Genomic DNA, 288,358 nt, shown 5'->3' on the forward strand with positions numbered 1-288,358 from the left:
AAACAACTTAAGCAACCCCAAAAGGATGGTTAAACAAAGAAATGTTTGCAAGTATAAAATACCATTTTCTTGAACTTTAGTCATATACTACGGAAATGATAACAAATTTCAAGTTTTTGTTGCTGTGATTATCCTTGCAAATGTTAAAATAAAGAAAAGTGAAAAAATGAATAGACTTTAAAAATAAAATAAACAGAAATAAATAATACAAAATTAATTATAGCGATTTATATTTGTTGGCTGTTTTAATAATGCCCCTGAATAAAACTTTTTTGCTATTGATTTATGCAGCACAAGCTATAACTATATGGGTTTTCCCTCAAATTCTTGGCCTTTTTAAAAATAGCTTATGCTAACCAGAGGAATAATTTTACTGTAATGTCTGAGAGATTAGCTTTTTCCCCCACAGTATTTTTATGCTACTGGTAAGCTGAATAGTAGCTCCAAAAACACCCAGATCCTAATGCCGGAGTCTGTGGTTCTTATAGCACAGAGAAAGAGAAAAAGAGTCTTTGCCACTGTGATTAAATTATGGATATTGAGAGAGAGAGATTATCCTCAGGTTGAACTTAAATATAATCACAGTATTTGTACAAAAGAAAGTCACAGGGCCAGTTGACTACAAATAGAAGAAAAGTCAGCCATGTAATAGGAACAAAGACTGGCAGAGTCAGAGAGAGAAGATGCTATACCTCTGACTTTGAAGACAGATGGGCACCACGAGCCAAGAAATGTAGCTCTGCATGCAGGAAAAGGCAAGACATAGATTCTGCCCCGGAGCCCCTGAAGGGAGCACAGCCTTGCCAACAGCTTGATTTTAGTCCCACAGCACTGATTTCTGGTCACCAGAACTGTAAGAAAATTAATTTCTGTTGTCTGAAGTTGGCAAATTTGTAGTAACTTGTTACAGTGGCCACAGGATAGTGACGCAGTATTGTGAATTTATTTTTTCCTCGTTAATATATATTGTTTTTAGTGCTACGCATTCTCCCCCACTCGCATAAACATCTGAAGGTACATGCAGCATGCTCTTTCTTTGTTTTCAAAATATCCTAATCAAAGTACAAAATTTTTCAATTGATAAATAAATTTGACTAATACTCTAAAATCCACTTCTATAAAGGTTAAATTAAATGTGTATACTTTTTGAAGCCTATTGATCAGAATCAAAGGTACTTAAATATGCATCTACTCTTCTGAATCCAATTTTGAAGGACATTTTGCATTGTAATGTTAGAAATACTTAGAACCTGAAACGGTGGTTATTTAGGTTAAAATAGCTATTTTTCCCAAGACAGAGGTTATTCTGACATGTGATAGGAAGAACCTAGGTGGTATTTAACAATCCATTTCTTTGAATTACTGCTTCACACCAAAACAGTAAATCTCTTTCCATTTAGCATGGAGTTTTAAGATACTGAAAAGTTACTATTGATTCAAGAAAGTAAATTCATTTATGACTGGAAAAGTGCCCACATTCTCATTTTAAAAACATTATCAGAGTACATATAAGACCGAAGTTCTTGTTCTGTGCTTCTCTAATCACAGTATTACATTCATTCCTAACATAATAACTAACTAACTGTATTGAGTGCTTACTATATGCCAGGCACTGGTTAAAAATTATTCCATGTAGATAGCAAGGTAAGTAATTTATTTTATCACATTAATCCTATAATATCAATAGCAGTTATGCTACAATTACAATTTTACTGGTGGAAAAACTGAGAAACAGAGAGGTTACAAAAACTTGCCCAAGAGTGCACACATAATAAATAGAAGAGAGGTTTATTTGCAAAGGCCGTATCCTTAACCATAATGCCTACTGAGTTTCTGTAAGCAGGGGTTGCACGAGCAACTGCTGGCAAGCCACCTAAAGCTCCTGAAGGTAGCAAGATGGTAAAACATTTCTTAGTCGATGCTAAATATACAATGTATTGTTTACACAAACACACAAATTTGCAGTGTGCAATATAATATTCACCCAGGATGGATTAGACTGGCCACACGTTAGCACCGTTCTCCCCAGAGCTGCATATGCTGTAACTATAAAACATTCAAAAGGTTGCTTTTATATGTAGGGTATATGAAATTTAGTAAGATACAATCTATAGATTCTACTTCTTAATAATTTTTAAACTTAATATGGAATCTAGATACATACATCTGTCTCTAGTACATGTATAAACAGTGTAATCTGACCCATAAGTTCAGCATGAAAATCATTTTAAAATATATACATAAACATTTTTAAAGTTTTAAATTAAACTTTTTACAACTTTAAAATTTAAATTTATTACTACAATAATGTTTTTACAGGCAGCAAATATTCCTCTCTTGGATTTTCTAAACACCTCTAGGTTTTCGTAGTTCATCTGCCCTGGAAACCAGTTACATCTCAAATGAAAGAGTTAAGCTAAGCTGGTTTAGACAATGAGTGGGGATGCATCTTGCTTTTAATTATCCTGCTGAAAACTGGTCTACACAGTCTGATATATGATACATATTTTGTATATTTCATGATCTCCTCTTAGACTTCCCATAGGCATTAAACAAGGTGATTTTCTCCTTTCAAGTTAAGCCTGCCTGAGAGTGCCTGTTCTGGCTTAGGGCAGGGGATGGAGGATTGGGAGGTGTCTACTTATTCACCAGCCCTAATGTTTTCTTCTAGGTGTAAGCATCTGTATTCACTTGGCACTCTTGTTCTTTTTTCACTCCCTTATTTACTCTCCCCATATCCATTTTTCTTCTCTTTTTCCTTTCTTATTTGTCTGCTCAAAAATGACATGTTTTCAATGGCTCTTGGATGTGCAGTACGCTGAATAGTAAAAGTTCCGTCCCTGTAGGGCATGGTTTTCCAAGATCCTGTGCCTACCAGGGGGTCACACTAATACTGACATGCTCTGTTATAAAGCGCATTTCGGACATACCAGATCAAGTCCTTTAGTTCAGCTTTTCATTTTAGATAAAAGTATTATTTGATTTTTATCTACCTTTCATTGAATATTTCTCATCCTGTTACTTGCTATAATTCTTACTTTTTAAAAATCCTTTAGGTGTTCTTTTTCATTTTAAATGTTCTTTTTCCATAATTGCCATCTTATGTTTTTTCATCCTATTCTTGTATTATTAGGTATCCATCTATCTTTTTAATTCTATTGCAGATGAATTATTTGAAACCCTTCCCACTTACTCTGTACTACAGTTAAAGAGTTGGGCACAGTCTATTCTGTATCTTGAGAGGAGGGTAAGTAAGGAAGAACCCAGAAAGTATTTAACAACTCATTTCCTTGAATTATTGTTTCGCCCCAAAACAGTAGATCTCTTTTTATTTAGAATGGAGTTTCCAGAGAGTAATTTCTTTCAGATGAGTAGTGTCTTACATGGAAGACTTGAGCTCAGCTCTCTGTTAAGAAATTTTGTGGCCTGACTGTTTTAGGGCTCAAATATCCTCTGTTTCAGCCCTTAGAAAAATGATTTAAAAGCATTGAGGTTTAAATTGGAATTAGATTTTACATTTCATAACATTTCCTTTATGTGGTTGCTGTTTGTCTGAATTTAACTATCCCTTTAATAGGCTATTGATGCTGGAATACTCTGGAATTTTGCTAGGTAGTCAATGGAATCTCTTCTGAATACCATCCCTCAAGGTTATAACCACAGGCTACATAACTTTCAGACAGTAGCTATAAAATTCACCATTATCCATTCCAAGATTGGAATATCAGAGTGTAACTGAAATAAATTATATCTAAAACCTCAAAATGTCAAATTATGCACTTAGTTTTTGTTGTTGTTTGCTTGTTTGTTTTTTTCTGGGAGACACCCCCTCCCCATCACAGCTCGTGATCTCTGAAAGGGATTCCCCAAAGGGAGAAGACTGGACTGACCTCCAGGCTCTAGTTGGGTAGATGCTGAAGTATGATCAGCCTGTGTTTACCATTGCTTCACTTTGCCACATAGCGTATATTCTGAAAACTGGTCTAGTGCTGGCCCGGATCCCTGTGCTGGTCACTATGAATATTTGAGGGATACTGCCATAGTTCCTTCACTGCTTACACTGTTAAACATGTTTCCTGGGACACAATTGACTCCTAGTGCCCTGAGTGTTCTGGGTCCTGTGTATTCATGAGCTAAATCATGAATCACTACAAAAAATCTTGTGCCAAAATTGGTTTAAACCAATGGTTCTCAACCATGAACAATTTAGCTCCCCCAGGAGACATTTGATTATGTTTGGAAACTTTTTGGTTGTCAAAGCAGGGACAGGAGGTTACAACTGGCGTCTAGTGTGTAGAGGCCAAGGATGCTGCTAAACATGTTACAATGCACGGTGCTGCACCTCAAAACAAAGAACTACATGGTCCCAAGTGTCAATAGGGCTGCGGTTGAGAAACCCCAATTTAAACCCTTAGAACCTTAAGCCAAACTTTCAGTATGTGGTATTTGGTTTTCTGTTCCTGAGTTAGTTTGCTAAGGATAATGGCCTTCGGCTCCATCCATGTCCCTGCAAAGTACGCAATCTCATTCTTCTTTATGGCTGCATCCTCCCACAGCCAGGGGCCATCTTAAGTGTAGGTCGTTATTCTGAGAGTATTGTAGTTGTGCCTACTGAGGATAAAGAAAATTGTGAAGAGCACCAGACAATGCAGATTAGGCCTTCACCTCAGAATTCTGTTTGCTTAGAATTGAAGTTTGGAGTCATGTTCTCATGTCTGATTAGTTTCTAAAGATTTAACATTCCTGTTGTCTTCTGTGTTCTAGAGTTGTCTGATGAAGAAGGTATAATTTGATGTTCCTCTCATAGATGCATTTTGGTTCATAGAAGATTTTGTTCTCTCAGGTGGGACAGTGCTAGGAAGGACAGTGCCACAGCTGTGCCCACCTCATTCCTTGCGTTTTCCCATGGGAAGAGGGAAGCTAATATGAACAGTTCGATATTGGAGTATCTATTGGGTGACTTTCAACACCTGGCAGCCTTAAAATGACCAAAACACAATCAAGTGCTAATCACTGATCCTCTTTCACTTTCTGTTTCAAAGAGCATTAAGGTCTCTTAAATTGATGCTTTCTATAGAATAAGTGACTATAAAGAGGCCTGCTCTGTTTCCCTTTGTCTTCTCCCAGCTCTCTCTGTACCTGCCAATCTCAGCACTTTCTCTATCCCTGCTTGTGACTGGGTGGAGTTATCCTACCTCAGGAGATAACTTCCATCATGTCACTGGTTGAATGGCCACAAAATTATGGCCAGCTTTGCAGTCTGCTTTGCTATATATACAAAGATTAAATTGAATTATAAAATAAATCTAATTACTAGTATTTCCTAAGGCTAAATATATTTGACTTGCTACTCTTATGTAGTCTACGCTTGCACCATTCATTGAATAATTAATAGCATTGATTTTATCACAAATTCCATATGCTGTATGTGAAAATTAATTACTTTTATGAGAAAGCTGTTATTGAACAGAAATGGTTCTTGGCTGTGGTGTCAGCCACCATGTGTCATTTAGGACCTCTGCAACTGAACCTAGGTCACTACTCCTGTGTACAGTTTTGCGATCTGATCAGCTACAGTGAGGTGGCTTCGTACTGGTAGGCTGGGCTCATTCCTGCTGATCAATGGAATAATTGCTCCTAGAACAGTTTAAATGAATTATGCAAAATGTTCATCTTAATTCTGTCTCAAGTAGCTCTATGATTTTGTCCATGCCTCTGATTTGCCATTTCTCCATGGTTCAAATGAGGGCATGGCAACAATAAGAGTTCGCCACCTAATCTGTCAGTTATCAAATTTCCAGTGAGGGTCGGAGTAGGGTTCCTGTCATTGTCTGACACTGCTCTTAGTTGAATTAGCAAGTAACCTAATACTTCAATTTCACAGTCAATGTAAGTACAAAGGACTACATTTAACTTTTTTTTCCTTTCAGAAGCTAGGCCTTCCAGCTTTCTGTTTTGCTCCTAGACATGAAAATAAGGCTGCAGGTGGTGACTCTCATTAGCCTAGGTAGTTCATTTTCTATCTGGCAGTGAATAATCATAGTTGTGATCTAGGTAGGCTCTGACAGGAGGTCAGTTTGGTAATCTTCTATGTTTTTCAGTTCTACTTTTCCACTAAAATTACAAATACATGACTTAATTTTGCATTCACAAATTAAGTGCCTCTCAGAGCACTTTTCTTGAAAGATGGTTGGTCAGAATCTCTGAACTCTTTGGGATGTCTACAGTGATCTTTATAAGAATTTTGCAGCCTATGATACCTTTCTCTATCCACTGCCTTCATGTCACCAAACACACGTAGGCAGATTAGGAGGGATTCTCCTATTGTGAGGTCAAATTTGCACCAATTTTATGGGGGTAGTCACACCCCATCAATATGACTAGATGAGTTATATTCTGTTAAAAATTTAGGTCTGGGAGGCTCTTTCCTCTAATGTAAATTTGGAAAATGTAAAATAGGAGACAGACTCCTAAAATCAGGTAATATAAGGAGATTAATATGTCATGTAACTACTGATCCCTCTGCAGTTTTGAATGGAGTATAGCAATTTATTACGTATAGAAAAACACCAAAATATTCCCACCTGACAGAATACAGCAGACCTAAGTTTGCATTAAATAGTTTTCTGAGAAGAAGGAAAAATGACTCAAATGACTCAATGTTCTCCTAATTCTGGAGGTCCCAAAGTCTATAAAGAAGCAATTTCCATGTCTCAGTCCCGGTGTCCTCTTATTGATGATGAACTTATTGTAGGAAATCTCTAGCAATATAATGATGCTCAAAATACTGAAACAATAATGAATTTCCTATTCATTGTATCTGGAACAAAGCCTTGTATCTTGCAGTTGGGAATATATTTGTGTACATGAGTGTGTGTGTATGAATGTATTTACACATATGTTTCGACCTTACTGTTAGAAACATGAATATATTTCTGTACGTAAATATATTTTCATACATATGTTTTGATCACACCATTATCTAACTCTGCATACATTTCGTAGATAAATGTTTTTCTAGTTATCTAAGGGATAGGCCATTGTCAGATGTAGTTAGAAGCTTCTTAACTACCCTTTCACGCATCTGAGATGATGTACAGTCATGTTCTGAGTGACATCATGCCAATGGCTTTTAGAAATGTCACTTAAACACCACTAAAGCCTTATAATCTCTGTTTAAACGTCTTCAAAATGTTTTTCTCAGGCAGAAAGTACATTTCTGTTCTTTTCCTTGAAAAGTTTATTGTTTTTGAATTTTTATTTTTTAAGAATAAAATCATTATATTTCTTGCAATAATTAAAAGCGATTTTCTTCTTCATAATTATAATCTCACTGAATTAAATGAATGCCTGGAAGACATGTGATTTTACATTTCTTCTTGACTGAACACTCAATTACAAGGATCCTCATGACAGAAGCACTCAGACTGAGGTAGAAGCACACAACCTGCCAGAAACCTGGTAATGGAGCAAGACACAGAGGGCTCCCTGCAAACACACATCTTCACAGTCACAGACCATTCAATATTTAGTGTGATTTGTTTTTAAATTTAAAAATGCATATTATATATTGTGTGTATGTGTGCATGTGTGTGTGTAAGCATGTGTGTGCATGTATGCCTAAATGCAAGCTGGAGATAAACTTATTCTGAGGCATAGGCATGCTATGTAAGTATTTCATATTTGTTCAGAAGGCCTATGCTTTCATACAGGTATAGATACGTACATATCTATCAGCCATCTATCTATCTTTCTCTATTCTGAGTGAGAAAGAGATCTACCCCCTATATTTAAGCATAGTCCTTATATATATATATATGTAGACATACACACACATATATGTAAAGAAACAGAGAGAGAAAGAGAAGTTCATTCCAGAAAATGGTTCATCTCAAGAAAAGTGACTGAGTACTAAAATAAAATATTCTTTGAGGATAAAGAAACAGCTGAGGGTTGGGGAGTAACACTGAATACAGTGCACTTTACTCAAATTTTACCTTATACCAAGTGTACTCCTCCTGGACCCTTAGAGTACTGAGTTTGCACTTAATGAACAAGAAAACTCATTAAAAATATATTAACATTATAGTGGGACTTTGAGGGTACATGGTGAAATGTACAAAGTCAGTCACTGACCCTGGCAGGATCCGGAAGTCACGCTAGTGCTTTAAGCACTTCCAGGAAGACAGTCCTTAGCAAAGACAGCAGTCTCAGGTTCAGGCATTACTGTCAGTGGCACAGATGGCAGCCCAGGCCCCATCACAGTGAGACCAATGCCTTTGCCAGGTATGAGTGCCTTAGTAGTTTCTCCAGGCACAAAAGCACAGGTGGAATAGAAGAGAAAACTGCCAGTTGCCAGGAAATGCCCAAGGAGACTAATTTATAGAGAAGATTCAAAACAATCCCTGAATTTCCCAGATTTTTTTGAGAAGTGTTTGGCTGGAATCCCAATACAGCGAGTGGAAGCAGAACTAGAGAAAATTATTTTCTTGTGTTTATAATTAGCTACATAGTTTTGTATAGAGTTTGATGGTTTGGTTTCCTAGTCATACATTGTTATTTTCTCCATAGTATAGGAACCTAAGAGACCACAGCAACTGGTATCAGTATCATTCTGTATGTGTGACTGTGTGTGGGTGTATGTGTATGCATGTATGTTTGTGACTACATAACATCAATGTCTTATCACAAAGTATCTCTGTAAAAATCTTATCACATTTTTGTGCATACATGCTGTCAATTTATTTTAAAAGGGACTTTCATTGGATTTAAACATAGAATACCAGCCACTACATTAACACTAAGGAAATGTTTTGTTTTCATTTTGGATAGATTAGAAAATAAGCATCTATTTTAAAATGCATTTGCATTACAAATGAAATACTACATATTTCAGAGGTTCCTACATTTTCTCTGTTCATGGAATCCTTTCATATTTTTATTTTTTACTTTTTTGTCAAAGGAACCCTAAACTAAAAGAAATATCTGATAGTTTCATGTATAGTAGTTAAGCCGAACAACTAAGTATTATTTATTAACAACTTAACACCTACGGCATAGAACAACGTCTCACACTTCCAAATTGGATTGGATTCTATCACCCTCATTTTCTGCTCTCCACTGTTTTTTCTCAAAGTACTTGCCTTTTATGTTAGCTGTCTCTGAAAACCCAGGTTCGCAATAATAGGACACCACTATAAGAAGAGTCAGTGATCTAATGCTTAACTACGAACTACTTCAAGCGAGTAGTTTTGGAGAAGCTGCTGTGTTCCCTTGAAAATTTAAAATGACTCCTAATCTCAGTATGAAAATTTTAAAATTTTCAAGGCAACACAGCAGCTTCTCAAAAACTACTAGCTTGAAATAGTTCATAGTTAAGCATTAGTTAATATGATGAGTTATATTCCAGGTTCTCTCAGTTAGGAATATTAACTTACTGACAGATAATAGTCCTTTTAGGCAGTTGATGAATTCAGAAAATTTACAGATGAAAAATCTGGGAGAGGTATCTGAAACTCATACATCATCAGTGAAAGTTACTAGTACTCCTTACCTATGTGTGCTTGCTAATACAGCATCCCACTGAAAAGAACCTTATATCATCAGGATTTTTTTGCTGTAGATATATTGAGTATGCCCACTTACAACTTTTCACGTGATTATTTAATGGCTCAGTGTTCTTAAGAAATGACTTTCTTCTTTTATTAAAAAATTGAGGCTGAGGCGGGCAGATCACGAGGTGAGGAGATCGAGACCATCCTGGCTAACATGGTGAAACGCCATCTCTACTAAAAATACAAAAACAAAATTAGCTGAGCATGGTGATGGACGCCTGTAGTCCCAGCTACTCAGTAGGCTGAAGCAGGAGAATGGCGTGAACCTGGGAGACGGAGGTTGCAGTGAGCCGAGATCTTGCCACTGCACTCCAGGCTGGGCGACAGAGCGAAACTCCATCTCAAAAAAAAAAAAAAAAATGTTTTCCTCTTCATTATCCTCAGAGAAAAGTAAATGACTTTATCTTATTCAAAAGATGAATGTGAGTTATGTCATGTGATAATATGTTTAAACTGGCTGATTAGAACCTAAAAAATAATATTTGAAAAATTTGTGACATATAAGATTCAAAAATTAATTTGCTTTGTTTTTATATTTTAAAAATGACTCATAATCTAATATGACCCTTTAAAAAGTTAAAACAACCCTGTGAATTCACTGTGCTATACTGGATGAGCCTTAATGCATAATGTAGGAAGAGCAGATGTACTCAAAAGTCAGTGGTAAATATCAGAGTAATAAGTACAGTAGTTCTAGACATACATGCTAAAATGTTTACCAAAAGGGAGCACTCAGCAATACTTGTCATTATAGACAAAGGCAAATAAAATTTGATCTTATCAAGGTAAATTAAATGTCTAGTGAATAGGGACCTTAGAATTGTATGTATGTTTCTAGGCTAATATTTGCAAGACATGTCTAAAGTTTAAAGTTTTTCCTATTCCCAGACAATAGTAATATATCATCTGTAACTCTTTATACAGTGAAAGTGAATAAAAACCAGATAAAGTCATTATTTCATTTTAGTATGAAGGAAATAGTTTGTCTAAGAATTACTTCTCCATAGACGATTGAGATTTTATTGGCATTAAACTAAGCCATATTAATAATTTGCTGTTTGTATGAAACAATAATAAAAAATTTAATTAAAAATTCTAGCACATGAAAGTTTAGTACAAGCAAGAAGCTGTTGCTTTGTTCACTTGTAAGCAGGTGAGATATCCAAAAACAAATAAAAAATAAGATTCGTTTTTGTCTGAATGAGAATTAATTCATATAAATGCATTATTTTATCTAACATCCCCTTATATGTTCCTAAGGTATTTCCAAATACCATTATGAAGTTCCACCTTTTTATAGGACTTCCTTTTAAATAATGTAAAGCTAAAATCAAATTTGAATAAAATCATAAATACATAGAATGCATTATTGCAGTGCTAAAAATGCATAGCAGTTTTGTGTATGTATGTGTGTGTGTGAGTATGTTTTCCTTCCTCGATAATTACCCCTGTCTGTCAGCTTAGTCTATCTGAACACACAAGCTCCCTGTTGCAGCTCGAAATCTTAATCTGGTGTCTTGGGGCTCTTATCACTGGCAATTCTGCAGATCATGTTCCCAGACCCAGCCTTGGGTCACTGTTCCCTCCAGTGTCTCCAGAAGCAGCTCAGTGGATGAAACAGCCTCTCAGTAGTCACAAGATTCTAGCTTAATTTTTTCAAGGTTTAGAATTTATACTATACTAGGTCCAGCAGAATGAACACCATGAAAGCTCTGAACAAAAAATTGGAAGCCTTGGTTATATTTCCTAGTTTCTGTCCTGGAACCCAACGGGCCTGCGGGCTCAGCCTCAAACATAACTAATTTTTTTACTCTGATTTGGATCCATGGTGATTCACAACTTGTTTTTAAACACAGTTCACTACTTTTTCCTATTTTATCAAAGTTTTCCATAATTTGGCAAGTGAAGGAATGAAAGATTGTCTAACACGTGAAATAACAGCACCAACTTGACAAGAGATTTTCAGGCCGGGAAAAAAAAAAAAGCATAAGCAGAGTATGAATCAAATGTGAAGAGGAAATGGAGAAAATAGAGGAAAGTGATTAACATTGCTTAAATATAAAGGTGTAAGAAAAGGGAATTTCATATTCAGAAATAACTCTCCCTTAGGGTAATGGATTTCAATAGAAAGCAAGTGCAGAGAAATTGAAAGCAGCTCCGTGAAAATTCAGGAAAATATCCTTAATTCAATTAGGAACTGCCTGTCATTACAGCTTTCTATCAGGTCCGGACAGAGCCTGATGGGCACATGCAGCAGCCTAATAGTTTAGTTCTTAGTTAAAACAAAGTTAAAAAAATAAACATTTAGTTGGAAAGGAAACCTTTTTCTATAAATTTGTTCTATAAACGTTCATATTCCTTTAAATTTGAAATAACTGAAATAAAAGGTGAATAGTCTACATAAAATGCAACATTATAATTTACCTTCACAGATACTGTTTTGTTTTGGATATTTTTGCAACAACACAACTAAGTTGAAAGGATAATTTCCGGCTTTATTGAGGTACAATTAACAAATAAAAATCATATATTTTAAGGAGTACTATGTGATAATTTGGTGTGCATATGCATTGTGTAAAGATTACAACAATTAAATTAACACGTTCATCACCACACATCGTTACTCTTGTGTGTGTGGAGGGTGAGGACACTTAAGATCTACTCTTTTTGCAGATTTCAAGTAAAGAGTACAGTATTGTTACCTATAAAAATTAGATCCCCAGAACTGATTCATCTTGTAACTGAAAGTTCCTACTTTTTGAGCAACATGTGAGATCATGTAGTATTTGTTTTTCTGCATCTGGCTTTTACATTTAACACAGTGTCCTCCAGGTTCATCCAAGTTGTCACAAATGGCAGGATTTCCTTCTTTTAAATGTCCGAATAATATTAAATTATATATGTATATCTATACAGTATATATTAGTTTGGCGCAAATGTAATTGCTGTTTTTGCCATCACTTTTAATATATGTGTATATGTATTGTATATATGTGTATATTTGTGCGTATATACATGTATATGTATACACACACCATATTTTCTTGATCCATCAATGAACACTTAGGTTGTTTCCATATCTTAGCTACTGTGAATAGATCATTCTTTTCTATTTAGATGGCACTTGTCCTTCTACTCACTAATTCAGTAACCTTTTTTGGGAGGTTACTTAACAATTTGCCCTGCTTGCATCATATGTAAAATAGGAGTGGTAAAAATAGTTCGCTTACAGCATTGTTGTAGTAATTAAGTAATTTACTATGTGGAAATGTTCAGAGCTACACATAATGATGAATAAGTATCTTCTTTTGTTAACCTTTGATTGCAAAGTTTGATCTAACATGTTTTGTTTGATGGTCAGGACCACAAAACCCCCTCACACCTTACACATATTTATTACAAAAGTACTCAGGAGAGATCAGTCAACTCAGACGACAAGTGATTTTTGTTTCTATTCTGAGGTTTTGTTGCCTGTTGAAAGAATGTGACCAGGTGTATTCATAAGATATATAAGGAGTCACATATAAAATTCTGAGATTCCAGGTACCATAATTCAAATTGAGACCAATGTTATAGCATTGCTTCTACTCTGGTGCCAAATAAGCTTCCCAGATGGCCCATCCATGAACCTGGCTCTGATTTTTAATAGGGTTAGTGTGATATTTTGGAAAGAAAATTTGATTTGGAGTTAAGCAACCAAGTTTGAACCCTAACTCAGAAATTACTTAGCTGTCTAAATTTGGGACAAGTTACTTAACTTGGCTGAGTTTCCATCAGGACAAAGGTGATAAAACAAGAATCTTGTAATGATTCTGAAACTTACAGGGGACATAAGTAGGGCAAATAACTCAGTGCTTGGTCTTTCTATTTACCATACTTATGTTTCTCTCTCTTCTTTTTGATATCAGTGCCTTGGTTTTCCTTGAAGAAGCCACATCTTCCTCACTCCCTGTTTAGGCAGTGCAAGTGATCTATAGCAATCTTGAGCAATGCCACATGCCTAGGCCACCAGCTTTATGAGCACTCTCCCTGTGACTTTTGCAAGAACTAGTGGAGGAGACATTCTGTATGCCATGGAGTGGCCCAGCTAGTGGGGAGGCCCTATTTTCCACCACTCTGAAAATTTGCCTGAAAATGAAATCAGTTCAAAGAATAAAACATATCTGAGCTGCAAGACCAAGAGTGATGCCAGTCATTCCAGAAGACAAGTTTACCACATGGTTGGAATTAGTCAATAAATTCTTTTTTGTTAGTTAAAAAAAAGTTTCTATATTTTGTAATCAGTTTTAGTTGCCTCTTACTTTTTGCAAACTGAAATATTCCTGGAAAATATAGTAGCTAATCAATAGAGGAGGGATATGTTTATTATTTGTCTATCTCTCAAATATTAGAGCCCCAAAAAGCAGAAGCCAATATCAATGACCTGGACCATCAGCTTTTTCAGGGTCTCAAGCCTGCTGCCTTTAGACTGGAACAGCACCATAAGCCCTCGTGGGTCTCCAGCCTGCTAGTTCACTCTGCAGCCTTATCAGGCTCCATAATCCAGTGAGCCAATTCCTTGCAATAAAAATTTGTGTGTGTACACATACACACACACACACACACACACACACACACACCCTATTAGCTCTGTTTGGTTCTATTTATCTGGAGAACATTGACTACACAAAGCCCTACTTCTCAAGGTACACGTTTCATTGCAACAGAATGAGTTTCCAAAAAATCAGGCTCTTCAATTTTGCATACCAATATAGGCCTCCTAAAAATGAATTTTTATTCCATTCGTTTCAACAATTATTAAAATCATTAATGGCTTTTTATTGTTAATGAAACTGCAGCATGGCTAATAAAAACTTAGTAGAAGAAATTTACAATCTCCAGAGAAAAGACATTTACTACTTATTATGGATATTATACTCCCCAAAGAAATAGGTTGAACCCCTAACTCCCAGCAGCTCGGAATGAGATGCTGTTTAGGAATACAGCCATTGCCGTTAAATTAATATGAGTTCATATTGGAGTAGGGTGATCTCTTGATCCAATATGACAAGTGTTTTTATAAGAAAAGTGAAAACAATGTAAAGACAAACACAGGAGGAGAGATCTCCATTGACAATGGAGGCAGAAAATGAGGTGTTAACAGCTGTAAGCCAAGGAACTACAAGGATTGCCAGCAAACCACCGCAATTTAGGAAACAGCAAGGAAGAATTCTCCCCTACAGATTTCAGAGGAAGAATGGCCCTGCAGACATCTTGATTTTGGACTCTGATGCTTCAGAACTATAAAAGAGTAATTTTCTGTTGTGTTAAGCCATGTAGTTTACTGTGCATTGTTATGGCAGCTCTGGGAAACTAAGCACTGCCCAAGTAACATTTGTTCATTTCATTTTTTTAGATTTTACATCTAAAGTTACTCTATTTATATGGAACAGGATTTGGACGAATTTCTATAAGTTTCGGTATATTTTTAAAATAAATCTTAATTTTTACTATGATGGGGCAAAGAATAATTTTATATGAAACCAAAGTGAAGGTAGCTGAAAGTAATAGTAGCAATCTAAATTATCATGTCATTTTGTATATTATCTCCCAAAGAAAAATACATGGATGCCATTTTAAGAGTATAGAAGTAGCCAATATAGTTACCTACTGACTGTCATTTCAGTCAGAAGTACCAAATACTAGGCTTATTACCTGAGTGACAAAATAATCTGCACACCAGACCTCCATGACACAAAATTTACCCATATGACAAACTTGCACGTGTGTTCCCAAATCTAAAATGAAAGTTTTAAAAAGTGTTCTTTGTGATAAAGACTATAACCAACTCAATTCAATTTATTTTGATATTGAGAGCTTTATACAAAGTATCAAAATATCTAACAGAGAAATAAAAGAATGAGAACTATGTTATTTTATTTTGAAGTACCTTACAAGGACCAAGAGAAGATCCTTGTAAGATAAGAAAGAAAATCAGTATCAAAAATTGCTTCTAAATTAAATAAATATCCTTAACATTCTTTCTTTGCAGAAGGGGCATTCGGGGGAAAGTGAACACATTTGTACCTGTAATTAATATATTTGAAAGGTATTAAAGAATAATTAAATTAAATGTTCTGCAAGAGAGAAATTCCATTTCAAAAATCTGACACATCTTTGTTTCCTCTTTTTATTTCAAGCCCCACTTTTAATTGAAGAGTATATACTATTGATTTCAAAATATATCAAAATTAAGCCACCTCTCTCTGCACTCCACTTCTGTGCCAAGCCACTATTGTCTCTTATATGAGACAACAACCTTCTGGTGTTTAAGCCATCCAGTTTGTAGTACTCGGTTACACCAGCTTCTTAATGAGTTTTAACCTGATCTTCCTATTTTAAAATTTCTACATCTAGTACCCCAACCCCACACTGACCCTGTTTACCCTGCTCTATTTTTCCACAGCATTCAATATAATTTGCTTTTTAAATGTTAATCGCTTAATGTCTTCTTTCTTCAACTAGAATACAAGTTCTACAAAGTCAGATGTTTTTGGTGCTTTCACAGTTGTACAGCAAGCGCTTTGCCTAAAGCTTTATATGAAGTAAGTGTTTTGCTTAAAGCTTGGTATGAAGTAACTAAGTACTCAATATACTTGCTAAATGAATGAATTAATTACTACAATGTAATATATTCTACATTTCAGTTTGAATAAAGAATACTGTGAGATATTTCAGTGTCACAGTATGGTATACTGGAGTGACTTGTGAATTTGTTATCATAACAGTTGGAAATGACCATGCGATGCCATTGTGCAGGCATATATAAAATTAAATAGATTAAGGAACAATTTGGTTACAATATTTTAGTAACAAACTATCATTTCTAGACAGTAAAAGAAGGTAGAATTTCTGACAGGTTATGAAGCGGCTCTATAGTGTTATCCATCAAGGACTAACAAGTAATAACTCCTCCTAGTGTTAGTCAATGCTGTTCTAGGATCTGAAGTGATAATTATAATATGAAATACTGGTCTCTGGGTCCACATGTCTCCTGATCTGTCTAAGTGAAAAACAATTAACAATAAAGCAAATTACAAAGCAAATAACTGTGTGATAAGAACCAAGAGAACTAAAACAAATACATTATTACAGTTCAAAAGCTGGAAAGGATGAAAAGAAGTTGATGGATGGGTACAAATATACACTTAGAAGAAATAAGACTTGATGTTTGATAGATCAGTAGGGTGACTATAGCTATCATTAATCAATTAACCATTACAAAATAGCAAGAAGAGAAAAATATAAATATTCCTGGCCTAAAGAAAAGATAAATTTTTAAGATGATGGATATATCAATTGTCCTGTTCTGGTAATATGCATGTATAAAGTCATCACATGTACACTGGAAATATGTCCCTGTAATATGTATTAATTTAAAAAATACAATTATAAAAGCTGTAAAAAGTCATTATTGAAGAAGTGAAATGAAATGGATCCTGAAAAAAATTCCTAAAAGCTATATTCAAGATACACCAGAAGGATTGGTTCATAATTCTGTTTCATCCATTGTATAGACTTAGAATCATTCACAGAAGCAAAGGTATACAAGTCAGAAATGGCACTATAAATTTTATATGTACAGAAAAAGATTAAAATTGGAGAAATGTAAATTTTTTTTTTTTTTTTTTGAGACAGAGTCTCACTGTCGCCCAGGTTGGAGTGCAGTGGCGCGATCTCGGCTCCCTGCAGGCTCCGCCCCCAGGGGTTCACGCCATTCTCCTGTCTCAGCCTCCAGAGTAGGTGGGACTGCAGGCGCCCGCCACCTCGCGCGGCTAATTTTTTGTATTTTTAGTAGAGACGGGGTTTCACCGTGTTAGCCAGGATGGTCTCGATCTCCTGACCTCGTGATCCGCCCGCCTCGGCCTCCCAAAGTGCTGGGATTACAGGCGTGAGCCACCGCGCCCGGCCGGAGAAATATAAATTTTGAAAGCATAATGTATAGCTGTAGCTTAACAAATAGTGGCACATTTATATTGACCAGATGAAATTGAGGTAATATAAAAATATACACATGAGATATTAGGTTGGTGCAAAAGTAATTGCAGCTTTTGCCATTGAAAGTAATGGCAAAAGGCCGGGCACCGTGGCTCACGCCTATAATCCCAGTACTTTGGGAGGTCGAGGAGGGCAGATCACGAGGTCAGGAGATCAAGACCATCCTGGCTAACACTGTGAAACCCTGTCTCTGCTAAAAATACAAAAAATTAGCCAGGTGTGATGGCGGGCACCTGTAGTGCCAGCTACTGCGGAGGCTGAGGAAGGAGAATGACGTGAACCCAGGAGGCGGAGCTTGTAGTGAGCTGTGATTGCACCACAGCACTCCAGCCTGGGCGACAGCGAGACTCCGTCTCAAAAAAAAAAAAAAAAAAAAAAAAAAAGAAAGAAAGTAATGGCAAAACACCCGATTACTTTTGCACCAACCTAATATATTATTATATAAAGATGTGCCTGTGTATTCTGATCCAAACTCCTCAACAGCAAAGAAAAAATTTGATATGTATTTTGATTCATCGAGCCCAGTAAGTGGTCAAAATTTACTTTGTGAGTGTGTATGATTTCATGAACATGAAATAGTATTTATTTATTTTAATTATATATTTTAAAAATTTTTGTATTTTTAGAGAAAGGATCTCACTCTGTTGCACAGGCCGGAGTGCAGTGGTGTGATCATAGCTCACTGCAGCCTCAAACTCCTGGGCTCAAAGGATCCTCCCGCCTCAGCTTCCCCATTATCTAGGACTTCAGGCACCTGCCACCATATCTAGCTACACTTTTTTGGCGGGGGAGGTGGGATCTCACTATGTTGCCTAAGCTGATCTTAAACTCTTAACTAACCTCAAGCAATCTTCCCATTTTGGCCTCCCAAAGTGCTGGTATCATTAAAGACATAAGCCACCATGCCTGACCTTTAGTATTGGTATTACTATTTTTTAAAATAATTTTAACTTTTATTTTAGATTCAGGGAACATATGTGCAGGTTTCTTACATGGGTATATTGCATGATGCTGAGATTTGGGATATGAGGGATCCTGGCACACAGGTAGTGAGCATAGGACCCAATAGTTAGTTTTTCAACTTTTTCACTGTCTCCCCCTCTCCCATGTAGTTGTCCCCAGTATCTATTGTTGCAATCTTTGTGTCCATGAGTACTTAATATTCAGCTCCCACTTATAAGCAAGAACACGTGGTATTTGGTTTTCTGATCTGTATTAAGCAATTTATGATAACGACCTCTAGCTGCATCCATGTTGCTGCAAAAGAAATAATTTCATTTTTAAGGCTGGGTGGTATTCAATGATGTATATGCACTACATTTTTATTATCTAATCTACTGCTGATGGGCACCTGGGTTGATTCCATGTTTTTGCAATTGTGAATAATGCTGCAATGAACATGTGAGTGCATGTGTATTTTTGGTAGAATGATTCATTTTATTTTTTTGATATATACCCAGTAATGGGGTTGCCGGGTTGAATGGTCATTCTAAATCCTTTGAGAAATCTCAAAACTGATTTCCACAGTGGCTGGACTAATTTACATTCCTACCAACAGTGTATAAGTCTTCTCTTTTCTCTGCAACCTCACAGGCATATGATATTTTTTGACTTTTTAATAATAGCCAATCTGATAGGTGTGAGATGGCATTCCATTGTGGTTTTGATTTGCATTTCTCTGATGATTACTGATATGGAGCATTTTTTCATATGTTTGCTCATCGCTTGTATGTCTTCTTGTGAGAACTGTCTGTTCTTCTCTTGAGTATATACCCAAAGAAAATAAAAATCACCATTTTGTAAAACATATCTGCCCTCCCATGTTTATTCAGCATTATTCACAATAACCAAAATACAGAAGCAACTTAGGCTGGGCGCAGTGGCTCATGCCTGTAATCCCAGCACTTCAGAAGGCTGAGGTGGGCACATCACCTGAGGTCAGGAGTTCGAGACCAGTTTTGCCAACATGGTGAAACCCCGTCTCTACTAAAAATACAAAAATTAGCCAGGAGTGTTGGTATGCGCCTGTAATCCCAGATACCCAAGGGGCTGAGGCAGGGAATCGCTTGAACCCGGGAGGCAGAGGTTGCAGTGAGCAGAGATCACACCATTGCACTCCAGCCTGGGGGACAAGAGTGAGACTTCTTCTCAAAAAAAAAAAAAAAAAAAAAAAGAAGCAACTTAAATGTCAATTGACAAAATATGCGTAAAGTAACTCTGGTATGTGTGTATCTGTGTGTGTGTGTGTGTGTGTATGCATATAATCATATATATAAAATGAATATTATTCAGCCTTTAAAAAGGAGATCCTGACATTGGCCACAAAATGGATAAACCTGGAGGACATTATGCTAAGGAAGCCAAACACAGAAAGAAAAATATTGCATTATCTCATATGTGGAATCTATTTCTTTTAAAAGGGCAAATACACAGACACAGAATAAAACAGTGGTAACCAGGGATTGAATGGAGAAGGAAAGTGGAGGATGTATGTCAAAGGATACAAAGTTGCAGATACATAGGATGAAGAAGGCTAGAGATCAACATGAAGATGTGAAAAAGACTATAGTTAATAACATTGTAGTTTTCGGGATCTTTGCTAAATGAATAGATTTTAGCTGTTCTTAGCACACACAAAAAAAATAGCTATGTGAGATGATAGATATTTTAATTTGCTTTATTATACTAACCATTTTACTATCTATGTGTATCTCACATCGTGTTGCATACACCTGAAATATACACAACACGATTTACTTAACAAATAAAATAAACCAATGTTTATTCAAAAACCAAAAAAGAAAATAGACATGAAAACTCCATTTTATGTATTTAACAGCAGATTACGCACAGGTGAAGAGAAAATTAATCAGTAGAAAGATAGGTCAAAAGTAAACATCCAGATAGAAGCACAAGCAATTAAAAGAAGGAAAATGGGCCAAGTGTGGTGACTTATGCTTGTAATTGCAATGCTTTGGGAAGGCTAAGACGGGCAGATTGCCTGAGGCCCAGAGTTTGAGACAAGCCTGGCCAACACTGTGAAACCCCTCCTCTACTAAAAACACACACAAAAATTTTGCTGAGCTTGAGTCCCAAGTAGCTGGGAGTACAGGCATGTGCCACCATGCCCAGCTATTTTTTCTTGTGAAGCACAAGAATTCCTTGATCCTGGGAGGTGGAAGTTGCACTGAGTCGAAATGGTGCCACTGCACTCCAGACTCGGGGACAGATGGAGACCATGTCTCAAAAATAGATAAATAAAGTAAATAACAAAAGAAGGAAAATGTTGACTAGAGGGTAAGAGCGCATGTAACATGGTGAAAGGTTCTAACATATTTAATTAGAGGAAAAGAGTTGAGAATTATTAGGAATCAATTATCAAACAGGTCATGTCTGAGAACTGGCAAAGCCTGGAAGTGACATAATGCCACAGACATAAAAATAATAAAATCTTAAGTGGGGGAAACTAAAAAATACCAGACCACAAAACATCAAAAAGTATAAAAGAATTGTTGAAAACCAAAGATGCAGAGAAAAACTTAAAAACAGTCAGAAGTCAAGATGAGAGTAGAGATAGTGTGTCCTGAATTGGTGGGTTCTTGGTCTCGGTGACTTCATGAATGAAGCCGCGGATCCTCGCAGTGTTAACAGTTCTTAAAGATGGTCTGGAGTTTGTTCCTTCAGATGTTCAGATGTGTCCGGAGTTTTTTCCTTCTGTAGGTTTGTGGTCTCGCTGACTTCAAGAGTGAAGCCGCAGACCTTTGCGGTGAGTGTTACAGCTCTTAAAGGTGGCGCATCTGGAGTTGTTCGTTCCTTCTGGTGGGTTCATGGTCTCCCGGGCCACAGGAGTGAAGCTGCAGACCTTCGGGGTGAGTGTTACAGCTCATAAAGGGGGCATGGACCCAAAAAGTCAGCAGCAGCAAGATTTATTGCAAACAGCAAAAGAAGAAAGCTACCACAGCATGGAACGTGACCCGAGGGGATTGTGCTGCTGCCTCGGTGGCCTGCTTTTATTCCCTTATATGGCCCCACCCACATCCTGCTGATTGGTCCATTTTACAGAGAGCTGATCGGTCCATTTTGACAGAGTGCTGATTAGTGCGTTTACAAACCTTTAGCTAGACACGGAGTGCCAATTGGTGCGTTTAGTAACCTTTAGCCAGACAGAAAAGTTCTCCAGGTTCCCACCCAACCCAGAAGCCCAGCCGGCTTCACCTCTCAATGGCGCTCGCCCGGGATTTTACTGCGGCACGTAGTACAGGCACTCCGGCAGCCCAGAGGGAGCTCGTCCCCCAATCAAGCCCAGCAGGCGCCGGCCTGCCGCGCCGAGTGTAGGGCCCGCTGAGCCTGGGCCCACCGGGAACCCGCGCCGGCCTGCAAGCGCCTCGCGCAGCCATGGATCCTGCCCGCGCCTCTCCCCACACACCTCCCCGCCAGCAGAGGGAGCCGGCTCAGGCCTCGGCCAGCCCCAGAGAGGGGCCCCCACAGCACAGCGACGGGTGGAAGGGCTCCTGGAACGCGGCCAGAGCGGACGCAGAGGCCAAGGAGGCGCCCAGAGCCCAGAGCGAGCAAGGGCTGCTAGCACGTTTTCACCTCTCAATAGGAGGAAGTAAAGGAAATTTTACCTACAAAATAGCAACACTAAGCTTTACAGCTGACATTACAACAGCAACAAGAAAAGGTAAATTATAACGGAAAGTATTTTCAAATAGTTAAAGGTAATTAACTGCAAATCACTTGGAATTCTCTACCCTCTAAAAAATAATGTCTTCATTACTAACTTCCACTGTCATTGGAGTTAGTTATTCATGTTCCCTCTATGTTTAATGTATACATATTTATTCAGCTAGTTTGTCTATACTTTCAGTTCACCATGACAAACAGGTTTTGTGTTTATATTTGGTTTGATCATCTATCACAAGGGCTACCTTATCATAGGCCTTAATAAATGTTGTTAATCCCATGTATAAGTGCCCAAGAATCTCTTGACAATAGTCCCTCCGAAAAGTTAATCTTAAAACTCTTCTTTAAATAGGACTAAAATGGAAATACTGATTACCTTTAAGGTGAATCTATTTTTTTCATATTAAAAAGATGTAAAGTAATTTAAATGAATGCCCATGTCAAAGGCATGTCTTTCAGTGACCCACATGATTATTGGTCCAATTGATATGGCTCCATTGTTTGGGGAAACACCCAGGGTTTTTGGTCTCGTGCTGAGAACATTAGTGACACGGACACACATGGAGCGGATTAAGGACTAGAAAGTTTAGTAAGCAAGACAAAGAAAAGAACAGTTCATCCTTACAAAGGGAGGAGGGCTCCAAACAGAATAACCCCGCTGGGGCGGAAGGCGGTAGGTTACACTGGGAGGCTTGAGGAGGCGGTGTCTGATTTGCATAGGGCCCAAGGGATTGACTTGACCAGTTGTGTCATTCAAATAGCCCCCCCAAAAAAGTCCCTCCCACCCTAACTTTGACTATGTAAATGTGACTACTTGGCTGGTCGCCATGATACCTGTACACATGGCCTCTACCTGGCTCACTGTCATGATGTCTGCACACGTGGCAACAAAAAAAAAGTAGCGGGAACCGCCATATTGGGTGTACTTGGCTCTGAGCCACCTGCGTTTACAAGTGCAAGCCTGTGGCTTGCATATCAATGCTTGCAGGTCTGGTTTTTCAGGCTGCTTTCTGTCAGAAAAGAAATGTTTTGGGGGCTGCTTTATTATTAAAAGAAAAGGGCTTACCGAGGACTCTTTTACCCTTTCTAGCTGCGTAAAATAATTTCTTTCTTTTTTTTTCTTTCTTTTTTTTTTTTCCCTAGATGGAGTCTTGCTCTGTGGCCCAGGCTGGAGTGCAGTTGCCCGATCTCGGCTCACTGCAAGCTCCACCCCCCAGGTTCACGCCATTCTCCTGCCTCAGCCTCCCGAGTAGCTGGGATTACAGGCGCCCGCCACCACGCCAGGCTAATTTTTTGTATTTTTAGTAGAGACGGGGTTTCACCGTGTTAGCCAGGATGGTCTCGATCTCCTGACCTCGTGATCTACCCGCCTCGGCCTCCCAAAGTGCTGGGGTTACAGGCGTGAGCCACCACGCCCGGCCAAAATAATTTCTTAATAACTCCTGTAATACAATCCCAGGAACATAAAAAGTACCTGAAGTTTAGTGGCGCCATTGAAAAATCTAATTTTCAGGAAGTAGCACTGTGTGCGTGGCCGTGTGTTATGCTTCTTCAATTAGTCCCTTTCTTTAAGTTCATCAGTTCACATCCTCTACTTTTCTAATATAATCCATAAAATCAAATTTTATCAGTTACCATAGATATCTTTCTAAAATATAACTTTGGTTTCTTTTCTTTCTTTTGAAATAAAATGCATTTTACTTTTTATATTTTTATTTTTTAACTTTTTATAATGATATAAATGTATACTTACGAGAGTTGCAGAAATAGCGCAGAACCCATTTACCTATCCAGCTTCCCAAGTGGTGTTTACTTATATAATCAAAAAGTGCAATTATAAAAAATAGCAAGTTGACATTAATGCAATACTATTAGCCAATCTAGGGATTTTATTCAACTTTTATTCTTTGTATCACTAATATTACTTTTCAATTCCAGAATCCAATTCAGTCTCACACATTGAATTTAGTTGGCATATTTCCATAGTTTCCTCTAATATGGAGTGTTTTCTCTGTCTGTCTTGACTTTGAAACTATTGAAGATTACTGGTCAATCATTTTGTAGAATACATATCAATTTGCATTGTCTAATATACACTACAGAAATTATGCTGTGTTATTATTGCATTAGGAGATATCTGATGTTGATAATATTACTGGGATATTTATAAGAGAGGACCATGTGTCCAAAATATGAGGTACATGAATAAAAGCATTTAGGAATAATCTCTGCAAGCTTCTGTACTCCATCAAATTTAAGATGTATTGATTATAAGATGCTTCATTGAATTTACCTGCAATATTTAGAAGAAAAAAATAATGCTTTCATGAAAAGTACAATGCAATAACTTTCTAACAACTAGAAATGTTACAAAAGTCGAAAATTTGATTTTGTTTTTATTTAAATAATAGAAGTGCTGATAACATAAACAGTTATTGACCAGGTTCATAAAGAGCAGTCTGACAGTAGTATATCACCACAACTGCCACCAGACCAGCTGTGATTGGTATTCCCTTCTTAGGTTCAGAGATGTTAAAACGGGCATGGGGGGAAGAGGAGAAATAAGTATTTTAGAACAAAAAAAAAAGTATATTAACACCCTTAATCAATGGTAAGAAGTCACACTTCAGATTGTATACAGTGAAAACTCCTTTTTTTTTGTTATGGTAGGGGAATAACATGATCATAACATGCTGTTGATATTATTACTGGGATGCTTATAAGAGAGGATAATATATGCAGAATATGAGGACGGTTTTATGCACTGGGATATATTACCTCCCCCCAACACCAGGAATGACAATAAGGGAAAAAGTTTCTGTTTCTTTGAGTTTGGAGATCATATTGCTAAGAAAAGAAAAGAAAAACAGGACATCTATTTATATGCTTATGCTTACATAGCACTATAACCATAGTGCTAAGTTAATAGTCTCCTGCTTTAATGTAAACATTGGGAAAAGCTTAAAACAATTTAGAAAACAAATATAAAGATCCTAAAGCCATGATTTTCCAAGCTGGAGGTCACTTTCCCATTTCACAGCCTGGTGTTTCATGGAAATGCTTTATATTCTCCACCCAATGATTAATGAATACAATTACAACAGTAGGAAATTTAACAAGACAATAGGAAACAAACTTACAATTATGAGTATTCATTTACCAGAGTGGCAGATTTTTACCTGTGTAAAGTAAAAAAGTGCATTTCCAAAAATGTGTAGTATGGCATAGAAAACCTGAATTAATTATTTTAATTAGAGAATCAATCTAGCAGCTTATGTTGAAGAAGCAAAGCCATTTCATTGTATCTGCATAGACCCACCTCTAAGGGAACTGCCTGGGACAATCCTTTATGCCTATTGTCCTGGCATAATTATTAATACCATTCTCTTTCACTGTCAACATTTTTCCAGTTTGACAATAAGTTATATGCCCATTGAACTGATAACTGAATTTAAGTTGTAAGTAATGTAGAATATACAATGTCAAAAATACATTTATTTTGACATTAATTTGCATAAGTGAAAAGCAAGAACCTAAAATTATAAATGTTATATAATAAACTCCCAAAACTTATTTTTAATTTCAAAAATGCATTTATACTCTTGAGTTTCTTACATTACTTTTATTTTCCATGCTTATTCGAGGTATATGGGATGCCCAGGAACTTTTCTAAATAAGTCAAATAGATATAAAAACATAGAGAATCTGGAGCAGTTAGGAGCATGGGATTTCCCATAGCATTTGAATCCTGGCTCCGTAGTTATCACTAAGTAACCTTGCAGACTCACTCTAAGCCTTCTGTGTCTCAGTTTTTAAATCTCTAAATCAGAGGTCATTGTAACATTTACCTTAAAGTATTGCTGTAAGAACTGAATGAGTGATAAAGCTCTATATAAATTAGAGAATGTGGCTGGCATTTTGTAAGCATTACATTACGTAAGTACAGATAGCCCCCAACTTAACTATAGTTCGATTTATGTTTAATTAAAGGATACTGTGAAAGCAATATGTATTTAGTAAAACTATACTTGAAATTTTATATTTTGATCTTTTCCCAGGCTAGTGATATGCAGTATGATGCTCTCTCCAGATGCTAGGCAGTCAGCCAGGAAATCAGTAGGATAAACAACCGACGTTCTTCAGCGTACCGTGTTGTCAGATGATTCTGCCCAGCTGCAGGCTAATGTAAGTGTCCTGAGGATGTTCAAGGTAGGCTAGTCTATGCTATGATTGATGTTCAGTAGTTTAGGTATAGTAAATGCATTTTCAACTTAGAATACTTTCAGTTTATCATGAATTTATAGGGACATAACTCTATCATGAGTTGAGGAGCGTCTATATTTAGATGAATAGATAGATAAAGAGGAATTGGGGGATTATTGCCTCTTATACAAGTTCAAATTCACTTGGGAAAATGGGGGAAGTTGATAGGTTTTTAAGTACAACACTCTGAGAGAACACAGAAAGAATAAGCAAGAAACTTGACCCAAAAAAAGAGATAGCTACTAAATAACTACTAAATAACTAAATAACTACACATAGATCTACCATTTAATCCAGCAATCCCACTACTGGGTATCTACCCAGAGAAAAAGAAGTCATCATATGAAAAAAGATACATGCACATGCATGTTTACAGCAACAAAATTTGCAATTGCAAAAATATGGAACCCGACTAAAAGCCCATAAATCAATGAGTGGATAAGAAAATGTGATATATGTATGTATCTTTAACACATTTCAGGACTCAGGGCACCACACAGGTCTAAGGTAACTTGCAGGAATATGACATGGGTACAACTTTCAAGAGCTTTGAATTTATTTCTTAAAAGAGCTCAACATAAAATCAAAGTGAGAGCAAGAATATTTTAGCTTCCTTCTCTGTTCTCTTTATCTTTTACTCCATGTTTCATATATTAACAAACCCTGTTGATACTACCTTTAAAATATTTTGAAAATGTGTCCATATATGATTACTTTCATTTATACTACATACTCCATGACATTATCACATTTATGTCAATTGTCTCCTAATTTGTCTCCCCGTTCTGCCCTTGCCCTCTATTCAGTATATTTTCTCCAAGTAACAAGAAATCTTCAGTTAAGGCAGAAGTCTTGTCTCTCAAAACCATCCATTGGTTTCCTGTTTCAGTCACCATAACAGTCAAAGTCCTTAGAATTGTATACGAAGCACTCTGTGCTTACCTCTTTATTAGACTTTTTTTGTTTCTTTAAAAAAATTTTTTTTTTACTTTTTTATTTCAATAGGTGATTGGGGAACAGGTGGTGTTTGGTTACATGAATAAGTTCTTTAGTGCTGATTTCTGAGATTTCAGTGCACCCATCACCCAAGCAGTGTACACTGTACTCAATGTGTGGTCTTTTATCCCTCACCCCCACTCCCACCCTTTCCCCCAAGTCCCCAACGTCCATGGTATCATTCTCATGCCTTTGCATCCTCATAGCTTAGCTCCCACTTGTAAGTGAGAACATACAAGGTTTGATTTTCCATTCCTTCACTTAGAACAAGTCTCCATTTCCATCCAGGATACTGTAAATGCCATTATTTCGTTCCTTTTTATGGCTAAGTAGTAGTCCATGGTGTGATATATATATATACATACATATATCACATTTTCTTATCCACTCATTGATTTATGGGCTTTTAGTCGGGTTCCATATTTTTGCAATTGCAAATTTTGTTGCTGTAAACATGCATGTGCATGTATCTTTTTTCATATGATGACTTCTTTTTCTCTGGGTAGATACCCAGTAGTGGGATTGCTGGATTAAATGGTAGATCTATGTGTAGTTATTTAGGGACTCCCCACACTGTTACTCATAGTAGTCGTGTTTTAGTTTCAGCAATGCACCAAGATGTAGCAGTCTCTTGTTGTCTGAGGTAATACCTGGAGTTCTTTGTCATACCTCCAAGAACATTAAGGAGAGCAGACACAAAAGTGAGGTTCGAGCAAAAGTTTTGATCAGCAAAAGAAGAAAGCTCTCTGCCAGCGGAGGGGGGAGCCCGAAGGGGGTGCCCCCTCTGAGGCTGGGGTCCAGGGTTTTTATGGACTGGGAAGGGGAATAAATGTGCTCAGTCCATAGACTGTCTTAGAGAATGCGTGATTCAGCTTGGCCCAGGACCTTGGTCTGGGACCAATTAGAAAGCTTGGCCCAGGACCAATCAGGGGCTGAAGCGATGATGTATGGAGGCTACTCAGCTTGCCTCAGGACCTGTCAGGAGCTGAAGTAAAAGCTTGGCCTGAGACCTTGGTCCAGGACCAATCAGGGGCTGAAGCGATGATTCATAGAGGCCGGGCTCACAATCAAAAAAAAGAAAGGAGAGTGCCCACCAGAACCCACTGGAGCCCACTGTGGCCATGCCCACAAAAAGAGAAGAAACTTTTTCCTGGGAGCCCACTGACTATAGAAGGGACAAAGGCATTTCTACGCTGGGCCTTGTTTTTTTTTTTTTTTTTAATCTGAGTGAGCCAGAGGTTTGTGCAAGCGTTTATCCAAATGGGCCGGAGGTTTTTCTATCTGTGCAGCCGTAGCCATGTCTCCAGGCATAGCACCATGTGCTAGTTCCCTTATGGTGTCTGCAGCTTGATTTTTTTCCCGGGCTGCTTTTTATGTTATGTGAGGATGAGGCACTGACCCATGGGCCAGGCGCTCTCTGGGGACCCTTCCTTTGCTATCTACCTAAGGCAAGCTAACTCCTTTCAGTTGTACTAGTTTACATTCCCAGCAACATTGTAAACGTCTTGCCTTTTGATCACATCTGTGCCAACATCGATTTTTTTTTAATTTTTTGATTATAGCCATTCGTACAGGAGTAAGGTGGTATCGCATTGTGGTTTTGATTTGAATTTCCCTGATAATTAGTGATACTGAACATTTTCCCATATGCTTGTTGGACATTTGTGTATCTTCTTTTGAAAAATGTCTATTCATGTCCTTGCCTACTTTTTGATGAGATTGTTTGTTTTGATGATTTGTTTGAGTTTTTTTAGTTTCTGGATATTAGTCCTTTGTCAGATGTATAGATTGTGAAGATTTTCTCCCACTCTGTAGGTTGTGTTAACTCTGCTGATTATTTCTGTTGTTCTGCAGAAGCTTTTTAGTTTAATCAAGTCCCATCTATTTATCTTTGTTTTTGTTGCATTTGCTTTTAGGTTCTGGGTCATAAAATCTTGGCCTAAGCCAAGGTCTAGAAGGGTTTTTCCGATGTTATCTTCTAGAATGTTTATGGTTTCAGGTCTTAGATTTAAGTCTTTGATCAATTTTGAGTTGAGAGATGAGGATCCAGTTGCATTCTACATGTAGCTTGCCAATTATCCCACCATAATTTGTTGAATAGAGTGTCCTTTCTCCACTTTATGTATTTGTTTTCTTTGTTGAAGATCTGTTGGCTGTATTTGGCTTTGTTTCTGGGTTCTTTATTCTGTTCCATTGGACTATGCGTCTATTTTTATACCAATACCATGATGTTTTGGTGACTATGGCCTTATAGTATAGTTTGAAGTTGGGTAAGGTGATGCCTCCAGATTTATTCTTTTTGGTTAGTCTTGCTTTGGCCATGTGGGCTATTTTTGCTTCCATATGAATTTTAGGATTGTTTTTTCTAGTTCTGCAAGAATAGTGGTGGCATTTTGATGAGATTTGCATTGTATTTATAGATTGCTTTTGACAATATGGCCATTTTCACAATATTGATTCTACCCATCCATGAACATAGGATGTGTTTCCATTTGTTTGTGTCATCTATAATTTCTTTCAGCAATGTTTTGTAGTTTTCCTTGTAGAGAGGTCTTTCGCCTCCTTTGTTGGGTATATTCCTAGGTATTTAATTTAATTTAATTTAATTTTTTGCAGCTATTGTAAAAGAGGTTGAGTTCTTCATTTGATTCTCAGCTTGCTCACTGTAGGCGTATAGCAGAACTACTGATTTGTGTACATTAATTTTGTATCCTGAAACTTTGCTGAGTTCATTTACCAGTTTTAGGAGCTTTTTGGATGAGTCTTTAGGGTTTTCTAGGTATATGATCATAACCATCAGCAAACAGCGACAGTTTAACTTCCTCTTTGTTATACTTTCTACTATTCTCTCCTTTCCTTATTTTCATAGAAGCTGCAATGGTTCCATGCTTGTACCCAACAGACACATGGGTGACTCATGGCTTTGCTCTTCTTCCTTATACATGAAAACTCTCCTCCCAGCATAGCCATGTGGCTCCAAGGTACACCTCCTCAGGATCTTTGCTAAACTTTCTTCTTTAGTAAACCCTTTTCTTGACTCTGGTAAGATAAGAAGTTCTCATCTGTTATGGTCTAGATTGACAACATATCAAGGCATGTATAATAGGTAAATGCTTCTCAAACAGCCTGAGGCTTGTTAAACTTGGGCCGTGGTTTTCCTGTGATTAATATGTATTTCATTCAACTATATATGAATATCTTATATAAAACAGTATAATGTATAACAATTCTGAGGAAAGTGCTTTTATGGAATAAAGCATTCAATTTTTTTAGCTTTCTGAGCCTAACTTGGTATTTGGAGTTAGAAAAGAAGTGGAGGTATTCCATCTTTTTTTTGTTTGTTTTGTTTTGTGAGACAGAGTTTCGCTCTTTCACCCAGGATAGAGTGCAGTGGCAAGATCTTGGCTCACTGCAATTTCCTCCTTCTGGTTCCAAGCGATTCTCCTGCCTCAGCCTCCCGGCTGGGATTACAGGAGCCCACCGCCACGCCTGGCCAATTTTTATATCTTTAGTAGAGACGCAGTTTCACCATGTTGGCCAGGCTGGTCTCGAACTCCTGACCGTGTGATCTGCCTGTCTCGGCCTCCCAAAATGCTGAGATTACAGGCATTAGCCACCACACTGGGCCAGAGGCATTCCATCATTTAGGGGTTTCTCTTCTTCAAGTATACTTCCCTTCCTGGTAGCCCTCTACAAAGAGTCAGACGTCCTAAAGAATCATTTTCTCCTTTCCAAAAACAACTCGTCTCTAGAACACTTGGTCAGTGCCTACTTAGTATACAGCATATTGTAAATTGAGTTCATAAACCTGCTTAGCCAGAATGTGCTGTCAGTATTCTTTGCATCAGAAGACCAAACTTAGATTTGTTATGTTCAGAAAGAGAAGAATATATCATAAATTTAAAATACTAATAATCCTCTACAGAACATCTTTATGTACAAAATATAGGCAAAATTGTTATTATCTGTTAAAAGGGTGATTACTATATGATCACAATATTCTTCAGTAATATGATCAGATGTGTCTTCTCAAAATGTCATAAAATAATATTTCAAAAAGCATTCTCAAAACAGGTAGGTCACAGTCTGCTAAATAAAAGGAAAAGAAACCAGTGTATATTCATTAACAAGTAGGTATTCCTTGAATGAATATATTTTTGGCTTTTTACTGTTTTTAGTGTTGCTTTTGCTTCTCTGGACAATTCCCCCTATAAAATGATTAGTTGCCATGCTCAGATGTCATGTGTTGAATCTGAGACAAGAGTTGCCAAAGTATATTGAAATAGAATCAGACATTCAAAAAGACCAGCCACCTCTTTAGTGATAGCTCCAAGACACTATTATTTTGATATTGAATTTTCTGCATCCACCCAAGATAAAAATGTTTAAACCTATGTTAATAATGTAACTTAAACATTAACAATTGTTTTGGAATGCCAATTCATCTCCTTTATGTGCATTGAAGAGATTAAGTTACCTAAGATGCTTTATTTTGGAGGATACAAATATGCTGATTGCAGCAGAATCTGCCCTGGAAAGAATGTAAATAACATAGTGAATGGTGAACTCAGTGCACTGCATTTATCTTCTAGATTCATTATCAAAGTGTCCTTTGAGTTTAACTTTTTTCATTTAAAAAATGAAGACCAATACACTAAGGAAGCATTTTGTTTTCAGAAGTGATACATTGGACAATTCTTATGTAGGAATTAATTAGGTAAAATGTCTTCAAGTGAACAATTGGTTCAATCACCAGATGAATTCAGAAATGTTTCTCTGAAGGCAGACCTATTATATTTTCACCTTCAGGCACCAGGGGGTAACATGTCTTATTAATGCCTATATTAAAATTGATCTGCTTCCATAGGTATAGTACCAAATAGACAGCTCATCAAATAAAATGAATGCTTTTAAAAGGATTTTATACATAGTTATGCATTTTCAAAAAACAAATTTCCATTTTGATGCAGGAAAATGAGGAAATTTAAATACACTGAATCATTTTGCTAGCTAGAAGATAGCAATTTAAATCATTATTATTGGGAAAATACCAGATATGATTATATTATAGAAAGCTACTTAGCAAATAGCATCAGTTATACATTATAAGGATGAATTTTACGTGATTTTCCTTATAGAGATCGTGCTTTTTTTCTATAGATAAATGCAATATTAAGGTTGGAAATTTGACTTACCCAGCATGTATTGTTTAAAGAGATAGATTCGTGCGTTCCAAATCCAATTTAAATAATGCATAAATTGTAACACTAACAGATAAGCTTGGTTTTCCTAAAATATCAGGATCAAGCAGACAAACCCTGTCTGGTTGTAACTTGATCAGTCATCTCTATGCTGTGGCTTGTATTCATCTGCTGGAGACATCTATGTGATATCCTCAAATAATTACAGACGTTTGTAGAAATTACATAGACTGTACACCAGAAAAAGGCAGTGTTCATAATTTGTTAACTGACGAATAAGATAAAATCTCAGACTCTTCATCGTTCTTGACAATTTTGGCAGTGGACATGTGATAGTGACAGATGTGTTCTGAAGAAGAGAACTAAGGTCCTTGAGGACGGATTGAGAGGATTTGAGGGAAGCCTGTGTAAGTTATGGTGAAAATGACAAATTGTATGGTCAACAGCTCTATAAGTGGTCCTCCATTTTATTGCCTATAATCAAGGATGAATTGGATGGGTGATTGCAGAATAAAATACTGAATAGCATCTGGTTATTACTAACTCCTCTGGAGAGGGAGAGTTACTCATTAACTGGCAGGCAGCCTCTGGTCCACCTCACTTTAACAACTAGTATTAAATCTGTGCAAGGTGGATAGAAAATCTAAATTCTTACAAGGTGGATAGAAAATCTAAATCCATTACTGGGTATATACCCAAAGGACTATAAATCGTGCTGCTATAAAGACACATGCACACGTATGTTTATTGCCGCACTATTCACAATAGCAAAGACTTGGAACCAACCCAAATGTCCAACAATGATAGACTGCATTAAGCAAATGTGGCACATATACACCATGGAATAATATGCAGTCATAAAAAATGATGAGTTCATGTCCTTTGTAGGGACATGGATGAAATTGGAAATCATCATTCTCAGTAAACTATCGCAAGGACAAAAAACCAAACACCACATGTTCTCACTCGTAGGTGGGAATTGAACAATGAGAACACATGGACACAGGAAGGGGAACATCACACTCTGGGGACTGTTGTGGGGTGAGGGGAGGGGGGAGGGATAGCATTAGGAGATATACCTAATGCTAAATGACGAGTTAATGGGTGCAGCACAGCAGCATGGCACATGTATACATATGTAACTAACCTGCACATTGTGCACATGTACCCTAAAACTTAAAGTATAATAATAATACAATAAAATAAAAAAAGAAAATCTAAATTCTTTTCAGATGCAGTTTACAGAGATGCACACCAACTCTGGACAGAAAAAGAAGCAATTTACAACTACTCTGTGCAGAAAACAGGCAAATTATTAAATTTCCACTGGTTCTCTTTGGAAAAGTAAAGGGTGTAATGCTTATAAAGGAAAAATGGCAATAGCTGGGACATCTTAGGGCTTAGACCTTCCTACACTTCTTAGAGTTGTTGGGATGAGACAGTAAAAGATCTCAGACTGCCTGTACAGTAGGTCTTGACTGTAACAATGGATCTTTGGCTCTCTAGGAGATAGTTCCTTCTAAGAGATGAATTCCCATGGGAAAAAAATATCAATGAAACGTTAACTAGTACCAAGGTTTTTATAGCCTTAGATTGGGTTTACATAGCTGTGACTTCATCCCGCTGCAGAATGTGAAACAAACAATCTAGGTATATTTTTTTGTGTTTATCCTTGTGTGCCATGGAAAACTTCACTAGATACTATGTAGAGAACTGGGAAGAATTATAGAGATGTTATCTTAGTAATGGTGCAGGAGATGCTGTGGATTTAGGTGTACTCCTTAAAGGAGTCATGGCTGTGTGAGTCAAACTTGAATCATTCAGAGGGAGCACATCCACTGGCCCCAACCCAGAAAGCAGTGTGACTGGCACTGTTGAGAGAAGGGATTCTCAAAACTGCTATAGATAGTGTCAGTCATGATATTCTCACAGCCTGATGGACCAGACACATTTAAAGTCTGTTTGATTGAGGCATTGGAAACTGAAAGTAAATGTACCTTGCCTGTTAGCTGCAAGCCACTCTCTACTGATGTGATCATCTTCTACCCTAGCCTCAGATGCTTTAAGAAAGATGAATAGAACTGGGACCAAGATGCCCCTGTCTCCAAAGAAAAATTAAAATGACATGCACACATTCAAGTTTGCAGGGAAACTTTGACCCTGGAATCTAGAACCCTGTAGGTAAGCTACAGCAGACCACTGAATGTGCTACACTGTGAAACATTTCAGTGAACTATGTATGAGTATTTATGCAAATGCATGTCTGGGGCAATATCTAATATAGCCCATTTTCCATGCTGGTTATGTGACGTGTTGAGTACAAGTTGTAGGAAGGACTTTTCAAAGCTTCTTTCTACCCTAATTATCTTATTAACTTTGCCTCAGTTCCCAATTCCTAAGCACCATGATACCTATCTTCCTTTATTCTTTCTTCTCACTATGTATTTTCCAGGATTGAGACTATGTTATAATTCTCTAGTTTCAACCCTTTCTTAAGTGATGTAGGTATTTTTCATGGCATTTTGCCTGTCCAAGTATTTAGCTGATGCTTAACCCATTGACTTGACATATCCTTGCTCACATAAAGATACAGAGAGAGTCCTCTACTACTACCCCTCTCTTTCCCCACGGAACAGTTCCTCTGTACATCCCCTTAGGTAAAATGATCAAAATATGAGAAGGAGAGACAAAGTGTGGTTAGCATGAGTAAACCACATTAATACAGAGAGAACATTTGACTGCGTCAATTTTGCTCTATATGCTTTTTGTAAGTATATTTACCAGCCTTGTTGAGACCAAAATTTGGGCCAAAAATATAAGTACCTGGCTGTTAAAGCTGAGAGGTAACTATGTAGCATAATTATAACACTCTGAAAAGAAAAAATTTGAAGATGCTCATTTTGATTATGTTTAAAAACTCCAATCATGGATATAAAATTCCTAATTTGCCTACCGGATGAACAAGTAGTACATCCTTGTATTTGTATAGCATCTGTTTCCATGGAATATAAGTAGTAAATGTTAGCTACAGAATATATATATGCAGATTTGAGTATAAAAAATATCTTTTACAAATAACATTTTATTTCCGTTTTAGTAATAGCCCCAAACTCAGTCAGAAATGCAACAGTATTTTGGCTGAGGGCCTGTTTGTTGTAGGAAAACAGGGCTATTTTCCTCCTATTCATAACATGCTTTTTCTTCTATTCAATTCACAGTGTTTCATTTTTAGGAAAATTCATTTTGGAGAATTTTCCTTATTCTCCATTGCTTCACTATATCAATCTATGTGAATGACATTGATTTCTTAGGGGGAAACACTTCCCATCAAGGTACATTTGGTTTACACATAACCAACAGAAGCAGAAAGGAAAAAAAAACAGTCTGATGATATTTAGAAGTAGACAAACTTTACTTAATTTACAGGAACCCCTACTTAGTTTAATGTGACAGACAATAATGAGGAAAAATATTCTTGTTCATTGTCAGCTCGTTTAGATGTATCTGCATTGAATTTCAGAAATGAACATACATTAGGCTCTAAGTGTAAAATATGTTGAATGTGTCGTTTGGGTGCAGTTTCTTCAGTAAATTCCCTAGAAACCAGAAGAGGCTCTTCTTCAGATTGGCTTCTAATAGTGAAGGATTTTTTTTTTAATGTACAGGCTTTCATTAAACTTCATTTTTAATGGCCCGCATAAGTGACTCTTTCTTCCCAGACCATTAAAAATAGTAATAATAGGGAAATAGAAGCAAGAAAGGAGGTCATTCATAACTTAAAAATTAAATAAAAATGAAATACATCCCTGAAAAAAAATGCTGCGAAACACAGAGACTTTGAAGACTAAAAAAAAATAGCTTCCTCTTTCTCTTGAAGTATTATCTCTTGAATTTGCCTACCATTCATCTGATAGCACCCAAGGATTTTTTTCTAAAATATGAAAGTTTTAGTAGTATTGAAGCACTACCCTAACTCTCAATGTTTTAGAAAATAAACGAGGATCGATTTCTTCTTCTAAGTTACCTTAAAAAAAAGAAAAATTGATAAACCAAGAGGATTGAGTTGAGGCATAAAGAGATTTCAAGAAACACTAACTCAGTCTTACCAGAGTCATTAGCAAATTTCTTCTTTTTTTTTTTTAATTTGGGTAACTGCTTGTCCCTGGTAGAGTTGGGTACAGCTACATTCTATTGCAACAACAAATGCAAGGACAAACATGGTGATTAAGGTAAAAACATAGAACTCAAGAGTTTGCTGGTGCATTGTCTTCACAGAGCAATAGTTACTACAAACCTATCACCATCGGTTATATCATCAAAAGATCACAAGTGATTACAGGTAAAGTTCTCATCGATAAAGGCAATTACATGAGTTCAAATATAGGTCAGATATCAGAGAGATTCCATATCAACAAAAAAAATAATATGTGGTGACTTTAGAATATGATTGCAAATTACTCGACAGTCTTCTCATTAAGACTGTCATCTCCTAAAATCTGGTGGGCTAATACTATTTCAACCATTTGAGTATAACTGAAGTTATGCCGGATGATTGTTTTAGATGACTATGGTATTGCCATAATATAATACCACAGAGTGGATGGCTTAAACAACAGAAATTTATTTTTTCTTTTAGTTCTGGAGGCTAGAACTCCAAAATAAGTTGCCAGCAGATTTGGCTTTTCCAGAGGTTTCTCTCCTTGGGTTGCAGACAGCTGCTTCTTTCTTTCTGTGTCTTTCTTTGGCCTTTCCTTGGTATTTGTCCTTCCCTAGTGTCTGTTCTTCCTATAAAGACATCACTCATAGTGGATTAGGACCCCACCATTAGGTTCTGGTTTAACCTTAATTACCTCTTTAAAGGTGCTATTTCCAAATGCAGTCATATTGAGTGTTAGGGCTTCAACATATAAATTGGTTGGGGGCAGAGAGGTGCACTTCAGCTCTTAACAATGACTTTTGAAGCTAGGTTATAACAGATTGCACGACCTCCAATTTTAATGCTGGAAAATTTAATTTCATAGCCTTGAGTTGTCATTTAAAATATTAAAGTACCTTGAGACTACATGCTGTGAAAAAACAAAAGTTGTCTGTGGGGGGCAATGCAGAGAGCAGCCATTCCATATTTTAAATGAGACTTGAAGTATACATACAGATATATAGATAGGTTCCATGGATGTGAATATATTGCAACATCAAGTTATTGACTTTTTACTTTCTACCCCTTGGGACTATAGTTGCAGTGTCTGGATCAGAGAATAATGTGATATTGAATTCGAAAGTGAATGTATGAAGAAATGAACATGTGAATGCTGGAATGTCCCAAGACTTGGTTCTCAGTCTCTTCTCAATGTACAAATGTATCTCATTATTATTCCCAGTTATGTAAGTTGTGGCAGATCACATAACTGGAGGCAATTGAGCCAAATTTGAACACATCTGTGGGATCTCAAAGCTCACTATCTAATGCATGTATTGATAATCTCTCATTTTCAAGTATATCTCCAAATGCACATATAAAAATAATATATTTATGTAGCTACTGTAAAATATATGTGACTTTTGGAAGCAATAAGGATGATCAGAAAACACAGCTTCAAGTAGCTCCAAGTGCAAGCTTTACCACATATGATCTATGTGGCTTTGAGCTTCTACAAACATCGCTTCTTTAATAGGCAAAATGAGACTATTAATACCTTCCTGGAAGATTGGTTAAAAAAGTTAAATGATAAATGGATTCAATATATGAGAAAACATCCTAGAGTGTGTTAAGTACCATGCACATACACTATATTTTTATTATTTTAAGAATATAAATGCAGGGCCAGGTGCCAGTGGCTCAAGCCTGTAATCCCAGCACTTTGGGAGGTTGAGAGAGGTGGATCACTTGAGGCCAGGAGTTTGAGACCAGCCTGGCCAACATAGTGAAACCCTGTCTCTTCTAAAAATACAAAAATTAGCTGGGCATGATCGCAGGGGCATGTAATCCCAGCTAGTTGGGAGGCTGAGGAGGGAGAATCGCTTGAACCCGGGATGGAGAGGTTGCAGGGAGCCAAGATCATACCACTGCACTCCAGCCTGTGTGACAGAGCAAGACTACATCTACAAAAAGAAAAAAAAAAAAGAAAAAAGAATATAAATGTAGTATAAATTTGTTGATTAGTTGTTGGAATGTGCAAGCAAATAAAATCGGTTCGTAAATGACTTTCAGTGACTCTCAACACACCTTGAAGGTATACATGATTTATGTAGCATGCTTCCTACTTGATTACATTTTAATTAATCAGAAATAATGAAAAACATTTCATATAATGTATATATGCTATATATAACATATAGCATTTTTGTTGTAACATTTATATTTATTGAAGAAATATAATTTGAACTAACTTCAAAAGTATTTTAAGTTGCTAAGGTATTTCTTCATTATTTAAATTTATAGGAACCACAGAAAAAATATTGGATAGTATGTTGTTTGGCTTGCTTTAATCTTTGTGAAAATTCCCAGGTATTCTTTTTTAATATGGCTAGGTTTGATTATTTTGCTTGCAAAATTTTTTCATTATAATCAGTTCCACCTTTTCTGTGTCCTGACATATGGTAAATAAAATATTGTTTTTACCAAAATAGGCATATAAAATAGATATAAAAGAGTAAAGACTAGTAACATAATTGTCTTTCTCTCCAATTAAAATTTGTAAAATTAAATCATCATAGAATTTCTAAGCACAAGCTCATATTTCATTTATTTTATGAATTACAATTTACGGAGTACTATGCATGTGCAACTTTGCCTATTTAAAAGCAGGTGATTTCTATGCGCTGTCATATTAAAATTAATATTTCTTAACCTCATTTAATAAAAAGCATTCTATGTGATGTAAGTGAATCTTTAAATAGCACAACATATTACAAGGTTACCAATGCCAAACATTTAGGGTCAGGAGTGCAACACAACATTTCCTGATGGGATAAAGTAAGAGAAAATTCTTCTTTTATTTTCTATCTCTGTATTTTTTTAAATCTAGAATAAGGATTTATTTTATTCCTTAACACTCATTAAGAATAATGGGCTTAGCCAAAATTGCAGGAACATAAAGGAGTCAAAATTAGTTACATGTAAAGCATTCATCTTCCTTAAAACACTTTCAGAAGGTCAATTTCAATCTATAAAAACCAGTTAAAAATTATTCAACTATGTATAACGACTTATCCTAGAGATCAATTCACTTAAAAAAAATTGTCTTTTGCCGGGAACAGTGGCAACACATGTAATCCTAGCACATTGGGAAGCCAAGGTAGGAGGATTACTTGAGGCCAGGAATTTGAAACCAGCCTAGGCAACAAAGCAAGACCCTGTCACTAAAAAAAAGAAAAGAAAAGAAGAAAAGAATGAAGAAGAAAGGTTTTTTGACCCATATGGGCATTTCAAAGTCTTAATACTTCCAAATCTGGCTCACAAATAATGATTTGTTTATATATATATGAAAAGTCAATATAATATGTAAATTTATATATAATATTAAAGGAAGTTGAAATGTACAATGTTTGCTGTAATTATATTTATGTTTTCTTAACAGTTCTTCTCTTGTACCTCAGTTATATCCAAATATTCAGCCTACACAGGACCTTTCTTAATTTTACCTTTCTTGAACACAACTACTCAACAGCAGCTTGTTTTAAATAAGCAGCCAAATGCACAATTTTTTTTCTTTTTTCTTTTTTTCAGACAGGGTGTCGTCTTTGTCACCCAGGCTGAAGTGCGTAGTGTGATCAGGGCTTACTGCAGCCTTGACTTCCTGGGCTCAGATCATCCTCCCACCTCAGCCTCCCAAGTAGCTGGGACTACAAGCATGTGCCACCACACCCAGCTAGTTTTTGTATTTTTAGTAGAGATGAGGTTTCACCATGTTGCCCAGGCTGGCTTTAAAGTCCTGAGCTCAAGCATTCTGTCTGCCTCAGCATCCCAAAGTGACGGGATTACAGGCATGAGCTACCATGGCCAGCCAAAATTTTTTTCTAAATGTTCATATATTATTGCCTAAGGCAATTAGCATACTTGCACGTGTGTGTGTAGATATATATGCATAAAATTATATTTCCGTGAATATTTATGGAGTGACAAGTTTCTGCTAAAATCTCAACTAGTTGTTGGGTATAAGTGATCACTATTCCCGTAGCCAGAAAACTAACAATGAGGAGGCTCTCATTGAAAATATAGTCTAATATAGATGTACATATGTGTGTGTGCATGTATATATTTTTTTCTGGGAGCTAGAAGTATTACAAATATATATATATATATATGATCACACACACATACATACATCTATATGTGCACACACACATACATACATCTATATTAGATGCATATATATATATATATACACTCACATAAATATACTAGTGTTCACCAGTCGTTGTCAAAATTATTTGCAATACTGTCTTCTTCCAGCCTCAGGGTCTCTGCATAGAAAGTTCCTGAGGGCTATTGTTATACCTTCTCCCTGCCCTTATCTCTTGCTTATCCTGACCCCTTCAAGTCATAGCTTGGCAACCACCTCCTTAAGACATCCTCCTATGACTCTACAGGGTATTGAAAACACTTAACTAAGTATTTCTTATCACATCTATAATTATATGCTTATTTGTCTGATGAATACATAAGGCATTAACTATTCAAGTATTATCAGATTTTTCAAGAACTATGACAATTAGCATTTAATGAATGATTACATGTATAATGGCTTAATGCATCATTTGCTTTAATCCTCACAATGACACACCTAGGATCTGCAGAGCTAGAACTGGAACTGAAACAGTGTCAGTCTGGAAATCACAATTCTGTATTTCTGAAAAACTTTCTTATCTTTTTTGTGAAGACATTTGTTTACATCACTGGGAAGCTATTAGTAGGGCATTAGAAGGAAACAGATTTTTTTTCAGTATAAAATATGTTTCGTGTCACTCATGTATAAAGTGACGGTAGCATCCTTAAATCCCCAGGTTCTGAGTACACAGTTCCTAAGCTGATAATTGTCTGCTTTAGTTGAATATTTCTCACGTTTTTAAAATCTCATACATAGAGAATAGATCTGTTCATTCTTCATGAGAGTAATAGCTTGTGTCTAGTTTGCTTTGTGTCACTATCTTTATCTTTTACTCTGTTTATGACACCTTCTTTGTGCCTTTTTGCCAGAGAAGCTTCTTGTTCTTCTGCTAATTCTGTCAGCTGGGCTGATCAAATGATAATATTTGGCTAGTTCATGGCTCATTTGAAGAAGTGTTTCCTTTTTTCCCACATAGCATTTTCTTAAAAAAGAACTTCTTGAGAATATTTTCACTGCTTGAACCTTGAAAGCCTGACTCACCACATGTGAGACAATTAAAAGTTATTATTAAGAAAATGTGGTACATACACACCATGGAATACTATGCAGCCATGGAAAAGAATGAGATCATGTCCTTTGCATGGGAGCTGGAGGCCATTGTCGTTGGCAAACTAACATAGAAACAGAAAACCAAATACCACATGTTATCACTTACAAGTGAGAGCTAAATGATGAAAACACATGAACACAGAGAGGGGAACAACACATACTGGGGCCTGTCAGAGGATGAGGGTAGGTGGAGGGAAAGGATCAGGAACTAATAAGTAATGGGTACTAGGCTTCATACCTCGGTGTTGAAATAATCTGTACAACAAACCCCAATGACAGAAGTTTACCTATGAAACAAACTTGCACATGTACCCCTGAACTTAAAATAAAAGTTAAAAAAGTTATATAAATTTACCATTCACAGCCATTTCATAGGTTTAAAAACATCACTCTTCAAACACAATTTTATTAAAAATTCTTGAATAACAATTTTTAGAAGTTCATGATTTATATCTCAGGTGCGAGAAACAAAACCCAAATAAAAGTGAACTAAAATTTAGGAAATATTCATTATGTCACTTAAGTTTTTAGATAGATAAATCACACAGCTGTTCAATTTATTGTCTTAGTGACATTTTTAAAATGTGGCTTTTCACCTTTCTGTCATCTTCAGTAAATTGGCTTAGTTCTCCTCATGAAGCTGGCCAGCATAATTCCACAATTTGCATTCATAACAGCCAACTTTGAGCCGTAAAATGTCACTGAGTCTTCCTATAAATATTCTTTGATTAGCCAGAAGACCATCTCAGAAGCATCCAGTGGACTTTCTCTCTTGCTCCACTAGCTGGAAACCAAAATCATTCTCACTCCTAACTAATAATAACAAAGGAAATTAGATCATTAGGATGACATGTTCAAGCCTTACTAAAGACAAGAGGGCTACATCCTCTTCTTTAAATAAACTAGGGATGAAGAGACAAAAAGGAATTTTGCCTCAAGGGATATAGGGCATAAATGGTTTTTTGGAAGGCAACCAAAAGTATACCCTAAGGTTTTTTTCAATATTTTACTGTTAAAATAATCTTCAAAAATATATGAAAATGGGTGACACATGGAGTTTTATTGTTTTGTCTTCAAATCAAAAATGATTATAAAGCAATTGATCATAGTAATATAGTTAAACTTTAGCTATCAACCATTTTAAAAGTAGTCAGATGAAAGTAAAACCTAACTCATTTATCATCAAACATTGAGCTGGTTGAATGTGCCAGATACTCTCAAAGTGTGAAATACTCTGACACAGAGGAATAAAACCCAGCCCCAGACCTCATGGTGGGAGCTGGCATCATATAATAAAAGCCTCTTCAGGCAAAAATTACGTGACAGAACCAAAGAATGCTTTTTGGAAGAGGTGATATTGTAAAAGCAATGAAAGCTAAGACTTTAATGTAAAAAAAAATGTATTCTGCCAACTAAGGAAAAAAAAAAGGTTCTCATTATCTAAACATTGAAGTGGAAAAAGTGTTTTGAGTCCCCAAAAGACTAAAGTTCTGATATTGTTATCACCAGATATTAAATTCATATTTATCATCCCATTCAGCAGATGAACTTAATTAGGCACTTAGAAGATGTATAGTAAAATGGGTATAATATAACAATCCAAATCAACATGGAACAAAATTAGAATTTGTGGGAAAAAGAGCTAGATAATCAGACTTAATTTAAATCTGACTTAATAAACAAAGCTCACAAACATCCCTTATATCTACATTTTAGTTCTAGAATCTATTAGGTTTGTCATGAGCACAGAGGAATATTTTGTTTGAGCACCTGAAAGCTGAAATGTTTCATATGTGCCCTCTTTAAGTGATATCAGATTATGCATGAGACAAAATTAAATGGTGAAAAGATACAACAAACAAACCAAACATTTCCAAAACTGTCTCTTTCTTCAAAAGCTTGTGTACATCTTTGTGTCAGATAACCTGTCACTAAGACTGTATTAGGAATTTAAAATGCCTGTAACAAGGAGGAGTGCTGCAGACCTACATAAAAAATTCAAAGTTGATGTAAATATTTTCCTGGGAGCTAGAAGCATTACAAATATAAATAAAAAATATTTTAATTCCAAAGTTTAGAGTATTTGTTCTGTTAAAATACCATAAAATACACATTGTTATGTATTCTTAGTTTAGTATGTGCTGTGGACTGAATATATGCATCTCCCTCAAATTGATACATTGAAATCTTAACTTTCGATATGATGGTATAGAAGTGAGGTCTTTAGGAGGTCACAAGTTCATTAGGAAGGAATCCTCATGAATGAGATTAAAGTCCTCATAAAAGAAAACAGAGGGAGACCCCTCACCCCTTTCTCCAAGTGAGGTTACAGTGAGAACATAGCTGTCTATGAGGAAACAGGGCACCACCAGACACCGTATCTGCCATTGCTGTGATTGTGGACTTTCCAGGCTCCAGAATTGTGAGAAATAAATTTCTGTTGTATATAATCTATTCAGTTTATAGTATTTTATTATAATAGCCTAAGCAATCTAAGACAGTATGACTGTTGAAAAGTAGGAATGAGAAATGGGACTGTCAAAACAAGTTAGTTGTCCATTCTCAGACACACTGAGTTGACTTTCGATGTGTTGTAATGTAAACCGTCCAGAGCATATCCCTAAGCACTGGAATAATATCACAGATTTTATGTTCTACAATCCCTCACTGATGAAAAATCTACCTTTTTGTGTGAGTATGTTTGTTTGTTTGTTTATCTAAAGGCCAAATAAATAAGTCATAGTCCACCTATTTTTCTGCCCCCGTCCTACATGTGATCAGACTCAAACTTACGGAAAGAAACTCTAATGGTCTCATTTGTTTTTAGAGCTGGTACTGAGCTCATTTATTTTATTTATTTTACTTAAATAAATGGAAATACTGGTGTCTATTTAAAGCACAACTGGACAAACCTCTGGAAACATTTTCTTGTTACTCCAAAAATGTACGATAGAACACTATAATACAAAATGCATTATTAATAACACACAGATGTCCTGAATATTTCCTTTAGAGTTTCCAATTAATGTACTGTGGTTTCAAGTTGCAATTATTTTACAGTGCAGAGTGAAGGGAATGCTAATTGTGATCAGTTCTTTCTCTGTTCTTTAGTCAAAGGCAAAGCACTCTGTAATAAAAGCAACAATATTTCCTTAAATTTGATGTGAGTGTTGGATCTAGGGACAATTATAAATTCAATTTAAAAAGGCATATTCTTTAATATCTGGTATTTAATGACTGGAACTATTTCTGTCCAGTGTACAATAAATGACATTTCATGCTAACCAAATGTTTGAGTTTTCTTTTTGTTAACATTGGTCAATATAGAGCTGTTTTTAATAATAAATGTAGAGTTTATGACCCCTCATAGTTTTACCTATAACCCTTAAGTTTTAAAAAGGTAAGGTTAAATTCAGAATATTTTAATATTTTTATAATTATTCTGTTTTTTACTACATGTAAAATACATTGTATACAATTGTATAAAACATAATCTAAGAAACTGAACATCCAACAGATTTCCCTTCTTCTTATTTTACAGGTTTTGTTTTGTTAACGTTGGTTCCTGCAAAATCTATATTTTGAAATGCTTTATTTAATACTTTGGGTTCTTGGGCCAAACTAAAACTGAAATAGCTCCTTTTAAAATACATTTTATTGCAATATAATATTATATTGAAAATATGATCACATAGAAATATGGAGAGCTTCCCAATTTATTTAATGGGCTAGTATAACTCCAATATTAAAAAACAGCTGGCTCAAAAATGAAAAGTAAGAAGGATATAACTTTCTTATTGTATATTTGCAAATAGAATTTATCACTGTGTTAAAAAGATTACTGTGCCATTAGGGTTTCTAACGTAAAATGGTAATTTCACATTAGAAAACTTATTATCTAACTCAGTAGATTTTAAGGAAAAATCTATTAATCTTTCGGGATTACAAAAGCCAATAGAAGCAACAAAAAAATAAAGTTTGATGTGTCTTCACAATAAAATTACTTGTGGATTTGAAATAGAACAAAATTTCTTTATCTTTATATGTTTGAAAAGATATATTAATAAAAGCCCTAAATTAAACATGATCATTAATATTGAATATGCTAAATGTCCCCATTGAAAATAGAAAGAAGCATGAGGGCTCATTGTCACATAAACTATTTATCTTTTACTGAATCTTAATCAACACAATCCATAAAGGCAGTAAAATATAAACAACATATTACAAAAGAAAAACAAACCCTTATTATTTCCAAACTGTACTATTTCCAAGCAAGATAAAACCCAAATAGTAAAAAACAAAAAAACAGAATAGTTTAGCAAGACGACCAAGTAAAAAATCAATTTACAAGAAAACAATTGCCTTACCCTCTATGAGAAATGGCATTTAGAACAAAATAATTACAATGACTTAATTTGCAATGGCAGCATGATCAAAACATACCCAGGAATATGCTTGTCAAGATATGCGAATTTTTTAAAGGACATAATAACAGCCACCAATTATATTCTGTGAGGTGGAAGAGGTGTTATGCTATTCAGAAAAGGGCTTTAGTCCCAGTTGTTTGGAGAGCTCTAGGCAGCTTTCAGCTGTCAGGTGCCTCAGCTAGAGAGAAACAGCTTATTAAAAGTCCTGCCTTTTACAGAGTGGCCCATATCAAATTGCTGATTGATAGAGGCATTGGTAAAAACACTTAGCTATTTTAGACCACTATGGGACAATATGGTGGGTGGTTGGTTTTAACTCCAGAGTTCCCAGTGCACTTTGCCAAAGTTTTCATGGAGTCTATATGAGAGCTTGATTTCTCCTTCTGCCTAATCCTGATTTTTTATCCTCCCTTCCACATGTTCATATCCCAAAGGCGCTATCTAATAAAGTATCCTGCACACTACTTACCACCTTGGTTGGTGTCTTCTTCCTAGAGAATCCAACTTGCAATACTGGGTGCCAAGAGTGGTCCAAGATATCAGGCAGTAAGATAAAGTTTTAGACCTGAATTGTGATGACTGGTTGGTAAGAAGACTTCCATCAATGCTAGTAGGTTGAGCACAAATAGCCCTGGTAAAGGGTGAATTTCCAGTTGTTCAGGTGGTGATTTAAGTTGGCATGGGTCGAAAAAAATCTACTAGCCAGGAATTGGGTATGTTTGGCTAACCTCTGGTGAGTACTCTGGAACAATGGTTCTCAGAGTTTGAACCTGGAAATTTGTAAGAAATGCCAATAATCAAGTCTCACATTAAACACACTAACTTAACAGCTATGGAGGTGGGGCCCTGTGGTCCATGTTAGAGAAATGCCTAGCAGATTATTCTGATATACTGCTTTATATGGCAATTAACAGGCATTTGAATGTCAATTTTACAAACTAGAAGTAACCTAAAATGAATCTATTATCTCCTGGAGCAGAAGAGCAGAAAAAGTAGACGCCAAGGCCCATGATTTTTTTGTCAATACAGACAGGAGAGCTAAACTCTAAGTTTAAGTAGTCATGCGGCTACAATGTCTAAATCTAGTCTGGAATGGATACTTCTTGGCTGATGTTCCTGAAAACATTAAAACTTTATATTCCTGCCAACCTTCTGAGGCTGTAGAAGTGGCACATTTTTTTAAAACTTTTACTTTAAGTTCAGGTGTACATGTGCATGTTTGTTACAGAGGTAAACTTGGGTCATGGGGGTTTAGGTAGTAAACCCATGGGGGAATTAGGTAGTAAGGCTAATTCCCATTAGTTATTTTTCCTAATCCTCTCCCTCCTCACACCCTCCACCCTCCGATAGACCCCAGTGTATGTCATTCCCCTCCATGTGTCCATGTGTTCTTGTTTCTATTAAGGATTAGCATCTGCTTGTCAAGAACACAAGACAAGGAAGACAAAGTTCTGAAAAATACACCAATAAAGGAACAATGAGCCATTTTAAGATTCAGATAATTTATTATTTCCATAGACAGTGAAGGAAAGAGTGCCCAAAGGTGTTAGCTTCCCAGGGCGCTTGTATAAGACAACACTAAGGAAAAAGGGGAGAAAAATTCAACATGGGTGATAGAATGCCATTTGCTGAGGCCATTCTAGACTGCAACCAACTTGTTTCATGGCCTGCAAGCTGCATCTCAAGAGGGACAGTAGAAATCTTCATGCTTCATCAGAAAATGGGAGGCAATGAAAACATCTCTCATGATCATCTCTTTGGTAAATGGGGGAAGCAAGTGAGAAAATGGCCTTGTGGAAACTTCTTATAAGCCTCACGTGCTCTTATGTTCCAAGAGAATCACAAGGTGTCACACCAAAACTCAGATCAGTGGTGGCTCAAGCCTTTTCCATGTGGCCTATATGGATACACACAAGACCATTGAGTGCTGTCATGGAGTTCTCACCCCATCACTGCCACTCCTTTTTGAAGACAATGCGAAGGCTTCTGCCTAGCAAGCCAATATGTACCCCCACCCTGAATCAAGATCCCACCCTGAATCCTGCTATTAGCCCTATTCCTTGGGTTAAGTAACAGCAAGACCAAGTTAGGGACATGGTCTCCCTCACGCCCTCTCCATAGGTATTGATCCCCAAAGTACTCCAAATTCAGTATTCTGTATGTTGAACACTGTCTTAGGGTCTGCTTCATGGAGACTCAACTTTTGCCAGCAAGAGAACTATGAATCCAGTACATATTCTATTTATTCCCTGATACATCTTTTGTTCATAAACTCACGGAGATTTTAAGTAGTCACAGTTGTAAAACTAGTAAATGATAAAGAAGTACAGACATTATGGAGTGGCTGCTTTTAACCACAATGCTAAAATGCCTCACTCTCTGAAAGATCTGTACATCAAAAAGGGTGAATTTTACTCAATAAAAATTTTACCTTAAGAAACAAAGAATGATACTAAGTAAGTTAGTGAAGACATGAAACTAGTCTAACTGCTCTTCAATGGATGACTGAATAATGGAAATATGGTGCACATATACACAACAGAATATCATTCAGCCTTTAAAAAGAAGAAATTCTTACCATTTGCAGCAACATGGATGAACTTGGAGGACATGATGCTAAGTGTACTAAGCCAAGCATAGAAAAACAAATGCCACATGATCTAACTTATATGAAGAATCCGAAAGAGTTGAACTCACAGAAACAATGAGTAGAATGGTGGTTGCTGGGGCTGCTGGTTGGGGGAAATGGAAGATGTTGGCCAAAGGATACACAATTTCTGTTATAAAATTAATACATTCTGGCAATCTAATGTTCAGCATACTGTCTATAGCTAAAATAATGTATTGTACACTTGAAATTTGGTAAGAAAGTAGATCTTAAATGTTCTTACTACAAAAAATAGTAACTGTGAGGTGATTGGATATGTTAATTAGGTTGGTTGGGGTCACAATTTCACAATGTATACATATATTAAATTGTCATGCTGCATACCTTAAATATATATAACTTTTATTTGTCATTAATATCTCAGTAAAGCTGCAAAAATAAAATCTAAAAAGAAAAGCTACAGTCCATATTGACACTAGCATAGAACAAGTATGTTTTTCTGTTTAATAACAACTATGTCAGCATAAAATTTTCTCTGTGTAAATCCTGTCAATTTTTGTATGAGAGCAAGAACAGTAAATCAAGCATAAAATATCTCAGATTATTTATAGATTCTAAAATTCCCTTCCTGTTTTATATGCTCAATAAACTACATGTTTTTGTTGTCCATATGGGAGCCTTATGAAAACAAACTGAAGAACAGACTTAAGATGTTATCGACTGTAATGAATAACAATTACATATGGACTCATTTGTAGAGTACTCCAAAAAATAAAGGTTACCAAGAAATATACTAAGTATTTACATTTTTCTAAGAAATATACCAATAAGTAATTTTCTATGTTCTGTCAAATTTTTAAAGAGGTAAATGAAAAATAAAAAAGAATAAAAGTAAGTGAATAAAATGACAGAAAGGAAATATTTGGGGGAAAAGATGAAATAAGAAAAACAATGAGTTGATAACTATTGAAGCTGAATGATGGGCCCAGAGGATCATTGTACCATTTTGTCTGTTTTTGACTGGTTGAAACTTTCCACAATAAAAAATTTAAAATACAATAGTAAATTGCAAATTATTAAAGTCAAGATGTATGAGAGAGAGAAAATGACAATACCTTTAAAGAAAAAAATCTAGAAAAATAATCATCTCTTGGTATAGAAATATCTTAAAAATATGATTAAAAAGCCATATTGACAGGATGATACAATTTACTTATTTAAAATTTTAATCATCTCTGTCAAAAAAAGAATAGAAAAACAATTATGAAAATTGACAACTTGAGGAAAAACTTGGTTCAATTATAAGGGACTTTTACTATTCATAATAAAAGGTTTCTAAAAACTAATAGATATATGACATCCAGTTAGAAAACTGGCCAAAGAATATTGAACAGAAAATATCCAGAAGAACATATCCAAGTTTGCATGTATACACCACAATGATGACACTGGCTAATTCTGGGAAGGTAAATAAGATACATAAGGCGACTCAAGGGACATATTGGCATCTTCTGCAATTTTTACAAATGTTTTTTAAAAAATAATAAAATTAATTTTGTTATTTAAGCAGTGTAATAAATAAATATAATAAATATATTTATTTATTATAAAAATAATACTATAGGTATGCAATTTTTATAATAAATAGGTGATTTAAAATTATATATATTTTAAAAATTGTACTAGTCTATAAATATAATTTTGAAAAGTTCAATAACAAGAACCACAGATTTGATTTGTTTAAAAAACATAAATTATAAACATTGGCTGATAATGTAGAACACCTACATTGTACTGAAAAATAAAAATGTCAAAGAGAAACCTACCCATAAAAACAAAAGTCACAGAAACACCCTCACCTATATCCCCAAGATCTCAGGTCCAGAGGCTTTTATGTGAGTATTTAAAAGTTAATAAAGAAGGGAAAATATTCATGGTATTCAGTGATCCTAGGATTACACAATACAAATCTGCTCAATTACTCTTCTAAACTCAACTTAAAGACAAACATTTACAATAATAATATAATAAAATGTCTGGATTCATTTAATTTATTAAAGAGACATGCAAAAACCTGACATAATATACTATCAAATTTGGTTCAAATATATATTAAAAGGATAATCCATGGTGATGAGAAGGATTTGCTATAGGAATGTAAAAATGACTTAGTGTTAGAAAATCTGGAAATACCGTGATACATTAAGTGTGGCGGTTAGGAGTTAAAATGAAAGTGACAGCTCAATTCTGATGCTAGTGACTAGAAATCCAAATTGTCGGGCAATCAGCAGTAACTCCGGACTCTGCTTACCTATAGTGCTAGAGACCTAAATATTGTCAGGATTGCCTTCATATGTTTGAATTGTTGCAGGAATAAGTTTATAGATTTCAGTTATTTATGCCAGTAAAGAAAGCAGTTACTGACACTGAAACACAGATGCTCCTTGACTTATGATAGGGTCACATCCAGATAAACCCACTGTGAGCTGAAAATTTCCTAAGTCAAAAATACGCTTAATAACCCAATAAATTCAACGCAAAGTTGAAAAATCATTAACAAACCATTACAAGTTGGAGATTATCTGCTTACCTAAGGGTAAAAAATAGGATCGTGGAAATTATGCAGCATGTTAGTATGTAAATACTTTTTTCTTAATCACAATCTTATTGCATAACACTTGAAAATCCCTTGGGTCAAACTACACAGGTTCAGCTATGTAATCAACACTTTACTTGATGTCCTAAGCTACTTAGAGTAAAATCTTAGAACCACTTGAAAAAAAAAAAAAAGTCATAGGCAGTTCATTCTGGAAAAAAGCAAAACCAGCTATTGAAATAAAGACACCAAGAGAATTACTTAATACATTAATCATTCAACTTTCCCTTCTGTCTAGATCTGGTTTGTCAAGAATTGTGGAGGCTCTGAGATTTTAGCCTGTTTTCTATTGATAAAATAACCTACCGCAATTTTATAGACACTGGCAGAGCCCATTAGAGTTTTTATTCACAACAATAGCAGTAAACAGATTAACATCTTTGCTTGGGTTGACTCAACCCCAATTTTCACATGAATGAGGGTCAGACGTGCCAGCACACGCAGTGAGGTGCGTTACTGGGGAAGAATATTAGGAAGATGTGATCTTATTAAAAGGGCTGTTAGCAAACCTGCCCAATCTCTAGAAGAAGAGTTATTTAATATTTATGATCCTGGAAGGTAACCAAATCTTCTCCAAAAGGGCACATTATCTTTACCTTCAAACTCTTCCAATAATGCCAACGGCATTGGAAAGATACCCTGGAGAAAATTTGCCGATAAATCTTTTGTCAGCAAGATGGGGCAGAAATATTAGAGATCCATGAAGAATTGTCTTGGAATACAGACCCTTGCCTACCTTCATAAATAAATTTTTTGTTGCAACAGAATCACACTCATTCACTTATGCATAGTCTGTGGCTACTTTTACATATCAACAGCACCGTTGAGCAGCTGCAACAGAGACTGTGTGGCACACAAAGGATAAAATATTACTATCCGAATTTTTAAAAACATATTGATACATGTGTTAGAAAGCAGACTAAATATAAACAAGATCACAGCAATATAGAAAGGCTTCACATGTCTTACTGAAGTTTCCTTCTTTCCTGGTAGCATTAGCTAACTTAAAATATATAAGCCACTCTCACATAAATAAAGATCCAATATCAACTAAATCTTTGTGTTTTAGGAAGCCATAATCCTGGTTTGTATGAATATAAATCTGAAAATCACATACATTTTTTCTATACTTTTCATGGCAAAGAATGTGTTCAATTTGTATTTCTAAATTTAAAAATAATTTAATTATATCTATTGTTAACCTTTAAATTTTATAATTATATCAATTATTCTTTGATTTAATATCAATTATGATCTTTAAAATAAATAAAATGCAACATTAAATTTTTTAAATATAGAAATAAATATATAATTCATTGTTAGATCTGCTGTAGAAAAATTGCTCCCCATTGTGCCAAGCCAATGGTAGTGCTACAGTGTTCTATAATAGGCAATTAAAAGTTCTTGTTGAACAAATTGATGTGTGTACCAAAGGGTGACAAAGACTGTATTCATTGCAAAATGATGTTGCCCATACATCCATATCAATATGAAATTAAAATTAATTTAACAACTAAAATATGCATATTTTAATAAATTATATCAACTTTTATTTTAGATGCAGGGAGTACATTTGCAGGTTTGTTACATGAGCATATTGTGTGTGAGATTTGTGGTCTGGATGATCCTGTCACCCAGGTAGTGAACATAGCACCCATTAGGTAGTTTTTCAACCTTTACTCCCCTTTCTTCTTCTCCTTTCTAGTCGTCCCCAGTGTATGTTGTTGACATCTTTGCATCCATGAGTACCCAATGTTTAGCTCCTACTTCTAAGAGAACATTTGGTCGTCTGTTACTGCATTAATTTCTTTAGGATTATGGCCTCCAGCTACATTCATGTTGCTGCAAAAGACATAATTTCATTATTTTTTATGGCTGCCTAATATTCCATTATGTATATGTACCACATTTTCTTTATCCAATCCACTCAAGTTAATGAACACCTAGGCTGATTCCATGTCTTTGCCCTTGTGAATAGTGTTGCAATGAGCATAGAAGTCTGTGTCTTTTTGGTAGAACCATTCATTTTCCTGTGTGTATATCCCCACTAGTGGGATTGCTGGGTCAAGGGGTAGCTCTGTTTTAAGTTTCTTGAGAAAATTCCAAACTGCTTTTCACTGTGGCTGAACTAATTTCCATTCCTACCAACAGTATGTAGGTATCATCTTTTCTCTGCAGTCTCACAAGCCTCTGCATTTTTTGACATTTTAGTAACAGTCACTCTGACTGGTGGGAAATGGTATCTCCTTGCAATTTTGATTTGCATTTCACTGATGATTAATGATGTCGAACATTTTTTCATATGTTTACTGGCCATGTGTATGCCATCTTTTGAGAAGTGTCTGTTCATGGCCTTTGCCCACTTTTTAATGGGGTTATTTGTTTTTTGTGTGTTTAATTGTTTAAGTTCCTTATAGATTCTGGATGTTAGACTTTTGTTGGATGCATAGGTTGTGAATATTTTCTCCCATTCCATGGGTTGTTTACTCTGTTGATAATTTCTTTTGCTGTGCAGAAGCACTTAATTAGGTCCCACTTGTCAATATTTGGTTCTGTTGTCATTGCTCTTGAGGACAGTCATTATGACTTTTCCAAGGCCAATGTTCTCAATGATATTTCCTACACTTTCTTCTGGGATTTTTATAGTTTGAGATTTTTCATTTAAATCTTTGTATCTTTAATACATTTTGAGTTATTTATCTAATGTGCTGAAAGGTAAAGATCTAGTTTCACACTTCTGCTTGCTAGTTATTCCAGCACCATTTATTGAACTGGGGTTCTTTTCCTATTGCTTATTTTTGTCATCTTTTTCAAAAACCAGATGATTCTGGGTGTGTGGCTTTATTTCTGAATTCTCTATTCTATTTCATTGGTCTATGTGTCTGTTTCTGTAACAGTAGTATGCTGTTTTGATTACTGTAGCTTTATAGTATAGTTTGAAGTAGGCTAATGTGATGCCTCTGTGTTTGTTCTTTTTACTTAGGATTGCTTTGGCAATCTGGGCTCTTCTAATTCTGTGAAAAATTACGTTGGTAATTTGATAGAAACAACATTGGACCTGTAGAGTGCTTTGGTCAGTATGGTCACTAACAATATTGATTCTTTCAATCCATGAGCATGGGATATTTTTCCATTTGTTTGTGTCATCTATAATTTCTTTTAGCCATGTTTTGTAATTATCCTTGTAGAGATCTTTCACCTTCTTGGTTACATGTATTCCTAGGTATTTTGTGTGTGTAGCTGTTGTATACGTGATTGTGTTCTTGATTTCACTCTCAGCTTGAATGTTTCTGGTGTGTAGAAATGTTATGATTTTTGTACTCTGATTTTGTATCCTAAAACTTTACTCAAGTTGTTTATCAGTTCTAGGATTTTTTTTGGTAGAATCTATAGGATTTTCTAGGTATAGAATCATACTTTCAGTGAAGAAAGATAATTTGACTTTTCTTATTTGGATGCCTTTTATTTCTTTCTCTTGCCTGACTGCTCTGACTAGGACTTCCCATAGAATGTTGAATACCAGTGGTGAGAGTGGGCTTTCTTGTCTAATTTCTATTCTCAAAGGTAATGCTTCCAGCTTTTGCTTGTTGGCTATAGATTTATCTTATATGGCTCTTATTGTTTTAGGTAAATTCCTTCAATGCCTAGTTTGTTGAGGCTTTTATCATGAAGGGATGTTCAGTTGTATCAAAAGATTTTTTCTGCATCTATTGAGATGCTCACATGGTTTTTATTTTAAATTCTGTTTGCATGATGAATTACATTTATTGATTTTCACATGTTAAATCAATTTTTCATCTCAAGAATAAAGCCTACCTGATTACAGCAAATTAACTTTTTGATATGCTGCTGGAATAGGTTTGCCTGTACTTTGTTCAGGATTTTTGCATCTATATTCAACAGGGATTTTGTCCAGTAGTTTTTTTGTGTGTCTTTGCCAGATTTTGGTATAATATTGAAGCTGCCTTTGTAGAATGATTTAGGGAGAAGTGCTTTCTTCTCAATTGTCTGGAATAGTTTCTGCAGAATTGGTACTAGCTTTTCTTTGTATGCCTAGAATAATTCAGCTATGGATCCATCTGGTAAAGGGCTTTTTTTCATTGGTAGGTTTTTTTTTTACTGATACAATTTTGGAACTTAATAATAATCTATTTAGGGTTTAAATTTCTTTTTGATTCAATCTTGGAAGTTTGTGTTTCCAGGAATTTATCCATCTTCTCTAGATTTTCTAGTTTGTGTGCTTAGAGGTGTTCATAATAGTCTCTGAGGATCTTTTCTATTCCTGTGGGATTGGTTGTAATATCACTGTTGTCATTTTTGATTGCACAAATTTTTATATCTTATATATGCTATAATATATGCTTAAAAATCATATTTAAAGTAATGAGATAAAGACAATGATTTTAAATATTGTGTATAAGCATAAACACTTGATTTGAAATACTTCATTAATTTTTGAAATTCCTTTATAATCCAGTGATTTGAACTTTTTTAAAGCTGTAGGAACTGGGGAAAAACCAAGCAAACACAGAGATCCAAGTGGAAGAACTTCCTCCTTGTCCGTGCTTATGGAATCATACTAATTTATTTACCAATTTTACCTACTGGCTTTACAAATGATTTTGTTGAACTTATGCAATTAAATGTCAACATTCTCTAAATTCAACTGTATGTTGTTGGGGAAAAAGAAGAAAAAAACAAAAATTCTTTTTAAAGAATTTTTATTATACTAAAAATTTCAAACATTAAAATTTTAAGTTATAAGATTTTTATATTTAACTCACTGTAGTGTTTATGGCAACTAAACAGTACAACTAGAAAAATATTTTTAAACAGAAGTTTATATCTATAGCATGAGTTTCTTTCAAGAAGAAAGTTATGTTCTTAATTATTGTTAAGATGTTGGCTTTGCTTTGAGTGATGCCTCTGTATGTGTATTTGTGTGTGCCTGAAAGTTGAGTATGTGTATGTGTGATTTAATATATGCAGCATAGCAAAATACTGTTGACTCTTTTTTATAGAAGTGCCTACAAAATCAAAATAATTGGATTTTTCTTTTTATAATACATTTTAAAAATTGCCTACTTTCATTTGATATCTAAAAATTTCTTACCACAGAATAATTACTGTGTGATATAAAATAGCTTATACTCATCATTTATTCTTTATATTATCTTTTAAAGTGTCTCCTACATAAAACCTTAATTTTTAATTTTTAAAATTGTTTGTGGGTTCATAGTATTTATTTATGGGGTATACTGGATATTTTGATGCAGGCATACAATGTGTAATAATCACATCAGGGTAAATGGGTATTCATCACTTCAGGCATTTATTTTTTGTGTTATAAACAATCCAAATGTATAATTAAATTACTCTTAATATTAACCATATCATCCTGTTGTGCTATCAAATACTAGATCTTATTTATTCTTCTAACTATTTTTTGTATCTATTAACCACCCCACCTATCCCCTTCCACTATCTCACAGTCTGGAAAGGGTAAAAATTTTATATTTAAAAACATAAGAACACATATATTCCACAGTACAGAAATAAAAATGCATTGCAGTATGAAGGAAGCTCATTAACACGTGAAGGTGTCAATTATAACCCCTTGCGCTGTGATTTTCCCTGTGTTTCCTCCAGAAGCCTAAATCTAGGCCATGTGACCCTCTGGCATCTGTAATGAGTGAAAGTGGTAGTGTCAATCCTTATTCTGAACATTAGTAAATATTAATGCTTCAACTTTTCCTTTTAGGCAAAAAATACACATGAAAGTCTAAGTTTTTTCTCACACCATTGACTTCTCTGCATATAATTTCTCCTTTTGGGGATGACTACATGGATATAGTAAACTATTACCTATAGGACTGTTTTAAAAATCACATTGGGCTTTTAAAATATTTTCATAATTAAACATTTCATAAGTATATATTTTTTCATGAGTAGATATTTTCATAATCATATGGAAATATATACATCAATGCTGAGGATCAAAATTGTATCCTTTGGGCTATATAAATAGGACTTCTGGTTTGAGACTAATTATGTGACAGAGGTTTTGGCAGGATACTTTAATCTTTAAGTGACATATTGTTTCCAAGGTTCTATCTTTTGTAAGAAATATACATTTGTTACATCAGAAGCTATATTTCAGGAGCTGGGCGTTGTGTTGATTTGCTAAAGCAGATGACCAATATGAAATGGAATTGCTACAAATGATCCTGGTGAAAGGATAATCAAGTGTTATTCCCCAGTTCCCACTGTTTTCTGTCCAGATAAAACATATATGTCAAATGGAGATTTATAGATATTTTCACCTTTCTTACATTTTTGATAGTGGAATAATCGTTTATGTGGGACATAGGTTTATCTTCCCCAAAATACTATTGGACTTACTGAGTGTCTCTTTGGCAATCACGATGGCCCATACAGTGTTGCTTTATACCATGAAAATTGCCTTCTAGCAAAATTGATTCTCACAGAATTAATTGATATCATCATATCCTCTATCACTCTGGTATAGATGACCTTATAAAATAATACGTTTGAATACTGAAGACAATTCCAGCACCAGCTAGAAGACACCTTGTAAGTGTGGATGTGATATATGCACTGAACCATGAAGTACAATTGTAAGGAGAGTGTTAATACATCTTTCTGTATTGAAAAAAAATAACTGCAGACTTAGGCAGGATTTATATCTTATCATAAAATCTCTGGACATGGAAGAATTTCAGTTCCCTAAGTTAGCAGCTGTATCAGGTAATAAATTATTTACAAAATATTATCAACTAACTTTAGATAGCACAACTGTTCCATTGATAGGTACATGTATTTTTATTTTTAATAAGATAGAAGTTTACCTGTCTCACACAGAATATAAATCTATTAGTTTATGCATATCCACATATTCCATCTACTGTTATTTGATACTTAGTACTTCACAACATTGTCTTAGATGGCTCCAACCATCTCATTCACATTAGCAGCGGGAAAGGGGAAGAGGTGAATAAAGATGCGGCCTATCTTTTATTTTTATGTCAGCCTTTTTATAACAAAGATAAGTGATGTACAGAAAAGTGCACACATTTACGTGTACAACTTGATGATTTCTTACGAAAAATGCACGTAACTATTTCCCAGATTATTAAAATATTAATAGCAACTGTCTTTTTCCAGTGCTATAACAGAATATCACAGGTTGGGTAATTTATAAACAACAGAAGTGTGTTTCTCACCGTTCTGAAGACTGGGGAGTCCAAGATCAAGGCATCAGCTTTCCAGCTGGTGAAGGTCTTCTTGCTTCATTCTCACATGGCAGAAAGTAGAGAGGCAAGAAGGTCTAAACAGCTCCCGCACACTCATTTTATAAAGATATTAATTCCATTCAACAGGACAGCGCTCTCATGGTCTAATCTCTTCCCCAAATATCCCACCTCTTAAGACTACCATAATGAGGATTACATTCCGTTGTGAATTTTGAGAAGGACACAAACATCTAAACCATAGCAGCAACCAAGAAGCTTTGTTTATGCCTTCCCCATGTTAATCAAAAAAACCAAAAACAATAAAAAAACCAAACCCACAAACTTCTAAATTTCCAGGATCAAAAAAACAAATCCACAAACTTCTAAATTTATTCTAACAGTATAGATTAGTTAGTGTCTGGCTCATTTAAATCAAAGTTTTCAATGTTTACCAAAACCTTGCATGTAGAAGCAGTGTGTTCATTTATTTGTTGTTTAATGTACATTGCTTTAATATACTAGCTTATATAATTATTACAATTTTGATAAATTGGATATCTGAGACTTTTCAGATTTCAATTATTATAATTAATGGTGGTATAAATACTTTTGCTTATATCTTCTTTCAGAGATATTTATTTCTTTTCAGTGTACACTTAGAAGTCAAATAGCTGTGTCATGGAAGATGTGTATGCTTCATGGGAATAGATATTGCCAAAACCTGTTTTAAAGGAGTTGTACCAATTTACATTCCTACCAACAGTGCATGAGAGTTTCAGTTTCTCCAAGTCCTCAGAGATTAGCTGACAAGGATTTTATAGTATCTTATAAATATATTCATAAACATAGGGATAAATGTACTATCATGAGTGAACACATTCAGAGTAACAGCAGATAAATGAAAACTATATGAAACAGTAAATGTAAATTCTATAACAGAAGTACAATATCTTAAATTTAAAATGTACTAGACTGGCTTCTTTGTTTTGTTTGTGGTGTTTTTCTTTTGTTTCTTTTTTTTTTTTTTTTTTTTGACAGAGGCTTGCTCTGTTGCTCAGGCTAGAGTGCAGTGGCACGATCATGGTTCACTGCAACATCTGCCTCCCAGGTGCAAGTGACTCTCCTGCCTCAGCTTCCCGAGTAGCTGCAATTACAGGCATGCATCACAATGCTCAGATGGTTTTCGTATTTTTAGAAGAGACGGGGTTTCACCATGTTGGCCAGGTTGGTCTCAAATTCCTGATCTCAGGTGATCCACCTGCCTCGGTCTCCCAACGTGCTGGAATTATAGGTGTGAGCCACCGCGCCCGGACTTAGATTGGCTTCTTAACACCATATTGGAGATGCCAGGAAAAGGGTCTGGGAATTTGAAGGCAGATCAACAGAAATTATCTAACCGGAATCCTCTCACAATTCTTAAGATAGATCAGCAGATTCAATCTACCAGATTCTGTCTAATCTAAGACAGGAAAAAACAAAGTCGTGAATTCTGTAATCTCTGGGACATTAAGCAAGAGGTCTGACATATCCATAACTGAAATTCTATGAGGACAGGAGATAGAATAGAGAAGAAGAAAAACTGAAGAAAGAGGGGCTAAAAGTTTCCTAAATTTGAAAATGCAAACTTACAAATTGAAAACAAACAAAAAAACCCAGCGAACCTCACAAAAAAAAAAGCAAAACAAACAAACAAACAAAAAAACCACACACGCCTAGACCCATCATAGTTATACAGCTAAAAACCAAAGATGAACATGAAACCTGGAAACAGTCAGAATCAAACAGCCCATTACAGAAAGGGAAGGAAATAATCTCAGCTGACTTCTGCTGATATACAATAGATGCCAAAATACAGTGGAGCAGTATCTTTTAAAGTTTTGGTGTTGGGGTGGCTAGCTCCGGATTTCTATATACAGTGAAAATATCCTTTTAAAATAAAGGAAAATAGGCTGGGTGCTGTGTTTCATGTCTGTAATCCCAGCACTTTGGGAACCCGAGGAGGGCGGATCATTTGAGGTCAGGAGTTTGAGACTAGCCTGGCCAACATGGTGAAACCTCATATTTTTTTAATATATATTTATTTATATTTATTTTAAGTTTATATATATTTATATATGTTTATATATCTTTTATATATTTATATATATATACGTATATATATAAATGTGAACAGCCACTAGCTGTTCACATTTTCATCAGCTAAGCACCGGATAAGTGAAGAAGTCTTCGAAATGACTGTAACCACAGCTGCTTTCTGATTTTAGCCTCAAGAGGGACCTCATGAAACTCTCAGCCAGAAAATCCCACCTGAGTAACTCTGTCACCCAGGCTGGAGTGCAGTGGCGCAATCTCAGCTCACTGCAGCCTCCACCAGCCTGGTTTAAGCGATTCTCCTGCCTCAGCCTCCCAAGTAGGTAGGATTACAGATCCCTGCTACCAGGCCCAGCTAATTTTTGTATTTTTCGTAGAGACAAGGTTTCACCATGTTGGCCAGGCTGGTCTCAAACTCCTGACCTCAGGTGATCGGCTCGCCTCAGCCTCCCAAAATGCTGTGGATTACAGGCATGAGCCAACACACCCGGCCCGATTGAAGAGATATTATGATTGAGGTAGAAAATGTTTGTATCATCAAAAAAGACATGCACCATATACGTGTGCAGATGATTATGATGAGAAGAATGTGGGCTCTATTACCAGTTATATATGAATTCAAGGGTATCATAAGAACTCTGAACTACCAAGTGTGGTTAAAAAAAAAAAAAGAAACAATTGGTCTATTGCCTGCCCCTGATATAAGCAGAGTCTCTCCTGTAGTCTAGGAGAAATCATGATTGAGATTGGCAGCTCTATGGAATCAGAATCAAGGCAAGGGCAGCTTTTACACTCTGATGGAGTGTCTGAACTTTGTGGCATAGTTAATTTTTTACTGCTCTTGCTAGGGTGAATGATATGATACCGTAAGTCTTCTGCACATTTATCACATGGAATCTTTCCTTTAGAAGTGTAAAAAAATACAGAATTCAATACTTGAACATACATATTAAAATATATAAATACACATTAAAATATGTAAATACACATATTTTTTAATATTCATACTAAAAATTAGGCGACTAATAGTAACAATTTAAAACCCTACTATTTGAATGAAAAACTATCGTAGCAATATTTTAAGTTACAAGAGAAGTTATTCAAGGTGGTAAGAAGCTCCCTTCAATGGCTATTTGGATAACCTATCAGATTTGTTTTAAACAGCAACAGAAACCCAGTGGATGGAGTCACAGGGAGACTGATTTCAAAGATAAGTTTAAATATACATGAAAATGTGAATATGTGACTATGATGAGGACACGCACACATATACACATATGTAGACAAACCACACATAATATGTATTGTATATTTATCTGTGTACTTCAGAGATATTAAAGAAATAGAATGGGATTGTTTAAGAGAAAGCAAGATCTGGCTTAATGGAGAGTGTTAGATCTGCCTTTTCATCCAAAGATTTGGTTACTCAAGCTGGATCCAGTGAGTGAATCCGCAGTATCATTGTATTCCATTGATGAACTATGGGCTTAAGGAAATCCAAATGTGTAGTTACTCAGACACTTATAAAGGACAAATGTTTACAAGTGTATATTTATGGTCTAGAATCCTCTGCACAAAGCAATATTTTTATTTGTTCCTTCTGCACTGTTTTGTCTATCTACCCTCCTCATCTAGCACTTCAGTTAGTTGCCTTTTTCATCATCCTGGGGAATTCTCTTGTGTAAATACTCATAACCTGAAGGGAACTGACCCCAAAGAAGTGTCAAAATGCTTATGTGCACTGTGACTATCTTCACCTGCTTAGGGATTGGCTAAAGCTTGAGTTTGCTATGATGATCTGCTATAAAAATGCTCCCCATAGAGCAACCAACCTGTGAAAGATTACTCAGCCTGCAGATTGCACAAGCTCTCTCATACCAAACACAGTATCTCTACTGAGCTAAGCAGCAACAAATATAGCATCTGACATTTACTTACTTAAATCTTAAACATATGCCCACAGGGAGTTTCAAGTAGAAACTGAATGAATACCTCGTGGTGGAGGTAGAGAAATTTAAAATATCGGATAAATGATGCTTTCACATCTGGATTCTGTGAAGTTGTGATTTAATCCATTCTTTGACCTCAGCTTCAGCACAATGATTTCTGAATCCAATCCTCTTTCTGTTACACTTTAAACTCTAGGAGTCATTGTTCCCAATTTGTCCACCTATATTGGGAGAAACCAGTTTGGCTGGAGAAAATACGGCTATCATGATTCCACTTTTTAATTCAAACTGTTACAAATGTAAAACCTGTTAGGATTAAAAGAACACAATCAATCTGTAAGAAGTGGTGGGTGTTTCATCAAATATTAAAAGGTCAAATAGTACTAAGTAATATTCCTACACTAGGAAAATTACTTAAGAAAATTCAATCTACTGGGAACTCTTATCTTTGAAATGTTATAAAGGTCATAGAACGAATGATTTAAAAGTATGGCAAACAAATAGTTGTTTATAATTTACTTATCTTGCTGTCTTTTTTTTTTAGCGTATGTCACTCCTTTATAAACCACTCACTGCAATGAATCACATCTCAGAGATAATTAATAAACTTTTATTTACAAAATATAAAATTATCTTTAATTTTCATACAGTGTGGTCTCTGAAATATTTGAAACTATTCGTATCACTTTTTTGAAACCCTTATATATTTGCTTTCTATGACATATGCTCAGTGATTATCTTTTTGATCTCTGAAATGTACCTCAATCTATTTGCAGTTTGGAAATACAGCTCCAGAAACCGGGCGGCATGAGCTCTATAATTTATTCACACAGAACTTCTCACTATGTCCCCTTAAAAAATATGAACTTTTGGCCTGGTGCAGTGGCTCACGCCTGTAATCCCAACACTTTAGGAGGCCAAGGTGGGTGGATCACCTGAGGTTGGGAGTTCCAGACCAGCATGACCAACATGGAGAAACCCGTCTCTACTAAAAATACAAAATTAGCCAGGCGTAGCGGTGCATGCCTGTAATCCCAGCTACTTGGGAGGCTGAGGCAGGAGAATCACTTGAACCCAGGCCGCGGAGGTTGCAGTGAGCCAAAATCGCACCATTGCACTCCAGCCTGGGCAACAAGAACAAAACTCCATCTCAAAAAAATAAATAAATAAGTAAATGAACTTTTGTAAAGTTGCTGATTTCATGGAAATATATTCTTCTTCCTCCCCATCCCTTTACACCTTTGATTACTGTGTTTACCAAATTCGTAGTCATTTTTCAAGATTTAGTTGATAATTTTCTTTCTCTGTGAGGCCTTTTACTCAAAATGTAAGTCAAATTCTACCAGAGAGCCTTATTCCCATGGCATAGCAAAGTCCTGGGAAGATAAGAGACATTCAATTTATGTAATAGATCAAACAAGGGCTTTAGATTCAGAAGTCCTGGATTTAAATTTTGGCTCTCTCGTGGGTTTGAAATCCTTCTCTGGAAGACTTTGCTTCTTCATAGATAACAGAGCTAATAGCACTTTCCTGTAAGAATTGCATGAGAAAACAGAGGAACATCACCTAGGACAATATCTGGTACTTAGTAGAAGTTCCGTAACCAGTTGCTACTACTGACACTATTATTATTATTTCTCTGCTCTCCCACCTTTTTAAAAATAATGATAAATAATTAAATATATAGAAATCTTGAAATGTCCTTTCTTTGTGAAGTTGTGTTACCAATCAAGATAATCACATCTCTTTAGACACCTGATATGGTTTGGCTGTGTCCCCACCCAAAAATCTCATCTTGAATTGTAATCCCCATAATCCCCGCTTGTCAAGAGTGGGACCAGGTGGAGGTACTTGGATCATGGGGGTGGTATCCCCCATGCTGTTCTCATGATAGTGAGTAAGTCTCATGAGAACTGATTCTTTTAAAGCATCCGGCATTTACTCCGCTTGCACTCATTCTCTCTCCTGCCACCCTGTGGAGAAGGTGCCTGCTTCTCCTTTCCCTTCCTCCATGATTGTAAGTTTCCTGAGGACTCCCCAGCCATGTGAAACTGTGAGTCAATTAAACCTCTTTCCTTTATAAATCACCCAGTCTCATGTATTTCTTCATAGCAGTGTGAAAACAGACTAGTACAATACCCCTGAAATATACATGGCATTTGTTTTTCTCCTGCAATGTATTTAGTGGTTTATCTGTTTATTGAATTCTTCTCAAGTCAGAAACAATAAAAATATAGTAGCTTCTTCTTAAATCATATCAGTCCATCTTTCCAGTGTTATACTATTTTCTCTCATGGATTCAAAACTAAACCTAACTGTAGTAACATGATGATTTATATAATACAATAAACAAAATAATTATTGTGATAAGTAGTCATAGAATGTTGATGTTTGCTTATAAATGTATCATTCACATACAGAAGGTCCACATGATTTTTTGACTTCATGATGATGTGAAGTGATAGGCATTTGGTGGAAACCGTATTCTGAGTAGCCATACAAACATTCTGTTTTTCACTTTCAGTACAATATTAATTATATGAAACATTTAACAGTTTGTTATAAGATGGGCTTTGTGTTAGATGATTTTGTCCAACAGTGTGGGCAAAATATAGGTATTCTGAGCACATTTTAGGTAGCTTAGCCTCAGCTATGATGTTCAGCAGGTTAAATGTATTAAATGTATTTTGACTTATAATATTTTCAACTTATAATGTGTTTACTGGAACGTAACTCCATCATAAGTAGGAGAGCATCTGTACTTTTCTACTTTTATCCTTCTCCCTCTTTGGGAATTTGAAATATTTTTTAATTCACAAGAAAGCCAATTAATTATTAAAATCTAGTTGTTGAATTTCCACTAGTTCCTCCTCCAGGTATTTAGCAGGACACTTAAAATTAGTATGAGTTTTTCTTCCACAGTGGACACTAGTTATGCAAAAAAGAAATTGCATATTAGATAAATGTTGTTTAGCCTTGATGAGTGGATGGGTACATATATTTAGTCATATATGTTGGCTAACACTATTTAAGGGAAGAGATGTGATATTGGAGATTGTATATTTCTTCAAAGGCTGTAACTGGATAAACAAAGGGGTCAGAGGAAAACTGGTATAAGAAAAAAGCATTAAAAAGAATGACGATTAAGCAGGTTTAGGAGGAAAGCAGATCCCTGTCTATGACTAAAGGCGGAGAGAGAGCCAGCATATTGGCAAGTCTTCTGCCCTTCAGAACACCTACACCTCATTTGTTTGGAGTAGTAGTGTTCAGCAATATTTATTTTCAAGATTGTAGGTCTGTGTATTAATCTGTTTTTATGTTGCTAATAAAGACATACCTGAGACTGGATAATTTATAAAGGAAAGAGGTTTAAGGGACTCACAGTTCCACATGGCTGGTGAAGCCTCACAATCATAGCAGAAGGCAAAGGAGGAGCAAAGGCATGTTTTACATGGTGGCAGACAAGAGAGCGTGTGCAGGGGAACTGCCTTTTATAAAACCATCAGATCTCATGAGACTTATTCACTATCATGAGAACAGCACAGGAAAAACACACCCCCATGATTCAACTACCTCCCACCAGGTCCCTCCCATGAAACGTGGGGCTTATGGGAGCTACAATTCAACATGAGATTTGGGTGGGGACACAGCCAAACCATATCAGTCTTTAATGCTGCCTCTGCAGAAAAATCCCAATTTCTCTAATTCTTTATATATAAAATGTTTTGATCATGGACATCTCAGTGTGTTAAACACTCAGATGAAGACCATGAGGAAATCTGAGTTATCTTTGCAATTAGAATAACCTCCCAGATAATTAACATTAGTAAATACTAAATTTCAATGCTTTATTTACCCCTCAAAGATTTGCTAAAAATATTTTATTTATCAACATTCCGTACAGTAACTCTATATATGAGCACCACAATTTTATACAGAAATAAGTCTTTGTATCTTGATGAATATTTAAGGCTTAGTAGTTAACAACATTTTTATCTACTGATGTGATGATACTGAGTGCTTTTGCAAGGTTAATGAATTTTAATATGGAGGCCATTATGTTACTCTGTCTGCTTCTCACTGTCTGCTGCACTGAAAAAAAATCCGATCTATTAAAACTCAGTGTGGAGCAAAGCCATGGAGACCCACTAGTAATTGCTGGTTGATGACATTGCACAATAGTTGGTCCAAAAGAGATCTGGCCTTGCAGATCTGGCAGAGGAGTCTAGTAAAATGCCACAAAAGTTATTGCAGAATATAAATCAGAAATTGAATAACAGTAGTCACCCCACTGATAGAACATTGAGGTTATGTTTACTCCAGTGGTAGCAACATGGTTATAGACCCACTGGCAGCATTCGTCTCAGGCAAATTAATTAGCTTAGTCTACTCCAAAGCCACTTAGCAAAGATTGCAAATCATTGGAGAAACCAATTAAACCACAATAAGGAAGCCCATGCTGATCAGTTTGGCCATATATTATGGACTACAGAATCTCCCAAGCATTCTCCTTTTATGTGCATTCACATAATTATGATCCTGGTCAGAATGGAAAAAGAGAAATTATTGAAACAATTGATTAAAATTTAAGTTTATATATGGGATGTTTGGATGTAATAAAATGCTAACAATTAGTCATCTGAGTGAGAGAATGGTTTAAACTTTTCTTATAACTTTTGTATACATTTTAAATTATTTCAAAGTATGAATTATTTTAAAAAATTAAACTTCCAAAGAATAAAAACGCATTGTGAAATAAAAATAGTAACAATAAATAAATAACCTAACAGCCAAACCTACCATAGTAATTTTATTTTCAATCAAGTCAACCTTAAAATTAAAAAGTAAATAGGAAAATGATGGTATCTTTGTTTTTATTGTTGGTCAAATCACTCTCAGTGAATATAATACTTACTGAACAGAAACACAAAAGGTAATAATACATTATGGATTTTTAAAAAGCAGGTCTTGATATAACTGTATTTTTTAGAAAGAGTCTATGTTTCCTATTTTAAGGGCATATACAATCAAGGCAGTGCATGGCACAAAATATTTTTTCTGTTTTAATATTGTTTGCACAGCTGCCCAGTACTTTAGAAAAAAATCAGATCAGGCATATTTTGAAGTAATTCATGGTCTTTGGGAGTGAAGTAGAACGTAGAACAGCCACAGAGATGACATCTTCAGTGCTATTTGCAGCCTGGATATACCCTCACATGCTCTCTTGTCCCAAAAGACATCCAAAGCAGGCCTGGATGGCTTCTGAACATTTGGTGTTTTCTCATATCATCACCTTCTAAATTCAGGCTCCTTATTAGAGGAAGACAAGCCTATCAGAACAGATGCTCAGTTGAGTGGAAAGAACAGACTACAGACTGAATCAGTAAATCATTAAATGGATACTTTAAGAAAACAAATTCGTTATTTTTGTTTTTATATTACCCAGATTGTGACAAAATATATGCCTTTTTCATATCATGATCATTTTAATGAAGAGTTTTCTCTCACACAAACACTTACTAATGAATATAACAGGATCTTTGTTTCTGCTGAATTCAGACAAAAATTGTACATTTCAACCAAATTTCCTGAAAGAAATGTGAAAACATTTAGGCAACAGGAGTTGCCTGACATTGACGCCTCACTCATTTGTGAAATGTTTTATTATTTAGTCTATCAATCAAGGCCATAGATTTTATTGGATTTAGCTACCTAATGTCTGCACCTCATTTCATTTTGGTAATTTATTTATTTATTTTTAAATAGGTAAATAAAAATTGTATATATTTATCAGGTACAACATGTTTTGAAATATGCATACATTGTGGAATCCCTAAATCAAACTAATTGACATATATATTTTCTCACATACCATTGTGTGGGAACACTTAAAATCTATTCTTTTAGCAGTTTTCAAGAATATATTGTTATTAGCTATAATTCACTATATATTATCTCTGGAACTTGTTTCTCTTGCCTAACCCAAATTTTTTATTATTTGATTAACATCCTCCTAACACCATTCTCCTGCCCACCCCCAACGCTTGGTAACTACCATTCTACTCTCTGCTTCTATGAGTTCCACATTTTTAGATTCTTCATGTAAGGGAGTTTATGCGTAGTGCTTTTCTTTCTTTTAGGCAATATCCAGTTCAAATCCTTATTTGCCATAAAGCCTTGCAAGAGCACTCCTTCAAAAAGTGATCTCTCCTCTTCAGGTGGTATGGCATGATTTCCAAAAGTTTGCTCCATTGAACGTTCTGATCCTTGAAATGATGTGTTTTCTATAAATTATATTTTCAATTAAGTTTGGAAAGTACTATAGACTACAACTCCTCTTGTAGAGATTGAAAAGGCAGATTCACTATTAAGAGTTCTGAAATTGCCAGAATTAATAAATCAAATTAGCTTGGTTTAGTCTAGGTTTTTCTAACGTACTTGATGATGGAAGCTTTCCCCATCCGCTAAGATTTATTCACATCCTCCTGAATTATATTTCATATATCTCAATTTAAGAAATGCTATATTATGAAAAGTAGATAAAATATATAGTGATGAATTATTTTACTATTTTAGGGTGTGTTCATTTTTTGCAGTCAAATTGGTTGTTTTCTTATTTTCCTTTTTGCACATTCATGACTGCTTTGAGCACTGTGTTCTTTCTTGGTTCTCCCAAAATACCTAACAACATCATGGTAGGTTTTCAATCTTTTTGATTTAGCAAAATTATTTTTATAAAAATATGAATTAAACAAATATAAAAATAAAAAATATGTCTTGATGATGAAACACTAAGTAATACCATGTTTAATTAATTGTCTGAAAAGACATAAAAATGGCATAAACAATAGTGTAGGTATACACATACCACAGAGCTTAAAAAATAAAAGTTGAAAATAAAAGTTGAAGATCCTATATCCCTTCCTGGTGGCATTTCATGCTATTTAGAGGAACTCACCATCCTAAAGTTATTCTTCCTCATTTTTAAAGCTTTTCTAACAGTTTATTACAAGCCCTGTATCCTTAAGCAGTAGTGTCGACTTATTTTATAATTTATATAAATGGTTCTGCTGTGTTTTTATTAACTTTTTTCTTATAAATATATTTGTGATTTTTAGCCTTACTAAAAAATAGTCCCAAGAATTTATACATTTAATGCTGAATAGAACCATGTTATTTGAGCACAATTATCATTATTATTATATTATTGTATATGCATTACAATTTGCTAGTGCTTGAAACAATACTTCTGTGAATATTCTCAAATATAGCAGCATTAATGCTGTCGGATGTATTCCATTATACTTGGTCATAAAAGCAATTTCTGCACCATAATATATGCATATTTTTACCTTCATTGTGTCCCAGTTACCTATTACTGGGTAACAACTAACCTCCAAAACGTTGTAGTGAAAAAGAACCACGATTTGATTTCACTGACAGAACTATGGATGTCTGGGATAGTGGAGAAGGCTGAGGTGGCTTAAATACTGATATATCGGAATCCTTTAGCTTGTGGACTCACATCTGCTAGTCCAGGAATTAAAGAAAAAAAAAAATACACACTGTAAAATCAGCCTGTGACCTGATTGTATATGGCCCCTGAAATAGAAGTCATTTTTACATTTGTAAAGGGTAATTTTTAAAAAGAAAAAAAAAAAACTCAAGGAAGTAATAGAAGTCTTTATGTGGTCCTCAAAACCTATATTATTTATACTATGTGGCCTATTACAGAGAAACAAAATAAAAATAAAAGCTTTGCTAACGAATATCTTGGATATGGCATGTGACGAATTTTTAAAAAATATATTATTACAAACTCTGCCTTTACTGATAAATGTAGTACAGTTGTATTTATTATGTTTACTAGAAGGTTTACGGTGTTTTCCCTACCATCATGTGTACTACTTCTATTCATTATTTTTCCCTTTTACACATTTATATTTTTACAATTTATTTTTGAAATGTACGCAGTGAAAAAAATGTCTTCAATATCTTATTTTGTTTAAGGATCATAACAAAGCTCTTAGTGTAACTTTAAAATAATCTATAACTTAATCTACTATGTTGAGTGAGAACTGGTCTCAAAAATATATATATATGTGTGTGTGTATATATATATATATGATGTTCTAGTGCTATTTCAATATAAACTAACTTAACTCCTGCCATAAGTTCTGCCCCATTAGCCAAATGCATTTTTAATATTTTTTCTTTGGATATAATTCCTAGGTACTTGCTTAGTGATATGATTCCATAATGCTTTGACCTAAAGCATCACATACATTTCAAAATTACCTGAATTCTTAATCTCTTATCCCCCAACTAATAGTCTTGTGCAAAGATGCACAAGAATGTGCCTGAAGGCAATTTATATGCAGAATAAGTAATGCAGAGAGTGAGGCAATTATCACAGCTGGTTATCTATAGTGATTAAATTCACCTTCGAGTTGCTCTCTTCTCCAAATCATATGACAAACACACAGGTAAAGGATTCAGTTAAAATTATAATTCCTTCCATTCACCAGGTAATACATGTCTTCTTTCGTGGAAACAGAACTCATCTGAATGATTATGATTTGGCATTCACATAGAAAAGTGGTTCTCAAAGTTTAGTGCCTATCAAAATCACCTGAAGAGCCTCTTAAAAAATGGAGTGCCGAGTTCAAAAATAGAGTGCTGAGTCCTACTTCCAGAATTACTGATTCAATGGGTCTATAAGGGGCCAAGCAGTTGTGTTTCTAGCAAGTTTCCAGGTAATGGTAAAGACGCTATTCTCGGCATCACTTTAAGAATCATTCATCATCGCTACTATTAAAGAATCGATCATTTTGCAACACCCGGAATAATAAGGAATATTAAACATTCCCCCATTTTCAGAGCAAACCTAGCTTTATATAATCAATTAGGGCTTACCCATTCTTTTTGCCAACTTCTAGTAATTTACCAACTCTGTCTGTTAAGTATAAATTAAGCTGCTGACCGAAGTTCTTATTATATTTCCTCAATTGTGTATGAGAAATAAAATATTGAATGAAATCATCACTTGACCAGAGATAAATCCTTACAATATTTTTAGAATGCTAAATCGTATTAGTATCTCCATTAAAGAAATTAGTACAAATTAAAGGAGATCAGGAAACTCTGTGGGACAGGTTTTGTGAATCAATTAGGTAGGCTGATTATCAAATTAATATTTCCAATTATTCTTGAAAGAAATAATTAAGCACCATAGCCTGTCTGCTTAAGAAGAAGAAGTTGGAACATAAATAGGTAGAACCATGTTATATATGTAGGGTAAGGCTGAGAGAGAAGAGAAGTCCGGTAACAATGATGCATTTCATGAGGCATCAGAAAACATCCATGATTTCATTAATTCTAGAACTGCTTAGATTTCTTGCATTTCTGAGGTTGCTACATAAAATACAGAACACCCAGTTAAATTTGAATTTCAAATGAACAATGGATATCTTTTAGCACAAGGATGTCCTAAATATTGCATGGGAAATATATTACTATAAATTATTTATTATTTTTCTCAGCATTAAATTTAACTAAGGTTTTCATCTGCTAAATCTGTCAACCATATTCGAATTGGACCTGCTCATGTAAAACATTTGGCAGATGTATGGCTGTATATGACTAGGTAGGAATAAAGAGGTTTTTTTCTCTATTTTTCCCAATATATATCATTATTTGTATCATACAGTGTTTAGTTAGGGAAACATAACTCCTTTGAGAATTAACAGCTTACACATTTGTTGGAAAAGCTAGGGAACAGAGGGTCCAAAAGTGGAAAAGTTAACAACGAGCCTCCTGAAACATTTATGTGGGTGGAAAATTTCCAACTGTCAAGAAAATCTGGGAAGGCCAGATGCAGTGGCTCACACCTGTAATTCCAGCACTTTGGGAGGTCCAGGCAGGTGGATCACTTGAGGCCAGGAGTTCAAGACCAGCCTGGCCAACATGGCAAAACCCCATCTCTACTAAAAATACAAAAATTAGCCAGGTATGATGGCACATGCCTGTAATCCCAGCTACTCAGGAGGCTGAGGCACGATAATTGTCTGATCCAGGGAGGCGGAGGTTGCAGTGAGCCGAGATCGTACCACTGCACTGCAGCCTAGGTGACAGAGAGAGACTGTCTCAAAAAAAAGAAAAAGAAAAAGAGAAAATCTGGGAATCCAGGCATGTCCAACTTCCAGAGTAGGAATGTGAAGGAAAATTAATAAAAAAGATTATGAAGGGCTCTTCCCTCTCTGCCTTTGGAGGTTAGCCTATGGACAACAAAAATATAGCCAATGGGTGAATGATGTTCAGGATATAGATCAACAGGTCAAGAGTGAATTTGGAATTGCAGATAAAGATTTCAGTTGCTCCCACCAACATAGTAATTTAAGCTAATTGGCACCCTATACTTCTTGTCTTAGTTGAGGGTTCTGTTACAAAAATACCATAAACTGGATAGCTAAACAACAAGCATGTATTTCTCACAGTTGTAGAGGCTGAGAAGTCCAAGATCCAGGTGCCACCAGATCCAGTGTCTGGTGAGAGCCCTCCTTCTGGTTGCACATGGCTGTCTTCTTGCTGCATCCTTACATGGTAGAGAGGGGAGAGCAAGAGCAAACAATTGTGTCTCTTCTTATACGGGCACTAATGTTACTAATGAGGGTTCCACCCTCGTAGCCCAATTACGTCTCAAAGGCACCACCTCCCAAAATCATCACATTGGGGTTTATGATTTCAACATTTGATTTTTTGGGGGTGATGCAAACATTCAGCCCATAGGACTTTTCCTATTTCTATTCTTATCAGGCACTATGGCAAGTTGTAGATTTGTAAATCCCCTGTTAATAAAGAGATCTCTCTAACTGAATTCTCACACTTGTGCCTTGGTTCGTTATTTCAAAACACTAAAAATTTTTTGCATTACTTAGTAGCAGATATGTTTCAATCAAAAATACATAGGAAAAATAATAAGACAGTCAACTGTTTTATTTTTCAAAGGTAGGGGAGGCATTTTATTTCATTTTTTAAACTTTCCTAACCCTATTTATTACATAAATAGGAGAATTTATGAATTTCTTATGAGAACAAGACTAGAAGAGACTAAAGTGAAGACATCGAGCCTCCTCACTGGCTGACGTTTATTGTTGAGAAAAGTTTAAGCCCCTTCATATCTTCCACACCTCCCATAACTTCTATTTTGGCATAATGCTAAAAGAGTATTCTATATATTTAAATATAATGAAGGCTATAGTATATTCAAAAGTTGGATTACATTGACTAGTCAATTCAAACAACCATAAATGGTTGTCAGTCAATGTAATCCAACTTTTGAATATGCTATAGCCTTCATTATATTGCATTAAATGCAGCTTAAACTTCCTGAGCAGTTTAAGCACTTTAAGCTACACTGCTAATCTGTTATAATAGACTAATGCAATGTTCCATTGTTTGTGTTCATTCTGAGTCTGCAAATTTAGTCCTTTCAATTCACTCTTTTTTAAATTTAATTTTATTATATTTTTATTTATTTTTTATTATACTTTAAGCTCTGGGGTACAAGTGCAGAACATGCAGGTTTATTACATAGGTATACATGTGCCATGGTGGTTTGCGGCACCCATCATCCCATCATCTACATTAGGTATTTCTCCTAATGCTATCCCTCCCCAGCCCCCTACCCACTAACAAGCCCTGGTGTTGATGTTCCCCTCCCTGTGTCCATGTGTTCTAATTGTTTAACTCCCACTTTTGAATGAGAACACATGGTGTTTGGTTTTCTGTTCTTGTGTTAGTTCGCTGAGAATGATGGTTTCCAGCTTCATCCATGTCCCTGCAAAGGACATGAACTCATCCTTTTTTATGGCTGCATAGTATTCCATGCTGTATATGTGCCACATTTTCTTTATCCAGTCTATCACTGATGGGCATTTGGGTTGGTATCAAGTCTTTGATATTGTGAACAGTGCTGCAGTAAACATATGTGTGCATGTGTCTTTATAATAGAATTATTTATTTTAATTTGAGATGGAGTCTTGCTCTGCTGCCCAGGCTGGAGCACAGTGGCATGATCTCAGCTCACTGCAACTTTTGCTTCCCAGGTTCAAATAATTCTCCTGCCTCAGCCTTCCAAATAGCTAGGATTACAGGTGCCCACCACCAAAGCCAGCTAATTTTTTGTATTTTTAGTAGAGACAGAACTTCACCATGTTGGCCAGGCTGGTCTCGAACTTCCAGCCTCAGGTGATCCACCCACCTCGGCCTCCCAAAGTTATATGATTACAGGCATGAGCCACTGTGCCTGGCCTCAATTCACTCTCTTAACCAGAAAAATCAGTCAAATAGTAGATTATTCCAGAGTTAAATTATAATTAAAATAATCTAAGCAACTTAATCATCAACATTCTTTTATTTCTTAATATATATATTTCAAATTTCCTAACTAAAATGTATTGATTTAGTATTTTTTTAAAAAGTGTTTTTAGTATTCATATTTTGTACAAGTGCATGGCACATACATAAATTTAAGAAATATTAAACTTATTAAGATAACAAGAATTTCAAGTACTTATTTTTTATGTTTCCAACACCACTTCTTTTTTTATTTTTTATTTTAAGCTGTTTATCATGTTAGGGCTAATGAGCATGCAGTATAATATGCTTACATATTATTTATGTAATTCTAGAATTACCTATTTTGATGACAATGCTAAATTCTTATGCCTCTTTTTTTTTAATTACTACTGATAGCACAGTTAGATTTTCTACTCTCAATTTTATAAAAGTGGAAAAATATAATATTCATTTATATTTTAGGTAAAAATTTGAAAATCTATAATTTTAACAACTATTTTCCATAACCTAAATGTGACTGTATGTTTTGAATATGTATAAACAGTGAATATTTATTTTAATAAATACTGTTTTGCAGTCCATGTAAACCATGCAGAAGCAAATTTATTTGGGACTGATTACAGACTTTAATAGCTCATCTCATGAGGACATAAGCAGATCAAATTAAAGTATTAATAATACTCTGACACAATTGATTTGATACTCCAGGCGAAAAGATTATCATGGATCACAGTGCAGGAAAACATGGTATTGGTTATTCTAGGTAAATAAAGGGTAGGAAATTTATTATACTTTTTTTATTTTGACCCCATGAGGTAAGATTTGGTCTTAAATGCTAAATGATCATAGCATGAACCCAACAGCTTAGAATTTCTGAGCCATCCTAAAATTGCTTTAGTGACATTTAGTAAACAAATATTTTTGGATGTTTCTTTTTACCAGGCAATATGCTGGGCATGGGGAATATGAAGATGACAGAAGTACACATTATCCCAGTTTATTAGTTTATGTTTACTGTTTGTTTTATATGTTATGAAAGAAAACAAATGAATAGAAAATTCAAATAAACAGAGAAAACAAATAGTGGGTAATGTGCACATGTTTACTTTAGAAAGGTGACTGGAACTGGCTTTTCTGCGGAAGCAGTATTGAATGGGAGATTTAAAAATCAAGAAGAATGGCCAGGCGCAGTGGCTTACACCTATAATACCAGCACTTTGGGAGGCTGAGGCAGGTGGATCACATGAGATCAGGAGTTCGAGACCAGCCTAGCCAACAAAACGAAACCTCACCTCTACTAAAAATGCAAAAATTAGCTGGGCTTGGTGGTGAGCACCTGTAATCCCAGCTACTCAGGAGGCTGAGGCAGGAGAATTGCTTAAACCTAGGAAGCGGAAGTTTCAGTGAGCGGAGATGGCACCATTGCACTCCAGCCCTGGGGGCAAGAGCAAAACTCCATCTCAAAAAAAAAAAATCAAGAAAAAGATAGTCATAGGAACCACAGGGGGAAGAGCAGTCCAGAAAAGTGTGGTAGCCCTTGGTTAATGTGAAGAAATCAAGAGAAGTTCAGTTTAGCTTCAGAGTAGATCACATTGGATGATATCGAAGACAGACGTGAATTCATATTTTATTTCAAGTAATAAGCAAACGTTGGCCCTTCATAAACATAAAAGATAAATTGTGCAATTTATATTTTTGACAAGTCATTCAGTTTGCTGTGTTGATATTGCAGAGTTATATAAAAAGTGGGAAGACCCTTTCCGTGGCTGTCACAGTAAGCTGATGGTGGCTTTCACTAGGGGAGTGGAGATGAAATTTGTGAGGACTCAGGGAGAACAACTGTGATAGTAATAGGGATTGTAATATACAGTGGCCAAGGATATTTACAACAGGAATTATAATGTTGCATAATGGAATCTAGGTTAGACAAAAGAAAAAAGGAATGCCAGAAGATACTAAATCATCGTGAAAATAGCATGAGAATAATGGCCTAAAACTTACAATGAAATTAAATAATTGAGATATTGAGATTTTTAAGCAAGTATTATGGAAGATAAGAGGTTGTAGTTGGGAAACAAACTTCTAGAAATAAAATTCCAAAGGTAGCCCAAAATCTGAAGATGATACATCCAGCAGGGGGCTGTCTTAGTCCATTTGAGCTGCTGTAACAAACTGCCTTAGACTGGGTCATTTGTAAACAGCAGAAATGTATTGTTCACATTCTGGTGGCTGGAAAGTGTAAGATCAAGTTGCCAGCAGACACAGTGTCTGTTGAGGGCTTGCTCTCTCCTTCACAGTTGGCACCATCTTGCTGCATCCTCACACGGTGGAAGGAACAAACAGGGTTTCTCAAGCATCTTTTACAAGACCACTAATTCCAGTCATGCCCTCATCACCTCCTAAAGCCTCCACCTCTTAACACTATCACAATGGCTATTACATTTCAACAGAAGAATCTGTGGGGCACACCAACATTCAAACCTTAACAGTGTCCATGGCAGTGGATCGATAGGTAACTTGGAGGGAAAGGAAAGATAAATGATAACAAGACAGACTGAGGCCGTAGAGTGTTAGATAGTTAAGCTCTGCAGAGGTGGAATTCAAAGTGATTAATGACAGGCATTCAGGGAAAGGGGAACAAAGTCTTTAGTGAATTAGACGAAGTTAATAGAAGTTAAAAAATAGAGTCTGGACTTTTAAATATAATTGTTGAGCTTTAAAAGCAATCTAGAAGTTGAAGCTATAAACAAAGCTACAATTATTCATTAAAGTACTATAAAACAAAGCAATCTTCTCATCTCAAATGTAGAGATAATTATATTTGATTTGAAACTACATAAATTGAATTTCAACCTTAGCATGATAAAGCCCTTTGGGAGTCTTAGAAAGAAGCTGCTGCATATATACAACTTATTACCATTAGAAAAGCAACTTGACCCTGAAATCTGTGCTTGGAATGCATTTTATTTTTCTAATTTATTATTTTAAGAGCAGTTGTAATACAAAATACAATTCCGTTTAAATAGATATATAGTATAGTATTTAATATGACTTCAGATTTGTTTATTGTGCTTTATTATCTAAGTAAAAGAAAAAATAATGTTTTCCTTAACAAAGCAATAAATTTATTGTGCAAAGGCAAAGATTGCTTCAGTTTGAATTTCTTGCCAAACCAGATAATTAGAACATACAAACCAGGGCTGATTTTTTTTCATAGAATATAAATACTGATATAAGGAGACATGCATTATTGGAAAGGCAATTATACATCAAGAGTTTGTCCAAAAGAGAAGATGCATCTGGCGTTTCTAATTTGATATATGAGTAATCTGAGATTGAATTTATCACAGAAAAACCTGTAATCATAGGACCTTTAGAAAGATCAAATTATGGGTGATCAGAAAGCATTAGCATCACCTGTGAATCAGGAATGCTTCTGCTCTAAGGAAAAGCCTCTTGATTCAAAACTTTTTCAATTTTTTTACCCCAGTTTTTTCTTACCACAGTTTCCATCAGTCTGGCACAAGAAATCTTTGGCTTAAAAAACAAATAGCAGGATAAAAAAATCTTAAAGTACAAATTCTACACACAATGCATAAATAAAGTTCGATATATTTAAAATATTTTTTATTTTCTTTGAGTTCCCTCCTAAATACTGGCTATATTTCTTTGAGTTCCTTCTTAAATGTGAGTATCAGCTAACATTATAAAACAAAACATGTAATTAAAAATTTGGTTTCATTGCTAATTATCCATTCCTAGAATTCTAGGCTGAAAGACAGTGCTTAGTTTTAATATTCGAGTAAGGTATTTCTAAAAAACATTATGCATCTGGAACAGTGGTTTCTAAAGTCCAGGGTTATTTCCACAGACTTACATTCTTACCAGAGAAGTTTAGTTATTTATTGACATGGTAAATTATTTAGCTCTGAATTTTTGTTTCCTCTTCTCTGTGGAGGTAGATGAAGTTAGATGAAGCAAAAGATGATTTCTACCACTCTGTATTCTTTGGATTCCAGTGATGTAACTTAACTCAAAAACTTATAAAAGCAAATGAAGTCCATTGTACAAATGTGCAATGGAAATATGAAGACTTTGGTTGAAAGTTTGATTAAAATAAAACTGACATCATATAATTCTAACAGTGCTATCAAACCCATGCATCTGATAGCATTGGTGCTTTAATTCATAATTTATAAGAATGAGGAAGAGCTGGCTAATATGTCTGCATCTGTCCACCTTAATGTGTTATGATTACTAAAAATCTGTAATTAAGTGAAGAACTGCTAGTCTTCTTTTGTGTTTAGCGGACAGATCTTAAACAAATAAAATTCTGTGGAAGTGATTTGACAGAGCCTAGGAAAGAGGAGGAATGCTATAGCATTAAGAGCTCATCCTCTGAGTTAGATAAACTATGCATTCATTCTGTCTTTCCCACTTATAGGGGTGTAATTCAGCCGGTTCCCCTAAGCCTCATATTTGTTTGTAAAATATTATTATTAAATGAATAGAGTTTTGATAATTAAGTACATGCTATATATAAAACACTTAATGACCTTCATGTAGTTGACCTCAGTATATTACATGTACATATACATAATACATGTATGCATATGTGTATTTATATGTATACTTGTAAATGTTTTCTTATTATTAGATAGATACTCAAAATGGATTTTGCTCAGAGAATTTACATCACAAATATTATTGTACTCTATAGCTTCTTCCATTAAAAAGCCATGTGCAAAATTCAAGTTCATAAAACCATTTCTTAAGTAGCAGGAAAATCACCATCTCCACTATATTCTATTTTAAATTTTTCAGAAAAATCAGTTGACATTAAGATGGTGTATTAGTCTGTTTTTACACAGAGCTGCCTGAAACTGGGTAATTTATAAAGAAAAAAGGTTTAATTAACTCACAGTTTCACATGGCTTGGGAGGCCTCAGGAAACTTACAATCATGGCAGAAGGTGAAGCAGGCACATATTACAGGGTGGCAGGTGAGAGAGAGAGAGAGACGGAAAGAGAGAGAGAGAGACAGAGAGACAGACAGACAGAGAGACACATATTACACATATTACACGTATTACACACACATAATTAACACTTTATATGTATTGCAAAGAATCCAAAGCTCTTCTTTTTCTGCAGCTGCCATATTTTTAAGGGCCATAAGCAGAACATTTTGTAATGTAAACCTGGTTCAAATCATAGTACTTGAACATGTTATTTTGGAATTTCCGATTCAACATTTCAGGTGCTTTAGGAAACAATAGGGCTAATGAATTCAAGGTAAATGATAACTTTCTCCACCATAAGACTTGTAAAGTGTGTCCACACTTTACATTAAGAAGTATTTAAGTCATTAAGTCGTTAAGAAGTATTCATACCTCGGGCCAAAATATTTTAGAAGAATTCTGCTGATGATCGCTGTATCAGACTTGGCACATGGATCTGTTTTACCCATTGTCAATATCATAAGTGCTCTTAAATTTTTTCAGGTGAACAAATGGAACCTGAATACATTTACATGTGGGTTCCCAAGGGCAAAGTGGAAGAAAGCGAACCCTTTTTATTTGTCTTGAGTGTCTCTCCCCAATCCCCTACCCTGTTGTTGTGGCTGACAATAAAGCATCTCCAATATTACTAATGAGACACGCTGGAGAAATTTGGGGACATATTATTCATGTTTAAATCATCCTGGTATTACCCCTTTATAGTATATGCCAGGACAAGGGTTACACAATAGAAACAGAATGAATACTCTAGTATTTTGAGCTACTATTGGGGAGCAACAAACACAACCTGAGGAGGGAGAAGAAAGACATCATGACTGTCTTCAAAGCTGCTTTCTCTTTCCTTTTTCTTTCCTTTTATTTGCTTTTAATTTAATTAGTGAAGGCCAGTATCTGAAAGAGCTGCCAAGAGAGACTGCTCTGTTGATAAAGTAGAAAGAGAAAGCAATTTAAGAGTGAGAAATAACCACAGCCTTGGCTGTGTTATTGGACAGAAAACCATCTTTTTTTTAACAGCCTAAGTAGAAAGAAACGTAAGTACCATTAACAGTTTAGCTTCTCCAGGATTAAGAAACCCTCATTATTTTAATAATTTTTCTCAGCCAAGAAGCACCCAAAGGCGTTATGAAAGGGGTGATAACTGATGCTTTTTAATATGTAAGTGAACATTCTGTAGGAGAGCTGCCAGTTCTGGCACCTGGGCAGAACACAGAGGCAAGGAGGAAATTTCACCACCTCACAGAGCACAAAGTGCAGAATGGAAACCAATTTTATTTACTCTCTGACCTACTAGTCTGTTTCCTTTTTTATCTACCATGTATAGGTTTCACTTACTACCTTTTGAATACATTGACTTAGTTTATATCTATGTAGTCATACAGGTTATATTTAAATGACGTTATTCACAGATCTAAAACAGTTCCTGGTAACAGGCATATCAAAAGGCAAGCATATCACACAGCGTCATAACTAGACCTAATAATATGTTCATAATTGAAATTTTCTGGGAGAGATTTCAAGTGCTCTCACCACACAAACTGGTTACTAGGTAAAGTGATGGACATGTTAGCTTGTTTGTGGTACTCATTTCACAAGGTATATGTGTATCAAAACACCACATTATATACTTTAAATATATACAATTTTTATTTGTCAATCATACCTCAGTAAAGCTGCGGGCAGGGGGTGTGGGCAGGGGATCCAAGCATATCAAAAGTTTGTAACATGTTCATCTAGGCTACTGTTTTCAGTGTCATAAAAAATTGCAAAATAATACAGATACATAGATAAATTAGTAGGTATTGTAATTTTTTTCTTTTTTTTTCTTTGCAACTATTCTTTTCTCAGAAGGCTTTTTATACATAGCTATTATTAATACTTCAGATGTTAATAAATAACTTATTGTGTCTGCTCAGATTTCTTAAATGTATTATTACCTAATATTTAATAGTTATGTATCACTTAACATTTAATTATTGATAATATATTATTAAATATGAATGTTTAATATTTAATTTATTATTATTTAAAAGTTAATTTATTATATTATATATATCTCTCTCTCATTTAATGTTGGTAATACATTTCTAAAAACAGACATTCTGCTTGAGAATGTAAATAGGGAGGCTATTTTCCATTATTTTAAAAGGGAAATAATTACAATTTATTTACAACGCTTGTCAATTTCTCAAAATGTAACAAATATACAGAAAACATGTTTTAATATAAGTAACAAACAGTCTTGCCAGGTGTAAAATGCCTAAAGCACCACTTCTGCTTTCTGATCACCAAAAATTAACGTAGTTATTACCTACCAGATAAAGCAACACAGCAATATATGCTCAAAACCAGTAGCACTTTCAATGTACCACTTCTTTGCTGACTTTTAGGGAGCTTTTCAAACCATTTACACGTGATTCTGATATTCCTCCGATTGTATTGGAAGTAAAATCTATAGACTTTTCCCCTTGGGGACTTTTATGTTCTGAGATATTAATATCATTTTTCCTATATGGTCATTAACTGAAACTCTTATTAAGAGTTAGATGTATACCATTCAGTTTGTATCTTAAAAACTGAGGGGCATTCTGGCCGGGTGCAGTGGCTCACGCCTGTAATCCTAGCACTTTGGGAGGCCGAGGCTGGCGGATTGCCTGAGCTCAGGAGTTGGAGACCAGCCTGGGCAACCTGGTGAAACCCCGTCTCTACTAAAATACAAAAAAAAAAAAAAAAAAAAAAAAAATTAGCCAGGTGTAGCGGTGTGTGCTTGCAGTCCCAGCTACTCGGGAGGCTGAGACAGGAGAATTGCTTGAACCCAGGAGGCGGAGGTTGCAGTGAGGCAGGATGGTGCCACTGCACTCCAACCTGGCGGCAGACGGAAACTCCGTCTCAAAAACAAAAACAAACAAACAAAAATGTAAAACAAAACAAAACTGAGGGACATTCTTACAGATACATACTTCTCCATGAAAATATAACTATTTGAAACAACGTTATTTATTTTTCTATTTTATTGCCTCTATCTTTCTACTCCTAAAGTACACCCACAGATACAATTTTAGTCACTTACACATGTCCGCAATTGACTCTTTTCCTGTTATTCTCTGTAATTCTCAGGTAGGTTTTCTATACAAGGTATCAAAAATGGTCCATAGCTTTCTTAGGTTTGCATGATTTATGCCATTCACAAGATCATAAGAGCAGAGTGTTTCTCTCTTCCCGAATGCACATCCAATCCTGAAAAAGAACTCTGATTGACTCCACTTGAGCCATCCATGCATCTCTGGATGAATTAACATGGAAAGGTCACAGGGTACGCGAATTGGACAACTTGGACATGAGAATCTATTCCTGTACAGATGGGGAGTCAAGAGATGACAAGGAGGATTTCTAGAAAAGAAAAATTCTGGATAGACACAAATGAAAATAACAGATTTTCATCAAATTCCATGTTCAGGGCAGTTTATCCATGCCAATTACCCTGAAAGATATATTGGGAAGTCAGCACTGAATTCTCATCTTTCTTTCCTCCTTCCCAGATCAATACAAAAAAGAATTACATTCATCTAAATGTCTTTCTCAGATGGCTTGAATCATTGGAATGTTATATGTCATAGGAGATTACAGTTCCTACAATAAAGCAGGGCATTGGCAGGGAAAAATTAAATATATATGCATGCTTTCCCAAGATTCCTAGTTATATTCATGTAAATTTGGGTCATCTCAATTCAGGGTGGGTGATTTTGTCATGCTTTCACCACAGTAAGAAATTCAGTAGTAGATTTTCTTTCATACCTTTGCCATTATGTCTTCGAGCACGTGGGAAGAGGTTTTAAGACATGCATTAGAGAAAAAAGAAAGCTGTTTCTGTTGTCAAAAGTAAATCTCTTATTATTATAATTTGTTGGTACTGTTGAATTGTGGCAAGAAAACAAATAGCACAGAAAATAGTAATACCTTATAGCATAGAAAATATTTCCTTTTTAAAAATTAGTATACTTATACTGTGATGAAATTGTTTTCCATCTCTATATGGAACCACATATGTAAAGTTAGGCAATCAAATATTAAGTAAAACTTTTTCATTAATATTTTATTAGGAGGTGCATGAAGCAAGGTTAAGAAGATGGGGGATGAAGAATGATGAATGGTAACATGCTAAATTCTGTTAAAAATGAGAAATAAGGCCGGGTGTGGTGGCTCATGCCTGTAATGCCCGCACTTTGGGAGGCCAAGCCAGGGAGAGCACCTGAGGTCAGGAGATGGAGACCATCCTGGCCAACGTGATGAAACCTCATCTCTACTAAAAATACAAAAAAATTAGCTGGGCATGGTGGTGCATGCCTGTAATCCCAGCTACTCGGGAGGCTGAGGCAGGACAATCGCTTGAACCAGGGAGGTGGAGGTTGCAGTGAGCCACGATCATGCCATAGCACTCCAGCCTGGCGACAGAGTGAGACTCCATCTCAAAAAAAAAAAAAAAAAAAAAAAGAGAGAGAGAAATAAAATAACCTTTTAGGTCAGATATAATAGGTGGTCACATGAAAATTACCTTCATAAGAAAAAGGAAATTAAAGAGGAACTCAAATTTTTAGTGTCTGGGAAGTAACCTGAGGTGAAAAGAGGATAGTGAGAGGTCAAATATAGGTTATGGAACCATGAAATTTCAGAAGGGGCTTGATTCATAGTGTCTATGTCATAAGGATCTAATTATTCAATGTAGGGGACTAATCTACAAAACTTCACATAAAGCAATAATTCCCAATGCAGATTTAGTGGCTGTTTATTTATGTCTGAGTTGAGATTCTGAACTTCTATCACAGTTTGTCTTACTCTGCAGCTTTTTTGGTAACCAGGCTTCTTTGTCTTAACTCTGATTTTGTAATTTGACTTAATTTTCCTATAGGATCCCATCAGCATTTAACTTACCAGTTTTCCCTTGGTTTTCAACTTCAATAAGATTCATCTTTAAAAAAGTAATTTCTTTCAGTCTGGAACATTAGCATGGGATAAAGAAAAAAACTGAAAATGTCTTATGTCCTCAAAATCATAACGTGGTAATTTTAATGATGTTAAATATATATTATCATACGTTCGAAGGGCTTTAATTCATGAAAATTGGCAGGTTGACCACAATTATGTAGTTAAATTCTATTTAAAATAAAAGGGTCATATATGATACCTCAACCACTTTTATCAGTTCCCTACTCTGTTCTCCTTTCCCCACTCAGTTCACCAAGCAAAGGTAATCTGAAGCAATAAAGCAACACTACAGTCATCCTACATACTCCAATGTATGTTTGGGCAGCATGGGATTCAAAGGAAGAGGCCATCAGTCACTAAGCATGAACAATAGATATCAGGGCCATTGCCATAGCTTTATCAAAAATGCAGTCTACCCCAGGCCTTTTAAAATTTTTGTTACATTGCATTAATACACATTTATGGGGTACATGTGAAATTTTGTTACATGCAGAGAATGCGTAATGATCAGTTGAGGATATTTAGGGTACTCATTGATTTATCATTTCCATGTGTTGAGTACACTTCAGGTCCTATCTTCTGGCTAATTTTAAAGTACAATATGTTGTGGTTAACTATAGTCACCTGCCCTTCTATCAGATGAGAACTTATTCCTTCTATCTAACTATATGTTTGTACTTATTAATCCCCCCAATTTTTATGTCTGTGTTCTCACAAGGACTATTCCTAAAGGAGGGCCTAATTGCTAAGGTTTAGACAATGGGAGTTTCTTTTGGAAATCTGTCTTTAAAAGAGGAAATGCTTCTGGGAAGGAAAGGGTAGTTGGAGATTGGAGTGGTTACTTTTACATGTCCACTTGGCTTGGCTATAGCACCCTTTATTCAATCAAACGCTGATCTAGGTGTTGCTGTGAAGGTAGTTTGCAGATGTGTGTAACATCTACAATCAGTTGACTTTAAGTAAAGGAGATTATCCTCTGTACTGTGAGTGGGCCTTATCTAATCAATTGAAGCCCTCAAGAACAAATGGAATTTTCCATGAGGAAGAAGAAATTCCAGCCTTAAAGCCTGTCTGAGAGTTTCCAGCCTGCCAGCCTACCCTGCAGATTTCAGACATTCCTATCCAGATCCCATGATCATGTAAGCCAAGGTCAAGTCCTTGAAATATACCTTTTTACACACCTGCCCTCCCCACCACACAGACACATAGGATATACCTATATACCTTCTATTGGCTCAGTGTTGGTCTGGTGGATACAGAAATCCTATTAATTATTCATTTTATTCCTCTTATATCATACCGACCTCAGCCTGACAACATACCAGATTTCTCCCTTGTTCTAAGCTTTGGAGGGGTAGAGGAAGTTCCTGATACATCACGTATGTCCTGATATGCTTGATAGACCTTATGTATTTACATTTAACAAAATGAAACTATGATCATTTTGAAGCAAAAGATATCTAAAGCTGGAATGAGAAACTTAAGTGATTTCTTTATGAATATGAGATAATTTACTTGGATGTCATTCTTTGAGTAGCTTAATTTTAAGGATATTTTTTCTTCTCTAACTATACTAAATCAACAGTGGAAAAATCCCTAAACTCTGGAGGTGTTTTTATCTTACCAGTCTATCTAAGACACACTCAATCATAGTCGCTATTGAATTTGGCATTTCAATTCTTCACTGTCACTTCTCATTAATTATTGGTTCTAATACTGTCTTTGATGACTTCTTCCTTGTCATTTTACTTCATGAACTCATTATTTCTAATTGCTATTTTATGCCACTTTTTGGTTCATCAGTTTTTAATGTTCCACTTAATTGGCTCCGTTGTTTAAATGATGTGAGGAAAAATGGGGTTAAATTTATCATTTATCTGATACATTCTGGTATGAGAGAGCTTAATTTGGTTGTTCCATTTTCTAGATAGAAAAAGTAAGGAAATATTTTCTGCATTCTATTCAGATTGTTATTGCTGAAGTCATCTTATGCTATGACCTTTTAAAATATTTTCAAAGGCTTTAGAAAAAAATTATAGGTACACTGACATTTGCTTATTGTGAAATGTTATATCATGTTCCTTTTTATGTTGTAATTTGTAGTATTCCACACGAGAGATTTTTCTGTTAATTGTACATCAGGTCTCACACTCTTATAATTTAGACAAGAATTTAAAAAAGACAAGTCAAAGAATTGGTTTTAACATGCCAAAATATGTCAGGGATATATCTGTGGATTTAAAGTTAAAGAAAAATTACTAGAAAAAATGGAAAAATATTAAAGAAGTATTTAATGTTTATAATAGTGCAATTTTTTACATAAAAAACAAAGTTTGTAAAATGTAAGCAGGGATATTTTATTGTTAATGTTAACTTAATGAAAATAAAAGTATGCATTTTATAAGACAAAGAATCTAAATCATAGTAAATCTAAAAATTCATTGATTTAAATACCATAATATTCTTAATTTATGAAACCCTCCTTCTAACAGATGGAATTTAAATGTATGACTTGGCTATCTATCTTTGACTCTAAATGTATTTATATGAGTCCCACATGTTAAATTTATTCCTGGAGATTATCATGACCAATAGAAGACTTTTACATATGTGTCACAATAAGCATGAAATAATGTGATCTCTTTCTCCTTTATTATATACCTTTGCAGCCACCAGACTGCAGTATGTGACTTAATACCACAGAGATATTTTACACTGAAAGTTTGTCTTAAATTGTCTTGCAAATCTTTTTGAACTCTATGCAAAATGGTTATTCTAATTCTCAGAGTACAGCCACAAGCTAGGTAGGTGTAGATCGTGGCATATGGGCAAAAATATGGTGGGTGTAACTGGAACCACACTGGATAAAAGGAAATTTGTCATCGCAAGTATCTTAAGAATGAAAAATTTTGAGGCAGTATTTTATTATTTGCAGTGAATTTATATTAGTGAACTGACATATAAAATTTTATACAGCATATAATTGATTAAAATCACACATACTTGGAAATTAAGCTCATGGGAAAGTTTTTGCAAAAACAAATTTTATGAGAATTTTTGACGTTGGTAAAATATTTATAACAAAAGTTAATATTTATGGGGCTCTCTCAGAATTTTCAGTCTAAATGTAATGGGAAAACAAATTCCAATATATATCCAAGAATCGTAGAGAGCATGGCGACAATATCAGCATGGATTTCCGTTAAAAATAAAGAGAATAATGACTTCCAGCTCCATCCATGTCCCTGCAAAGGACATGATTTCGTTCCTTTTTATGTCTGTATAGTATTCCGTGATGTACATGTACCATATTTTCTTTATCCAGTCTATCACTGATGGCATTTGGGTTGATTCTATGCCTTTGCTATTGTGAATAGTGTGCAATGAACATATGCATGCATGGATGTTTATAATAGAATTAGCAAACTAACGCAGGAACAGAAAACCAAACACCACATGTTTGGTTTTATAAGTGGAAGCTAAACAATGGGAACACACGGACACATGGTGGGGTAAACAACACACACTGGGGCCTGTCAGTGGCAGTGGGAGGGAGAGCATCAGGAAGAATAGTTAATGCAGGCTGGGGTTAATACCTAGGTGATGGGTTGATCTGTGCAGCAAAGCACTATGGCACACATTTACCTATGTAACAAACCTGCACATCCTGCACATGGACCCCTGAACTTAAAATAAAAGTTGATGAAAAAAATGAAAGAAATAAAATACAAATGAAATGTGAAAGATGGGACTGTTGCTTTGCACATCCAGTTGGCTGAAAATAGCTAATACTAGTTGCTCTGATGCCCTTTTAATTCTGCATGTAGAGCTATAACTTCATTTCATGGTTAGAGATTAGTAAACATAAAACCTCACTTCCTAAATCTCTGATTTACATCTACTGATGTAATAGTTGATATTCTAAAGTCAGAAATCTTCTCATACTCTCTATCTCTACTATGTGTTTTGTGAGTCCCCTTTTTAAAGAATCTTGTTCCTCTTAATGAATTCAGAAAAGAAAGACCATTTAATACACATGGCAGCATTATTTGTCAACATTATGTTACAAAAATATGTTTTTATTTTACCAGCTTTATTATATGGAGTAATTGACCCACACTAAGCTGCACTTATTGACAGTGTACACCTTGAGAAAATTTGACATATGCTTATATCTGGTGAAAGCATTTACTAAAATCAAGATTTCAGACACGTCAATAATTCCACAAAGTTTCTTCATGCCTTTTTTAATCCCATCCTCCTACAATTCACCTCTATTCCAACCTCAGTCAATCACTGATCTACTTTCTGCTACTACAGATTAGTTCAAATTTCCTGGTATATATTTGAATTCATATACTATGTATTCTTTTTTTTCTTCTGGATTCCTCACTCAGCATATTTTCAGATTCATCCATATCGTAGTGTATAGTTGATTCATTTGACTATATGACTAGCATTCCATTGTATGTATGTACCATAATTTGTTCATCGGTACATATGGAAATGGACATTGGAATTGCTTCCAAATTTCATCTATTACAAATAAAGCTATTATGAACTTTTCTTATAAATCTTTGTATGGATATATGCTTTCATTTTTCATGGGTAAAGTCTACCTAGGAGTAGAATGGCTCGACTAAGTGGTAAATGTTTGCTTAGCCTTGTAAGAAACTGTCAAACTGTTTTCCAAAGTGGTTGTCCCATTTTACTTACCGACAGATGTATCTGAGAGTTCCAGTGCACACTAGCACTTGGTAGGGTCAGTTCTTTTTTAAACGTGGGCCAATCTAATTGATGTTTCTCATTGTGGTTTTAACTTTTATACCTGTAATAATGAATGAAGTTGAGCTTCTTTTTTTTTTTTAATTATACTTAAAGCTCTGAGATACGTGTGCAGAATGTGCAGGTCTGTTACATAGATATACACGTGCCATGATGGTTTGCTGCACCCATCAATCCATCATCGACATTAGGTATTTCTCCGAATGCTATCCCTCCCCCAGGTCCCCACACTCCAATAGGCCCCAGTGTGTGAGCCCCTCCACCACGTGTCCATGTGTTCTCATTGTTCAACTCCCACTTATGAGTGAGAACATGCAATGTTTGGTTTTCTGTTCTTGTGTTAGTTTGCTGAGAATGATGGTTTCCAGCTTCATTGTGTCCCTGCAAAGGACATGAACTCACCCTTTTTTATGGCTGCATAGCATTCCATGGTGTATATGTGCCACATTTTCTTTATCCAGTCTATCATTGATGGGCATTTGGGTTGGTTCCAAGTCTTTGCTACTGTGAACAGTGCCGCAATAAACATACGTGTGCATGTGTCTTTGTAGTAGAATGATTTATAATCCTTTGGGTATATACCCAGTAATGGGATTGCTGGGTCAAATGGTATTTTCTGGGTCTAGATCCTTGAGGGATCGCCACACTGTCTTCCACAATGGTTGAACTAATTTACACTCCCACCAACAGTGTAAAAGCGTCTCTATTTCTCCAAATCCTCTCTAGCATCTCTTTCCTTATTTTTTAATGATCGCCATTCCAACTGGTGTGAGATGGTGTCTCATTGTGGTTTTGATTTGCATTTCTCTTATGACCAGTAATGATGAGCTTTTTTTCATGTTTGTTAGCTGCATAAATGTCTTGTTTTGAGAAGTGTCTGTTCATATCCTTCACCCACTTTTTTGTGGGGTTGTTTGTTTTTTCTTGTAAATTTGTTTACATTCTTTGTAGATTCTAGATCTTAGCCATTCGTCAGATTGATAGATTGCAGAAATTTTCTCCCATTCTGTAGGTTGCCTGTTCACTCTGATGATAATTTCTTTTGCTGTGCAGAAGCTCTTTAATTTAATTAGATCCCATTTGTCAATTTTGGCTTTTGTTACCATTGCTTTTGGTATTTTAGTCATGAAGTCTTTGCCCATGCATATGTCCTGAATGGTATTACCTAGGTTTGGTTTTTTTCTAGGGTTTTTATGGTTTTAAGTCTTATGTTTAAGTCTTTAATCCATCTTGAGTTAATTTTTTATAACATATAAGGAAGAGATCCAGTTTCAGCTTTCTGCATATAGCTAGCCAGTTTTCCCAACACCATTTATTAAATAGGGAATTCTTTCCCTATTGCTTGTTTTTGTCAGGTTTGTCAAAGATCAGATGGTTGTAGATGTGTGGTGTTATTTCTGAGGCCTCTGTTCTGTTCCATTGGTCTATATCTCTGTTTTGGTACCAGTAGCATGCTGTTTTGCTTACTGTAGCCTTGTAGTTTGAAGTCAGGTAGCATGATGCCTCCAGCTTTGTTCTTTTTGCTTAGGATCGTCTTGGCTATGTGGGCTCTTTTTTGGTTTCATATGAAATTTAAAGTAGTTTTTTTACAGTTCTGTGAAGAAAGTCATTGGTAGCTTGATGGGGATAGCATTGAATCTATAAATTACTGTAGGCAATATATCCATTTTCATGATATTGATTCTTCCTATCCATGAGCATGGAATGTTTTTCCATTTGTTTGTGTCCTCTCTTATTTCCTTGAGAAGTAGTTTGTAGTTCTCCTTGAAGAGGTCTTTCACATCCCTTGTAAGTTGTATTCCTAGGTGTTTTATTCTCTTTGTAGCAATTGTGAATGGGAGCTCACTCATGATTTGGCTCTCTGTTTGTCTGTTACTGGTGTATATAAATGCTTGTGATTTTTGCACATTGATTTTTTATCCTGAGACTTTGCTGAAGTAGCTTATCAGCTTAAGGAGATTTTGGGCTGAGACGTTGGGGTTTTCTAAATATACAATCATGTCGTCTGCAAACAGAGACAATTTGACTTCCTCTTTTCCTAACTGAATACGTTTTATGTCTTTCTCTTGCCTGATTGTCCTGGCCAGAACTTCCAATACTATATTGAATAGGAGTGGTGAGAGAGAGCATCCTACTCTTGTGCCAGTTTTCAAAGGGAATGCTTCCAGTCTTTGCCCATTCAGTATGATATTGGCTGTGGGTTTGTCATAAATAGCTCTTATTGTTTTGACATACATTCCATCAATACCTAGTTTATTGAGTGCTTTTAGCATGAAGGGCTGTTGAATTTTGTCAAAGGCCTTTTCTGCATCTATCGAGATAATCATGTGGTTTTGCCATTGGTTCTGTTTATGTGATATATTACATTTATTGATTTGCATATGTCGAACCAGCCTTGCATCCCAGGAGTGGAGCTGACTCCATTTTGGTGGATAAGCTTTTTGATATGCTGCTGGATTTGGTTTGCCAGTATTTTACTGAGGATTTTCATATATATGTTCATCAGGGATATTGACCTGAAATTTTCTCTTTTTTTCTTGTATCTCTGCCAGGTTTTTGTGTCAGGATGATGCTGGCCTCGTAAAATGAGTTAGGGAGGAATCCCTCTTTTTCTATTGTTTGGAATAGTTTCAGAAGGAATGGTAGCAACTCCTCTTTGTACCTCTGGTAGAATTCGGCTGTGAATCCATCTGGTCCTGGACTTTTTTTGGTTGGTAGGCTGTTGATTACTGCCTCAATTTCCGAACTTGTTATTGGTCTTTTCAAGGATTCGACTTCTTCCTGGTTTAGCCTTGGGGGGGTGTATGTGTCCAGGAATTTATCCATTTCTTCTAGATTTTCTAGTTTATTTGCATAGAGGTGTTTATAGTATTCTCGGGTGGTAGTCTGTATTTCTGTGGGATAGGTGGTGATACCCCTTTTTCATTTTTTATTGTGTCTATTTGATTCTTCTCTCTTTTCTTCTTTAGTAGCCTGGCTAATGGTCTATCTATTTTATTGATCTTTTAAAAAAAACCCAGCTCCTGGGTTCATTGATTTTTTTTTTTTTGAAGGGTTTTCTTGTGTGTCTGTCTCCTTCAGTTCTGCTCTGATCTTGGTTATTTCTTGTCTTCTGCTAGCTTTTGAATTTATTTGTTCTTGCTCCTCCAGTCCTTTTAATTGTGCTGTTAGGATGTTGATTTTAGATCTTTCCTGCTTTCTCTTGTGGGCATTTAGTGCACACTACTTTAAATGTGTCCCAGAAATTCTGGGACGTTGTGTCTTTGTTCTCATTGGTTTCAAATAACATCTTTATTCCTGCCTTCATTTTGTTATTTACCCAGTAGTCATTCAGAAGCAGGTTGTTCAGTTTCCATGCAGTTGTGTGGTTTTGCATGAGTTTCTTAATCCTGACTGATTTGATTGCACTATGGTCTGAGAGACTGTTTGTTGTAATTTCCATTCTTTTGCATTTGCTGAGGAGTGTTTTACTTCCAGTTATGTGATCAGTTTTAGAATAAGTGAGATGTGTTGCTGAGAAGAATGTATATTCTGTTGATTTGGGGTGGAGAGTTCTGTAGATGTCTATTATGTCTGCTTGGTCCAGAGCTTAGTTCAAGTCCTGGATATCCTTGTTAATTTTCTGTCTCATTGATCTGCCTAATATTGACAGTAGGGTGTTAAAGTCTCCCACTATTATTGTTTGGGAGTCTAAGTCTCTTTGTAGGTCTCTGAGAACTTGCTTTATGAATGTTGATGCTCCTGTATTGGGTGCATATATATTTAGAATAGTTAGCTCTTCTTGTTGCATTGATCCCTTTATCATTATATAATGCCCTTCTTTGTCTCTTTTGATCTTTGTTGGTTTAAAGTCTGTTTTATCAGAGACTAGGATTGCAATCCCTGCTTTTTTGTTTCTTTCTTTCCATTTGCTTGGTAAATATTCCTCCACCCCTTTGTTTTGAGCCTTTGTGTCTTTGCACGTGAGATAGGTCTCCTGAATACAGCACACCCATGGTGCTTGATTCTTTATCCAGTTTGCCAGTCTGTGTCTTTTAATTGGGGCATTTAGCCCATTTACATTTAAGGTTAATATTGTCATGTGTGAATTTGATCCTGTCATTATGAGGCTAGCTGGTTATTTTGCCCATTAGTTGATGCAGTTTCTTCATAGCATTGATGGTCTTTACAATTTGGTATATTTTTGCAGTGGCTGGTACTGGTTGTTCCTTTCGATGTTTAGTGCTTCCTTCAGAAGCTCTTGTAAGGCAGGCCTGGTGGTGACAAAATCTCTCAGCATTTGCTTGTCTGTATAGGATTTTATTTCTCCTTCACTTATAAAGCTTAGTTTGGCTGGATATGAAATTCTGGGTTGAAAATTATTTTCTTGGTCAGGTGTGGTGGCTGGCACCTGTAATTCCAGCACTTTAGGAGGCCGAGGTGGGTGGATCACAAGGTAAGGAGATTGAGACCATCTTGGCCAACATGGTGAAACCCTGTCTCTACTAAAATACAACAAATTAGCCAGGTGTGGTGGTGCGTGGCTGTAATCCCAGCCATTTGGGAGGCTGAGGCAGAGGAATTGCTTGAACCCGGGAGGCAGAGGTTGTGGTGAGCTGAGATCATGCCACTGCACTCCAGCCTGGCAGCAGAGTGAAACTCTGTCTCTAAAAAAAAAATTCTTTGCTTTAAGAGTGTTAAATATTGGCCCCCACTCTCTTCTTGCTTGTAGGGCTTCTGCGGAGAGATCCGCTGCTAGTCCAATGGGCTTCTCTTTGTGGGTAACCTCACCTTTCTCTCTGGCTGCCCTTAACATTTTTTCCTTCATGTCAACCTTGGTGAATCTCACGATTACGTGTCTTGGGGTTGCTCTTCTCGGGGAATATCTTTGTGGTGTTCTCTGTATTTCCTGAATTTGAATGTTGGCCTGCCTTACTAGGTTGGGGAAGTTCTCCTGGATAATATTCTGAAGAGTGTTGTCCAACTTGGTTCCATTCTCCCTGTCACTTTCAGGCACACCAGTCAAATGTAGATTTGGTCTTTTCACATAGTCTCATATTTCTTGGAGGCTTTGTTTATTTCTTTTCACTCTTTTTTCTCTAATCTTGTCTTCTCACTTTATTTCATTCAGTTGATCTTCAATCTCTAATATCCTTTCTTCTGCTTGATTGATTCTTCTACTGATACTTGTGTATGATTCATGAAGTTCTCGTGCTGTGTTTTTCAGTTCCATCAGGTCATTTATGTTCTTCTCTAAACTGCTTATTCCAGTTAGCAATTTGTCTAACCTTTTTTCAAGGTTCTTAACTTCCTTGTAGGCTTAGAACATGCTCCTTTAGCTCAGAGGAGTTTGTACTACCCACCTTCTGAAGCCTACTTCTGTCAATTTGTCAAACTCATTCTCCATTCAGTTTTGTTCCCTTGCTGGTAAGGAATTGTGAGAAGAGGCACTCTGGTTTTTGGAATTTTTCAGCCTTTTTGCACTGCTTTCTCCCCGTCTTTGTGAATTTATCTACCTTTGGTCTTTGATGTTGGTGATCTTTCTGTGTCTGGATGTCCTTTTTGTTGATGTTGATGCGATTCCTGTTTGTTAGTTTTCGTTCTAACAGTCAGGCCCCTCTGCTGCAGGTCTGCTGGAGTTTGCTGGAGGTCCACTCCAGACCCTATTTGCCTGGGTATCACCAGCGGAGGATGAAGAACAGCAAAGATTGCTGCCTGCTCCTTCCTCTGCTGTATGTTTTGCAAGTCCCCTCTTTAAAGAATATTGCTCCTCTTAATGAATCCTGAAAAGAAAGACCATTTAATACACATGACACTACTATAAAATATCATATCACATCATCCGGTCAGGATGACTATTCTCTAAAAATAACCATACTAACAGAATCTCTTATACATAAATATAAGAGATAACAAGTGTTGGGGAGAGTTTGCAGAAAAGAGAACATATGTATGCTCTTGATAGGAATGTGGATTGATGCAGCTATTGTGGAAAACAGCATGAATGTTCCTAAAGAAATTAAAAATAGAACTACCATATGACCCAGCAATCCCTTTTTGGGTATATATCCAAATTAAATGATATCATTATGTAGAAAAGATATCTTCCTTCCAATGTTTATTGCATCATTATCCACAATTTTTAAGACATTGGAATCAATCTAAGTGTCCATGAATAGATGAATAGACAAATAAAACTGGTATATGTACAAAATGAGTACTATTCCGCTTTAAAGGAGGTGGAAATCCTCTTATTTGTGACATCATGGATGAACTTTGAGAACATTATGTCAAGTAAAATAAGCCAGGCACAGAAAGACAAATACTACATCGTAGATCCACTTATATGTAGAATCTAAATAAAATAAACTCTCAGAAAAAGAATATAATGCAGCATTTACCAGAGACCAACAGCATAGGTGAAGGGACTGGGGAGATATTGGTCAAAAGGCACCAAATTTGAGTTAGATGGCAGGAATAATTGCAAGAGATCTATTGTACACCACGCTGACTGTAGTTAATAACAATGCATTGTATACTTAAAAATCACTGAGAGAACCATGTTCTCACCACAAAAAATTTTGTAAGTATATGAGGTAATGCATATGTTAAATTGCTTGATTTAACCATTCTTCATTGTATCCATATATCAAAACACAATGCTGTACACCATAAATATATACAATTTTTACTAGGCATTTTAAAAATTAATTTTAAAAACTGAGAGCAGATTTGGAAAGTTAAAAACAGAAACATGTCTGCATTTATTCTGAAAGGAAAGAGAAGTAAATTGTTAAGTATCACTTAACTAAGAAAAATGAGAAAGCCTTTCAAAGAGCAAAAGTTTTAATTTTTTAATCTGCTCTTTTTCTGCTCTCTCTGGTTTTAATCAAATATTTTAAATGATTCCATTTTCTATCCTTTCAGCATTTAAAATTATGCTTTATTTTTTGAATATTTTAGTGTTTGTTCTAGAGTTTGCAATATACTCTAAATATACAGCTAATCTGTGTATACTTTCAAATAATACTATATTATTTTACAGTTAATGCACACAACTTATAGCAGAGTATTACCATTTCCTCTCCCTTATAACACTGATGTCATTCATTTTATGTATACATATTCTATAATCAATATATAATTGTGATTATGGCTTTGAATGCAAATTTATCTTTTGGATCAATTTAATTTTTTATTTATTTATTTTACCTTTCTTTATTCCTTCTGGGACACTATTCTTTTGTGTGTGTGTAGATCTGATTTTGTGTTCTAGATTATTTTTCTTCTCACTGAAGAATTTATTTTAACTTTTTTTTAATAGTATGGGTCTTCTGTTGGCAATAAATTTCCTTGGTTTTAGGTTGTCAGAGAAAAGATTTCTTCATTTTTGAATAGTAATTTTCCTAGATATAGTATTCTAGTTTGGTAAATTTTTTCCTTCATCGCTTTAAAAATGTTGCTCCAATTTTTCTTGCTGCCATGGTCTTTTAAGAGAAGGCTGATGTGTGTGTGTGTGTGTGCTTGTGTGTGTGTGTATATATATATTTATGGTGGTGAGTAAATTCTTTCAGAAGGTTTATTTGAAGGCTTCTATATATATATGATATATATATCACATATAGTATATAATATATATATCAGCCTTCAAAATACATATATATAAAGTATATATATAACTGTTCCTTATTTCTCTGATATATATGGTATATATCATATATATATCAGCCATTTATATATATAAATATATATTTTTATTAACTTTCCTTATTTCTCTATAGTAAGGTGTATTGTTTTCTACTTGCTGCTTTCAAGATTTTGTCTTTGTCCTTAGTTTTCAATAATCTGAATTTGCTATAACCAAGAACAGTTTTGGATTTTTTTTTTTTTTTGCTTTATTTTTGGTATTTATCCTGCTTAGTGTTCACTGAGATTCTTGCTCTATGGTTTGGTGTCTATCATTACTTTTAGAAGGTTCTCAGCCATTATTACTTCAAATATTCTTCCTCCCTTCTCTGTCTTCTCATTCTCATCTACTATTCCTATCACATATATGCTGAATATTTTGAGATAGTCTGCAGATCTTGAAATTTCTATTGTGTAGCTTTTTAAAATTAATTTTTCTTTTAATTTCTGTTCAAAAATTTATATTGATAGATCTTCATTCTTTCTTCAGCCATGTCCAGCTTGCTGATGAGCTCATCAAAGCATTTCTGCATTTCTGTTAGCATTTTTTATTCCTAGAATCTCTTTTTAATTCTTTCTTAAATTTTCTTTGTCTTTACATTATTTACCTGTTAGTACATGTTGTCTACTTTTCTCATTAGAGACTTTTACATATTAATCATAGTTATTTTAAATTCTGTCTGATAATTCCAAAATCTGTATCATATATGAGTCTTGTTCTGTTTGTTTTATATCTTCAGACATTTTTTCCTGTCTTTTGGCAAGACTTAAACTTTTTTGTTTAAAGCCAACATGATGTATTGGGCAAAAGGAACAGAGGTAAGCAGTCCTTTATTTTGAGGTGTGACATGACATCAATCTGACTAGGATTTGGGCTAATTTTAAAGTCTCTTGTAGCTGTACGTTTCAGTCTTTTATTTCCTCTAATATCCTTGTTCTTGTCATTTGTTTTATCTTTGAGTTTCCCTAAAAACTCCTTCTTAAGTAGAATGTGCACCTGACAGCTCTTTCAGCTGTAATCTACTTTTATTATACAGGAATCCTGTTGATATGATGGGAGGGTGGAAGAGAGGGGAAGCATTTTATAATCTTATTATCAAATCTTGGTAGTAATGTTATATTCCCATCCTGATATTGACAACATGTGTCTACTATCTTTTTGTTTTGGTCAGTCTAGCTAGACGTTTATCAATCTATATTTTTAAAAACCTAGCTTTTGGTTTCTTTTATTTTTCTATTGTTTTTCTGTTTTTTACTTCACTAATTTTCATGCTGATCTTTATAATTTCTTTTATCTTCCTACTTTATGTTTAATTTGCTCTTCTTTTTTAGTTCTTTAATAAGAAGATAAAGACCATGATTTATGAACTTTCTTCTTTCCTAGTATAGGTATACAGTGTTATAAATTTCCAATTAAACACAGTTTTTGTCACATCTCACAGATTTTTATATATCTGTATTATATTAATTATATTATATTATTTTTTCAACTTTTAAGTTCAATGGTACCTGTGCAGGATGTGCAGGTTTTTTACATAGGTAAACATGTGCCAGTATTGTTTGCTGCACAGATCAACCCATCACCTAGGTATTAAGCCCAGCATCAATTAGTTATTCTTCCTGTTGCTCTCCCTCCTCCCACACCTCCACCCCTGACAGGCCCTGGCGTGTACTGTTCCTGCTCATGTGTTCTCATCATGCAACCCCCAGTTGTAAGTGAGAATATGTGGTTTTTGGTCTTCTGTTACTGCATTTTCAGTTTACTGAGGATAATGGCTTCCAGCTCCGTCCATGTCCCTGCAAAGGACATGATCTCATTCTTTTTTATGGCTGCATAGTATTCCAGAGTGTACATGTACCACATTTTCTTTATCCAATCTATGATTGATGAGCATTTAGATAGGTTCCATGTCTTTGCTATTGTGAATAGTGCTACAGTGAATATACACGTGCATGAATCTTTATAATAGAATGATTTATATTCCTCTGGGTATGTATCCAGTAATGGGATAGCTGGGCCAAATGGTATTTCTGCTTCTAGATCTTTGAGGAATCACCACATTGTCTTCCACAATAGTTAGACTAATTTACACTCCCACCAACAGTGTAAAATGTTGCTTTCTCCACAACGTCACCAGAATCTGTTGTATTTTGTGTGCCTTTATTTTAATTGAATTTGAAATACTTTCTATTTTTTTGACACATGGATTATTGTGTTATTTATGTACAAATATGTGTATATCTCCTAGAGAATTTTTTATGAATTTCTAATTTAAATCTATTGTGGTTATATTGTAGGACATATATTGTATGATTTCAATGCATTTAGATACATTGAGAGTTATTTTATGGCCTGCTCACTTGATTTGATTCTGTTTTCTCTCTGAGTTTCATGTAAGACAGTTTTTTCTTGCTATAAACCTTTGAACCTCTCCTTTTAGGTCCACAAACCTTTCATTTTGCAGTGTATAATTTGCTCTAATACCACTGAGGATATATTTCACTTACCCAATTGCTTTTATCACTACAAGTTCTGAGTCTTTTTAATGGCATCTATGTGTCTTTGAACATATGAGATATAGTTGTATTTGTTTCCATATGCTTGTCCGTTAATTCTAAAGCCTCTGTCCATTCTGCCTTCATTTTGATTGATTGATTTGTCTCTATTAGTAGTCATATTTCCCTGCCTCTTTATATGTTTGATGATTTTTATTGGATTTCAGATACTGTGAATTTTATCTGGGTAATTGATATTTTTATATTTTATAAATATTTTCTTCTAGGAAGTGGTCAAGTATCAGGGGAGTCATTTGATCCTTTTTGTCTTTTTGGAAGAATTTTAGGCAGAATTGGCACAGTGCTCAGTGTAGGGCTAATTATTCTCCACCATTGAGGCAAGACCATTCTGTGACCAATACCCAATGCAACATGATTCATGAGGTTGTCTGGGATGCTTGGTGGAAACATCACTATTCCCAGCCCTCTTACCATTAATCCTTTAGGTGATTTTTTTCCCTAGCTTTGGATTGTTTTCTTACACTTGAGTGCTAATCAGTATTCTGCTGAGCACTTGAGGGGGAAACTCTACAGGTTCCCAAATTTCTCTTTAAACTTTGCAGTTCTATAATTACCAGTACTCAGCCCTACAAATGTTAGGTCCTCTGTTCCTCTCCGACTGTCAGTTCTGTTTTCTCAATTCAGGGAGAATTCTGGTCTCCAGCTGGGTTAACCTTTTCTTCACCATGGCCTCAGAACTGTCATAAAGCAGTAACCATGGACAACTATAAGGCTCCCCTCATTTGCTTCCCATTTCTGAAGAATCACTACTCTTTGTTGCTAAATTTTTAGTGCCTTAAAAATTATTGTTTTATATTATTTTAGTTTTTTGTTGTTGTTATTTTAGTCAGGAGGGTTAATCAAGTCCTCTTTTCTTCATCCTGACTGAAAGCAAAGTCTCTGATAGTAGTATTATCAAATACGTTAAATTTTGAAATAATTTTGTATACTTTATTAAAACTTTGAGATTTAATCACTTTGAGATTATTACAATGTAATATATATGCCCTAAGAACTGTGGGGAAACTTCAAGTAATTTAATATAGACAATTATGTTATCTGAAAATTCTGAAACCAAACATTTAAGTGAGAAGCAAGAAGAAAGCTCAATACAGCACAAAGTAGAGTATAATAAGTTTTGTTTTGTTCTTCACTTTAGCTTTTTGGATATATGTGCTCTAAAATAAAGTGTTTTGTTGTTCTATTCCAATTTTAGTATAATGCTTAATGCCTGAGAAAAAACTGGATAGATTACAAGCAAAATAGAACCTTAGCTTGGAGAAGGAAATCTTGATAAACACTTTTATTATTTTTATTTTTCTGAGACAAACATCTTAACTCTTCTTTAAAAATTGTTTAGTGGTACTTAACTGATGAAGAGGGCTCTCAAAATAGAGGAAAACAGTTATCCTACCACTGTGAACATTTTTCTTTCATACAGTGCAATGTAACTTTTTTCACTCCTTTTAAAAATTAAAATAAAATTCAAAGTCATTACCATTAGTTAGAACCACGGGAAATAGCCTCCCAGTCAGACAGATGGCTCAACAAGCTTCTTAATGATGGTATTTTCCATTCTGGATTTCTCTACATAGAGACCAAAAAGGAAAACAAAGCAAAAACCCCAGGATATCTGATTCAAAATTGGAATAGAAAATTTCAATAAAGAATAAGAAACATTGGCATGTATTTCAGAATGCACTTTAGAATCATTTCTTGCCTGCCTGTTTCCACCTTATTTCAGGTCTTCATTACTTTTCATATGAATTCTGTACTAGCCTTCTAGGTATTCCCAATTCCTGACATTCACAGCTCCAAATTGTTTTTCAAACTTCTGATAGCATAAGTTTCACATGGCCCAGTTTCCATAACTTTCAAGTCCCTGTGTACAAGCATTCAAGGTGGATTGATTTGTCACAGCTAATCAAAATTTAATGCCTGTTTTTAAGAAACTTGTCTTCAACTTTCATCTAAACTTGTTTGTTCTTTGTCTCCAAAATAAGCCACTAGTCTACTCATGTCGGACTTAATCTAACACCCCTATTAATTACCCCACTGATATGGCTTGGATCTGTGCCTGTACAAATTGCAATTCCAATTATAATACCCAGTGTTGGAGGAGGGACCTGTTGTTGGGAGGTGGTTGTATTGTAGGGGCAGATTTCCCACTTGGTGCTCTTCTCATGATCCAGTGAGTTATCATGAGATCTGGTTGTTTCAAAGTGTGTAGCACCTCCCCCACCCCTCTCTCTTGCTCCTACTCTGGCAAATAAAATGTCCCTGCTTCCCCTTCACCTTCTGCCGTGATTGTAAGTTTCCTGAGGCCTCCCCAGAAGTCAAGCAGATGCCAGCGTCATGCATCTTGTCCAGCCCGCCAAACTGTGAGCCAATTAAACCTCTTTTCTTTATAAATTACCTGGTCTCAGGTATTTCTTTATAGCAATGTGAGAACAATTCAATACAAAAAATTGGTATCAGGGGTGGAGTATTTCTATAAAGATACTGAAAACATGGAAGTATCTTTGGAACTGGATAACAGGTAGAGGTTGGAAGAGTATGGAGGGCTCAGAAGAAGACAGGAAGAAGAGGGAAAATTTGGAACTTCCTAGAGAGTTGTTAAATTTTTGTGGCCAAAATGCCGATAGTGATACCAACAATGAAGTCCAGGCTGAGGACGTCTCAAATGGAAATGAGGAACTTATTGGGAACTGGAGCAAAGGACACATTTGTTACACCTTGGCAAAGACCTTGGTTGGATTGTTCCCCTGCCCTAGGGATCTGTGGAACTTTGACCTTGAGAGTGATGATTTAGGGTAACTGGCAGAAGAAATTTCTAACCATCGAAGTGTTCAAGTTGTGACCTGGCTATGTCTAACAACTTAGGCTAACATGAGTGAGCAAAAAAATGACCTGAAACTGGAACTTATATTTAAAAAAGAAGCAAAGCATACAAATTTGGAAAATTTACAGCCCAATAGAAAAGAAAAGTCTGTTTTCAGGGGAAGAGTTCAAGCTTGCTTCAGAAATTTGGATAAGTAAAAAGGAGCCAAGTGCTAATATCCAGGACAAAGGGGAAAAGGCCTTGAAGACATTTTAGGGACCTTCATGGCAGCCCCTCCCATCACAGGCCTGAAGATTTAGAATGAAAGAATGGTTTGAGGTGCCAGGTCCAGTGCCCCACTGCCCTGAGCAGCATAAGGACATCACTCTCTGTGTGCCCACTGCTCTAGTCTCAGCTGTGGCTCAAAGGGACCCTGGCACAGCTTGGACCACAGCAAACCATAAATCTTGATGGCTTCCATGTGGTGTTAAGCCTGCAAGTGCACAAAATTTAAGAGTTGAGGCTTGGGAGCTTCTGCCTCAATTTCAGATGATGTATGGAAAAGCCTGGATGTCTAGATAGAAGCCTGCTGCATGGGCAGAGCCCTCATGGGGAACCTCTATGAGGGCACTGTGGAGGGGAAATGTGGGGTTGGATCCCCCACATAGAGTCCCCACTGGAGCACTGCCTGGTGGTGTAGTGAGAAGAGACCCATCATCCTCCAGACCCCAGAATTGTAGATCCACTGGCAGTTTGCACCCTGCACCTGGGAGAGCCACAGGCATTCAACACCAGCCCATGACAGAAACCATGAGGGCTGAACCCTGAAAAGCCACAAAGGTGGAGCTTCCCAAGGCCTTGGGAGCTCACCTCTGGCCCCTGTATGTCCTGGATGGAGACATGGAGTCAAAGGAGATTATTCTGAAGCTTTAAGGATTAATAGCTGCCCTGCTGGGTTTCAGACTTGCATGGGGCCTGTATCCCTTTTGATTTGGCCAATTTCTTCCTTTTGGAACAAGAGTATTTGCCTAATGCCTATAGCCCCATTATATCTTGGGAGTAACTAACTTTTTTTTTTTTTAATTTTACAGGCTCATAGGCAAACAGGGCTAGCCTTGTCTTAGATGAGACTTTGGACTTTGGTCTTTTGAGTTAGTGCTAGAATGAGTTAAGATTTTGGGGGACTGTTGGGAGGGTATGACTGCATATTGCAAAGTGAGAAAGACATGAGATTTGGGAGGGACCATGGATGGAATGATATGGTTTGGATCTGTGTCCCTGCTCAAATCTCAGTCAAATTATAATCACCAATGTCAGAGGTGGGGCCTGGTGGTAGGTGGTTTGATCATGGGGGCATACATCCCCCTTGGTGCTGTTCTCATGATAGTGGGTGAGTTGTGAGATCTGGTTGTTTAAAAGTGTATAGTACCTCCCCTGTCTCTCTGTTGCTCCTGCTCTGGTTATGTAAGATGTGCCTGCTTCCTCTTCACCTTCTGACATGATTGTAAGTTTCCTGAGGCCTCCCCAGAAGCCAAGCAGATGTCAGCACTATGCATCCTGTACAGCCTGTGAAGCCATGAGCCAATTAAAACTCTTTTCTTTATAAATTATCTAGTCTCAGGTGCTTATTTATAGCAATGCAAGAATGACCCAATACAGCCACTAACAGATTTGCTCATTCTGTATTCTAGCTGTGCATGCCCTGCTCCTTCTATAAAATCTGAGCCACCTCTCACATCCCACCTTCTGTGGTATTCACTTACCAAACACAAACCAGTGAATCTATCTCTCTTCCAAACAGGCATTCATTTTCTTCTGTTGTTATTTAATCATCATCCATAGTATTCCTTACAATAACTGTCCATCACATTTTTCAGCCTATAGGTATAGCACACATTTCCCAAACTCCCATCCTCCCATTCCCACTCCATTTCAGCAGTTAAGTAGGATTCAACTTCTCACATTCTACTTTAGGGAAAATAGAAGGCATACCCTTTATTTCCCTGTAATTAAACACATCCAGGATCCTTGGCTACCCTTCTCCCTTCCTATTACTATAGCAGAATTATTCTTCCTGTTACCTAAAGCCAATTACTCCACCTGTGATTGGTTCTCATCCACTCCTATCTTCTAAGCTATCAATGATCTCTTTTCCCTTTTGATATTTACCTTCTCCTCGAGTGAGTTCCTCTTACTGTCTTAAAATAAAATTTCTCCCATCGTGCTACATTTCTGCCTCTCACAGTCCCTTTCTCTATCTACCCTTCTGATCTTCAGACCAGCATATTCAATAAGCTTTTCCCACTCATGTATTTAGATAACTCCAAGTCATTTGAAGCTCAGTATGCCCAAAATAAAATTTACAATTTCATACATTCCATCCCACTAAAAAAAAAATAATAAAACCCCACAGCTTGTCTATTTCCAGGGTTTTCTGTCTCAGTGACTATCACTATCAGCAGGCCAGACACTTAGACGTCATAATTTATTTTATCTTCTCCCTTTCATTCCATGTAGAGTCCATCAAAAGATCTGGTCAATTGTGTATCCTAAATACCAATGACATTCACCCCCTTCTCTCCATCTCCACTTCTACCATTTCAGAAAAGCTGTCTTTATTCATGACTCTAAACATTTTAATCTGCATTTTCTGTCTACAGCATCCAGCCAAGATCCTGCTAAAGTGTCCAATGGCATCTCTATCGCTAAACTAAGGGAAATTTTTGTCTTTATCTTGCTTGACCTCTCAGCAAAATTCAGTACTGTTCATGATCCTGTCCTTCTAGAAACACTGTTGATCCTTGTCTTCCATGAAAACTTCTAAATTTTTGCCTATTTAAGCCTCTCTTTTTCAGTTCTCTTTTTTGACTTTTCAATTTTAACTGGACCATTAAAACTGAAGTTCCCTAAGAAGTCTCTCTCTCTCTTTCTCTCTCTCGATCTTCTCTATTTCTACCATTTCTCATTAGATGATCTTATTCATGACATGACTTCAAAGAATATTTACATACACTACTCCATTATCTTAGCTCATTAACGTCTCCCCTCCTGAAGAAAAGCCTTCTCAACCTCATAGTTAATGTTAATTCCCCTATTAATTACTTTCACACCTTGTATGTTCCTTTATAGTACTTACTGTTTTCAATTATAAACTTATTTACATGATTATTCTATTATTATTTTTTACACCATTACACTGTTTGTTACATGAGATATAGTTTCACATTTTTAACATTCATTTTACTTTTTATTTCTATGCAAAGGTCTTAGAACTATACCTTGAATATAACAAAATCAGAAACTGAAATATTTCCAAATTAGAAAACATTGAATGTTCAAATACATAATATTCAATGTACTATATTGGTTATGATTGATAGTCAAGAAACTCTTTACATTTATAATGTCTATAAAAATTAAGCAAATTTACTTCATAATACGTAGTGTGAAAATAAAATATCATCTTGGGTGTCCAAAATCACTAAGGAAAACTCAAGCTGGAAAGTGCTTAGGGCAAACCTGCCTCCCATTCTATTCAAAGTTATCCCTCTGCTCACTGCAATAGATGCCTATGTGATTGCCTCCTTTGGAAAGGCTAGTTAGAAAGTCAAAAGAATGGAACTCTTTGTGTCTCACCTATCTGTGACCTGGAAGCTCCCTCTCCATTTCAAGTCTTCCTGCCTTTGCTTCAAGTTGTCCCGCCTTTTCAGACCAAACCAATGTACTTCTTACATATACTGATGAATGTCTCATGTCTCCCTAAAATGTATAAAATTCATAACCTCGACGATCAGCAAGATATCCAAAAAATAGGAGGACTATTCCAGACTTTACCCCTCGCTTCCTCCTCCCTTATTATTGGCAGCCTAGCTGTGTTGCGGGCGCATTCTCAACCTTGGCAAAATAAACTTTCTGAATTAACTGAGACCTGTCTCAGATTTTCTGGGTTCCCAATAGTATTGCTTGCAAAGCAATTACAAAGATGACAGCCTTGATGTGATATATTATTTCCTGTTTTACAGTGTAAATGTTGTAAGCTGTGACATAGTAAATATGTTTCAGTTATAAGGATCAATACACATTCTCTCACAAGTTAATAAGTAGATGTAATCTGGTGAAAAATTAAGAAATAAATGTTTAATTGCATTAAAATGATGGTTTTCCCAAAAAATGATGAGCTAACCCACTTCTATACCAGCATAAATTAAATCATAATACTACATTCTTTTTCCTTTTTTTCTGCACAATACAATTATTGTGCTCATTGAGCTCTGAGAGCAATTATGGTCAATGAATTTATTTTCTCCATAATAAAGAACAAGATCATATTAGTACTTGAGAATTCAATTGGCATACTAGACCTTTCAGTCAATGTATTCCTTCTCAAGTTGCCTTCTGTATTAAGATCTCCTTTATCCTTATCATAATAGAAAAAAATATATATGGCTCTTCATTTTAAAGCAACTTTCATCTGCAAAGTCATCTGCTATGAAAATCCTATTGAAACAACACAGTAAATATCATGTATGTGTCCTTCTTATCAAAAGTATATGTAAATGTCTATTTGGAGAAAAAGGTTTGCTTTGAAAGATCGCTTTCCAAAGAGAGCATGTTTTGTCCTTAAAATACTGCACTTTTAACAAATTGGTAGAATCGGTCACATCCTATCACATCATAGTAGTATAATTTTCTCCCCTTTCCTTCCCTCATTTATGGATCATCTCAGAATTTTGCATTCTATTCCCCTCTTTCTATCTTTAGAAAAACAATAATACTTGCTTCATTATTAGAACAAAATTAATTTTAGTTGTCAATTTGTGAAAACTAAATGCTGTGGAAGAAAACCAAAAGAACTGAGAGTAGAATAGCAAGCAAGAGGCAGTTTGTTCTCAACCACCTATTAGCTAAAGTGTCTTTAATCCCTCAGAACTGTAGTTTGCCTGCATAGAAAGGAATGTTTTATATATGTTATATATGTATAACATGTCTAATTTCATTAGTAAAGATAGAGAAGTCGGTGAAGTAATTAGCTTTAAAGTTTTTGTTCATTTATTTGTTTTCCAAGACAGAATCTTGCTCTGTCGCCCAGGCTGGAGTGCAGTGGCACAATCTTGGCTCACTGCAACCTCCACCTCCCAGGTTCAAGCAGTTCTCCTGACTCAGCTTCCCGAGTAGCTGGGGTTACAGGCGCGCACCACCACGCCTGGCTAATTTTTGTATTTTAGTAGAGATGGGGTTTCACCATGTTGGCCAGGTTGGTCTAGAACTCCTGACCTCATGATCTGCCCAGCTTGACATCCCAAAGTGCTGGGATTACAGGCGTAAGCCACCGCACCCAGCCTAGATTTTTTTATTAACCTGCACCATAGATATGCTTTGAGCAAATCTATTCTTCTCTATTTACATTATACCAAAATGTTTTTATATGGCCTAATATGGTCTAATATTAATCTGTGTCTTCAAATTAAATACTATCATACATAATGCCTTTTTCTACCAAAAGATCTAAATCTTAAAAATATAATAAATATAAATTAAAAAAATAAATGGAGATGGTTTAGGACTTGTTTGGATTAGTTTAGTTCTACCACTTACTATCTATAACCATAAACATGTTTTATGATCTCTATTAATAACTTTACTGTTTATTGTGTTTTCTTCTATATAATAGAGCATTTGAAAATTTAAGAAATATTTAGAAATTTAACAAAAAATTTAACAAAATTTTAAGAAAATTTAACAAAAAAAATTTAACAAAAAACTATGGCCAATATGGTAGCTGCTGATCTGATAATTAAATTAATTCCTAAGATCAGTAATTTCTATACAGTCATGTGCCACATAGCCATGTTTCAGTCAACGTTGGACTGCATATGTGACGAGGGCCCCATAAGAGTATAATGAAGCTGAAAAATTCCTATCTCCTGGTGATATCAAAGTGCATTTTTTGTTTTCCTTATAAATTTAGTGTAGCCTGAGTGTACAGTGCTTAGAGAGTCTACAGCATGTACAGTAAAGTCCTAGGCTTTCAGGTTCACTCACTACCTATGGACTCACCCACAGCAATCTCCAGTCCTGCAGCCTCCACTTATGGGGCCTGCCTGTACAGGTGTACCAGTTTTTATCTTTTATACCATATTTTTACTGTCCCTTTTCCATGTTTAGGTATGTTTAGACACACAAATGCTTACCATTGTGTTATGATTGCCTATAGTTTTTATTCATAATTAGTTAATTATTAATTTTTTAATAGCATCGTAGCATGCTGTACGGGTTTGAAGACTAGAAGCAATAGGCTATTCCACATAGCCCAGGTGTGTAGTAGGTTATACCACCTAACTTTGTGTAAGTACGTCCTATGGTGTTTGCACAATGATCAAATGACCTAATGACACACTTCTCCTCATGTAGCCCTGTCATTGTGATGTATGAGTATTTTAATTGAATGATAAAACAAGAGGATACCTCCTTAACAACAAGAAATAAAACACATAAAGGTTATGTCAATAAATTATGCCAGACAAAAATGATAAAGTAACATCATTAGGTAAAAATGTTAAATAATCAAAAAGAAGTGTTTTAGTTTTTTGTTTAGTTTAACAAGTATTTATTAACAATGTAATATATAGCTAGCTTCATACTATGCTACCAGGAGTGTAGAATAAGAAGATGGTAAACTCTTACCTCTGTTAATTATTGAGTTAGAAATGCAATACCTGAGCATCAAATCCATAATCTTGCAGAAAAAATAAGATTTGCCTTTTGCAATCCCAGGACTTTGGGAGGCTGAGGCAGGATCACCAGGTCAGGAGTTTGAGACTAGCCTGACCAATATGATGACACCCTGTCTCTATTAAAAATACAAAAATTAGCCGGGTGTGGTGGCGCATGCCTGTAATCCCAGCTACTCAGGAGGCTGAGGCAGGAGAATCGCTTAAACCTGGGAGGTGGAGGTTGCAGTGAGCCAAGAGCGTGCCACTGCACTCCAGCCTGGGTGACAGAGCAAGACTCCATCTCAAAAAAAAAAAAAAATTGTGGTGAGAATGTAAGTTTGAAAGTAAACGCTAAGAGGCACATGGCATAATGCTTTGTTCAGTAAACATGTGCTCTGGATAGTCATTAGAATGAAAAATATTTGTTACAACCATCTGAGAAAGTCTCACAATAGAGTTGGGATTTATATAAACCTTAAGAAGTGATTGGCTTAGAAAAAGAAAAGAATACCCATCACCAGCAGAACATACAAACAGAAAACCACAAGAAAATATAGAGATGAGAAAATGCATACTCTTTATTGAGTGACAGACCAAAATACACTGTTGTCTAAAAGAAAACAGGCTTTCAAAAGTAGTGAAAAGAAGATTAGGTTGAACTACTGTGAAATGTCACATGTACTGTTAATATGTTTTTGAACTTTATCTGAAAGGTAATGTGAATATTTTTGATTTTTTGAGCAAAAGCATTTCTCTTTGTTTAGTTTGTTGCCCAGGCTGGAGTGTAGTGGCATGATCATAGCTCACCGCAGCCTCAAACTCCTAGGCTCAAGTGATTCTTTCACTTCAGCCTCCCAAGTAGCTGGGACCACAGACACCTGCCACCATGCCTAGCTAAGTTTTTATTTTTTGTAGGGGATAGGGTCTTACAATGTTGCCCAGGCTGGGCTCGAACTCCTGGATTCAAACAGTCATCCTGCCTCAGCCTCCCAAAATGCCTGGATTACAGGTGTGAGCCGCCACGGCTGGCCCAAAGGCATTTCTATTTTTGTGTTTCACAGTAAGTTTAAGTTAAAAATGTACTAAACACAATAAACTCTATTTTTAGATTGGATATTATGCTGAAACTTTGTTTTCCTTAGATTCATTGTATAATCAAAAGATAAGGAAAATGACAAAAAATCTTGGCATTCCCATGAGATTGCTTTTTATCAGCTGACCATCTGAAGACAGCTGGGACAATAGCTGGCAGTGGATCACCTCTACTTCTGCCTGGCTAAAAATAAATGGTCAGTGAAAATTGCCTAAAACTCTATCATAAAGATTTGCTCATTTTCCTAGGCATATTCCTATTACTCTACACTCAGTGCATACTGTTTACTTTTGTGAGTCTTGCTATATTATTATTAAAGTCTATGGTGATATATGTTGGCTCATTTAGTTTAGTATCTTAAAGATCAATGTATCTAACTCAGTAATTTCCCCAGTAGCACAGGTATTGACGAATGGCTTGCAATAACACAAGGAAATTTTCCTTGAACTCTCACATATTATCATCTCTAAAGGTATTACACACTAATTAGAACCAACCCTCCTTGTTATTTTGTTAACTGGAGATCAATTTGCTAATCACTAAATAACAGAAAAGCATGACAGGGATAATACATATTGCCTCTGCCTTATAATCTCCAGACTTGGCTGATGTCTTGGAGCCTGTCAGGACTTCTGGATTTAGAGCACAGGCTAATGCAGTAGCCTTCATCAACAGGCAGGAGACTTGCCTACTGGAGAAGCATAAAGATAAGCATCTCATACTACCACAGGCAGGACCTTCTTGAGAAGCAGCACCATGCTCTGGGCTTGCTTTGAATGTTTCTTTCCCATGAGATATGTGTGTACAGCTGGTGCTGGGACTCACGAGTCTCTCGCTTTTGGTTAAGTGTCATAAAAAAAGACATATTTTTTTTTTCTATGCAGATTTGAGAAAGGAAAAAAAACTATATTTATGTTTACTCTAGAAGATAATTTATCTTTTCCTGGAAAAATTGTAACAATACAAAATTCCCATAGCAGTTTCAAAATGCAGAAGTTACAAAAAAGTGAAATTCCTTATAAAATATCCATGTGAATGCCAGAGGCTAATTTTATTCTCTCTCATGAAAACAAAATCTCAAGTGAGCCTAATTTATTAGTTCATTGATGTTGTTACTATCTCAAACTAAAAGACAAGGGGCTTTGTCTTTGCAGTAAATTCACCAATATTTTTAAATCATTGGTCAAATGCATTATCTATTTATTTCCAATATACAAGAGAAAAATAAAAGATAAAAGTTCTGTGCATTACCAATGTACCCATATTCTATAAGTGAGAAATTGAAGCATAGAATTTATTCATTGTCTATTTAACATTAAGTAAATTTAATAAAAGCAATTTATTTCAAAAATAATTCTGACTTGGACCTATGTGGTCCATCAAATTTTTCTACTTGCTTTTCTTATGAAACATTCACAGTCTTTCTGTGTGCTGTTTGTTAAGTATATTTTAGTTTAAGTGTCCTAAAACTGATACTGTTATATTTTCAAATGTCATATTGTAGTATATCAGGAATTTTTTTTTAGAAATATATCATGGGACTAGAATTATGGAGGAAAAAAAATGGAGGTTTAAGAAAATGTCAATCCTTATAAGTTAGTATTATTAAATTAATATTAAGAATGTTAAGAAAACATGTGGTTTTGGCCAGGCGCAGTGGCTAACCCCAGTACTTTAGGAGGCCAAGGTCGATGGATCACCTGAGGTCAGGGGTTCAAGACCAGCCTGGCCAACATGGTGAAACCCCAACTCTACTAAAAATATAAAAATTAGCTGGGCGTGGTGATACATGCCTGTAATCCCAGCTACTCGGGAGGCTGAGGCAGGAGAATCACTTGAACCAAGGAGTTGGAGGTTGCAGTTAGCCGAGATTGCACCACTGCACTACAGCCTGGTGACAGAGCAAGACTCCATCTCAAAAAAAAAAAAAAAAAAAAAGAAAACATATGGTTTTAAAGGATTATGGTTGTCATAGGTGAGGAGTCTGAAAGATTGACTGCTTAGTACTTAATTGTGAGCACTAACACTGAAAGTTAAAGGAGAGAGACAACAAAATGGGCAAACATAAAAAAACCTCCCCTGCTGTCTCCTTTCTTAATGATTCTAGATCTTTGTTAGTAAGTGTGACTTTTTACGCAAGTGCATGGTTTATGGAGTACATTAGTCAGGGTTCTCCAGAGAAACAAAACCAATAGAATATATATATAAATACATATATGGAGAGAGAGAAAGATTTATCATAAGGTATAATAACAACAGTCTTGCATGATTACCAAAGCTGAGAAGTCCCATGCTCTGCCCTCTGAAAGCTGGAGATGGAGGAAAGCTGGTGTTGGTATAGTTAGAAGGCCTGAGGGACAGAGAGCTGATGGCGAACATTCCACTCAAAATTTGACTGTCTGAGAAGCAGGAATGAGTGCCAAGGGCATGAGAAGATTGCTATCCCAATTCAAGCAGTCAGGCAGAGAGTGAATTTAACCTTCTTTTGTCTTTTAGTCATTTTCAAGTCCTGAATGATTTGGATGATGTAAACATACATTTGGGCAAATGAAGGGCCATATGCTTTACTCATGCACCAATTCAAATAAATGCTCATCTCATGCTGAAATACCCTCATAGACATAGCCAGAAATGATATTTTACCAGCCATCTAGGCATCCATTAGCCTAGGCAAGTTAACATATAAAATTTACTATCACAGGAAAAGACTGGAAAAATAATATAATCATCAGGAAAGGCTTATCTATATAATTTGTCTGGAAATTTTCTTCTCCGGGCCAAGTTGTGCATTGCTTTTTGCATACTGTTACATTGTATCTTTCCATGCCACTCTATCCTCTTATTCTGCTTTAATTTCTATTAGTCCAATTCACCCCCTGATATAGTATGAAAGTATTTCCTTAGTTGTTTGGTTGTTTATACCTTCCTCTCATCCACATTAGAAAGTAAACTCTATATTTCTTTGTTCATAGAAGTATGTCAAGAACCAAGAATAGTGCATGGCACACAGTAGGAGCTCAGTAAATAAATAAATGAATATTCATTTATTGAATTAATAAATGTATCCAACATTAGCATTTGGTTTTAACCATATAACCATTCCTTCCATCATTGAAAATTTAGTTTCCCGAATTGTTGTAGTAAAGGAGTGTGTTTATTTTATATATTGGTCCAGTTGTGCTTTTTTGGTCCACATATTAACTGGAAAACCTAAAAAAAATAGAATTAAAGTGAGTCAGTACAAGTATGCAACAAATTATTAGTGAAGAGTGTAACAAAACTCAAGTCCGCAGCATCAGACTGAATGCAGATTAGGGAGGTGTTTGGCAAGCTTCCATGTTACCATTCACACATGGGGTGGAGTCTAGTGTAGCATGTAATGTGCTTGTGGAAGATAAAACCTGTACTTTCTCAAGGCGTACTCTCTTTGGACGTCCCTTCTGCATTTGTTCTTGCATGCAGAACACACAGGTGAGGAAAGACGTGTTGTTGCCTCACAACCTGGGGCATCAAAATGCAGTCTATGGGAATCCCGAAGTCAAGGAGGAACAGGAATATTCTACTTATTTCTGTCTTCATTGACTGTGCTGGAGAGTCATGATGAAAAAAAAGACACAGCCTAATGCAGAACAAAACAAAAATGGACACTGGGCTTTTGCAATGTAAACTGAGCAAATGCGGGCTATGTGAAATGGAAGAATTGAAAGCCCTGCAAAAGCAAACTAATTTTAGCTATTAGACTTAGTTTCTGCATGTACTACAGATCATCAATGTCTGAAACTGCTGAAAGTTCTCTCTATGAGTACCTTTTTACCCAGGGCAGAGCAAGACAAAGGATTGTATCCAACAGCACTTACAAGCTAGTTTTGAAAATCATGGATGTGAGATTTGGTGAATAAAGTGGGTGGGTAAAGACAACTTTCCTTCAATTAGGACTGAACAGAGAGTGATTTCCCTCCAAGCACTCTTTGTTTGGGAAAGATTGCAAAGCTGTACTCCTAAATCATTATTGTTGCAGCCTTTACCTCTGTTGCCAGACTTGGCATAGATTCTGCTGGCTTCCAGTGTGTTGCTGCCAAGGCTGTTTCTATTCCTTTTATTATATGTTGGCTCATTGGAAACTCTCCTGGAAATTGCCCAAATGCATATATACACCATGCCACAATGCTGCCAAGTTCTCTCCCTGGGTGTCTTTACCTCATTAAAGTATGTGCGACTGTGTTGCAAGGTGCAGTTCTAAAAACTCATTTTCAATCCACAGGGCTGATTTATTTAATTAAATGATCAATATCATCTCCTTAACTTTTTGGTTTCAGTAGTTCACTGGAGTTTTATTTCTACTGCTGTAGTCTCTCTACATAGATACACGCTTAGAATTTCCTTGATAATGGTCTCCCAAAAATGTTGCAATGGTAGACCACAAAATTAGATGACTTTGGCAAGCAAAGTCTAATTCTACTTACTAGAGTTTATGCATATCTCCACAAATATTTGTGTCTTATGTTTGACTTATTATAACACCTTGTTTTAAGGGAAGATGGTTTAATGTCTTTCTAATTTTCACAATACTTCCAAGGCCCCTGATTTTTGGAGACACCATAAAGGGACTTCTACTTCTCAGTGGCCTGATAATTACATTGAGTTTATATGTTCACTTTGTTGAAACCACTTATCCCACTGCAAGATTTCTGCAAGACCTCTTATTCTCTCTCTAAATGTGACCCACAACAATATCATCTAATCAGTTGGGAGGTGTATCCCAAAATCGTTGAACTATGAATAAGTTCCTTGTCTTTATGGTTGCCTTTACTTTAAAATATAAACTAAAACTGTTTAAAACTTATGTCTACAAAATCATTTCTCTCATAAAATTTTCCTGTGCTTTCTTCATTGTGATAAAAGGGATTTGAGTCGAAGTTGCAATGCAGGGAGAGCACTTAATTTTCTGTTTAGTTCCAAACTGACACACCTTACCCAAACTTTTTATAAACTCATGGCCTTGGTCCTTAAATTCAGATTGAAAACTCACTTCCAGTAAAGCATGTTCAAAATTAATCTCTCTATAACTTTTGATGAATATTCTTTCCATTTGTGTTTGCTTTTTTTTTTTTTGAGACGGAGTCTCGCTCTGTCCCCCAGGCTGGAATGCAGTGGCGCGATCTTGGCTCACTGCAAGCTCTGCCTCCGGGGTTCACGCCATTCTCCTGCCTCAGCCTCCCAAGTAGCTAGGACTACAGGCGCCTGCCACCACGTCCATCTAATTTTTTGTATTTTTAGTAGAGACGGGGTTTCACCGTGTTAGCCAGGATGGTCTCGATCTCCTGACCTTGTGATCCACCCCCCTCGGCCTCCCAAAGTGCTGGGATTACAGGCATGAGCCACCATGCCCAGCCTGTGTTTACTTCTTTACCATGGTCTGTTTTTATTATTAGGTTTTATAAGAATATTATATTTTTCTTGATCCAATTTTTGAATTATTTGGAATGTGTGTTTTAGAATGTTTATCACATATGTGAAAATAAACTTGTGGGTGTTATATATCCATGAAAAGTTAAAATGAAAACATTTTTAAAAATAAATAAAATTGTAGGTAAAAAGCAAAGTAAAAAAAACATGAAATCTGATTCAAGTCTTAAAATATATGTATTGAAAAAAACTCAAGTGATCTATAACTCCTTATTTCTGAGTTGAAACTAAGAAAATGTAAAAATAAAAAAATTAAATATTTGATTAATCTATTGACTTTGAGTGTCTTTCTACTCCTCCCTCTCTTTCTTGATTTATATACTTGATTTATATACTACAATTTCCAAAGTCTTGAAATACCTTGTAAATTTCAAGATGCTATGAGAGAGGGTACTCAGAGATAATGAAGGAAAAGTGTAATTTGAAGAACCTGAACTAATAGGTGGTTTTTAGTACCTAAGTTAAAGAAATAATAATATTTGCATTAGGACATACTAAGTACTTAACAGGTATCAACTGCATAATAAATTTATAAATTAATTATAATTAATTTAAAATTCAAAATAAACACATTAGTAAATTAATTTAATTAATTGATTACTTTGTAAATTAATTGGTTAATAAATTAGTAAATTAATTAATTGGTTAATTAATTTGATTTCCAAGGTATAAGTATACTAGATTGTATTTTAAAATGCACCCAAGATTTGTATTCATCAGGTCTAGTAAAACATGCAGACACAGAAATGACTGGCACGAAGGAAGAAGTTTATATGCACAGAACTCTAGAAGCAGGAGTCAGTGCACACATGCAGGGCCATAGGCAGAAACACCAGGTCAGCCAGGAGGCAGAGGGAGCAAGCAGAAAATGTGAGTCAGAGCTTTAATGAGCAAGGCAGGATAAACAACTTAGAACTGGCAAGTGTGAACAATTTCAGTGTACTCTAGATTGTAGGGGTTTCCTGAGTTGTCTAGTACCTGGCAATGGAGTGATTAGGGCAGGGAAATATTGGCCTGGAGCGTAAGAGCTTCATGGCAGTGAGTGAGCTCTGGATTGGTTAATTTGCCTAAGAAAGATTCACTCCTGGTGAGTTGTTTGCTATCTCTAGGATTTAGCTAACTCTGGGGGAACAGTCTCCTCCGGTGTCAGGAAGCCCACAAATTGTAAAGGTATCAAAATAAAAAGACATGCTCAACAGGTTAGATAATTTGTTGTCTATTATTTTTGTTTGCTCAATTTCTCTGTTTTGGGGTGAGAGGATCTCCAGTCCGTTTAGTGTGGTTCTGGGAAGGCTTTTCAACAAGCAGCCCTATCATGCCTGCCATTCATGGTTCCCCAACCAGACGATTCAAGTCTATTCATATCCAACTGCGTTGAACACTGTTCCCTTCATTTGGACTTAACAAGCATAAGGCAACAAAAAGCTTTTATTTTGTTTCTTCTTAAGAAATTTTAAGTTGGGTTTATCAACTTGCAACCCAAATAATTGTAATGAAATAGTTTAAATTTTCTATACTAGAGACTATAACCAATACCGAGGATAAACACTAACCACCAACCCTGACCTCAATTAATGTCAAGCGTTCATGAACGGCTTCTGCCAGTTCTACATAGGGTAGACAAATTTAATTCCTCCTTGTGGGATACAGAATGTAATCTGTAATATTACAATTGGGATTTAAAATAAAATAATTTTGATTTCCAAACTTGAACCTGTCGATTAACTTGTGTTCATCTATTTTCTTTTCAAATTTAAAAAAAGGCCTGTGTAAGTGTATGTAAATGAAGGGTGAAAAAAGTAAGTTAAGGTACTAACGAAAATAGTATAAACTAGTGAACAAAAAATAATACTAAGTAGATTCTGGCCTCTTCTAGTGCAATATTTAAAATAATCAATAACTGGAAAAACTAGTGCTGGCTTTGGAGATCAATACTGTAGGAAGGGGATAGACAGCAGTATAAGGGAAGCTTAGGAAATTCTTCATCATACTCTCTTTTGTACTTATTCATTCCTAGAATACCAAGAAATGTTATATTGTATGCCTCATTTTCCCAGCTTTCATTTAAGGACTTGTAACTCCCAGTAGTCTGAAGATAATAAAAGAGCCTTTAGCCTTTAACTAAAAATACTTTCCCTACATATTTCCCACCTCATCTACTTCACCCTTATAGACTTCTGTTCAAAAACATTTCCAGAGTTCTAAAAACGTTGTTCTTACATTCCATTTTAATTTCCCTAGATGTGACACGTTTTACGTTATTCATATTTAAATTAGGGGACAATTGCAGATAGTGCAAGTTTCTCACCCTTATTTAGGACTGCTGAAATGTTAAGGAGCCATGTTTTAATGTTGTAGCTTTTTACTGAAGTGCTCCATCCTACTCTCATCATGTAGCAGCGGGTCACCTTGTCAAGCAGGAGGGCTGTGTTGACACGGTGGTGCCTCTACATTACTCTCTACTTATAGTAGGTATCTAAGACTCCACAAAATAATATGTATAAACCCTGTTTCTTTTTGTTTTTTTTCTTTTCTTTTTTTTTGAGATAGAGTCTCGCTCTGTTGCCCAGGCTGGAGGGCAGTGGCCCAGTCTCGGTTCACTGCAACCTCTGCCTCCCAGGTTCAAGCGATTCTCCTGCCTTAGCCTCCCAAGTAGCTGGGACTACAGGTGTGCACCACTATGCCCAGCTAATTTTTGTATAAACCCTGTTTCTAAAAGCTACTCTGAATGAAATGATGAGATTCCTGAGCCTGTTCTAAACATGCAGTGCCCCTACTTCTCCATATATCTGTTCACAGTTATCTGTCATAGAGATCCTTTGATACTAGGGCAGGAGTCCCCAACGTTTTTGGTGCCAGGGACAGGTTTCGTGGAAGACAATTTTTTCACTGACTGGGAGCGGGGAGAGGGGGTGGTTTCAGGATGATTCCAGCACATTATATTTATTGTGCACTTTATTTCTATTATTATTACATTGTAATATATAATAAAATAATTGTACAACTCACCATAAGGTAGAGTCCGTGGGAGCCCTGAGGTGGTTTTCCTGCAACTAGGTGGTCCCATCTGGGGGTGATGGGAGACAGTGACAGATCATTAAGCATTAGATTCTCACAAGTAGCACACAACCTAGATCCCTCGCATGCACAGTTCACAGTAGATTTGTGCTCCTATGATAATCTAATGCTGCTGATGATCTGACAGGAGGTGGAGATCAGGCAGTAATGGGAGTGATGGGAGTGGCTCTAAATACAGATGAAGCTTCACTTGCTCACCTGCTGCTCACCTCCTGCTACGTGGCCCGGTTCCTAACAGACTGGTAGTGGTCCATGGCCCAGGGGTTGGGGACCCCTGTTCTAGGACATTAGTTTAGCCCTGCTCTTTCCAAAGATTTAATATATGAATACTTCTAGATCTTTTTGTTTTCTTCTAGAGACAGGGTCTCTATCATCCAGGCTTGAATGCAGTGGTGTGATCACAGCTCACTTCAGCCTCAACCTCCTAGTCTCAAGTGATCCTCCTGCCTCAGCCTCCCATGTTGCTGAGACTACAAGTAAACACCACCGTACATGGCTAATTTTTTAAATTTTTGTATAGACGGAGTCTTGCTCTCTTGCCCAGGCTGGTCTTGAACTAGTGATCTCAAGAGATCCTCCTGCCTTGGCCTCCCAAATTGCAGTATTACAGGCATGAGCCACAACACCCTGCCTCTTAAAATGTTTATGACATATTTTAGACAAAAGATAATAAAAAATATATTGCAAACATATAAAAAGATGCTCCACATCATATGTCATTTAGGAAATGCAAGCTAAAACAAGGTACCACTGCATACCTGTTCAAATGGGCAAAATCCAGAGCAACAGCAAATGCTGGTGAGGATGTGAAGCAACAAGAGCATTCATTGATGATGGGAATGCAAATGGCATAGTCACTTTGCAAGACAGTTTGGTAGTCTCTTACAAAACAAAACATACTTTAACCATATGATATAGCAATCACACTCATTTGTATTTACCCAAAGGAGCTGCATAAAATGTGCACAAAAACCTACATATGATTTTTCATATCTTTATTCATAATTGCCAAAACTTTGAAGCAACCAAGATGTCCTTCAGTAAATAAGTGGATGAATAAACTGGTAAATCCATGAAATGGAGCATTGTTCACCACTAAAATGAAATGAGCTATCAAGCCATAAAAAGACATGGAGGAAACTTAAACGTATATTACTAGGTGAAAGAAGTCAATTTGCAAAGGCTGTATACTGTATGATTCCAACTATGTGACACTGAAACAGGAAAAATTATGGAGATAGTAAAAAGATTAGCTATTTCTAGTCCAGGAATTAGGAAAGAAAGGGATACATGGATGAAGCACAGAGGATTTTTAGTGCAGTGAAACTACTCTATGATACTACAATGGTGGATAAATGTCATTTTATATTTGTCCAAATCCAGAAAATGTTCAGTATCAGGAGTGAGCCCTAATGTAAATTGTGGGCTTTGGGTGCTAATGAGGTGACATTGTAGGTTCAACAGTTATAACCAAGGTACCATTTTGATGGGAGATGTTAATAATGGAAGAGGTTGTGCATGTGTGAAGGGAGGGCATATATGAGACCTCTTTGTATCTTCTGCTCAATTTTGCTGTGAACCTAAAACTGCTCTAAGAAACAAAGTCTATTTTTGGTCGGGCAAAGTGACTCACGCCTGTAATCCCACCACTTTGGGAGGCCAAAGCAGGTGGACCACCTGAGGTCAGGAGTTCAAGACCAGCCTGGCTAACATGTTGAAACACTGTTTCTACTAAAAATACAAAAAATTAGCCCAGTGTGGTGGCACGTGCCTGTAATCTCAGCTACTCAGGAGGCTGAGGCAGGAGAATCGCTGGAACCTGGGAGGCGGAGGTTGCAGTGAGCCGAGATCATGCCATTGCACTCCAGCTTGGGCAACAAGAGCAAACTCCGTCTCCAAAAAAAAAAAAGAAAGAAAGAAAAAGAAAAATGTCTATTTTAAAAAATACTACAAAATTTAAACAATAATCTATTGAACACACACTCACCTTCAAGTTTAGTAAGTTAAAATTAAAATCACAATTATAGCTTTCTGTGTACTCCTCCTACTCTGCTCACTTTCCTTCACCACCAAGGGAAAACATTCTTTAACTTCTTAGTCATTATTCAGATGTGTATGTGCACTTTTACATGTGGCTATGCCCATATGCAACTTATAGTACTGTTTACCTATTTTGAAAATTCCCACACAGAGTATCACGATAATGATGAGGGTTGTTTATGATATGTAATGATGCTAATTTATGTAATAATATTGTATACATTTTCATTATTCTAAATATTCCGTTTAAATTGACCACTTTTTTTTTTTTTTTTTTTTTTTTTTTGAGATGGAGTTTTGCTTTGTCTCCCAGGCTGCAGTGCAGTAGTGCAACCTTGGCTCACTGCAACCTCCACTTCCCAGGTTCAAGCGATTCTCCTACCTCAGCCTCCTGAGTAGCTGGGATTACAGAAGTGTGCCACCACACCCCGTTAATTTTTGTATGTTTTTAGTAAAGATGGGGTTTCACCATGTTGGCCAGTCTGGTCTGGAACTCCTGACCTTAGTTGATCCACCCTCCTTCACCTCCCAAAGTGCTGGGAACACAGGCATGAGCCATTGTGCCTGGCAAATTGACCATTTTTAACCGCATATATTTTTTTCACAAATAGATATTGGTTTTGTCCTAACTTAAACTTTTACAATTACTAAAAATTACAATATAGCAATAAACCTGCTGTAGAACAATACGCATTCTTGAACATAAACCTAACGTAAAATAGCTTTTGCCATAAGAAATAAGCTATTTAGCTTTGTTACATAATGCTCAATTGCTCTCTAATGTTGATGTACAATTTTCAGTACTACTTATAGTATTAGGTTGGTGCAAAAGTAATGCAGTTTTGCCATTACTTTTAATGACAAAAACCGCAGTTACTTTTGCATCACCTAATAGTATATAAATGTCTCCACTGCTCCACATACTTACCAAGGTAGTCAAATCTGGTAAAGAATTTTATTTTTCCATTTTCCTCATTAACAGTAAAATGAGTCAGGCATAGTGGTGCATACCTGTGGTCCCAGCTACTCTGGAGACTGAGACTGGATGATCACTTGAGCCCCCAGGTTTGAGGCTGCAGTGAGCTATGATCACACCACTGTACTCCACCCTGGGCAACAGAGCAAGACCCTGTCTCAAATAATAATATTAATAATGATGAAATGAGTGTGAGTTGTTATGTTTATTGGTCATTTAGGCTTCTTTGCTTGTGAATGTTTAATTCATATACTTTGCTAATATTTCCATACTGTTTATCTTTTCCTTATTGCTTCATAGTGGTCTTACTATGGCCATTAATTATGGATATCTATATTTATTACATATATTCCCACCTAAACTTGTCTCTGCACTGATTTTATGGGGACTTTGCATTAGTAGGAGCATTTACACAATTCTTTATGAGTTGAAATTTTTAAAATATCATGTAAGAAATTATTCTCTATTCTAAGACCACAAGAATATTTTCCGCTAAAATTTCTCTAAAGGTTTTAAAGTTTTGTCTTTTGTATGCAAGGAAATTATTTTTATATATGGTCGGACTTCAGGGATCATTTTGTTTTGTTTTGTTTTAGTACGGGTAGCCTATTGTTCGTTATCATTGATTGAATGGTTCCTTTTTACCTCATTGTTTTCTAACATCACTTTTCTCATACATGCAATGATCTTTCCCAGACTGTCTATTCTTTGAGTCTATTTGTCTATTCTGGCAATAACATTACCGTTCTCTTTGTATATTCGCATAACTTCATGATAAGTTAAGCTACCTGGGTAGCCTCCACCTTTTTTAGCTTCTTAAACATTGACTTAATTATTCTGAGGCTTCTTCACTTTTGAATTACTCTCAGGCCTCCTTACTTCTACATACATTTTAGAATCGGCTTGCTAAGTGCCTTAAAAAATTCTGATGGAATTATAATTGAATGTATGAATATACATTAAATTAAATGTATGGATTAATTGAGGGAACATTGACATCATTATGACATTGATTCCTTCAAAAGTTTATGAACGTGGAATAACTTTTCCAGTAAATGTTTGATTTATGCTGTTACTTTGTATTTTGTTTCTATATTAAATAGTATATTTTTCTTAGAACAAATTTTCTTTTTTATTTAGTACTAGTTTATAGTGATCCTGTATTCAACAATTTTATTAATTCTCATTCTAATTGGCAAGTAGAAGAATCTCAGAATTTATTTTTGGTGGGGGATGAGGTAAACAAATCTATAAATTTTAAATACTAGTGTATTTACAAACCGTGTAGCAAAGATAGCTTTTGCTTCTTAACAAGCCAGCCATCTGGGTTGTGCAGTTCTGATTTTGGCTGGGCTCCTCATGTATACAAGTGCCTCCAGCAGCCAGCCAGCAAGCCAAGTCCTCTTCAGAGGGATCGGCTGGGAACATGGTCCACTGGTCTCTCATATCTTTCATTGTCCCCCATCTAGCTCAGGGTAGCTCTGCATGGTTTCCAGAGAAAAGAGGTGTGTGTTGTCTCTTAATGTCTAGGCTCAGAACTGGAAAAGCATCGTGTATGCCACATAATTCTGGCCAAATAAGGCAAAAGTTCAGTTCAAATTCAGGAAAGAAAAATTGGCTATACCTCCCCTTGGAAGTAGATACAAAATCACTTTGGCAAAGGAACAGGGATTACAGGTAAAGGGGCCTTTTTACAATCACATAATCACACCTTTGTTTCTTGGTCTCGCATATCATTTTTGTTGGCTTTCTGGTTAGTTTTTACAAAGTAAGATAATACTTTATTACTTATTCTTTTGGATCAAGATTTTTGTGATGCTTGTTAGAAATTATTTGTAGTAGAGGAGCTGATGGATTAATAGACAAGAGCTTTGACTGTGGTATAAATCATCACATGAATTGATGTTGGCAAAGAGTGTCAGCCTATCTATGCCAAAGCCTTTGTATTACTTCTTTCTTTTTTTTTTTTTTTTTTGAGACAGGGTCTCACTCTTTCACTCAGACTGGACCACAGTGGCACGATCTTGGCTCACTGCAACCTCCACCTCCTGGGTTCAAGTGATGCTTGCGCCTCAGCTTCCTAAGTAGCTGGGATTACAGGTGTGTGCCACCATGCCCTGCTCATTTTTTTGTATTTTTAGTAGACCCAGGGTTTCACCATGTTGGCCAGGCTGGTCTCGAACTTCTGACCTCAAATCACCCACCTTCCTCAGCCTCCCATGTGCTGGGATTACAGGCGTAAGCCACCGTGCCCAGCCTGCATTACTTAAATAGACTTTTATGCACATTTTGTGTGTATATTATAAATTTTCCATGCTCCTATACTTCCTGTTTTTATTCTTCACATATACTTCTCTAAAGCTACCTTAGTTCTGTGCCGTGTTGCACGTGACTGCTTCACCTTTCATTGATCGATTTTGTGTTGGCTGTTTACATTTTCTTTTTAGTACAGTAGCTTCATATTTTTTCTGTCTCCTTTTACCCCCAGCTCTTACTATCTCTTTGATAGAAAGAAGGAGTTAAATAATTTATTAAATCTCTTTTTTTTTAACTACTTTGGTCTACAGATCCTCCTATATGTCAGTCAATCAATCTGTCAACAGTATATTTTAGATTCCGCTGTCATAGAAGTTAAAAATATAGAATCAAACAAATGATATGATTTCTGCTCCCTTAAAGTTTACACTCCAATAAGTAAACATAATTGTACTATGTGGAAGAGAGTCACCCATCTTCCAAGCTTGAGAGTCTGTTTAGTATTTTCTATGCATATGCAATCTGAGAATGGCCATGAACAGGTTGCTTTATCATAGCACATGGATCTTTTAGGAGGTATTGGGGCTCCAGTTCTCAAATTTGCTATTCTTTTTTCCTCATACCATTAAACAAATCTGAGCTACATGAGAAAAAGTGATTTATCATTTTAAAAAGTCATCTGCATTACTTTTACTTTTAGATCAATTTTAATGCTTATATTGAATCCAAATTTGTCCACCACTTTTGTAAAGTTAGATTTCTTCGATGGCGATAGTTTATATAAGTGAGTAATCAGAGAGAGAAGAATGAAGAGTCTGAACTGAGAAGTTCATCCATATTCTTACCCTTCACTTTGGAAAGAATGAGTCTGCACAGCTCAGCAGGTAGTGACTCCTCTCATGGGTTGGCATCACATATAAGCATACATGGGAATAGACATATAAACTGTATGGCCCCCAGCAAGATGCACCACCACCAAGAGTTCAATTGTCTAAATTGTATTAGCTTAGCTTGGTGTGGTGGCATGTTCCTGTAATCCAAGCCACTCAGGAGGCTGAGGCAGGAGGATCACTTGAGCCAAGGAGTTTGAGGTCGCAATGAGCTGTGATCGCACCCTTGTACTCCAGCCTGGGCAACAGAGCAAGAGTTTGTCTCTAAAATAAATAAATCTGATTAGTCTGGGAGTTCCTTGAGAGCCAGAGTGCTTGATTCTCTTTCAGCTCCAATGTCCCATCCTAGTGCAGTTCCTGGAAGATATTCAGTAATAGCTGGCAAGAGAATATGAGAACAAATTATATGTGTATTGACATAATTTTAAAAAACTGCTTTCTCCTTCAAGCTTGTTTTGGTTCATAGATACTTTGAAAATGTTATTAATAGCATGATCCCTGGACATCACAGATATAAGGGCTTGCATTCACCAGCCTAATTCCAAATCTATTTTCTAAGTAACATTTTGAAATAGGGCGAAGCAGAACAACGCTTATTGCAAACCTCTCGGTCCCCTTCAAGGGGACTAACATTGAGGGAAAATGTTGTGGAAAAGTCAGCTGATTTTGAACAATGTATTAGTCAGGGTTCTCCAGAGACACAGAACCAATAGGATGTGTGTATATATAAAAGAGAGTTAATTAGGGAGAACTGGCTCACACAATTACAAGGTGAAGTCCCATGATAGGCCGTCTGCAAACTGGGGAAAGAGATAAGCTGGTAGTAGCACAGCCCAAAGCCTCAAAACCAGGGAGGATGACAGTGTAGCCTTTAGTCTGCGGCCAAAAGGCCCCAGAGCCCCCAGGAAGCTGCTGGTGCAAGTCTCAGAGTCCAAACGCTGTGGAACTTGGAGTGTGATGTCCAAGGGCAGGAGAAGTGGAAGCAAGTGTCCAGCAGGGGAAGAAGAAAGAGACTCAGAGCAGGAGCACGAGAGAGAGAGTGCGAGAGGAGGTGCCACACACTTTTAAATGACCAGATCTCTTGAGAACTCACTCACTCTCAGGTGAACAGCACCAATAGGATGATACTAAACCATTCATGCCCTCATAATCCAGACACCTCCCATCAGGCCCCATCTTTGACACTGGGGATTACAACTCAACACGAGATTTGGGCAGAGGCAAATATACAAACTAGATCAAACATTTTTAATGAGCCAGATGTTTGTCACTGACGTCTTCTCAACATCATCTCTGAGCACTAGATGATGGTTTCTTATACATCCTGGAGAATGAGTCTTCCCTCTCCCCTCAAAATGCAGAGATTGGTCAAATAACAATATTAGTATTGAATCTACTTAGTCAAAAGCCGGATGGGCCCTTCTGCAGCAAAGGGAAGGCACATCTGTTTAATATGTAGGATATGGTGAATGTCTGTTTAATATGTAGGGTATGGTGAATGTCTCATTCTTGAATCCTGAAGTAGGTTTGACTGCAGATGTCCAGAAGTTGATTGAAGCTCTGCTCCAAAGGGGGGAAAAAAGGTTTTGTATGATTGAGACAGTTTCTGTAATAAGACAACCTGCTACAAAATACTTTTAGCACTGATATTATTAAAATGAATTAAATGGGAAGTCTTATTAAATAGTTTGATGAGGGTTGAAGTTCCAAATTTCTGAAAATGATGCTTTTACTCATTCATTCTCACCTTCTTCAGAGACTTTGCTGCTGTTAGTGACCTAGTAGGATATGCTCTCACCTCTGGTAGGTGGATAATCGCCTGTGTAGGTGGCAGGATTAAAAGATTTATTATCACTTTTTCACCTTCTTCCTGTTAATCTAGTTCTTCTTAGGCCCTTCTCCTGATGGTCTCGCTTTTGGCTATGTTTCAACATCCAAGAACTGTTGATGTTTTATTGTCACTTTCTTTAGAAATGTGGAAATGTGTCCTGAAATGAGAACTTTATTACACTTGATATAGAAGTTACAATGTTGCTTACACCTTTAATGTGTAAAGCTCTGAATTCTTCTTGTTTTTGTTTTGTTTTTTGCTAGATTATCTTTCACAGACTGGATTATAATCTGTGGCTTTTCTAACACAAATAAGGCCTGCTCATATATCAAGATATTTCCTAATTGTTTCTGTAAATACATCAGCAATTATTTAATTGACACCTAGTAATGGTCATTTCAAATGAATGTTAATTTATTACATCATCTTTCTCAAAATGTTCAAATCAATACTATAATCAATATTTTATTGACCAAATGTGCCATATTAGTGAACAAATCCAGAAGTCTAGATCTGATTATTATAGTTACTTTCTTAGAATACAATTCAGACTTTGATACAAAAGCTATAGCCCTTGAACAAATCACATTTCTTAGTTTTGTTAAAGACACTGGTTGTTACCATCAATTAAAAATATTATTTTATTAAGATTTTCTCTGAAAGCAATGAATAAGATACACTAGCTATCATGAAGTTTACAATCTAGTGTGAAGTATTAGAAAAGGACTAGTGAGATCCAGGCAAGGACAGAGTAAGAGAGAAGATATAAACATCAGAAAAATAATAAACATGAAATTTTCAAAGCATGGTGAAATTGACATCAATGTCTTTGACGGAGAAAAGTAGACTTTTAAGTTTTTCTTCATTAGTTCTCTAATATTCCACTCATGTTTAGGGCACCAGTTATTGGATTCTTGCATCTTATGCAGTGAAACTGTCTTTTAAAATTAATACTTTAGCTCTATAGTTTACTAGCTATTCATTGTGTGTATAAGTAGTGCAGGAGAAATGAATGTAGAATGAACTAGGCTAGTGTTTCCTCTTACCCATTTAATAAACAAATGTTGGGGAAAATGTGGTCAAATATGAAAACTGTAGTGAATGAAAGATATTGAACCCATGAACATGATATGCAAAAAATATGTAAGAATAGGGTTTCATAGAAAATATTTTACCCATTTCCATTCTCCTATCTGAAACATAATAAGTATGTATTAGGAAATTTAGCCTTTCATTAAAAGCTTATGTTGGAATTTTGTTCAACTTAGCCAAGCATGTCTAATTAGCATTCCTGAAAGTTGATTGGTGCGGTGTAGTAGTTAGAGTTGCCTGTTGCAGAGTCTATCTCTAACTGTCTCAGACAGCTTCAATCCTGGCTATTCCATACATATGCTGAATAAGTGTTTGGGATTCAACTCTAGAAATTTATCAACTTTCTATTTTGTAGATTTCAGGTAGACATACAGGTCAATAGTTTAAGATGTTAGTTGGCACTTTTATATTTTAAGGCCAATGAATATATAGTTCTATTAATGTCCTCCAATTTACTTCCAATTTATTTTTACTTATACATTCCAGAGCCATATAAAAAATATCCTAACCTTTTACTCTTTTTTTTTAAAGTATTATTTGTTTGATATTGCCCAGATGGCAAAGAGTTTTAAGCAATTTTTCACATGTTTTTGCCTACATTTTCAAATGATGTGTCAAAATGACAGAAATTTTCATGGCACTTTATTGTACTGTGATGTATTACACTTAATGTTTCTATTTTCACTTAAAATTAATGATGCACATTGAAGCCCACACATTCTCTTTTAGCTAATTCATAATTTCATTCAATTTGGGGTTTTTAATTAATAAGTCTTTTTTACTTAAGCTTATTTCTTCACTTTTTAAATGATTTTATTTACGATTTGAGAAATGATGACTTCAGACCTGATATATTTATTTGGGTCAATGTCATTGGTATTTTCTATTAAAAAAGCATATTTTAATAGGCAATGTTTTCATATTTACTATTCGTGACTATAATTTAAATTTCAAATTCTTATCAAAATATTCTAGCTTGTGATAATCTCATCAAGTATGTAGCATGATTAATTTTATACATATATTCATTTCTGCATTTTATTATGGGTTTTTTGGTTAGGTATTTCTTTAGTCACCTCCAAATATTTAATATTATGCTTACCTAAATTTTTAAATCAGCTTTGTTCAGCCATAATTTTAGAATAAAATGTACCAATTTTTGGTATAAAATTCAACATATGTATGGTCAGTAATACTAGCAAAATATCTTCGTCACCCCCAAAATTGTACTACTTAGCTCTTTCCTGTCAATTAGCTTTCCCTACCTCCCTGAAACTGGCAAACTCTATTCTTTCTAAAATAATAGTTTTGCCTTGTAAAAAATATTTTTACATAAACAAAACCATATAGTTTGCAGCCATTTGTGTTTCACTTCTTTCACTTCCTATAATGCTTTTGAAATTTAACCGTGTTGATATTTATATTTGTTCATCTCTTTTTATCACTGGTAACATTCCATTGAATGGTAGCTTAGCCCGTTTGGGCTGCTATAAAAAAATACTCTAAACTGGCTTGCTTATAAACAAGAGAAGTTTATTTCTCACTGTTCTAGGGCTGGAAATCCAAGATCAAGGTGTCTGCAGATTGGTGTCTACTAAGGGCTCACTTCCTAAACAGCTGCCTTTTCACTATAACCTCACATGGTTGAAGAGGTAAGGATCTCCCTAGACCCTGTTTTACAAGGGCACTAATCCCATTCACAAGAGCTCTGCCTAAACACCTAGTAACCTCCCGATGGATCAGTTTCCTAATACCATCACCTTGGGAGTGAGGATTTCAACATATGAATCTTAGGGACACATGAACATTAAGATAATAGCAGGTTAGGGCCCGGCACAGTGGCTCACGCCTGTAATCCCAGCACTTTGGGAGGGTGGATCACGAGGCGGGTGCATCACGAGATCAGGAGATCAAGACCATCCTGGCCAACATAGTGAAACCCCGTCTCTACTAAAAATACAAAAAATTAGCTGGGCATTGTGCTGCGTGCCTGTAATCCCAGCTACTTGGGAGACTGAGGCAGGGGAATCGCTTGAACCTGGGAAGCAGAGATTACAGTGAGCCAAGATTGCGCCACTGCACTCCAGCCTGGGCGACAGAGCTAGACTCCGTCTCAAAAAAAAAAAAAAAAAAAAAAAAAAAAAAGATAATAGCAGGTTAGTTCACTACAATTTGTCTATCCATTCATCAGCTGAGGAACACTGTTTTCTTTCCTATTTGATCATGTTAAAATATACCCCAACAGACAGGCAAGATGAACTCTTCATGGCTAACATGAGGCACAACCAAACAGAATCAAAGGGTCATGGCAGGGTGAGGAACTGGTCACATATCCCTGTGTTACTCAGTACTGTCACGAAATTTTCTTTCCTGTAATTAAGCAGAAACCAGTTCCTAAAGAGCCTTGTCAAAACAACTACAGCTGGAGTGTCCCCTCTGACCCTCACAAGCTCAGCTGACACCTGGAACCTCCTAATTGAAAGACTTGCAGTTTCTATTGAAAGACTATCCAACCCAGGCTTTGCCCCTTATCCTACTGTTTCCCCTCCGGTTCTGCAGTCCCATCACAAATTCTGATTAGACAGGGTATTGGTCCTTCAAACATTCTTTCCTGATACACAACCACAAACCTCAAGCCAGTTTCGGCCGCCTTACACAGGATGTACACAAAATGCTTTGAACTCTGTAGTTCACCTTTTAATGTAGTCAGCTAAACTCCCCCTCATTTTAATACTAAAACTCAACCCCAAAGTGAACATAGAGTGTATGTTACATATCTGTTTACCCATTGTGCATGTGCCTGACTTCCCTCATAAATATGCATAGATTTTCCCCAAACCCACTGAAAACATATGACCCAATTATGCAAAACAGACCCTGTAAGGCATAAACATCAGCCTCACCCCACCCTCTTTAGAGAACACATTTCACTTACACTGAAGGCTTTGCTTCCCCAGTTTGCAGATTTTTTTTTAATATAGAAATTAAAGCTACTCCTTTTCCCTCTGCAAATCTCATGACTTTTGTTAACATTTCTTTGGGGACAATGATGGGATCAGAAGTGGCCCCCAAGCTCCTTCCCAGCCACATCTGGACCAACACCTGGTGCCTACAAGAGTCCCTTGAACTCAGTTATCTTCTGGCTGCTTTCTAGGATTTAAGATCTCCCATTTTTAGGTTGAAGTCTTGAAAACTTTTCTTCAGGAAGCCAGTTCATTAGGCTCTGTGAGCCCTGTGGGGTCCACTCACATTTTGTAGGGTACACTTGCAATTTGTGGGTACACTCGTGCTTCCTGGGGTGTGCTCACATTTCAGGTTTTGTTGTAATGCTCACACTAAGGGTATCAGAAGGGACACCTTTGTCAGGTCCCTGCAATGAGTAATCCATGTCCCGAGGGGATGGTCTCTGACCAGCTGCCTTCAGGTACCCAGGTAAGCTTTACATTTAAAAACTATAGGGAAAATTCCTGCACCTTAAGGCTTTCGGTAAACTCAACCTGAGAAAGTTTAAAGCCATGCCAAGACATTTTCTGGGACTCTGATTGGTAACATGTTTAAACATTATAGGGATCATTCAAACCACCTGTTGTTTTAAAACTAGAATAAAAGATTGCTGCTATAAAATTTTACAATTTAAACAAGATATGCTTATCGCATTGATATCTTGAGGCTAGAAAACAAAGAAGAACCATTCAGGACTCGAAGACTGCCTTGCTACAAAATACTGTCTCAAAGCTAACTACAACTTTTTTCCTTTCCGGAGCTCCCCTCCTCCTTTCGACAATTCTGTCTCTTTATCTTTCTGTGAGCTAAACTCTCTTTATCCAAAACTCCTCACTATTCTGACATACTATTTAGAAAAAACACTTAAAAACCCACAAAGATATAATTCCCATGTAAAGACCCCCTTCTTATGCTCAACAGAATGGCAACATTCTTACCTTAAGGGCAAACAATTGAGTCCAAAATCTGCTGCATAGACTTTGTTAAAATAAATTTTATTTATATATATATATTTGTTCTCTTTACATAATTCAGTTAGATTTTCACAGTTAACTATTATTTGTCCAATTCAGTATATTGATAACTGCCTCAAATTGTTTTACCCAAAAGTAACCTGTTAGTAGTAGCTCAGTAGTAGCCTATAAAAGCCCTGCTAATATTTGTTGGTTTTTCCTTTCTGTGTTTCATCTGAATAATTTACATTTCTATGTATTTATATTTATTGATATTTTATTCTACAGTTTCTAATCTTCTGTTAATATCTTCCAATGTATTTTTTATTTCAGATAGTGTATTTTATCTCTAAAAATTCAATTTAACTCTTTTCACATCTTACTACTCATTATTTTTATACCTTTTAAAAATATGAATTATACATCTAATAGATGTTTTAGTGTTCTCTTCTGCTAATTCTATAATACCTTACATTTGAAAGCCTATTTCTGTTTATTGATTTTTCTCTGTTATGGATTATATTTTTCTACTTCCTTTCATGCCTGTCAATTTTTGTTTGGGTGTTGGGCATGGTAGAATTTATGTTTTTGTTTTCTGAATGTTTTTTGTAGTCCTTTAAATATTGTCGGGCTTTGCATTAGATCACAGTTAAGATACCTGGGACCAGTTGGATCCTTTTCAACAACTGCTTCTAAGTTAGAATTGTTAATTTGTTAGGATGATCAAAAAATATCACTCAGTATAGAACTCTTCTGAGGAGTTGCAAGCATTATTTCTCTTCAATACTTTTTTTCTTCACCTAAGACAATGCTGTCTCGTGCAGGCAAATTTCAGTATTGGGATAAAAAGAAGAGGTTTTCCTCACTGCAAATATCCAGGGCTGTCAATCTCTCTACTGTCCAAATTTTTTCTTATAAATTTTAACTACCTTGGTCTTCTGAACTCCAAATGTCTCCTCAACTCAGCAGGACCACTAATCTCTGTTCAGTTCTCTGTGCTTTGCATTTAAGCCTGGGAACTCTATTAAAGCAGTAAGCTGAGGCAATGATGGGGCTTAACTCATTTGTTTTCTCTTATTCAGGAATCACTTTCCTGTACTGCATATTTCCGTTGTTCAATATAAAAACAAAAATGAAAGCATAACAACAAAAACCGTCGTTTCATATATTTTGTTTGGTTTTCTATTATTTTAAGATTGGAAAATAAATCTGGTTTTCTTCACTGTAAGCAGAAGTCAGAATTTTTTAAAACTGATTAAAAATATTTATTTCTCTAATTCCAAATTTGTTATAGAGTTGTTTCATTTCTATTCATACCGAGAGTCTGAATATCCTAAAGGTTAAGACACCAAATCGCCTGGGTGTAAAGAGTCTGAATATCCTAAAGGTTAAGACACCAAATCGCCTGGGTGTAAATCTCTGCTTTGACAATTACCTATTAGGTGACCTTGAAAAGCCTCCTTGGCCAGGCTCATGCCTGTAATCTCAGCACTTTGGCAGGCCAAGATGGGTGGATCAACTGAGGTCAGGAGTTCAAGACCAGCCTGGCCAACATGGTAAAACCCTGTCTTTACTAAAAAAATAACAGAAATTAGCTGGGTGTGGCAGTATGCACCTGTAGTCCCAGCTACTGGGGAGGCTGAGGCAGGAGAATCGCTTTTACCTGGGAGGTGGAGGTTGCAGTGAGCCGAGATCATGCCTCTGCACTCCAGCCTGGGCAATAGAGTGAGACCCTGTCTTAAAAAAGAAAAAAAAAAAAGAGAAAGAAAAGAAAAGAAAAGGCTTCTTAATACCTTTGTGTCTCAATTTCCCCACAAGAATAGCTCTTCATAGAGTTGTTGAAGGGATTAAGTTAGTTAATACAGAAAAAGCACTAAAAGCCATTTCTATCATATATTAAGATATTATTATCTCTAGTTCTGCTATCTAGTCATTTACTTATACATAAAGAAATTAGAAGGCTGGGCATGGTGGCTCAAGCCTGTAATCCCAGCACTTTGAGAGGCCCAGGCGGGCAGATCACCTGAGGTCAGGAGTTCCAGACCAGCCTGACCAACATGGACAAACCCTGTCTCTACTAAAAATACAGAATTAGCCAGGCATGGTGGCACATGCCTGTAATCCCAGTTACTTGGGAAGCTGAGGCAGGAGAATGGCTTGAACCTGGGAGGCGGAGGTTGCAGTGAGCCAAGATCGCGCCGTTGCACTCCAGCCTGGGCAACAAGAGCAAAACTCCGTCTCAAAAAAAAAAAAGAAAGAAATTAGAACCAATTTTTAGTACCATCATATTTGTGGACACATTTTATATTTTACTTTGTCATTTTTACATTCATTTTAATACATTCCTTTGTTATTTTAAATATGAAGAGGCTCACTAATCTTATGCCTCTATTTTCATAACATTTGAATTCATTACATACATAACATCTAAGGAAACCAACTTATACATTTGACCTCAATGAATCCTCATAATAGTTCTATGAGATTAAAACCAGTGGTAGCTACACTATGCTGATTTGGGGAATAAAGTTAGAGAAGTTCAGTGATGTCCCCAAGGTCAAACAGCTGTCTCCTGAACACTGGAATACAAACCCAGTTCCCTGTGATTCTAGAACCTTATCTGTTAGTGACTATATAACTACCTCTATTAAATATCATTATAAGTAGGATAAACACAATTTCAGTTTTCCTTCGCATAGTTCTGCTTCATGCGTGCCTTGCAGACTGATTTTTATTTAATAGTGCCCATGGTCACTCACAAAAAGCCAAATTTGAATGATAAATTATATATTCACTGTTATATACCTAACAGGTATTACTGACTGATGAGATTTATAATGAGCACCTAAAACCTAGAGAGTGATTTATACAGTTAAAAGAGGTGATGTCTCTAATGTCATTTTCCTATGCTTCAGTGATTTTATCACTTTGACTTTTAGAGAAAAATGACATGACACTTCACAGAGATTTGTTAAAATTTAGCAGTTAGTTATTCAGCCTTTCCCATTCTGCTGGTAGTTACAAAATAAGGTAGATATTGAAGGACAGAGGTTAAATGCAGGAAGTGTATCTTGTCAGATGCCCAACACTCCATTCTTGCCTCCTCAGCCCTACTCAGATAAAAATAGAATAATTAAACTTTTAGGAAGAATCTGTAATCTAGTGGCTCTTTAGGGGATGGAAAGGTGGGATAAGAAGGAGAATAAGAGAGATAAATGAATAAAACAGATATGAAAGCGAAATGAAGAGCCAATGATTTTTTTTTTTTTTTTGAGATGGAGTCTCGTTCTGTCACCCAGGCTGGAGTGCAGTGGCACGATCTCCGCTCACTGCAACCTCCATATCCCGGGTTCAAGCAATTCTCCTGCCTCAGCCTCTGGGGTAGCTGGGATTACAAGCGCACGCCACCATGCCTGGCTATTTTTTGTATTTTTAGTAGAGACAGGGTTTCTCCATGTTGGCCAGGATGGTTTTGAACTCCTGACCTCAAGTGATCGCCTGCCTCGGCCTCCCAAAATGCTGGGATTACAGGCGTGAGCCACCACACCCGGCCTCAGCAAAGTTTTTAATCATGTCAGAACTGTACTTATTTTTAAAGCTGCAAAAACATAAATAATCTATTCATTCCTTTTAGTCACTACTGAACAGGTAAAATAAAATATTTAGTATTATCCCCTGCAAGTGTGAAAAAGAGGGTGAACGCAAAGCATTGGCTGTTCCCAGGAGAGAGGCAACTATGTCATTAAAGTTTGCATAATTGTTTTATCCATGAAGCAAAGAAAGGCAGTTGGGCTCTTCAATAACAAAAAAGGAAATACTGGATGATATAATAGTGACTGTGAAATAGTTCGGGGACTATCATGCAGGAAATGAAATGAAATTGCCTACTTTGAAGTCTCTTGCCTTTGCTGTTCTTTCTGCTTGAAAATCTTTCTCCAAATACGCTTATGGCTTACCTTATCATAGCCACTGGTAGTCATTTTTTCACTGAGGGCTTCCAAAGTTGCCCTACATAACTTGCTAATTCTCTCTCACACACACGCACAGTCACACTTCCTAGCTCCCTCTCTGCTTGTATTGCGTCATTTAGCACTTACTTCTACCTAATAGAGTATATATATTTCTTTTTTATTACCTCAAACCTACCTAAATGTGGGGCTCATAAAAGCAGGAATTTATATCTAATTTGCTCACTGCTAATCACCAATGCTCAAACCAGTACCTGGTAATGGTTAACAAATACTTCTTACATTAATAAATAATGAACAAGATATTTGTTTGGTTTTAACCCAAAGGGTTGAACAAAAATCCAGAAATAAATTGGAGGGTGACAGATTAGGCTCATTGTAAAATATTAGGACTACATTCTGTCTCTTTATGAGTAAGCGGCTCCTCAGAACATGATTCTAACATTCTTGAAGTTACTATATGATCAACTGACAGAAGTAATTTCAAAAATTCTTGCAGATTGGATGAGAGGTTGATATTCTTTTCCTTAGTACAGAGAAACTTTGATTATTCAGCAAAGGGAGAAAAAGACATTCAAAGCACTACACACAAGCTACAATACTAAAATGAAGACTAGTTTTCCTGTTTAATCATAGTTCTCGTTAGTTTATTTCTATTACTCAATCTAACTTGAAAACTTGCTTCTGTGAAACCCAAAAAATAAAAATTGAACCAAGAGAGAAGGTGAAGGAGATATGCGTTCTGGGAGCAGTGGTGGAGAACAAGAAAAACGAAGGAGAAACAGCAACTCATAGAGCCTTTTTTGCACTACTTATTGAGACAGATACAGTTTACAATGCTGACATTTGTCTTGAGAAAGGGAAAGAGAAGAAAAAATTTACTTATAACATGTTTTATTTTTCTAAAACTTTGAAAGGTTCAAAATTATCTTTATGCAGGTTTTACACATTAATTTAAAATCTTACTGACTTTGTGAAACGGTACAAAAATCAACAACAGCAACAAAAATAACTTGAACTCAATAAATGCCACTTGAATCAGCAAAGACCCACATGTGTGGTTCTGTCAAATCCCCTTGCTGCAATAGCTCTGCCAATTTACTTGACAAATGTGTAGCCCTGGACTTTCACCCCTTGTTTAACAGAACAATTTGAAGATGATACTTTAGAAGTCTTTCAGATCATTAGATGGTTATTTTTGCAGAAGCAAAGGAGAGAGAAGGAGGTGCTACACACATTTCAAACACCAGGTCTTGTGATAACTCACTCACTCACTCATTATCATGAGAACAGCACCAAGGAGGAGGTGCTAAACCATTCATCACGGACCACCTGCATGATCCATTCACCTCCCACCAGGCCCCACCTCCAATATGGGGGATTACAATTCAACATGAGATTTGGGCTATCAGCTTGGAAAAAAATACTATCAGCTTGGAAAAAAAACTATGTTGTACTTTGCTTTTTTAAAGCACAAAAATAAATAGGAGTTATACGTTTAACATTTTCAACATTCAGGAAAATAAAATATTAATTTCTCTTTTTCATAAACCAAATGCATTTTAGGCTCAGTTCTTCTCTATCTCTTATTTCATGGCTGCTATTGTGTTTTTCCAACTAGGCCAAGAGTAAAACATTGCTGACTTTTTATTATAATACAAACCTCATTCCCTGTATATTTTCACAGAAAAAAAAAATCTTTTTGGCAATAAAACAATTTCATCATTACCCTGATGTCATGAGATTATATTCTGCTGAATTGACCAGAGAAAGACATTGTGCATAAGGCATGGTAGATCCATTAAAATTAAAATAAACACATTCAATTTTAAGGTGAAATTTGTTCATTTGCATTTTTTTTACAATTAATAGTCATGGAGGATAATACTTTGATGACATACTAATAAAAATACATCCACAATAATGTATTATTACTAGACTTCTCTTTATTTCCAACAACATAACAGACACTGTGATAATGACTGATATGGTTTGGATCTGTGTCCCTGCCCAAATCTCATGTTGAATTGTAATCCCCAATATTGGAGGTGGGGCCTGGTGGGAGGTGAATGGATCATGCGGGTGGTCCTTCATGAATGGTTTAGCACCTCCTCCTTGGTGCTGTTCTCATGATAGTGAGTGAGTGAGTTATCACAAGACCTGGTTTTCGAAATGTGTGTAGCACCTCCTTCTCTCTCCTTTGCTCCTGCTCTGGCAGTGTAAGATGTGCCTGCCTTCCTTTCTCCTAATCATGATTGTAAGTTTCCTGAGGCCCTCCTCAGAAGCAGAAGCTGCTATGCTTCCTGGACAGCCTGCAGAACCATGAGCCAATTAAACCTCTTTTCTTTATAAATTACCCAGTCTGAGGTAATTCTTTTTTTTTAATTTTATTTTATTTTAAGTTCTGGGGTGCACGTGCAGGATGTGCAGGTTTGTTACATAGGTAAACATGTGCACGTGGCTTGCTGCACCTATCTACCCATCACCTTGGTATTAAGCCAGGCATGCATTAGCTGTTTTTCCTGATGATCTCTCACTCCTCCCCCTCTCCCACTAGTCCCCAGTGTGTGTTGTTCTCCTTCCTGTGTTCATGTGTTCTCATTGTTCGACTCCCACTTATAAGTGAGAACATGCAGTGTTTGGTTTTCTGCATTGCTGTGCTGAGGATGATAGCATCCGGCTCCATCTATGTCCCTGCAAAGGACATGAGCTCATTCATTTTTATGGCTGCATAGTATTCCATGGTGTGTATGTACCACATTTTCTTTATCTAGTTTATCATTGATGGGCATTTGGATTGATTCCATGTCTTTGCTATTGTGAATAGTGCTGCAACCAACATATGTGTGCATGTATCTTTATAGTAGAATGATTTATATTCCTTTGGGTATACACCCAGTAATGGGATTGTCAAGTCAAATGGTATTTCATAGCACTGCAAGAACAGACTAACACAATGCCTTTTTGCACACATTATTTCTAATTATCAAAACAACTCAGACAGATCATAATCTTTGATTTACAAATGAGGAAACTTAAACGCTGAAGATTAATTGGAAGCTTATATAGCAAAAAGGGAGGTATGATCAGAATTTGAAACTAAGTCTTGTTGATTCAGTAGTTATAATATTTATTAGTAGTTATTTGGTAATATCAATGAAATGGATAAACTGGTTAGCTAGCCTAACCAAAAATTAAACAAACAAAGAAGACACAAATTACTAATACCAGGAATGAAAGAAGGGTCATCACTACTGTCTCATAGATGCAAAAAGAATAATAAAGGCATATTATGAACAATTCTATGACCACACATATAACTTTGATGATATGTACCAATTAACTGAAAAGCACAATTTGTCAAAACTGACACAAGAATATGTAATTAGAATAGCTCTATATCTATTTTTAAAATTGAATCAATAATTAATAACCTTCCAAAAAATAAAGCACTAAAACTGATGGTTTCAATGTTGGATCTTACCAAACATTTAAGAAAGAAGTGATAGTAAACCACAATCCCCAAAAAATAAAATTGGAAAGGACACTTCCTAATATATTCTATGAGGCAGCATTATCTTAATCTCAAAATCAGATAAAGACATTACAGGAAAGGAAAACAAGGGACCAATATCTCTGATGAACATAAATGAAAATTTTCTCAACAAAGTATGAGCAAAGAAAATCTAACGATATATAAAAATGTATACACCAGGGCCAAGTGGGATTTGTTGTAGATTTGCAGGGCTGGTTCAACATTCAGCAGTCAGTTAATATAATGCACCATATTAATAGATGAAAGAAGAAATATCACATAAGCATATCAATAGGTGCAGAAAATGCATTTGACAAAATGCAATAGCCACTTGTGATATCTCAGAAAACTAAGACTAGAACTCACTGAAGTTGGAAAAATAAAATCTATAAAAACCTATAGCTAACAGCATACTTAATGGTAGAAACTGGACAATTTCTTTCTGTGGTTGGGAATAAGGCAAGGATATTTTCTCTCATCACTCCTATTCAATTCTATGATGGAAGTCCTAGAAAATGCAATTAAAAGAGGAAGCGTAATACAACATATAGAGATTGGGAAAGAATAAATAAAACTGTGTTTGTTTGTAGATGACATGGGTTGTCTGTGTAAAAAATCCCAAAGAACTAACAAAATTACTCCTGGGACTAAAAAGCAATTACTGCAAGATTGTATAATACAACCTTATAAATACACAATAGTCAAATTATATTTATGTATAGCCTATAATAAACAAATATAATTTGAAATTAGAAGCATTTTGGTTCAAATATACAAATATATACAAGATCTGTATGTGTAAAACTACAAAGCTCAGATAAAACAACAAAGATATCTAAATAAAAAAAATAGATGTTCCATGTTTATGAATAGGAAGGCCTAATATAGTTAAGAAGCTAATTGTTTACAACTTGATCTAGATACAAACAATCGCAACCCAAAATTCTAGAAAGTCATTTTGTGGACATCAGCAAATGACTCTAAAGTTTATATGAAAAGACAAAAGATGCAGAACAGCCAACACAATACTGAAAAAAAGAAAAAAGTTATAATACTAAACTCCTGGAGTTTATAAATTACATAAAGGTACATTAGTCAAGACAGTGTGATACAGGCAAAAGGCTAGATGAATGGAAGAACAGGTCAATGGAAAACAATACAGAGCTCAGAAACAGACCCAAACAAATACCATTAACTAATCTTTGAGAAAGGAACAAAGGCAATTCCATTGAGAAAGGATAATCTTTTCAACAAATGGTGCTGCAACAACTGGACATGACCAGAGCAAAGAGATTATTACAGACCTAATTAAGGACTTTGGACCTCCAGACAAACGCAATCTTTGCTGAGAATGGAACTGCCTGTAAGTAAGTTCTAAAGATGTGTTCTGCAGCCTAGTGTCTACAGTTAACAATACAGTGCTGGGCACGTCAAAATTTGTTAAGAAGGCTCATCTCATGTTAAGTGTTCTCACCACAAAAACAAAAACATAGGGGCACAAGAAAGCTTTGGGAGGTGACGGTTACATCTGTAACCTCAAATGTACTGATGCTATCACAGGTGTTTGCATATACTGAAACTCACCAAATTGTCCAGATTAAATATGTATAGTTATTTGTATATCAATTACATCTCATTAAAGCTGTTAACAAACGAAATCAATGTGATGATTTGCATAGGAGAACATACATGATTCAGGTTATAAGGCAAGAAAGGCCAGTGGGAATGTGAATTCCTATGATCACCTCACACAAATTAAATATGGGGTTCTAGACTCTGAGATAAATTCCAGAGCGCTCTCACTAATGATAACTAATTGATCGCCTAATGATCTCTTCAGTGAAATGAGGATTTCTTGAAGAAATGCATGAGTTTGTAATGACTCCCTGCCTGCTGAAAGCCTTCCAATCCCCAAACTGAGTGGACCCAGTGAAGACAAAACAGTGATATATTTCTTTTTTTTTTTTAATTATTATTTTACTTTGAGTTTTAGGGTACATGTGCACAATGTGCAGGTTTGTTGCATATGTATACATGTGCCATGTTGGTGTGCTGCACCCATTAACTTTCTACCCCATCACAGCAAACAATGAACACAAATGGTTATCAAAAAAAAATCAAAATCTTTAGACATATTCCTGAAGAGACATAAAGAAATAGTTCCTTAGGGATAAGGGAAGCCCTAATGAGAAAATGTCACCTACATCTCAAGGTAGTTGTCAGAGCTAGATTAAAGAGCTTTTGATACTCTACAATTCCCAGACTTACTGCGGGCAAGGCTTATGAAAGGCAACAATTGGGGAAAAGTTCACTTCTTCCTACTCAGCCTGAGGCATATTTCCCACAGATCAGTTCATTCATTTGGCAAACTTTTATGGAGCACCAACTATATATTGTACTATACACTATACTAGAATCAGAAGATTAAAAAGTATGATTACAACACAGTCCATATCCTGAGAAATAGTCCCATCCTCTAGAATCTTAATATTTTTTCTAAAACGTGATTTGGTGGACAGTCTGTTTCTTTACTTACGTGACATATTTAATATAAACTATAGCAGAAAAAAAGATACTATTTAAGAACGAAGACTGCAGCCAGATTGCCTGGTTTCCAGTTTTTTTTCATCTCCTCACTATGTGACCTTTGCCAAGTTTCTTACCTCCTCAGTGCTTTATATTCCTCATCTGTACAGTGCAATGTATAATATACTGAGTACAGTGTCATAGTTATCTACCTTGTAAGGTTGCTGTGAGGATTTAAGTGAGTTAAAACCTGTAAAGTATCTAAACCATTCTAGGCGCATAGAAAGTTCTAAAGCCATGTTTGCTGCTGCTGCTACTATCACCCTTGTTATTACTGTTGTTGCCACCGTCGTTTTCATTCCAATGGGTTACAGGCTGACTTATGTTTATATAATCAATAGGAATGTTATCTCACCATCCCATGGCACATTAACCACAGCAACTGTTATTTAGTAGCTACGTCTGTACTGAGAGCCTTTCAAAGATTTATATCTATTACCAAATAATACCTTGCTGTGGGGACACAGATCCACAAATATTAGTGACTTTGTGACAATCACTAATATCTCATCAGGCACAGAGTTTTGAAGTTCTTTTTTTCAACTAGAGAGTTACGCAAATATTATGTATACTCACTGCACAATTAAACCTAATTATTTTAAAATGCAAAATGACTGACATTGCACATCATCTCACCATATTTTTCCAAATAGGATAGCATAGGTGTACTGTCAACTTTATGACAAGAATATGGCAGAGCTGTGCATCCTTTGGGAGAGATTTCCTACAATTACTTAAATTCCTTACACTTTAACTCCTCGGAATTTCTGTAGAGGAAGAAAAGTGAAATCTGTAACTATTATGCCTTCTACTCTGTTATATGCTCACATCTCTGTGAATCTTGATTTAAGCTGAGTGCATCACTAATCTTTAATATAACCCAAGAACAATAGTCAAATAGAATAATGAGTGGTATTGAAGAAATATATAGAACAGCATGCCCAGAAATGCATTCGACCACTCCATATCTTGCATTATTAGACACACCCACTGACTTGCACAGATCCAGAATTTTTAACTCTTTGTTGAAAGCAAGGGTAGGCAAAACTTATTCATAACAGACCAGATAATATAATATGTTCAGCTTTGTGAGCCATATGGTCTCTGTGACAACTACTCAACTCTGCTACTATGACATGAAAGTGATCATAGACAATATATAAATAAAACATTATGGCTGTATTTTAATAAAACTTCATTTATGAACAGTAAAATTCGAATTACATATAATTTTCATGTGTCACATGTATTATTTTCCTTGAAATTTTTTTCAAAAAATTAAAAATGCAACAAGTCTTTGCTCCCAGACCATACAAAAACATATGGCAGGCTTGATCTGGCTTACAGGCTACAGTTTCCTGAGCCATAATGCATAGGAATCAGAATATTTTGAATTTAACAATTTAAACATGGAACTGCAATCATTACCTAGAAGATTAGCTAGTAACATAAAATGTCTCAAGGCATGCATTAAAACTTCAGTCTTATTTTTATCATTTATTTATTTAGGATTCTAACTTTAAGAAAAAAATCATGGGTTATGATTTCACATCTAGCACTGTTAGTTTGCTAGGCTTCAGTGAAAATTTCCAACCTCTGGCAACCTCTTTTTCCCAAAGTCTGTTATTTGGGAGATGGATTATATCACTACTATCAACTCACACTATGTATCAGAATCACCTGTGGAGAAACCAAGGCCAAACACTCAGAGATATGGCCTCAACAGGTGACACCAACTTGCATCCAGGGTTGGAAACCACTGGGCTACTGAGCTCCAGACCTCTTTCTGTTTGATAAGTCTAAGAATTTCTATTCTGTACATACCATTGACACAAATATCAGTAATAATGTAGCATTACTTCAGAGAATATTAAATTTAAATAATTAGCAGAAACCCTTTGCAAAAAAATTCAGAACTATTGAACTTCTCCTCCTTCATGATGGCAAAATAAAAAAGAAAATATATATTTAACTCCTTTTAGCTCACTGTTGAGAGATGGACAGAATAGAAAGAAAATAAGTGAACAAATCATATGTATTTCTTTTCCCAATAGCTAGAGCATAGAAAATTACAGAGAAATAAAGCAGCAATAATCTGAAAGCTTCTATGTATTCTTATTCTCAAGCCCTATTTCCTTATTTAGGGGATTTTGTAGTTGAACAATTGCAGCATTATTTCTCTGCTTCCAGTTTCATTATTGAAAAGACAGTTCACACAAATATTCAAAAATAAGCAGTCTACATTTTCATAATATGGTTCATTTGTTCCTAATTTTTAGTACATTTCACAGTCAATATCTTGTGTATACTCATGTGAGTGACTCAGTTTTCAACTGTCAGCTTCACAAACCGTCATCAAAAAAATCAGATGATCAAGCAGAGCTTGGTTGTTCAGACTTCTTACAGTAAGGGACACACACGCAGACACACACACACACACACCTAAACACACACACAAACCTTCTTGATTAAAAAACAGTAATGTTCCAACCTTTGGGTAGGAAATGTTTAGGGTTTTATAACCTGAGCAGAATGATTTTAAGATGAGTGTTTCAAAGGAGGAAACTGGTTGAAATTAGGTATAGTTTTTGAATTACTAGATCTAGATTAGTGATCACAGTGAGGAATGGGTCTTAAAGGGGGATTTGATAAGCAGGCTGTCCTCACAGTGAGGAGTGAGTCTTAAAGGAGGATTTGACAAGAAGATATGTCAGCCTGCCATATGTTTTCGTATGGTCTGGGAGAAAAGGCTTGTGGCTGCACTTACAGTCTTGTCTTCAACAATTAAATATTTCTTGCAACAAGTAATTAAGACATTTTTGCTTGATTCCAATATTGTTTGACATAGGGACATGTAAATATGTTCATCATATATATTGCTTAACAGAAGGGCAGAAAAGTATGCCTGGACCTGGCATGACTTAACACAGAGAGAAAAAAAATGTTTGTATTAATGCTCACTGACACTTTTGGTCATGCCTAAGATATACCATTATCTTATTAACTACCTTAGTCTGTTTTGTATTGCTACACACAAATACCTGAGATGAGTAATTTATAGAGAAAAGTGGTTTATTTAGCTCATGGTTCTGCAGGCTGGACAGTTCAAGGACATGACTGTGATTTCTGGCAAGGTCTTCTGTGCTGCATCATAACATGGCAGAGAAGGTCAAAATGGAAGCAGTTATGTGTGAAGAGGAAAAACCTAAGAGGCATCCTGGCTTGATAGCAACTCATTCTCAAGGGAATTCATTAAGTTCCATGAGAACTGATTCAGTCTTGCCAGAGTGAGAACTCATTCACTACCATGAGAAGGGCACTAAGCCATCAGGAGAGATTTACTCCAATGATTCAGACAATTCTCACTGGGCTCCACTTCCCAAGACTGCCATTTCAGGGATCAAATTTCAACATGAGGTTTGGTGGGAACAAACTCAAACCAAATCACAGCATGAGGATATGATCAATGCAGATCAAAATTACTGTCTGATATATTGGGTTCACTGTGTTAAGCAGAATGGTGTTTCCCCATAGGAGCCCGTTTTGAAGCCTCCATAGCTTATGTATATATTAGATTAAATAGCAAAGGGGAATTCGAGGTGATAGATGGATATAAGGTTGCAATCAGCTGACTTTAAGACAGAAAACATTAGCTGACTTTAAGACAGAAAAAATTATCCAGATAAGCAAAATATAATTATAAGAGGACTTCCAGCATGACTGTTGGAAAAATTATTCCCCAGTGAAACTGGTAAAAATTATTTTTTTAAAAAAACAACTTTTTATAACCCCTGGAAATGATCCTAAAGGAATACAGCAAATGAAGAAACATCCATTCAATTAAATCTAGTAATATTCAGAATGAAAAGCAGGAGCGTGTAGTATTTAAGCAAAGTCCACTCTCCGTTGCCCTCCCAGTTCAGAGATATTGTCATGATATTAAAAACAATAAGATTTAATAGCTGACTTCTCCAATCTAGACTTCCTTAGCCAAGAACAAATGGCATCTTCTCCCACAGCTTCCAGTTGGAGAGCTTTCTTCTAGGGCAGAATGCAACATCCACGTTTCTTCTCCTACTGCCAGTTGTCTCCTGTTGCTGAGGTTGTTTCAGGTGAGAACAGTTGAGAGGCAAGACCCCCTTCTTCACCCCACCCTCCACTCATGGAACAGAGACTCCATTTCGGGCACAGTACCTTTAAAAATACTGGGGCCCCAGTTGCCTTACCCTGGATCATAAGTTTCCACACCAAGAAAACCAACTCATGAAGACCTCATGCTACAGTCTCCACTTCCATTGAGCACTCAGGTTCAAAAGTAGGAGCATCGCTCAGAGAAAGTATCCCATCATCTCAAACCTAACTACAGAGGCCTAACTCAATATTTTACTAGAGGGAAAAGCAGGCCATAAAACTAATAGCTCCTAGTCTCTTCCCAAAGAAATTGACTTCACTTGAAACAGAGCACAGGGAAATTCTAGCCTATAGACATGGAGGTCATGGTGAAAAGCAACTGGGAGAAAATAGATTCAAGACATAGGCTGAACGGTAAGCCAGTTCGTTTGTAGGAGAGAACCTGAGAAAGAGAAAACTTAGAGAAAAAAATATACAACACTGATCTAAGAACCTCCTTCAAAGAAGCCCAAATCTGATTGGATTAGCCTATAGAGCAATTTATAACCCAGGACATAGTTGAAAATAGTAGAGCAATCAGCCTCCAATTAATGGGGCATAACAGTTTGCTATTGTCAGGGAAAAAGATGAAGAGAGCCATACCAAACCCACTATTATCTCAAGGTGACTGTGGACATACCAAAAGCTGTGCCCCACTGAAGATTAACATCAGAGGTTTAACAGTGTGGGGTAGGAGAAAACAGACATCACTAAAATATTCCAGCCCTGAAAGGGAGGAGACTCGTATGCAAAGTTGCCGTAATATATTACCCAAGAGGTCTAGTTTCCAACAACAACAAAATAATTAGGAATGCGAAGAAACGGGAAAGTATGACATATAAAATGAAAAAGGAAAAAGCAGGCAAAAGGAACTGTGAGAGCAGCCAGATATCAAATTTAACAGGAAAGGCTTCATGGTAGCCATTTTAAGTATGTTCACAGATCGAAAGGGAACTTTGTTTAAAAAGTAAAGGAAGTCATGATGATGATGTCCAACACAAGACAAAGTATCAATAAAGAGATAAAAATTATTAAAAGAACAAAATGGAAATTATGGAGCTGATAAACACAAGAACTGAAATGAAAATTATACTAGATGGGCCCAACAGTAGATTTGAATTGGCAGAAGAAGGAATGAGCAAACTTGAAGATAGACTGATTCAGATTATGCAAGCTAAAAAACAGAAAAAATAAAAAAGAGAAATAAGGAGCCTCAGGGAAATCTGGGACACCATTAAGTGCATCAACATCCATGTCCATATCCACATCAGACACATCATAGTAAAAATGCTTAAACTCAACACAAGGAGAAAATCTTGAAAGCAGCAAGAGAAAATTACAACAAAACAAAACTCCTCACTTTCAAGGGAAACTCAATACAATTTAACAGCTGACTTCTCAGCAAAAACAATGTAGGCTGGAAGGCAATAGGATATCATATTTAAAGTGTTCAGTTAAAAAAAAAAAAGCAAAACCTGTCAGCCAAAAATCTTATATCAGGTAAATCTATCTTTCCAAAATTAAAGTAAAATAAGAACATTCCTAGATTAACAAAAACTGAGAGAATGTGTTGCTACCGGACCCACCTTACAATAAACTCTAAAGGAGTTTCTTCAGGCTGACGGGAAATAACCCTAGATAATAATTTCAATACACATAGAAAAATAGGAGCTTCAATAAAGTTAGTTATATAATTCCACAAGGCAGTATAAATCTATATTTTTCTTTTTCTCTTGATTTACAAAGCAGTTGTATAAAATAATATGTTACAATGTATTGTTGGGTCTGTAACACAGAAATGTAATAAATTGGTAATATGTTTGCTAATGACAGCACAAAGGAGGTGGGTGAGAACAAACCTACATTGGGCTAAGGAAATGACTGCAGATGAGTAAGTTAATAATTATAACAAAGTATCATGAGTTTGTAGGTTTGTAATATTAATACATAAATATGTATAATACTAGTACAACAAAAATAGGAGGAAAAGAATAGAGATAATGTCTTAGGCATCTCAGGCTGCAATAACAAAATGCCATGGACTAGGAAGCTTAAAAAGTAAACATCTGGGCCGGGTGCGGTGGCTCAGGCCTGTTATCCCAGCACTTTAGGAGGCCGAGGTGTGTGGATCATGAGGTCAGGAGATCGAGACCATCCTGGCTAACATGGTGAAACCCCGTCTCTACTAAAAATATAAAAAATTAGCCAGGTGTGGTGGCGGGCACCTGTAGTCCCAGCTACTCGGGAGGCTGAGGCAGGAGAATGGCGTGAACCCTGGAGGCGGAGCTTGCAGTGAGCTGAGATCGTGCCACTGCACTCCAGCCTGGGTGACAGAGCAAGACTCCATCTCAAAAAATAAAAAAGAGTAGACATCTATTTGCTCACAGTTTTTGAGAGTAGATGTCTGAGATCAGAGTGTCAGCGTGGTTGGGTGCTAGTAAGGGCCCTCACCCTGGCTTGCAAATAGCTGCCTTTTCATTGCGCTTCGCATGGCAGAAACAAAGTGGATTCTGGGCTCTTCGTCTTATAATGACACTAATACCATCACGGATGTCTCACCTTCAGAAACTCACTTAAACCTAATTACCTCTGAAAGGTCACACCTCCTAGTGCCACCACATTGAGGGACAGGGCTTTAACATAAGAATTTGGGCAAGACACAGGCATTCAGTTCATAAAGAGTTATATAGAAATAATATTCCTATATCTTACTAGAATTAAGTTAGCATAAATCTGAAAATTAATATGATAGTTAAAATGTATGTAGTATGCCCTAAAGAAACCACTTTTTTGAAAAACTCAAAAGATATAGTAAAAAAAAATAAATAAATTTAAATGCTTAATTAGAAAATATTATATAATGCAAAAGAAATCAGTAAAGGAACAAAAACAGACAGGAGAAACATAGAAAATAGACCTTTAATATACCTTTATACCTAAATTACCTTTAATATACATGCAGAAATCCTTAACAAAATACTAGCAAACTGAATCCAGCAACATATAAAAAGAATTATATACCATGACCAAGTAGGATTTATCCCAGGAATGCAAGGTTGATTAAACATACAACAAATAATTAATGTAATACATTATATCAATAGAATTTTAAAATTACATGATCAGGCCAGGTGCTATGGCTCAACCCTGTAATCCCAGCACTTTGAGAGATCAACGTGGGTGAATCATTTGAGGTCAAGGGTTTGAGACCAGCCTGGTCAACATGGTGAGACCCCGTCTCTACTAAAAATACAGAAATTAGCTGGGCATGATGGTGGGCGCCTGTAATCCCAGCTACTCGGGAGGCTGAGGGATGAGAATCGCTTGAGCCTGGGAGGCGGAGGTTGCAGTGAGCCGAGATCATGCCACTGTACTCCAGCCTGGGCAATAGAGGGAGACTCAGTCTCAAAAAAAAAAAAAAAAAATTACACGATCATATCCATAAACACAGAAAAAGCATTTAACAAAACCCTATATCATTTCTGATAAAAATACTCGATAAACTAGGAATAGAAGGAAACCTTCCTCCACTTGATAACGGGTATTTGTGAGAAACCCACATGTGACATTATCCTTGGTGGTAAAAATTAATGCTTTCCTCCTAAGATCAAGAACAAGAGGACACCTACTCTCACCACTTCTATTCAACACAGTATTTGAAGGTCTAGCCAGAGAAATTAGGGGAAAAAATAAAATGATCCAAATTAGAAAAAAATAAGAAAAGCTATCTTTATTCTCAGATAACATTGTCTTGCACATAGAAAATCCTAAGTATCCACTAAAATTATAAGAAATACCCAATGACTTCAACAAGGTGATAGGACACAATAGTAGTATCAACAAACATCATTTGTATCCCATATATTTGTAACAAACAATCCAAATATGAAAGTAAGAAAACAAACCCATTTACAATACAATTAAAAAAATGCTAAGAAATAAATTTAACAAAGTAGTACTAAAGTTATACTCTGGAAACTGCAACATATTTTTGAAAATTAAAGAATCTGTACTGAATGGAAAGGCAACTTATATACATGAATCAGGATACTAAATAATTGTTAAGATGGCAGTACTCCTCAAGAATCCCAGCTGACCTCTTGCAGAAATTGATGTATTTAAATTGTGCAACCTGGAACGTTTAGCCTCTCTTAACAGAGATTGATGTGTATAGAGCACATTACAAATCTTCCAGACCATTAACTGGTCTATTTCTACATAGCAGCTTTACCAGCTTGAAAAGATATTTTGCACAATGCTTTTTAAAAACATACAAAAACCAAATATGAGTCTTATTCTTAATACTTTTACTATTCAGGAAAATAAAAAATGAATTTGTGTTTCCATAAAATTATTTTATTTTAGGCTCACTTCTTCTTAATTATTTTATAGATACTACAGTAGTTTTCCACTTACAAAAGAAAAAATTTTCGATAAAGTGGAGGCAGGAGACCCACAATAGTCAAAATAACCTTGAAAATAAAGAACAAGGTAGGAGTACTTCACAATTTCAAAACTTCCTACAAAGCAATGACAATCAACACAGTGTGATGCCAGCACAAGAACAGATGTATATACCAATGGATAAGAATTGAGAGACCAAAAATAAAACTATACATCCATAACCAATTGATTTGAAATAATTCAATGAAAGACGGAATAGTCTTTTCAATACACGGTACTGAGATAATTGGATAGCCACATGCAAAAGAATGAAATAAGACCTCTATTTTACACCATATACAAAAATTAACTGGAAATGGATCAAAAAACTAAATGTAAAACTATAACACATTGGAGAAAATATTTACAAGCTTTTATGTGACAAATGATTGATAGATATGACTCCAAAGGCAGGAAGAACAAGAGAAACAACAGACCATTTGAACTTCATTAAAATAAAAAACTTTTAAGATTCAAAGAAAACCATCAAGAAAGTGAAAACACAGCTCATAAAATGGAAGAAAATATTTGAAAGTCATGTATCTGATATGGGTCATGTATCTAGAATATATAAAATCTCTTACAACTCAGCAATAAAAAGACAAACCCATTTTGAAAAGATAAAGAATCTGAATGAACATTTTTTTCACAGAAGATACAAAAAATGACTAAAAACACATGTGAAGAAGTTCAGTTTCATTAGTTATCTGGGAAATGCAAATGAAACCACAATTAAATACCACTTCACACCTGCTATGATGACTATAATAAAAAAGACAGATAATCAGAAAGGTTGACAAAAATTTGGAGAAAATAGAATCCCCATAGATTACTAGTGGAAATGTAAAATGGTGCAGTCACTTTGGAAAATGGTCTTACCGTTCCTCAAATGATTAATAGAGCATCCTATGTCACAGCAAGTCCATTCCTAGGCATATACACAAAAGAATTGAAGACAGATATTCAAAGAAATACTTGTATTTTAATATGTATTTTTAAGTGAATGTTATTATAGCAATATTTTATTGTTATTTATTGTTATAGCATCATACTATGATTTCCAATAGCCAAAAGGTAAAAATAATCCATAAACAAAATATGAGTATATCCATATAATAAAATTATATTTGACCATAAAAATGAAGTATTGATAGATACTGCAGCACAAATAAGCCTTGAAAACATTATGCTAAGTAAAAAAAATTCAGTCCCAAAAGACTATATAATGTATGATTCCATTCGTATGAATTGTGAAGAGTAGAGAAATTTATACAGACAGAAAGTATATCAGTGGTTGCTTAGGACTGAGGATAGTGGGAGGATGGGAGATAATAAAGAAAACTAGGAGTTTCTTCTTGAGGTGAGGAGAATGTTCTAAAATTGACTGTTGTGCTGGTTGAACAGATCTGTGCATCATTGAATTGTACACTGTAACTGAGTAAAATGTGTTATGTTAATTAGATCTTAACAAAACTTAAAGTAAGTAGAAGATGGAGGCAAAGGATGCACAGTTGAATAAAGAAAAGTGATGACAGAAGCAAGCCATAGTGATGCAGTGTGAGAAATGCTTAGCCTGCTCGTGGTGGCATTGAAGATGGAGGAAAAGGGTCATGAGACAAAAACCATGGAAAGCCTCCAGAAGCCAGAAGCCTCCAGAAGACTCCAGAAAAACAGAAGAAATGGGTCCTCCACTAGAGCCTCTAGAATGAAATACAGCCCTTTGTAGTTAGCCCAAGTGAAAACCATGTTGGACTTCTGACCTACAGAATTGTAAAATAAATCTGTGTTGTTTTAAGCCACTAAAAGTATGGTAATTTGTTACAGCAGCCATAGAAAACTAGCATGGATTAACTCTGATGGTCATTTTAATATGCCAGCTTGGATAAACTACAGTCCCCAGTTATTCAGGGAAACACTAATCTATCTGCTGTTGTGAAGATATTTCACAGAAGTGATTACAGTGAATAATCAGTTGACTTTAAATACTGGGGATCATCCTAGATAATTGGAGTTGACCTGATTCTATTAGTCAAAAGGCATTTAAAACAGAACTAGAAATTCCCTGAAGAAGAAATTCTGGATGTGGACAAAAAATTCACCCTGTGCTTGAGAGTATGACAAGCCCTTCATGCTGGCCTGTCTACAGATTTTGGATTTGCCTGGCTGGTCCTCACCATTGCATTATCTAATTGCTTATGACACATTTTTAAATACACTCCTGGTCCTTGTTCTGATTCTCTGCTTCAACCCTAACTGACAGAGTCACATTGGGAGTGTTTGGTGGTAACTGTTCAATAGCTCTTTGTGTCAATTTGTTGTATAATCATCTGTTAGAACTTTTCCTGGGAAGGCAGCTGCATAGCACTTATGACAATGATTGAGCAATAGGACATCAGTCTCCTGTGATCACACATTTGAGCACCATAACCATGGGGAACACTATGAGAAGGCTTACGATAAGAGTCCATAGTTAATTTTGAAGATGAGAGTAAAGAGAGTCATATTAAAGCAAGAGAATAAAACTCCTCATTTATTGCTCACAGAAAAAGATGTAACCAAATTAATTTAACTGGTTGTTGACAAAGATATGTAATTTTATGTCTTTGTTTTGTGAGCCTTTTTGTAGATTAAGGCAACCTGAGAGAGATGAAGCTATAAGCACAATAGTCCTATAAGACAACAAATACTTTACTCGCAAAGGTCGGTGATAAATCTAAGACACTTTTATTTTGAACCATTCCCTGCCTGATTTCATACCAGAGTGCTAAAGCCATAGTGACATGATCTAGTTGTTCTTCTATTCTATGAATTCTAGTCAGGATTTTTCTTACTTTTAGAGAATCATAAAATAAAGGAAAAAGCCAAAAACCCTTTTCAATTATTAAAATTTTCAAAGTCCAAGTTTCAAATTTTTTCCTTCTTGATTTACATTATCTAAAGATATCTTTTTAGTAGGGAGGAAAATAGAGGCTGAAAGAGATCCTGGGTGAAATCATGGATGCTGTGTGACAGTCTTCAGATCATGGATCTCGTGAGGATAACAGCCAATATGTTGCATGCCTCAAATCCAATACCAGCCATTAGTGACTAGTAATTTGTTTTCAGCTAAAACACCACATATTCTATTGTGAAATATTATTTTCATAATTTTCTGTCATTCATCAAGAGTCGTCAGCATCAGGCAGTGTTAATTGTAGTATAGAAAAGGTAGAGCCATTGTACAATATGGTGATTATAGTTTATAAAAATGTACAGTCATTCCTCTTTTATCCACAGGGGATAGGTTCCAAAATCCCCACTGGATGCCTGAAACCACAGATTATTCTAAACCCTATGTAAAATTTTTATTTTTATATACATACATATCTATGATAAAGTTGAATTTATAAAGTAGGCACAGGAAGAGACTAGTAATAACAATAATAAAATAGAACAATTATAACAACATTCTGTTCACAATTTAATGGGCAGAAAATTCATTTTTACCATAGATCTTAGAAAACTCAGCATGATTTCTTTTCTTTCCTTATTAAGTAGAGAACTTAAACCTTGTCACTTACAGGAAATACCTAACAGTTTCTCTTTGACATATCTGAATTGTGCTTTAGGGACATCATTAAGTAAAATAAGGATTACTTGAACACAAGCACTGTGATACTGCCACAGTTGATCTGACAAGCAAGATGGCTACCAAGGGCTTAACACACGAATACCACATACAGCATGGATACACTGGACAAGGGATAATCCCTGTCCCAGGAGGGACAGCACGAGATTTCATCACGCTACTCAGAAAACTTATTAATCATTTAGTTCTTGAGTTTTCTATTTAATTTTTTCGACTGCAGTTTACTGCAGGTAACCAAAATCATGGAAAGAGAAACTGCAGATAAGGAGCATTACTGTAGTATATACTTGAAAATTGGTAAGAGAGTAGATTTTAAATGTTCTCAGCACAAAAATAAGATAAGTATATGAGGTAATGGATATGTTAGTTTGATTTAGTCATTCCACAATGTGTGTGTGTGTGTGTATAAGTATCACAAAATTATGTTGTACACCATAACTATATATAATTTGTATTTGTCAATTAAAAAAATAAACATTTAAAGATAAATAAGGGAGACATTTGCTCACTATAAAAAAGAAAAAAAACTTTCGGTACATCTAAGTCAATAAATGAAGTTGAAAATGTAGTATAGCTCTCTTATAAGATATGTAAAAGTAATACAGCCTCCAAATATACATTATCTATTTCCTTTTATTTTTCCGGGTCTATTTTTCTGAAAGTTCTGTTACAAAGGCTGGTTGCTACAAAGTCCTCTTTCTAAATATGATGTATAGGTTTAATCCTGAATTTTAAGTGTAGAAAAAAGAAATACATATAAAGATAAAGAATAATAGCATGCAGAGTAAAGTATATGACAAGCTATGTTTAGATTATTTGAATATCGTTCTGTGTGCCTTGGATCAACAACTTCTTGCAGTTGCCAACTTGTTACAAAGATTGTGGGTTGAAGCTGTCTCCTAAAGATTGTCCACTTCTAGAAGATTCTTTAAAATCCTCATTTTGAGGTTTCTAGTTGGAACAGTTTTCTAATTATTTGAGGATGAATTCTCTTCTCCTAGTAAAGTATATCCAAGAAACAAGTGTACTTTTAGAGTTATGCTAACTAGTTACAGTACTTGATGAGATGTTTTTATTAGAGTTCAATAACCCTATCTGGTATCTCTTCCAGAAGACAAGATCTTAACATTTCAGACCATGTAAGCATTATTTAGGAGGATGTTGAAGAAATACTGTATGTATTGTTGATGATTAGGTGCATTTTATGAGTTCTTTGCAGTATCAGAGGATGTCTGCTTGAATTTGACCAGAATGTAGAATCAGAGTAAATTTCTAGGTGTAAGAGGCAGTCTGATTTCAATTCAGAATGGAAGAACAAATAAGATCCTAAAAATAGGCAATTTCTTTGTCATTAAAAACAATGCCAATACTCTTTGGATTCCTATAATGTCTGAAAGCTTTGTTGATGTTTTAGCTTAAGAATTAATTGTTCCTTCTATCATTTCTGAAGATTGGGATAATATGGGCAGTAAAGTTTCTGAATAAGCAGCAAAGTGTTGAAAATCTTGTTAGTGACAGTCCCAGTAAAATGGGTATCTCTGTTACTGCAGAGATAGGTTGGAATTCCCAGAATGGGATAACAAAATCAAGTGGTATTTTTGCTAGTATCAGATTCATAGCTCTTTCAAAGAAAAGCTTCAATCCATCACCAGAATTAGAAAACACTGACAAACATATTCAAAATCAGTTGTGGAGGATAGTAGGACAAAACTTACTTGGAGATGTCCCGAGACATTTTTCTATTTTTTAGCTATTTTTCATTTTTCTTCTTTATAATTTTACCAGGACTATGCTGCTGGCGATTGGTGAGATTTTCATCAGCGGCATCGTCAACAATTTGGGTCAAACGTTTCAGTAATGCTAGTTGACTACTGCAGCCAAATTGTTCTTGCTATAGTCAGTCAATGCTTTCATTAAAATTTTATGAAAGTTTCTATTCAAGATTCTCTGGTGCCAACAAACTCCTGAAAGTGCCAGAGATTATTCTCATGCAATTTGCAAGGATGTTTTTTTCTGGTATTTCTTTCTGACATTGGAATCAAAACTAGCTTTAAACCATTCAAAATATTTGGCCTCTTGGACTGTCATGAGAGCAAGGATTTTTCTCATGGTTTTCTACCTAAACAGCCATGAATTTTACTTTAACCTCTATGTTATTTACTTTTGTGTACATTGTTGACATTCCCAGTAAAATGCAAAAAAAAAAAAAATGAATGTTTATCTGAAGGACACTAAAGAAGGTAGAACACAGATTTACAACTATAATGTAATGCAGAAGATAAAATAGTACTTTTATTCAAAACCACAAGAGTGGAATAACTATTTTATTATGTCCTTGAGGTGCTTCATACATCAATATCCTCTCCAGGTGAATTTCTTCCGTAGGAAGACAAAATTGTTACACAGATAAGTGCAAGCTATGATGAGCTCCTACTTCTTTAGACTTTGAAATATTGGTTTCAGTGTTTCTTTAGTGTCTAGTTTTAGATGTGTTGTGCAAGCTTGTAGAAAGTTATGGTTGCAACAATCTGCACCATTATGGGTGCCTAATGGAGGAAGCATCTGATAGTTTTAATGTAAGGTCAGTAAAACGTATTCTAGATCCATTTATGCTTTTGTCCAATGGCTCTTTCAAAATATTCATGGAGGTGTGAGAGATCTGGTTCTCATTGAGGTGTTTGCTTGCATATCATATTCTCCATTTAAAGCTGAAGATAATTTCCCTCGTCAAAAAGACTGATCCTAACGCTAGTTTCACATGTGCTTTAGGATCGACTGCTTAATACTATCCAAAGATATTTAAATGCCTATGGCTGATATCTCCAATGGGCTCATTCTTCCTTTGCCTATAGGCCCAAATTTTATTTCAGACTATTTTCATAGAAGAGATTGGAGGTAGCCTTCAAAAAATCTTAGAGTTGTTAAAATGCATACTACTATCTCCAATGGGCTCATTCTTTCTTTACCTATAGGACAAAATTTGATTCAAGTCTATTTTCATAGAAAAGACATTGGAGGTATCCTTGAGAAGATCTTAACCAGTATGTATAGCTAATTCCAGTGGTTTTTGATGTAATACATAGACTAGGGTAGTCCTCTGAGGACATGCTCAGGAACTTCCCACTCTACCTTTTCCATCTCATAGCTTGTACTTCTTGTACTTAAGGTCTCTACTACATTAAGCAAAAATTGGTATAGAGTATAAAGCTCTTCTTAGAACTAAATTATTCTGTGAATTTGTGAATTTCTTTCTTTCATGTCTTGGCTTTGGAAAGTTCTTTACAAGAATGAGACTAGGGCTTAAAATCAGCCCTAAGAAGCTACTCTAATTTGAAAGAGGCAATTGAGTTGTGAGGGTTTCTTGCAGAGCAGAAGGGAAAGGAAGTAGGTCAGAAGTTGGGGGGTCAGAGTGTGATGTAGGATCATAATGGAAGGAAAAGAAATGTGGAAGAAATCTAGTAGATTTGAAATGTGATTTAGGAAGATAAAAGAGAAAGTTTCATGTTTTTTTCACATTTTTTCTTCTGACTTAGCTACACATTTTTTTACAGAAGTAATTTTGGAATCTGAATTTTTTTGGAAGCTTCCCCTAGTAATAAAAAATGATAAACATAAGAGATTTGGAATTTTGCCCCTGTTTTGTTCTAAGGCACTTCTCAAATGAATATTTTTTTCATAGCAGAAGCCCCTCCCCCCAAATATTCATTGTAATCCTTAATTATCTTTCAAGAAATTATGGTATTTAGAAAGACAAATACCTAATTAGTGTTATAGTATGGACACGTAAAAGAAGGTGAAGTCTGTCCCGGAGATGGCATAGACTGACAATCTGATAAATTCATAATTCTTCTGGTGTTCCGGAGTTTTCAAAAAGTTTCTTCCTGAACCAAACTGTCACAGAAGAATTTAGACAAGACTGTGGCAAGGTGTAAAAAGGCTTTGACAGATAGCCCAATGCAAACGTTTTCCATAACGCCTGTCTGACATGGCTTTCTGAATTTATCAGCCCTTAGAGTGAGCTTCAATGAATGGATTTATTAGGTCTATGTCCAATCTCTTCTCTAAGACCTTGGTCTTATAAGCTTATATCAGAGTATGACAAAGACCTTCCCACTCCATCCCCTAGAAAACTTAAAAACACAGCAGTGTATTACGAGTTAAAGACAGGACCCCTCCAAGGATGGGAATTTCAAACCTGGTTACAAAATCAACTAATTCCAATATGCATAGAATTGAAAGAAACTAAGCAGTTTGGAGCCTAGGAACCTGAAAAAAAAATCAGAGCTCAGACCCAGTGCAAAACTTAGCTCAGTACAGCAGCTGTAGAGGCTCCTGGGAGGATGTTCCAGGCACCTTCACAGAGAATGTTTTTTAGGGTTGAGGATCTTGACCTGTGGTAGTGAGGGGGTTTCAAATGGAGCTACAAAACCTCCAGAATTACCAACTGTTGAATCCTCCAAAGACCAGGAAAAAAACAAAACAAAACAGGAAAACATTGATCAAGCAAAACTAAACTTAAAAGACTTACTGCAGTCAGAATACCACCTAACAGAGTCTTAACAGTATTTCAGTAACTGAATATTAGAAAAAAGTAGGTATAGTCTCCTAGGGCCTGAGCTGGGCTTTTCTAAGGCAGAACTTTCAAATTTGAGAATTAATTGGCATTGACAGAATTTGTGACTTAATAACTTCAAATTGGTATATACAGCAAGATGAAATGAGTTTTGAGCAGCATACTACTAGCATTGATAAATAAACTATTTCAGTTGACTCACTCTTATCTTCCAGGAATGAATATTTTCTGGGGAAAGCAACTAAGTTATTTTTGCTTGGCCTCAGTATAACATAGAAACAGAAAAATTACCTGAACCCGATAGATGTATTTTTTAACACAAAGATAGGAATTCCTGTTGGTTTCAGTTCTTTGCATAAAGCATTGGTGTCCTCAACATATCAAATTTATTTCTCCCATTGTTTTTAATGTATTTTTCCCAGTTATCCATTAAAAATAGGTTATCTTTTCAGTGGTTACTAATATTGCCTTCCTTCCATCAATTACAGTCACCCCATGCCTCTGATTTTATGAAAAGTTTCTTAACAGTAGAATTTAGGATTTGAGAAACATTTATTATTTTGAATGTCACTGAAAGCTCTACAAAGTGAAACCAAAGTAAAAATTGAGGATCCGAATCATAATTAATGAAGATTTAGCTCAAGTGTTTACCCAGATCCTTCCCCTAATCTCTGGATTTCAAGTGAACACAATTGCATAAATCCCTTTAATGGTCCATTTTTATGCTAAATGCTCTGCTTTCCTGCTTCTTTCCTACACGCCTACACTACCACACCAAATTCATTCAAGACCAGGTTGCCCTATCTAAATCCCTCTTCCCCAACCATCAGGGCAGATTGGTTAAGAAGGTACAAAATATTAAAGAGATTGGGAACTTAGCTGATTTTATTTTCCTTCAGCTGGTGCCCAGAGTGATACATCATAAGATTCTTGGCTTTTCTGCCTTCTTCTCTGCTTCTGAAAAACCCCAACTAATCTTTTCTAGATCCTGACAATCCTCAGTATCTCTAAGCAGCTTCCTCTCCCAAAGTGCAAACACCATAAAGAGTAGTATCTCTTTATGCCTCAAGCAGAGGAATGCTTTCTGCCCGGATGACTTTTTTTTAGTTGACCGTGATCTTAAGGAGACCATAAAACTCTTGGTTCCCCAAGGGTAAACCTTTGCTTTGAGCCATATCCATGTATCTCTTATTCAAGATGTTATTTCAACTTCTTTACTGGCAAAGAAGACTATGGTGTGTCACCTCTCCAAGAGACAAGAGAAAAACTGTCTTGCATGCCTAAACACTATGGTCAGTAACCTCTATTGGCCATTTAAACTTCTGAATACCTCACAACACAAATATTATTATTCTTACTATTTGATACTTGAGAAAATAGCACATTAGAATGTTAAAAAGCTACTTTTGGCCACATTGCTAGTGAGTAATATGGACAGAATTGGATGGCTATGCTCTTTTTATTACACTGCTATGTCATCATTGGTAGAACTTTCATGAGTCCTTACCCTGCATAAGCATCATCATTATTATTTTTATTATTATCATCATCATCATCATTATCACTTATTCTTTCACTTCTCACAGTTATTCCCTAGGCTACTTTCTACTTAAGGAGGTAGGCGGACTTTCTCTCCATTTCCTTATTTGAGGATCACAATCTCTTTACTTCAAGATAATTTAATATTACTTTGAATCTTGGGGAAGTGGCATGTAAAGGACTAAGCTTTATTTCTGTTGAGGGTGAGAGAGAGGGAAAACTTACAAGCCTAGGATCAACAAGACAAAGTTGGCATCTTCCACAGAAGGAGCACCAACCTTTTTTGTTGTTTTTGTTAATTAGTAGACTTTTTTGAGCAATCGTATGTTTATTTTAAAAACTGAGAAGAAAATAGAAGTTTCTATATACACCTTCACCCTCCCCATTTCCTCTATTTTTTTTTTTTGTTTTGTTTTGTTTTTTTTTTTTTGGAGACGGAGTCTTGCTCTGTCACCCAGGCTGGAGAGCAGTGGCGCGATCTCGGCTCACTGCAAGCTTCACCTCCCGGGTTCACGCCATTCTCCTGCCTCAGCCTCCCAAGTAGCTGGGACTACAGGTGCCCGCCACCACGCCCAGCTAATTTTTTGTATTTTTAACACGGGGTTTCACCGTGTTAGCCAGGATGGTGTCGATCTCCTGACCTCATGATCTGCCCACCTTGGCCTCCCAAAGTGCTGGGATTACAGGCGTGAGCCACCGCACCCAGCCCCTTCCTCTATTATTGATATCTTGCATTACTGTGGTGCATTTGTTACGTTGCTAAATGAACCACTTGTTAATTGTGAAATGAGCCAATATCAATACGTTATTGTTAATCAAAGTTCAGAGTTTATATAAGAGTTCACTCTGTGTGTTGTATATTCTATGGATTTTGCAAACATACAATAACATGCGTCCACCATTATAGTATCACACAGAATAGTTGCATTGCCCTAAGAAAAAAAAATTCCTGTGTTCCACCAATTTATCCTTCCCTTCCTCCCCATAACGCTCTGGTGACCGTTGATCTATGTACTGTCTCCATAGTTTTACCTTTCCTAAAATGTCACATAATCAGAATCATACAGTACATTCATCTTTTATATTGGTTTCTTTCACTTAGCAATATACAGTGAAGGTTTCCTCACATTTTTTCATGGCTTGATAGCTCATTTCTTTTTAATACTGAATAATTTTCCATTGTATGAATGTACCACAGTTTATCTATTAATGATGAACCAGAGTTTATTTATTATTCTATTGAAGGATGTCTAGGTTGCTTCCAGGTTTTGACAATTTCTGTAGCCCTTTTTCTTCTCCTAACTCCATCAATTTCATGCTGCCCATCCTTCATTTACTGCCCCATCCAATATAGTTGCCTCATTTCTCTCACACTGTCCAAATATCCTTTTACTTCCCTTAATCTCTGCTTCAGGAGGAAGATTCACTGTGAGTGCCATCTTCAACCTGGGCTTTGTACCTTTACAGAGCTGTTTCCATCTGAAATGCCTTCCTCCTCTAAAATCACGAAATGTGTATTTGTGCGTGTGTTTGTGTGGGTGATACTCAATATATATTTATAAAGCTTACCTACAACTTACATATTGTTTCTGAAAGACCAAATTTTCAATGAATTTTCTTGACAAGTGTATCTTCTTTTTTGTCATAGTCAAAGTCAAGGGATGTAGCCCGTTTTCTGCTGTGAAGCATTCCGTGATGTTGCCGACTAGCCAGGCATCTGAACATCAAATTATTAGCACGTTTTCTAGTCTCCGTTGCTCTCAATAATAACACCAGCTCTTAACTTAATCTGCACTAGGACATAAATTTATTATGTTAGAATTTGCCCAACACTGTCCTAACTGCTATTTGTTTTAAACATGCCCAAAAGGTATGAGATTGGAAAGTTGATTATTATTACCTCATTTTTTTTTTTTTGGATGAGAAAACAAGAACTCAAGAGATTGTGACTTTCTTACAAGGGAGGGAAGATAAGTATTAAACTAGATCCTGTAAACTCATGCTTACAGTTTTGTTTTTTTCTTAAACAAACCTGACCTCTGCTGCTTCTTAAAGAACCAAACCTGTGTTTGTATGTATTTATCATACCTACATTTTGTTAACCTTTTTTGCATGGTTAAGTCAGAATCTTTGCTGAACTCCAAATTGGCCAAGAAATAGTTTTGTTTCATGCAACCTCTATGTCAAAGTATGAACTCAAATCTGAGCTACTACAATTATTACTTCATATACACCAACACACACACACAAGGAAATGATGAGCATACTAAATCAAATACAATTTTATTTCCTAATGAAATGAGCTAAGCATAAATATGACAAAGTGTGCAGTGGAGAATAATTATCAGCCTTCCTTTATAGACAACATCAGGCTCGGCAAAGTCAATTTGAATATAAATGCAAAATATGTTGAGAACACATTTAGAGAAAAGCAATAATAGTTACTAAAATAGACTATTAAATTATCTTTTAATAACTTTATAATAGCAAATGTAATAATGTGAAAAAGCCCAAGATCTCTAATAAAATCAGGCGAGTCTGATTTGCAAAAATAAATAAGATTTAAATCAGGTTAAATTTTATAAGCAGTGCTATAAAGTGAATTTGTTCTGCTATAGTATCTGCTAGACAGGAGGAATAGTTTGAACAACTAAGTTCTTTCAAATTATCAAGTGTAAGAAATATGATAAGCATGAAAATACACTTAAAGCATGTATGCATAGATGATACTGGCAGGATGTTCATGTGGTATAAATTTTAAAATATGGTTGATATTGAAAAAGGAGCATATTTGTATGAGTGTGTGTGGTTGTGTGTGTGTTTTACTATGTAGGATTTTAATATTTATAATATTTGGCATTGACTAGCAATATGCCTTTTTTTTTTTTTTTGAGATGGAGTATCACTCTGTCGCCCAGGTTGGAGTGCAGTGGTACGAACTCAGCTCACTGCAATCTCCGCCTCCCGGGTTCAAGCAATTCTCCTGTGTCAGCCTCCCCAGTATCTGGGACTACAGGCACCCGCCACCATGCCCGGCTAATTTTTGTATTTTTAGTGGAGACGGGATTTCACCATATTGGTTAGGCTGGTCTCAAACTCCTGACCTCAGGTGATCTGCCCGCCTTGGCCTCCCAAAGTGCTGGGATCACAGGCTGAGCCACCGCACCCTGCCGAGATATCCTTTATGTGCCAGCAGCTAATATTTGGAGCTGATACTCTAAATACAATGTTTGAAAAGAAAAAACAAGAAAAGAAAAACAAATGTGCTCATTTAAGATTAGATTTGTGCTAAGAACATATGGATATATTGTGAGTATGAGTGATTATGGGCATAGATACAATTGTCTCACTTTGGAATATACTGTTCTAGAAAGGTGACTGTAGCAGATTGCAAGAATGACTCCAATTTGTCACTCCCTCCTAGTTTCATCTTTTACCACATACTTTGCAGCATCCTCCATGCTGTAAAGTAGAGGATGCAAAGTGGTGAGGGTTGGAGTGGTGAGGGTTGGAGTGGTGAGGGATCGAGTGGCGAGGGTTGGAGTGGCGAGGGCTGGAGTGGCGAGGGATGGAGTGGCGTGGGTTGGAGTGGGGAGGGTTGGAGTGGGGAGGGCTGGAGTGGTGAGGGTTGGAGTGGTGAGAGTTGGAGTGGTGAGGGTTGGAGTATTGAGGCTTGGAGTGGTGAGAGTTGGAGTGGTGAGGGTTGGAGTATTGAGGCTTGGAGTGGTGAGAGTTGGAGTGGTGAGGGTTGTAATTTCTTGATTCCGGGCTTAGCCAACTGACTTCCTCTGGCCAGTGAAATATTGGCAAATATAACACAAGTAGAAGTTTTAAAAAGGCTTGTAAGCCCAGGCTTGCTTGCACTTGCCCTGTGCTCTTGCTATGATAATATATATGCTTCGCTTTGCTTCCTGGTCCCAGAAAAAGATGAAAGTCATACAGAACAGAGCCAAATGGTCCCAGTTACCCCAGATGAGGCCAGTCTACACTAGCCAACAGCCTCCAACACAAACATGTATGAGTGAACCCAGCTAAGATCAGCCAAACTTTGCCCTCATAACTAGAAAGCTATCATAATAAATGATTGTTGTTTCAAGCAGTGAGTTTTGGAGGTGGCTTACACAGCAATAGCCAACTCACACAGTGATGATATGATCTCCCAGATCAAAATGTTATTCTGTAGACATGAAGAGAAAATGAAGCAGCTGACTCTGGGAAATGAAAGGAAAAACAAAGCTGTTCTGAGAATGTTTTTTGGGGATTCTGTCCCTCATGGGTTTGCAGTAAAAATGATCATGCTACAAATACTGAGAGTAGTTTTGTCCCACAGTTTGTAAGTTACACTGCACACTCATATTAATTTTTTCATGTGAAGGTCAAAAAATACTTAGTAGATGGGGCACATATTTCCATGTACTTTTTCATAAGTAGATGCACTCCCATAGAGCTAAATGCAGGGCTTGTCAACTCTAGTGCATTTCCCCATTTCTGACTTGCCCTGCTACATTTTCATACAATAGAGTGTCACTAAGGAGAGCAGAGCAGATAACCCAAGTGACAATGACAAATCACACAGTGCTATCACACAATAGTAGGAAAAAAAATGTTGCATTTCTGAAGATTGGACAAAGTGAACTCATCCAAGTTCATAGCACAAGCAAAACTCACTTTTTAAGAGTCACTTGGAAATCATTTTCCAACATAAACACTGAGCATCATCCTGAATGCTATCCTAAACCAGGTTCCCCAGTCACCGTGTGCTTTATGCCCCTCTAAATGCAATTTATGGTTGCAAAAAAATCTGGAGTCAAGTAGTTAACAAGGTCTCTGAGTGTTAATATAATAGCCCTTGCTAGGCCAGGTGCGGTGGCTCACACCTGTAATCCCAAAACTTTGGGAGGCTGAGGCAGGCAGATCACCTGAGGTCAGGAGTTCCAGACCAGCCTGCCAACATGGAGAAACCCCATCTGTACTAAAACTGCAAAATAGCTGGTCTTGGTGGCAGGTGCCTGTAATCCCAGCTACTCAGGAGGCTGAGGCAGGAGAATCGCTTGAACCTGGGAGGCGGAGGTTGCAGTGAGCCAAGATTGTGCCAGCCTGGGCAACAAGAGCAAAACTCCATCAAAAAAAAAAAGCCCTTGCTATAGCTTTTCTGATGTTGTAGAAAGTCTCATCAATATTCTATCAGTAACTTACTGCCAAGTCATTTTTACCTACAGCAGCAAGTCAGTCCAAATGACTCCAGGAAGTTTCCCTTGTGTGAAAGTCAATGAATCTATCTCCACTTCTTGGAGACAGGAACCAGTCAGAATAATAAAAAATAAAAGCAAAAATAAAATCTTCCAAAAAAGTTGTAGGCAAAATAAAATAATAAGGATCCCAAAAACAAATGGAATCCCAAATAAATACATAAATATTTCTTAAGAAATAAACAATTAATTTTAAACATTAAAAAAGGAAATAAGGCCGGGTGTGGTGGCTCACTCCTGTAATCCCAGCACTTTGGGAGGCCGAGGTGGGCAGATCATGAGGTCAGGATTTCGAGACAAGCCTGACCAACATGGTGAAACCCTGTCTCTACCAAAAATACAAAAATTAGCCAGGCATGGTGGTAGGCACCTGTAATCCCAGCTACTCAGGAGGCTGAGGCAGGAGAATTGCTTGAACCTGGGAGGTGTGCACTCCAACCTAGGCAACAGAGTGAGACTCTGTCAAAAAAGAAAAAAAAAAAAAACGAAAAAAGAAAAGAGAAAGAAAAAAAAGAAAAACAACAAAACCTAAAAAAATTAAAAGGAGGGAATTAAATGTATGTGTCTCTTCTTTTGCCAGGTAATCCATTCATCAAATATGTATGAATTTTGAGGTAGATAATTCTGTGTAATTTTCTCAGTGTTTTCTTTTTTTGAAAACAGAATCAGCTGTGTGCTGAATATTTTTGTGTAATACATATTTTACCTTTGAGTGTGGGCTATTTGATTATTATTCAAGTATAATTGAAGGAACCTCATTGTCTGTGGTAAATACCAAGGTTCTTGGCCTCACAGCCAAGGAGATCGAGGTCATGGACACACACAGGCAGAGTGAGTTTTGGAGCAGGAGTTTAGTAAGCAAAAGGAAAGAACAGCTCTTCATTACAGAGAGGGATCTGGAGCGGGGTTGCTGGGTGGTAGAAAAAATATCAGGGGTTTCATAAATGGGCTAGGGAGAGGGGGCTGTTGAGAAGGGGATGTCTTAAGAATAATCCCCTCAATAAACGGCTTCTTCTCCCTCAAACCCAAAGAATAGGAAGCTATCCAGGAGAGAACTGGCAATTAGTCCACCCACATGCCGAAGACAAAGCGCATCCAATACTTCCTAGCGTGGGTAGATATTTTCACTAATTGGGTAGAAGCATTTCCATGCCATACAGAAAGCGCCTCTGAAGTAATAAAAGTGCTAGTTAATGAAATAACTCCCCGCTTTGGCCTACCTAAGTATCTCTGAAGCGACAACGGCCCCTCATTTAAAGCAGCTGTCATCCAGGAGGTCTCAAAGGCACTAGGCATACAGTACCATCTCCATTGTGCTTGGAGGCCCCGGTCCTCAGGAAAGGCAGAGAAAACAAACATTATCAAAAGACACCTCAGAAAACTGTCCCAGGACACTCAACTTCCTTGAGTCATTCTTCTTCCCTTAGCTTTACTACAAGTAAGAAATACCCCTTCAAAGTTAGGCCTGAGCCCTCTCGATATACTGTAGGGATGGCCTTTCCTTACAAATGACTTCCTACTAGATCAGGAAACCTCCGAATTAGTTAAGCATGTAACCTCCCTGGCTCATTTCCAACAGGAATTAACACAACTAGCAGAGGCCCAACACAAGGAAACAGGACCACCTCTGTTTAACCCAGGAGATTTGGTACTGGTGAAGTCTCTTCCTTCTCTCTCCTGTCTTTAAACCCGAGTTGGGAGGGGCCTTAAACCGTTCTTCTCTCCACCCTCTTGACAATAAAAGTTACCTGAATCTACCCCTGGATACATCACACTTGAGTTAAAGCTTGGAAAACTGAGGGAAAAGTCCCTGTGACAGCCCAGAAAAACGCCCTGAATATCACTGTGAACAAATAGAGGATCTCAAGCTGAGAACAACCAAAGATAAGTAAATGAATGAGGGCTACTCATTCCACATAGCCCCCTCTTTGCCTTACCAAATCCTCTCAGTTATTTCCACCTTTCCCCTTGAACTTCGCCGCCAGACATTACAACTCTTCTTTGATGCATACTTGCAGGGAGATTTTGACTATCCTTGGGAGTACGTTTGTAAGTTCATAGACCTACAAGGGGAAATTGTATATTCTGGCAAATGGTAAATAAATTTTGGATGGAAATAGCTTACTACATTATAATTGCAGGAATTGCTATACTTACTCTGCTGTTTGCAGTGGGACTATATACCATGATACACAGTGGAATTCTGGACAAAGAATTGTACTTGCTGTAATCTTCTGCCTAACTATCACCTTTATAACAGGTCTAATAATTACAGAAAAAAAGACAAATATGAAGTTCTTGCTACTGAAACTTTTCTTCCTCCTCCTGATAGAGCAGGTCAATCCCCTAAACCCTATAGCCCAACAAATCCAACACCTCGCCTTGGCGGTCAACCTAACTTCATGTTATATTTGTACTTCAGACTCGCTGTCAGCGGAAATATTACCACTATCATTGGAGGATTTAGCCAAAGTTAACACTCCAGTTATCCTCGCTGCTCAGTCCAATGCAACTTGTCCTGATAAGCAAGTCAAGAATATATTTCTCCCAATCATCTCACAAGTTATAAAGGATGGCCACCCAGACCTGAATTTTACAGAAACCCCACCTCCTATAAAAGTCTTTCGCAATGTAGATTCAAGGCTCACATTTCCTATTTATTTCATGTCCCAAAGGAAAAAAGGAACTTTCCTAAGAACCTTGTCCAACTGCTCATATGAAGTCTTTCTTAGCTGGACAGCTCAGGAAAGGCCATGTGACTCCTCAGAAAAGAGACTCAAACGGTACCTTAAAGTAAGAAAGCAGCACCAGTTCCTTCTCCTTAAATATCCAAATTCAAGGCAACCTCAATTTACTAGTAACACCAACACTTCCCACATTTCTACGGGTTGGTACTCAGTGTTGATAGATAACTCGCCTTTACCCCTAACCCAAACTTTAGCCTGGGGAGTGCAGAGAATGTTCTTAAATTTCCACCCCAATCATATATTCACCCCCAGCATTTGAGCAGAATTTGCCTCAATATGGGAGGACCTCAGTGGGAACTACTTAAGTACACAAGACCCCCCATGTAGAGCTGAACTTTTGGGGATATAAAGTGTCTCTAGATCTCAAACGAGAGCTATGCTTCATATGTGGAAATGTGGGGTATATGAGCCCACCAAGTCACTGGAGGAGAACCTGTGGTGTTGCAGCAATACTTTCAAAACTATCCTGTGCCAATACTTCCATACAATTCCCGTTCCTTATGAAACATCCATATTGTAGTAAAAAAGGCAGCTCACGTAATTCTACTCGGGCAGCTCATGTAATTCTACTCCCTTTAGCAGCTGTTGTAACTGGACTCCTAGGAACCACTGTTCAGTCCGTCTCCTGAAGGTAAATGGGATTACATTTATCCTTTCAGCAAACCCAAGCTCTAGCTGAAATTACGGCTGGCAATCAGGCATGGTGGCTCACGCCTGTAATCCCAGCACTTTGGGAGGCCGAGGCAGGCGGATAACGAGGTCAGAAGTTCGAGACCAGCCTGGCCAATATGGTGAAACCCCATTTCTACCAAAAAAAAAACAAAAATTGGCCAGGCATGGTGGCACACACCTGTAATCCCAGCTACTCGGAAGGCTGAGGCGGGAGAATCGCTTGAACCTGGGAGGCATTGGTTGCAGTGAGCTGAGATCACACCACTGCACTCCAGCCTGGGTGACACAGTAAGATTTCATCTTGAAAAAAAAAAAAAGGAAAAGAAATTACAGCTGCCATTCAAGAACAACAATGGCAAATAAACTCACTTGCAGGTATCATCCTGCAAAACCGTATGGGACAGAACCTCCTAATGGCAAGTCAGAGAGGAATATGTGTTTTCCTTAAGGAAGAGTGTTACTCCTATATTAATGCTTCTGGTAAAGTACAGCAACATCTAGTAGAGTCAACCAATATTATCACCCACGCGCCACAGCACAACCCATCTACATGGCTCACAGGCATCAAACAAACTCTGATGTCATGGTTGTGGTCTATAGTGCCCGCACTAATAATGGTAATCTTAATTAATACTCATATTTAGACCCTATATGCTGAACCTCCATATAAAGTTCATCTCTTCTTGCCTAGAAACCATCTAGTTTCAAATGGTGCTGCAAATGGAGCTGAAAATGAAACTGTCCTTCTAAAATGAAACCGCCCTTCTACCAGAGACCCTTAAATTGACCCCTGGAGGAGCCCTAATTGCTGGTCCCCACACAATACCCATCTCCAGCAGGAAGTGGCCAGAAGAAGTCGTCACCCAATTCCCCCTAACAGCAGTTAGGGATCCCATTGCAGAGGGGAGAAATATGTTATAGGAGGCAAAAAGAAATTATTTAGGTAGACAGTTAGGGTAAAGCGAGTCCCCGGCAGGAAACTTTCCTTTTAACAAAAAGCAGCTCAAACAGAGCTCCCTTTCTAACCTCATGCAGTTCAAGGATGCCATTTCTCTTCTAACAACAAGCAACCTGAAAGAGCAGACAACAAAACACAGATAAGACAGCTGGGGCACAGAAGGAGGGGGGAAGGTCTCCCGGATAATCACCAAACTTCACATTTATACCATGGGTCCCAGTAAAACAGTGGGCTGTAATAAGCACATTCCTTTCCCTTTAGGTGCACTAAGATAGGGAAGCTAAAAGCAGATTCTGGAGGTATGCCTGCAGCTGCAGGAAGACGTATGGGAACAGACAGAAACTCTCCCTCCCACATAAGCAAGACAAAGAGACACAGACTAAAAGTTGGCCTATGTGGTCCGGGAATGGAGTGGGAACTGATAAAACAAACAAACAAACAAACAAAAACTCTGCTCTATACAGATAGCATACCTGGCTCAACTGAAGCTTTGGGCACCCAGGAGGATAAGACACCCCCTTCTCAACAGCCCCCTCCTCACTAGACCATTTATAAAAACCCTGGCATTTTTACTGCCACCCAGCAACCCACTCAGGACCCCTCTCTGTAACGGAAAGCTGTTCTTTCTTTTTGCCTGTTAAACTCCTGCTCCGAACTCACTGTGTCTGTGTGTGTGTCCATGACCTCTGTCTCCTTCACTGTGAGACCAAAAGCCTTGGTAGTATTTACCCCAGACGACGAGGCTGCTTTATAATTATGTTCTTGCAAAGCATTTCTGAAAACGTTATTGCTCCAAATTGTAAAATTGCAAGTTTAATATTAAAAGAAAATAAAACAAAAATTACAGTTTTTTCTAATGCCTTCAACTCCTAAATAACCTGAATCGAAGTTACCAGGGAGGTTTTTAGTATTATTAAATACTAGATACTGCCAATTAAAATGAATCCTATATTGCTATATAAAATGAACTTCTGCTGTTTTTTAATATTCTTTGGACAATAATCCATCCATGGCACATTTCAAAAAGTAACTCTGACATAAAAATAGGAAAGTTCTCTACCAGAACATAAAGTTACATCTCTCTTTGATAACAGACTACTTGTAGATTTAGTTTTGTTTTGTTTTTTGTTTCTTTTATACTTCAAGTTCTGGAGTACATGTGCACAATGTGCAGGTTTGTTACATAGGTATACATGTGCCATGTTGGTTTGCTGCATCCATCAACTCGTCATTTACATTATGTATTTCTCCCAATGCTATCCCTCCCTCAGTCCCCCACCCCTGACAGGCCCCGGTGTGTGATGTTCCCCTCCCTGTGTCCATGCGTTCTCATTGTTAAAGTCCCACTTATGAGTGAGAACATGCTTGGTTTTCTGTCCTTGTGATAGTTTGTTGAGAATGATGGTTTCCAGCTTCATCCATGTCCCTGCAAAGGACATGAACTCATCCTTTTTTATGGCTGCATAGTATTCCATGGTGTGTGTGTGCCACATTTTCTTTATCCAGTCTATTATTGATGGATATTTGGGTTGGTTCCAAGTCTTTGCTATTGTGAATAGTGCCACAGTAAACATACGTGTGCATGTGTCTTTATAGTAGCATGATTTTTAAATCCTTTGGGTATATACCCAGTAATGGGATTGCTGGAAGAAAGAAGGGGGATCAATAGGGAAAAGTTCAATCCTAATACATGTAATCCTTTAGTCAATTACATGTATGTGGCTAAGGACAACTTGGTTCTTTTGAGTGGCAGAGCAATATTATATCACCTAACAATTGAATGACACACAATGGATAAAACATGTGTGATATATATACATACATCTAAAATCACTTTTCCTCCCAGAAAGGGAAAAAGTTACAAGTCACATAAATACAAAAATGCATTTATTTCAGAGACTTTTAAAACATTTATCCTAAAGACAAAAAAAAAAAAACCACACAAATACCTGAAACAATCATATAGATCTCAACCCCTCCCAGACAATGACAACACCTAAAATTGTTTCATGATTGAAGTTACCTGTCATCGGCGGGGCGCGGTGGCTCACGCCTGTAATCCCAACACTTTGGGAGGCCGAGGCAGGCGGATCACGAAGTCAGGAGATCAAGGCCATCCTGGCTAACACGGTGAAACCCCATCTCTACTAAAAAAATACAAAAAAATTAGCTGGGCGTGGTGGCGTGCACCTGTAGTCCCAACTACTCGGGAGGCTGAGGCAGGAGAATGGCGTGAACCCCGGAGGCGGAGCTTGCAGTGAGCCGAGATCGCGCCGCTGCACTCCAGCCTGGGCGACAGAGCGAGACTCTGTCTCAAATAAATAAATAAATAAATAAATAAATAAATAAAAATAAGTTACCTGTCATCTGAATGTTATATATCTATGTTATACATTTACTATATTTTGTATTTGTGTTTAATCATGAACATATTCTACTAAATATGAGAAAGATTCTGTATGATTCTGGATCCTGCCCTAAGAACAGTGTATCCTCAAATAACAGTCCTGCTTGTGCACTTATCTTCTCACTCTGTAGCCATTTCTAATAAAGCCACTAACTTTGCTCTTTACATTAGAATTTACCCACATGATTCTTGAGATCAGTGCTACCTATAGTTCACCTAGGAATGTTCCATCCTTAGTCATCCAGGAAAGTCCATAAAAACTGTCAATTAACAGTTTAGTCACAATGTGATACCAAAAAATCCCATCATTAGAAACCAATTTGCAAGGTGGGCTCTGATTTTCCTACTCAAAAATGACAGGCAAAAAAAAAAAAAATTTACTTTAATTATTTTCGGACTAGGTTCTGAGGTGAGAAATCACCTCTGTACTTTTGCCCAGGATCATCTGGAGATAGAAACCACAAGGAAAGCAGAAACTTCCCCCACCATCCCTCCACCACAAGTCCTATGGTCTGTTTTAACCAGACCAGCCAGCCCTGTTTTACTCTATCTGTGTAAAGTTGTGTTTAAAGAAAATAATTCATTAGTTAAAAAAATAAAGAAAATGACTAACTTAGTTCAAGTCTTAATATTAAATATTAAGCTTAGTTCAGTTCTGAACATTAAAATATTAGGCTTAGAATGGTTATAAATATATAAACCTTTTATCACTGGAGAATGAAAATTAAAGAAGTAACACAATTTTTCCAGATTAAATTTGTAAAAATTATCTTGTTTGAATGTCTAATCTTCTACTTCCGTTTCTAAGTATAAATTTTACATAGACACCTATAGAATTCAATCAATTAAAATTTAAATTAAAAAATATAGGCTACTTTATGGTTTTGTTTGGTGATTTAATTACTTCAGTCAGTATTTATTAACTTAGCTTTTATTTCACCATATCAATATTTACCAGCTGAGTTTTAACTTCGGTTATATAAGTATCTATAATATATTTAAAATATTCGCTAGAATAGAGTGGTATAGTGGACACTGAAGACTCAGAAGAGGACAAGGGTGATGAGTAAGGAATGAAAAAATACCTATTGGGTACAATGTGCACCATTTGGGTGTCAGATACGCTCAAAGCTCAGACTTTATCACTGTATAATTCTTTCAGGCCAAAAACCACTTGTACCCCTAAAACTATTAAAATGTGTTTCAAAGTATATGATAAATACAAAAAAATTAATCAAATAAAATATTCTCTAGGTATAAAATGTTCAATAAAGTGTTAGAATTAGGGTAAAACAGACAAAAATGGAAATGGGCAAATTGTAAAGATCAGACAGACTCATCAGAGAACAGTAGGTGGCTAGGACATACTGAAGAAAGAGGCGTAACAGTAAAATTTTGAAAGTCAAAATCCAACATAGATTGTCAAGTCAATTCTCACATTTTTGATGAAAAGAGAAATAATTACCGTGGCAGTACAATAGTATAACAATGTCGATGAGTGCTTAGTGGGATCTTGCCAAAGTTAAAGTGTAGCTCCGTATTTTTATTTTTCTGTTTTCAACTTTATAGTGGCTTTATATGAAACTTAAAATGCAGAGTCCTTGACCAATTTCTGCATGGCCCTACTTTTCTGACATCATTGCACTCTTTTTTTCTCTTTTTTTTTTTTTTTGGCACATATATAGTTTGCTTTCATACTAGAATGTAAGTTCCCTGAGGCAGGGACTCACGCACTCCTGGCTTATTCGCTCCCTCTATCCCCAGCCTGACACCTAAGTGTCTTTAAAAATGTTCGTTGACTATCAACATAATTGACTGGCTATTGGAATCATGCAGCACTGGAAAGCCAAGTTATAGGATGATTGATTTATCGAGCATTTACTCAGAGAACGGAGGCTGGACAGTCTGAGGTATATTTTTTTAGTTCACTCTTTTTAGCAAATAATTTTTGAACTTATGCTTTTTACTTACCCATTTATTTCTTCATTTACAAAACATAGGATGAGAACTTATCATGTGCTAGGAACTATTTTAGGTGCTGAGAGTAAATATTTTAATCACAACAGATAAGAACTCTCTTCTCATAGACTTGGTATTTATTTTTGTTTTCTGTCCTTTTCTTTTTCCTCTTTATTTTATTTTTTGGCATGTAGAGAAAGAATCTATCTTTGCAGAGTGGAAAGTGCCAGGAAGAAACTAAAACTAATTAATATTATAGAGACTGACTTACTCTTCTCACTCCAATGCTGAGTGGCATCTCAAGGAAGTAACATTTGAATCGAATTTCAAGACAAGAAGGAACCAGCTAAGAAATTATTTGTCAGGAAAATGTTCCAAGTGGTAACACAGCTGGTGACAAGGCCCTAAGGCAACAGCAAATGTGGAATAATCAAGGAAGAGAGGAATACTAGTTGAAATGTAGAATGGGCACTGGGGAGAAGGTTGTGAGATGAGCTGGGGAGGAAAGAGTGATTTATATGCCCTGGTCAGAGATTTCAAGTTCATTCTACATGAAATGAAACACCACTGGAGCATTTTAAGTGGAAGAATGATGTAATACAGACTGCATTTTAAAAGATAATTTTGTTGCTAGGTAAGGAGTTGATATGGTTTGGCTATGTCCCCAACCAAATCTCATCTTGAATTGTAGCTCCCATGATTCCCATATGTCATGGGAGGGACCTGGTGGGAGATCATTGAATTATGGGGGCAGTTCCTCCATACTGTCTCATGAATAAGACTCAGTGAGTAAGTCTCATGAGATCTGAAGGTTTTATAAGGGAAACCCCTTTCACTATGCTGTCATTCCCTCTTGCCCACCACCACGTCAGAAGTCCCATTGCTCTCCCTTCGTCTTCCGCCATGATTGTGAGGCCTCCCAAGCCATGTGGAGCTGTGAATCAATTAAAGCTGTTTCTTTTATAAATTACCCAGTCTCAGGTATGTCTGCAGCATGAGACCAGATTAATACAAGAGTAGACTGAGGGGAGGCAAGAGTAGAAGCAGGTAGAAAATACTAAGGCACCATGTTATTCGTTAGGACTAAGATGGAAAGATTAGTGACCTACCAGCACAAAACCTACAATCTCTATGAAAAACACAACACTCTGCTCATTCTAGAAGTCTGTCACTTTAAAAACTAAAAGTGGCCTCTAGATTTTGAGAAAATTCACCTGTGGCCATGCTTAAGGCCATAACATCTTCTCAAAATTTAGCTCTTATTTCAGGAAATAAAGTAATACATTCCTAGAATTTTCATGTAACAGGTAAAAAAAAATCCTGCTTTAAATTTCACTCCAATACTATAGTTGTTTTTTTCCCAAATTTCTCAATTCTTACATATATATTGGTAATATTTATTTCCTTTTCGCTAGTCTTTGCACTTAAACAAAATTTATTCTGAATTGTTATATTTAAAAATATTTACTGGGCTCACTTTTGCATTAAAAAACAATTGTTACTACACACAATAAATAATGCCTGTGGACTTTTATATACTATAAAAGACAGAACTAGTTAAAATTGCTACAAAACAAAGTCCTGAATACTTTTAATTATGTAAAACTCAGATTCTTACAATTAAGAACACTAGGTTCCCACAGAAAACGTAAGGCAATGGAATTTAAACACACGAAGAGAGAGCAAGAGAGGGATTAGCCCCATTGGACATTAAGAAAAGAAAAAAAAAAAAAAGCTCTATTGGACTTTAAGAAAAAATAAAAACAAAGGATCAACTAGGTCTTCCATGGTGGCTGGGGGAAAACCTATTTTTTTTAAGGAAATGTCTGAAAGCGTATGCCTAATGCCAACACTTTTCAGAGATATCAATGAAGAGAATAGAGAAGATTTTTAGTTTCATGATATCAATGTATGAGAAAATTACAAGAGTAAAAGGGAAAATCATCTTCTCTCTCTTAGAAGAGTTGCACAATGTATAAATGGCTAAAACGATGACCTAGGAAACAGTTTTCAAGAGAGGAACTATTGAACTTTTGAAGTTACTTTCTGATTATTATATCTTTATGACCAAAAATGTTGTGTTTAGAGAGCTATACTGTCAAATACATAATCCAGTACTAAAAGAATGGCTGTATTCCCAGAGTAGCAAAGAATCATAATATCAAAGGATAGTAAGTAAAGGTAATTCTCTTCAAGTAATAAAGTGAATTTAGATAAGCAACCGATTAGAAACTATTTTTTAAATTTATCTTTTTGACTTCAGGTTAACCTCCCTGTATATTTATTTTACCTGAGAAAAAAAATTAACATTCATTGCCACATAAAAGCACAACTAAAATACAGTTGGAAACAGTGTGCTTTTGACAAAAGAACTATATCACTGAGTTCTAAAGACAACATTTTTCTCACGTATGTCAAACACATGTAATTATATTTTCATGTTTTCACATTCATAGTCAAATTATTTAGATAACTTATTTCAATAAAATATCTTCTTTTGGTAATATTGTGCTCTGTAAATGGAGGGGAAAATAACCTATATCTACTCCAATTTTTTTCCCTTACAGAATTATTTTCCACATAATGCCACGTTCTACCTTCTAAGCACCAAATAAAGGAAAATTGATGTGTGGCTTTCAGCTGCCTGTATCAAATATAAATGTAGGCAAATGAAACAGATATGTTTAAGAAATGTGTAGATCATTTATATGTTATGAAACAACTTTGAAATATTTTTGATGTTTTATTTTGTGGCAATAATTGTCACAAAATAGGACCAAATGTGTCTGTTTAAGAAAAAAAAAAAAATCAAGGACCAATGTAGAAGGGAAACCGTGCTCAGGCATAGAACAACAATATCCAGGAGACTCAGGTTATTGAAGGAGAAAACTTTAAAGAGAAATTTGGGCTTCAGAGACTGTAAATGCCACATGCTATTAAACTATAAAGATTGCTTTCTGAAACTGTTTATTCCTGAAAGTGAGTGGGGAAATCTTATGGCTAAAAGGAAACAGAATAGAATGAGTTTCCAGTGTGTCTTGGGATTCAGTGTTTACTTTTCACCTTATTTGTTCAGAGTAGAAGATGAAAATAGGAAGAGAAAATACAAGTTTGGCTCAGAGATCCAAAACTGAAAAGAGGAGGTGGCAAGTTTAGCTAGAAAGGTCAAAGTCCTGCCGGAAGTTTGCTTTCATGTTCACTGGAGCCGAGTTGGTTCTTTTTACATGAGAAATCCCTTCAAGCCACAAAATTGTGAGATACTGGAAGGAAAGTGTATTTATTAGTCCATTCTCATGCTGCTATGAAGAAATACCCAAGACTGGGTAATTTTTAAAGGAAAGAGAAATCAAATTCATATGTTTCATGATCAAACTCATAATCACAGTGCACCATCAATCACTTAATAATAAAAATGTAGATTGTCTTTCCTTAATTGAGTAGAAGGCAATTAGAACTTAGCACAAACCACTATCCCTCCCACCCACTCCCCAAAACACAGAATGGTGAAAAAGCATCAAATTATTTCTCCCTGATGAAGACAACTGCCTTCTCCATTCTGAAAATAATTTCAAGTACCTCAACTGAGATACAATCTATTTCTAGTTCTCATGTATATTTGTGTGAGATGGTACAATCTCTTGAATGTCATGTATTTTGTTCTGCATGTGGTCATTCTTCAAGCTTGACTATTAGATATTTTGCTCTTTTATTTCTCTCCTGTCCTTGATGAGATCTTTTTTGCCCTAATGATTCTAAAATTCACATCTCTGCCCTACCTTTTTTTGTTGCTGTTCATTTAGATTTATTTTGATTCAAAGTTCTACTTTATATTGCTTCCCATTTTACAAAAACACTATACGTGAATAAAGAAAATCATTACTTCTGGCTCTAAACCATGACCTATCTCTGGCTTCTCCCATACTACAAATGGTAGCACAATTAACCCTTTAACCAATTTCCAAAGATGATGGTAGAAAAAGAAGCTAATTCTTCATTTCCAATTTTCAAGTTTGTAATGATATATCTCACAGCTTCAGTCTAGATCCTCAATCTTAGTGCATCACAAAAGCAGTAACACTTGCTTTCTTGTTTTAAAATGAAATCATCATACATTGACCACACTGATCACCATTTCCCCTTTAGGCCCTAGTTGTTATAACTTGAACTAAATGTTAACTGTAAGCTACAATACTCTCACCTACCAGCTTTGTCAGCTCTTTCCCAACTTTTCTAATTTGTGTTAATTTGGCAAGCTGTTTTCACAATTTGAATTTTACTATTATATAACCTGCCTATAATTTTGTCTTCATTCCTTGAAAATGCTATTTTAAGTCTCACATTCTTCACCATGTATTCTGTGCAAAAAATTCTACTTGATTCTAGGTCATTGTAGCACTCTGGCATCTCACATTTCTTTAAAGAGAGAAAGCTAGCTAAATATATGACTTTGGCTGGGTGTGGTGGCTCACACCTGTACTCCCAACCCTTTGGGAGGCCAAGGCAGGCGGATCACCTGAGGTCAGGAGTTCCAGACCAGCCTGGCCAACATGGTGAAACCCCGTCTCTACTAAAAATACAATATTAGCTGGGTGTGGTGGCATGTGCCTGTAGTCCCAGGTACTCGGGAGCTGAGGCAGGAGAAGTATTTGAACCCGGGGTGGGGGGTGGAGGTTGCACCTCCATGTTTTTTATGTAAGTTATTTAGCTATATTCTTAAAGAATATTCTTTGTTCTTTAAGAATATTCTTTGACTTTTCTAAATATTTCATACGATAGTTTTATGGGTGAGAGTTTTAAAATAAAATCTATCACAATAAAATAAATTTATTTTTATTTTAAACTCTGAACAATTTTCCAAATACTTGAGGCAGAAAGTTTTCTCTCTCTCCACATTGACTCTCCATACAATAAGTACATGTAATTTATTCTAGTGAAAAGATTCCTACTCAACATTGGAGATCAATATGCCTTTACTGAAACCATTCAAGCATTCAAAAAATATTCATTGTCCAACACCTGTACCCAACTATGATCATTAACTCATACTGGTTAAGGGGAGACCAATAAAACAAGTCATGTATTCCCCTGCCTTCATAGAGTTCATGTTATGAAGGGGCAGACAGAAAGCAGATAGTAAAAAAATAAATAACGTTTATAATTGGCTGAAATGCATAACACCCTGATTCATATGTTAAAGCCCTAATCCTCAGTACCTTAGTGTGTGCTGTATTTGGAGACAAGACCTTAACAGAGGGGATTAAGTTAAAATGAAGCCATTATGGTAGGTCCTAATCCCATCTGACTATTGCCCTTTCCAAGAAAAGGAAATTGGACATGTGAAGAGGCATTAAGGGTGCCCACGCCCAGAGGGCCAACCATGAGGAGAGACACAACATGGCGGCCATCCACAAGTCAAGGAGAGAAGCTTCAGGAGAAACCAAACCTGCTGGCACTTTGATCTTGGACTTCCAACCTGCAGAGCTGTAAGGAAGTAAATATCTGTTGTTTAAGCCATCCAATATGTGACATTTTGTTATAGTCGCCCTAGCAAATAAATATAGCACCAAACAGTGATACATCCTACAAAAAACAGAAAAGAAGGGATGGATGCGATCTGACTTTAGAGGTTGTAGAAGTCTCTTTGAGGAGCTGACATTTGAGTTGAGACATGAATTTTAAAAAGAATTTTTGAGGAAGCTGACATTTGAGCTGCTGAGTGAATTACGAGATCATTTGGGTGAAGATAAACTATAAAGTGCAAAGTCCCTACGGCGAGACAAGCTTGGCTTGCTCTGACAGCGAAAAGGCCAGGGTGAGTGGAGTTAGTGAGCATGGGGGAAATTGTGGTCTAAGATGAGGAAAAATCAAAAACAGTCCAGCTGTCACTGGGTCTTGTAGGCAGGGAGAGGAGTTTATGTTGTCACTCTGAGATGAGTCATTGAAAGATATTAAGCAATCCTTTTAAGTCTGGTTTAAATTTAAGTGAAAAAATTTAAAAAGCACGCAGAGACGGCTTCCTTTTCTAAATATCCCCCAGGTATGATTTTGCTCTCATCCTGCTCAAAACGGAGTAGCCATCTTTAAAAAAAAAAAAATTTTGAATTTCTAATATTGTGCACAAAACTTTCAAATAAAAACAGCTTTACTGTGCTTTACTATATTTTATAGAGAGGAAACTCATTTCTAAACCATCTTTTAAGAATGAGCAGTATGCCCAGAGATAGAGAAATACTACATCTTTTATTTTGTGCTCTATTTAAATCAAATTAATTTTGTATTCCCTAGTCATTATAAAGCCCATAATTATTTAGTTAATTGGACTATAGAACAAACATAATGGATACTTTTTTTTTCTTTTTTTTTTTTTTTACAGAGTCTTGCTCTTTCACCTAGGCTGGAGTACAATGGTGTGATCTTGGCTCACTGCAAGCTCCACCTCCTGGGTTCAAGGATTCTCCCACCTCAGCCTCCCGAGTAGCTGGGATTACAGACACCTGCCATCATGCCCAGCTAAATTTTGTAGTTTTGTAGAGACGGGGTTTCATCATGTTGGCCAGGCTGGTCTTGGCCAGACCTCAAGTGATCCATCTACCTCCCAAAGTGCTGGGATTACAGTTTTGAGCCACTGCACCTGGCCACCATGGATACTTTCAGTTGATAATTTGTGAGTTTTTGCTTACAGCATTTTGTTAAGACATTAGTCTTAAAATATCGTGTAGAAAGCATTGATACAAGAATCTATCACAGAGTGTTAGTAATTTAAAAAGTTATTGTTAGTAAAATATAACAAATGAAATATATTTAGAAGTAAAATACTACACTACTAATATAGAGAGTCCTCAGGATGAGAGTCGAGTGTCTGCAGATACTACATTTTAGATATCTGCAAGAAAGAGCTCAGGTTTTATGATTTTTTTTTTCTGTTACGAGTTGGGTGTATTACATAGAGATGCTCAATTTTAACCACAGAGGGCCTCTTTATTTACTTGGCGGATTATTAAATATTCTGCTTTTTTTCCACTCTACTCTGTAAGAGTAACATGATTTTTATCAAGCAGAAGGGGCTTGCTGCCCAATGTTCTAGAAGCCAATACTATGACACCAGGTTCTTAAAAAAAAAAAAAAGCTTTGTATTGAAAGTCAACTCCCAAAGTGAGAGAGTGTTAAGCTCAAATCTATCTCTCTGTCTTGGCTTCAAACAGTATTTGTATTAGAAAAGGTTCAGAGGCCAGGCACGGTGGCTCACTCTTGTAATCCCAGCACTTTGGGAGGCCAAGGTGGGCTGATCAGCTGAGGTCAGGAGTTCATGAACAGTCTGTCCAATATCGTGAAACCTCATCTCTACTAAAAATACAAAAATTAGCCGGGTGTTGTGGCACGCGCCTGTAGTCCCAGCTACTCAGGAGGCTGAGGCAGGAGAATTGCTTGAACTCGGGAGGCGGAGGTTGCAGTGAGCCAAGATCGTGCCACTGCACTCCAGCCTGGACAGCAGAACGAGACTCTGTCTGAAGAAAAAAAAAAGAAAAGGAAAGGAAAGGAAAGGAGAAAGTAAAGAAGAAGGGAAGGGAAGGGAGGGGAGGAGAAGGGGAAGGGAGGGGAAGGGGAAGGGAGGGGAAGGGAAGGGAAGGGAGGGGAAGGGAAGGGAAGGGAGGGGAAGGGAGGGGAAGGGAGGGGAAGGAAAGTTGAATCCACATGTTGAAAAAGGTGCCTGGTCCGGGCATGTGGCTCACACCTGTAATCCCAGCACTTTGGGAGGTTAAGGCGGGCAGATCACCTGAGGTCAGGAGCTGGAGACCAGCCCGACCAACATGGTGAAACCCTGTCTCCACTAAAAATACAAAAATTAACCAGGCATAATTGTGCATGCCTGTAATCTCAGCTACTCGGAAGGCTAAGGCAGGAGAATCGATTGAACCTGGGAGGCGGAAGTTGCAGTGAGCTGAGATTGTGCCATTGCACTCCAGCCTAGGGCGACAAGAGTGAAACTGTGTCTCAAAAAAAAAAAAAAAAGAAAAGAAAAGAAAAAGGGGTGTGGTGCGAGGTAATTGGATTATGGGGGTGGACTTCTCCTTTGCTGTTCTCATGATAGTGAGTGAGTTCTTACGAGATCTGGTTGTTTAAAAGTGTGTGGTACCTCCCCTTTCTCACTCTCTCTCTCTCTGTGGCCACGTAAGACGTGCCTGCTTCCCCTTCCCCTTCTGCCATGATTGTAAGTTTCCTGAGGCCTCTGCAGCCATGCTTTCTGTACAGCCTGCAGACCTGGGAGTCAATTAAACCTCTTTTATTTATAAATTACCCAGTCTCAGGTAGTTCTTTACAGCAATGGGAGAACAGACTAATATAGTTAATTATAAATATGATGTCACTAGTTTATGTATTTACTATACTACACTTTTTATCATTATTTTATAGTATACTTCACTTCTATTTATTACAAAAAGAAGTTACATGTAAAATAACATCAGACAGGTCCTTCAGAAGATATGCAAGAAACAGGTATTGTTATCTTGAGATGGCAGCTCGAGGTTTGTTACTGTCCTTGAACAGCTTCCAGTGGACAAGATGTGGAGGTGGCAGACAGTGACATTGATCATTCTGACCCTGTGTAGGCTAATGTATGTGTTTGTATCTTAATTTGTAACCAAAACGAGTGTAAACATTTTTTAAAAAATCAAAAAATAGACAAATGCTTGTAGAATAAGGACATAAAGAAGGAAAATCTCTTTGTACAGCTGTACAACATATTTGTGTTTTTAGCTAAATGTTAATGCAAAAGCATCAAAAAAGTTAAAAAATATAAAAGTTTATGAAGTAAAAAGCTTTCAGTGGGTAAAGTTAACATATTATTGTAGAAAAAAATCTGTATTTTATAAATTTGATGTGGCCTAAGTGTATAGTGTTTATAAGTCTACAGTCGTGTACAGTAATGTCCTACGACTTCATGTTCAATCACCCCTCACTCATTGACTCACCTAGAAAAACTTCTGGTCCTGCAAGCTCCATTCTTGGTAAATGCCCTATACAGGTGTACCATTTTTTATCTTCCATATCATTTTTACAGTAGCTTTTCTATGTTTAAGGATATTTTGATGCACAAATACTTATCATTGTATTACAATTGCCTTCAGTAGTTGGTACAGTAACATGCTGTACAGCTTTGTAGCCCAGGAGCAATAGGCTATGCCTTATAGCCTAGGTCTGCAGTAGGGTATACAATCTAAGTTTGTGTAAAAACACTCTAGGATATTCACATAGTGATGAGATTGCCTGAGGACACATTTCTCAAAACACTCTCATCATAAGGCAACACATGACTGTATGTAAATTCTACAAAAACTCATGTGTTACATTTCTATGCAAGTCTCGGCCAGGCGCGGTGGCTCACACCTGTAATCCCAGCACTTTGGGAAGCCGAGGCGGGCGGATCACGAGGTCAGGAGATGGAGACCATCCTGGCTAACACAGTGAAACCCTGTCTCTGCTAAAAATACAAAAAATTAGCCAGGCGTGGTGGCAGGCGCCTGTAGTCCCAGCTACTCGGGAGGCTGAGGCAGGAGAATGGCGTGAACCCAGGAAGTGGAGCTTGCAGTGAGCCGAGATGGAGCCACTGCACTCCAGCCTGGGCGACAGAGCAAGACTCCATCTCAAAAAAAAAAAAAAAGAAGGCAAGTCTCCAGATGTGAAGAGATGGCCTCCCCATGCAAAGTTAACTCACATTTGTAGCACCTTTATTTTGGCTCTGTTTACATCACACCTTCCCTAACAGGGTCAACTTGCTCAGATCTCTAAAACCAAGTACTTATCACCTGAAAACTCCTTTGAGATTCTTTTGTAATATGCATATTTCAAAGTCAATGCCAACATATTAAGATGTTACTTATTTTAATCTGTAAACAATCATTAACATATAGTATATTTGTAGACAAATATACTTTGATTTTCTAAGCATTTATCTCTCAAGCAACAAAACATCCCAAAAATGATTTGTAATTTTATGTTCAAATTTTTTTCATTGTCAAAGCATGCAGAAACACACATTTTCTGAATTAGTCCACATTTTTTATCTTCCAATTATTATCTAGAACTTTTTTCAGTATTGTTCTTATAAAATAGTAACATCTTCTTGCTACAGTCAGAAAATGTAAATGTTTAGGCCAAAATAATTGGAGAAAATATAATGACTCAAAACACTATTCAGAGAAAGGGCATGATATGGGAGGGTTTTTGTGGACAGAGAGTGCAAGAACTTTTCGATAGGGGAGATCTAAATTTACATTTTCAGAAAAGAAAAGGAAAACAGATAAATATCAAGAACATATTTTAATTAACTGCTGAAAATCCTAATTAAATAACTATGCACTTGTTAATTTCATAAGATGCATTATATAACCAAAAGATATTTTGCCAGTGATGATAAAATACCTTATAATCACCTGGGTAAGTCTTAGATTCCCCAGAGAAGATGCAGAATGTATATTTTAGTATCAGGTCAGAGAGTCAAATTTCTCTAGAGGTTAATATCATTAGAAATTTCAGTGCCTGAAACATGTCATATTTGTGTTTTATTCACAAAGATGACAGATTGCTCAGGTCTCTACCAAATCTAGTATTTTTCTGTCCTAGTTTCAATAATAGGTTGCTGCTTCAGATCAATATAGCAAGCAAATTAAATCATAAAGGTCAAAAAGAGAAAGGAATTCTGTTGCTATCCATTTCATCACAAAATATCCTCACCATTGCTTCAAAATTGAATTCATGGCTTCATGAAATATCACTTACATTCAATCATAAATTGAAATACTGGCATATATATATATACACACACACACATATACCCACATGCATATTTATTAGTTGCTTTTGTGTACATTTTCTCTTTAACTCTCACTTCATTCCCATAACATAGGCATGTAATAATAAATTATTAATTTTTAAAGTTTAGGTCTGTGTTACTGATTGTGTTCTATATGACAGCCATTATGTAGGTGTTGAAATGCAACAACAAGTTTAAAAAAAAAAAAACAGCAAATATCCTTACACTGAGAGAGACTAGAATGGAACAGGGACTGGATAGTAAGTGTTAAATGAAAAATCACACAAATAAATGTAAAATTGCAATTCTGATAAGTGTTAGAAGGCAAATACAAGATTCCTAAGAAGAGAATTTGAACTACTCACATATTTAAATGGAAAGTGTCCTGTGATTATTGAATTGAGATCTAAAAGATGAAGGAGTGAAAAGGAGTGTTCCTTTCTTAGGGCTGCTGTAACAAAGAACCACAAGCTGAGTGACTTAAACAAACATTTATTCTCTCACAGTTCTATAGGATAGAAGTCTTGTGATGGAGCAAGTAGGGGCATTTGATATGGAAAGGGTTGATTTAGGGAGACCAATTAGTGAACCAGAATTGTAAAGGATTGAGATGTAGTTAGACATAAAATGACAGGTTCTGGAAATGGGTTAGTAAAAGGTATGAGGAAAATAGAGTTATCAAGAATGATTCAGTGTTCCTTGGCTTGTGGCAGCATGTTCCAATCTTGGCCTTCGTCATGACATGGCATTCTCCCCTTGTATCTCCACATTATCTTTTATGCATGCATGCCTCTGTGTCCAAATTTTCCCTTATCCTAACAACAGTCATATTGAATTCAGGCCCATCCTAATGACCTCATTGCAACTTGATTACATCTGTGAAGAGCTTATTCTGAAATAAGCTCACATTCACAGACATGGGGGTTAGAATTAAACATATTTTTGAGGGACACAATTCAACCCATAACAGAGAGGGTAGTTAGCATTTCAGGTCAAGGGCCCATGGCTGGAGAGAACCTGATGCATTTGGGTAACTGATGTGGCCAGATCAAAGAGAAGAATGACATGAAATGGAATTGTACATGAAGGCAAGGAGTTGGAGGCCAAGAAAAAACCAACAGAAAGCATTTGAAAAGTTTGTAAGGGTAGATGGCAACTTTGGCTTCAGTGCTTAGAATGGATCATATGAATATGTGTTGGAGCAAGTAGGTGCATTTGATATGGAAAGGGTTGATTTGGGGAGGCCTGTTAGGAAACTATTAGAGTCATCCAGGTGAACCAGAAGTGGATATGATTGAGATGTAGTTAGACATAAAATGACAGGTTCTGGAGATGGATTAGCAAAAGGTATGAGGAAAACAGGATTATGAAGTATGATTCACTTGTTTCCAAGTTGCAAAATTAGGAAGAAGACAGTGTCATTTGGGGAGGTTAAAAATTACCATTTGATATATAAGATTAGGGAGATTGTGAATTCAAGTTTAGGTGTCAAGTGTGAGGTTGCATAGAGTAGACCAAGAGGAGATATTTTGTAGGGAGTTAACTAAATATGTGAAGCGTCCAAAGAAATCAAGGTTAATTTTCATTAATTTTAATTGTGGGGTCATCGGTGTCATTCAAGGTAGTTGAAATTCTGTCTCCTATAAGCTTATATTTGTAATATGTTATTTAAGATTTGTAAAAATATAAAAAGAACCAATATGAAGACTTTATTAATTAATTCATTTTCTAATTGAGGTAAAATTCACATAATATAAAATTAACCATTTAAAATTGTACAATGCAATGGCGTAAGTACATTTACAGTGTTGTGTAACCACCACCTCTCTAATTCCAAAATATTTTCATCTCCCCAAAAGAAATCTCTGTACACAATAAAGCAATTACTCTCCACCCTCCCTTCCCCCTATCCCCTGGAAATCACCAATTGGCTTTTTGTTTCTGTGGATTTACCTATTCTGGGTGTTTTATGAAAGGTCACATATTATATATGAATTCATTGTTTATGATCTTTATTATAAACACCAAGTAAAAGTATGACACCTTGGAAAATGAAATTAACTCACAGCTTTTGTAATCACCAGAGGCTTGTTTTCATGAGAATTTATTAAATCTGGTAAAACTGGTGTTCCTTTGCTTATTGCTAAATACCTACAGTTGACAAGCATTTCCTAGGGTGCAATCAGAAAGTGTAATTGAAATAAACTAGTATGATTAATTTTGCAGTATCCATGTAATGTATTTAACACTTAAACAGGACTTACCATAACCCAGTAATATTCTAAGTTCCTTACAAACATTAATTCTCTTGACTTTGATTTCTACCCTATGAGATAGGTCTAGTGTTTTCTATTTTACAGATAAGGAATTTAAGGCATAAAGATTTACACAGAGATTATGTGGAAAATCCGGTAAGTTTGGCTCCAAATCTATCTTCTTCAGATAATCTGCATTATTGCTCTCATTTATTGACTAACTACTGTGTAAAAGGACTATCTATCACCAACCATTGCCATGGGATTTATAGGGCCTCTTAGGGGAGCAGTATACGTCTTTGGCCCATTGACTTGGCTTAGCCTCATAACATACTTTGGTCAATTTAATGAAAAGATATGATGCATTCCAGTTCTGAGCAGAAGCTTTAAGAATCTTATGTGTTTCCACCAGTTGTCTATTTTTCTGGCACAAAATGACATGTCCTAGATGAGGAATGATCTTTCAGTCTAAGGCCCATAATGAAAGACACTTGGAGAAGAAAAACTCTACAGCCCCGAAAACACTATGTGAAAAATAAATAACCTGTTATTTTCATCCACTACCGTTTATGAACTTGTTGTTCTCACTTAGCTGAAGATGACCATTACTGTTCTTAACCACTGGGCTACATATTTTTTCAAATATCTTGTTCGTTTCTTAAAGATCAAAGTTATATCTAAGACACTGAATGTTTTAGTGCCACACCATCACGACACCATTTCTTCTTGAAAGCAGACATTGTTTTGTTAATTCCAACTTTCATTTTAAAATGTACACAGTTTTTCAGAGTCCATTGGACAACTGAGTATCTTCTAATTATTTTAATAAGAATCCCTCGTATAAAATTAAGTCTACTTTCAAAACTTCAGTGTGTTTAAAATTTAATGATTTTATATTTATTCTTAGATTGTACAAAGAACTTAAGGGGCTGACTCACTTAATTCTTATGAAATGATTTTAATAACAGAATTCAAATAATAAAGCAAAATTTTCCATTTTTTTCTTATTTATGGCATACATAAATATCTACATTTTCTATATAATTAATCCATATTATTTCTTTTTTCTGTTCTTCCTTATTCTTTTCATAAATTTTTCTTTAACATTTATTCAACAATGACAATCACGACAGAATACTTTTTAGGACTTAGGACAGGGCCTGTCACATTGTAAGAATGTAATAAAGGTATAAAGAATCAATTACTGAATGCTTCATTAAATAAATGAATACATGGTATGAAAGTTGTCAAAATCAAAAGTCATTTCTGTTTAAAAAAAAAAAAGAAACAAGCTAACAAAAAAGACAAATAGAGCCAGGGAAGGCCAAAAAGAGAAGAGTTCTTACGCATAAATGCCTGATAACAAAAACTACCACAAAAGACTCTGCAAAGACAAGCTTGCACAAAGGCCATCGCAAACTTACATCAAAAATATGTCTGCGAAAACACGTGCCCAGCCACTGCCTGTGCACCCTCAGACTGGCATCACCGTTGTTGTTAAGCCTTATAGCAAAGAATAATTATCTCAAAATGATGACATAATCATCCTCATTTTTAAAAAGTCTTTTTTACCTCCTTGAATATGCGTATCGTTTACTATGATACTCATATTCCCTTTACAATGCCTTAGTTTTGAATAAATATGATTTTGTTTTAGAGAGCCTCTCTCTGTTTGTTATTTAGGTTTACAACACATGTAACATTTATAAAACTGAGTAGGCATGAAGGATGATTTATAGTAAAATTAAAAACACGGTATGTGCTCCTATCTCCTTTTTTAAAACACAGAATACTTATTCTCTAGGCAGTTTCTCTCTGTTTTCTTCAGGATTTGTTTGCTTCAATCTCTTATAGTTTTGTTTTTTTCATTCTCTCATTCAAAAAAATGGGTCAAAATGGTTCACTTCACCCCTCTCCAATTTCTTCACACTTCTGTGTTCTAATCTGTTTCTACTCACAACACTTCCGACATCAAATGTGTAGGAGATTTTCCTATACCAACTAATTCTCCAACTCTCCACACATCAACTGGGCGCTCTGTTATTCCTTTCAATTCTGACACTAGCCACCTGAAGTGAGTGCAGACCCCACAGGTTAAAGACTCAGTCCCCCCACTTCAGATGCCAATCCAAAATCCTAAGCCTCTCACACTTCTGGCTGATTGGCTACAAATTGAAGCTTCCCATGTCGTCCTCTTCAGGTTTAATAATTTACAAAAACAGCCAACATGATAAGCAATAGCTATAAAACTTTACTTTCTATTACTAGTTTATAAAGGATAAAAATTATTACCAGTTTATTACAAATGATACAAATGAACAACCAGATGAGGAGGTACATAGAATGAGGTCTGAAAAGATCCCTAGCACAGAAGTTTCTGTCTCCATGGAATTGGAGTAGGCCACTCTTGTGGCACATGGATTTACTTGCCAACACAGAGGTCTTGTAAACCCCACTCTTTAGAAATGTATATCAAGGTTCCATTGTGTAGGCATGATTAATTATATTATTGACTGTTGGTGATTAAACTCAATCTTCAGCTCCCTCTTTCCTCCCTGGAGGTCCGGGGTGGAACTGAAAGTTCCATCCCTTACATTATAAGCCTCTCTCATGACTAGTCTCTATCCTGCAGGTATCCAGAAGCCCTGCCATCCAAGAGTCATTCATTAGGATACCAAAGCCAATCCTATGACTCAGAAAATTCCAAGTGTCTTAGAAGCCTTATATCAGAAGCCAAGGACAAAGAACAAATATTACAACAAAAGATGCTTCTCTCATTCCAATCACTCACGAAATTATATAGCTTCCCGGAGCTCTATGCTATGAACCTGGTAATGAAGACCAAATATATATTTCTTATCACAGTATCACAGATTTGCACAGGGACCCATTTTCATTGTCTCTTAATTAAATAATCAAGTACAACATTTCTTAACATTTTCATTTTCCTGAAAAAAATATAATCATTATTATTTAAAAATTTCCTCACTGATTATGTATGTTTATTAAATACCCACTACAGGCCAAGCAGGGTGCTTGGTTAGTCTCAAAAGTATGTTTCTAAAAAATTATCCAGATTGCTACATTGCCATTTTCTTGAAGGTTTCTAATTCCCATGATTTCTGTAAATTACACTTGATGATCCACTAATGTATGTTCATCAGGTTTTTATCAAGGTTTGAGCTCCCCATCCCCTCTAAAAACTCATCAGAAAGAACAGTTTTAAAAACGAAAATAAATTGCTTATTTCAAATTTAAGAAGTGAATAAGAATTCCAAAATCAGTGAACGCACAAGTCGCTAACCAGAAATATAATTACAATCATTTTTTAAATCAAGACCATATAAAATATTTGATTTGGGGAATTAGAAGGATAATGCCTTGAAGGAATACCTGAGTTGAAGAACAATGTTTTTTAACATTTTTTATACGTTGCACCTAGATCAATGCCAGGTACAATATTGTTGAAATGCCTGAGATGAATAATAACTACACCTGACATCTGCAATTGGTATGGGAACCTATTAAAATTCTTTCTTTCTTCCTGGCTAACATGGTGAAATCCCGTCTCTACTGAAAAATACAAAAAATTGCCGGGCGCAGTGGCGGGCGTCTGTAGTCCCAGCTACTCGGGAGGCTGAGGCCGGAGAATGGCTTGAACCCGGGAGGCGGAGCTTGCAGTGAGCCGAGATCGCACCACTGCACTCCAGCCTGGGCGCTCAAAAAAAGAAAAAAATTTAACTGTATATATTTGTATATTCAATGTCAACTGTAGTTTTCATTAAAAAGTGAAAATATATTACTTTATTAAATCTTTTCTACTCATTAATACATTTTCCTAACCATCCATTTTGTGAAAGAACAAAATACATTTCTATATTAGGTGACTTAAACATTATTTTATGCAGCTATTATAACTCTTTCTGAGTTGCTAACTTCTATTACCTTGGCAAATGCATTGTTCTTATAAAGTTTGAAAAATTAAAGAGCAAAAACTTAGAAGAGCTGTAATGGTGGCTTCTCTCTGAGAACTAAAAAAATGATTGCATGCTAGACATGGTCTCTCGATTTGGTATGTTTCCTGCATACCTTCTCATGTACTTTCTTGTTAGAAAAATCTATAGTAGAAGAGTTGATACCTGAGCTAGGGGAGGTGCCCAAACACTGATGGGACTTCCATCCCAGCCAGAGTGAAGGCTCTTGACAACTTGAAATAAGGAATTCAAGGAACCAGTCAGAAAACAGTGAGAGTATGACAATTTGTTGCAAAGCCAAAGTACGCACTCAAGAAAGGGGAGTGCAGGCATACTCAAGAAAGTGAGTAGAGCCCAGTGGGGTTTGGAGCTTCTATTTTTATGAGTTTCTTTCACCAAGGGGTGGAATATTCATGAAGATTTTCATACAGAGTTTTGGAAAAAGGAGAAAATTTCTGAGAACTGTGGTGCCAACCATTTTTAAAACAAATATGAATGTTCCTGGAACTGTCATGGCACTGGTGGGCGTATTATTTAGTATGTTAATGAGCACATGATGAGGTCCTAGGTGAAACTTAGGTCAAATCCAGCACCATATTGGGTCCAGTCAGTTAGCCAGCTTGGCCCACATACTGTTTTTTGCCATCTTACCGTCTTAGCAGCCCCTAGCTTATGCAACTGTTTCAACAGTTTTTATTTGCTAGTCATGCAAAACTGCTGCTTGGAATTTTCCATTATCCTGTGACCTCCCTGGATTATTCCTGTCTCAGAGTCATTCCTTTGATACTTTGCTGCAGCAGAATGGAAAAACACATTTCTGCTTCGTTAACCAACTAATACATACATATTAGTTGGTTATACAAAATCTAACTTCAAACTTCAAGAGAAATGGAGTAGAGAGAGTAGAAAAGGAAAAAAAGTCTGATTTACTCTCTTTCTTCTTTATTTACCATTATGTTTATTTTCTATAAGAAATACATCTATTTTTCTTATTAAGAACACCTGAATTTCCAGGCTTCCCTTTTTTAAATGATAAAATTTGTTGGGTTTCTCCTTGTTTCTACAATTATCAGCATCCTTTTTCTAAGTACAGGCAAGCAAGTCATTAATTATTATCAATAGTGCATTACATTGAGAATCAACTGGCTTCCGGTATGCAATCAATACCAGCTATTATACACAATAAAACCTATAATCAGCACACAGCCATTTTACAGAGTAGGTCAGAGATTAGTATAGCAGAAATGTGTCAGGCTACAATAATCTAAGATTGCGAAGCATAAACTATTTTTATAAAAACCAATTCAGTTACAGTAACAAAGACAAATTTACCTTATCATATTACTTAAGTGATGATTGGGATGTCTGGGAGGGTGTGTACAAACCTCTCCACCACCTCCAAATACATCGGTGAATCATTGAAAATGCCCCAGGTTATGTCATGGCAGCAAGAAAACTATTTGAGAAATGTTTCATCCTCTTGCTTTGTAGCTCTCACCATTATAAAGTACCACTTCAGACTCTAAGCTTCCTTTTTAAAGGTTATTGTCTGTCATATTTTCTTTCCTCAGTTTGATTTTACCTGCATGGTAGATTTGATTTATGTTGAAAAAGATACACAAAATTACAGAGAACCAGAAGTGTTTGGATCATGAACTGTCTTCCAGGAACTCCTTCTTGCTTCTTGTGAATAACAATGATAACAGAAGAATACTATAGTCCAGTTGTTTTTGTTTTGTTATATTTTATGTTATCTATACTATGCCACATAATGCTAGTAAATAATAACTCCCTAATTATTTACATTTATTGTACTTTTTCTAAAATAGAGCTAAACAGCTGTTTTCTTCATTTATATAACTATATTATTGTTTAACAATTTTAGTTATGGAAATCAGCAAAGTACTAACTCTTCATTTTGGCGGGGGGGAGGTCCATAATATGTAAATATTAAGATATTCTTAGAATACCTCTTTCATAAACTATAGGATGAAAAATCAAAGGGACAGATTCTCACAGTTAGAAAGAAATATAGTTATAATGTACGCAAAATTTGTTAAATGTACAAGCCTTCACTTCAAAAAAAAAAAACTCAGAATAAAATAAAATAAACTTGCAGTTTTCTTTACCTTCATTAAGTGTTGATGGTGCTTTGTCCTGTTGTTATTTCTGGTGCCATGATCATCAGCACCAACTTTGTGGTTGATGAATATTTTCTTCTGTTTATTCTAAAAGAATGTAACAGCATCCATCTCTCTTACATTTTGAGAAATCAGTTATGGTGATATGTAGTGAGAGTTTTAATAACTATAGTTACTTTCTCATCCCCATTCAAAACTATCAACCTGAAATAGGATGTTTGTGACACCTCCAAGACTATATTTTAAAGGTCACCAATCACTTCCTCATTACAAATCAAATAGCTTGATCACACATTGTTTATGGACATGGTCCAAAGAGTACCAGCATAGGCATCTTGCTGATCTGTGAAGACAGATAATGGAAATCTGGGGCTGCTGAGAAGACCTGACTTCTGAGACATGATATTAGAGAAGACATGCAGAAAAAGAGCTCCAGAAGTCTGTAGAGAAACTTATTCACACTTCTGGCTAGTCTTTGGCTGGTTTATAAGTGTAGATGCACAGGGTAAGACTCCATGAAACCAGGCAAAAAACAAAAACTAATAAAAAAGAACATCTATCTGGAATTGTGAGCTAAATAATTGTTAGAACTTATGAAGAGAGTTAAAAAAAAAATCTGTGTGCAAACTAGCCAGAGAGATAAGTCCTTCTTCTACATTCTGGACATTGAGTAAAATTCCCAAAACATCACACTATAAACAAATAGATATTCTAGAGTTTACAGTAAAGGTAACTCTAGAACTGCTCAAACATAGCTTAAAACCAAAGTTTAAATTAGCATGCTGATCCTCAAGTAAATTAAGTGCCTGCAAGAACCAAACTCATTAGTTTCTTAAGAAACACAATAAAATGGAGATACTCAATATTAAAGCATTCTGAAAATCTAGAATGTAATAAAGGTTATCTAGACATGCAGTAAGTCAGGACAATATGCCCAATAAATAATAAATAAGAGATAAATAGGGAAGCATTAAAGGGATGGAAACCATTAAAAATCAACCAAATGGAAGTTCTGTTAACAAAAATACAACACATAAAATGGAAAATGTATTAGGTAGACTTGGCAGCAGATGAGACACTGTAAAAGTAAACTTAAAATGACTTTGAAAATAGGGTTGTCAAAAACATTCAATAAAAACAAAGAAAAAAATATTGAAAAATAGTTGAAGAGAGCCTCAGTGATCTGTGGAACATTTTAAAGTGTTCTAACATATGTGTGATTGGAGTGTCATATTAAGAAAAGAGAGAGAGAAAAATAGCTAAGGAATAGTAGCCAACATTTTTCAAAGAATCACAATAGACCCCAGGGAACATAAACACAAACAAATCTATCTCAAGCTAAATGATCATCAAAATGCTAAAAACTAATGATTGTGGGAAAGATACTGAAAGAAGCCAAAGAATCCAGGTCACATGCAGGGGAAAATCATAAAATCTATTTCATAACTTTTTATCAGACGCAGTGGAAGTCAAAAAAGGATAATTGAAAATAACATATTTAAAGTTATTGGGAGGGAGCGGGGGAAATATCAACCTACAATTCTATACCCATCAAAAATAGCCTTAAAAAACAAAGCTCAGGCCAGGCACGGTGGCTCACGTCTGTAATCCCAGCACTTTAGGAGGCCGAGGCGGGCGGATCACGAGGTCAGGAAATCGAGACCATCCTGGCTAACGTGGTGAAATCCCATCTCTACTAAAAATACAAAAAAAAAACAGCTGGGCATGGTGGTGGGCACTGTAGTCCCAGCTACTCGGGAGGCTGAGGCAGGAGAATGGCATGAACCCGGAAGGCGGAGCTTGCAGTGAGCCGAGACAGCACCACTGCACTCCAGCCTGGGCGACAGAGTGAAACTCCATCTCAAAAAAAAAGAAAAAAAAAAGCTCAAAGAAAGATTTCTAAACAATAAATGCATGAGAGTATTTGTCACCAACAGACTTACACTATTTAAAAAGTTATAAGAGAAACTTGTTGTAAAACATTGAAAAAAAAAGTTGTTGATGATAAAAGGAAATAATACCAGATGGAAACACCAAGAATTGCAGTGCACTGGAAATGATAAGTGTTAACAAATACATTTTTTTCTCATTTAAAAATTATGTTTAAAATAATTCATTTTTTTAAAACAAATGAGAAGTGGCTTCAGGTGGCTGACTACAGGCAGCTGGTACTCACCTCCTCCACAAAGAAGAGCTAATATAGCTAGTAGATGATCACACTTCAAATAGATCATCCAAGAGAGAACAGGAATTCAACAGAGAAGTCACAGGAAACAAAGCAAGGAAAGAGAGGGGAACGAGGCAGCCTCCTTGGCCAGCCTTGGCTGGAAACCTGGAGAGGTTCCTCAATAGGGGGAAAAGGTAAGTGAGAGACCCCAATGGCCCACATTTCCATCACAGGCTCCTGCAATCGTAACCACAGGAGAACCCCTTGACTCTCGTGGGCCCTAAGACTATGATACAGAACACACAAGGCATTGTTGGATTTTTTTTTTAATCCCTACCACTGCTAATCTTGTCATTTCACTTCTAGTAACTGCAAAAAAATTTCCTCAGCTTAGTTATCAACTACATTGTTAGTTTTGCCCTAGGGTTCCGAAGTCCCATGGTTCACAACTCAGAAGCATTTTACATTCTGCTCGATTTAACCAAGGTATTTCTCTAAGTTTTCACAAGAATGGTAAGGTGAAAACCATAGCTTCATTTCCTAAATAGCTATACCATCAGCCAGGAAGCTCTGCAGTCCATACCCTGATGCTTGTGCATAGAATATTCCTCACCTCCTTGGTGAAACAGTGAGCCACACACCTTCCGACAAGTTTGTTTGTTTGTTTGTTTGTTTTGAGATGGAGTTTTACTCTTGTTGCCCAGGCTGGAGTGCAATGGCATAATCTTGGCTCACTGCAACCTCGGCCTCCTGGGTTGAAGCGATTCTCCTGCCTCAGCCTCCTGAGTAGCTGGGACTATAGGCATGAGCCACCACGCCTGGCTAATTTTTGTATTTTTAGCAGAGATGGGGTTTCTCCATGTTGGTCAGGCTGGTCTCGAACTCCCAACCTCAGGTGATCCGCCCACCTTGGACTCCCAAAGTGCTGGGATTACAGGCGTGAGCCACCACGCCCAGTCCTGCCGAGTTTATTTTTAAGGTGACTTTTGTTATTTTGAAGTAGCATTGTGCAAATGTAAAGTGCAACAGCAGAAGATGAACACTGCTGGAATATTCTGAAATATCAAAATACTTACTTTTTTCATCCAAAGCTCTGAACGCTTTAAAGAAAGGAATAGTGCTGAAGTGTATTTATGTATTGTTTGTGTGTTATGGGGGGGGTGGCAAAGAGAAAAAAATATAAAATAAAACGTAAATTGTACATGCATCCACAGATTGCATGATTATTGTGAACATTTAAATACTGTTAATTATATCAGATTTTCATTCATTCAATACTAGCAAAAGCTAGTACCAGAATTAATAATAATAACAATAATAACAACAACAGCTTTGAGTTGCTTACTATCTGAAATACGTTATTCTACCCACCTTCTATTTGCTAGCTCATGCCATTTTCACAACTGATGAGAAAGGTGCTATTATTTTTTCCTACTTTACAAGTGAGAAAATTGAAGCACAGTGATTGTACCTCATAGGCCTAAACTCACAGTCAAGAATAGAGGATATGTTAAACCTTCAATCAATCCAGGGCAGTCCATTACTAGATATTCAATGAACCTAATAATATGACATATTGCCTTACCATGGAAACTGCAAGGATTTCTGAAAATAATGATAGCATCTTCATATTTCATTGCCTCTGCATTAACTTTTCTCTGTGAGAAACTGTGAATGCTCTATTTCTAAGTATATAGATCTAGATTTATCTCTTTCTATATATGTATATGCAGACATTTGTAGATGTGTATTCATGTCATTTGTGTTGCTACTTAAAAAACTCAGTTCTTATAGGTTTTTATATTTGTCTAACTAGTAAACTTGAATTGGAATTTTTTTAAAAAAAATTTAGATTTTTTATTTGCATCTCACTAAATAATCCGTGTCCTAGCGTTACTCATCTTAAATTTAACAATATTTTATATGTTAACTTGTAGTTACAGGCATCTTGGAGGACAAGTGCCCCCTTTGACCTTGGGCTTCGGGTTTTATATGTTGGCTGGCCTACTTCTGGCGTCTTGCATCTCTTTTCCCTTGATTCTTTCTTTGGGGTGGGCTGCCTATATGTGCAGTGGCCTGCTAGCAGTTGGGAGGTGAGCATGCGCAGTGTTTACTGGAGTCGTACACATGCTCACTTGAGTTCCCTTTATCTGCAGAATGACCCTGGAAGGTCATACTCCACCATTTTTCCTCTTAATGTGCATGCTTACGACCCTTCGTCGAGCTCCTGAGATCTTATCAGCAAGCTGCTGATCACCAGTTTTAGGTGTTTCCTATCTATAGGGACAGTGCCTTTCCTCAGTGCTGGCTGCAATCTGTTAATATTTTAGAGAGGCGGTGTGACAACTGCCTGACCATCACCTGATGGTTGCCTGATTTTCTTGGTTGGGTGTAGGGGCCCTCTCCTGCCCTGTTGGCATCTGACTAGCTACCCCCTGGAACACTATGTCAATTTAAATTCATAGACTACCCAAGGAAAATAAAAGGTACCTTGCTATAACATCAAACTTAATAATTTGCTTTTTAAAATTTTCATTTATTTATTTATTATTGATACTTAATATTTGTTCATCTACATGGGGTTCTTGGGATATTTTGTTACATGCACAGAATGCATAATTATCAAGTCAGGGTATTTGGGTTATATATTACCTCAATTATTTATGATTTCCATATGTTGGGAACATTTTAACTTTTCTAGCTATTTAGAAACATAAAATACATTGTTGTTAACTAATAGTCACCCTACTCTGCTACCAAATATTAGATTTTTTTTTTTTTTTTTGAGACGGAGTCTCGTTCTGTCGCCTAGGCTGGAGTGCCATGGAGTGATCTCAGCTCACTGCAAGCTCTGCCTCCCGGGTTCATGCCATTCTCCTGTCTCAGCCTCTGGAGTAGCTGGGACTGTAGGCGCCTGCCACCATGCCCGGTTAATTTTTTGTATTTTTAAGTGTTTCACTGTGTTAGCCAGGATGGTCTCGATCTCCTCACCTCGTGATCCACCTGCCTCGGCCTCCCAAAGTGCTGGGATTACAGGCGTTAGCCACCACGCCCGGCCCCAAATATTAGATCGTATTCCTTCTCACTGTATGTGGTACACATTAAACAATGGTTTTTCACCCCTCCCACTGCTGCTCTCACACTCTTACTATATCTATCATTATATTTCCTACTTCCATGAAATCAACTGCTTTTGCTCCCACGTATGAGTGAGATCATGTGATATTTGTCTTCCTGTCATCTAGGCAGCTTGCTTGGGTACTAGTAGTGGCTGCAGTGAGCCAGGCAGGCGGGTGGGTTCTTGGGCCCTTGGGAAGTGGATGTGGCAATGGTGATGGCAGTAGCAGTGATGAGACAACCCTTTGGTTCCCAAGCAGTTCACATTTGTGTTATCAGTGATAGTGACAGGTTGGGAGCGCCAGTCCCCAGGCCTGCAGGTGGTGCATACAGGTGGGTGCCACGTGTGATGGTAGCAGTAGGTTGGAGGTGCCTAACCTCAGGCCTCTGGAGAAATGTTCATGTGATGAAGGTGGTGGACTGGACTGGGTATTGGAGGGGGTGGAGCCCAGCCTGGTGGACCTGTCATCTGGCCCTCTGATGGTGTGTGCAGGTACTGGCTGTGGTAGGCCAGGATGGGGTGATCTGCGGCCTTGGTGGAATGCTTAGGTAGGGGCAGCAGTGACTATGCTTTGGCTTTGCTACTGGGGAGGGCAGAGTAGCTTTCAGTGGCAGTCCGTGCAGGCAGGAGGAGGCTGGAGAGTGCATAGATTGCTCGTGCTTGTCCCTGGTGGTGGCAGCCTGTAGTGTCAGTGGCTGAGGGTAGGGGAGCCCTTTCTTGGAATGTGTAAAAGTGCATAGAGACTCCATTGTTGGGGGTACCAGGGTCACTACCAATGGCTTGTACTTATGCCTCAGTGATGGCAGAAGCCAGCAGCAAGGGAGGCTGTGACAGGGTAGGCTTTCTTCAAGGTGCATGAAGATGTGGGGCCCTGTAATCAGGGGACAGGGTCACTATCAGTGGCTCATGCCTTGGCCCCAGCAGCAGCAGCCAGCAGTGGCAATGACTATGCATGGGACATGTCAATGGCGCTCCAGGATATGGAAATGTAGTGGCTTTTGGGCCCCAGAGCATGATGCAATCTGGTAGGGGGGCGGATCTCAAAATGTTACTGTACTGTCGCTGCTTAGGACTGGGAGGTGTATGGGACTTAGCATGGCCTCCCTCTCTGGAGTAACATTATCACAGCTCTGTTCGTTTGTTAGGGCTGCCAAAACAAAGTATTACAACCTGGGTGACTTAAAAAACAAAAATATCTTTTGTCTCCATTTGGGGGCTAGAAGTCCAAGATCAAGGTGTCAAAAGTTCTGGGTTTTTTGGGGCACTGGAAGAAAGTTCTGTTTTTTGGCATGGTACTGGGTCTTGGTAGAAACTGAATGCTTAACTGTGGGCTGCCCATTTACCATCTGACCTGAGCCCATCATGAACTGTTATCTGACTTACCAAGCCATAAAGTTGAGTATGCATAGCAGCACTCTCGTCAAATGGAAGTGGTGTATATGTGATTGGGTCCAAGCAGGCCCTGTAGGGACAAGTAAGCCATATGAAGTGGTCCAAATGCCCATTGTCCCCACCCCTGCTTCATTGCCTTCTTTCTCCCAGCCTGCCCCTATGACATCATGAGAACTTCCCTATGAACAATCGATAGAGAAAGAAAATTCAGGCCTGGTTTACAGATGGTTCCACAGGATATGAAGCAACATGCAAAAGCATGCAATGCCGCAGTACAGCTTCCTTCTTGGACATTTCGTAAGGATGGTGGTGAAGGGAAATCCTCTCAGGTGTCAGAAATTTGAGCACTGAAATTGGTTGCTTACTTTTCTTGGAAGGAGAAATAATCAGGCATGAAATTATTTACCAAATAATGGACCTGATGTTCAGGAACTTGGAAGAAACATGATAGGAAAATTGCTGACCAGGAAATTTGGGAAAGAGGCAGGTCAATAGACCTTTCTTAATGAGAAAAAAAGATTTGAAGATGGTTTGTGTCCCATGTGAATGCTCAACAAAGGATAACCTCAAGGGAAGGATTTTAATAATCAAGTGGATAAGATGACCCGTTCTGTGAATACCAGTCAGCCTCTTTCCCCAGCCACCCTTGTTATCACCCAATGGGCTCATGAACAAAGTGGCCATGGTGGCAGAGATGGAGGTTATGCATGGATTCTGCAACGGGAACTTCCACTCACTAAGGCTGACCTAGTTACAGCTGCTGCTGAGCGCCCAATCTGCCAGTGGCAGAGAACAGCCCTGAGCCCCCGATACAGCAGCATTTCCCGGGGGCATCAACCTGATGGCAAGTTGATTACATTAGACTGCTTCCATCAGGAAAGGAACAGTGTTTGTTCTTGCTGGAATAGACACACTCACTGTTAATATATTTGCCTTCCCTGCATGTAATGCTTTTGTCAAAATTACTATCCATTGATTTACAGAATGGCTTATCCACCCTCATGGTATTCTACACAACATTGCTTCTGATCAAGGAACTCACTTCATAGCAAAATTATAGTAGTGGGCTCATGCTCAGGGATTTAACTGATCTTATGTTCCCCATGATTTTTAGGTAGCTGGCTTGATAGAATGATGAAATGGCCTATTGAAGACTCATTTATAGTAACAGCTAGGTACAATACCTTACAAGACAAGGCAAGATTCTACAACAGAATATATGTGCTCTAAATCAGCCTTAAATATATGGTACTCTTTCTCTCACAGCAGGATTCATGGGCCCAGGAATCAAGGAGTAGAAATGGGAGTTGCACCATCCACTATTACCCCTGAAGACTGACTAGCAAAATTTGTGCTTACTGTGCCCACAACTTAATGCTCTGCTGGCCTGGAGGTCTTAGTTCCAAAGGGAGGGCTACTGCCACCAGGAAACACAATAATTGATCCGTTGAAATGGAAGTTAAGACTTCCACCCTGCCACGTCAGTCCTCTGAATAACAGGCAAAAAAGGAAATTATTGTACTGGCTTGAGTGCTTGATTCTGAATTCCAAGGAGAAATTAGACTGCTACTTTATAATGGAAGTAAGGAGGAATCTGCCTGGAATACAGAAAAATTCATGCAGTGTCTCTTAGTATTAACATGCCTTGTGATTAAAGTCAATGAAAAACTGCAGCAAGCAAATCCAAGCAGGATTATGAATGGCCCATACGTTTCAGGAATAAAGATTTAGGTCACCCCACCAGGTAACAAACCATAATCAGCTGGGTTACTTGCTGAAAGCAATGGGAATATGAGATGGGCAGTGGAAGAAAGTAGTTTTAAATACCAGTTATGAGCATGTAACCAGTTACAGAAACAAAGACTGTGATTGTCATGAGTATGTCTTCCTTGTGTTGTTACGAAGATGCTTGTGTTTATATATATGTATACACATATTTATAAACATATATATACACACACATATGTATACACACACACACACACACACACACACACACAAATGGTCCCTGACTTACAATGCTTTGACATGATTTTCCACTTATAATTTTTCAACTTTACACTGGCACAAAGGTGGTACCCATTCAGTAGAATCCATACTTCAAGTATCTATACAACCTTTCTGCTTCTCACTTTCAGCACAGTATTCAATAAATTACATGAGCTATTAAACATTTTGTTACAAAAGAAGTATTTATGTTAGAAGATTTTACCCAACTGTAGGCTAAGGTAAGTGTTCTGAGCACATTTAAAGTAAGCTAGCTATAACGTTTGGTAGTTTATGTGTATTAAATGCATTTTTGACTTAGAATATTTTCAATTTACAATGGGTTTATCGGAACATATATAATCTTTGTTTTCTTCTCTCTTATCCCCATAGGTAACAGAAGATCTATTAACTTTATAGTATAGTATTTAAGTATTGTTAAATTGACATAATAGTGTTTAAGTTATGAGATATATCAGATATGGGATATCAAGAGGAAGAGTAACTATCACTCAAGGACTTTGCATTCTTTTGGGGGAACGAGTTATTCCATTTTCAGTTGTACATAAGACAGTTGGATCATGTTAGGTGGAAGTATGACATTGTTATTGTATTTATTTGTAGGTTAAGTATGCTTTAAGGAGATTCATATGGTTGCCAAGCTGACCAGGAGTGGACTTGTGATGGTTAATCTTATGTACCAACTAGGCTTGGACACAGTGCCTAGACATTTGATCAAATATTATTCTAAATGTTTATGTGAAGATGTTTTTGAATGAAATCAACATTTAAATTGGTGGACTTTGAGTAAAGCAAAATGCCCTCCATAATGTGGATGGGCCTCATCCAATCAGCTGAAAACCTTAAGAGAACAAATATGGACCTGTCCTGGGCAATAGGAAGTCTGTCAACAGATGACCTATGGACTTGAACTTCAACCTCACCTCTTCCCTGATCTCCAGCATGTGGGCCTACCCTGCAGATTTTGAACTTGCCAGCTTCCATAATCCATGTGCCAATTCCTTAAAATAAAATAAATCTTTCTCTCTTCCTCCCCCTCCCTCTCCACACACACCACCCCCCCACACACACATCCTATTTGTTCTGTTTATCTGTAGAACCCTAATATGATAAGGTGTGATTCCCTTTAAGAAGTTCTACAACAGAGAAAACTAACTTATGGTGATAGAAATGAGAATAGGGGTTGTTTCTGAAAGGGTGGGAATTGATGAGAAAGGGGCTAAGAAGGAGATTTTGAGATTAGAGAAAGTATATATATATATATATATATATATATATATATATATACGAATGTGAGTTACATATCTGTATGCATTTGTCAAAATCAATCAAGCTGAATACTTAAGAGCTCTGCATTTTACCATATGTATTAATTAACCAAACCTCATGTCTTAAAAAAGGAGAAAAGACATAGGTCTTGCCATTGTAGATTTGGAGAAATATTATGCAAAATTTTATAACATAAATTCTTCATAATATAATGTTACTTATTAAAAGGCTGTACAATTATATATAACCTTCTACTTGTACTACAAAAAAAGTGTGTGCATAAAAACATTGAAAAGAGAAACACAAAAATAGTAATGATCTTTATTGATGGGAATGTAGATAATTTTAATTTTGTTCTTGATATTTACTTATGCTATTTCATTTTCCAAAAATGAATATGTATTATTTTTAGAATCAGAAATAATCAATGAAAGGTTTTTAAAGAATAATTTTTATAGCATATATCTTGCTTTTACTAAAATTGCATTGTATTAGTTTTCTATTGCTGCCATAACAAATGGTCATAAGGTTAATAACTTAAACCAGTAGTCATTTAGTATCTGAGAGTTCTGTAGGTCAGAAGCCTGGGTTAGCTCAACTGGTTCCTCTGCTTTGGGTTTTACAGTGCTGAAATCAAGATGTCAACCAGCTGGTCTTTTTTCGGGAGGATCTGAGAAAAATCTGCTTTCAAGTCCATTTAGGTAATTAATATAATTTGGTTTTCTGTGGTTATAGAAAGAAGTTACAGTTTCTTTGCTGGCTGTCTGGCTTTTCATTTCTAGAGAGGTGCCTTCCTCAAAGTCTTTTCAATTGCATAATTTGGGATAAGGTGTTTCTTGGTGGAATCTTGTCTGATTAATCAGGAGATTCTCCTTTTGTGTCTATATAATTTATATATCATTTATATGTACATAAATTGTATATAAATTATGTGCACAGTTCCTTCCTTCCTTCCTTCTTTCCTTTCTTCCTTCCTCCCTCCCTCCCTCCTTCTTCCTTCCTTCCTTGCTTCCTTCCTTTTTTCCTTCTTTCTTTTTTTCCTTTCTTTATATTAAATCTGAGGCTCTCTTTGGTTTTACATTTTCCTTAGATACTGACAAAAGAACTAAAAAGTGCTTGTATCTACATTGTGGTGTTGTATGTATGTGTATGTTTGTTATCAAGATAAATGTTTGATTTTGACTGCATGAATTTTAGAAATATTTAGACAACAAGCACTATATTAAACATAACAAAAATATTTTTAAAAATCTAAAGCAAGAAACAAGTGACTTCAGAATGTAAACCTTCTTAAATTAATATGTAAATTTAGGGCTATGCTAATAAAAACAGTATAAAGTTTGAATGGGTTGTGTTGTTGTTTAGGTTTTTTGTGTGTTTGTTTGCATTGCTTTTCAAAATCAACCAGAATTTATTTAGGCAAATATTAAAATAATTGTCCTGATTTCTGACAAGAGCTTCTAGCATACAGAAATAGTCTTGATTATTTCAAATGTCTCTATGTATGTAAAACTTTGGTGATGGTTTAAATAATGGTCGAACTTATATTTATCAAAATACAATATTTACAGTATCTAATTCTAGAAGTTGCAGTGATTTAAAAATGATGTATTCATAACAGATATCTAAATAAATCTTTATTTAAAAATACAATCTTAGAAATTATGCTGTACCTACTTAAATAAGAGCAATTTTAACATCAATTAAATAACAGTAGCTAAACCAAAAAGAGATAAATCAAAATTACTTTAAAATGACAAGGCAGATATTCTGCTGTGGTTGTGGGTGTTCAGGACTCCAATGCTATAAAAGCTGAGCCAAATTTGCGGGTGACCCTCAGTCCCTAAGGCCTCAATGCATGACTCTCCCTGGGGGACCTTATGACTCAACAGACCCCCTGGCATCTCTAGGCCTCTATAAGCTGCATGTGGAGCAGCAGAAACAAAAGGGTCCTTTGGGAAAAACTGGAACTTGAACTTAATATTAGCCTTTATTTGCCTGTTGTGATCATTTTCTTTTCTGAGTCCATGGAGCTTTCTCTCAGTCAACAGAGCAGCCATCCAACTTTCTTAAGCTCTTTTCTCAAATCAGAGTCTCATTTCAATGGGAGAAAGAAGCACTCCATAATTATTTGTCGATGTTTTTAGCCACCTTCTTGTAAAAGTTTTGTACCTGATATGTGGAGTTCATGTTTCTACACACTTTGGGAAATTCCTTCTCTATTTCTAAGCAGTTCATTGATTTTCTCTAAAGTTGTATTACATTTTCTAGCTGAAGCTTCCAAATTTCCCTTTCAAGCTGCACATTTTCAGACTGCAAAGATCCCTGCTCAGTTTGGAGACTTTTTACTTATCCTGTAAGCTCTTCATTCATTTGATTTTCTTCACACCGTTTTCTGAATCTTTCCTGTTTTTCTCCTTAAATAGGTCATTTTAAGTGACCTATTTAAGTTAACATCCACAGTAAGACTCTTTAGATCAAGTTCTGACTGATAGGCCAGTGATTACCATTTTCTTCTTCCCTCATTTTCTCTACTTCCAGCTTCCCACCATCCTTGTGATCGCTACAGAAATTGGGCAACTGTATGGTCTTCAGCAGGATTCAGCCAGAAATTTTAATTAGCTCCCTTTATCTTTCATGACCTCTTGTGTCTGAATGCTCCAACAGTGCTATTTGTTCCATTTTGTTTCTCATTGCAGTTTCTTAGTTGAGTGGTTCTGGACTTTGCTGAAGATGAGCGTTTTCATTCAAGCTGTCTTGTATTTGATTCCAAAGTTGTTCTCCGTCATTCTGTGATGTCTTCCAGATGTTCCACATTGATCACTTGGGAAAGTTTTCGCGAGTTGCTTTTCTGCTCTTTTCCCAAATTTATGGTGTCTTCAAGTCATGACCTGCTTCCATTTTTTTTAATGTCACCAAACACGGCATTTGTGACATCAGAAGACTGGCTTCCACCACAGCACACCTAGATTTGTTAAACTTATGAGAGCAAGAGAGATTTCCACCTTGAGAAATGCCAATAGTGTCTTGAAAGGAAAAATATAAAACAGGACATTTATTAAGTTTGGGGCATGGGTTTGAGCAATTTAAGGAAAGTTTTTAAAGGTAGGAAACTGGTTGGATCTGAAAAATTTCACGATAGAGTTGAAGACTGGTAAGCATGGCCAGTTAAGGGTCTCAGGGGAGTTTTGATAAACGAACCATTCTCTTAAAAAGACAGCTCTTTTCCCAGATGAGAAAACTGTATGCTAGAATAATTTGGTTAACAAGAATTTTCTAAAGCAGTGACATTATTTACTTGTTTGCCATCTGATATTCCAGCATCTGAGTTTCCTGGATCAGATAGTTATTATGATGAAAGGTAGTCTTGGTTCTCAGTCTCCATCCAACTTAGATGCTTGAGTAGCCTCATTGCAAACAATACTCATTCTGCTTCTCTGTGAACTTCAGCTGTCTTGCATTCATGACAATTTGCCCATCGGTCAGATATATCCAATTTCCTGAGTCATCTCTCCAATGGTACGTTAGATGTTCTTTTTTTTTTTTTTGTGGATAAACACCTCAAAAAACAATTTTGGCACTTCGAGATAGTGATATACAAATTTATTTCTCATGAACAATGGCTTGGGATTTTCTAAAATATATTTCTAGTTTATATTGAAATGTTGCATTTCAAGCTTACTGAAAAGAATAGTATAACCTCATAACATGACAATTTGTAATTGACTATTTGAAAAGTTTGAAATAGTTTATTGTTAAAAAACTGCCATTGGCTAACTCATGAGAAAGTGCATGTGCCTTTCAGATTCTAACAGGAGTACACTAAATCTTATAAACTTATTTGGCTTCCATGTGCTGCTTTAGAAAAATGCTAACTATGTCTTCCTCTTCTTCAAGTAATTTCACTTTTGGGTCTATGCCACTTCTTAAAAAAAAGGTGAATAAAAACAGAGCGTAGATGATGAGGGCAGAATATGATGCAAGCTACCAATTTGAAAGGCAGTGAATGAAATCTAATTTTAAAATGCAAAATCAAGCAAGAGCCAAGAAAAGAAAATTGCTTTTATTTTTCTATATCCTTAGCAAGTTAGTGATTATGGTTTTACAGAATATTTAATCCATCAACCTGACTACCACAGGATATCTTGAGAGCAAACATAACATCTTAAGTTACAGAGTCCCAAGTAACTTTTGCATCAAGAACCCCTAGATTTCATTATAAGCATAAAGCACAGATGTATTATGAATATTCTTTATTGTAACACATTCTCAAACTGTAAGCATCTAATGTCTAATTATAGGTTACTAAATTTTATCTGTAACATATAAGTGAATTAATATTCTTATAGAATAAAAAAATTGAATTGGAAAACTTTGGAGTCTTCTTAAATTAAATTTACTTCCATGTTATCATCTCTTTAACTTATATTATCTTAGCATTTCTATATTTGGATCAAACCTCCTATCATATACTTACTGATGAATTATGTTAAAATTATTTCTTCATAGTTTCAAGTATATATTCTTTATTCCTCTAGTTAGGTTTGAAACTCTTCAATAGTTGTAATCATGTCCTCTGTTGCCCATTTTTCCTCCACACTAAACGCTATGATTTAAATGTTGGTTCCCCTCCAAATTAATGTTTAAATCTATTTGCCATTGTGGCAGACTTAGAGGTGGGACTTTGTGGAGGTGATTGGACAATGAAGGCTTTGCCTCATGGGAGGGATTAATGTCATTATATTGACTCTCTTTTGCCTCTTTGCCTTTCTACCTTTTGCCATATGATAATTCAGCAAGAAGGCCTAGACAAGATGCCAGCACTTTGATATTGAACTTGCCAGCCTTCAGAACCCTGAGACAATACATTTCTGTTCATTATAAATTACTCAATATTTAGTATTCTGTTATAGCAGCACAAAATGAACTAAGCCACTGAATACTACATATCCATTATTATAAATGACTCCTAAGGGATCAACCTATCCTTTAAAAATCCTGAAAAAGTGAGTTAATAGATTGGAATTCTATACTTTTCACAACATTCATCGCTGCCTTGCCATAGGATCACGCTAAGGGCTCTTGCCACAGGAAAATTATCTTTTTATTTTATTTTATTATTATTATACTTTAAGTTTTAGGGTACATGTGCACAATGTGCAGGTTAGTTACATATGTATACATGTGCCATGCTGCTGTGCTGCACCCATTAACTCGTCATTTAGCATTAGGTATATCTCCTAATGCTATCCCTCCCCCCTCCCCCCACCCCACAACAGTCCCCGGAGTGTGATGTTCCCCTTCCTGTGTCCATGTGTTCTCATTGTTCAATTCCCAACTATGAGTGAGAACATGCGGTGTTTGGTTTTTTGTCCTTGCGATAGTTTACTGAGAATGATGATTTCCAATTTCATCCATGTCCCTACAAAGGACATGAACTCATCATTTTTTATGGCTGCATAGTATTCCATGGTGTATACGTGCCACATTTTCTTAATCCAGTCTATCATTGTTGGACATTTGGGTTGGTTCCAAGTCTTTGCTATTGTGAATAGTGCCGCAATAAACATACATGTGCATGTGTCTTTGTAGCAGCATGATTTATAATCCTTTGTGTATATACCCAGTAATGGGATGGCTGAGTCAAATGGTATTTCTAGTGCTAGATCCCTGAGGAATCACCACACTGACTTCCACAATGGTTGAACTAGTTTACAGTCCCACCAACAGTGTAAAAGTGTTCCTATTTCTCCACATCCTCTCCAGCACCTGTTGTTTCCTGACTTTTTAATGATCGCCATTCTAAGTGGTGTGAGATGGTATCTCATTGTGGTTTTGATTTGCATTTCTCTGATGGCCAGTGATGATGAGCATTTTTTCATGTGTCTTTTGGCTGCATAAATGTCTTCTTTTGAGAAGTATCTGTTCATATCCTTTGCCCACTTTTTGATGGGGTTGTTTGTTTTTTTCTTGTAAATTTGTTTGAGTTCATTGTAGATTCTGGATATTAGCCCTTTGTCAGATGAGTAGGTTGTGAAAATTTTCTCCCATTTTGTAGGTTGCCTGTTCACTCTGATGGTAGTTTCTTTTGCTGTACAGAAGCTCTTTAGTTTAATTAGATCCCATTTGTCAATTTTGTCTTTTGTTGCCATTGCTTTTGGTGTTTTAGACATGAAGTCCTTGCCCATGCCTATGTCCTGAATGGTATTGCCTAGGTTTTCTTCTAGGGTTTTTATGGTTTTAGGTCTAACGTTTAAGTCTTTAATCCCTCTTGAATTAATTTTTGTATAAGGTGTAAGGAAGGGATCCAGTTTCAGCTTTCTACATATGGCTAGCCAGTTTTCCCAGCACCATTTATTAAATAGGGAATCCTTTCCCCATTGCTTGTTTTTCTCAGGTTTGTCAAAGATCAGATAGTTGTAGATATGCGGCGTTATCTTACATCAACATTGTAAATTTTTATCTTGGACCTAAGGTCTACCAAGATGTTTATGCATCCTGGAAAATGGAGAAAAATACAGAATTATAAGTTTTCACAAAACAAAAATATTAAACATAAAAAGTTGTGCTTTATCCTGAGATTATATTTATCAAATGCTAATTTTTAGATGGTATTTACCAATATGGCAGCTAATGTCTATGCCAATCGGCCAATTAGTACAAGTACTATATCAGTTGTTTAATATTTTTAATACAACCCAGGGAATTAATTATGGTTTTATATATTAAGATTCTCCTTTTCTATGAAATGGTGGCAATAAAGTTTAGTTATTTTATATTCACTTTTCTTTAAGATAGATGTAGCTGAAAAACAACATTGACAACCCTATGTCAGTCTTCTCTCTTTAAAGTATAAAAGTAATTTTATAACCCAGTGATGTCCAAAAGCCTGGGAAAGAGACAAAACTGCTCATTTTAACTCCATGAGATTCCTTGTGTTTAAAAGTAATTTTTTTTTTATTTCTCAGCTTCCAAAATTTTATTTGACAGCCTCCATGTTTGCATATAGTATCCTAAAAACAGAAAAATTTCTAGCTTAACTCCCTTGCAAAGTCTTAAATGGCTATAATTTGAAATAGGAATTATGCCATCAAATATGAAGAAAAGAAGTACGGCAACTAAAAATAAACTCTGTCTGAAACTTTACACTTTATGGATCCTACTTTATATGTAATATCAAAAAATCATAATAGTGAGATACGTGAAGTGTATGTTAATTTATGCCTTCTGGTATACATAAGCATAATATTTTTCAGTATGGGGAATATAAATTTTAAAATGATAAAATCTTAAAATGAGGTAAGACCTTTACATCATCTAGCCTAATCCCATCAAGTTCAACCATGATGCCTGTATTTATTTCCCTGACCATATTATTTCTGCTAAACCATACGTAATACTAAAATGTTCACCACTTCACATAGCTTCCTATTGCTGCTATGGAGAGCCTTCACTGTTCTAAAAATCTATCTAAAATTGAATTTGAGTTTTTATCTATTAATGACATTTTGATCTCCAGTTTATCTTTATAGCCATACAGACTACTTAGTTATTTTTCTCAAACATAATAACATTTTAAAGGCTTAAAATATTAATAGGTCTCTCATAAAGGTTAAGGTCTTTTAGAAAACCTAACACCAAAAATTTCAAGCCCCCACCCAGCATAAAGTTAGTTAGTTAGTTACTGAGGTTTTGTATCATAAACCCCAAACTACAGAAGGTGCTCTCTTGAAGTTGTTTAAATTGTCCATTTTGCCTGCAAAACTCAAAACCATAGACTTTCTTATTCTTAGGCTGTATACTTTTGAGAAGTGATACTGGAACATTTGCCTTGCCTTATACATCACATTCTTGTTCTCTTGTTTCTTTTAACTGATGACAAACCCAGCTGCCTTTAACACATACAACCTCTGCTAACTGCCAGAAAGCAGAGGGTCTCACTCTCAGGATACTTTAAACACATTAGCATTTGCCTTCAGTATAGATCTCTATTTTCTTCAGCTATCCCTAATGGGTTATCACTCAATTTTGGATACCACAATACCTGAGACAAAAGACATTGTGTTACCTCAGCTAAAGAATTTCTATCAAAAAGATCTATTTTTAACAGAAGGTCTGCTTTTTTTCTAACCTTATTATTCCTTTATCTCCCTCTTACATAGATGGTATTATTAGGGAAAATTATCCATAGGTCATGGAAAAAAAGAAGGCCTGCTCTTCTTTTGCTTCATTTGTGGAAATGGCTCTTCATTTCTAAACCCAAGATTCTCAGGCTTTATGTTATAGTTACATTTATGTGGCAACTTGGTTATGCTGTGGTGTCCATTTGCTGGTCAACTATTTCGACTATTTAGAGGTAGCAAAAATGGAGGCAGCAACACTCACGGATTGGCAAAGCAAGGAAGCCATTCCCTCCCTAAGACTGAAAGGGCAAGAAAGGAATGCATGGCAGCAGATCCAGGTGCTAGAGAACATATCAGGGCTTTCCAAAATCCTGTGCAGAAGAGGGGGTGAGCAAGAGAAGAGATACCCTGCCCTCTCTCCCCCTCTATCATCCACTTTCTGCAAGTACTTCCCACTAGCTAAGTCTAACTGGAAGCCAGAAAGACAGCATCTACATGAACCATTCTCCTGAGGCACAGAGCAGGAAGTGAGGAGCAGGGAATGGAAAAGAATCAGCATGTGACCCTCACTGTAAATTACACCAAAAACATTTGGATGCATCTGTCAAGGTTTATGAAGAATGTCTGTACCTTTAAAGGCTGAATATTGTGTTTCACTCAACATGTCACCTCTCTGGGTCCTCTTCTTCTATGGTTAAAAAAAAAATACTGTAATAGGATTTCTAATTCTCCCTTCTTGCTACACTTAAACTCTGAGAGAAGAAGAAAAAGTAATGAATAAGAAATAAATATTATGCCCCTCACTCCCCACTCTTTGGAAAGTTTAAGTGGATGCCATCAATTTTAATTTTAAATATCCTTCCTCCATTGGACAGATTAATGGAGGAAATAGAGTAGAAACATAATGAGGTGAAGCCCAGATATCTGTGCGAATGTACCCAAATATTAACACTCAGTGAGCTACTATTTGGTATTTTTAATTAAAAAAATAGGTTAATGAAAAGTGAGCATATACTATATAGAATTGCTGATTAGCTGAATGAGCAGAGCATCCTGGCCCTTCTATAAAAAGGCACTTATTACTTGGTGTCCCTATTTTAGCCTAGAATGTTCTAAAGAGTGATAGTAAATCATATGGTATGGTGTGATTGCTAGCTCACTATTTTTTACAGGCATATTATTTGGGGTGATAAAAACTAATAGAACAAAGAGAAGCTGATTTCCCACTTACCTAGTAGTTACTAAGCAAAGGATGAATTCCTTTATGTGGAGATTCATCAACCCAGATTCCTTCCATTTTGTGGCTCTGTACCCTTTAGGGTCTATCTGTCATTTGCATCTAGTGAGTACAAAGAAATATAGATCTTTTGGGGTAGGAAGCATACTTTCTTCCTACAAGAATCGATACAGAAACGGCATGCATTGCTTTCATGCACATTCCATTCTCTGCAATTTAGTCATATGTCCAAACCCAAATGCAAAGAAGACCTAGAAAGTAGGCTGGCTGTGTGCCCCAAAAGAGAAAATTAACTTTTGTTAAATAGCTCTATCACATACATAGGGATTATGAAAATAAACATGTATACATTTAATGATGTCTAAATAACTCCTGATGCTTAAAGTTAATATTATGACAGCGTAAAATATTACAGGATAAGTAAGCCTTTCATTTCTATGTATCTTAATGTAAAATATTCATGTTTAATTAGTGAAGACTGAGCACAAATAATGTGTCTTTGCTTTAAATTTTAGGGAAACAAGAAGGGCAAAATATTCTACCATATGTTATTTTCCCATTTAAATTTCTCAAAGGAAAGGTAGGCTATGGTATAATGGTTACAATTATAATAATAAATAGAAGAGAATATTAAAAAACAATACTTTAATTTCTGCCTGTCTAAATAAAATAGCTAAGTCTGCTAGTGCTTCTGAAAATCTATATAAAAATTTCCCTATTAATAATGAGACATCTTCAATAGTTTAATTGGAAATAATTAAATTTCCCTAAGAAAAAGGACAGATTGAAATAGCCAAGTGCTGTAACGATCAAATTGGTAACCAGTTAATTATTTTTTACATGTGCCCTGCTTCTTGTTTATGTATCATCAGTAAGTTAACACAAAATTCAGTTAAGTTTCATTTTTTTCACTCAATCAATTTCTACACAGCTTTTCTAGGTTGGGTATTGTGCTATTTGGTGTTGATAGAGTTATTAACAAGATAATCAAAGACTTACATTCTAGCAGCATTAATGAACTTTTACTATGTACTCATTCATTTCAAAAAATGATCATACAGAATAAGTATTATTATCTCCATTTTACAATAAGGACATTTAGACTCAGGGAGAGGTTAAGTAATGTGTCTAATGCCTTGTGGTTTGTGAGAGTAGAGTTGAACCAAACCCCAAGTACCTCATCTTATCCCTCTGCTGCATGTAACTAGAACTGAATTCCATATGAAACAAGCTCTTCCTGAAAATTTAAGTCAGTGAGACTTTCTCACTGCTTAGTTTACTTTCTCTAATTTTTAAATGATATTTCCTCTTACAATATTCAAAAATTGGGTTTCATTATATATGTAGTCTCACTTCCAGTTTCTAATAATACTGTGTTTTTCTAACATGGAAGATGTTTTTTTCTAAAGCAATTGCTGACTTTTTGATAATGAGTCAACAGTGCCATCTTCTGTCTCTGTTCTCGTCAGCCACTGGAAATGAAGCCTTAAAAGACTGGGTTAATGTAGATCAGGAACAGGAAGCAAGGAATCTGGAGAGTTTACAATCTTGGCAAAATGTACTACATCTTTGAACACTTGCAAAGAGACTAATTGTTTGAAAGGCCTCGCAGGGCAGAGACGTGTTAAAAACAGTGCAGTGTGATTAGTTTCCTGAAACCTTTGAGTAGCCCTTCCAACAATGGAACCGAAGAAGGAGGAAGCAGGAGGGAGAAGACAATGAAAGAAACAGGTGGCAAGAGGTTGTAATGATTTGGGTCGCCGTAATTGATGGAATAAAATAAGCAACTCTCCTGTTTGTTCTACCAATTGTTTACACATTTCCTCCTGTCTTCACCTTTAGAGAAACATGACTGATCTTGGTAAGCACTTTTATCAAGCAAAAAAAAAAATAAAAAGGAAAAGATACAAATGAAACAAAATATTAAGCCCTGAATTTTTTCCTTCTCTGCATGTGAAGCATAGTTATCAAAACTGAGGCATGTGCGAAAACTTAGATAAACATGAAAATCTTGCAGGATTGAACATGTAGCTGAGAAAACACTATTTTTTTTTTTTTTGCAAATCTATCCTATTTTGGAAATGTATTTTTAGTCTCATCATACTTTCCAGCCATCTTGCAAAGTAAAAAAGATGAAAATTAAAAACTCAAAGGGTTTACCAGTACTTAGGTGAGTTCATTTGAGTATCTCCATTTCACAATGCTTATCTTTCATATACCTACGCTGGGTTTAAGCTTTCTGAATAGTAGCCACTTCGAGAAATATTTATGACATTAATCATATTGCCCAGAATACAATTGTTCTTCTGAGGAATTTGAAGAAATGGTAGGAATCCCAAACAGATTTTCGAAGTTGTCTTAGCCAAGGAACTCCAAACAGCAGCAAGGCAAAAGTATGAATGAAAGGTAGTTTTAATGCCTGTCTTTATAAGTGTGGCTTTTGTGAGGCTGCTGTTTTCCATAATTATTTTGCATACTTGAAGACGAAGCATGAACGGCAGCCACGAGTGGGCACAATACAATGTGTAACTGGAAAATTTTCTGTGTACCACCAAGGGAAAACCGCCACTTTACTTTTGCTGAATTATTGGCAATCTACTTCTTTGTGCCCATCTGCTTTTTTCAGCCTTTCATTAAAATAGTATTAGATGAGTTTTCTTACTATAAATTAGTGGTCAGTGCTGGACAAAGGGGATTGGAATTGGAGTTTTCTGAAATTTAACCAAACACCTTAACAAGATGTCTCCAAAAAAGCCAAGTATCTAAGGTTTGATGGGTTACCAGGCTTGCAAAGGATCTTCCATCTGTTTCTGAGGGCTTCACATGACAGTCCCTGACTTATGTTCCCTAACAGCCCACTCTATTTCACACTAGCCAGAGGTATTATACTTTAATTGTATCATATTAAACACACTCTAGAAAACCCAGAATTCCATGTTAATTCGTCAGTCAACACAAGAAACTTAGCTTCCTAAATTGGCATATGTATATTTAAAGATCATCAATGTCAACATTTTACTATTTCTATAAGCAGGGCAGTTATCACGTAATTTCATAAGCATGAAGTAATAAAATTGATCTGAAAATGCATATACATATTTATTCTCCCTTTTACAAAACTAGAATGCTTTCTACAATTGCTTTTTAATAAAGTCATTTTCAAAATATACACAATGCAAATCATTATGGGGATCTTCCTTCTCTTTTGCCTCTCTCTGGTTGTGGATAAAAACTGGTTTCCTGGGCAAGAGCAAAGGCAGAGACCAGGCTGAATCGAAGGAGCTGCAATTGCTGTGAATGCTCCAAATCTCCTTACACAGTTGCTCAGAAGGATGAGATTCTGCCATTTTGTACCCGAACATTCCTCCCAGCCTGTGATGCTGAAAGATTAAAGACTCCACGAGTACACACAACATGACTGATTGATTACACTGACTTCAGTGCAACTCACTGGGAGAAGCACGAGGCTTGAGCTTTAACCAGAAGCTCTCTCAAGCACATGGCAATCTTTCTATATCCAAGGGAGGCTTTTTTTTTTCTTTCATAAACTCACTTTTATTTATGGCACAGACCCCTTCTAGACCCCTCCTCAGGACTTTTTACAAACGGTGCCCATTAGACCACTTACATCATCTCTTCTAGTTGCTGTTTATTCTATTTGCATTTGTTTTCCTCATTTAACTGTAATCACCTTATGGTAAGGGTGTTGGTGGTGGTACCAGGAGTGGCATTGACACAACTCCAGCCTTAGGTGACACCTGAGTTTTACTAACTTAATTTCCCTTGTGGTCTTACTTAATTCATCTTACTCCAGTGGTCAAAAGAATGATAAAATTTCCATAATTCTGCTTGTGTCCAATCTCTCTCTTTCTTTTTCTCTATCTCTCCCCCTCTCTCCCCCTCTCTTTCTCTTTCTTTTTTCTCTCCCCTGGGTCCATTTATTTCTCTTTTTAAAATCAGTAATTACCAAAGTACCTCTGAAATTTACTAATTAACTTCATTTCTGATAACTAAGCTTGATAACTTTTCTTCTTTCTATAAAATAAACTTATCCTCTGATACATACAACCCAATTAAATGCTGACTTTCTCAATTGTAGAGCTATCAATTTTCTAAGATTAAAGTATCTTCCTCATTGAAATTTGAGAAAAGTCCAAGGCAATAATATGAGGACAAAGAGGGAGTTGCCATTGTCTGATTAAAGTCAATGGAATAGATAAATGTGTCAAAAAGAACAAGTGGCATAACGGATCATAAGTATAGCAAATCCACAGCTTATTATGAATTGTCTGATGTACATAGTTTTGAACTTTTCTTTTAAATCTTTACTTTTTTAAATTAAGTCATTTAACTATGTATTTGAAGACAATGTTTCCCCACCTTTAAGCTGCCTCAAAATCTTTCCAAAGACACCCACTAGGGACTTCTCTCAATGCATATATTCAGTTTTTTAAAGATGATGATATCTCTATCAGGAAGCAGACTGATGGCTTGCATATGTTAAGTACTCTATTAGGTTATGGTGCATACATGCTGCTTACATGTAATCCTAACAAAAGGCCTGTGAGGTATTAAGAGGTTTCTTTATGTACAAAGAAAAGATACTCCTGAGTATTATGATCCAGGCAGCGAGGCCAAGCTGCTTTCCAATGTCTTCCAAAGAGGATGTAGCATGGTTGAAATTCAAGATCAGGTGTGTTCGCCCTGACTACCGTGTTCCTTCACATGAATAAAAATGATCTGTAGGGAGATACTAATTCTCCTTTTCAATAACCTTTTTCTTTAAACCATTTTTCTTTTTCAATAACATAACTAACATAAGAGTGCTTGTAATCTTTCCTCAGAAATCGAGTTTATATTTTCCATTTATCCCTGCAATAACTGAGGTTTTAAAGGTAATGAATTCAGAATTTATTTGAATAACATAGTTTCAATAGAAGCACTAACAGCAGAAGCCCAGGGGCTTACAGACAACATAACCAGGTTGAACATTTCTCCCATCTTTTCTTCCGATTTATCATAAAATATTTTCATATAATTAGTTTGTTGTATGTACATTTAATTATTGTGTCATGTGTTTTTACAGGCAATTTATTTATCTATGCATTAGTTTGCTCGGGCTTCCATGACAAAATATTGCAGACCGGGTGGCTTAACCAACAGGAATTTATAATTCTAGAGGCTGGAAGTCTGAGATGAAGGTGTCGGAAGGGCTGGTTTCTGCTGAGTCCCTCTCCTTGGTTTGCGGATGACTGTGCCCTTGCTGCCTCTTCTCATGGTTGTTCCTCTGTGCACACGCACTTCTGATGTCTCTGTGTGTGTCCAGATCTCTTCTTGGGAGAACACCAGTCAGTTTGGTTTAGGGCCCTCCCTAGTAATCTCATTTTAACATAATTATCTCTTTAAAGGCCCTGCCTCTAAATACTGGCACATTCTCAGGTACTGGGGGATTATGGCTTCAACATATGAATTTTCAGGGGACACAATTTAGCCCATCACAGTCTGTATAATTGAAAAGCTATAGCACAGAATATTGAATTGCTATTTGTGTAAAGAAAAAAGGTCCCACTGTAGACATGGAAACAGTTCAAACAAAGGGGGACAGGAGTAGATAGGAGTAGATTAAAACAAGATATGTTATTTTCTCATGGCAGAGAATATGTTGACTGCCTTAGAAACATAAACAAAATATGAGAAATATTTTATTCTAATACAACAATGAGCAAAACTGTGCTTAAGCCAGACGGCTGGAATTAGGGATTCAGGAAATAAGCATTGCAATTATATGTCAATCAAGTGATAAACTTAAAACCCTGCAGTGTCAGTTAAGAAGAAATATTATTAGATTTATCAAAACACCACAGTGGAATACAGGAAATATAGCCCAAATGACAAAGAGAATATTTGCAGGAACTAAGAATAATCATTTTAAAAGAAAATAGGTTGAAATTAAGTCAGGAATGTTGAACAATGATCATAATAAAAACAACTCTGAAAGCCTGTTAGAAACCTATTGCCTCTGGCTCCTTAGAATATTTAAGAATTTGATGTCCAGAAACAGTCACGGCCCTTTCAGGAATATAATGTTGGTTTACAATGAAATTTTCAAAAATTCATAAAAGATTCACAAGTCTAAAAAGAACAATGCAGATCCTCAGAGATTCTTACATTTAAATAAATGTAGAACATTTATGTATACTGCAGGAGAGAACTTGAAATATTATAAAGAATTTTCAAAGAGCAAATAATTAGAGTTTTGTCTTGAAAAATGTAAGATTTTAAAATGGTATGGTATCTTTAAAAATCTGATAGTTCACCTATAAAAAAATGTTGCTAGAAAAGATTGGTATCAGGGTGGGCACAACTTATAGACAGGAGAATATTTTCCTATTTCTGGAAAAGAATCAGCATAGAAGGTGCTTTATATATTTCTTTAAATTCAAGATAAATGATACCAAATGTGGAACAGATGCTATTTTGGAGACAGGAATACATATGATATTAACAAAGAGAAATTAAACAGCAAAAGCAATTCATAAATAGTGACACATAAAGATGGGCACTATATTGCAAAATTCAAAGGAGTATGACTTGGAGAAATGAGAACTATAAATTGTCAGCCTCACAGGGATTTGAATAGTCTTTTACATATATCAGAAAGAGAATTCAACTTTTTATGTTATAAAATTCAGGGAACAGTTAGTTTGTTAACTCAGTGGCTTGATTGGGTATAGATACAGTCTTGGAAAATAACTCTCATGACAGTGGCAGATTGAGGAGATGCTGGCGGCCAGAAACTATGCTATAGCACAGTGAAGAGTTTATGAGCATCTAAATAGAAAATCGGGCAGAGCCAATGGAGTGGAAGAGATGGATATATCTGACCCGCTAGAGTAGTGAGTGTCATGGTTATGAATGACACTCCAAGATGTGGAACATGGAAGAATTGCAGACAATTTTGTGATTTCTAACTGAGATGCTAAGCAGATGTTGATGCTATTAATCTAGGAAAGCAGGAAATAAATACAAAGTAAAGGGCAAGTCAGATTGCAAGACTGAAGAGAGGAGAAGCAGGAAAAAATATAATATGAAAATATAATATGAGTAAGGATTTGCACATAGTGAGCCTAAAGTTCTAGTTCAGATTGAGATAGAAAAGTCTAGGAGCTAATGAGAAAATGAGTATACTCATTATTACCATTTCCTTTCACACTTCTGATAGGATTATGCTTATCATATACTGTACATTATTTTTCTGATCCTGTTGGCCTTGCTCATTGATAATCCTCTCATCTATATACCTCATCTCTCACTTCTCATCTTCAGATAGCAAAAAATAAGTACAAAATACATACACACTTTTAGGTGAGGAAGTGATTGTCAAATTAAATTAAAGAATTCGGCTTTCACTTTCTCATTGAAAAATACACTTCTATAAATGGAATGGCTTTAAGTATTTATTCATAGCTATGCATTCATCCTGCAATGCTTTAACTAGAAAAAAGGAAGAAGAAAATGAAAAGGGCCTAGGATATTAGTATCCTGTTGAAATAAAAGTAAAACTTCAATTTCTTTCCTGTCTAATGGAACACTTTTTGTCTCCAGTGAATGGCAGACCAGGCAGCCTTGTCATTTTAGAAGTAAAAGGGACGTGAGTGGCTTCAGCCTGGGATAGTGATGTAAAAGGAGATAATTAAAAAGAGAGATTTGATTATGTGAAACCAAAAAAAATGCTCACTCTCCTAACATACTTTTAGTGCAAATGTGTTCCACTCCCTATGGGGACTGACTGAAATTAAACAGTGATTCTTTGGGAGCAAGGAGGATCTTCTACTTAAACAGAATCCTTATCAAGATCACCCCGGGATTTGACCGAGATGGTCAGGAACAGACCTTCATCAGAGAAGGTGTATAAAGACCAGTATGAAGTGCCCAGTGGAATCCGAACAGATGAATAACTCACTTAAAATATCTGTTAAAAGGAAACTTCCAGAATCTTGGGGGAAAAAATCCCATTTAAATAGCTTTTAATTACCCCTGAGCATCCATGATATGCTTTCTCTGAGGAGCACAGGTATTTGGCCTCTCTAGGAGACTGCATTGCCTTCCTGGTAGAGTTTTTATTTTTTATTTATTTTATTTATTTATTATTTTGTCTAGGTTTGGAGAGTCATCTTTAAATTTCTATGGAGATGTTATTCTCCCTTGCTGAGAAAAGATATTAAGGAGAGTTACAGAAACTGATGTTATACTGTCGATTTGGAAGCAAGTATGTTCAAAAATATGCATTTGATATTCTGGAAGGTATGACTTGAGGAAGCTCCAGGGGTCTTAACTTCACATTTGCACCAATATTTTGAGCAGAGGAGGAGAAAGAAACAAAATAGAACCAGTATTCTTACCCCATTAGGTATTATTCAGTAGAACCTGAGTAACTCACTGTGAAATTCTATTGGGAGGACTGGACTTGGCTGCTTCAAAAAGGAAAATCATGGAGTCAGATAGATGGGATAAACAAGTTGTGTGAGACAAACAGACATGATTGCACGGTCCCTAGTAAAGAGAACACTAGTGAATTTGCTGCTACAAACAAAAAGAGACAGAGAAAAATTATTTCCTCTATATTTCAGTCAATAACTACTCCATCAACCAAAAAGCCCACAGCTTTTGATGCAAACCTCAGTGACATGTTGACCTTCAGCTTCTCCCACTGGGATGCACAATAATTTTTGTTTGAAAAATTGACTTTCCCATGATGAAAGAAAAGTGAGAAAAGAATTGTTTTATTCACCTGAGCAAAACCAGCGTAACATTTCAGACCTTTGTCTTTTTTGTGAAACTCACCACTCCATTAAGATTGATCATGTCTATGAGGCTAAAAGTTATAGTCAAGAGCTTCTAATTTATGAAAAGAATAGCAGACCTTTCTTTTTAAAGTGATCATTTTCAACACGAACTAAATTTAAAATAGTATGTATTTGGATTTAGTAACTTATTATTCTTACTTTTGTATTTAAAATATCCTGTAAATTACTAAACTCTATAACATGCATATCATCAGTAACTAAATTGTTTTGAAATTCTGGCATCAGTTTAGAAGAAATTTCTGCATTTATAGGAGGTGTTAACATCTGTAAAGTTTAAAAATAAACATAACTCAAGATTTCATACTAAAAAATGTATTTTCAAAATTTACATTTTTTTAAAATAACTCGTGACAGTTTTTTTACAGAACTTGGTAATTTTGCTTCTACCACATCTCCAGGCTCACTTTGCATCCAGCACCTTCCTTGATCACCAGTCAAACTTTCATCTTTCTGTTTCTGGAGTTCACCAAGCTCTTTCCCAATTGAGGTTACTTATATATGTATAGGTTTTGCCTGGGCTATTCTTCACCACACTGTTCATGTGGCTAATTCTTTTATTATCTTTAAAGGTCACCTTAAATGACAGGAATGTGTTACCTTTCCTGGCTCCAAATCCAAAATTAGGTCTTATCCCTTTATTACATTTACCCATAGATTTTCTTGATAGCACAGGGAAATAGAGTTTTATTCATCCTTGTATCCCCAGCACCTATCATATTATATAGTAGGCACCCAGGAAATATTCATTGCATGAATTAAGTAGAGATGGTCTGTGCTTTCAAAGAACTTTCAGTCTTCATAATGAATATAAATAATAAAAATATTAAATTAAATTGCATTATAAATGTTATATTAGGAAATACATATAGGATGCTTTCTAACCTGTACTTAGAGTAAAATTCAAAGTAGAATCTAAAGGATAAATATGAATCAACCAAAAAAGAAGGGTAGGTTTTCATCTACTTGTATCTAATAGATACATTTTTGTATTGAAAAAAATGTTTCAGGTAGATATATTTTATCCAAAATTGCTTCAGGCAAATAGAGATACAAAGGGCCAATGGAGAATTATCTCAACATGGTTAAGCCTAGTGGACATCACTGTCCTGCCTAAGATAAAGACTGTCACTGAAGACCCTGCTTATCTTTAACATTGTCCATTTTGTAGTGCCATCAGGAGGTATTAAAGAAAACCCTCAGGGTACAGAGTAACAACAACCATATATGCTTGTACCAGCCACTTCTTGTCAGTAACTAAAAGAAAAATATTGTATATTGTTTTATAGAGTGCTTAAATGACATTTACCTACACAAATATCAAATTGCAAACACTTTGTGCTTCAAAACTTATTTATAAGTTTTGTTTATATATTATTTATAACCTCAGTATGATTTAAACCATGTAACAAAATAGCAAGAGAGGGAAAGAGAACTACAAAAGAACTACAAGACAGACAGAAAATAATGAACAAAATGGAAATAGTAAGTCCTTCCATTGGAGGAACACATAGACTGAAAGTGAAGGTATGGAAAAGATGTCTCATGCAAACGGTTACCTAAACAGAGAAGAAGAAGTAGCTGTCCTTAGACAAAATCAACATTAAACCAAAAACTGTCACAGGAGACAAACAAGTACATTATGTAATGACTAGAGGGTCAATCACTCCAGAAAATACAACAATTAAAAATATATATGCACAGAACATCAGAGTGCCTAATATCTAGAGCAAACTTTGACAGACCTGAAGAAATAAATAGGCATTAATACCAGAATATTTGGACACTTCAATACCCCACTTCCAATAAGGGATAGAAAGTCCAGAAATAAAGTCAATAAGGAAATAACAGGCTTGAACAATACTATAGACCAGGGACCCCCAATCCCTGGGCCACAGACCGGTGTTGGTCCATGTCCTGTTAGGAACTGGGCCACACTGCAGGAGGTGGGCTGTGGGACAGGTAGCATTACAGCCTGAGCTCTGCCTCTGTCAGATCAGCAGTGGCATTAGATTCTCACAGGGAATGAACCATATTGTGAACTGCACATGGTAGGGATCTAGGTTCTGTACTTCTTGTGAGAATCAGAAACCACCCCCGACCCTCCCTTCACATGGAAAAGCTGTCTTACGTGAAACCAGTCTCTGGTCCAAAAAGGCTGGGCACTGCTACTGTAAACCCAATGAAACTAATAGACATATAGAGAACATTCCACCCAACAGCAACAGAATATACATTCTTCCAACGTGCACATGGAAAATTTTCCAGGATACATCAAATGATAGGTCACAAAAACAACCCTTAGCAAATTTAAGAACACTGAAATCTTACTAAGTACCTTTTCTGACTACAATAGAATTAAACTACAAATAAATATCAGAAGAAAAGCCAGAAAAGTCACAAATATTTGGGAAATTTAAAAACACACTTTTGAGTAACCAATTGGTAAAAGAAAATCAAAAGTGCTATTAGAAACTATTTTCAGCAAACAAAAATATAAACACAACATAGCAAAACTTATGGTACACAACAAAAGCAGTACTGGGAGAAAATTTTATAGCAATAAATGTGTACAATAATACAGAATAAAGACCTCAATAAACAACCTAACTTTCCATCTCAACAAACTAGAAATAGAAGAACAAGCTAAGCTCAAAAGTAGCAGAAGAAAGTAAATAATAAATGTTAGAGGAGCAATAAGTGAAATAGAGACTAGGAAAAAATAGAAAAAAATAGTGAAACTAAAAATTGTAATTTTAAAAAGATCCAAAAATTGACAAACCATTAGCTAAACTAAGAAAAAAGAGAGAATGCTCAGATAAATAAGATCAGAAATGAAAGAGGAACCATTATAAATGATGCCAAAGAAATACAAAGGGTAAGAAAAGACTTAATGAATAATTATACACCAACAAACCAGATAATCTAGAGAAAATAGATAATCCCTATAAATATACAACTTATCACAACTGAACCATGAAAAAAACAGAATATCTGAAAAGGCCAAATTCAATCTGTAAGTACAACCTCTCACAAAGAAAAGCCCGGGAAGAGATGGCTGCAATGTAGAAATCTACAAAGCATTTAAAGACTTAATGTCAATCATTTTCAATTTCTTCAAAAAAGATTCAAGAGAAAACATTTACAAATTTATTTTATGAGTCCAGCATTACTTTGATTCTCAAGTCAGACAAAGACACTTCAAGGAAAGAAAGCTACAGGCAAATATGCCTGATGAATGTAGATGCACAAACCCTCAACAAAATACTAGCAAACTTAATTTAACAGCACATTGAAACGATCATACACAATGACCAAGTGATATTTATCTCTGGGATCCAAGGATGGATCAATATACACAAATCAATAATGTGATTTACTACATTAATAGACTGAGGAATAAAAATCATATCCTTTAGTCAATAGATGCAGAAAAAGAATTTGACAAAATTCAACAATCACTCATGGTGAAAACCAAATCAGATATAGAAGGAATGTGCCTTAACTTCATAAAGGCCCATATCTGACAAGCCCACAGTTAACATCATACTCAGTGATAAAAAAAACAAAAACTTTTCCTGTAAGATCAAGAGCAAGACAAGGATGCCCAGTCTCGCCACTTTTATTCAACATAGTACAGGAAGTCCTGGTTGGAATAATTAGGCAAGAAAAAGAAACAACAGACACCCAAATTAGGAAGAAACAAGCAAAATTATCTCTGTTTACAGATGACAGGAATTCATATGTAGAAAACCCTAAAGAATTTCCCCCAAAAAACCCTATTAGAACTAATAAGCAAATTCAGTAAAATTGCAGAATACAAAATCCACATATAAAATAATCAGTTGCATTTCTATACACTAATAATGAACTATCCAAAAGAAAATTTTTTTAAAAATCTCATTTACAATGGAATCAAAAAGAAAAAGATAGGAATTAACTTATCTAGGGAGATAAAAGACATACATTGGAAAATAAACATTGATGAAAGAAATTAAAGAAGACACAAATAAATTGAAAGCCATCTTGTGTTTATGGATTACAAGAATTAATATTGTTTGAATGTTCATACTACACAAAGGAATCTACAGATTCAATGAAATTCTTACCAAAATCCCAATGGCATTTTTTACAGATATGGAAAAATCAATTCTAAATTTATTTGGAATGACAAAAGACCTCAAGCAGTCAAAACAATCTTGAGAAAGTAGAAGAAAACTGAAGGCAACACACTTCCAAATTTCAAAATGTGTTACAAAACTATGATAATTAAAATAGTATTGTGCTGGCATAAAGACAGACATACATTCAAGTGGAATAGAATAGAAAAACTAATGCATTTTTAAAAATTAATTGATTATGGACAATAGTGCCAAGAATACGCAATAGAGAAAATATAGTCTCCTCAACAAATGGTTTTGGAATAACTGGATATCTATTTGCAAAGAATGAAATTAGACCCTTATCTTACTCCATACACAAAATCAACTCAAAATGGACTGAAGACCTAAAGATAAGACCTGAAACTATAGAACTCCTAAAAGAAAAGCATAAGGGGCCGGTGTGGTGGCTCACGCCTGTAATCCCAGCACTTTGGGAGGCTGAGGCAGGAGGATCACAAGGTGAGGAGATCGAGACCATCCTGGCTATCAAGGTGAAACCCCATCTCTAATAAAAATACAAAAAAATTAGCCGGACGTGGTGGCAGGCGCTTGTAGTCCCAGCTACTCAGAAAGCTGAGGCAGGAGAATGGCGTGAACCGGGGAGGTGGAGATTGCAGTGAGCCGAGATCACGCCACTGCACTCCAGCCTGGGCGACAGAGCAAGACTCCGTCTCAAAAAAAAAAAAAAAAAAAGGAAAAAGAAAAACAAGGAAAAAGCTCCGTGACATTGGTTTTGGCAATGACTTCTTAGCTATGACACCAAAAGCATAGGCAACGAAAGCAAAAACAAACAATGGAACTACATCAAGCTAAAACATTTCTCCACAGCAAAGAAAACAATTAGCAGAGTGAAGAAACAACCTATGGAATAGGAGAATTTGCAAGCCATGCATATGAAAAGTGGTATATCCAAAATATATAAGAAATTCATTCAACTTCATAGCAATAAAACAAATAACCCAACTGAAAAATGAGGGAAGGACATGAATAGATCTCTTCTAAAGAACATATACAAAGACCAACAGGTGTGTGGAAAGGTGCTAATATCACAAATTATCAGTGAAATGCAAATCCAAATTGCGATGATATATCACCTCACACCTATCAGAATGACTATTATCAAGAAAAAAAACACAAGACAATAAGGGTTGATGAAGATGTGGAGAAATTGGAATCTTTTTACACTCTTGGTAGAAGTGTGAAACGTTACTATGAAAACAGAATGGAGTTTCCTAAAAGAATGTATTAGAATTGAATTACCATATGATCCATCAATCTCACTGTAGGGATTGTATATCCCAAATTGATATCCAGAAGAATTGTAATTAGGATATCAAAGAGATACTTGCACCCCGATGTTTGTTCCATTTACAATAGCCAAGATGTGGAAACAACCTAAATGTCCATCAAAGGATAAATGGATAAAGAAATGTGGTATATACACACAATGGAATATTATTCAACCTTACAAAAGGAAGAAATGCTGCAATATGCAACAACGTTGAAGCTAAGTGAAATAAGTCTGTCACAAGAAGACCAATACTGCATGATTCCAATTCTATAAGGTATCTAAAATAGCAAAACATAGAAGCAGAGAAAAGAATAGAATGGTGGTTGCCAGGGTCAGGGGATAGGGACAAATGGGAAACTGCTATTCGATGGGTATTAAGTTTCAGTTATGCAAAATGACTGAGTTCTTCAAATCTGCTGTATAACATTGTGCCTGTGGTAACAATACTGTGTTCCACACTTAAGATTTTGTTGAGAGTAGGTCTTGTTTTAAGTGTTCCCAAGCATAATTTTAAAAGAAAGAAAGATGGCATCCATCAATCTCCAAAGTCTATCCTTCCACTTAGTGATCTAAAAGAAAGATGGATTGTATTCGCCACGATTGAAGCAGAAAAGTGTACAGGAAGATTTTAGTTAGCCTAACTGAATCCTTGTGCCCAATCTCTAAGCAATCATTTTTTCCATAGAGATACAATGTTATATGGGACAAGCCTAGGCCTCAACCCAATCTTGCTGCCAAGAAAAGTGAAGCATGAAAACTGACATTTCATCAGGTCCACAAGTGAAAACTATTGGAAAGGTTCAGATAAAGAGGGATGAAGAATCTACAGCCTCCACTATTTATTTATTTATTTTTTATTTATTTATTTTTTTGAGACAGAGTCTTACTCTGTCGCCCAGGCTGGAGTGCAGTGACGCGATCTCGGCTCACTGCAAGCTCCGCCTCCCAGGTTCACGCCATTCTCCTGCCTCAGCCTCCCGAGTAGCTGGGGCTACAGGAGCCCGCCGCCACGCCCGGCTTTTTTGTATTTTTAGTACAGACAGGGTTTCACCGTGTTAGCCAGGATGGTCTTGATCTCCTGACCTCGGGATCCGCCCACCTCAGCCTCCCAAAGTGCTGAGATTACAGGCGTGAGCCACCGCGCCCTGGCCGCCTCCACTATTTATTAGACTTCAGTTGGAATTGCCAGAAATAACTAAATAAATGCCAATGTGTGCAACCAACACCATTAGAATTAGAAAAAGAAAATGAAAAAATTGGATTGGATAGAGAAAATTTTCATTTATTTTTACAGTCAGATGAGTATGAAGCACTGAAAATCCAGAGGCACAAGTAAGAAGTAAAAAGAAAATTCAGGAGTTCAGAAAGGTACAAGAAGGCTGTTCAGTGTTGCCTATGTTGAAATACTGTCTCCAATTTTGGCAACAAGTAAAATGCTGATGGTTTTTATGAAATATCTTTATTAATTTTGTAGCCATAAACTTCATCTTTTCATAATTAAATCTAGTATTCCCACCCCTGTGGTCATACATCTCCTGGGAAACTAGTATATTCCTCAACAAATTCCAATCCTATATTAAGAAAAGTAAAAAGCAAAGAAGGAAAATAAAGATATGCATATGTAACTATCTCAAATTTCATCTTCTGGCTGTCCTCTTTCCTAAGCATCTTCTAAAGTGTTATGGATTTAATGTCTCTTTTTAAGAGGTCTTTAAAACAGAATGAAACTTTAAAGCTCAATTTTGTGCCTTCTTGAAGCATAAAAATAATAAGCAGTTTTGCAAAAACACAGACTATGCTAGTTTTTATTTTTCTCTAAAGCATGTGGTAGAAAGAACCAACTTTCTTTGGAAATAAATGTTATATTTTGTTCCTTCATTTGTCAGCATGGTTTAGTGATTGTTTCGTTCAGGTTGTATGGGAAATCTCAAGGTGAGTTATCTCCAATCAAAGAAGTTGAAGTGACCTAAGCAAGAAAGCACATTTTGTGCCTTACACTATACTCACTTGTCTCTTTAGGGAACTAACTACTCATTTCCTTGTGTTCTCAAAACGTGGCCATTTAAAGAAACTTAATTATAATAATTTTGTAAACATTTCCTTCCTCATGTACTCATTAACTTAGATGGAATTGAAACTTTTTATAGATACCACTATGACAAGAGTCACACATATTACACGTAAGTAATTACAAAGTTAAAGTTAGAACAAAAATAATATATTTATGACCACTTCATTTGCTGGTTAATTAGTGGAATTTGGAATCAGGTCAGGCTACATAGCAATGGTGTACTAGCTAAATTTTTTAAAAATAGCGTTTGAATTTCTTTAGATTCTAGAATTTTTTTGTTTGTTTTTAAGAGTGTTTAATGTGCAGGAACTATCTCATGTATTCCAGTCACTATTGCTTCAAAGAAAAAGAAAAGTATCTGCATTGATGGTCAAAACCAAAATTTTAAAAATAGAAGAAAAAATATATAAAATTGCTTGAGTGAGGGTACAATAGAATTAATAGATTAATGAATGAACTAAAAACTACATTAATATATTAATATGTAAAATGAATCTATCTGTTAGCTCATTGTTAAAAAATGATTTTCTTCCTTTCAATTCTCTTCTTCCAGATTCTTTGTCTTTTTCTATGGACCAATTGTCATCTTTCCTAACAGAAGACTACGCATCCCTGTGATACCTCTCAGATGACAACAAAGTTCTGTAAGGTTTCTTGTGTGGAAATGACAGGACACATCCTCAAATCCTGCCAGCATTTGTTTAGTAAGAGTGCAGGATCATTTGAGAGTTACTTTTAAATTTCCTGAGCCAATGGTCCTCCTAGGCCAACTATTCATTCTGTGTAATGGCTGATGAAATTAACAAGGGACAAACCAAATCCCAATTGCCTATAGAGCGGTACATCAAAGATATGCATATCCAAAACATAGATAAAATCATATATACTATCTTGTAGTGTGGTTTTTGTCTGGAGATGTTTTCATTTTTTACTCTTTCTAGACCAATAAGCCACACAGAATGATTTACATTAGTGTTGATGGGCCAGATGGTTTTGAACAACATTGATACCATTTAATAGGCATAAGATATACTTTAGGTTTTATTTAATGTTTATGTCATCTTTATGTAACTATATTAGGGTCAATAAATGATAAATGCTTACAATTTTCAAGTAAATAGTAAAATAGTCAATAGTTCTTGGATATGCAATTGCAGTATTCCACAGTCAACAGAATCAGTATTAAAACCAGCTTAACTTCTATGACAAGCAAATATAAGTACCCTAGAAATATGTTGGCTTTCATAATGAAGCTATATTAATATACAACATTGAATGTATATTCTACAAATTGAAATTTTTAAAGAAATAAGCTGGCTGCATTTATAGATCTCCTAGGAGACTTCCACTCCATGTGACCTTAGAGATCATCATTTTTATCATTTTACAGTGTAGCTTACCATCACATTTTAAAGCGCATTTACCGTCACATTTAATTTAATAGGAACAGTGTCTTTAAGTTGGATTTAATTATCCCAATGTTTCAAGTGATAAAATTGGGGATCTGAATTTTAAATAATTTGTTTCAGGACACAAAGATACAAAGTGGCATGAGCCATGATTTAAACACAAGTGTGTTGTAAGAGACTGCATCGCACAAGGCGCTAAAGTGACCTGCATAATTTTTTTTCTTTTTTTATATGGAGTCTCGCTCTGTCACCCAGGCTGGCGTGCAATAGTTCAATCTCGGCTCACTGCAACCTCCGCCTCCCAGGTTCAAGCAGTTCTCCTGCCTAAGCCTCCAGAGTAGCTGGGATTACAGGCACGCACAACCATGCCTGAGTAATTTTTGTATTTATTTATTTATTTTTTTTTTTTTTTAGTAGAGACGAGGTTTTCCCACGTTGGTCAGATAGGTCTCAAACTCCTGACTTCAGGTGATCCGCCTGCCTCGGCCTCCGAAAGTGCTGGGATTACAGGGGTGAGCCACTGCGCCCGGCCCCTGCATTAATTTTTTAGGCATTCACTCCACAAAGGGCTCACTGGCATTTTTCACAACACTGATTTGTTTTCTTGCAAAGATGTAGACATTCCTTTCTGCCACACATCTATGGTCTACAATAAGAACCCAGTGTTTCTCCAGCATGGATAGAGTGAGGCTTGTAATTTCCTCTGTGAAGCAACTTAGCTGATGTGGAGGAATGGTTCTCAGCATACACTTGATTATTTTTCTTCATTTTCAAAGTCAAGCATATCTTTTGCAAAATGCTGCAGGTTTTTTGTTTGTTTGTTTGTTGTTTGTTTTGCTTTTTACTCTTGCCACAACACAAATGTTTTACTCCTTTTCTAACACAAATTTTCATTACCTACATCCAATGTACTGAAAGGCTTAAAAATGAAACACTGTCTAAGCCTTTGAGATATAAAATTGAATTAGATTTACACTACACAAAGCTGTCTCTCTATAGTCCACATAATCTCTCCCATCTCAAAAATTACATTGCTAATATATATGAACTGAAAGAGAAGCCAATTCAGGAAGGAGCTGATTCAAGAAGTGCAAAGAGATAATCCCATTACAATGAGTTTTCAACTCAATTAAATAAGGCTAAAGAGACTGGGCAAATTATTGGGGCTATTCATATTATTTCATTAGAGCAAAATTTCACTGTAATGAAAAGAGAAGTTATTAACTAGACCTTGAAAAGGCAATTCAAGATTATTTTTCTAATGTGATTTGACTTGTTTATAAGTATTTCTTAAAGCTAGTTTTATCTGTCATAGCTTATTATAAGAGGTTTCATTATTGTTTTTCAAGAAATGCCAAATTGCTAAATCTCAATGGGGAGCTTCATGTGTATATGTCTGAAGAGCAAAGACTACATGCATTTTTATTTGTATGTATGTTAATAAACACCATTTTCTGAAAAATTACAGTTCAATAGACTATTCATAAAACATCAAAATTTTATCTCAGTGAATAAAATACTAAGTATTCAAATTATTATACTTTATTCCAAAATTTCAACTAACAAAGATTTTCTGTTTATTAGCATTCTTACTGATATGTATCTATTCGAGATGAAATTTGGGAAGAGGGAGGGAGCTCGTCGGAGGTGATAGGATCATGGGGTTGGTTTCCCCATGCTTTTCTTGTGATAGTGCGTGAGTTCTCACAAGAGCCGATGGCTTAAAAGTGTGTCACTTCCAATCTCTCTCTCTCTCGTGCATGCATGCATGCACACGTTCTCTCCTGCCACCTTAGGAAGAAAGTTCTTGCTTTCCCTTCACCTTCCACCATGATTGTAAGTTTCCTAAGGCCTCCCAAGCCATGGAGAACTGTGAGTCAATTAAACATTGTTCCTTTATAAATTATCCCATCTTAGAAGACACCCTGTCATCCCATGTGAATGGAATTTATGCTCCTCCTTCTCTGTAGGCTGGGTCTTGATTTGTCTGGCTTCCTTGGATGCAAATCCAGAAGGACAGTCTGCCATCAACCCTGACATTGGGATGGACTATAAAACAGTCTCTCTCCACAATTAATTCCAGTGTTCCAACATCACAAACTGGAGAATGACTATAGTAGCCTGATATTTTTCCTCCTATGTGTATTCATTCCCTACAAATATTGACATCTTCTAAATAAACTGTAAAATTCTTTATATATAGCACATATATGACCCCTAGAAGTGTTTATTACAAGAACTTAGGTGGAAGAGTATGTATCAGTTTGTGCTAGCTGTTCCCACGTAGCAGCTCTTTTGTAAGGCACAAGGTAAGTAGCTAGATTTGTGTAACAGAATAGAACGCCCAGAAACAGACTCAAGTCCATTCCATGTTTGAATTACACATAACATCAAAAAATATTTTAATTAGGAAGAAAGTGAGAGATGATTCAACAAACAGTGGCAGTACACTTGGTTGACTCTTGTAGACAGAAAAGCACAGTTCAGAGAAGGTTCTGGCATCATTCTCAGCACAATGTGAGTCCTAGCTTTGTAACCTAGTAACTCAGTGACTTTTGGAAGATCATTTTAACTTATTCTGTTTCAGTTAGCTTGTCTTTAAAAGGAAAATAAGCCTACCAGCTGAAGACATTGGGAGAGTTTAACAGTATCATAAATACATACTACTTAGGAAAGCACTTGACCATAGTATAAATAAATGCCTAATAAATGTTAAATCTCATAATAATTAGAAATATTAAATCATGGTCTGGGCACCATGGCTTACGCCTGTAATCCTAGCACTTTGGGAGGCCGTAGCAGGCGGATCACCTGAGGTGAGGAGTTCAAGACCAGCCTGGCCAACATGGTGAAACCCTATCTCCACTAAAAAAATGCAAAAAAATTAGCTGGGCGTGGTGGCAGGCACCTGTAATCTCAGCTACTTGGGAGGCTGAGGCAGGAGAATTGCTTGAACTCGGGAGGCAGAGGTTGCAGTGAGCTGAGATCGCGCCATTGCACTCCATCCTGGGCCACAAGAGTAAAACTCGGTCTCAAAAAAAAAGGAAATATTAAATCATTAACTCACTAGATGAATTGCAGTTAAATGTAAATGTATAAGGCAATAAAATAAAATAATGTTTTAGCCTAGGGTAAATATCTTTCTAAATATGGTATGAAAAGCTAGAAACTAGGGAAAAAAAGGGTAAAAAGTACCTTCTTAGTGTTTTTTAGATTATTTTTGACAAAATACACATAAAGGTCTTAGTAGATTATGTGCAGTGGGGTGTATTCAATAAGTATTAGCTTAAATATAATTTGTGGAAACTGGGAGGGACGAATAAGGGACATTGGAGATAATAAGACAAATAAATTAAAACCAAATTGAAGTCTTTTACAACCTATTAAAGATAGTGTATCATATAGGGAACATATGGGGCTCTACAATTGGAGTACCAAATAACAATATATGCACTGTGGTCCCAAATTGTAAATTTCTATATTTGTATGTGAATGTGTCTGTTTGCATGTGGGTGTGTGTATGCCCACAAGGAGGGACAGATCTAAGAATATATTTAAAATATTGTTAATAATTTTCTCTAGTAGAATTACGGATATCTTTAATGACTTCTTTATATTTTAGAGTTTCTCTAATTTTCTACTGTGGATAAATATTATTTGCATAACGAGAAAAGTAATCTTAAGCTAAAATAGCAAATTTATTTCGAAAAGCAATGAGACAATATAATCCAGTTGAAGAAAACTGTTAAGGCATTTCTTAAAGTTCAGATAAACTTGTCACATGGGGAACAATGTCTCAGATGTTATCCTATTTGCAGCCTAACAAGACAGCCTGTCATATTTCCATAGATCCTGGCAGAAAGATGTGAAGTTTCTGGGTCAGTTTGTTACACACAGCTATAGCAGGATTCAGAGTAACATTTTGCCCTTATTTGCTGAGCAAATTCCCACAGGGCAACATGATGAGGGTCAGGTGTTTCCTACTTACAGTGGGATGAATTACAGAACACTGATATTAGGAAGTCCATGATCTTATATAGATACTGCCTTGCAAATTGGCCCAACCTCCTCTCCAGAGAGAGACATTACCTTTATGAACCTGGAATTTAAATCTGCTCCAGGGAGGAGAATATCCTTACCTTTCAAGACTATTTGCTTTTACAAGCATCTTGCAAAGAAAATCTAGAGAAAATTGGCTGATAATGGCTTTGTTCAGAAAATTAGACTTGCAGAAATGTGAGAGATCACAAGAGAATTGTCTCCCAACAAAACCATCTCACTAATTTGTAAAGACATGCAAAGTGAGTCTAGTTGAAGGTGTAAATCCAATATAGCACTTTATATTTAGAAATTGCTATTTTGGACTGAAGCCTATTCAGTCTTTGATAGCGTATATTTTTCTGGTTAGCTTCCTTTTAGCCTACTTTTCCCCATAATTTATCTGTTCATGAGAAATACTACAAATGTTTGAGTTGATAGTCTGGGTTTTAATACATATCTTTATTATGATTAAACATTTTAAATAAATTCTATGAAGTTTGTTTTGTTGTTGTTATTGTTTGTTTTTGTTTTTGTTTTTGTTTGAGACGGAGTCTTGCTGTGCCTCCAGGCTGGAGTGCAGTGGCATGATCTCGGCTCACTGCAACCTCTGCCTCCCAGGTTCAAGCAATTCTCCTGCAGCAGCCTCCAGAGTAACTGAGACTACAGGCACATGTCACCATGCCCAGCTAATTTTTGTATTTTTAGTACAGACCGGGTTTCACGATGTTGGCCAGAACGGTCTCAATCTCTTGACCTCATGGTCCACCTGCCTCAGCCTCCCAAAGTGCTGGGATTACAGGTGTGTGTCACCATGCCCAACCTGAGAGTTTTTTTTTTTGGTTTTTTTTTTTTTATGTAAAAGGAAACTATAGGAAACGACTATTTGTGGAAATCCATAGAAACAAAAAAGAGTTGCTGGCCAGATTTACTAAAGGTTCTATATGTCTTTATCAGCTTTCTTTATTTTACTGCTCACTCTTGTCCACAGGCATTCATAAAGCTTTATCTAGACAAATTCACAAAGACAGCAACAATAATGATGCTGCCGTGGAAAAGGCCAAAGGTAAAGAAGAGGTTAGAAAAGCAAAGCTTTGATATATTATGCTAAGTGTAAAAGACTGGTTTCATTGTTGTTTTGCTCTTCATTTCAAAACCGCACACCCTACAATAATTTTAGGTGAAAAATCAATACGGATAAAAAACAAAACTACTTTTTTAAAACCTTCGTGCCTGTAATTTTTTATTATTCTTTCAAAAATAAACATATGCTTGACCCCTGCCCACTGGAAGTCACGGAATTTCACCTTCACTGGTAATTTGTAGACACAAGAGTTAGCTGACTGCAGAGAGCATTTTCACCCTGATGTGACAGGGATTTATAAATGTATTATGAAATATCAGCCACGGGTGATATTCACTAAGGAGGAACTATGAGCTATTCACTAAGGAGGAAGTATAAGCTAATTTTTGTGAACACAAACAGGTTTTCTTATAGTCAGTTGGAGAGAAGGAAAAAAGCAGTGGCAATACTTCAGGAAAAGAACTGTGTATAACTTGAGCTAGAAGCTGATTTCAGAGGAAGTGAGTAGCAGAGCACAGCATGACCCTCTGAAGGCTTAAATGCAAAGCATTCATCTGAGTTCCTGGAAGACCAGAAAGTCAACCTTCTCGACATCAGCCTCTCCTGGAAGCAGAGTGAGCAGAAAAAGGCCTAGGGTTGGTGTTTTTATTAACAAAGTGACTCCTTCTTTCTCCAGGAACCATTAGCCATGCTAGTAGATAGTTAAAGGAGTGGGTTTGGGCAAGATTCTTACTTCCCACAAGCAACTATGCATGATACTAGATTTACTTGTTTCCTATAACTTCAAGTTGAGAGTGTATATAAGGGAGGAGCATTAGAATGTCCAGGTTGTATTTTTCTGAGATATTATGAATATAGCTATGAAAAAGTGTCTCCCAATCACCTATTTGTGTATTAACAAAGCCATATTTTGAGGCACTAAAATAATAACAATTATAGAGTCACTAAAAGAATAATTCAGTCCTCCTGCCTCTCTCTTTAGTGACAGATTTTCTTTCAATGTGTCTCTCCTTCTCTCATCCCTCAGTCTGCAATCAAGCTTCCTTCAGAAAACATTTAAAGATTCATTTAATACATCATGAAAAAAAATGAGTGGGTGTTTTCCTGTTCAAGAAAGACTAAAATTTCTGCGTTTATAAACTTTAAGTGTCTTAATAGAAATTATAGAAACATAAGTAAATTTCCAAACTTTATTTATACATTGATTTTTCAAAGCAGACATGACCTTAAGATTCTGGCGGAAGTATGGCAAGATTTTATTTCTTTACTGACATATGCACTTCAGTGTCCATTTTATTCCCTCTCTTCCCTTTGGTTCTCTTAGACATTTCTGTTCCCAGAATTCAGGTGCAGCCCCTGGTGACTAACTGGTAAATTCACTTCAAACATGGAGCAAATGAGGGAGAAACACCAAAATCACCGACCTCCTTTCAGAATTTCTCCTTGGCTTTTTTTTTTTTTCTTGAGACCAAGTCTTGCTCTTGTCCCCCAGACTGGAGTGCAATGGCGCGATCATGGCTCACTGCAACCTCTGCCTCCAGGGTTCGAGCGATTCTCCTGCCTTAGCTTCCCATCTCCTCGGCTCTTGAGCATGTGTACCTTCACATCTCCCCATCTTATCTCACTACTAGGTTTCCTCTTTCTAGCCTGTTTGAATGTCTTCATACCTCTACATCATCCCACCACTGTAGAAATTCCAAGTAGGAGTCATTTTTCTTTATTGTTTTTGCCTTCATCTCAATGAATAGGCTATTTCTTTCTGGCTTAAATATTCTTTAATTCAGCCTCAAGATTTTGCTAATTATATTCATCTAATCGAATAAATTTATTGAACAATAGCTGTGCATCTTTCATTACGCTAGACATTGCATTCAGTCTTCAAAATTATACCTCTCTCTGCATACCCTCCCCTAAAAATTATCTCTCTCTTGAAAACTATGTATCCCTGGAAACAGTGTGCATATATGTAACATATATTTTACATACATAAAACATGTTACATGTTACATATATGTGCAAATCTTGTTCAGAATTTCCAGCTCTCTATTGCACATCTTGCTTATCTCAAATTCAATGGCTCAAAACTAAACTTATCATTATTCTATCAACCCAACTTCTCCCCATGACCCCATGACTTTTTGTCTCTGTAATGGTACTGTCATCATTCCATAGACAAAGATTTGAAATTTTAAGTGTCTTGAATTTTTCTTTCTTTATTTCCATAGGCAGTCAGTTGCTGATTAATTACACACACACACCTGCACACAGACATATACATGCACACGTGCATTTCAAATATTGTTTAAATCTGTCCTCTTCTTTCCATTCTGTGGTAAATATGTTACAAAAATGGTCCAAGTTCTTTATCCTTCCCTGCATCATGTTTTTCTTCTTGTGGTTGTGAGGTCTCTGACTCAGGTTGGTCGTGGGACTCGCTTTGTCCAGTGAGAAGTTAGCAGATTGGGACTTAAATGGTTTTTAAAAAGTACTTGTGATTTTCCACTTTGCTCTTGTCCTTGTGCCACTGGCATGAGAAGTGCCAAGTCTAGCCTGGGAGAGGGTGTGAGGTTTGTGGCTCCCCATCAGGTTGCCCTAGTTATTGCAGTGAAGGCCATCCCAGAGCAGCATCAGCCAGGTGGTCACGAGACATGTGAGTGATCCCAGCCAAGATCAAGGGAGCTCAAGAGTCACCTGGCTAGTCAGTTGATGAAAATAAACAGTTCGTATATCATTTTGTGATCATTTGTAACAACTAATAATCTATATACTTTCATTCTACCATGACTTAATATAGGGCTTTACTATATTGACCTAGGCTATTACAGCATTCATATGCAAACTAACCTTTTACCGAACATTCTTCATCTAATTCACCTTTCCCAATACTGGCGGTTCATTTTTCCTTTTAGATAATAAATAATAAGATATTCCTTCTTAAAATCCTAAACGAATACTCTCTTGCCTATCAAGTCAATCCAAATTCCCTACCCTTGGCATTAAAGGCCTTCTGACACTACCTCTCAAAGGATCATTATTTGTAGCATTTCTTCTATGCAGAACACCCTTCCTCGTCCACCACCATGTTTACAAATAACCCGCCCTTCACGGCAGAACTGAAATCCCACTTTCTTCTTGGTTAACCAGCCAAGAGTGGTTTCTTTCTTTTCTGATCTAACTTTTTTCTTTATACATGCCTTACAGCATTGACCACATTCTGATTTATAAAATAATTGACACGGCAGTCTTATCTCACTTTATATCCTGATTTATACTTAAGGGCAGAGATCTGAGCCATCCTTTACTCTTCCTCAGCTACTCTTTCTGTATGTTCCTTTCTGTATCTTGCCATGACTACTACTGCACCCCCTCCATAACTTCAAGCTTCCCAGTCTCCAAGCACTAGCTCCTCTCTCCTCCCAGATCTCAACAATTCCTCCATCTCATCAGAACTTTCAATTCTATAATCCTATACCTTTTCAATGCCCAGTACCATCATTTTATGACTCAATCAGGATGACATGATTCATTATACACTCTTGCATTTTACTCTCTGTTCCCTTGGACTTCTCCCTCTCTTTTAATCACCAGATAAAACTACAGTTCAGAGTAAATAAAATTATTTGCCTTTTCTACACTGGCACTTTTGCAGCTGCATGTGACTAAAGAAAATTATACAACCATGTTGATTAATCTCACTTTAAGTTTATAACCAAAAACTTCAATCTCTCCTTTAGTGCTGTATGTCAAACCATTATTTTCCTCTTGGCAAGTCATTTAATTTTAAGTAACAAAATCATAACATTCTCTCTTTTTCTAATCATCCCAACATTCTTTTTCTCTTCCTCATCATCAACTATTAGCCTTGTTTTTTATCTACTGGGAAAACAGAGGCAATCATAAATGAATTTCCAAATACTTTTGCTTCCATTTCATCAATGTATTTTTATTTGCACCATATATTTTGTCAATGGATTACATTCCTATCTAAGGAAACACCCTTTCTATATCTATTTTATGGAACCCCTTCTCTCCTACTCAAGTCAATCCTGCAAGTAATCCTTATATTTTCTATATCATTAATTTTCCCATTCTACCAGATTAATGCTATCTGCATATAATGCTTCAATATTGCCCATCTTGAAAAGAAATGATTTTACTATGATTTTTTCAAGAGGCCTTCTTCAGTTCTTTGCTTTCCTATACAGATAAACTCCTCTGCTCTGCCCCTTTTTAAATTCTAATTTCTACCAGCAGTTTTTAAAAATCTCTCTGCCTTTATCTGAAAAAATGTGCATAATTGCAGCATTTAGCTCTAAGAAGTGCTGTGAGGAATAACTGAATTCATTCAAGAAAACTATTCACAGTATGGTTGGTAGGTACATAGATCAGTTAATTAGATAATCTATAAATGACCTTTTTAAAATATAAAGGCAGATAATAATGCTATTATAATATATATAATAATGTTGTTATATAATGTTATTGTTATCTTTACTTCTCTTCTTACTGTCTCTGGAATCCACTCTCCTTGATACGAATTTATTGTGTGGTTGTATAGGAGGCACTGGGTCAAGATCCAGTCAAAAAATACAGAAACCATGCTGGATGTTTCAAAAACAAGGGATTTAATACAGGATATCAGTAAAATAGATGCTGGAAGGCTAGAGGCATAAGAGGAAAAGGTAAAGTAACTCAGAGATGAGAAACTTCGGATAATAGCTAGCATCTCTGGGTCTAGGAGAGCATAGAGAGGAAATGCTATTTATAGGAACTGCGGGCAGGGATAGAGCTGGTGCCTAAGAAGTTGAAGAGTTGGAAGAGGCACATTGCCCACAAACAAAGAAAGAGAGTTAGAACTAGAGATGAAGAACTTATGGGTTGTCCTTTTATTTTGGTTTCTAATCTCCCACTAGTTCCACCAATTTAGAAAACCCCAAAAAGAGCCAACTATGAAAGCATCCTGGAAATTGTTTGCACAGCCATAATTCCAGAATTATTTGCCAGGGCACAGAATGGTATGTTTGGAGCTAAAAGACATTTGGTAAATTTCTGGCAAGGAACATTTTTATAATTAGTGACTACACTAAGAAATATAACTTTGGCGTAATCCTAAAGAAGTTAGCAATAAAATATCAGGAAAAAAATTACTCAGGATAACTTCATGGCAAAAGATCTGAAGGTGCTTCATTTATTTTATTCATTCATCCATTTGTGGAACAATGTTACAGTGGAATATTCTGCTTGGAAAACAATGCTATGTCTGGTTGTATGAGAATGGAAATAAGTAATATCACAAGCACCATAGAAAAAAGGAGAGAAAAGATCTTCAGAGATGATGAAAGTTGTTTTGTTCACACATTGTCAAAACAATAATTGTCTCCTAGGTGAAAGAGAACATGTTTCCATTTCTAGGTAATTGTCAACTTTTTCTTTCTCAAGCTGTGTGTTGTAACTTTATAGGTAGAAGTGTGTGTGTGTGTGTACATGTGTGTGTATGTGCACGTATGTGCATGGCAGGGTGGACGGTTTGGAGTCATACAGTATAGAGGACAAAACTTGAAGCCAGACAACTCGAGTTTAAGTCCCAGATCTGGCTCTTTTATCTTTGGCACCTAAAGCAAATAAATTCACCTTTTTGTGCCTTAAACCTCTCATAAGTAAAATGTTAGTACTTAACGATGTTGTATTCAATGAGTTGATGCATATATAAAGTTATTTAGAACTGTATCTGCCGCCATGTAGAATTAACACTATGTAAATGCTACCTGTTATTTGTCTTGTGAATTTTGTCATAGTTTTAATTCTTTTCTACAATTTAATTTTTCCTGTACATTTTTTTCATGTTTAGTTTTCCATAAGATAACATGATATGTGAAATTACCAAATATTCCATTATATGGCTTAATATATTTCATTTATTCATCCATTCACTCATTCTAATCTAAGTTTCCCAGCAGCAGCTTAGAATCACTCAGTTGTAAATAATCCCATATGAAGTGGAAATAAAAGCACAATATTCACACCAGTTCAAATACCTGACTGAATATGTCCATCATTCTCTCTGAAGACTGCACCAAAAGATGTACTGTTTCTCTCCAACATCATACTCAAATCCTAAATCATATAACTAAAACCTCTTCCTGAGAATCTATATATTAGGGTGATTGTAAAAGTGGCATTATCTCTTTCTCACTGAGAATACGCTTCTCAGAAGAGGAAAATTGGCTCCAAATAGAGCTTATATTTTACTTACCTCTTTTATAACCCTTAGGTGTTTCAAGGGAACTATGTAACAGTCAGTCACTTCTCTACTACCAAGACTAATGATCAAAGTATAAATTGCATGAAGTTCACAAGTCATCAGAGACTATTATATATGACAGAGATTGATACTATATCTTTCACTGGTTGGCCTATAGCACAGGAATAAAATGTACGTTTCACAGATTGATACTTTAGCAAAATCATAGTAAAATGGTTTACATTACTTCTAAGACAATTCTAAGAATATTTGCATATACTGTGCACCTGTGTGTGGACCGTATGTCTATATATTGCATGTATGAGCACTACTTAATGTTCTTGCTGTCAGAAAAATAAATAAATAAATTTCCCTTATCAGAATCTCTCATTCCTCATCACCTTTCCAGTTTGCCTTGTCCTGTGCAATTAATTATTGAATATTGCATACAATGATAAATGATTTATTCAAGGCCTGTCTCTCCCCAAATTTAAATGCAACAATACCCAATAGTGGTAAAATAAATGCCAAGCCTTTTTACTGTTACCAAAAAGTTTCTGGCTATGTTTGAGTTTTATTTCTTCTTTTTAAAAATTTTATTCTAACAAAATGCATAGGATTTTAAATGTTCAGTTCAGTGTATTTGACAATTATATATGACTATGACCTGTGTAATGATCAAATAAAAGAAGATTTAGCACATTTCTGTCACCACAGAAAGTTCTTTTTTGTCTCTTTCCAGACAATTTTCCCTCCAGAGGCAGCCGCTTTCTGACTTCTGTAACTGTCTGTCAGTTCATCCCTTTGATTGCCTGGCATCATTTGCTCTGTGTAGTATCTGCAAGATTCCTCCATTCTGCTGTGTATTTCAGTGATGGATTCCCTTTATTGCTGAGTAGTGCTTATTATGTGGGTTTACCACAATGTGTTTTTCTCTTCTCCTGTTGATAGGCATTTGGTTTATTTCCAGATTTAGTTTATTACGTTTTAGAGTTATTGATTATAGATTACTGTTCCATAGTGACATATGCATGTGTGCGTTCATGTGTGCGTGTTTATATGTGTGTATCAAACATTGTAAACTAATTGTAAATGACCAATTCATTTCCCTCATGAGGAGAAATTATAAATTTTCATCTTACCTAGTTGACCATTTGTTTTCCATCATAATTACTTCTTTTTGTATCCTGTCTGAAAAATGATCTTCCTATCCCCCGGTCACAGGGGAATAGTTTCTATATTTTCTTTTACAAAACATGGCTCTAGAATTTATGCTTAAATCTATGATGAAGCTTGGAAAAAATTTATTTATAGAATTAGCTAGGGGTTGACAAAATATTTTAATATGAATATCCACTTAATTTAGTATCATTTGTCTTGACATCTATGAAAATATTATAATAATATTTACACAAGCTGACTTTTGAACTCTATACCCCTTAGTTAAATAGATTAGTTCAGAAAATAAGTTTATGTGTCTTAGAAAGCACATCATGTCACATTCATCTTTGGACAATATTTACTTAATACTTACTTAAAGGTATATTGTATAATATGATAGTTGTTATGGACTGAATTATGTGTCTTCAAAATTCACATGTTGAATCCCTAACTCAAAGAGCCTCAGGATGACTGTATTTGAAAATAGGACATTTAAAGAGGTACTTAAGTTAAATGAGGCTGTTAGGGTGGGCATAATCCTTAATCCAATCTGACTGTTGTCCTTATATCAGGAGATTAGGATACACAAAAAGAGACACGAGCAATATGCGTGTGCTCAAAGGGGTGACCATGTGAAGAGGAAGCAAGAAAGGGGATGGACAACCCAAAGAAAGAGGCCTCAGAGGAGTACAGTCCTGCCACCTTGATCTCAGACTTCCAGCCTCCAGAACTATGAGAAATACATTTCTGTTGTTAAAGCCATCCTGCGTATTCTATTTTGTTATGGCATCTCTGTTCCCCCACCCCCAAAATTCCTGTGTTGAATCCTTAACCACCCCTGTGACTAGATTTAGAGATAGGGTCTTTAAGGCAGTCATTAAGGTTAAATGAGGCCATAATGGGGCAGACCTAATCCAATATGACTGATGATACTGGTCACAGAGAAAGGCCCTGTGAGGACACTGTCTGCAAGCCAAGGAGAGAGAACTCAGGAGAAACCAAATTTGCTCACCCCTTGATCTTGGACTTCCAGGCACTAGAATGGTGAGAAATAAATTTCTGTTGTTTAAGTGACCCAGTCTGTGATATTTTGTTATGGCAGTCCTAGGACAGTAATACAGCAGCCCTGGCAAACTAATACACAGTGCTAGCTAGAAGCAAATATTCTAGATATAGGGAACAAGTGGCCTGAGAACAGCTTCTGGGAAAATCTGATTTCTTAGATTCAGGTTCTGATTTCAGTCTTTTTTGATCCCTCACACCATCATCTCTAAGACTGGCTGGGATGCCTAAACTGCTTTTCTCATTGTAAAAAGCAATGGTCACTAACCTGTCACATTCTACTTCTGCCCACCTATTTCTGTCCTCCTCTTGGCCTCTGTCTCACCCAAAACAAACAATTAAACCCAGATACTCTGAAAATTTGTCTCTAGAAGTTCAGTTTTCACAAGAATATTCTCCATCAAATTCCTGACTATTGGTTAACCTACGCCAAAAAAAAAAAAAAATTAGAAGAGGCGAGAGAATCTCTATTGATATTTCCTCCCATTTTTGTTCTTTATCCATGAAGAATGAAGGAATAAGGAGATAACAGAATTTCTGACAACTTCAGCCTCTTGGTTCCACAAAGAAAAATAAAAGTAACTCTTTCCTGCCTCAGCCTTCCTGGTATGGGAGATGCTAATGACAGTGCGGTGGAAAAAACAAGAGCAGCAAAAGCAATGTCAGTGTGAATTCTGTTCTTGTCAAGTGAAATAATAATAATTACCATTTTCCTGATCATTATAAATGTCTAGTGAAAAAAACTAGAATAACCCAAGATTTTTCCCTGATGGGCTCATTATGCTCAGTGGTTTAATATATGTCATTTTTTTAAAAAGCCTAAAGTTAAAGCTTTAATTTAAATCTTAACTAGCAAATAATATGTATATATATAATTGCATATGTATATAATATATACATAAATACATATGTATAATATAATATATACATAAAACACCATATTTGGGGAAAATAGAGTATGCCAAGATATCTTAAGACAGTCTGCATACAAAGGTGGTCTTGAAAAACTAATTTTGAATGCAAAGAATATAAACAAAGAGATGTAAATGTCAACTTCGTTAGGTATCAATATTTAAATTAACAGTTATTAAAAATGTAGAAGTACTATAAAATTAAGTTTATTACCTAATTTAATATTTATCACTAAATAGTTGTTTTACTTGAGGCAGGTCTGTACTAGTCAGACTTTTAGCCATATCAGCTTATGAAAAACAATTAGTGCATTTTAGTAGCCTCCCTTTTTTTATCTGTCTAGTAAGTTTTTTAACCATAAATTTCTGTACCAAAGAAATACTACATAGCAGTTATGTTATATTCTGAAATTATGATTTTGTTTTTCTTCTTTTTTTTTTTTTTTTTTGAGATGGAGTCTTGCTTCTTCACCTAGGCTGAAGTGCAGTAGCGTGATCTTGGCTCACCACAAGCTCCGTCTCCTGGGTTCAAGCAATTCTCCTGCCTCAGCCTCCCCAGTAGCTGGGATTACAGGCACCACCACGCATGCCTGGCTAATTTTTGAATTTTTAGTAGAGATGGGGTTTCACCATGTTGGCCAGGCTGGTCTCGAACTCCTGACCTCAAGTGATCCGCCTGCCTTGGCCTCCCAAAGTGCTCGATTACAGGCTTGAGCCATCACGCCCAGCCTATGATTTTGTTTTCAATGAAAATTAAACACACCAGTTTACTCAAGATAAAAGTTTTCAGTCATATAACATTTATGAAATGAGCTTGAATTGTACATCCTATTTAGGTGAATCCAAAACTTTTTTGTTTCGTGTACTCGTGTCAATTGGGAGGGATAAAGAGGTAGCATATGCTATGACTTTTTGGTCTGTTGTATGCGTGTAATATTTCCATGATTTTCCAAGATTTCTATGTTTATTCCTTATTTTGCCCTGGGGTGTTTTTCTGTAGTAAATCTCTATTTTAAAATGTATTTGAATGCAAAATAACCTTGAGTCCCCAAAAGGCTGAAAAATTTGCAAGCAACATGTCACAGAAAGAAGAAAAATAAGAATGAATACATTAAACTTCATTACATTTCTATTCTTTTCTTTTTCTTTCAAATTTTTTTTCATCTCAGCAGTGCAGAGAGGTACATTTCATTTTAAGTACAAACTTTATTTCTTTGATGTCTTAGCCCACTCAGGCTGCTATAACAAAATACCTTAGACTGGGTAATGTATAAACAGCAAATATTTATTGTTCATAGATCTGGAAGCTAGGAAGTCCAAGATTGAGGTACCAGCAGATTAAATGTCTGATGAGGATTCATTCCTCATAGATGTCACTTTTTATGTCTTCACATGATAGAAGGGTGAATAAGCTCCCTCAGACACTAATCACCTCCCCTAAGGCCGGCTTCACACCACCACATGAGGTATTAGGTTTCAACATATGAATCTGGGGACCCCCATGGCTGCTCTCAAGGGTTGGAGTTGAGCTCCTGTGGATTTTCTAGGCTCAGGATGCAAGCTGCCCATGGCTCTCCCATTTTCAGGTCTGGAGGGCAGCAGCCCCACTCCCATAGCTCCACTAGGCGGTACCCCAGTGGGGACTCCATGTGAGTGTTCCAACCCCACATTTCTCCACAGCACTACCCTAGTGGAGGTTCTTTGCAAGGGCTCTGCCCCTGTGGCTTGGCACCCAGGCCTTCTCATACATCCTCTGAAATCTAGGTGGAAGCTGCCAAGCCTCCTTTATTCTTGCATTCTGTGTGCCTGAAGGCTTAACATCATGTGGAAGTCACCAAGGTTTATAGCTTGCACCCTCTGGAGCCATGGCCTGAGTTGTACTGGAGCCCTTCGGGCCATGGCTGGAGTTAAAGCCAAAGTAGCCAGGATATGGGAAGCAGTATCCTGAGGGTGCATAGAGTAGTGAGCCCTGAGCCTGGCTCTGGAAATCATTTTTTCCTACTGAGCCTCTGGGCTTGTGATAAGAGGGACTTACTCAAAGATCCCTGAAATGCCTTCAAGGCCTTTTTCTCATTGTCTTGCATATTAGCACTTGGCTCTCAGTTAGTCAGGCAAATCTCTCCAGCAAGTGGTTGCTCCTAAGCCCACTTGTATTCCTCTCCTAAAAAAAGCTTTTTCTTCCTCTGCTACATAGCTAACCTGCAAATTTTCCAAACTTTTACACTCTGCTTTCCTTTTAAATATAAATTCCAACATTAAGTCATTCCTTTGCTCCTGTATCTGATCACAGGCTGTTAGAATCAGCTAGACCATGTCTTGAATGTTTTGCTGCTTAGAAACTTCTTCTATAAGGTACCCTGGGTCATCACTTTTAAGTTCTACCTTCCACAAAGCCGTAAGAAATGAACACTATTAAGCTAAGTTCTTAGCTAGGGAGTAACAGGGGTGACCTTTACTCCAGTTCTCAATAAGTTCGTTATTTCTGTCTGAGATCTCATCAGCCTGGCCTTCACTGTCCATATCTCTATCAGCATTTTGGTCCCAACTATTTAACCAGTCTCTAAGAAGTTAAAAACTTTCCCTCATCTTCCTGTCTTCTTCTGAGCCCTCCAAGCTCTTCCAGCTTCTGCATATTACACAGTTCCAAAGCTGATTCCACATTTTCAGATATCTTTATAGCAACTTGGTACCAATTTTCTATGTTGGTCTGCAAGTATTGCTCTAAAGGATTACCTGAGGCTGGATAATTTATTTAAAAAAAAGTTTATTTTGGCTTACTATTCTTCAGGCTGTACAAGAAGCATAGTGTAAGCATCTACTCCTAGTGATGCCTCAGGAAGCTTACAATCATGGCAGAAGGCAACAGAGAGCCAGTGCATTATATAGTAACAGGAAGCAAGGGTGGGAGGAGGTGCCATGGTCTTATAAACAACCAGATCTCTTGTGAACTAAGCAATAACTTGCTTATGACTTAGCACTAGGGGATGATGCAGGGGATGATAAGTCATTCATAAGGTATCTGCCCCCATGATCAAATACCTCCCACCAGCCTCTACCTCCAACACTGAAGGTCACATTTCAACATCATATTTTAAGGAAACAAACATCCAAACTATATCAAATAACCATAATATTTATTATTTGAAAAATTCTTACAGATAAATTTGAGTATTCAAATCTGATTATGTAAATAAATTAAAGGAAAAATACAATTCCAGATGGTGTTTAAACTCAACCTTTTGATTAAAAAGGAACAAAAAGCAAGTACCAATTATTTTTGCTACATCTAAGACAAAAAGTCTTCTTAAACAGTAAGAAATTTTTGTTTAATCATTTCTTTTAAAACTGGAAGAGGAAGATAATAATCATCTATTGGCTTTAATAAATGTTTTAAGTGTGATGTTTTGCAAGCTTGTGATGACAGGCAGAGTGAGGTGGTCTAATTTGAAGGTGATTACTTCCAACTGACTCAGCTTGAGGTCTTGTTTATCTTATCAACAAAAGATTTTTTCTGGTTGTTTGATTTAACATCTTTATAATGACAAATATCTGATCCATAGATTGGCCACCTACCTATATACCTATTTTATATGCATTTGTTTGCTGAGGTTTAATATGCAAGTATTAGGATAAAATAAGAAAATAAAAATATGTCAAAGAAAGTAAGGAAGATATATCAACTTATGCCTAATTAGTTACATTGATTGACGATTAAATTTAGTTCTTGGCATTCTGGCAAGATAACAAAGGAAACATGATCCATTATCTAATTGTCATCATCTGATGAAAAGCAATCTACTAATTCTTCAGGTAAGATAATTTTTTTCCGGTACAAAGTCATCTAGCCAATGTATTAATATAATGGACAATGTATTATTAAGTAGAATGTTGGAGTCATATAATGATGGCTTATGGACGGAATATATCAACACAAAATTGATGTCACATCAAAGTGGGTTTGTTGCTAATTACTTGCCATTATGAGATGAAAGTACAGGCCTTTGATTTAAGAAAACTCATTTTGCAAATGGATATTTAAATAAAAGTAAATACATTCACTGTTAGAAATAAAACTGAAGATTTAATGTATTAAGTGACTGTCTTCAAGCAGTCAATCAATAATGTTTATGATACCTACACTTTCATGATTTTTTTTATTTTCTGGGACAATCTGCAATTTGTAATCTGCTCAACCTTTCATGATGATATGAAATTCAGTTTAAATTCATGAAAAGCAGTATGGTGCTGGTACAAAAGCAGACACACATACCAATGGAACAGGATAAAGTGCCAAGAAATAAAGCCACACACCTACAACTACCTGATGATAAACAAAGTCACCAATAATAAGCAATGGTGAAAGGACTCCCTAAATAGGGATGGGATAACTGGTTAGCCATATGCAGAAGATTGGAACTGGACCCTTTCCTTTCACCATATTACAAACATTAACTACAGATGAATTAAAGACTTAAATGGGAGATCTAAAATTACAAAAACCCTAGAAGAAAAGCTATGAAGTACCATTCTGGACATCAGCCTTGGCAAAGAATTTATGACTAAGTCCCCAAAAGTAATTGCAACTAAAACAAAAATTGACAAGTGGGACCTAATTAAACTAAAGAGCTTCTACACAGCAAAATAAACTATCAACAGAGTAAACAGCCAACCTACAGCATGGGAAAAAAATATTCACAAACTATGCATCAGAAAAAGTTCTAATATCTAGAATCTATAAGGAACTTAAATAATTCAACAAGCAAAAGAGCAAATAACCCCATTAAAAATGGGCAAAGGACATAAACAGATATTTCTCAAAAGAAGACATACATGCAGCCAACAAATATATGAAAATATGCTCATCCTCACTAATAATTAGAGAAAGGCACCACAGTGTGATACAATCTCACACCAGTCAGAATGGCTATTATTAAAAAGTCAAAAAACAACAAATGGGTTGTGGAGAAAAGGAATCACTTATATACTGCTGGTGGGAGTGTAAATCAGTTCAGCCATTGTGGAAAGAAGTTTGGAGATTTCTTAAAGAACTGAAAACAGAACTGCCATTCAGCCCAGCAATCTCACTACTGGTTATATACCCAAAGGAAATTAAATTGTTCTACCAAAAAGACATGCAGTTCTGTGTTCATTGCAGCACTACTCACAATAGCAAAGACAGAGAATCAACCTAGAGGCCCAACAACATCTGACTGGATAAAGAAAATGTGGTCCATTAAATACTACACTAAATAGGAAGGAAATCATGTCTTTTGCAGCAGTGTGGATGCAGCTGAAAGACATTGTCCTAAGCAAAGTAACACAGGAACAGACAACCAAATACCACGTTATCACCTATAAGTAGTAATTAAACATTGAATACACGTGAACACAAAGATGGGCAGTAGACGCTGGGGACTACTTGAAGGGGGAGACTGGGAGGTGGGGATACATTGAAAAGCTGCCAACAATTAACTATGGTCACTACCTGGGTAAAGGGGTCATTCATACACCAAACCTCAGCAACATATGATTTACTCATGTAACAAGCTTTCACGTGTAACCTCTGAACCTAAAATAGAAGTTGAAAGAAAAAAAGTCATTCATGAATGAATACCTCCATTTACCAGCTACTCTGCTAGGGTCTGAGAATTTAAAAGCCTGGGCATTATTCATCTTTCTCAGTTACAGAGCTAGCGTTGGGTTGCCCTCTGTTCTAAGACTCCCACTGCAGTGAATCTGTTGCTTCCAAAACCAAAGTTTCAGTACTAAACTCACTGTGGCAGCACCCTGAGTGGACATTTTAATGTGTCTTTTGTTTTGCAAAAATGTGTGGACACCTTCTAAGAGATGATGCTGCAATGTATGTGTCTCAGTCCATCCAGAATGCTTTAACAAAATACCATAAACAGGGTGGATTATGAACAACAGAAATTTATTTCTCAGTTCTGGAGACTTGGAAATCCAAGATCAAGGTGCCAGCAGATTCATGTCTGGTGAGGGCCTGCTTACTGATTGACAGCATCTTGACAGCTTGCCCTCATACGGTGAGAAAGGGCAGGGGATCTCCCTGAGGTCTTTTTATAAGGTCAGTAATCCCATTCAAGAAAGCTCTGCTTCCATGACCTAAACACCTCCCAAAGATCCTTCCTCATAATACTCTTACCTTGAAGTTAGAATTTAAATGTGCACATTTTGTAAAGGATATAAGTATTCAGTCTGTAGCAGTATGTTTCCAGTTCTTTTAATTTTATTTACAAGTAGGAAATACACTCATGAATATGCCAATTGACATTTCAAATGTGCCATTTACTACAGACTTCGCATAGCTCTCCTCTTTCCTGAATGATTAAATATATATAAAATCTATCAGAATGAACATTCTAAACTCAAAGCACACTTTCATAAGTATTTTCCTAGTATTCAGGTGCACAGCCAGATGTATCTGTCAATTTTCTCTCTCAAGAATTACTTGGTCTAAACTGGTTGTCTCAGTGTATCAGTATCAGTCATTCTGAATCCTCCAAAGATAACATTCAGAGGAATGAAATAAAAACAGAGTCTCTAATCCCTCTTTCTTTTGTGTCACTCTTTATGCAAGTAGGAAGATCAGCTTTGATAGTGGATTACTGGAGGCCACATGTTCTCACTGGAACATCACAGATTGGATTTAGCACAAAAATACATTTTTTCTGATGTGTAAACAACACCAGCTGAATCCATATTTCTCATGAATGTCCTGCCACACGGCTGTGTTTTTTTCTCATCATGCAGCCAGTTTTATTATAACTCCCTTTTAGCACAGCTTCCAAAGACTTGCATCTGTCACTTGCAGCAGAGCATCATGAAGGTTCACCACTATCTTGGACCGCTGGAATTTAGTTGTATTGTTGCATTTCCTGACTTAGATGCCGATAAAATATCTTCAAGTGCCTTTAAGCTAGTTGGCTGCAACTTACTTAGAGGCACTGCTATAAGCTCTCTTTTTGAGAGCTTACTCTAAGCCTCAAATTGGCAGCTTGAACACATGAGTTTGTTGGAGGTAATGCCTTTGTTCTCTGGGGTTGGATTTTGATAGCTTTCCACCATTATAGCTGGGTGTAAACAAAATCGAATGGGTTAGGATTACCCATTTCTCAAATTTAAAGTATTTTTGGTGATCCAAGGAAGAGTTGCCTCTCAAAGATTATCTGACTGAAGTCAAGAAAATTTCACCTAGTATTATCATTTTAATATGATAATGTGAACTCAAATTCAAACATAGCCCGATGTTTGCTGTACAAGGCCATCTAACTGGATGGATATCTTTGAGAGAGAGGTTTCCCATCATTCGGTTGAATTTAATTAAAAGATTAAGTAAATATGCATTATCCTTATCCACCTACTTACTCATTAATACAAAAACATATGAAGCCTGTGGATACAAAGTGAGTCAATCATGAGCCCTAAAAGTTGAGGGCTCATGATTGACTCACTTTTTGTCTGTCTTCGGTCAGAATGGCCTTAAAATTACAAGCAACCATGGAGGTTTCAGTGTTTCATTTCAAAGCCAGACACCATGCTAGTTATCTCATATGTGTTTAAAGAGAAATCAAATGCACTCACTGTTCTTCAGAATTTCCTCCAGCAGCAGAGGAGACATGTCTGTGAAAAATAACAGCAATGGAATAATTTCTATAATAGAAATATGAAAAAAGGCCATTAGCATGCACAACAAGGAGTATTTCTGCCTTGATAGGACGTAGAATATTCTTGGGGGGATATGAGCTGAGTCATTCATTCATTCATTTAAATTTATGTATTATAAATGATATTTTTGTACCATGCATTTCTATTTTCTCTCATGTCCTTCCTTGAAGGATGAGGTTCATTTCTCTCCCCAAGGAAAGTAAGACTATTTCCTGCAGCTCTTTGTATAATAGTCCCTTTAATCCGTTATCTGACCAAACACTTTCTCCAGCTAAGTTGTGATGTCCAAATAATTGGTCTAATATCTAGGAAAGGAGATGAGTGCAGGATAAGACATGTGTTCCTACAAGGGTAGACCTCTACACTGTCTTTAAGGAAGGAAGTATGTCAGCTTTTACCAGGGAGGAGTGGGCTTCTTCTGCATGAACAGATGGTCTAGAGAAGTCTGTGAATCAAGGTTGTTCTAGCGTATCAACCCAGATGTCTTCATCACATGACTAAGTTTGCATTTCTTAATCAACGCCTTGACATCACATAGGATAACTGCCTTGGTCCATCATTTAGCCTTCTTTGAAGCTCTGCTGCTTTAATCATTAAGTTCTTGGCTTGGTCCTCAGCTTTACCTGCTCTCTGGCTGTAGTTAGGCCTTGCTATCCTATCAAGGAAGCCCTCTGGCTTTTAAATTTAATTTCGAATTACTGCCTAATCACTTTGGTTATCTTTCTTCAAAGCATCAATTGCACTTAGCAACAACCACTTGCTTTCTCTATACTTTATATCAGTTGTTACCTCAGATTACTCATCATCATGATAATCTGTACTTACTACTGTATTCCTTTCAATAATATACTGAAGCACTTAACAACATTGCTATCTTGTACAAGGTTCATTTTTGTTCATCTGACAAAAGTTATGGAGGCCTAAATGTGAGCTAGCAGGTAATTAAGCTTCTGAATTCTATCTCTTCTTTCTCTGACCAGTCGGTGCCAACTATTGCAGACTGGGTTCCCTGGGAAGCAAAATTTGAAAAGATTACTACACAAGAATTCTACCACAGAAGTCCTTGAAAACTTAAAAAAGTAATGAAATGAGGCAGGACTGGACAGAAGGAGAAGCTAAACAGTGATGCAGTCCAAACAAAGGCCAAACCTACAAGGAGCTCTGAAGCTGTGACGGGCCTTCGGCATTGCCTGCATTGTAATGAGAGAACTGGGATTTTATATTCCTGCATCTATCATAATTGAATGTAGGTTGTCACTTGGGTAAAGCAGCTGTCTCCAACATGGGGCATTTTCCAGAAAAGACTGTCATCTGAGGGCAGTAAGCCAGTGACATTCTGAAAAGCTGAGAGCCTACATATTTCAGTCCTAAAAAGGAGTCTGTGTGGCACATCACAAAATCCACTCTGGAAATTCAGGTGTTACTAGCCTGTAGTGCTTACAGCTACTTTCAATAAGACAAAATAATTGTATGCCAGAAGCTACGGCAGATGGCCATATAAGCCTCAGGCAGTGGTCCAGGCTCCCTGTGGTTTTCAGGAAACTCAGAATTACTTGAATACTCTGGATAGGGGCCACAGGCATTCTACAAATGATGGTAGGTCCAAAAAGGGCTGAGATCATTACAGAGAATTGCTCAGTATTTAGCAGCAAGGGAAACAGCAGTGCAATGACTTTTAACACTAACTATCTAGAGTTAGTCCAAATTTTACAGGTCCTCCATGAGACCACCTTACTTCAGACACCAGCTGCATTCTCAAGGATCTCAGGGACATCCTCACTTCTAACCAACTGGCTACACATTTGAGGGTTCCTTTCAGGTTTAAGAATTCACTTGAATGACTCACAGAACTCAGGAAAGTGCTACATTTATGATTACAGCTTCATTATAGCAGAGACGATACAAAATCAAAACCAGCCAGAGAAAAAACACATGGTGCTAAGTCTGGCAGAGTCTCAGACCCTAAGCTTCCAGTTGTCTTCTCCTTGTGAAATCAGAAAGTGTCATCCTCATGGCACATTGAAATGTGATGATACACAGAGCATTGACAACCACAGAAGCTCTCCAAGCTAGATGTTGAGAGTTTTTATTGGGGTTTCACCATGTAGTCAGTCATGTAGTCATGACTGGCTGAGTCATTGGCCATGTCATTGAACTTGATCTCCTGCCCCTTGTCATCTCTTCAGAAGATCTGCAAGAAGAGCGTTAAAAACTCTTTGTTTCAGAGCTCTGTTTGCGAGTTAAAAGCTGTTTGAAATACTAGCTTTGGTTCTGGGCACTATACTTAATTTACACAAACTGTTTCTGCTCTCTGGTTTAAAGACTCAACTATGTAAATACAGCTTCTAAGAAATTTGAAGCATCATAGTGGGAGAATAAAGAGAGAAGTTAAGAATTTTGTCAATAGGAGTCCATTAATATAATAAGCATTTCGTTAAGTGCTAACTATATAAGTCACTCTGCCACAAACCACAGACATTCCTGAACATACATATGAAATTAAGCCGGTTATGGCCTGCTAGAGAAAAGAATACGTGAGCACAGAAAAATTATCCATGAAATCCTGGATAGAATGTTGAAGATGGCTACAAATTGGAGAAAAGGCAGTATATTAGTCCGTTCTCCCACTGCTATAAAGAAATACCTGAGACAGGATACTCTATAAAGGAAAGTTTAATTGACTCACAGTTTTGCAGGCTTAAAGGAAGCATGGTGTCGGCCACCTGCTGAGCTTCTAGGGAGGGCTCAGGAAATTTACAATCATGGTGGAAGACGAAGGGGAAGCAGGCTCATCTTACATGACTGGAGCAGGAGGAACAGAGAATGGGGAGGTGGCGCACACTTAAACAACCAGATCTCACAAAAATTCACTCAAGTATCATCAAGACAATACCAAGGAGGATGGTGCTAAGCCATTCATTAGAAACTGCACCTATGATCCAATCACCTCTTACCTGGCCCCACGTCCAGCACTGGGGATTGCATTTCAACATGAGATGTGGGTAGGGACACAGATCCAAATCATATCATGCAGTGACTTGTAAACTATTTCAAGTCATGCAATGAGCAAGTAGAAAAAAATAAAAGTTAAGAAAGGTGTAAAATTTGTCAACTCTAGACTCATGACAAAGACACCCCCCCAACACACACAATAACCTGCTCACCTGGACAAAGTGCTCACTCATCAGGAAGATAGCCAACTCATCGAGGTTGATTTTGAGAGCCTGGTCTTGCTGTGTCTACTAATCTTCAACAAATATGTTACAAACTCTGACATTAACTCCCAATCATTTTTCTTGCCTTGAAATATACACATTAATCTATTTGAGTCCAGGGGACAAAATCTATAAATTATCTTTTTTCCGCCTTTTGATACTAAGAGATGGTGAATGTGGAGTTTTCCATTTCTATAGTAAGCTTAATAAACTCAGCTTTGATACGTAAAGATTTCTGAGTAAATTTTACAGAAAGTTGGGACATGAGCCAGTTTGGAAAGATAAATTATGTACGATTTAAATAAAGAATTCTAGAAAAATATATTTGAGGAACTGGGGGAGGGAACAGGTTACTGAGAAATGGGACTTCAAAGATGTCCCTAAGTTCAAAAGCTGAACACAATAATGTTATCTTTCCCTTGGAGAGATTTATATACATTCCAAAAGGTCAGAGTAAAAACATGCTTCCCAATGAGCAAAATACCTCAATTATTTTTTTCTGAATTACTCTCCTACAATACAAATTAGTATGTATAGGATAACATCTGAATCTCATTGCTTTACCCCAGGGTTAAAAAGTTGAGGCATCAGGAAACCACAGGGTTGTTTGCTATGAGTAAATAATAATTTCCTCTGTGTTAGAAACCTCATGTGTGTGTGTTCAAGATAATAATAATAAATATGGATATTAAAAATCTATCTTACTCCCTCTTTCCATTTCCCAAGTGTCTTGGTCCATTCAGGCTGCTGTAACAAAATACCATAAACTGGGCTACCTAGAAATGACAGAAATTTACTACTCACAGTCCTGGAGTCTGGAAAGTCCAAGAGCAAGGTGAGGACTGATTTGGTTCCTGGGGAGGGCTTTCTTCCTGGTTCATAGACGGTCTTTTTCTCTGTTTATCCGCACATGAGGAAAAGGTTCAAGGAAGATTTCTGGGATATCCGTAAGGACACTTATGTCATTCATGGGGGCTCTACTCTCGTGACCTAATCACCTCCCAAAGGCCTCACCTCTAAATACTGTCACATTGAGAATTAGGTTTCAACATGTGAACATCAGGGAAATAAATACCCCACTTACCCTAGTATTGTTACACATTGCATGCTTATATCAAAATATCTCATGTAACCCATAAATATATACACTTACTATGTACCTGCAAAAATTTAAAAATTCAGTCTCTAGCACTAAGATTTAAACTTTTTAGCAGTTTCTTCTCATCTTGATTTCCATACTTCAAATACAAATTTTGTAGTATTCATTTCAGCCCAAATTTACTTCAGAAAACAGAAGCCAGCCTGTATCTTTTAATGGTTTTGATACAAGAAATTGAAGGCTTACATGACTGTTGGAAAGACTGAGGAGGAAAAAAAATGTGGAAAACAACCAAAGAGGATTTTAGCTTAAATATGTAAAGTGGGTCATATGTCCTCAGACAAAGCTACTGTAAATCTCAAGACTCTATGGATGGTTGCTATCCAAGAACCTCAGTTATCAGCACCAATGATCGTGACTCCAAAAGCTCACCTGGAGGCTCTCTGAACTCTCACAGCTGTCAAGCATTTGTTCTCAATTGCCACCTGATAAAGGTCTGTCCTTCTGCTTGACCTTTCAAATCTCAAACAAGAACCCTAAGAAGAAGGCGAATGTGGAAAACATAGTTCCCACCTTCAACTTTCTAGAGAAGACCTTAAAGGAGGTGGGTTCGATGCCTGCCAAGTTGACAACAGATGATCCAACCCACTGTGATTTCCTGATACATCAATTTTAGATGTGATCTATTGCATGGCACGTTATGATATGTTTTAACTCCCTTATACTTCTTCTTGCTCTCTCGCTCATCCTATTATAGGTGTTTTGATTAAATCAATATTCAATGTTTATAGGGCTACAACTGTAAATTTATCCACTACTGAGAAAGGTAGCATATTTATGATTAGCCTTCCATTTCATAAACCTTTTTTTCCCCTGGAATTGATAATGGTGGCATTCTTTTTTCATTTGCTTAGTTGTGCTTTTTTTTTTAATATCTAATACTGACTGACTATCCAAACTTATACTTAGAGGTGTTAAACAACTTTCAATACCATAGTCCCTGTGGTCAGATGGAGCAAATAATCTATCAGTTCTTTTTATCTGCCCCTCCCCTCCCCGCCCCATTATCTTTTTCATGAAATTTTTCCCAGAGCTGTTTTTCTCCCATTTGAAATAGTTGTTCTCTTGGCCTACTGCAAAAAGGTTGATCTAGGACTGCTCCTTCATGTTTTCCTGTGCTAAATCTCCTCTTTTTTTTGAGACGGACTCTCACCCTGTTGCCCAGCCTGGAGTGCCATGGTGTGATCTCAGCTCACTGCAGCCTCTGCCTCCCAGGTTCAAGTAATTCTCTGCCTCAGCCTCCCCAGTAGCTGGGATTACAGGCACCTACCACCACGCCTGGCTAATTTGTTTGTATTTTTAGTAGACACAGGGTTTCACCATCTTGGCCAGGCTGGTCTTGAACTCCTGACCTCGTGATCCACCCACCTCGGCCTCCCAAAGTGCTGGGATTACAGGCGTGGGCCAACGCTCCGGGCCAAAACCTATTTTTAAGAGTTTCTTTCTCTATATTGGTTTACTTTTTCATTTTGATGAAACACACCCTATAATAGCTTTTTGAGCAAGAGTGCAGAGGAGGTTTTTTTTTTTCATCTTTCTGATGTTTTAAACTTGTCTTTTCTATCACACACTATTTACCTTTTGTCCATCTAACATGCAGATACAATTCGAGTAGAATTAAGAATCTTTGTTTCATTCCTCAGTTTATTTTTCTGCTGTCCTTTTTTAGTTTCAGTTATTTTTGTTCCTTCATTGTTGTGTTTTGTATCATCCTGTCCTTGTTCCATAGATATATCTTCTCGTTTTAATATTAATTGTAGTTGATTGTTAGAAAAATATTCTACTCCATAAATTATCACTGTTTTCTTAACTATCCTTTACCCACTTGTTTTTTGATTTCTCTTTTTTATCAAATATTTCATCAAATATCTGGGGAATGTGGTCCATTCATGTTCAAGAATGAAGTACCCACTACACAACAGATCAGAAGCCTTATCTGTGTGCATGAGCAGAAATTGTCAATTATTAGGCATTGTTGGAAGATAATCTTGTGGCAAGTAAAGTTTATTTGTGGGTCCTCAAATTTGAGGATTTCATGCATTTTCTCTGCAACCAGATTTACGTGGGATAACATACTAATTTTCTGTCTTACTATGGAGCAGGCAGAAGAAAATTGTATCTAGCTGCATGTGTTCGAAGAACAAGTAGAAATGGGAGATTGCGAATTTTATCATTATGTAAGCAGATTTTCACTTAATTCACTTATTTTCAGCATCTATCTCACCTTTGACTTCCATGATCTCTTATTTTTCTCAGTTGGAGTCCTTACTGCTTTGATTTCCTCAGAAGATAGAATTGTGGTCAGAGATTGGATGACAGTGAGGACAGAAAAGAAGAGGAAGTTGCCTGTCTGTGTGGGATCTAGTAGGGCTCAAGGGTCTACTTTTCCTTACAGAGATTTCTACCATCCTCCAATTTTCAGCCCCACAATTCATCATCCTTCCTATTTCTTCCATTGTACAATTGCATCACATCCTAAGCCTCTGCTTTATTATACAAGACAAGTAAATTTCTTTCTCCTGTTTCCCTTCACATAGTCTCAGATGGTTAGCAGTTGCAGCACCCACTCTGCTCACCCAGAAGCAGAGGTCTTAGATTTACATTGTCGTTCAAACTAACAAGGCACAGTAGGCTTCAACCAACACCAAGTTTATTTAGCTTTAAGAAAGAATAGCTGGGTGCAGTGGCTCACGCCTGTAATGCCAGCACTTTGGGAGGCCAAGGCAGGCGGATCACAAGGTCAGGAGATCGAGACCATCCTGGCTAACACTGTGAAAACCTGTCTCTACTAAAAATACAAAAAATTAGCTGGGCGTGGTGGCAGACGCCTGTAGTCCCAGCTACTCAGAAGGCTGAGGCAGCAGAATTCCTTGAACCGGGAGGCAGAGCTTGCAGTGAGCGGAGATTGCGCCACTTTACTGTAGCCTGGGCGACAGAGTGAGACTCTGTCTAAAAAATAAATAAATAAAAAGAAAGAATAAAAGAGAGGAATTGTGACATCCTCAGCAGCACCATAGCCAAGGTCCTATGACTCACAAGCATGATCATGAGAAGTGAGGCTGACTGTGTGCCGACCACCTCAGCTCCAGGAAGCCATCAGCTCTGGGGTCTCTACAGCTTCTCTGCATTCCTGCTTATCCAGAATCTTGTGCTTTTCTCTTGTGCTGCTGAAACTCACTATTTGCAAAGTATTTGTCAGGTACATGTTACCAAGCAGTTAGAGGATACCTAGTTAACAATCTCCACAGCTAGGTACAGAGGCTTGATTCAGTATATTAAAACTTCAGGAGTACTCTCATTTTTCTTGGAGCTTGTATAACCTTTTATGTTTCTTCAATCCGTGTCACTAATTTAGGCATCTACTATGGGCTGAATTGTGTAATTAAGGTTAAACAAAGTCATAAGGCTGGGGGCTTTCAATAGGATTGGCAGTCATATAAGGAGAGAACAAAAGAGATTCCCCTCCTTTTGTACTCTGAGGACACAGGAAGAAGAGGGGCCATCTGCAAGCCAGGAAGAGATACCTCATCAGAAACCAACCCTGCTGGTCCTTGATCTTGGCCTTCAAGCTGCCAGAACAGTGGGAAAATACATTTCTGTCGTTAAGTCTCCCAGACTATGCTATTTTGTTATTATAGCCTGAGAAGAGTAATATAGCATCTAAACCTCAGACATCCCGTAAGCCAGACAAAAGGACTAAACTAGCTGTTAATGATAAGCAGAAATTACTTTCCATTCATTATGACTTAATTTAGGAAAAACAACTGTAATATTGTCCCTTAGTATTTTCTAGAAAGAACAGATGCATCTCATTCTCAGGGTGTAGGGCAAAGGAAATTTCAGTTTCCTTCCACTGAGACGTCTTTCAAAACATTTTTTAAATAAAAAGTACTAAAATACAATTTAAAGAAAAGCATGAGGACTGACAATCATTTTCTCTTCCATTTGTGATTCAAAGGTTTCTGTTTAATCAATAATTCCTTATTCAAACACTTTACCTGGATAGTTTAATGGCTATCTGACCACTTGAAATGCAAATTATAAAGTTTTTAATCTTTGAATGAGATTCTGAGGGTCAAACAGTAGTTCTTACTTCAAAGCATAAACCATTCTGACAGATTAATACTAGAGAGGCTATACTAAATAAGAAAAATATTTAAATAATTCAGATAATAATGCAAACTGTTAACTCTTAGAAAATTCTAAGCCAAGTGTTTTCAAATGTGTTAGAGTTAGCTAAGAAAACACACAAGAAATCTGCTAAGTAGATAATTCTATTGTGCCAACACTTATTAGTTTCATGCATCTATTTAAGAAGACCCTGAAGCTTTATAAAAGACATTTCATTTTATATACTGTGGCTAACTGCCATTATGCAAATATTGTTGCCATTTAACTCCATCATGCATTTTATCTGATAATCATGAGTTGTAATAATAAGCAGACAGGTATAATTGAGTTTATTTTATGGCCTGTTCAGTTTCTTTCCTGTCGTAAGAATACAAGAGTAACCAAAAGTCATAGTTTGATGTTTATTGTAACTAAAGAGTTTTCTTTATATCCTTCATTTTTATTCTTATTTTAACATGTGAAAAACACTTAAGCTATTTTTAGGTGTCTAATATTTCTGCTGTCAGAAGGCATGACAAAATATTTAATAGCATAGTTAATGAGAATTTTTCAGCCATTCTATCAAGAAGTAGTTTGCTAATTTAAAAAATCTGAATGCTAATAAGTTGGCTTGGCTAAAAAAAAGTCAAAACAAGGCAGGAAAAAAAAATACAAAATATTAAAGCTCTTTTTGTAATGCTACAAAGAATACAAAAATAAAATTTGTGATTTTACCATTGATAGTTTTAATATTAAGACTGAAGCTATGTAACATACTAATTTTAAGTGTACTACTAAATATTTTTCTTTCTATTCTCTATGCTTACATGAAATTTAAAAAAATGAATATTTTAGGGATGTAAAATAAGAACAGGGAGAAATTGATACCAAGTACAGAGAAAAAAATAACATTTGTGGAAAAGCTCTTGGTAGCGATGGTCCAAATTTAATTTTACATCTATTATTTTACTTACTGAGAGGAAGACTGTCTAGAATCCAATCTCAATATTTTCTGAGACTAGCTATTAGCCCTGTGTTGTGTACAGTTCATTCATCATCAATCAAGTGAAAACAGTAGGAGAAGCTGCCCCACAGAGTTGCAGTGAAGACGGGCCAATTATAAATATGTAAGGCAGTTAGAGCAGCACATGCACACTAGTGATACTTCTTAATCTTCTTGAACTTGTAGTGAATTACAGAACTCACTACAAGTGAGTTATAAATATAAAATAGAAGTGAGTGGGATGCTGGGACTCTAACACATCGACATTTAAATAAGATTTGATTCATGAATATAGCCAGAAATATCTTACTAGGAATATTTGTTTTTCTGAAAGAGAAATTCAATTTTGACATATATTTTATCATGTATGAATATGTATATATTTATATAACTATATAATTATATGACACACATACACACTTGTGTATCTGAAGTAGAGAAAGGTCTACAATCAACTATGAGAAGTCAGACATTCCAATGAAACAGAACAAACAAAAGGTCTATGGATAAAAAGCTATTGAAAAACATTAGAATGAAAGATTTGAATGAGTGCCTAAGTGAATTCCATTAGTAGCATATAAAATCTACCTTTATTCTTTGTGCAGTCACTGCTGTGCCTATATTTCCTAACTAAAATTAATGTCACCTATAGCATAGCATCCTTTTAGTCTCTTCTACTATTGAAAGAGGTACTGCAGATTACAAATTATCTTGAACTCAGGTAAATTAGACAGTTCTTGTGTTTTGAAGCAACATCTTGAAAACCACTATTAAATTAAACAACCAATGTCTAAGAGAACAAATCCTTAAGCATGAGAAAGATTGGGAGCAATAACTTCAAATATAAATCTACTATCACCCACTGAAGAGGTATAGTAAACAAAGAGCATCTATATCTGTTCATCAGTTATTGATGACCATTTGATGCCAATTTTATGAGCAATAAACCAGATACATGGGTCCATATGATTCTTTTATTATACTTATATTACCTCATATGTCAAAGTCCACAAAACATATTTTTTTTCACTTTTATGGAAGTTATGATGAAAAATATAATGATAGATTGGAGGCAGATAGATTATTATTTTGTAACTGCTTCTTCATCCTTAAAATGTGTTGTTATTCATATAGTTTGAGGATTGCTTTGGGCTTTATTTTCTTTTGAATATTTACATGACTCTTCTTCTACACAATATTCTCAAAAGAATATATCATATCTGTTTTCTTTGTCAAGAACAGCTGTTACCTCACCCGCTTTATCTGTAACGAATACTTTGAATATTTTAGCCCCTATGTACACTTCCCTTTTCTCACCCTTCTTTTATGTAGACAACTAGGAATGACCACCATGAGAAATAGTATTAGGCTAATGACAGGTTATATGAAGGGTTATGACTCTGTATAACAACTTCTCTATAGCATCAGTTTTCATACTTCTTGGACAATTGTTCATTATCTATTTCATATTTTGAGTGGAACTATGTGTTAAACAAAATATTTTATACCAAATTCAAAACTTAAAAAGCACTTAAATTATATTATTTTTCAAACAAGCCTAGAAATCAAATGTAATAATAAAGAGGGTTCCTTCTGTCACACCAACTCAAAGTAAAGGAGCTAATGCTGGAGGTAATTAATATTGTTGATTTATACTTTTATATCTTTGAATAGCATATTTTTAAAAACATGATTTAGAATAAGTTGCAGCTGAATCTCTGACACTTTGTTCCTTTTGTAAAGTGAGAAGTGTTGGTATGTACCTCAAAGGACTAGCAACATGGGCACTCGCTTGGAGCTTCTTAAAAATGAAGAATCCTTATGCTTTGTCCCAAACCTAATAAATCAGAATTTGAAGATGGTTCACATGCATGATAAACTTAGAATATCACTGAAATGGATATCTCTAGCATTGTGTAATTTTATGATTTTTAGAATCCCTAGAATGGGGAGAGTGTAGATAAAAGAATCTACTTCCAAGCTTATGCTATAGAAAGGTGGAAAACTACAGTTTTGCACCAAGTAAATATAACTGAGTTGTATCTAAAACCTTGGATTTAAGTACTTTGGTTAAAATATTGTCTGAAACTTTACAATAGCACCCATATTATTTCAAGGGCAAGAGGGACTTTTGTGGGAGGATTTATTGATAAAGAAAAATTACTGAGAGCTTTATTTCACTGTCTTTACGGATTCACAAGTTGTGAAGCCTAGCGAAGTCAATTTGGAAACTTAAATTTAACAAAACAGTTATCAATAGCAATTCATTATCAATAGCAATTCATTATCTTCAGAACTGAAGAATTGTCACAGAGTGGTATTTCTATAAACCACTTCCACTCATGAGTTAAGTTATAAGTTTTGAGGACTGTAACAGGAGGAAAAGTTTGTCTATATGTAGAGAGTGGCCACTTAAAAAGCCAATTTGACAAAATTTGCATGGCTTCCTGCTGTAACCATTAAAAACTGTATCATTCACTCTAAAGTGATGTAGGGATATTGTCTAGAAAAAGCTAATAAGCATCAGAACAGGATACCTGAGGCTCTATCCAGAGTACTATTCTTCATACTGTGTTAGTTGCCTGTTGCCATCATAACAAATTATAACAAGCTTAGTGGCTTAAAATGAAAAAACTTTATTCTATTATAATCAAGAATCAAAAAGAAGGGCTAGAAATCAAAAGCACAATAACAGAATGATATGGCTTGGCTGTGTCCCAGTCCATATTTCATCTTGAATTGCAGCTCCCATGATCCCCACACGTCATGAGAGGGACTAAGTGGGAGGTAATTCAATCATGGGGGAAGGTTTTCCCCATGCTCTTCTCATCACAGTGAATAAGTCTCATGAGATCTAATGGTTTATAAAGGGCAGTTCCCCAGGACACCTTCTCTTGCCTGCCACCATGTAAGACGTGCCTTTGCTCCTCCTTTGCCTTCCACCATGATTGTGAGGCCTCCCCAGCCATGTGGAACTGTGAGTCCATTAAATCTCTTTTTCTTTATAAATTACCCAGTCTTGGGTATTTCTTCTTAGCAGTATGAAAATGGACTAATACACAGAAGAATACCTTTGATGAGTATGTCAGTAAGGTAGATACAGCAGAAGAAAGAATCAGTAATTTTGAGGATATGTCAATAGAAATTTCTCAAACTGAAATTGGAAAAGTATGAAGAAAACCAGAACATGACATTCCGTCATGTGGAATACTATCAAAAGTTGTACCATATAGATAATTAGAACACAAGAAAGAAATAAAGATAAAATGGAGAACTATTTGAAATAACAATGGCAGAGGTATTTTTTTTAACTAATAGCAGACACCAAATCACATATTCAGAAGGCTCAGAGAACACTAAGCAAACAAATACCAAAATATGTACATGCCTAGTAATGTATTCAAACTGCAGAAAACCAAAGACAAAAGACAAAGAGAAAATCTTGAATGAAGCCAGTGATGGAGTAGGGTAGGAGAACTTACCTATGGAAGAAAATAATAATAATTACAATAGGCTTCTCATTAAAAAAATCAAAGAAACAAAAAAAAATCTATGTAAGCAAGGAGTAGCAGAGTGAAATATTTGAAGCCTGGAATGCTATATCAAGTGAAATTATTCTTCAAGCATGAAGAAGAAATACTTTCTCAAACAACAAAAAATGAAAAAAACATACTACCAACATGTGTGCTTTGTATAATTTGTTAACAGAAGCTTAATAAAAAATGTTATAGAAACAAATACATAGATCAAAAATTTGGATCTACATAAAGAAAGGGAAAAAGGGTCATACCAGGAACAAATACAGTTGAAATAAAATGCTTTATTTCTCTGATTCTAAAATGACCTAAAAGATAACTGTTTGTTAAAGTAACAATTGTAAAAACACATTGGATGACATATGTGTAAATTAAATGAATAACATCAGTGTTACAGGAGATGTGAGTAAGAAATTGAGTATATTCTGTAATAAGGTACCTGTAGTAAGCATAAAGAACAGTAGGTCATTTGAAAGTTAACTTAGATTAGTTGCAAATGTAAATCCCCAGGGAGCTCCTGCCCCATCAACTGAGAAGGGGCAGGGCTCCCGCTTGTCTCCAGCTCTTGCCATCTCCATGGAGTGTGCAGCCCCAGGTGCACCTCCTCACAGCTTGAGGAGGGAGTTCCAGGTCCTCGCTGGGCCCCTCTCTGCCCACTCCTCCATGCCTGACCACACTGCTCTCCCTTCAGTGGGAGACTTGGCCAGCCCCATTGTGGTGGCCCCTAGGGTGGCAGGCTCCAGGGGGCTCCTAGGGTTGGGCTCCAGAGACTGTTTACCTCCTCCCCACATCCTCCTCACACTGTCAGCAGGTGAGAGCAGTGACATGAGGCCACGTCTAGAGCAGCGGAGGCTCCAGGCCTGGGAGTGGGTCCTACCTAGTTGTGCAAGGGTGGGGCAGCAGAGTCGGCTGCCTCAGGAACACAGGGCACAGGGGACGCTGGGCAAAGGGGTCCCACCACTGCCACTGTTGCTCTTGCAGCCACTTCCACTGCCATGACCCACGTCCCACCCTCTTCCCTCCCACTTCCCCCGGCTCCTGCTCCAGCTCGCACGATGGCAGTGGCTTCTTGGAAGCCTGCTACTTTCATCAATTATATCTATTAAAGAAATCAATATTCAATACAATTCAAAAGAAGAAAATGCCAGACACAGAATATTTTATTGATGAATTCCACCAAACATTTAAAGAATAAAAATACTAATATTACACAACATTTTCCAGAAACTACAAACAGAGGGAATACTTTCTGACACATTCTGTACGACACACTAACATGCTGGAAACTCCGTGTGATAATATGATATAGAGATATATATATATCATTTTACAGATATATGTCTCTATAATGCACCATCATGGTGAAAGATGTTAATAGCAGAGGAAACTGAGTGTGAGTGTTTCAAAACTCTCTACATCACCATCTCATTTTTTTCTATAAATCTAAATATTCTAAAAATAAAATCAATTGAAGTTAATTCAATTTGATACTAGTACCTCTTAGCCCCCTAATAAGGCATTTTTTGATATACAATTTGTCAGCCTGCCGTATATACTGAGATAGATTGACAAAAATATCCTTGTCATTAACAAAGCCATTGTGGATGAAATTATGTGAAAGATTAAATATAGTGCCATAGTTGTTTTTAAAAGATTATATATAAACTATCAATAAAAGGGCCTTGACAATAAATTGGTAAAATTTTACCAGAAAACTTTGACACTTTATGGACTTAAAAATGTATTCTAAATTGGTAAATAAATGCGAATGAAGGGTGGGGTTCTTCCAGGTATGGCAGGGTAGCTTGCATCCAATGAACCATCAAATGAACTAATGTACAGTGTCCCAAAGCAACCAGAAATTAGAAAGGAATTGAACCCTGAAAGAATGGAACAGTATTAGTAAAATTTATCTTTATACATATTTTTGTCTGAGGCCTTTACCCAAAATGTATGAAGTAGAACAAATAGAATTAAAGCAGAAAACTGCAGTATTATTTTTCTGAAGAATCTGTAGGCAGAATTTAAGGCTTTTAATTTTCTGAAAATGTTTGGCTAATCCCTGAACTATACATGCCTGAGAGCATACCAAACAGATGAATTGCACCATCTGGAAGAATAGAAGAAATAAAGGAAATTTTAGTTCCTGCTCACCTGAGAGAAAGTATGTTTCATAAGATGAATCCAGGTAAGTTAACTGCCTGCATCAACAACAACTACAAACTTTTTAGCTCTTTCTTGAAACAAAGCAGAATTAAAAATTTCTACAACATATCATCTCAGTGTTTAGCATAAAATAAAAATTATTAAACATATGAAAAACAAGGAAATGTGACCTATAGTTCAGAAAAAAGTAGTTAATAGAAACCTATTTCGATATGACCTAGAATTATAATTAGTATAGAGTTATTATAAATTTAAGTTCCAGGACTTAGGAGAAAAATGCTAATAATGAATGAAGATGTGAGAAATCTCAGCAGAATTAAATAAAAATACTAGAACTACAAGGTAAAATATCTAAAATAAAAAATTTACTGCATTGTCTTAGCAGCAAATTAGAGATGACAGAATAATTGTTTTGTTATATCAGTTACAGATATATAGAAATTATCTGGCCTTAAGAACAGAAAGAAAATGATTTTTAAAATCTGAACTTAAGGACTTACAAACAATATCTCATGGCCTGATATATATGTAACTGAAGTTTCAGAGGGAAGGCTACAGAGAATAAAGCAGCAAAACTATTTGAAAAAATAATGGCCAAATATTTTCCAAATGTAGTGAATTAAGAAAATTAATAAATCCCCAAGTGTGATAAAAATAAAAACAGCATACATGAGCACACACATTGTCACTTTATATTTATATCAAAACTCTAAATATAAGGGAAAATGTTTAAAGCATCCTGAGAAAAATGAATGATACATTACTTACTAGAAAACAACAAGATGAATAACTATGACTTCTTATCCGAAACAATGGAGTCAAGAGGACAATGGATTGAGATCTTACAGTTCTGAAGCAAAATTGACAAGTTTTAATTCTGTACCCAGAAAATTAAATTTCAAATATTTAAGCAAAATTACTATATTTACAGATAAGCAAAAGAGAGAATCTGTTGCTGGTGGACTTGCACTATAATAAAGACAATTCTTCAAGCTGAAGGATAATAGCACCAGATGGAAGCTTATAAATGCCAGAACAAATGAAGATCATTGGAAACAGTAAATATACTTTTAATTTTTGTCTGATTTACATTAAAAAACACATCTGTCTAAAACGACAAACATGTTATTTTCTATGTTTAATAATGTAAGTAGATGTATTATGTATGATAAATATAGCATAGAAGATGAATTAAATGTAAGCATAATACTATATTATGTAAGGTTTCATAATATTCTTAGTAAACTGTGATAAATTAAAAGCACATATTTTAATTCCTAGAGTGACCACAAAAAATAATGGAATGAGATATAGTATTGACATGGTTTGGCTGTGTCCCCACCCAAATCTTATCTTGAATTGTAACTCCCACAATTCCCATGTGTAGTGGGAGGGAACCAATGGGAGGTAATTGAATCATGGGGGCAGGTCTTTCCTGTGCTGTTTTTGTGATAGTGAATAAGCGTCACAAGATCTGATGGTTTCATAAAGGGGAGTTTCCCTGCACAAATTGTCTGCAGCCACGTGAGATGTACCTTTCACCTTCTGCCATGATTTTGAGGCCTCTCCAGCTACGTGGAACTGTGAATCCATTAAACCTCTTTGTTTTGTAAATTGCCCAGTCACAGGTATGTTTTTATCAGCAGCATGAAAACAGACTAATACAAGCATATTGAGACAGAGCCAGGATCTAAATAAAATTTGGTTTAAAAATAAATCAACAGAAGTATCTTAAACCTAATAAACATTACTTTAAAATTCTATACCCTAGCACTTATTAGTTATACCTTTTTTTCAAATAGCTTACCCTTTTTGAGGAGTAGTTTTATCAAGTATAAAAATAATCTTGAAGTTGTTGTTTAAAGGATTATAAGACAACATTAGAAAGTACCAAATATAATCTCTGTGGTTCAATAAATAGACAGTAGTTATCTCTAATTTTCTTCTTTATCCTAAAATAACTAGGAGGTTACTTCAATACAATAGCAGCAAAAAATATTTTTAACAGCATCCGAATATATTAGAAAAATAATAGCAGTAATGAAAGAATGATATGGGATTATGCATAGGTTAATGATTGACACATCAAAAGAAAGCACATATAAGATTTTGTGAACATGTAATTTAAGTATGCTGAAAACAATAGAAAGCTAATCAAAGAGATGAGAGAGAGCTTTACCATAAATATCATGTAGAAAGGGAATAATGAAAGAAAGACAAGAGCAGTATGGAGATGCAAGAGCTGTTAATAGCACAGAAAATAGGAAACAACATCATTATCTCCAGGTGCAAGTAGGAAAATGCAAAATCCTTTCACCTTCAGTCCTTATAACAAAATGACTGACTATGAAGAATCAGTCATAAACTTGAAATTCTAGCCTCATTGCCCAGTTAATTGCTTTATTAAATATTAAATTCTACCTTGTGGGAACAAAAGTGAATTGCATGGATAAACAAAAGTAAAGCTGGCTATCTTTCAAATGTAGAAATTACAATTTTTGTTTTCTCTACAAATTCATGACTAAAATTATGAGATAAAGAATGATCCCTCAGCTTCTAACCCCTAAGAAATATCCTGGACTTTGAAAAAGCTGTACCAACTTATATAGTCACTTGAATTTTGATAACTAGATCCTTTGATATTAGATCCTCTTATCCTCTTATGATTTTTTTTTTGATGGAGTCTCGCTCTGTTGCCCAGGCTGGAGTGCAGTGGCACGATCTCAGCTCACTGCAAGCTCCACCTCCTGGGTTCATGCCATTCTCCCACCTTAGCCTCCCAAGTAGCTGGGACTACAGGTGCCCACCACCATGCCCAGCTAATTTTTTTTTTTTTTTTTTTTTTGCATTTTTAGTAGAGACGGGGTTTCACTGTGTTAGCCAGGATGGTCTCGATCTCCTGACCTCGTGATCTGCCCGCCTCGGCCTCCCAAAGTGCTGGGATTATACGCATGAGCCACTGCGCCCGGCCCCTCTTATGATTTTTATAATACACAGTCATATATCCGTTTTGGAATGTGGTAAAACCCAAAACACTGTGAAAAAATGTTGCTTTTAATGTATCAGAAAATGTTCTAGTTGTGATATTTTATCATTACTATTATAATTTGTCATCGGATTCAATAATTCAGAAACAGATGATAGCAGGGTGTTCTAGTCAGTAAATCAACTTTGTTTCTTTATGCGCATGACGTATCCTTTGAGTGTCTATTGAGGATGCTCAAAAGTTAAAATAAAAATCCTACTGAATCCAATTTCTGAGACTCACAAAAGCATATGATACAGAATTTGCTGACTTGGGAAAGTTATCTTCCTTGTGGCACTCTCAGAAAGGCTGTGCTTTCTCTACCAATTCAAGGGATTTTCTAAGAGATAAAGCACAATTCTTAACAGGAATAAGAACGGAAAAAAGTATGACAGACAGAAGAAAGAGAAAGGACAATGCATGTACAAGAAAAGAAGGAAGAAAGGGAGGGAGGGAGGAAGAGAAAAAGGGAGAGAGGGTGAGATGGAGGCAGGGAGGGAAAATAAAAGAAGGGTAGAAGAGAGTCCGACTCAATTTTTTAATAATTGCCTGCTCTTTCTCTTCTGAGCAAATTGATAAGAAAGCCTGGGTGCCCCTTCCTTGGTGCCAGCAAGGGGTTCAAACTGTGCATGCCGTTGCCCACATCAGGGAACACTCAACTCTGCCCCACACTTACCCACCATATAAAAACCCCAAGCCAACCTGCTTTAACTGCATTCTTAAGCTATTTTCAGACCAGCTTGAGAAGTGCACCTGTGCTAGCCACATAACTCTTCATTATCTGAGTAATAAATCTTTTCATACCCTCTCGGTGTGTGTGATTTCATCAGCTTTGACATCAGAACCAAATTTAGGTGGGAATCCATCTAGTATCTGTAGGGTGACTACAACAGAAAGGACTTAAAGAAGATGAATGAAAATAAGGAAAAAAGAAATAGAGAAGGAAGTCAAAAGCTACTGCTTTTTAAATGAACTTCTTCCTCTCAACAACAAAAGCATGGTTCCAACCACATTGCTTCCCCAAATATGAGAACTGTTCGCAGTTCTACCCATAAGAACTATTGGAGAAACATCAATAGCAATATGGAAATAGATATCTAAGTGATAACATTATGGGATCCATCTGAGTTGGAGAAACCAAGCCAAGCCAAAAGGTAGAGAAATCTTCCCTGTAATTTGTTGCCAAGTGTTTAAGTTTTGGTGGCCTAAAGAAAACTCAATTTGTGTTCCTATAAATAAGTATCACAAATGTTAGAATAAATTAGTTGAGTTTACTATAACCACTTCAAAATAGTAGCAGCTCACTTATCCATCAAATATTTTTTTCTTTTGTTTTTTTGAGATGGAGTCTTGCTCTGTTGCCCAGGCTGGAGTGCAGTGGCACGAGCTCAGCTCACTGCAATCTCTGCCACCCGGGTTCAAGTGATTCTCCTGCCTCAACCTCCTGAGTAGCTGGGATTACAGGCCCGCACCACCACCCCAGGCTAATTTTTGTATTTTTAGTAGAGATGGGTTTTCACCATGTTGGCCAGGCTGGTCTCGAACTCCTGACCTCAGGTGATCCACCCACCTTGGCCTCCCAAAGTGCTGGAATTACAGCTGTGAGCCACCACACCCGGCCCCATAAAATGTTTTGAGTTATTTTCAGGTAAGCTTTTTCATAACAAATTCTTCATTTAATTATCCCATAAGTTTGTTGGATGTATCTAACATTACAGATATTTGGGTTACACAGGATTGATACCTAAATGAGGATATGCAAAGTTGCTTGTAATAGTACCTAAGTTTTGCCTTTGCAAACAAAAAAATTAATCTATCTCAACAATATCTAACAGTGCTTTGCAACTTTGGTATTAAATATACTGATTGAGATGGCCACTCATTTTTCTCTGTAATCCGAGTTCTGTTGTCAAGTTTGATCACTGGAAGCCCACTTTGGCAACCCCACAAGTTATTGAAACAAGCCCCTTATTAAATTTTATTTTTATTTTATTGCACTTTTAGCTTTCACTGTAGTTCATAAGAAACAGTTATAAGAAAAAGGATGGCTCTTCAAATCAGCTGTTATGAATAACTTTACATACCTGTTTTTTTTTCTCACTTCCAACTTAGAAGGAAATGCCTCATATATTCATTTACATTTCACTCATTAAATGAATACTAATTGAGCATCTACTATGTACCTAGCAGCGTGAGAGGTGCTAGAGATAAAAAATGAACTATAAAGTAGAATCAGTTTTTATCTCCTTTGAGCTTACATTCTGGTAGGGTAAGAAATATTATAAAGTAAATGCATTTTTACAAACTATACAAGTGCTATTAAAGAAATGTGAGAAAGAATATATAACAAAGACACATGACTGACTGAGCTGAGCTCTAAAGGTTGTGTGGGTATTATTAGAAAAATATTATTTCAAGTCCAGGGGAGGGTCAGGCTCTATGTTAGGAGGGAAATAAGTTCACTGGGGGAACTGAAAGGGATTTGTGAAAGAGTAAGAATTCTACACATCATCATAATTTCTTGTGTGTGTGTGAAGGTATGTATATGTGTCTACAAGTCTCCAAGGAAGTTCATATTTAAATTTAATACTAGGTAATGATAATTATGGGATATTACATTTTCTGCATATTTACTATTCCTTTCATCCTTGTAAATTTTTGGTCTAAAATTCTCTGTATGAGTTGTTGGGTTTTATAACGTCATTTTTATTCCCCTTTGGAGCTGATAGAGGAGGGAGAGAAGACAGATGTGAAACAAAGGGAAAGGAAGAAATAAAAGAAAAATGATAAACCTAACATCATTCTAACTGAAAGGAGGAACAGAAAGGTAGTTATAAATGATCCCAGCACATGCTTAATATATATCCCATAGCTAAATTTGTCTTCTGTCTCTTACACTGTAAGATAAAATATAACTAATTATATTGAACCATATTTTTTAGATAAAATAAACAAACTTTCTGGGCTGAATGTTTTAGTAAAAACCTTTAGATTCCTCTAATATGCTAAATTTCAGGATAGAAATACAATGTATCATTGACTCAAAGCTGTAAAAGGTGCCTAAAAGGACCAAAGTTAGATCCCTAGATTTCTTCCAAGGGAAAAGATCAAAAACACTTAGAAACTTAAAATTTCTTATAATTAGATAGCCTTCAGTTTGACTGGCAGTTTAACAGTATAAATAAAAGGCGAGCTTTAATTTATAGCCTCAATATGACATACTGGAAAATTAAATCATTTCCATATTTGCATAATAAAATTTATTATCTGTAATTAACTAACCTTTAGAAAATTTATTTTTAATTTCCTCCTGTCAACATATCTGAAAAATGCCAAGTTAACAAGCTTTAGCGTATAAGCAACTACATTAATGTAGAAGTTATAGCAAGCATTAGATAGACGAAGCAGTCATGTCCTAAGTTAACTAAAGAGTTGTCATTTTATCACATTGTTCACTTGAAAAGATATGGAAAAATATTTTATATCAATGCTAAATGACAATAAAATCATAAGACATTTTGTATACGCTAATCAGCTAAAGTAATCTAATCAGCACTGTTTACTTGGAATTCCTTTATATTTTATAACACTATATTTCATTCCACGGAAAAATCTAAAAATGAAAATTCAGTTGCTTTTATTCTAGTTGTTCTAACTCAACTGTAATGTGTTTATATTTTGTCATTGAACTTCGGAAGCAAGAGTTTTACAGTGATGTTTTTAAAATCTTCAACAATTAATAGAGAGTAATTTCTTGTCTCACTCCATGCTTGATGTAAGCAGTGTTAAGGGAGAATTAAAATATACGTTATTCTACCATAGAATTTGGTTCTCAGGTCCTCATGTAATAAATATGTTTTTTATGTGTTTACATTTATAAGTATTTATATACCACATATAAATGTATACATATATACACCATTTTTCAGATTGTATGACTATAGAAGCTTAAAGGATTTTTTTTTACAATTATAAAAAATATGGATGTGAGGCCAATCTGGCTGGGACATCTGCCACCCCATGGATCTCCAGGGTTGATTCGGCTGATCTGGCTGGCTAGGCTGGTGTCCCCTTCCTCCCTCACCACTCCTTGTGTGTCTGTCCCGAAGCTGTGCACTCTAATGAAGAGGACGACCATCCCAGACAGAGGAGGACCAGTCTTTGTTCTAGGGTACGTGAGTAGCTGCACTCCCCTGCTAGAACCTCCAAACAAGCTCTCAATTATAAACAAATAGCACCAAAACATTTAGCAACAGTCTTTTTGCTTATTTCTAGGATTTATCAAGCTCTGATTAATGCTCTATCTAGTCATTACAATTCATAGAAAGAAAAGCAGTGGTAGCAGGTGGCATTGTGAATTTAAATTAGCCCCAATGTGGAGAAGGACAGCAGGGGCTCTTCTATATCGGCTTCCTGAAAGCATGACACCAGCAATATTGTATGTTTTCTAAACTAGTCAGTTCATTAGCGTTCCACCAAAAATTTTTATTCCACTTCACTGTCTTAAAAATACCAGTTTGTTCACTCATCAGACTTCTTTACCTTGACATAAGAAATCTAGGGTATTGATAGTGAAAGATGTAAAGTGAAACAAATAAAAGAACCCTTTTAAGCCAGTTCTAGAAGAAAGAGCCATCTTATCATACGTCCTTATTTATGTACATAAATGCACACATATACAGACCCAGGAAGGAAATATTCAAACTAACTCCACATCTTGCTCTTGTCAACAAAATTAAATATATGAATTACTTTAAATTACATCAGGTAGAAACTTTATATTACTTTTTTAAAAGCCAGACCTTTTTGCTAGATTAGAATTTAGCTTTTTTATGTCATGCTTCAGAAAAAAAGAGACCACAAGTCTTTAAAAAATATAATTTAGTATCTTCTCATCCTTTTTTTCTTATCACAAGAATTGACGGCTGGGCGCGGTGGCTCAAGCCTGTAATTCCAGCACTTTGGGAGGCCAAGGCGGGTGGATCACAACGTCAAGAGATGGATACCATCCTGGCCAAAATGGTGAAACCCTGTCTCTACTAAAAATACAAAAATTAGTCGGGCATGATGGCGTGCACCTGTAGTCCCAGCTATTCGAGAGGCTGAGACAGGAGAATTGCTTGAACCCGGGAGGCAGAGGTTGCAGTGAGCTGAGATCATGCCACTGCACTCCAGCCTGGTGACAGAGCGAGACCATCTCAAAAATAAAAAAGAAAAAAGAAAAAAGAATTGACCACACCACCTATCTAGATGCCTGAGAAGAAAACTTGAGATTCATCCATCACCATTCACAGCCATGTTCTTCAGATTTTTACCTCCCAAATTTGTCTCAAATTCTCCCACTTGGCCCAAGTTATCACCCGTGTCCAGGCTACTAGATTATTGCAATACAATGTATAGCTCTAAAGTGGAAACTTAATTCATCAAGAGTTAAGTTCTTCCTCATTTTTCTAGAAATATATTTTAAATCTCATTTTTATTGACTGTTAAAAATCTTAGAGATTTATCAACTTTATCATTAAAAAACTTATCAACTTCACCATTAAAAATCTTATAGATTATAAATGAGTGAGAGAAATAATTAAATTGCATGTCATTTACATCAGAAGATAATCTAACAGATTGTTATTGAAATATACAAAAGTAGACTCTTCTCAAGCCAACATTATTGGCCACTGTCTCATAAAATATAGATTGTAGATGGCAAAAAGGAATAATTCTTTTTTTTTTTTTGAGAAGGAGTCTTGCTCTGTTGCCCAGGCTGGAGTGCAGTGGCACAATCTCAGCTCACTGCAACCTCCACCTCCTGGGTTCAAGTGATTCTCCCTCCTCAGCCTCCTGGGTAGCTGGGGCTACAGGCATGTGCCACCACGCCCGGCTAATTTTTTGTATTTTTTTAGTAGAGGTGGGGTTTCACCGTGTTAGCCAGGATGGTCTCGATCTCCTGATCTCGTGATCCGCCCACCTCAGCCTCCCAAAGGAAGAATTCTTTATATTCTATAATTTTCACTCTCTCATTAGAGTGATCACTATATCAACTTTTATTTGTACAAGTTTGAAGCAAAAGCCGTAGGAAAATGATACAAATTCATAAACTACACTTTCTAATATGAATAAACAATATTTATCTCTGCTTTTTCTACAGATTTCTTTTTCCTAATGACTTGCTCATTTGCCAAACTGGCACTAATGCAAGAACTCTGTGATTAACTGATGTTATTGAAGACTGCTTTAGACTGACTGACCGTCTGCATGCCTCCAAAATTCATATGTTAAAAGCTAATCCCCAATAAGATGGTATTTGGAGGTGGGGCCTTTGGAAGATGATTAGGTCATGGGGATAAAAGGGACTAGTAGCTTCCAAAAGAGGCTCCAAAGAGTTGCCTTGCTCTTTCCTCCATGTAAGGACACAGTGAGAAGACAGTTGTCTATGAAGCAAGCAGTGGGCCCCCACAGACACCAAACCTGCTGATATCTTGATTTATGACCTCCATAACTGTAAGAAATAAATGTTTATTGTTCAAGCCACCCAATCTGTGGTATTTTGTTGGGTCAGCACAAATTGACTAAGACAAAGGCCTAAAAATCACAGATAGAAAAATGTATCACTAAATATCATATATTCCTCAATTCCCGGCTATATCTATCAGAGAGTTCCATACTCAGCCTCTCTTCTATCAGGCACCCACTCCCCATCACATATGGCTGTAAGTAACCAGCTCTTCCCCAATCTCTTATCTTCTCCAGGACCAGAGACTCCTCTGTGTCTTGGTAAGAGCAAAGTAAAATTGGACATTTCTTCATGTTGAACAGTCTTCATCCAAGGATGACTCATTTACTCTTATTATGCAGAGTGATTTACCATTCCATTACCTAGACCATTCTATTTTCTTTGAAACACAGCCCAAATGTTTTACCATCAGAAAATAAAAGGGTCTATTAAAGTGCCTTTCCACATAAAATAACTGCAATCTTTCAACCACTCTCTTTGAATTTGGAAACAACTGTAGCTATGTTTAAATAGGGTGCTTTTGTTTTTTCCCAACTTTCCCATTAATAATTTTTGAAGGCTCTGGTATTTAATTTATTTTTGTTTATCTTCATTATAGAGTTTCTGCAAAGCAATATGGAAAGGAAATGAAATAAGCAGTTGGACAGTGGAAAAATTAATAGTATACATGTTTTAATTTTACACCTAAATCCTTGAGAATTATCTAAAAATACATAGGAAGCTAAGAAGTTTAACCCAGCAAAAATCAAGGTTTAGATATTTATGAAGAAAACTGTAAAACTAAGTAGATATATATAAAGGAAAACTAAATAAGCAGACATACAGGTCATGTTCTTGGATTAAACAATAAAAATAAAGTTATTTCCAAGCTAATGAGTAGTCTGAATGTAAAGTAAATCAAAATCTGACTTTATAGAATTTCTTCCTGCTTTTCTTCCCTCCCTCCTTCCTTCTCTCCCTCCTTTGTTCCTTCCTTCCCTCCTTCCTCCCTTCTTTCCTGTCTCCTTTATTACATAAAATAAATATTTCATGTAGAAAACTATGTGTCACTTACTGTAGTAGATGCTAAGAATACTAGAGGCAATGATATAGATACATATTTGCACTCACTAAAAATGGCCTGGTAACAAATACAGACAATTAAATAGAAATTAGGGTAAATTCAAATATACATATATACACATATATAGACACACACACACACATATATACACACACACATACAAACAGCTATGTGTGTATATGTATAGTTAGATATATATTTATTCTTTGTCTTCAAATAACAGTGAAAAAAATAAAAAAGATTACTTCATTACATGGAGCAATAAACTGTTTTGCTGAATAAATAGACAACATATTTTTCGATGCAAATTCTACCCAAATTTATTTATAGGTTTAGCATTCCACTAGAAATTTCCAATCAAACTTCCACTAGAAATTTTCTTTAAACTTAAAAACATAATTTTAAAAATCAATTTAGAAGAGGAAACAGGCAAATACAGACAAGACATGGTTACAAATGAAAGTGGTGAGGAATCATTGGCACTGTCTTATGTCAAAGTCTATTCTTACGGTGCTAATGTTCTTTTTGTCCCCTTTGATGAAGTAACCTGGGGAAAAGCGCATAACCCAGTTTGTGAAGAGTTAGAGAAAGTGTTCTAGAAGGGATATCTAAGCAGAAATGGGAGGAATGTGTAAAACATCAACCAAGAGAAAATTCCCATAGTGAATTCTAGACACAGGAGCTGAAATGGGTAAAAGCCAGGAGACAGTGTGGCACACAGGAGGAAAGGAAAGTCATTCAGGATAGATAAAACATAGAGTGTGGTAATATTGAGAGGCATGCTGGCACCACATCTGAAGAGCTCTCAAGCTACATACTGAATGCAATGCACTGAGTGTTTAGTCTCTCCAAAATTGTTAACTCCCAGTTAACAATTGAAATGTTGACTCCCAGTGTGGTGGTGTTCCGAGGTGGGGTTTTGAAGAGGTAATCAGACATGATGGTAGAGCCCTCATGAATGGGGTGAGTGCCTATGTAAGAAGAGGCCAGAGAGCTCTCTTGTTCTCTTTTTATCAAGTGAAGAAACAACAAGAAGTCAACAGCCTGCAACCCAGAAGACAGCCCTCATCATACACTGAATCTGCCAGTGCCTTGCTCTTGTACTTCTCAGCCTTCCAAACTGTGAGAAACAAACATCTGTTATTTACAAATGAAGGTCTGCTATGGTACTTTGTTAAAACATCCCTCACTATGACTAAGTAAAATACACTGCACTTTATCTCAAGGAAGAGAGAATCATTGAATGCTTTGAAGTTGAGGTAGCATCAGATTATATCTATGTTTTGAAAAACTCTAACTTTTAATTTTTTCTTAAGGAAAGAAACTTGACTATGTTGAACCACTAGTGGAAGGAAGACAATAGATCAGGAAAAGCTGATGACATCAAATAATTGATGAAATGAGATCCATGGGGGTGGAATAGAGTGTCTGGAGGGTTTAAGTTTAGAAGAAGAGCTAGTATACCTACAATATTCTTAATACACTTGAATAAAATGTCAGTATCTCTTTGATATCTGATTAAGCAAGTTTTTACCAAAAAATTGTCATATTAAAGCCATAATTTTTGCAATAGTTGAGGCTCATTTATATCCTGCTTAATAAGAATTCATCATATGTAAATCAGCACATATATAATACTTAATTTACTTGGTTGTTTAGTGAAATACCCAAATAACATTTGGAACATTAAAGATGTAATAGAAAGTATACTCACATTCATGGATAGAATCACATTTTTCTATTGTCTACTTTGATGAAAAATTAATAACTTTCAATACAAGTAAGATGCCATATTGGATTATTTTATATTCTTAAATAGGACAAACATCTAATATCAAATTTTATCTTACTAATAATAATGAATTTATTTTTAAAGGATGTGGGAATAAACATTTTATATCAAATTTATATTATGTAGAATAGTTCCTCAGAAGCACAGATATGTCTTTCTCATTACTATGTATTTTCAAAGTAACCTGAAAGTAATCTGTGTGTTATTTGAAATAGTGTATTGTCTATGGCGTACTACCCTGAATATGTCCAATCTTGTCTGAAATTGGGAAATGCAGCCTGTGTACAAAAGTCCATTGGGTCATGAATAGCCCAGCAACTTCCATTCATCAAGTTGCTATTTTGCGGGCATTGTCACAGTGACTCGGGAAATTATCTAGGGAATTATGCTGTATGGTATACTTGAAATGTGGCAAACATCCTCAAAAGACCAGGAGTTTGTATTAATTCATTGCCTGCATATATTACACAGAAAACACAGGACATTTGCAGAATAACTTGCTTCTTGCTATCTGGCTTTATCTATTTGGTTTTATTCCACTCTCTGTTATCCAAGGTGGCCAGTAATCTGAAGCCAAGCATTACCTAGATTCAAGATCCCAGACCACTTCACCCAACCAATTTCTACCAGAACTACTTTCCAATTATCTCACATCTAGTAAGCCATTTTCTATCCTTTGAAATGAGGGAAACTTTGACCCTAAAGAGACCCTTAACTACATACAATACAGATTTGACCTTCCATGCAGGACAGGGCTGTGTTCCCCTTCTCTCCATCTTCTCTACCTCCAGCTCCTGTCTCACTCTCTCATTTACCTCTCCACTCTATGCCCTAGTGACTTTCCTCTACCCTTAGGACTCCAATGTTTTCTCTGGGCTCTTTACAACCTTGTGCCTATCTACCTTTTCACTTAACTCAGTCCATTGTACAGTATCTGCTTAGATGTTTGTTTCACATGCTACACTGTGAATTCTAAACATCAGAGACTGTTTTGTTGTTGTTGTTGTTGTTTTTGTTTTTCATTTCTAAGACTTTGTGGTGTTTTCAGCATATAGTAGAGGCTTAGTTAAATGCTAAAGAAATCCATGAATTAGCTCTATCATTTCACTTTGTGGCACTTTCGATGATACAAAATAAATTATATTAAGGTCACTTAACAATTTCTTTTCTCAAGGAAAAGTCAATGAAGTTACTGTAACCACTCAATGCGTTCAGTTTACCCACATCCTAGACAGAGTCAATTTATCAAGACTGGAGAATTCCAATAGAGAAAGAGTAATTCATGCAAAACCAGCTGTGCTAGAGACCAGAGCTTTATTATTACTCAAATCAGTCTGCTGGAGCATTCAGGGATCAGAGTTTTTAAGGCTAGTTTAGTGGGTGGGAAGCCAGTGAGTCAGCAGTGCTAATTGGTTGAGTCAGAGATGAAGACATAGGAAGTCTAAGCTGTCATCTTGTGCTGAGTCAGTTCCTGGGTAGGGGGTCACAAGATCAGATAAGCGAGTTTATCCATCTGGGCGATGCCAGCTTATCAAGTGCAGGGTCTTGAAAATACCTCAAGCACTGATCTTAAGTTTTACAATAGTGATGTCATCCTCTGGAGCAATTTGGGGAGGGTCAGACTCTTGTCGCCTCCGGCTGCATGACTCCTAAACCATAATTTCTAATCCAAATTCTAACAAATTTTGGCTAATTTATTAGTCCTGCAAAGGCAATCTAGTCCCCAGACAAGAAGGGGGATTGTTTTGGGAAAGGACTGTTAGCATCCTTGTTTCAAACTATAAACTATAAACTAAGTTACTCCAAAAGTTAGTTTGGCCTATGCTGAGGAATGAACAAGGCCAGCTTGAAAGTGAAAAGCAAGACGGAGTTGGTTAGGTCAGATCTCTTTAACTGTCTCAGTTATAATTTTGCAATGGCAGTTTTATTACTAGACAAACTAATTTATAATTTTTTATTGATCAGGGGTATGAGGGTTTTTTCCCCCACTTCAAGCAAATATTTGCTGCTCTACCTTTTCCAATACCAACTGACTAATTTCTAACGTCAACAGGGTGCCAGATAATTCCATTTAATTCCGGCACTAACTACCCAGAGTTAACATCAGATCCTATGAGTTAAGGACTCAGTTCCACAAGACTGCCCCTGACTTCAGAGGCCAACCGTAAATGGGGTGCATAGGCTACCCATATTTTTGCCTTCCAACTACAAATTCCAGAGTTCACAGGATTCCCGACCCAAGTTTGGTAATTTTCTGGAATAACGCACAGAACTCACAAAGACATTTTACACACTATTACGGGTTTATTATAGATAAAATTCAGATTTTCAGTGTGTAATAAAAGTGGCCATTTTATCAAAAATAAGAAATATTGTCACTATTTTAACATGAGCCCTAATGAAGTGTATAATAAATTCACTTATAGTTGTATTTAAAATACACGTGTTAGTATAAGAATTAATAAATGACTGAATGAATGAATGATTTAATCATGATCTTCAGAAGGTCTTACGGTGCAGTTTTATTTTTCTATGAAAATCTAACCCAGAGACAAATAATTGTGTTTCCTACATGGGGAAAAAGTAATGAGCTGCTGGTCAGGGGAGACACTTTGGCAATGATGATGGAACATTACAGACCAGCGGGGATCCCCAGGCGGGTTTCACCACATAGCATCTTCTGGATTGAAAGCAGCAGGGGAATCCTATTCCACATCATTTCCCAAATCATTTCTCTTCTTGAGTAGAATGACTATAAACTGTGGAGGAAAATTAAAGTCCTAGTAGAATTTTGAAAAGAGGAGAGTATGACATGAAAACTTACAGAAATAAATGGGCCAAAGTAAATTTTAAAATAATGAAAGTATCTCTTAAAGTTTATTAAAAATATATGTACCAGTGTAAGTGGTATTTTCAATTACTTAGAATTTTTGGCTCATTATTTTTGGCTTCATATTTTAAGCTTTATCAATGATACATCTTTATAGTTTTTCTAGTACAGGAAAAGCATGTCACAATTTTAGAAAAAATATAAAGAAAATTGCCTGCTGGATTTTAAGAAAGTATTTTTGGTGATTCATTACTTATTTCAAGTATAAAAATATTCTGATCCTCAGAGGGTCAAATAAATCAGTGTGTTCAGCTTGCTTCTGAGCCATTCTCCTCAGAAGCCCGAGCTATTTTTTTATAAGATACAAAAACAAATATTTCCTTTGAATTCACATGGTTTGAAGATATGTGCCCGCCTTTCCATTCTATTGTCCTCTGACTGTATCAGAGCAGGGATAAAAAAGTGGAACTGGCTTAAAGCATTATCAAAGTCTTAATGGCTGGAAGCAAAAGTGATGAGAAAGAGTATGCTGGGTAAGCAAACCTGCACCGTATTGTTCAGAACAAATCCCTGTACCCTAAGCCTAATTTCAATGTGTAGTATAGTGTATACATGAAAAATAAATGAAATCTATAGAAGCAGAAGGAGAAATCACATTTTGCACAATTTAATTAAAATCATTGAGGAGCCTACACTGTTATTTTAGGGGTCTGACCTAAAATATTACCAAAACAGTAATATGGAAAACAAATTCTTGAAAGTGGAAGAAACAGTATGCTGCCTCTTTACTTCCAGTGAATACCTGGATTGGTGACACACAGAGTTCAATCTTTCTTTAAAGTGTTAAAAAAAAATTCAAGTATCAAAGTTTTTGCCAGATTATCAATCTTATCTTATTTTCTTAATGCCAGTGTTTAATCAGATTAGTTCAACTCTTCCTAAATCCTATTTATTGCCATTACAATTGACTGATAACAAATTAATAAATGTAAAGTGATTATAAAAGAGTCTGGCCTGTAGTAAGAATTCAATAAATGTAAACAACAGATATCTTTTCGTTACTATTATTCATAGATTACTTCTTAGTCGAGTTTCTGCATGAAAAGTCTTGAGTATCTAAGGACTGAAGAAGCTGTATGAAGTCTGTTTCATCCAGCCTCATTCACAGATGAAACTAAAGTCCCCTTACACAAGTAATGTTCACAAAAATTCAAAGGTAGTACCACTCTACTTTTACTAGAAAATAAGCAAATCACAATTAGAAGAAAATATGAAAACATTACATGTGAGAAAAGTTCATTGTAAGTTCATTAGAAACCTGAAGATGTTGTCAAAATGTATTTTGCAAGATTTAAGATGAAACCTTTAAAAAGAGGGATGATGTCTGATAACTTATCCTATCAACTGCTGTACACACTCCTGTTATTTCAGGCATGATAATTGCATGGTAACAGCTATTAGGTGTTCATGAGCTATAGCTGTTGTAGCTGATTCTTTCTCAACTGGGCAGATTTAATTCAGTGACAAGAAAAATACTGCAAATCAACTCTGTGATATTGACCAAGTAAATATGAGAATAAATAAGTAAAAATAGTCCATGAACACATGAAAGCCTCTATTGAAAGAATAAAATTTCTCACATTGGCTGGTCATGATACTACATTAGATAGTTATAAGTATCTGCAAGTAATGACATAAAGAAACAATAAGTTATGTCGGGTAAGTGTTATCAGTGTATACAGATATGTCAAATGTTGTAAACAATCACCAGGAAATTAATGAAACAGTATTATATTTGTTTGTTATTGCCAATAAATTTTGTGTGATTGAAGCCAAGCTTTCTTGCTAATTCCTGCCTTCGGTATATTGTTTATTAGAACAAATGTGGTTGAGTTTCACATCAACACGTGAGCTTTATTATTTATACTCTTAATGAGGAAGTAGATTTAGTTGACATTGTCACAAAACATTTTTAAGTCAAAACATAAATTCTTACTGGAAATAGTTGATATTTTTTTCTCCCCCCAACTTGTCAAATCAGAACCCTTTTTTAGTGGTTTGGTTAACTATTTATCTGTATTTTTGCCTTTGAAATCTTACTTCAAAAACACATTTTATGCAAATAGTTATTTGTATCAATTGCCTTTATGTGTTAACTATTTATCTACTGATAATTATGGGCAAAATTAAATGCCACAATACAAACCAGGTAATTTATATTGAAAAAAAATCTAATGATGGACAATTTATTTGTGGTTTTCCTTTTTAATTCCTGTATCTTTTCAAAACACTTATAAGCTCAAATGTTCTCTAAAGAGTGATGTTGCCGAACATGAACAGCCCATCAGATAATCCTGACCATTTCAAAATCACCTCAGGAAAAGATCCTTAAGTAAATCAGCAGGTAAATTGAGAAGGAAAAGACACAATTAACTTGGAGAAGAAAAATGTAAAGGATATAAAATAATTGTTATAGCTGAGTATTTGTAAAGTTCTCATCTATAAAATACACTTAAATTATCTCTTTTGTTACAGAGGAAGAGTGAAACTTTAGTTTCTTTTTTAAAAGAGAAAAATTTTTATTTATTTCTTTTAAAGTATGAGTATAGATTTTTGTTCTTACTGTAAAAACAAAGCATACCAAATGCAGGAAAAATATTGAAAAGCACAATGCACGTTTTTAATAATCTTAACAACCAGAAATAAAAAATAGTGATATTTGCAAATTTTCTATTTCTACCAGCCTTTTTATAAGATCCAACATCCATATACCTTTCTCTCTATCTGTAACCTATAATAGTTATCAATAGAATAAGTAGCAACTACAGTTACAAAATTGCCCTTCACAAGGAATCTTAAGCTGCATAATTAGATTTGGGTGACTATACGTTAGGGTGATACTGAGGTTATTCTTGTGTAGACAGTGGTTGAACAAAATAATCTCGAAGACTCTTTTAAGTATTCAGATTTCATGTACTAAGGATTCATGTGGAACCACAATGAAACCTTCCTAGGATGGAGAAAAATGAACATATATAAAAGGCAAACTAAACAGGTTCTGAATAGTATTATGTATCTCTTTCTTTATGGCTTCTTTTATCCTGTTGGTTGGTTATCAGCTTGAAAGTCAAAGCAGATGTCATCTCTCAACCTACTACTCCAATGTCATTTTCGCAGTCCGTTTTCTGTTGTCTATAACAGAATACCTGAAACCAGATAATCTATTTTATTTTATTTTTTCCACATGAAAGTTATATTTATTGATTTATTTTTATGTTGATAGGTTTTTGGGGAACAAGTGGTGTTTGGTTACATGGATAGGTCCTCTAGTGGTGATTTCTGAGATTTTGGTGCACTCACCCAAGCAGTGTACACTGTACCCAATGTGTAATCTTTTATCCCTCACCCCTCTCCCACCCTTTCCCTTGAGTCCCCAAAGTCCACTGTATCATTCTTATGCCTTTGCATCCTCATAGCTTAGCTCCCGCTTGTTGGTAAGAACATATGATGTTCGGTTTTCCATTCCTGAGATACTTCACTTAGAATAATGGTCTCCAATTCCATCTAGGTTGCTGTGAATGTGAATACCATTATTTCATTTCTTTTTATGGCTGAGTAGTATTCCATGGTGTGTGTGTGTGTATATATATAGAGAGAGAGTACGTAATATATGTATATTAAAATTGGAATGAGATAGGTATAACATATATATCCAAGACCCACATGAAACCCATCACATTCAACTTATATTTCAGAAATCTTATTTTTAGCATTTTTAATATCTGAATAATGCAACTTTTAGAACACTTCTGGCTTTTTTTATTGGTAGCAAACGTTAACATAATTTGAAAGACAATAGTATAAAAATTACATGTTGGCATATATATTTAATGGTTGAGATATTTACTTTTAATTTCTAGCGATTTCAGAGATGTATAGCAAATTGAAGACGTTTTTCTCCATTGTCCTTTCCCTCGATTTCTGCTTTTTTAAGTGCTCCCTTATCACCAAAGTTTCCACTATTGTTTTAAAAATATCTGATATTAATTCAAATTAATTATTAAGGCTAACCAATTTTGCCTTGCAGAAGTGTTTGCATTTTAAAAAGAAACGCCTAGAGGAAGATTGTCAAATTTCTTCTCACCTTTTGAGGGGCAATATTTTAGAGGATGGATGACCTGCAATACAAGCCTTAAGAAACTACTGCTCCCATTGTCGTCAAGGCTAGCTGTAAGACTAAT

The 288,358-nt window shown here is 36.1% G+C and overlaps 1 long non-coding RNA gene across 2 annotated transcripts; it reads left to right on the forward strand.

The window, feature by feature from the left end:
- Positions 1–21,744: 21,744 nt before the first annotated feature.
- LOC104005788 (uncharacterized) lies at positions 21,745–232,986 on the forward strand. Of its 2 annotated transcripts, none has more exons than XR_008541421.1 (4): positions 21,745–22,332; positions 26,393–26,543; positions 204,992–205,067; positions 230,669–232,986. It is a non-coding gene; the product is annotated as an uncharacterized LOC104005788 (long non-coding RNA). The 2 variants fall into 2 exon arrangements; XR_679237.3 differs by having other exon boundaries at positions 22,138–22,332; positions 26,393–26,519; positions 230,669–232,981.
- Positions 232,987–288,358: the final 55,372 nt, after the last annotated feature.

Source organism: Pan troglodytes, chromosome 22 (genome assembly GCF_028858775.2).
Source record: "Pan troglodytes isolate AG18354 chromosome 22, NHGRI_mPanTro3-v2.0_pri, whole genome shotgun sequence".
In the NCBI taxonomy this organism is placed as follows: domain Eukaryota; kingdom Metazoa; phylum Chordata; class Mammalia; order Primates; family Hominidae; genus Pan; species Pan troglodytes.